The 287,578-nt window shown below is 47.1% G+C and overlaps 2 protein-coding genes, 1 long non-coding RNA gene and 1 pseudogene across 8 annotated transcripts; 1 reads left to right on the plus strand and 3 right to left on the minus strand.

Annotated features, from left to right (window-relative positions):
• The first annotated feature begins 76,941 nt into the window (after positions 1-76,941).
• On the plus strand, positions 76,942-202,842 carry NR5A2 (nuclear receptor subfamily 5 group A member 2). Of its 6 annotated transcripts, XM_061161101.1 has the most exons (8): positions 76,942-77,239; positions 88,779-88,916; positions 92,835-92,953; positions 94,458-94,599; positions 96,851-97,497; positions 153,356-153,475; positions 159,930-160,077; positions 200,196-202,842. In XM_061161101.1, exons 1-8 carry the CDS (start codon positions 77,176-77,178, stop codon positions 200,441-200,443), a joined length of 1,626 nt encoding a protein of 541 aa, XP_061017084.1. In that variant the 5' UTR covers positions 76,942-77,175; the 3' UTR covers positions 200,444-202,842. The 6 variants fall into 6 exon arrangements, with proteins under 6 accessions (XP_061017084.1, XP_061017079.1, XP_061017082.1 ...); XM_061161096.1 differs by lacking the exon at positions 88,779-88,916 and having other exon boundaries at positions 76,943-77,239; XM_061161099.1 differs by lacking the exon at positions 76,942-77,239 and having other exon boundaries at positions 88,715-88,916.
• LOC133068898 (collagen alpha-1(II) chain-like) lies at positions 85,496-89,086 on the minus strand. The gene is made up of 3 exons (XM_061159813.1): positions 88,815-89,086; positions 87,715-88,645; positions 85,496-86,416 (listed from the first exon to the last, which is right to left on the minus strand). The coding sequence occupies exons 1-3, from the start codon at positions 89,084-89,086 to the stop codon at positions 85,496-85,498; spliced, it is 2,124 nt and encodes a 707-aa protein (XP_061015796.1).
• On the minus strand, positions 152,211-152,788 carry LOC133069696 (protein phosphatase 1 regulatory subunit 14A-like; annotated as a pseudogene).
• Positions 202,843-236,079: 33,237 nt separating the features above from the next.
• Positions 236,080-246,313, minus strand: LOC133069468 (uncharacterized). Its single transcript, XR_009695878.1, has 3 exons — positions 246,241-246,313; positions 237,824-238,236; positions 236,080-237,517 (listed from the first exon to the last, which is right to left on the minus strand). It is a non-coding gene; the product is annotated as an uncharacterized LOC133069468 (long non-coding RNA).
• Positions 246,314-287,578: the final 41,265 nt, after the last annotated feature.

A 287,578-nucleotide genomic window follows, 5' to 3' on the forward strand; every position in this document is an offset into this window, starting at 1 on the left:
ATTCACAACAGATTATCCACAATAGCCAAATAGTAGAAACAAATCAAATGTCCATTAACTAATGACTGGATAAAGGAAATGGTCCATCTATACAGTGCAGTGTTTGTTGTTCAGTCACTAAGTCATGTCTGACTCTTCTGCAGCTCCATAGACTATAGCCCACCACGCTCCTCTGTTCATGGAGTTTCCCAGGTAAGAATACTGGAGTGGGTTGTTATTTCCTTCTCCAAGGGATCTTCCCAACCCAGGGATCGAACCCACTCTTATGTCTCTTGCATTGGCAGGCAGGTTCTTTGCATAAAACACCACTAATTAAGGATGAGAAACCCTTGGAATTTGTAAGGCATCTGAACTATAAACATTCTTGAAATACAGATTCATTCCTTTCAAGTACAAGCAACATAATTCATGTAGAGGGAAAAAAATCACCTGGTAGAGATTTTTAGAAGACTTCAAATTGCAATTAGCACATCGATTATCCACATAGATATTCCGTTTCTGAAATATCTAGTGGAGTTTTTTCATGAACGAATTAAACATCTCCTCCTACCTTCAGGTCTTGTTTACAGATTTAATGGGTGGTATCTATAACCTGTTTGCTTAGCAAAAGGAACCTCAGCACTGCTCCAAGTCAACCATCAGCAGCTGGAAATCACCCAAGTTCCAATTGCATTTAGTTTTACGCACAGAAGATCATGGTAAAGCGGTGAAATGGGAAGAAAAGAGGGTCTCTAAATTTGGGTCTCAGAATTCAGGCACCTGGGTGTTCTGATTCTGAGCACCTGCCTCCTGCTCTTTTCTATCCATCAGGCTGACGCTGGCCCATCTCAATGCAGCCTGCAAAATGTAAACCCTCCCACGTGGAAATTCCTCATGAAAGCTTGGCTTTATCCAAAACAGATCTGATCCTGTTACACTCAGGCTCCTATTATGTCTTTATCTTGCCATGACCCAGACTATCCTAGATGATCAGAAGCAAAGGTCTGAAAGCCATCAACATGTTCCAAATGAATCATTCTTTGCATCGAGATCCAACGGAAACAGAGTCCAATCGCCACTCCAGTACACATACACTTACATGGCCCTACTAAATCCCAATGGGCCCTCTTCACTTTTGTGCTCACAACCCAGCTCTTCAGAGGGGGCTCACCATGGGCTAGAGAAGCTTCCATTTCATGGGTTACATGGAAAAAAGGAGAGAGAGAAAATGAGCCATGAAGACCAGGCAGAGAAGGCAAGCAAGGATGAGGGGGTTCAAAGTAGATCTGAGACTAACAGGGAACAGAACAAATATTATGTTAAACCCCCCCCCCCCAAAAATAGAGGTGGTGGGGGAGAAATAATCTAGAAGTTTGGGATAAGCAGTTTTATTATACTACCACCGTGTATAAAATACTGATAAACAACAAGGTCCTACTGTATAACTCAGGGAACTATATTCAATACCTTGCAATAACTTATGGTGGAAAAGAATATGAAAAAGAATATATGTATAGTCGAATCACTTTGCTGGACACTTGAAACTAACACATCATTGTAAAATAACCATGCTTCGATAAAAATCTCATTTAAAAAAAAGTAGTGTGAGAAAAAGGTCATAAAGCCATTCCTCTAACAGTCAAGCAAAAGAAAAGGTAGCTAAGGGAAAGAAACTGAAAAATTCGTAACAGGGAAAACACAATATTTTACATCATAAGCAAAATCCTGACCAAGTAGCTGATGTCACAAAAACTCGGTAATGTTTGTTGAATGAATGGGTAAATGAGTCACTAATTTTAAAGTCTCTGCAGTAAAACCAAACTCATCATTTTCTCTCCAAAACTCATTACTTCTTCTATTGATAATAAAATCATTTTCTCAGTTGCATGAGCTCAGAACCCGAGAATCACCTGTACTATATCCATTTTGTTCTGCTGGTCAACTTCAGACGTTCAGGTATAATTAATTCTTTCCTCACCAGGCTTTTTAACCCAACCATCCCCATCCACTATGACCCACTCAGCCTGCATCTTAATTATGGATTCAACAAGTGTGGTATGGACCCCTTAGACATCCTTCCCTAGTGGCTCAGTTGGTAAAGAATCTGCCTGAAATGCAGGAAACCTGGGTTTGATCCCTGGGTTGGAAAGATCCCCTGGAGAAGGAAATGGCAACGCACTCCAGTATTCTTACCTGGAGAATCCCATGGACAGAGGAGCCTGGCGGAATACAGTCCGTGGGGTCACAAAGAGTCGGACACGACTGTGCGACTAGCTTTCACTTTCTCTTTTCACTAGACATCCGGCCCCATCCACGCATCTTACCCCATGAGATGCTCTGGCCTGCAAGGAGCTCAAATCAGAACTACGAACACACAACGCAATGTGGCAAAAATAACCTGGGGGTCTTTACTAGAGACTGCCTGGCCAGCTCACAGCTGACTTATTATTATATTCTCACTCTCCAGAGCCTCTTCCCTTTTAAGTAAAATTTTCAGCTCCCCCATCCTGAGGGATTAGCATGTCAGAGGCACTCGCAGCACTGAAACATACACATTACCATATGCAAAATAGATAGTGTGAATTTGCTCTGTGACATGGGGAGCTCAAACCTGGGGCTCTGTGACAACCTAGAGGGGTGGGATGGGGGGATGTGGGAGGGAGGAACATTCAAGACGGAGGGGACGTGTGTATACCTATGGCTGGTTCATGTTGATGTATGGCAGGAAACCAATAGGATATTGTAAAGCAATTATCCTTCAATTAAAAATAAATAAATTAAATAAATAAATAAAATAACTCTCCATCACTCACTTCTAAACCCATCGCCCAAAGGAACCGAGCCCTAGGAATCTTCACGCTACTTTTCACTTGATCATAGCTTGCTATACAAGCTTGACTCTCCCCAGTGCAAACTTTGTTTCCTTCAGGATGAACTCCACCTTATTCTCCTCATGCTTTTCAGCTCATTCTAATCCATTCCTTCCCCAAACCCAACATGGCTTCCTCTTCTCCAACTGTTTACATCTTGCCTGTGCTGCAAGACCCAACTGAAGTCACTGTCCTGAAAGTATTGTCCACCAGCAGAAGCCCACCCTCATGCTCTCTTCTCTGGAATCTCAAAGTCTTGATGTGTAATTAACTTGGTACATAATCAGACACTGCCTGGAATTGCTATTTAACTTTTTCTTTTTCACTGAAGCATAGTTGATCTATATACTTCCCTGGTGGCTCAGGGGTAAGGAATTCACCTGCAATGCAGGAGCTGAAGGAGACTTGGGTTTGATCCCTGGGTCAGGAAGATCCCCTGGAGGAGGGCATGGCCACCCACTCCAGTAATCTTGCCTGGAGAATTCCATGGACAGAGGAGCCTGGCGGGCCCGTGGGGTCGTGAAGAGTCAGACACGACTGAGCGGCACAAGCACTCATTGTTGAATCGTTGATCTACAGTGCTGTGTTCCAGATGTCCAGGAAAGTGACGCAGTTATACATAATATATGTCATTTGTTCAGATTATTTTCCCTTATAAGTTATTACAGAATACTGAGTATATTTCCCTGTGCTATACAATAGGTCTTCGTTGGCTACTTTCTTTCTATAGTAGTGTGTATGTGTTAATTCCACACTCCTAATTTATCCCTCCCCACTTTTCCCCTTTGGTAACCGTAAGGTTGTTTTCCATGTCTGTGGTTTATTTCTGTTTTGTATATAAGTTCATTTGTATCATTTTTTAGATTCCACACAAAAGCAATATCATATGACACTGGTCTTGCACTGTCTGGCTTACATCACTGATTCACTATTTAATTAAAAAGCATCTGTCCTTAACTGTGAGCTACAAGAATCAAGGATCTTAATCTTTACATCTTTTACCTGTGCCTTTTACAAAGAAGGGGCTTCACAAATAAATGAATACCTGGACATCAGTAATGACTCATCACTCAGCTAACACTCTTTGGGGGTTATGGGAACCATAAATATTAGGATTAATGCTTGTCAAAATGATAAAATGTCTTCAGGAAGGAAAATGCTGCAAATATTGCACTGAAGTGCATATACGAAGTTATAATTAATTTTCCAGTAGATATAAACAAGTGTATTTTTAATATGACATGAGCATAACTTCACTAATGAAAATAGCTATAAAAAACATCCAGCCTTAAATTAGTATATAGCCACAAAGTTACACATTTAATAACATCAAAATGTTCTCCACAATGTGCTAATTAACCCAACACAGATTTGTTGTCAGCATCTAAATATCAGAAGAAAAGGAAAATTGAAGAATCACTCCCCCAAGATCCTTTGAATTCTGACTCCACTGAGGACAGAAGAAGACAGAGGCCAAAGTGAGATGTCAGGTAGAACCTCCTTACCCAACTTGGTGCTTCTGAGAAGCCATATTAATAGAACCAATTACTTTGAAAGAATCTAAATATAGGATTTTAGGAACAATCCTTTCAAATCCAGAACATGGATTAAATGATTTCTCAAGGACCTTCTTAAATTATCTTTTTTTTCCCCCAAAGACAGCAGAGTTAGAGACTGTTAAGATGCTGTACTCAGGAGTTCCCTGGTGGTCCAGCGGCTAAGACTCCATGCTCCCAAAGCAGGGGACCCCGGTGAGGTCCCTGGTCACGAAATAGACCCCTCGTGCTGAAACTAAGTGCAGCCCAATAAACAAACACATATGTTAAAAAAAAAAAAAAAAGGTGCTGGGCAGCACCTCAACCCTTGCCTGTCTTTCCTTCCTGCTGCCAGAGCTCCACCCTCAGCACCAGGAGAGCTTGATACTTCTGACAACACACCCACTCCCATCACCCCACAAACAGCGTTAGCTGAGTTACAGACCTCTTAAAGTCCCCTGCAGCAGAAAGGCAACTCCTGGTTCTGATGTCAGATCCTCAGCAATTCACCTGACACCGCGACCCAGTTAAAGCTGTAGTCAGACGATGAAATGTGTGCCCTGTAAATAGAGCCAACCTCCCATGTAAAATCCGCGCACTCTATTTGCACTGAAAATACCTTATTTGATCAGCAGGATGTGTTGCTGTTCACCTCTCTTGGAAACAGTTTGCTTTCTATCTCATTAAGCGGTTAAAGACAGAGCTCTCACGACACGAAGGATGGATGTGCGCCCTCAACTACACTCTGAGAGCCATGAGTATGAAAATTAGGACATTACAGCCAAACTCAATAGCACATTTTTTGCAGTCATTGTCAGCACTGTCAACCTTAGAAAGAGTCATTCACTGACACACAGGAGAGACGACAGTGTGATGAGGTCCAAAGGCATGTGGTACCGAAGTCAGGATCAGTCATCCACTTAAAGTGAAATCAGTCAGCAAAGTCTGGTGTTAATATCAGAACCTTTGCTTTTAAATAAGTCGGAATTCTAGATACTCATTCTACAATGATTTAAAGGACTCTCTATAGAACCAGTCTACTTTGTACAGAATGGCTGTTATCAAAAATATCCAGTACCTTGTATATTAGACATACGAACTTCTAAAAACAGCCAGAAGTCTTTTGTCTCCATTTCAGAACCATGTATTAATGATAAATTCAACTGTGTTTGGTTTTACTTTCATGTGAAGAAACGTCTCTCTCTTGAACACCAATCTTCCATATCAGGATAACGAAAGGAATTTCTGTAGAATGAGAAATGAAGCCTTTGTCGTTGACAAGGGGACAAACAAGGCTCTGAGAGGCTTTAGGACCGTAGCCATTCGTCCTGTCCACACCCTTCAGCTGCATAGGCTCAGGACGGGACCACAGTGGAGTGAAAAGGAACAGAAATGCAGGCTGTGGGGAGCAACGTGACAGCCACATCCCTCATTCTCCTGCGGCCGAAGACTTCAACACGGCAGGTAAGACCTTTGGGAAGTGCCTCACTACCCTTATGACATAGCCAAGAATTGTAGCTATTGAATGCCTTTTAAAAACAGAGCAAAAAAAAAAAAAAATTAAAACAGACTTCCAAAAGAAAGCCTCCGCATTGTTCTTTGCCACACGTATCGACAGCTCAGAACCCACCAACAGGCAGCGGTCCCTTGGAACAGAGGGCTTTGTCACCTGGAGCCGGTCCCGAGAGGGTAAGCATCCCATGGGGAGGCCTGCCACGACGAGCTTCAGGTCCTGCTCCTGCAGGAAGCCGCAGAGGGAGCCGAGACGCAGGTGGAAATTCAAAGGTGGTGTTGCTAAACTGAAAGGCAATTATGTTGCCCCCATGGCTACATTTCTAGGTTCAAGACTTAAGAACAAATTTTGCCCAAATGATTATATAAAATATCATGTATATACAAAACTTTTAAACCAAAAATATATATTATTCGTTAAGTATTTTTTTCCTCCAAAAGAAGGAGTCCTACGCTGTGTGGTTTCTGTATGCTGACCCCGGGTCCCAGCCACCTCACAGGCCCTCCCAGCATGCGCTTGCATCCTCAACAGCTGGGAACTCCTGGGTCTCCTGAGTCAGTCTCCCAGGATTCCTCTCTCTGCCAAGGGCATGCCTATATCCTTACCATTAGCCCCAGTGTCTGCAGGTGTAGTGTGTGTGTGTGCGTGTGTGTGTGTGTGTCTGGGGTCCAGATCCACGTGCTGTCACCAATTTCGTGCTGGTCTGCAGCTGAGATGCCCTCCTGCTCATCCCTGGGGAGTAGCCCCTCTCTCCCCTAAATCGTCAGTGATGTCAGAGTCTCATCTGGTCTCTGGGACTGTCAGCCTCCACTGCTGCATTCCAATGATCTCGGGAACACCTGAATAAAGATGCCCAGGAGGCCATGGAAATTCTGATTCAGAAAAAAGTTTCTGGAAGGCTTCAAAGTGCACAGCAAATCTGATACTGATGGGAATGCCCAAGATAATCCAAGGAGAAGGAAGCTGAACTCCTGTGCTGTTACGGCCCACTCTGTGTAACGGGTCTCCGTCCTGACTGTGGAGTCCAAGAGGGTAAAGAACATGACCGATCGATGTCCAGAACCCCTCGGACTGTGCTGAGCACAGGCTCAGGCTCAGCAGATACCCAGGAAAGGGAAATCGCTAGTCACTCAGTCGTGTCCAACTCTTGGGACCCCATGGACTGCAGCCCACCAGGCTCTTCCGTCCATGGGGTTCTCCAGCAAGAATACTGGAGTGGTTGCCATTTCCTCCTCCAGGGGATCGTTACCCAGGACTGAGGAGCCAACTGCTTCCTGTCCCGGTGGGTGGTAAACAGCAAGCACCGGGGGTCCCTCCTTCCAGAGTGGAGGCTCTCCGTTTACAGAGACGGTTGCTCTCTACGTTGCCTTCCCTTCAGGTGCTCAGGGACCAGCGACCTCAGGTGTGTGGGTGTGACCCCAGGTCTGCCCTGGCACTTGGGGGTCCGGAGTCATGTCCTGACCCCTCGGGAATGAGTCACTCCCTGCTCTTTCTGCCTCAGCCCCCTCCCCACCTCAACACAAGCACACAGAAGCAGAAAGCATCTCCTGTGTCTCGTCAGTATGCTGTGAGTGCCTCAGCAGTGTGATTTCTAAACCCTCGAGATACAACGTGACCCACTCCGTAATGGCGAGGGAAGCTGCCTTGGAACTCAGCCTGCTTAACTCTTCAGAAAGCAAGAGACAGGAGACACCGAGGGTACCCAGAGATAAAATGTAAGCGGGAGTCAAGCCAAAGCAGTGACTTGCCTCTTGAATTTACTCCTGCAGAACAGTTCGCATTTCCCCCAAACCTCTCCCTCCCCAGACCTTCACATGCTGCTCCCTCTGCTGAAAGACCCGCAGGTTTCTTCTTCTCTGGAAGTTCCAGCTCATCCTTCAAGGCCCAGATCACAGTTTTTTCCTCCTTGGAGGGCTCTCCCAGGCAGCGATGGTGATCCATGACCACAGCGCTTCAGATGACTTTCTAAAAACATTACATACGTGTGCACATGCCAAGTTGCTTCTGTCGTGTCCGACTCTTTGCGACACCATGGACTGTGGCCTGCTAGGCTCCTCTGTCCATGGGATTCTCCAGGCAAGAATATTGGAGTGCCCTCCTCCAGGGGACCTTCCCAACCCAGGGGTCAAACCCACATCTCTTTATGTCTCCTGCATTGGCAGGCAGGTTCTTTACCACTAGTGCCAACTGGGAAGCCCATTATCACCTATTTATATGGCTTCCCCCACCTACATTTTGAGCTTCCTCAAGACTGGGACCATATCATTTATTTTTTTAAACCCAGAATGTGAGTCTAAAAGTTAATGCACATTTTTCACAGAAAGTGCTCGAGAGTTTTAATTACACCTCTGGTCTGCAGTCAGATGCCCTGGAATGTTCTCACACAGGAGGAAACGGTGAATCCAGACATGAGCTGTACCACTCACTGGCTGGACACCCCTCTCCCTCTGTGGGAGGAAATTAAGACACTAGGCTAAATGACCATAATGTAAATTTTTGGCAAGTTCAGAAACATCTCTGATACTTTTTCATAATTAAATCTTCTGAGTATCCGAAGATTATAGAAGGATGCTTCTGGCCTTATGTGATCATAAATTTGTCGTGATGCATTCCGACATTTTCTAAACATACTCAAAGCTGGTGAAATGGAGATGTTAGATTCTGGCATTGGAGCAGGGCCTTGAGTTTCAGCCAGAGGATTCCCAAGAGAAAAAAAAAAGTGGTTTATATTGAAACCTAGGTAAGAAAATGTATTGGACATTCGAGAATGATTTCAAGGTCCATAATCATTGGCATCACTGTCAGGGACTAAAACTTCTTCCTAGGGATCCAACAGATTACAGTTAATGACAGTGTCACATTAGCGTGACCATCCTCGACCACTGTCTGCGTTGGAACCAATGGGAAGCGGAAGAACTCATTACAAATGATAACGTGCTAACATCTGTGATTGGTGTTTTATGTTCAGTTACTGTTTAGGAGGCTGTCACAGTGATTCTCTGGCATTTTTCTGAGTTACAGGGGAAAATTATAGTTTCTTTGATAATTCTCAAAGAATCAATGTAAACTACCACCTACCTTGTGCATACACAGTCCATAGTTAATAAGCTTTAAAGGGAATTATGAATTATTTCTGGGCTTCATTTCTCCACAAATTGGTGGTAAGAAGAAGACTTCTCAAAACGTAAACATGGTCATGAGCAAATGGTATACCTATGAATGTTAATTAACGTGTATCAGGATAGAAAAAAAAAAAAAAACACGTACTTCTAAATTCCAGAAAGTCTACCAGATTAATGACAATAAAGACATGAAGAACTAAAGTCTACCTACCTTGGGCCAACATCCTGGGTCCAGGTTTCTAGTGCTTTTTGATTGGGAAGGAGAATCATCTTGAAGGAAGGTGTCTTAACTCTGTTAAAGTCAAAAGGAGGTCTGCGGATGCTGGGACTTCCCCGGCGGCCCACCAGTTAAGTCTCTGCACTTCCAACTGCGGGAGGCAAGGGTTCCCATCCCCGGTCAGAGAAGTAAGATCCCGAATGCTGCAAGGTGTGGCCAAAAACAAACAAACAAAAAAAAAGATCTGCCAATGCCAAACACTTCTCCTTTCTCCCAAAAGGAAAAGAGGGTTTGTAGCCATGCTTCAGGAATTCTACATGAGCAGTAGCTTCATAGTTATTTATAGGGGTCCTTGATGGGCTTCTGTCTCTCTAAACCTGTCCATTCTCCTGAAAAAGACCACTAAGGCAAACAAATTTGATATGCTGGGAAGATGGTGTTTTTATTTTTCATCAATGATGTTTTGAAGTTATTCATACACTGACTAGGTCCCAGGTATCACTGTAGAAATGTTCCTTCCTCACTCTTTCGGGCCCTGCCCTTCAGCCTCATCCATCTTTGTCGTCTTTGCAGCAGTAACATCGCTGCTCTCATCACCACTCAGCCCTGGCCTTTCAGTCAGTCATGCATCCTTATCCTTTTTGATCCATCCTTCCTGCTCTTGGTCTGAAATTAACAACCTCAAGCCCAAGTTATACCTCAACCCTTCACTCTCAATCGCCCTGCCTTCTTGCGGCTTTTTTGCCCTCTAAACCCGTATCTTCTATAAAACCTCTGAGGTCAACATTGAGGCTCAAGTGGCAAGAGATAATGAGTTTTAAATGTCAGATGTTCCAAGAAAAAGAGCACTTTAAAGTTGTATTTTGACTCAAGCTCTTCTTTCCTTGCTATTTTTCCGCTGTTGTAAGAAGTTATATTTTCAGATCTATTTTAATCCATGAGAGATGTCTGATCCTGCAGGGGTAATCAAGCCTGGATGACCTAAGCACTGGGGGATAAACATGTACTTTTGAGAACATAATACAGATATTCAGTTAAAATCTAATTTTTTACATTTTCTTCTGATCTTTGTTTATGATTACTACTTAATACGTATTGATATTTCAACTGAAATTCCACCATGCAACAATTAGCTTCCTTATGGAAAGGCATGCTACTGTATACTTGTATACTTGACTGTATACTTGACATGGAACGAAGCCCTAGGAGGTACAAACGCACAAAAAATATATGATCCCAGAACTCTCAGTCGAATAAGAAAGACAGACCTGGGACATCCCTGGCTAAGATCCGTGCTTCTGATGCAGAGGGTCCAGGTTCAATCCCTAGTCAGGGAACTAGATCTCACAGGGGGCGACTAAGAGTTTGCATGTCACAGTTAAATATCCGTATGCTACAACTAAGACCCAGCATAGTCAAATAAATAAGCATTTAAAAACAAAAAAGAAAGAAAAGGAAGACAGACCTACAAATATATAAGCAGTGCAATGTGATACATACGTAACCTAATATCTGCCACAACAGTGAGTGGACCATGGCAGGTAGTTTTTGGAGGATTCAGAGACAAATCAGATGTGAACATTGCCCTTATGGAATTTACGGTCTAGCAAAGAAGAAAAGGTAAGTTCAAGATGGATATAAAACAGGTTAGAAAAATGAAAATCTTGGTGAACATATAAAGCCAAGGGGCAATGAACATTTGGAAGAAAACATTTTCATCCAGGGAAACTCAAGGTTTCATAAAGATCACCGTATGTGAGCTGGGCCTTGAAAACATAGCAATGGAAATGCTCTATATTTCCAACTTAATTTTGCTAAGAACCTAAAACTGCTCTAAAGAAGAAGGGGGCTCTGCAACTTCTTTCCTTCTCATAATCTTTTAACACAAAATATAACGAGCCCCACTCCTCCCCATTCATTCCTGTGTGCAGAACAAATATGTCACTTTTCTGCGTGTGCCGTGACTACAAAAAAGGCTGAGAGGCCCTGATTGACACTGACCCCAGATGAACACAAGATCTGCAGGAAACACGCTGAGGAGGGGCACCTGGTAGAACGCGGGGTCCCTTCAGAGCACTCCAGAGAAAGGAGCGCCCCCCCCCCCCCCTCCAGGAAACGAAACAGAGCTCCTGAAACTTACAGAGGGGCCTCGGTTCTTTCCTTCCTCCTCCTCCGAACTCCTAAATGACGCCGTCTCATCTAAAGCTTTGTGGCCCTTTCCAGTACCACCAGGAAATGAAATTAACTTACAGAAAACTAAGTTAATGCAGTTTCTGCTCATTAAACACAGCATCAACTACGTATCACAGGAAGAATGAAAAGGAAGCAACAACAGAGACACACAGACGTTGAACCATCATGAGGGTCAGGATGTCCCGAAGCAGGTTCAGAATCACCCAAGACGGAAAAGGGCCACAGGCAGAGGTTGGTCAGAACCGGAAGCAGCGGTACAGGAAGGATGAGGGCGAGGTGGTCCCGAGCACAGAGAAGCCTCGGAGCTCAGCCTGGATAACCTTTCATGATGCCAAGGTCAAGCAGATACCTAATAGGCACCAACAGCCTCCTCTGGGGTCATTTAAGCTGACTGCCTCCATGAGAGCCCCGAAGATGCCCCAACACTGCTGGGACCCGAGGGCAGGCGTCTGAGAGGCAGGCTCTGGGCAGGAGAGGGGGTCGGGGAGCCCTTGCCTGATCCCCAAAGCTTTCTCCATGGACGCTTGTTTGAAAACACCCCAAGCGTGTCTGTGAATGATTAAGGGCCGGCAGTTCCCAAGTGGTGCTCTTAAATCCGCTGGGACATGCTTGCTGTAGCTCAGACTCACTGCGGCGTTGGAGCCGGGGGTGCCGTCAGAGGCCACCATCCGGAGCAATGTGGTCTCTCCGTCCAAAGCCAGGGAGAGGCGGGAGGCTCCTCCCGCCCGTTCCTGTGCAAAGAAGAAAGGGTTCGTGGCTGTCATTTGCATCCGTAGCTCCGCCCCGACTGGACGTGAGGCAATGACCCTGCCTCGGGCTGGGGGCTGATGACCTGAGGGGCTGACACCCGTGATCTTCACCCCAGGCTTGGGATCTCTTGCATCCTGGAGTGTGCTCGGAAGTTGGGGAATTGTTCACGGCTGAGGACAAGTTCCTCACACAGGCCAGCGATGCTGGGTCTTATAATTCACATCTCAGGAACTTTCACATGCCAGTTTGCTAATCTACATGTTGCCAAATGCAGTACTTCTCTGGGTGAAATACTACTTAATCACGATTGGACCCCAACTGACTTAATAAGGCTATACCAAAATATATGCATCAGACACCTCCATTTAAGTCTATTTTTCCTATTATCAGAAAAAAGGATAGTGATAGATAATAACTAGATTCATGGTAGTGATCACTTTGAAGTGTATACAATTCTTATATTTTATACCTGAAACTTTTACATTATATACCAATTATACCTCAATTTCTTTTAAAAAAGGAAAAAAAGATAAAAGCACCCCACTCTCTTGAATAAAGACCATGGTATTCTCAATATTCTGTGAGTAGGATTCTCACAATTTCCTCAAATCCTGGAATCTCAAGTTGTATGCTGTTAGTCACTTCATAGGAATAGAACTTGCTTTATACTCATGCTTTTTAAAACTTCAGTTATATGTTGTATAAAGCAAATGGCCCAAAAGATAGTAGACTATATCAAAATGGAAAATTAAAAAGTAAAAAAAGAGAAAAAAATGATCAACCATTTAGAAAACTGGCAAAGGCTGTGTTACTTGAAAAGAAATTTAAAAATATTAATTTTTCACCTCTCATGTGGAATTTTGGTTTAGATAGACTTCTCTTAGTTGTTGTTTTGAATATTTCCTTTCATCATGCAAATTTCAATAATTGCTTAACCAACTGCAACTTTGTTTCATGGGTCCCAGCAAGACTTGGGGGAAAGAAATTGAGCAGGCTGGGATTTTTGTTACCACTGGTAGGTGGGGATGGTTGCTTCTATTTAATTTCATTCCTTAAGAGGTTTTTTAAAAGACTCCCGTATTCTCTCCTTTGATCTCTCTCTTGCTTCCTTTCTTGAGCCCTCCTTGTTTTCTCACCTTTGCTGTTCCTTTATATCCTTCCCAATAACTGTAATAGCAAATGCCTAGTATGATACAGCCACTTATGAGACAAGTCATTTATCTCAAGGAACATAAATTATGCCGACCAGAACAAGTTATGTAACGTGACCAAAGCCATCAGCTTCTGAGTTGTCTACACACAGAATCTGAACCCAGGTCCCTTTCACTGCAGTGCCTGGGCCATTTCTGCCTCTCTGCTTTTTCTGTGTCTTGCCCTAACTCAGATCCAACACACTCACTTCATATACATGTTCTTTTTAAAGAGTTTGCGTGAGAGTCACTGGAAGTTGGGAGGCTTGAAACAATACTGAAGAAAGAGAAAAAAAAAATCACCCCCATCCTCCACACCAGCCTTTACAGTGCGCCTGTTAGGCTCTTGAGTATTAGATATTTGACTCATGCTATGTTGCTAACAGATAAAAACAAAATTTCTGTGCCCATATTTTCAGTTCACAAAGAATTTTTGCATATATCATCTAACATGGGCCACTTGTGATGCCCCTAAAAAGAGAAACATTGTTTATAAATTGAAATTTTGTAATAATATGCTTAATAAATACCTTAAGATTTTCTTCTACCCTGGGAAATCACCAGATTTAGCAAATAAAAATACAACATCCACTTAAAACTTGAATTTCAGACAAATAACCAATGCATAGTTTAGTACAAATATGTTCATGTGACATTTGGGACACACTATACTAAAAATTATCTGTTGTTTATGTGAAATTCAAATGTAACTGGGCATTCTGTATTTTACCTGGCAACCCTATTGGTAAGAAATAACTTTAAAAAGCTCTTCTAGCTAGGCTTTCTAACAAGCCATTTTTTTGCATAGACAACAGTAAGAGACCTTCTTTTTAAAGGAAGTCTGGGTAAGTCTTTTAATGAAGCAGACCCCTCTGTATGACAATCCTGCCCAAAAGTGACACTTTTGCAAGTTTGAATTTTTGTTTAGTATACTTCTCAAAGTATCCTACATCTTTGAAAGCACAATTTTAAAACAGGAAGAAAGACTCCTCTTGTCTGTTCAGACTCAACACAGAAATGCATATTCATAAAAGGACTTAGGCAGCAAAGAAACCGATGAACTTCAAGTATCATAAAGACAAAGACATTAAAACAAATGAGGAAGAAAAACTGCCAGACATCATTTTAATCAACCAGGATATGATGGACTCCATGGTATTCTGCTCTTTAAATATGATATATTAAAGTTTTACTCTGTTCTTGGCAGAAGATATAATATGTATGTTAGATAAGCTTAAAGACAGCAGAAGTCGGGTGGTTCAGAAATGACAACACTGTATTTCAGGGCAGATGACTAGACAGGTCTTAAGAGGAGACCCAGAGCAACGTGGAGGTCGAAATACTCAACACGAAGAGTGAGGGACCACTAGCAAAGCATCCCTGACCTCTGTCTCCATCGAATCCTTCCTCACTGATGTCAGAAAAACAGCTTGCTGTGCGATGTGGGGCTGAGTTCGCCCAGCCTGAGCACCAGCATCGGTCACAGCCTTGCATTCAGGTTAAAAGTCACTTTCACAGAAATGATTATCCTAGAATTCTATAAGCAGAACTGATTTGGAGAAGGAAGAACTGAGGTCACATTCACCTCAGACCTGCCCAGTGTTTAGAAAAGATAAGAGTGATGCTGCTCCCCCAACGCATCCTTGGGAAAGCCAGCCACCCCTGGGGTATAAGCAGGGCCATTCCCGCCGCCCCCAGGACTCACAGAGCGAGGCTTCGCATCAACCGTGCCTGCGAGAAGCCGCAGTTGCGCTGCTTTGAGGCCGAAGGTCATCAGTTCTTCTTACCAACTATCACAGTTGTGATTTGATTTTCCAAGAACTTGGTTGTTTAGAGAGGCTATTCCATAATAATTTACATGTGTTTAGGACACGGAGCTCATGTCTGACCAACACAAACAACCAAAGGGCAGGTCATTCGTTAGAGATAAAACCAGAATAGGGGAGAAAATCACAATATTTAGGGTTAAGATATCTGCTCTGTGTAACAGCACAAGACAGAAGGGGCACTTGTTATACCTTCGTGTCTCTCAGGAATTTACATCGTGGCTATTTCTGATGGACTTAATTACTTAAGCAATTGAATATATATATATAAAATAAAACCTCTTCTTTTCCTTCTTCAACAGTCCTTCTCTTTTCCTTTTGTTTTTAATTCTTGAAAGTTCTCTTCTCCTTTTGTTTTTAATTCTTGAAAGTTCCAATATGCCTGTTTCTGGCTCACTAGGAACAGATAATGATCATGAAACCAACCAAAAAGTACTTACCATGAACTTGGCCACAGGTTGGACCCAATGAGGGAAGAAAAAGATAAACAAGGTATAGTCCTTGGCCTTGCAGAGCGTAAGCTTACATTCAAGTAAAGGGTTGGCCTACAAAACAGAAATGATGATGGTACAAATTAGAATGTGGTAAGTGCCCAAGGAGAGAAGACTGTTATGAGAACATACCTAAGGAAGCTTTCATTTAGGTTTTCCAGAGAGACAGGTTCTGAGTCTTAGGAAGTAAGGTAAAGATCTCGTCTGGCAGGTTTATGGAGGAAACAAAAATTCTGTTCAGGGTTTTTTTTTTTTTTAACTCTGTTTATTCATTTTTGGTTGCGCCGGGTCTTTGTTACTGCGCGGGCTTTCCTCTAGTTCTGGCGAGCCGGGGCTATTTTTCGTTGCGATGCGTGGGCTACTCCTGGTGGCTTCACTCAAGTTTTGGAGCACCGGCTCTAGAACACACAGGCTTCAGTTGCACCGCCCCATGTGGAATCGTCCCAGACCAGGGATTGAACCCTTGTCCCCTGCATTGGCAAGTGAATTCTCATCCACTGGACCACCAGGGAAGTCCAGAAGCAAAAATTCTAAACGTGCATCGGTTCCAAAGCACAGGGGTAATAAATGGTGGGGATCGGATGTTGGATGCAGCACGGCTAATAAAGAACAGGAAGGCTCATTCTGACGACAGACTGCAGGTACGAGATAGGCTGCCCATGGGGATGGGACTTCACTGTGTTTGGTGTGTGGTGGTGGTGGTGGTTTCTTACCCAGGGTCAGTTTCCATTTTCTTTATTCTGGCAACAGCGTTTGACCAGCGTTTGCTCTTCCTTTAAGGAACCTCTGCTCCCCAACAAGACTTGGGCTTCCCTGGTGGCTTAGAAGGTGAAGCATCTGCCCGCAATGCAGGAGACCTCAGTTCGATCCCAGGGTTGGAAAGATCCCTTGGAGAAGGAAATGGCAACCCACGTCAGTGCTCTTGCCTGGAAACTCCCATGGACAGAAGAACCTGGTAGGCTACAGTCCATGGGGTCGCAGAGAGTCGGAAAGGACTGAGCGACTTCAGTTTCACTTTTCTCCCCAACAATCAGCCACGGTCCCAGTCAGCCTAAGAGCACAGAGTGGGAAGAGGAGTGGTCCAGGGGAGGCTCCGTGCGCCCCCGCCCCGGCAGCTAATAATCCAGGGAAGAAGGCAATTGGGCAAGGGGATAGGGCTGGCAGCGGCAGGATCAAGGGGGCTGGTACCTGAGGCCTAAGCTAGGAAGGCAGCAGTCCCCGTGGGTGAGAACGCAAGGCAAATATTCATCAGGCCTGCTGACGAGACAGTCACTGATCACGTCAGAGAGAAGAGGGAGAAAGGCGGGGAGCAGGGTCTGAGAGAGCTGGCGAGTGAGTGCAAGGGGGGAGCACGGAGACTGTCCCAGCTTCAGTGTGATTTCACCGCAAGAGAACAAAGGCCGATCCGGCAGGCCTCCAGGGAACACGGGCAGTGGTGGTGGGCTTTTTTTTTACAGCTTGTTTTTATTGTGGTAAGAAGTCATGTAATATAAAACATATTATTTAAGCCATCGTTAACTGTACAGCTCAGTGGCACTAAATACGTTCACATTGTTATGCAGCGCTCACCATCACCCATCTCCCGAACTCTTCACTTTGCTAAACTGAAACTCTGCCCCATAAACGCTAAGCCCCCGTCCCCCCACCCTGCCCCCTGGTATCCACCAAGTACTTTCTGACTCCATGAACTTGACTGCTCCAGGTGCCTCCTATAGTAGAATCAAACAGTATTTGTCTGCACCTAATGGCTTCCCTGTTGGCTCAGTGGTAAAGAATCCACCTGCCAATGCAGGAGATAAGGGTTCGACAGCTGGGCTGGGAAGAGACCCTGGAGAAGGAAATGCAACCCACTCCAGGATTCTTGCCTGAAGAATCCCATGGACAGAGGAGCCCTGGCGGGCTACAGTCCGTGGGGTCGCAGAGAGTCAGAAATGACTTGGTGACTAAACAGCAAGGTGTGGTTAAAAATAGATGGGAAGAATCTGATCAGGAGAAAGGGTGAAGACGTCTGAAAACAAAGAAATTGCTGAAATAATCAGCAGTGTGAGGTTCCTGAAGGTGGGAGGGGGTGTGGTTCCAAGCAGAGGTTGGCAAGTCCTTTGACGGGAGGAGGACAAGAATCGGTGCAGAGGTAGAGTAGCATGAGTGGTATCAAGAAAAACGGGGCATTCTCCAACAACAGGGTGTGTTTGCTCTCCGCAGCAGGAGTGGTGTGGGATCAGGGGCCACGGTGGACAAGTGAGAAAAGAAGGAAATACATCTGGAGGAAGGGGGCTTCCCAGGTGACTCAGCAGTGAAGAATTCGCCTGCCCCTGCGGGAGACACAAGAGACGTCAGTTCAGTCCCTGGGTCAGGAAGATCCCCTGGAGAAGGAAATGGAAACCTGCTCCAGTAATTCTGCCTGCAGAATTCCATGGACAGAGGAGTCTGGTGGGCTACAGTCCATGGGGTTGCAAAGAGTCAGACAGGACTGAAGGACTGAACACACACACAACGCACACTTGGAGGAAAGGAGTCAGCCTTCAGAGGTTGGTTTTTTTAAGTCCACGGTTTTGTTTGCACGTTGACTTGGCATACCCATCAAAGCAGCTGAATGGAAGAAACATACTTGGGGATACTTAAGTGTTTCTCTCAGTCTTAAAAATAGCACCTGTACGAATCCCCTAGTGGTCCAGTGGTTAGAACGCCACGCTTTACTGCCAAGGGCGTGGGTTCAGTCTCTGGCCTGGGAACTAAGATAACATATGCTGCATGGCACAGCTTAAAAAAAAGAAAGTAGTACATGTGTTGCCAAAGCCAAAAGAACCCACTCTTGACGGAGGTTGAGTAAAATAGTGTTCTTAATCCTCTAGCTTTAGACGATGCTCGGAGATCTGGGTAAATGCAGGTTTTAAATGACAAGCTGAAAATGAATTTTGAAACCAACAACTAAAGTTAGTATTGCCCCTTGGTTAATGTTCTCATCGTGTGAGACACCTTCATTTTGATAAGTTATATGAACGATAGCTCCCGACAACCATACCAAGCATTCAAATTTAATCAGCATAAGGATAAGTGGATTGTTTAAATAAGTAAATAAATAAATGAAGGAATGGCTTTGTCTTTGGCACTTGGTTATAAAAGCCTTATTCCATCACAGATATTTTAAAAGTATCATAAACGACCATCCAGTAACATAAATCAGAGCATATACCTTGCAAAGCAATATCACTGATGTCTATTATCTGCCGGTGATTGATTGTCTGCTTACCCAGACTCATCAAGTGACGATACAGACTGCACAGTGAAAGCAGATTTGGTTCTAAAAATAGGAGGGAATTTTTTTTTAAAAAACAGATGCTTTCATGGTATAGAATTTTTAATTACTCACTTAAGCGTACTCACCATCAGGAATAAAGGTAATTGTTAGGTTGTAGCATCGTGGTGGCCAGAGGAACATGGGAGATGGCCAAGGTGTCTGCATGGCTCTCTGGAAGGAAGTTCCTGGGACCCGCTCTGAAAAGCAGCTTTATTAACCTGACATTCAGCAAAGGCCAATAAAGGGGTCTATTCAATATGCCAAGTTCATCTTCATCTCGCTGCATATCAATTTCTCACCAAATCAATCATCCTATCACTATTTTTTTAATCTGTCAATGATTATTCTATATTGAAATGTCTGGCTTTTACTCTTCTCTCATTTATGTTTCTTAATTTTAAAAAATGTTTTTTAATATTTATTTGACTGTGTTGGTCTTAGTTGCAACATGCAGGATCTTTTTTCTTTCTTTTTTTTGTTTTTTGGCTATGCCATGTAGCTTGTGGGATCTTAGTTACCTAATCAGGGATTGAACCCAGGACCCTGCATTGGGAGCACAGAGTCTTAGCCACTGGACTACCAGGGATGACCTTCTCTCTTGTTTCAATTCTTTAATCTTTCTTCTCACTCATGCTACCTTTTCATCACCTGTGAAAACCCAGTTTGAAATGTCACCTCCTCCCTTATGTGAAGCCTTCCCTAGCTCCAGTTACTTAGCTAACCCCACCTCCTCCTCCAACGCCACTATATACAGTTACACACTTCCCTCTGCCCCTAGACCTTTCTGAATCCCAGCACTGACACTGTAATCTGAGTAAAGAGAAGATTTTGAAAGTCACGAGATATGCGTGGGCACTAAAGTAACTGGGCCATGCCATCTCAGGCAGTTCCCCTCGCTCCCTGCAGCTGCCATCATCACGGCCTCCTCACACACCCCCTACAAGCAAGCGCTCTCAGCCTCCCATCCTGCTTCCGACTCAAACGTTCCCTATGCTCAACCACGCCACTCATGTTTTCACCCGTGTATCTCCCCACCCCTCTCCCCCCTTCTCTCTCCACCTCCCCCGCCAGAATTCACATCTCTGCATCAGCAGGGAAGAGCTCAACATTCTCTTACCTGCTTCTTGCTACTCTCAGACCATCTCTTGGACACTTCTATCCATGGAACCCTCTGACCTGAAGCCTATGCTTCTCCCTCTCCTGGTCAGTTTCAATTACCTGTTTCAAGTCCCCCCACGCCCCACCGCCCCCGAAAGTCATGGATGCCTTTCGCATCCACTTCTTCCTTTTATCTCCTACCTGACTGCGGCAGACTTCAACAATGGCATGGAAACGTTAAAAAGCAGTGAAAATCCTAGCTGATATTTTGAGCATCTTCTGTGTGCCAAGTGCCGTGTAAGTGCATTCCTAAATCATCTTGTTTAAGCCCTCCTCCAGTCCCATGAGGTGCATGCTACAACTAAGCCCACTGTACAGAGGAGGGAATGCAGGCTTACAGGCTCCATCTGACACCCGGCTAAGGTCACTCGTAGGTAGCAGAGCCGGAGTGGAGGCCAGGAAGCCTGCCCCTGAGCTACAAAATGCAGGCGATGCAGGAGACCCAGGTTCAATCCCTGGTCCAGAAGACCCCCCAGGAGAAGGAAACACCCCATGCCAGTATTCTAGCCTGATGGATCCCATGAACAGAGGAGCCTGGCAGGCTACCGTCCATGGGGTCAAAAAGAGTCAGACACGACTCAGTTACTAAACAACAACAACGCCTAGTGTAGTCCCTGGCCCATCATAATCGTTCTGCTGATTCATCAATAAAAACTGTCATACTTGCAATTTAAGAAAAACTACACAAGTTGGTGATGGACAGGGAAGCCTGGCGTCCTGCAGTCCATGGGCTCGCAAAGAGTCGGATACCACTGAGCGACTGAACTGAACTGACGCGATGTATAATCTGACGTCATCTGTCAAGAGTCCAAATAACTTTACCTAGAGCTCCACAGGCAACATGCGTGTATCCCTCCCCCACTGTGAGCCCGAGATCACAGGCGCCCGGGGTGCAGGCGGCCCTACACAGGCTGCCGCCCCAGCTTCCGTCTGTGTTTGAGAATTCACCGGGATCTGTGTACATTATCCTTTCTCCGAGCAAATGGCACTTCAGCTTGACCAAGTTTAATGTCCATATAAAAAGCAGAAACGCTGCAGACTGAGGCACGTGGACACATTTCCCATCCCTCTTGCAGGCTCCGCTGGCCATCTGGATCCCGCATCACCACAGCGGCTGAGCACTTTCCGGCCAGAAACCTCATTCTCCGTGGAATACTTGAATCAGAACAAATTACAGCAATAAGGAAAATGGGCCTCTGGATGCGCGCGCCGCACAACAGGCACACTCGGGCCGGACTACTTGGCCGTGGCGCGGGGTCTCCTAATGGGCTGCGCCTGGCCTCCTTGCACACAGGCCTCAGACGATGGGAGCCTGCAGTTAAAGTCACAGGAGGCCACGGAAACCTGGAGGAATAGAGAGTCAAATTCATCTCCTTGGGACGAGGCTTTAAAACACTCCGCTAATGGGAAGAAGAAATTGAAAGGGTGCGTTTCAGAGCAGATGTCCCAGCGAACGCTGGGCTGGTTCTGCAGTCTCTGCTCCGTACTTGGTTTTCTGAGGCCACCATGTCACTGTTTTAGAAAAGCAACCTGAGACGGGGTACAGAGTGAGAAGCTGAGCTGGGCCTTGCAAGGGTCAAGCTCTCCTTCCGTGGAGCAGCCCCCTAAAATGGAAGGGGCGGACCAGGGCTTTCTCTAGCTCGCTCTCTCTCACTCAGCTTAATTGAAGAGAAAACGGCCCAGAAAAACTTAAATCAGGATGGTGTTGCCAAAGCACAGACGTAACCGGCTTAGTTTTTGGCCAATTCCAGCATTTCCCGGGTGGCACTAGCTGTAAGGAACCCGCCTGCCACTGCAGAACACTCAAGAGACACACGCAGGTTTGACCCCTGGGTTGGGACGACCCCCTGGAGGAGGGGTGGCAACTCACTCCAGTTCTCTTGCCTGGAGAATGCCAGGACAGAGGAGCCTGGTGGGCACCGTCCATGGAGTCTCAAAGAGCGGGACTCGGCTGAAGCAACTGAGCCCACACACTCTGGGCTGTGCACTTTTCATCAAGACTCCTCCGTAAGGGGCTTCTCTGGGAGTCCAGTGGTTAAGAAGCCACCTTCTCAATAGATGCAGAGAAAGCCTTTGACAAAATTCAGTACCCATTTAGGACTAAAACTCTTCAAGAAATGGGCATAGAGGGAACCTACCTCAACATAATAAAGGCCATGTATGATAAGCCTACAGCAAACATTACTCTCAATGGTGAAAAACTGAAAGTCTTCCCCCTAAGAACAGGAACAAGACAAGGGTGTCCACTTTCACCACTGTTTTTCAACATAGTTCTGGAAGTCCTAGCTGGAGCAATCAGAGAAGAAAAAGAAATGAAAGGAATCCAGATTGGAAAAGAAGTAAACCTCTGTAGATGACATGATACTGTACATAGAAAACCCCAAAGATAGTACCAGAAAATTACTAGAGCTAATCAGTGAATTTAGCAAAGTTTCAGGATACAAAATCAACGCACAGAAATCACTTGTATTTCTATATACTAACAATGAAAACTCAGAAAGCGAAATTAAGGAATCAATCCCATTCACCATTGCAACAAAAAGAATTAAATGTCTAGGAATAAGCTTACCCAAAAAGACAAAACAACTATACACAGAAAATTATAAAATGAATAGCCAAAGGGAATTTGCTTTTTGGCTCAGGAAACTCAAACAGGGGCTCTGTATCAGCCTAGAGGGCTGGGGTGGGGAGGGAGATGGGAGGGGGGTTCAAAAGGGAGGGGATATATGTATATTTATGGCTGATTCGTGTTGAGGTTTGACAGAAAACAACATTCTGTAAAGCAATTATCCTTCAATAAAAAAAAAATTAGAAACAAGCCACCTTGCAATGCAGGGGACTTGGATTCCATCCCTGGTCAGGGAACCAAGGTCTCTCCTGCCAAGGGGCAACTAGGCCGACGAGCCACAGTTGAGCCAGCACACTGCAACTAGAGGTCTGCCCGCCACAGAGAAGATCCTGCATGCCACAACTAAGACCCGACACAGCCAGATAAATAAGTAAATTAAAAAAAAAAAAATACAGAGGGAAGCATGGGAATAAACAGGACAATGTCTCAAGACAGAAGGCATATTACATGGTAGTTAATACACTGGACCATGAATCAAAACAGCACTGGGCTTAAACATAGCTCTTTCACTTAGAGCTGTAAGACCGGACCATCGCAGAGCCTTGTGGGTCTCTGTCTACAAGAAAAGAATGGACCGCTGTGCCCCTGAAACTAACACAACATTGTACATCAACTATGCACGTGCTGTGGGCTCTGTCGCTCAGGCATGTCTGACTCTTTGCGACCCCATGGACTGTAGCTCGCCAGGCTCCTCTGTCCATCAATTCTCCAGGCAAGAATACTGGAGTGGGTTCCCATTTCCTTCTCCAGGGGATCTTCCCGACCGAGGGATCAAGCCTGTGTTTCCTGCGTCTCCTGCACTGGCAGGTGGATTCTTTACCACTGCACCACCTGGGAAGTCCTAACTAACTCCTAGGAGTGGGGTGTAAAATAAATAATAATAATAATAAAAAGAATCAAGCTTTTAATTAAGTTCCAAGGAAATATATTCATCAATGAATTCAGATGATCTTAGCATCTGCTCATTGCTGGTACAAGGTAACAAGTAGCATGTGAACAAGAGGGTGGGTCTATTATTTCTTTCTTTGGTGAATAACATGCAAAAAAAACTTCATATAAATGTTGGCCACTTGGCTCAGTGACAAATGCAAATGCAACAAACACCTAAAGAGGTTGTCCAGGCACTGTGTACCTCTTTCTCTGACTCCTGATTTCACCTTCAGTGAACCCTCAGTAAATAGTCTATGACAGCCTTTTTCAACGTAATGATAAAGATAATATATTTGAAATGCTATTTCCAAACTTGGGCAACATTTCTCTCATCTTCAAACACAAATTTCTACCAAATTGTCATCAACACTAAGCCTGCAGAATGTTAAAGCATTTCAACTATCAAAGTTGAAGTCAGGAAATATACAAGCAACTCCTGCAGCTCAATTCCAGAAAAATAAATGACCCAATCAAAAAATGGGCCAAAGAACTAAACAGACATTTCTCCAAAGAAGACATACAGATGGCTAACAAACACATGAAAAGATGCTCAACATCACTCATTATCAGAGAAATGCAAATCAAAACCACAACAAGGTACCATTACACGCCAGTCAGGATGGCTGCTATCCAAAAGTCTACAAGCAATAAATGCTGGAGAGGGTGTGGAGAAAAGGGAATCCTCTTACACTGTTGGTGGGAATGCAAACTAGTACAGCCACTATGGAGAACAGTGTGGAGATTCCTTAAAAAACTGGAAATAGAACTGCCATATGACCCAGCAATAACACTCCTGGGCATACACACTGAGGAAACCAGATCTGAAAGAGACACGTGCACCCCAGTGTTCATCACAGCACTGTTTATAATAGCCAGGACATGGAAGCAACCTAGATGCCCATCAGCAGACAAATGGATAAGAAAGCTGTGGTACGTATACACAATGGAATATTACTCAGCCATTAAAAAGAATTCATTTGAATCAGTTCTAATGAGATGGATGAAACTGGAGCCCATTATACAGAGTGAAGTAAGCCAAAAAGATAAAGACCAATACAGTATACTAACGCATACATATGGAATTTACAAAGATGGTAACGATAACCCTATATGCAAAACAGAAAAAGAGACACAGATGTACAGAACAGACTTTGGGACTCTGTGGGAGAAGGTGAGGGTGGGATGATCTGAGAGAACAGCACTGAAACAAGTATACTATCAAGGGTGAAACAGATCACCAGCCCAGGTTGGATGCATGAGACAAGTGCTCAGGGCTGGTGCACTGGGAAGACCCAGAGGGATGGGATGGGGAGGGAGGCAGGAGGGGGTATTGGGATGGGGAACACATGTAAATCCATGGCTGATTCATGTCAATGTATGGCAAAAACCACTACAATATTGTAAAGTAATTAGCCTCCAACTAATAAAAATAAATGAAAAAAATAAAAAATTAAAAAATTTAAAAAAAAAAGAAAATCTTAACTATTATCTCGGAAAAAAAAAAGCTGAAGTCAGGAGCACAAACTAAATTTAATTTAGCTCTGATTTGAAAACATTTTGCTGTCATGGTTCTGTGGTTTTTAGAAGGAAAAAGAAGAAAAAAGTACTCACAAGCAGTTCTGGTTGAAACAGGTTGAGTAGGTTAAATCTGAAATAGTTCTCCATTGGTTTGTGGTTAACCAATTCATTTATTGCTTCAGAAACTGAAATTGATTCGCCAGCCTCTGGTTTGGGTCCCTGATTCAGTTCAGTTCAAGATCTTGGCAAATGAATACTCAGAAAAATGGACAATTCCCAAATGACCCTGTGCTAAATACGCCAGCTTTCTCAAAACCTACATGTGTTCCGCAAACCACTCTTCTGCTGGTAGGATTACAGAGAACTGTCCTCACCGGGGGCTGCCCAGTGTAACCCAGATTAGAGCTGAAGCATCTCTCGTCCGAGAGCAGAGAGAGTCCTAAGGTCCTGCTTCCAGCAGAGGGTGGTGACGGAGCCAAAATGGGCACCTCTCTCCAGCATCGGAAATCTCGGCGTTGGTGGCTCTCCACAGCGACGTCCGGCCACAGAGGTGTATCTCGTTTAGTCATGCGGCAGGTGTCGAGTGCTTGTCTTAGTCGCTCAGTCGTGTCCCACTCTTTGCAATCCCACTGCCTGTTGCCCGCCAGGCTCCTCTGTCTATGGGGATTCTCCAGGCAGGAATACTGGGGTGGGCTGCCATGCCCTGCTCCAGGGGACCTTCCCGACCCAAGGATCGAACCCGGGTCTTCTCCCGCATTGCAGGTGGATTCCTTACCAACTCAGCCCCCAGGGGAGCCCTGTAAGTGTCGAGTAGTCAATTATAAATAATTGGTGTATCTTTTTCAAGTGGATATATTGATACACACATGAGCGTCTTCATACAGATACTGATTGTATATAAGGATTCGTGAACAAATTATTCTCAGTTACCTGTGCTCTGAATGACATTCTTGACTAGGAGTAAAATGCACGGGGGCAACAGGGCACACGTCTAGAAATGTGACCCCCAAGGGACATAAAGTGCTGTATGTAGCAAAAGAAAATTGTGACAGCAGACACTTTTTTGACATTCTCTTCTTGTTCATAGCACAGATACACTTGGAAATGCAAGTCCTGCAATCTGGACCAGGCTAAGGACTGAGGCGTGTCCCAGGTACCCCAGGTCATGGACTCCCTGAAGTCTGGGTGTAGCCACGAAAGCATCTCAGCCCCTTGAGCCAATTTGCCCTGAAAACAACCAGCTCCAACAAGATCGTGGTGCCTTGACATGACCATTTGAAAGTCAATAGGTTCTTAAGCTTGACTCTGCTTAAGAGAAATCATCCCTGAATATTCGTTGGATGGACTGATGCTGAAGTTGAAGCTCCAATACTCTGGCCACCTGATGCGAAGAACTGACTCATTGGAACAGACTCTGATGTTGGGAAAGATTGAAGGCAGGAGGAGAAGGGGACGACAGAGGGTGAGATGGTTGGATGGCATCACTGACTCAGTGGACACGAGTTTGAGCAAATTCCAGGAGACAATGAAGGACACGGAAGCCTAGTGGGCTGCAGTCCATGGGATTGCCAAGGGTTGGACACACCTTAGCGACTGAGCAACAACAAAGAGGAAAAAAAAAAACCAAAGAGAAAAAATGACACTTCCTTTTCAGTCAGGTCCCTGTCTGTTTGAACCAGGCTTCAAGTTCTCACCCTTGAGACGGGCACAGTGCCCAGTGACCTTGGTTAATGCAGATTTGCAGAAGCTCAAGCAATAAATACTGAGAAAGGAATCTTCTCCATGTTCCAAATGTGAACTCTGGATGGTGCAGACAAGAGGGAATTTAGAAATCTCCTCCTCTAGCGGCTTCTAGCTGACCAACAGAATGAGCCACACAGCTAGCATTGAAACAAGTATACCATCAAGGGTGAAACAGATCACCAGCCCAGGTTGGATGCATGAGACAAGTGCTTGAGGTTGGTGCACTGGGAAGACCCAGAGGGATGGGATGGGGAGGGAGGCGGGAGGGGGTATCGGGATGGGGAACACATGTAAATCCATGGCTGATTCATGTCAATGTATGGCAAAAACCACTACAATATTGTAAAGTAATTAGCTTTCAACTAATAAAAATAAATGAAAAAATTTTTTAAAAATAAATAAATAAAATAGTTGACAGAAAACAGCAAAATTCTATAAAGCAATTATCCTTCAATAAAAAATAAATTAAATAAATAAATTAAATAAAATGCCAGTGCTGCAATCAGGAAATCTGGGAATTTAGGAAGGTCCTCCCAAAATTCTGATGATCAGTCATATGTGGACCCCACTGATCTAGCCCAATCCCCTCCTTCCATTCAGAAGGAAGCAAATGCAGACCACGCCTTGATTGTAGGAATAACAGCTAATATGTGTGGGGTGCCCACTGTGGACCAGACACTTTAATACGTGTTATCTCCAGTCTTTACAACCCCTCTTAAATTCATGCCGCGAGCAGACAACTACTTACAACCTCCTCTCTCTAGATGTTCAGCACTGTTCTCGTGTAGTTACTCTTTGATGGACATTATGGAGTTCCCACGTGTTGCTCCAACAAGTCCTGCCACCGAAGCAAAGAAGAGAAAGCGACTGAGTTGCATTTCTCATCAGCAGCACGTTCTCAGGGATGTTTCCGGGGACCTTCAGTAATCTACGATCCTATTCTGAGGCTGGTGGCATGGCAGCTCCGCAACGATCAAGGAGATGAACAAACCCCAAGGAGATTCATGTGCTCATGATTCACAAGCTGGTATGAATAACCCAGTGCAAACCCTCGTGCTCAGCCACCAGGCAGCCAGAGAGGCTGGGGCTCCTGGAATCCAACGACCCTGTCCCACCTTCAGCCATTTCCATGTGGGGTCAACTCACGATCTGAATTGATGGGACCTCCCAAAGTATTAAGACTCCTGGCTATATGACTGGTTTTCAGATGCAAAGTGGTTTGCCTCTCATTAAACATATTCACAAGTTTAATTTCAAGCAGTTTTCTTGCTGCTTTTTCTACTGCTGCTTGCTTCCAGAATTTCTAGCAAAAAAAAAAAAGTTACAAAATGAACATGAATATTTCACTTTTCAAACTATGTTCGAACTTATTAAACATAGTTTCCAAAAATGATAAAATGAAGTAAGTCAGCATCTGACATCACCCCTGGCAGCCCTGCCACCAGACCCTGCCACTTGCCCTCAGCTCCTTAACCTCATTTCTGAACCCCAATCAAAGCTTCCTAAGGGAAAATTTTGGCAGCCTGAAGACTTAGCTAATCCCCTTATAAATAGTTGTTCTTCTCAACTGCCAGAAAATTGAATGGATTATAACACAATAGAGCTATAAAAGTTAGTGCCTCCATAATAAATGTCAACTACACTTCTTGTGATTATTTATCTCATTCTGTCAATTATATAGGTAACGTAATTTACATAATTGACATTGTGTACACAGAAACTAATGCCTGACGCAGGAAGGAGATATAAGAGTTTCTCCTGCAAACGAAAAACTCGATGAGCTTTACAAGGCATTCCTTGGCCATATTGCTGGTTTGGTTCCAGACCGACAGTAAAGCAATTACATGAATTTTTTAGTTTTCCAGTACACATAATAATGTTTAGGGGCTTCCCTGGTGGTTCAGGGGCTTCCCGGGTGGCACAGTGATAAAAAAAAGTCCACCTGCTGATGCAGGAGATGTGGGTTCGATCCCTGGGTCGGGAAGATCCCCTGGATGAGGACATGGCAACCCACCCCAGTATTCTTGCCTGGAGAATCCCATCGACAGAGGAGCCTGGTGGGTTACAGTCCTTGGAGTCACAAGAGTCAGACAAGATTGAGCAACTAACACACTGGTGGTCCAGGGACAAAGACTGCGCCTTTCAAGGCAGGGGTTCAATCCCTGGTTGGGGAACTGAGATCACACTTGCTTGACACCAAAAAAAAAAAAAAAAAACATAAAACAGAAGCCACATTGTAACAAATACAATAAAGACTTTAAAAATGAACCACCTCAAAAAAAAAAAAAAAAACTTTAAAAAAATAAAAAGTTGTGTTTATCCTATGCTGTAGTCTGTTACATGTGCCATAGCATTACATCTTTTAAAAAAGGTACATACTTCAATTTAAAAATACTTTATTGCTAAAAATATGCTAAACATCACCTGAGCCTTCAGTGAGTCATAATCATTTTGCAATAGTAACATCAAAGATTATGTGCGTATGCTAAGTCGCTTCAGTTGTGTCCAACTCTTTGAGACCCCGTGGACTGTAGCCCGCCAGGCTCCTCCGTCCATGGGATTCTCCAGGCAAGCATCCTGGAGTGGGCTGCCGTGCCCTCCTCCAGGGGATCTTCCCCACCCAGGGATCAAAACTGTGTCTCTTAAGGCTCCAGCATTGTTAGGTGGGTAACCACTACTGATTACAGCTCAGCATGGCAAATATAATAATAAAGAAAATTTAAAATTTTGTGAAAATTACCAAAGTATGACAGAGACACGAAACGAACAAATAGCACAGATGTACCTCCTCAACCAGAGCTGCCCCTAACCTTTAATTTGTAAAAAGCAAAATAAAGCAAAGCACAATAAAATGAGACATGCCTGTATTTACAGAAACATGTGGGGACTTCAGCATCACCGAGTCTTAGCTCACATTAAGTCTTCAGGCCCATTCATGGACATTGTCCTGCTTGAGCCTGAGGCAGTTATCAAAAGAAGCATCCCTGGGCCAGAGGAAGGGGAGGACTTCTAACAGGAACCCTAAATTGGAGCCCAGGCTCCCACTGAACTTGCTGTGAGATAAACAGTTCCAGTATTTAAGTACGTGTCCATGGCCCTCAGTATCCACATGGAAAATATTCAGAAATTAAAAAATCCTGGAAAGTTCCCCAAAGCAAAACTTGAATTTGCCACCTGCAGGCACCTATTTACATCTATTTCCATATCATTTACATTGTATTAGGTATTGTAACTAATCTCAGTTCAGTTCAGTCGCTCAGTCGTTGACTCTTTGCCACCCCATGGACTGCAGCATGGCAGGCTTCCCTGTCCATCACCAACTCCCAGAGCTTGCTCAAACTCATGTCCATCGAGTTGCTGATGCCATCGAACCATCTCATCCTCTGTCGTCCCCTTCTCCTCCTGCCTTCAATCTTTCCTAGCATCAGGGTCTTTTCTAATGAGTCCGTTTTTTGCATCAGGTTGCTGAAGTACTGGAGCTTCAGCTTCAGCATCAGTCCTTCCAATGAATATTCAGGACTGATTTCCTTTAGGATTGACTGGTTTGGTCTCCTTGTAGTTCAAAGAACTCTCAAGAGTCTTCATATTATTCATGCGTTTCTCTAGACAAGAATACTGAAGATACCAAAAGATGACTGCATTTAACCTGTCTGAGCCTCACTGTCACTACCTGTAAAATGGGGGTGGTAATAGCTACTTTCATTTTACTGAAAAGATCAAATGGCGTGAACACCTAAAAGCATCAAGCTCAGTAGTCAATTTATACTTTCTGGTGGTGCAAACCCAGTGGGCAATTTTTTATCGTGACAAAATGATTCCAAAACATAACAAGTTTTCAGGGAGAGTCAGTAAAAAGCCTTAAAGAAGAGTAACAACAGGAGACTATGGTGGCAGTACATTAATTACCTTAAAGGCCCCCACTTCTCTACCCCTCCCTGCCTGCACCTTCTGTGCAAAGAGCCTCTGCAGTCTCCTCCATCAAAAGGTGAAGTAGATTTCCCAGCCCCTCGGGGCTGAGTTCAGTCATGTGACTTGTTTTGGCCAATGAGATGTTAACAAGCTTGCAACAAACAGAGGTTTGAAAACATGTGTCTGCTTCCTGTCCTGCCCCCTGCCCCTTGCAGTAGGAACATCTGGGCTGGTACCTAGAGGATAAAATGTATGCAGCCTGGTTAATGCAGCTCCTCAGCCCACAGCCGGCAAACCTCCTGGCCAAGAATGAGCCCAGCTAAAACCAGCTTCAGTTCAGTTCAGTCACTCAGTCGTGTCCGACTCTTTGCAACCCCATGAATTGCAGCCCGCCAGGCCTCCCTGTCCATCATCAACTCCCGGAGGTTACCCAAACTCATGTCCATCGAGTCGGTGATGCCATCCAGCCATCTCATCCTCTGTCGTCCCCTTCTCCTCCTGCCCCCAATCCCTCCCAGCATCAGGGTCTTTTCCAATGAGTCAACTCTTCGCATGAGGTGGCCAAAGTACTGGAGTTTCAGCTTCAGCATCAGTCCTTCCAATGAACACCCAGGACAGCTCTCCTTTAGGATGGACTAGTTGGATCTCTTTGCAGTCCAAGGGACTCTCAAGAGTCTTCTCCAACACCACAGTTTGAAAGCATCAATTCTTCGGTGCTCAGCTTTCTTCACAGTCCAACTGTCACATCCATACGTGACCACTGGAAAAACCATAGCCTTGACCAGATGGACCTTTGTTGGCAAAGCAATGTCTCTGCTTTTTAATATGCTATCTAGGTTGGTCATAACTTTCCTTCCAAGGAGTAAGTGTCTTTTAATTTCATGGCTGCAATCACCACCTGCAGTGATTGTGGAGTCTAGAAAAATAAAGTCTGACACTGTTTCCACTGTTTCCCCATCCATTTGTCATGAAGTGATGGGACCGGATGCCATGATCTTAGTTTTCTGAATGTTGAGATTTAAGCCAACCTTTTCACTCTCCTCTTTCACTTTCATCAAGAGGCTCTTTAGTTCCTCTTCACCTTCTGCCATAACGGTGGTGTCATCTGCATATCTGATGTTATTGATATTTCTCCCGGCAATCTTGATTCCAGCTTGTGCTTCTTCCAGCCCAGCATTTCTCATGATGTACTCTGCATATAAGTTAAATAAGCAGGGTGACAATATATAGGCTTGACGTACTCCTTTTCCTATTTGGAACTAGTCTGTTGTTCCATGTCCAGTTCCAACTGTTGCTTCCTGAAAACCAGCTTAGCCTGACCTAAATCAAGCTGCAGATTCATGAGCTAAATAAATGTGTATTGTTTTAAGCCACCCTTTCTCAATGGAGTCTCCATGAGAAAATTAAGCCCCATAGAAAAAATATTTGAGTGACTATTTTTCTAATCTTCCCCCATGGAACATAGTTAATTAGTTACATATAACAAATGTCTTAGGGTATTAAGGTTTAAATGCTTCTTGAAACCCTGTTTAAAAGGGCTATTTTAAGCCCTTGCATTTTGGGGTTTTTTTCTTGGGTGGGATTTTTTTTTTTTTTTTTTTGGCCCCTCATGCAGGATTTTTGTTCCCTGACTTGGGATTGAACCTATGCCCCCTGCAGTGGAAGCACAGAATCTCAACCACTGCAGGGAAGTCCCTAAGCCCTTGCATTTTGGATGGTTGTTATACAGCATAGGGGCTTCCCAGGTGACTCAGCGGTAAAGAATCCACCGGCCAATGCAGGAGACGCCAGAGACACCAGTTCAATCCCTGGGTCAGGAAGATCCCCTGGAGGAGGAAATGGCAACCCACTCCAGTATCCTTGCCTGGAGAATTCCCTGGACAGAGGAGCCTGGTGGGCTACAGTCCACAGGGTCACAAAGAGGAGGACACAACTGTGTGACTGAGCACGCATGTATAAAGCATACCAACAGATAACTGACACAACCATATAGGAACACATTGACATATAGATGTATATTTCAGTGCGTTATCAAGTCACCATTTTGCTGAAATACAGTTGATCCTTAAACAGAACAACACACAGGTTTGAACTTGCACAGGTTCACGTATATCCAGATTTTTTTCAATAGTAAATACTACAGGACCCCATGGTGTGTGGCTGGTTGAATTCGAGGAAGTGTTGGCGCCCCTAACGCTCTCCATTGTTCAAAGGTGACCTCTCATGTGTCACCAAAATGGCAGAGCAACAGACCAAAATTAAACCTCAAACAAGTCTGAAATAAACACAAAATAGAAAACAAAAGTGGCATGGTAAGTCTTTGGGGAAAAGATGGAGCATTCGATGAGGTCTCTTAGGAAAGGGAGGTATTATATGGAGAACAAAGTTCTCACTACCTGACATCGCGCCTTCAAATATACTCTACCCAGTTAAAAATTTAATATTTTGTTAAAGAAAGAGCTCTATCATAAAAAGTAAATAACAATTTATGTCATCTTCTAGTGAAAGAGGTCTGTTCAAGCACAGTATTAATAAAAGGAGCCAATGCAGAAAGTGTGACAGTCAACGATGTAAAAATTTTAAACATCAGTACATATTTTAAGTATTAACTCTGGCACAAAATGCTTATATTTTGATACGTAGTTGAAAGGCAAACAAAAAATGGAATTTGGTCGTGAAAAATAAAGACGTGAACTGTTAGATGCTCAATCATGTCTGACTCTTTGTGACCCTATGGACAGTAGCCCACCAGGCTCCTCTGTCCATGGGATTCTCCAGGCAAGAATACTGGAGTGGGTTGCCATGCCCTCCTCCAGGGGATCTCCATGACCCAGGGATCAAATTCAGGTATCTTGCTTGTCTGACATTGGCAGGTAGGTTCTTTACCACTAGCACCACCTGGAAGCCCCTTGGATGTATGGACCATATCTATATCCACTCGCCTCTTCACAGACATTTAGGTTGCTTCTGTGACTTTGCTATTAAGGTAAATTTAACTTAAATAGCTAAATGAGATAAGATACATAAAGTTCTTAGTTCAGGGCCTGACACAAATATCCATCTTCTTCTCTTTTCTCTTTTTATGAATAATACTAAAGTCTAAAGACAACTGAAAATGTTTGCATGATCAACGCTGACTGTTCTGCTTTATCAACACTAATCTCAACTGGATACATTCTGCTTATTTTACTTCTTTCATACTCTGTTAGTACTTATACGCTTGTATTACAATTTATTTTAACTAACAGAGATTTAATAACCAAATATGTTACAAGATGCTATTCAATAGTTTTGACTGTGGTGTGTTTTTTAAAAAAAGACATTGGGGGACTTTCCTGGCAGTCCATTGGTTAAGACTCTGCACTCCCAATGCAGGGAACACGGGTTCCATCCCTGGTTGGGGAACTAAGATCCTGCAAGTCACACGCTGCCACCAAAATTCAGCAAAGGCAAAAGTTGATTCTTTGGGAAGATTAATAAAGCTAATTTTAAAATAAATAAGACATTCAGGGCACAATTCATGCATTGACATACATGATTGGGAAAACAGATCCACAAAAAAAATTTAACCTATGTAAGGTCAATAATAAAATCAGAAGAAGTAGTAAATAAGTCCTTTTCTCCCTGAAAACCTGCCTCAGCCTGAAAAGCAACAGGCATCTGTGAGTCATTCAGCATCAAGAATGCACTTCATCAGGGGCCTCGGGCACAAGGAAATTAGATGTTACCGCTTTGCTCCTATGTGTGTGCCTGCTGAGTCGCTCAGTCGTGTCCGACTCTTTGTGACCCTGTGGACTGTAGCCCGCCAGGCTCCTCTGTCCACGGGATTCTCTGGGCAAGAAGACTGGAGTATACTGGGCATAAGCCAACAGCCCACTGCAGCCAGGCCCCTACAGAAGGAATCTAACCCCTTCCAGAGTATCCCAAATAAGAAAGTACAATAGGTGGAATCATAGCTGTCTGGAGCTAGGGCACATTTATATCTCTGACAAGTATGGATTATTCAGTCAGACCTCTCAGTGCACCAGCAAGCAGGAACGCGCGGAGAGCTAATAAAAGTAATGAAGTCTTTGCCGGACATGAACTCTCTGCCATTAAATCTCTTCTGAGAAATGGGATGAGCCTGTCAAGTCCGCGGGGGCACAGCTAGGTCCGTGGGCCACAGAAGTGCAAATACCGAGCGCCCTGTGGTCACTGTGGCTGAGATCATGGGTGTTCAAGCTCAGGGATGGAGCGCTTTATCTAGCCTTCAACTTTATGGAGAAGCGATGATGACATAAAGCCCGGCTCATCGCAGTTGTACATTTCAGCGGAATGGAGAGATAAGGACCCGCGTTTGATAACACCCTAAGCTCGGGTGTATCGTGTGGTTTGCAGCCCTGAGCCGCGTCATGTAAACTCTGCATTCTTCACCCAGGGACTGAGAGCATTCTTCTCCCCCGTTTAAGGCCCGATGGGGGTCCCTGAAAAAGACCCCGATGCTGGGAAAGATGGAAGGCGGGAGCAGAAGGGGACGACAGAGGATGAGATGGTTGGATGGCATCACCGACTCAATAGATACGACTTTGAGTAAGCTCCGGGAGTTGGTGATGGACAGGGAGGCCTGGCGTGCTGCAGTCCATGGGGACACGACTGAGTGACTGAACTGAACTGAACTGGAGTCCCTGAAAAGCTGGGATGAGGTTCAGGTCTGTGGAAGGGGGTCTGTGGAGCCATGGGGGGGACACAGCACACAGCAGCTGAGGACGGCTTCGTCCGCAGAGCCGCGGGCGGGGACACCCCGGGACGTGGAGGACCCCGGGGTGGGGACGCCAGGCACGCCCCTCGCCCCCGCGACAGAGGTGTCAAGGGAAGGGAGAGGTCACCGCAAACCAGGGATAAAAGTGGCTCTGCAGAAAAGAGCTCCCTCCGGGATCTGTGACTTCAGAAAAGGGACACGAGCCGCCTGCAGGGAGGGAGGGGGTCCCCGGCCTCTCTCCCCTCTGCGCCCCAGCAGGTAGCACTGACTGAACCCCACCAACATGGGGGTCGGGGCAGGCCACCTCCCAAAAGCCACCGAGCTGGACAGAGCAGCAGGGAGAGCGGAGCGAAAGGGGCAAATGAAAGACGCCCAGTGTAAGTGGAAAGAGAGAATGTGAATGACCCCTGGTGGGGGACTTCCCGGGCGGTCCAGCAGTTAAGACTTCACCTACCAACGCAGGGGTTGCAGGGTCCATCCCTGGTTGGCCCACATGCCTCATGGCTAAAAAAAACCTAACCATAAAACAGAAGCAGTATTGTAACAAATTCAATAAAGTTTCTCAAAAAAAAAACCTTCAATAAATGAATAAATAAATAACCTCTGGTGTCGCCTAAGCCTTTCTCGCAGTCATCCCCGAGGGGACACGCTTGCTTGGTTCCCGCTCCAGGAGGACCAGTTTGAACCCAGGAGCCAGTGAAGGACTTTGCTCTCCCCTGATCAGTTTCCTTGAGCCCTTCCAGGTCACAGATACATCAACTCCTGCTTCCTCCTTCCTCCCCTCTTCAACATCCGCTCCCCCCCAATCAAGCATCATCACTTCAATCCCCCGAAGAGTATTTATTTTCCTCCTACAAAGAGCACCTACAGCGGAGTGGTGACATTCTTTTGAAGAGAATAATCAGAGCTCTCCGTTTTCCCTTTAATACACATCAGGTGAGCAGTGCACTTCCTCCGAACGCTGGCAGCTTTTTGGCTGCTTGGGAACCCTGGAAATATTGATCAGTTACAAATACCCGGACGCTTGCATCTCCTGGATTTGCTTACTGCAGCCCTTCTTCCTGGTCCGTCAGGAGAGCTCCAGCGATTTTGTTATCATGATAAATTATCCTAGCGGGTAGGTCACTCTTTTTTACCTAAAGTCACCATTTGCTCTCTCCTCTAGGTCACAACCTGATTTTTCAGGGTGACAGATTTATTGCATGCTTTGTGCTCCAAAAAACAAATAGCCAACATTGCTCAAAATACAGTCCTGTCACAATAACTTTGGCTATTTCCCAAACGGGAATGAAACCCAGCATTCATGCCTCTGTTTGCATGTGGTGGAAAGAGAAGCCATTTCCACATGGCTATGGATCGGGGCTGAAGGGGCAGTATTAGGTCAAAGCCATGCTGCTAGTTCAAGCAACTGATAAGTATTTGTTGGCAAGGTCTTGGAGGAGCTTTTCTTCTTTGAAGGAAGCTCAAAAGACAGAGCAAGCAGCCACCTGTGACCTCTCAAGCACGCCTTTTTGCTGATGGCACATTTTCCTCAGCCCTTGTCCTCCATAAAATGTCCCTAAAAGCCGAGAATGATGCTCTGATGTTTCCAGGGTCAGGCCAGGTCACGGAGCAGAGCTCACACAATGGAATGTGGGCCGAAGTGATGAGCAGCACTTCCAGGTCTGCACAGCACACACCCACACTCTGTCTCCCAGCTTCCTCCCCGGCCTGCGCCCGGGTGTGCCCCCAGCACCTCTGCAGGTACTGCCTCCGTAGGAAGTCTGCCCCGACCCGTGCACGCGGGGCTGCAACCTGGCTGGTCTCTGACCCAGCCCCACACCCTGTGTTCTCTTCTCCATCCATTAAACCAGGTTCACCCTCTCCCCCGAAAGAATTCATGTTTTTCTTCCAGTCCAGATCTCCCACGCATCACCAGAAACCAGAAAAAGTTCTAGAGCCTTCTGACTTCTTTTGATCCATCCGTCTGAGCAGTTACCAGATGTCCCAGCTCTGCCTCAGATCCATAAGGGTGTGTGGTGTGTGCGTGCCCATCGCTCAGTCGTGTCTGACTCTCCATGACCCCATGGACCGTAGCCCACCAGGCTCCTCTGTCCATGGGATTCTCACGGCAAGAATACTGGAGTGGATTGCCATGCCCTCCTCCAGGGGATCTTCCTGACTCAGGGACTGAACCCGCATCTCCCGTGTCTCCTGCATTGGCAGGCGGGTTCTTTACCACTGAGCCACTTGGGAAGCTCTAAAAATAAAGACTAAAATGAGTGAAAAATAGCAGCCTAATTAAATTGTGGAGGAACCTCAATAGCATAATAGTGAAAGGAAAATATGCCTGCCAATACGAGGAGACACAAGAGAGACACATTCAATCCCTGTGTCGGGAAGACCCCCTAGAGGAGGAAACGGCAACACACTCCAGTGTGCTTGCCTGGAGAATCCCATGGACAGAGGAGCCTGGCTGGTTACAGGCCATGGGGTCGCCAAGAGTGGGATGCAACCGAGCATGCGTACACACATACACATATAGTAGGGTTCTGTTTGTATTCAGGGTGAAACGGGCAAGAGGAAGCTGCTTTTTTCCTCTATGGTATGCATAGAAGGCTGGGTGGCAAGACCAAATAGAGATGGCCATTATCCATATCTCTTCTCTTCTATGTTATTTCTGAATTCTTAAGAGAACATTCTCAGGACTCCCCTGGTGGTCTGGGGGCTAAGACTCTACTCTCCCAGTGGAGGGGACCCAGGTTTGAAACCTGGTCAGGGAACTAGATCCCATACGCCGCAACTAAGTGTTTTCATTCTACAAATAAAGATTCTGCATGCTGCAACTAAGACCCAGGACAGCCAAATAAATAAATGCATGTATATATATATATAAATTTTAAATAACATTCTCTCCGTGTTTGACACTAGTGTCTACATAGGTGGAACCCTGACAATTTAGTGAGAGAAACACTGAAAATCCAGATGAACTCTTCATGTGATGCCATAAAAAGGAAAAACAACTCAAACGATAAAGTGATGAGAAATGAGTTAAGCTCACGACATGGTGTGAATAGACAGAATTCACATTATTTGCATTCCCCACTCTATTCTAGAGCATGCTTTCTGCATCATCTTTCTAAGCATTTATTAATCTTCCGCTCTGTGTCAGCCACCACGCCAGCTCTGATAACACAAATATGACTGAGACAAATTTTCCTTCTCAGGGATTTACTGCTTCCTGAAAGGTGATGAGAAAGAGGCAAAAATATTTAAGAGTCACAAAAACTGGTAGCAACTGATATAATAGAAATTAATAGAAATATAGATAGAAATATAATAGAAATAAATTCCCATGGAACCCCATGGGAATACAAGGGGAAAAAAACCTAATTCTTCCTGGAAACAGAGCTGAGAAGAATTCACAGGTGAGGCTTTGTTTTGTTCTTGTTTGAGGGTTTTTTTGTTTTCTGTTTTGGTGGAGTTTTTTGGGTGATTTTTTGGTTTTTTGTTGGAAGAAGTTCATCTGTAAGGAAAAGTGGAGGGTGATATTTAGAAAGAACAGTTTGCACGGGAGTGTGGAAGGAAAGCTTCACAGTGTGTTAGGGAAATGAAAATACAGGAGAATGAGATCAGAAGATGAAGGGGCTTGTAGGTCATGCCTTTTGCTACTGCAGACCACAGACGAGTTAAATAGAGCCTGTCATATAAATAAAGCTTTATTGGCACCCAGCCCTGTCCTTCGTTCCCCGCATCACCTGCGGCTGTAACGCAGAACTGAGCGGTTACAACAGAGACCCTATGACCATCGAGAAAAATGGGCCTTGCTTTGCAGCAATGAGGAACAACAGAATAGTTGTAGGCGTGGGTGCATCCCACACAGGACACCCACACGAGGCGCTCAGGGTATGCGAGCAGAGGGGCAGTTAGGACGCTTCTCACGAGGGATGAGAGATGAGAGCTGTCATTGATCCCACGGTGTAAACGCTGTAGAGGAAGAAGCCTACGACGTGAATAAACGCCAACCTGCTCACCCCTTCTGCTGTGAATGGACATTTGGCTTGTTGCCAAGGTTTTCCCTCTCTTTTGTGACCACTGTGACCCTGAATCTTTGACTCCAAGTCTCTGAGTCCACACGTGCAATGATGAGTTAGTCTGCGGTGAAGACGGGAAGAACTGCCAGGTCACGTGGTCTGCACACAGTCAGGTTTACTAGGTCACATCAAACTGCCTCCCAAACCAGGTAAGCATGAATCACGTGCACTTCCCCAGCCTCCACATCGTCAGGGGGAAGAGGAGAGCAGAGGTGAAGATCAGGGACTCTGGAACCAGGACACAGACCGTCCATCCTCTTCCCTGCTGTGTGACCTCGCAAACTCACCTAACCACTCTGTGCCCCTGTTTCCTCATCTGGTCAGTCAGTTCAGTTTAGTCGCTCAGTCGTGTCCGACTCTCTGTGACCCCATGGACCGCAGCACGCCAGGCTTCCCTGTCCATCACCAACCCACACAGCTTGCTCAATCTCCAGTCCATTCAGTTGGTGATGCCATCCAACCATCTCATCCTCTGTCGTCCCCTTCTCCTCCTGCCTTCAATCTTTCCCAGCATCAGGGTCTTTTCCAAAGGATCAGTTCTTTGCATCAGGTGGCCAAATATTAGAGTTTCAGTTTCAGCATCAGTCCTTCCAATGAATATTCAGGACTGATTTCCTTTAGGACTAGACATTTGGCTTGTTGCCAGGTTTTTCAGTCCAAGGGACTCTCAAGAGTCTTCAACACCACAGTTCAAAAGTATCAATCCTTAGGCGCTCAGCTTTCTTTATGGTCCAACTTCACATCCGTATGTGACCACTGGGAAAACCATAGCTTTGACTAGACGGACCTTTGTTGGCCAAGTAATGTCTCTGCTTTTTAATATGCTGTCTAGGTTGGTCATAGCTTTTCTTCCAAGGAGGAAGCATCTTTTATTTTCATCTGGTAAATGGAGATAATTACAGAACATTCCTTACAGGGTTGTTGAGAGAATTAAATAGCTACTGTGTGTAAAGCCTATAAAATAATGCCTTCTTACACAAGTGTTACATAATTTTCTATAAATTTCATTTAGTGGGAATAAAGTGGTATCTTTCTTGTAGCTTTCATTTCCCAAAATGACAACTCAAATCGTTCCCCACTTTTCTCCTCCATTCATTAGACTTTCTCCTGTTGATTCACTGAAATTCTCTGTGTGGTATTCTGGACTCATCATTCTTCATTTATATGTGTTACAAATATCTTTTCCCGGCTGTGGCCTGTCTTGTTCACTCTTTTTATGACATAGAGAGTATAGATGTTGATCTTCACATGAATTTTTGAAAAAGATATCATAAATATTGGAAAGTCAAGGCCCTGATGACTAGAGCAAAGTTTTCCAAACAGACATCTATCAGCCTCCATCAGACAATTGCCAAACTCTCCCCTTGGCTTTTTACTAAATCAAACCAGCCTAAACAGCACACCAAACTCAAATCGAAGTAAATTTATAATCACTAATCCCCCATACTAACACAGTTAGGGACACACAGAAAAATAAAGCACAGTTCCTGCCTTCATCAGGTTTCATGTCCAGCTCTGATGAAAGAGCAAACATGTGAAAAGACATCTCAGATTACAGGGTAATGATGTCACTTCGGGGGTGCACACCACCGTATGCATGTGCAGTCGTGTCTGACTCTTTGTGACCCTATAAACTGCAGCCCACCTGGCTCCTCTGTCCATGGGATTGTCCAGCAAAAATACTGGAGGGGGTTGCCATTTCCTCCTCCAGGGGATCTTCCTGACCCAGGGATCGAACCCACATCTCCTGCATTGTAGGTGGATTCTTCACCACTAAGCCAGTGGGAAAGCCCGCACCATGGTATATATCACCATAATTCATTTCTATGTTCAGGAAACTTATTCCATAAGTCACACCAACAAAGGGAACAAGAGGGTGAAAAAGTCATTTCCTGCCCTGTCGTGGGAACCCTTGAAATATCACAGTTTATAATGTCCAAACCACGAAAGAACAGACTCACTAAATTAGTGGTCCACAGATGGGGGTGTTGCCATGGATTCCGTGTCTGAGAGGACCATCAGGCTGCAGCTAAGTCCCTGCTGTCTCATCCTTACCATCATCTATGATTTCAAACACGTCGTGCCTGTTGAGCAACCCCTGGCCTTTAAAGAAACCTCATTATCTCATTTCTTGTGAACATTGTGGTTTCTTCACGAGAGTCACTTGGGTTGTTCAAGGATCTTCCCATAGGCGTCTTCAGTGATAAATCCAAGTTGCTCTTAACAATTTGTATTCTTCATCATTCTGTGATCCAAATATGGCCTCCGTGGACCTGAAATACTTAAAGTCGACGGTGTTTGATTTAATCAATCCAACTCTGGTTCTGAGGTCAATATCAGTGATCCGAGCACAAGAAATGTTTCCAAACACAGTTTTCACTGGACATTTAAAATATCATACTTTAGTAGTATTTGTCGATCCCAATCTCCCAATGTATCTCTCCCTCACTCCTCCTTAACCCCTGGTAACAATAAGTTTATTTTCTACATCTGTGACTCTATTTGTGTTTCGTAGAACTCTACTCAAAACTCTGTAATGGTCTATATGAGAAAAGACCCTAAAAAAAGAGTGGACATGTGTATGTGTATAACAGATTCACTTTGCTATACACCTGAAACTAACATTACACATAAACTATACTCCAAAAAAATTTTTTAAATACCATATTTTGATCATCAAAACTTACTCGAGTCCATATTACAATTATTAGAAGCCAAAAGACCAGTAGGCAAAACTATTTGAATTCTGATGTATTGCTTTAATTCAAAGTAATGGTCACAATAATAATAAGGATGGTTAATATTAAACGACTGTCTTTGTGTGCAGCCCTGAGCAAAGCACTTTATATCAATTATTTTACTTTATTGCAACAGTCACCCTCTATGCTAGGTATTATTAGCATTCCTATTTCATGGACTCTATCTGAATTAGGACTTATCTATCCAAGTCAATAGGCATTTCTCGTGCACCTGTTGTGTGTGAAGCAGTCCCAGGCAGTGTGGAGGCTATAAAGACTGCAGCACAAGTGATTACGCTACAAGAGAGCAGACCACCATGGGGTGTCGTAGGAGAAGCACAGCTGCTTTGGAAGCTCAAAGAGATCAGTGACCGTATCTGCAAAGCAACCTGGAAAGGTTTCACTGAGCAGATGTTAGCAGATTACAGCTTTAAAAACAAGGAAACCCTTCCCATTCCTTCCCTCCCCACTCAGACCACAAGGGCTCTGCCCTGGGCCTTTAGCAAAGGCAGCACAGCACAGAAGATGACCCCACCTCTGTCGGGACCCCAGCACAGGAGTCCTGATCGCTCTTCCCTGCCGGTATCACCCCCTCTCGGCGGCTCTGATTCTGGGTCTCCATCCTGCCTCGGAGGTGTCACCTGCTCAGGAGTTGGGTCATGGCCCACTCTGATCTCAGCCCGTCCCACACTCCCAGAAAGATCTGTTAGGACCCAACAGATCATGTCCATATATTTAGCTCCTTACATAAGGAAATATGTAGAGATTTAAAGGTGTATCATTTTACCCCCGAAACTATGTAATAAAAACCACAGAGAGCAAAATACACTGGACTGTAGTCGTGACATGCAAGACATTTGGGGGAAATTGCTTGGGCACGCAATGATACCCCTGACTCCAACCCACTCATATTTTTTTCCATTTCCATTTTGTAGACAATCTATAATAACATGCCGTCAAAAACAAAAAAAAGTATTTCCACAGGAATCAGCAGAATTTTCCAAGGTCCTATCCAAACCGCTCTGTACACATTCAGAATCTGAATCACAGAATTCCTTTTCTGCTGTCAATCACTATGTTTGTTTTCTTTTTGTGGCCACCAGAAGCTACCACTGAGATAACCCAGAAAACCTCAAGCACATAGGAGCTGATTGGAATGGACTTTGCTACTCCCCAGCTGGTCGGAAGAAGTCTGCCTGGGGCAAGGAGCTTCAGAGGCTGGAGGGTGACTCCACCAGCCGGTGGTGTAATTCACCTACCCTGGGGCGGATCAACTCACAGGGAAGTGAGCCTGATCCTTAATGGGAGGTATCGGGGCTCTGTAATCATCACTGCTTCGGAAGACTTGGGGTCCAGGCAGAGATGGGTGTGGCCCAGGGCAGAGATGGGCGAACTCAGAGCAGAAAGACCTGATTCTGCCATAATTCATCAACAGTCTTTGGTTTTCTTCTGCTGCAAAAGAGTGGATAGTTCACTATCGTTTTAACATTTTCCAGCTAGATTACTTTCCCTTCTAGACATGGCTACTCTCCTGTGACACTCATCAGGCTGGTTTCCCAATATACAGAGGAAGGGGCTCTTAGAAGCAGCAGAAGTTAAATTTCAGGTCACCATCATTAAAAACTAGGGTTTCTCTCTGTGCACTAAGATAAAGCACTGCCTCTCAATCTAACCTCAGATATGCAGACGACACCACCGTAATAGCAGAAAAGTGAAGAGAAACTAAAGAGCCTCTTGATGAAAGAGAAGAGTGAAAAGGCTGGATTAAAACTCAACATTCAAAAAACTAAGATCATGGCAAATAGAAGGGGAAAAAGTAGAAGCAGTGGGAGATTTTATTTTCTTGGACTCCAAAATCACTGCGAACAGTGACGGCAGCCATGAAATTTAAAAATGCTTGCTTCTTGGAAGGAAAGCTATGACAAACCTAGACAGTATATTAAAAAGCAGGGGCATCACTTTGCCAACAAAAGTCCACAGAGTCAAAGCTGTGATTTTTCCAGTAGTCATGTACAGACGTCAGAGCTGGACCATAAAGAAGGCTGAGTGCAGAAGAATTGATGCTTTTGAACTGTGTTGTTGGAGAAGACTTTTCAGAATCCCTTGGACTGCAAGGAGATCCAACCAGTCCATCCTACAGGAGATCAACCTGAATATTCATTAGGACATGCTGAAGCTGAAGCTCCAACACTTCAGCCATCTGACGTGAAGAGCCGACTCATTGGAAAAGAACCTGATGCTGGGAAAGATTGAAGGCAGAAGGAGAAGGGACGACAGAGGATGAGATGGTTGGATGGCATCACCGACTGGATGGACATGAGTTTGAGCAAAGCTCTGGGAGATGGTGAAGGACAGGGGAGCCCGCTGTGCTGCAGCCCACGGGGCTGCAAAGTGACTTAGCGACTTAGCAACTGAACAACAACCTAAGTTACCAGACAAAGATGCCTCCTGCAAGACTGCCCATGCCTCTCCCTCCTATGGACTCCGGGGTAGGGGTGGGGGGATGGTCCCTGGTTGCCCTTCCCAACACCACATCCCAGGCCCCATCTTCACTTTTATTTTCCTCTTTAGCACTTATTAGGGCTTCCCCAGAAGCTCAGATGGTAAAGAATCTGCCTGCCATGCAGGAGACCCAGCTTCAACCCGAGTCAAGAAGATGTCTGGAGAAGGGAATGGAAACCCACCCCAGTATTCTTGCCTGGAGAACCCCATGGACAAGGAGCCCGGCGGGCTGCTACAGGCCATGGGGTCATAAAGACTGAGCGGACATGACTGAGCCATCAACAGTCAGAACCTATCAACATCCAGCATGGGATACAGTTTATTCATCTCACTTGTTGCTGTCTCCTCTCTATGAAAGTATATTCTGCTTTATTCACAGCTGAATTTTTAGCACCTAGAAAAATACCTGGCACATAACAGGCACTCAACAAGTATTGGTTGAATGCATAAATAAATATTATTTACTGTTATGATAGGACAATAGCCATTTTTAAAAGAGGGACATGTGTCAGGCATATAACCAAAATAAAGGCAGCCCCTGCCTTCCGGAGGTTTTCCAGCTTCAGATTACAGGAAAGGCCCACTTACCTTCTACTGAAAACAACAACAACAAAATGAACACGTGGCCAATCACGACACAATCTTGTTTCTGACATAAATCAGGGGATGTGGACTCAGGATGATAAGAGAATCAGATAAACGCATTATTCTAGAAGGTTTCCAGTCTGGGCTCAGAGTAAACACAGGTATCTTAAAGGCTTTTCTGCTGGAGAAGAGTCAGGCCGCTTGCAGCCTGGGCTTTGCTTCTTAAGCCCAAAGGGCAGTGAATCGTCCCAACAGCTCCATAACAGAAGAAAACCAGAATCTTTCCTCCCTAAACGACTCCCAAACCCAGCGCCTGATGCAGTCTGAAGCGGGCAGGCAGTGACAGGCCCACCCCGTGTCCCTCTTTACTCCCTGAAAGTCACGCTTTCTTGTCTCCTCGTCTGTTTACCACTTCCGGGCTCATCCTTTGGGTTGGCAGAATTCAGTGCCCTCCAGCTATGGGACTGGGGAGCCCGTTTCCAGGCGGGTTCCCAGGTAGGGCCCATTTCAGCTAGGATAGGCTACCCACCCGCGTGCCTCATGGCCCTCTGCGTCTCCAAGCCAGCGAGAGGGTGTCCGGACTGTCTCAGGTGTCCGAGGATTGGGAAACAGCCACCCACCACAGTAGCTCAAGCTGACAGTCTGGCCATCTTCCTTAATTCCTCCTCACCCACCCCACAAGTGTGTTTAACTCTATCTCCAAGTATGTATCAAGTGTATCCATTCAGCCCCAACTCAGCTTCACTGCTCTGGCCCCAGAGTCCATCATGGGCCATCTAATATTATGCAGCAGCCTAACATTCTCCTTGCCTCCCCACAATCCGATCTGACTCTTTTAACTGCCTTTCTAACTCTCGGTTATCCCCAAGATAAGGACAAAGTCCCTAGCCTAGTTTACGAATGGCATTCCTAATCTAGCCCTGTTGATCTCTCTGATTTCATCTCTGGCTTCTCCTTCTGCCCTGCTCTCCACATGGAGTAAAAATCCAGGGATTTCCTGGCAGTCCAGTGGTTAAGACTTTGCCTTCCAATGTAGGCAGATGCGGGTTTGATCCCTGGTCGGGGAACTAAGATCCCACAAGCCTCGAAGTCAAAAAAGCAAAATGTAAAGCAGAAGCAAATTGCAACAAACTCAATCAAGAGTTTTAAAATGGTCCTCATGAAAAAAAAGAAGAAAATCCAGAATCTCCCTCCTCAGGCTTCTCCTAATTGTTCACAGACTTCCTCCCTGCCCCTCGGCTGCACCTTTCAGAACTGCTTGCTGTTCACCCACACCCAGTACACATTGCCAGCGGTTTCACCTTCCGGATCATTCTGTCTGCCGTCAGCTTTCTCAGGTATCACCTTGGAAATCATGTCTTTAGGAAATCTTCCCCAAACCTTCAGTTCTGCCATGTGCTGTACTTACTCCCCACGCCACTCAGCGCATCCTGGTATCATTGTCCGTCTGTAACCCCATCAGATGATAAGAAGCCCTTTTAGGTGGGAACCATACCTTGTTCTCTATCGCATCTCGTGTCGTAAGATGGTGACTTGCAAATACAAAGCACCACATTCTTCAAAAAGTTAATGCGTGAGAGTTGCATCTTCTCCAAGTCCGTGATTCTGTAGGGCAACCCATCCAAAGGCAGGGTTAAAATCCTGAGCACTCCCAAAGGTGCTTCCTTGAGTGAAAAACAAGTGAGGGCTTCCCTGGTGGTCCCGTGGTTAGGGGTCCACCCTGCAATGCAGGGGCCGCCGGTTCAGCCCTTGGCCAGAGACGACCCCACGTGCCTCAGGGAGACTAAGCCCCTGTGCCACAAGTACCGAGCCCGCTACTGAGCCTGAGTACTGCAGCTTCCGAAGCCCTGCTCCACAGCAAGAGAAGCCACCCCAAGGAGAAGCCCAGGCACTGCAATGAGGACAGCACAGCCAAAAAGCGAACAAATAACACAAGAAACATTAAAGAAAAAATAAATGAGGGGGTAACAAGGCTCCTCTGCTCTTCCTTTGCTTGGGAGGCTTTTAAAAAACCTTTCAGGACGTGAAGCAAGTGGTCCAATGTGACCACGTTCTCGAGCATCCACAGGTGAGAAATCAAGGTGAAACGTAATTCTCACAACACTTTCCTCCCTAGGGAGCTCCCTGGAAGAAATGGCCAGAATGCAGGTTTTTAGCTAAAAGGAAAACAGATCGCAACTCCTCCAATCGGCCGGGGCCTCCCCCACCATCTGTGGGTGGTGCCAACATCAGCGCCCCCCAGGAGAACCTCCACCTGCTCTTCTAGGGCCAGCGGGCTTCAAATGCCCCGCCCCTCCCACCGCTCCAGGGTGAGGGAACCGAGCGCCCAGCCCCCTCCATCTACAAGGACTGCGGCTGAGATCGCCTCCAGCGTCTCCTCCCCAGGTCATCAGGGACCACACCCGCCTGAATTCACACACAGAAGGCGGAGTGACGGGGACCCCCGGAGATCACACACAGCCAGCCCTTCTGGGTCTCAGACCCCGGGCCGGGCCCCTGGGTTCCCTCCTCCTGAAACCCCATCCCCAGATGTTCACTTAGCCGGCTGCTCCTCCCGGAAGCTTCCAAAGCTCTCACTTCCGTGACCACCCCGTCTAAAGCAGGGTCTGCCCCCAGCCTCTCCGCCCGCAGGGGTGAGACAGCGGCCACCCTCCTCACTCGGAAATTCCTTGGTGCACAGTGAGCCCAAGCGGAAACGTCGGAGTCGCGCAGAGAAAGGTTTATTGCAGGGCCGCACAAGGAGACCCGAATTCCCCTAAGTGTGCAGTGTTTCGGCAAAGCGCTTTTAAAGGCCAGGTTGCAGGAAAGGGGCTGAGGGGGCGGGGAGGGGTCACAGGGTGTGCGATCTCTCTGCTTGGCTGATGGTGAGGGGGCAAGGCTGGTCACAGGAGTTCAGCCCTCAGTCCCTAGGCTGCAGAAGCCCTGGGGCCATGAGCTCATGGTTATCAAGTAGTTAACATCTTCTATTGGAGACAGGTTTTTACATATGCAAAACAACTCAGGAAATGTGCATCAAACACTATTATCTAACTCAACATTCAAAAAATGAAGATCAAGTCATCCAGTCCCATCACTTCATGGCAAATAGATAGGGAAACAATGGAAACAGTGACAGTGATTTTTTTGGGCTCCAAAATCACTGCAGATGGTGACTGCAGCCATGAAATTAAAAGACGCTGCTCCTTGGAAGAAAAGCTATGACCGACCTAGACAGCAGATTAAAAAGCAGAGACACTGAAGGAGGAAGCAGAACAGGCTCCACCTTGAAAGCAGGGCTCCGTCTTGGGCCGGACTGTGGGCTCTGAGCTCTATGCCCAGTATCTATGGAAACGACATACCAACTGGGGCCCCCAGAAGGAAGAGACCCAGGGCTGTCCATCGCCTAAAAGAACACCCGAATTATCTGTGTTACCGAATAGAATCGTACATTCTGTTATGCTTATTGGGGTGTGACCACAAGCCTGTCGATAATTGGCCACTGTTAACTACCTAGGCTTAAGGCATAGGAATCACGGGTTAACTTTGATTGTATCTTTCTTTTTCCTTTGTTCAGATTAGTTTCAGGGAATTTGGGGAGGTGGGTTTGGGCACGTACACTTAAGGTATATAAGGTTTTCACAAAAGCTGGTCGGGGTCCTTGGCTGAGAGGAGACTCGGCCTTGGGCCCACCGGTGTGATAAACTGCGCTCCACTATCTGCATTGTCCTTCTGAGTGAGTTTCTTTCCCACAGTGTGTGGCCACAACAACATTGCTTTGCTGACAAAGGTCCGTATAGTCCAAGCTATGGGTTTTTCAGTAGTCACATATGGATGTGAGTTGGACCATAAAGAAAGCTGAGCACCAAAGAATTGATGAACTTTTGAACTGTGGTGTTGGAGAAGACTCTTGAGAGTCCCTTGGACTGCAAAGAAATCAAACCAGTCCATCCTAAAGGAAATCAGTCCTGAATATTCATTGGAAGGACTGATGCTGAAGCTGAAGCTCCAATACTTTGGCCACCTGATGTGAAGAATTGACTCATTTGAAAAGACCCTGATGCTGGGAAAGATTGAAGGGCAGGAGGAGAAGGGGACGACAGAGGATGAGATGGCTGGATGGCATCACCGACTCGATGGACATGAGTTTGAGCAAACTCTGGGAGTTGGTGATGGACAGGGAGGCCTGGCGTGCTGCAGTCCGTGGGGTCACAAAGAGTCGGACGTGACTGAGCGACTGAACTGAACTGAGGTACCTTAGAGAGAAGCTAAAGCAGAGGATCTGGGGGAGGGGTCTGTCCCAGGAAGGCCCTATGGGGTCTTGGTCATTCGGTTTTGCTGTCTTCCTCAAACACAGGCTCCATGAGGGCAAACAGCTGCTCGGTCTGTCTGCCACTGCATGGCCGGGTCAGCACAGTGCCCAGGAGAGGTTTACTATCCAATGAGCAAAGGCTGGTCCTGCATTGCCCGAGTGGCCAAAAGTCTGAAGGTCAGTTTTCCAATGGCTGCATTTCAATGGGATAAATTCCTCATAAGCAAGTCAAAAGCAGAGATTGTGGCAATTATCCGGGAGTTCAGATGCAAACCCCCCCCACCCCCCCCACCCCAAATCTCCATTTCAAGAGACAGTGCCTGTTTCCAGTTCTGGACCTGACTGTGTGTAAATCTCCCCATAAGCTCCTTTCCTACTGCCAGTGGGCAAGAGGGCTTTCTCCTTCCTCCCCAAGTGGGGAGTTTCAAAAGAGTGAGGTGCTGGTGTCATGGACTTGTGTGCAGATGGTTTGGGATGGGGTTTTGGTTCTCATTTCCACTCTTTACTTAGAAAAGAGGGCTTCCCTGGTGGCTCAGACAGTGAAGATTCTGCCTGCAATGCAGGACACCTGGGTTCGATCCCTGGGTCTGGAAGGTCCCCTGGAGGAGGGCATGGCAACCCACTCCAGTATTCTTGCCTGGAGAATCCCATGGACAGAGGAGCCTGGCGGGCTACAGTCCATGGGGTCACAGAGTTGGACTTGACTGACACTTCCACTTTCACACAATATATATAATAGATAAATAACAAGAATCCGGACATGACTGAACGACTGAACTGAACTAAACAAGAACCCACTGTATAGCACAGGCAACTATACTCAACATCTTGAAATAACCTATAATGGAAAAGAATCTGAAGAATAATATACATATTATTATATACAATAACTGTTACTGAATACAAACTCATTCTGCTTGGCAGAGAGCTGGCTGCCCGAGCAGATGGGGACTGACGTCTCAAACAACTGTCTTCCCTGGGTCTGAGACCAGGTTCCTCTGTGGGTAAGAGATGGGGGAGGCGAGGAAACAAAGTAAAAAGGCCAATAATCTTGCAAATACCTCCTAGAATGGCAAACCTCTGGCAGGGGGATATATATTAATTTCTTCCTTCCTGCCATCCACAGGTGGATAGGGTTCTAAACAAAGGCATTTTAACTTAACAGTCAGGCAGAGGGACAGGATTCTCTGAGACAGGCCATTTTGTGTGATTATAATTACAATAGCAATGAAAAGCAAGTCAAAGCAACAGTTCCAACAGAGTCAGAATTGGCTTTTTCGTGCAACAATACTATGTATTGTGTTATATAATATACATATATATAATATATTGGACATATATATTAATACATGTACAAAATCTTATATAACATTATATACAGTATTCTTATATATTAATATATAGCTGCAACAATACTATATGGAGTGTTATAATATTTTCTGCAACAATACTATATTTAACACGATGCATAGTATAATATTATATTACATATTAATATATGACTTCCCTGGTGGCTCAGACGGTAAAGTGTCTGCCTACAATGCGCGAGACCCGGGTTCGATCCCTGGGTGGGGAAGATCCTCTGGAGAAGGAAATGGCAGCCCACTCCAGTACTCTTGCCTGGAAAATCCTATGGGAGAAGCCTGGTAGGCTACAGTCCATGGGGTCACAAAGAGTCGGACACGAATATATAACACGATGTATAGTATAATATTATATTATATATTAATATATAGCTGAATCACTTTGCTTTATACCTGAAACTAATACAACATTGTAAATGAACAATACTTTAATAAAAAATAGAAAAAGTTTCACCATGGTTATCTCAATTTAAATCTTTAAAAGAAAGAAATCTGGACCTTCCTGGTGGTCCAGAGGTTAAGAATCCTCCCGCCAGTGCAGGGGACATGGATTGATCCCTGGTCCAGGAAGATCCCACATGCTTCAGGGTCACTGAGCCCGTGTGCCCGAGAGCCCAAGCTCCACAAGAAGAGAAGCCCCCACAGAGAAGCCCACACACTGCAATGAACAATAGCCCCGGCTCGCCACAACAAGAGAAAAACCCTCACTGCACCAAAGACCCAGCACAATCAAAATGAAAAAATGAAAGAAACCTGTGTACGTCTACTGCTCTCGTGCTTTTAATCTTTTTTTAAAAATAGCATTTATTCTTGGAGCAATTTCAGGTTAACTGAGTGGAAAAGTAGAGAGATTTCCAACATGCCCCCCATCTCCAGGGGTGATCGCCTCCCCAACTGTCAACATCCCCCAGGTGTGGTAAGCTTGTTACAGCTGATAAAGCTACACTGACTCTATCATCACTGTTGTTGTTTAGTCGCTAAGTCGTGTCCGACACTTTCGTGACCCCGTGGGCTGTAGCCCGCCAGGCGCCTCTGTCTATGGGATTTCCCAGACAAGAATACTGGAGTGGGTTTCTACTTCCTCCTCCAGGGGATCTTCCCCACCCAGGGATCAAACTTCGGTCTCCTGCATTGGCAGGGAAATTCTTTACCACTGAGCCCCCGGGGAAGAGTCCTAGTTCACATTAGGGTTCACTTTTGGTGTTACACTTCCTGTGGGTTTGGAGAAGTATAATCCACCACAGGAATCTCAGACAGAGTAGTTTCACTGCCTAAATGTGGTTTGGGGATTTTTTTTTTTTAACTCTCTTTCATTCTTAAAAATTCAAATGAACCCTTCACTGTTACCAAATTCAAGAAAAATATAAAGACAACATCCCAAATGTATATATAGTGATGTCTGGCATTCAAATCCAGAAAGTTGTTGGATAAGATTAAATAAGCGAATAAACTTAGTTTTCCTTTAGTTATGTAGGGGGGATAAAAACATCTGACGCTCAAGGTTGCTCAGAATCAGACTCCAGGCACCCGCTCTAATCTCTACCCCAGCCTGCCTTCTGTCGTCACTGCTGCTCCGGCACACTTTGTTCACTCAAGCCCCCGCATCTTTGCCCAGGCTGCTCCTCCCCCGCGCATCCTCCGTCCACCTCGCCACCTTCCCTCCCTCACGGCTCAGGTGTGTCCGAGGGCGCCCAGGAGGCCGCTGCCGGTGCCCCCATGCCTCCCGATATTCCCCTCGCTGACCTCCCGCTCAGTCACTGCTCCATCATTTGCTTCTGATTCATATCCTGGTTTTTACTGCTAGTTAAAATTTTATATGTGTCAGTCTCGTCTCCCCCAACTGAATTGTAAACCACTAAAACACAAAGGCTCTGTTCTCTCCTTGAGAGAGATCCAAGCTTAGATACACAGCTCACCACGTTCTTTGCACATTTCACTAACTGTCGTCAACCCAAGCCTGCAGTGCTTACACCATAAGAAAATGGATTTCCCACGCGGCGCTAGTGGTAAAGAACCCGCCTGCCAAAGCAGGAGACATAAGAGACGCAGGTTCGATCCCTGGGTCGGGAACATCCCCTGGAGAAGGGAATGTCTACCCACTCCAGTATTCTTGCCTGGAGAATCCCGTGGACAGAGGACCCTGGCGGGCTACAGTCCATGGGGTCACAAAGAGTCAGACATGACTAATGCTACTGAACACGCCATAAGAAAAGTAGGTATAATCAAATCATAAAGATCATCTTTTTTATGCCTCAGTTGAACTAGAACAGAGCCATAAACCTGACCTGGTTTGGTTCACGATGACAAATCCAGATTTACCTCCCAGCAAAGCTTCCACAGAATGGAATCAAGATTGCCAGGAGAAATATCAATAGCCACAGATATGCAGATGATACCATTCTAATGCCGGAAAGTAAAGAGGAACTAGAGAGCCTCTCGATGAGGGTGAAAGAGGAGAGTGGGAAAGCTGGCTTAAAACTCTACACTTTAAAAACCAAGACCATGGCATCCAGTCCCATCACTTCATGGCAAATAGAAGAGGAAAAAGTGGAAGCAGTGACAGATTTTATTTTCCTGGGCTTCAAAATCACTGCAGATGGTGACTGCGGCCATGAAATTAAAAGATGCTTGCCCCTTGGAAGGAAAGCTATGACAAACCTAAACAGCGTATTAAACCAGGGACATCACTTTGCTGACAAAGGTCTGTAGAGCCAAAGCTATGGTTTTTCCCGTAGTCATGTATATTAGTGAGAGTTGGACCATAAAGAAGGCTGAGCAGCACAGAATTGATGCTTTCAAATTGTGGTGCTGGGGAAGACTCTTGAGAGTCCCTCGGACAGCAGGGAGATCAAACCAGTCAATCCTAAAGGAAATCAACCCTGAATATTCATTGGAAGGACTGATGCTGAAGCTGAAGCTCCAATACGTTGGCCACCTGATGCAAACAGTTGACTCATCTGAAAAGACCCTGATGCTGGCAAAGATTGAAGGCAAAAGGAGAAGAGGGCGGCAGAGGATGAGATGGTTAGACAGCATCACCAACTCATTGAACATGAATAGAGCCAACTCCTGGAGACAGTGAAGGACAGGGAAGTCTGGAGTGCTGCAGTCCATGGGGTCACAAAGAGTCGGACACGACTGAGCCTCTGACCAACAACAACGACTAAGATTCCCAAACAAGAACCAGGCACAGTGATTCCACCTCCGCTAGATGTTAAGTAACCCACAGCTAACCAAACCGATCTTCCCCCAAACTCCACACCCAGCTGGCTCTCCATATTCCTTAGGGATAACTGGAATGATACGTGGCAGATAAATTGTTAGCACTGGGATATATTCCCTCTAAACCAACTTGCCCTGACATACCAGCTCCCGGTCCTTCTGGAAAACAAAGTACATAAAAATGTTTCTGTACAAGTGACTGTCTTTTGGGTCTAATCTCTCCTGGAGTTCTATAGCATGGAAACAATTACAGCACAAAAGGACAGAATTGAGAAAGACGTGTTTGTGTAATGAGGATAAACTTCTTTGGTTGACAGAGGCTATTTTTTGCTTAAAAGCTGTTTTAGTGCTGTTCTAAGATGCCAGTCCCCTTTTTCTTTTTCAAGCCCATCCCTTAGAAGAAAAGAAAATACGGTCGGCGATCATTAGCCAGTTTTATTTTATTTACTAAGATAAGATTTACAGCTTTCAAGCACGGCTAAGCTCTTGTGTACGGCCCACAATTACCTTTGTGACACAGAATATGGTGGCCAAGTTTCTTTGTAAATGCTGGACTCTCCCAAGACAGTGAAAATTCCTGCATATCACTTGCCCCAGTGACCTCAAAGAAACAGTCAAATCACAGCTCATTACTGATTAGAACAGTCATATAACAGAAGGTAATGTGTGGAAAATCAGTTATCACAAGACAACAGAAAAGCAAAGATTATTTTTAAATGGTATTAGGATGACTAGATAACTTTGTGGACAGGGAAAAGGGTGCAAGACCATGATTTATATTAATGCACAACATCAAAGTCCTAACTAGAGCACATTAAATAGTTTTAAAATCATTACAATTTAGCAGAAAACCAAGTAGGTCTTTGGAAAAACAATCACATGTTCCTCAGATTTGACACAACTGAAGAAAATCTGAAAGAAAACAGAACTCTATCAAATAAATAAAATACTTAAATTTCTATGCAAAAAAAATCAAGATTAAAGGAAAATTAGTATAAATGTCAGATAAGGAGTATCATAAATATCTCATCTTAAAGTTTAAGAATAACAGAACTCAAAAAGCCAAAAGACAAAAGATGGAAACAGCTAAGTCAACAAAAGAAAATGAAAATTATAAAATAGTGCCTGTTGGTAATTAAGGAAATGAAAATAAATACTGATAATGACAGTAAAAATAATGAACATTTGCTATGTGCTGAGCACTAGATAGCTCGGCTATCAAGCCCGAGCCCCTGGTGGTGGGAGCTCATATTCTTAGCCCCTGGACTGTCAGGGAAGTCTGAAAAACACTCTCATAGAGTAGGAACACATAGCAACATAGCAAAGTGTTAAAATATAAGATACCACTCAAAAATAAGTGTTATTTTTAATTATTATGATTCAGTTCAGTTCAGTCGCTCAGTTGCGTCTGACTCTTTGTGACCCTATGAACCACAGCACGCAAGGCTTCCCTGTCCATCACCAACTCCCTGAGTTTACCCAAACTCATGTCCATTGAGTCGGTGATGCCATCCAACCATCTCACGCTCTGTCGTCCCCTTCTCCTCCCTCCTTCAATCTTTCCCAGCATCAGGGTCTTTTCCAATGAGTCAGTTCTTCACATCAGGTGGTCAAAGGATTGGAATTTCAGCTTCAGTCCTTCCAAAATGAACACCCAGGACTGATTTCCTTTAGGATGGACTGGTTAGATCTCCTTGCAGTCCAAGGGACTCTCAAGAGTCTTCTCCAACACCACAGTTCCAAAGCATCAATTCTTCGGCACTCAGCTTTCCTAATAGTCCAACTCCCACATCCATACATAACTACTGGAAAAACCATACCCTTAACTAGATGGACCTTTCTGGGCAAAGTAATGTCTCTGCTGTTTAATATGCTGTCTAGGTTGGTTATAACTTGATTACAATGACCTAAAATGTATAAAAAAGAGATGGAAAGGAAAAACAGAAAAGAAGGGACCATCTATAGTATTTGAGTGTTCCTAAGCATCTTAGCTCAGTTGGTAAAGAATTCGCCTGCAAAGCAGGAGACCCCGGTTCAATTCCTGGGTTGGGAAGATCCCCTGGAGAAGGAATAGGCTTCTCACTCCAGTATTCTGGCCTGGAGACTATATAGTTCATGGGGTCGCAAAAAGTCAGACAGGACTGAGCAACTTTCACTTTCAAGCATGTCAAACTGACTTTTAACAATCTACACTTAGAATCTTTATCCAAATTTTATAAAATAAAAAAGTTCTAAAAGTTTTCATAGAAATATAGATAAGTATGACCTTATATCCTAGTCATCCTTCTTGTTTCACTTGAGTCAATGAATTTGAAAACTAACGGGGATGGAGTTGAAAGATCCTTGAAAATGCCTTAGGATTAGTAACAGCTGCACCAGCGCAGATGCAGGGTGACACTGTCATCCACTCGTGTAAGCACACGGGGTCTGCAAAGAGCTGGAATATTTTCCTTCCTCTGCTCATTGGGGGAAAGTTTTTTTATTAATTAATTTTGTATTTATTTTGGGTGGGAAGGGTCTTCATCTCTGCTCAGGGCTTTCTCTTGCTGTGGTGCATGGGTTTAGCTACTCCATGGCACGTGGGATCTTCCCGGACCAGGGATCGAACCTGTGTCCCCTGCACTGACAGATGGATTTTCATCCACTGTACCACCAGGGAAGTCCATGGGGAAATCCTTTCAATTTGCTCCAAGGGAAGACAGGCTGTGTCTGAGATCACATAGTAGACAGCTGCCCTCTGGAATCCACTGAGAACAAAAATGGCAGCAACAATACGTGTGTGGCGATGTGCGTTCAGTCGCCCGGCTGTGTCCGACTCAGCAGCAGTATAAGCACCAATATCTTCAGCCTCCCAGATGCTGCTGGTGAATTTCTAGGACAGCATCGCTCAACAGTGCAACCAAGACCATCATGTGTTAGCTCTCCTGGTACTGGAAGAACCGTTCTCATCAGACGTGAGTCTGGTTTGGGATCCTTAATGTGAGCATAATATATACATGATCCAAAGTATTGATCCTGACACGTGCCAGTGTTCACAGCGCTGTATCTTGATTCTGATCCCTTCTTCTGGCATCTTCTTCCATCTTTGTCATCAGAATCTATCCATCCCTCTACCATACAATGTTGGCTATCACATTAAGTGTGAAGGTGAAAGCAGTCCGTTGTTTGACACATCAGCTCGGTTCCCCCTCGGGGGCGGAAGCAGCACAGCCCCCCTGAGCTCCCTGGGAGGCTGGAAATGTTCTCTGCACCCACCGTCCGTTACTGCAGCCACCAGCCAGAAAGGGCAGAGCAGAAAGAGTTAAACAGCAAGGAACCACACCCCGAGGCCTCCGTGGGACAGCCGGTCAACCCAGGAGCTCAGCGTGGAGCTGGCGGGCTCTGACCTACGGAGGTGACTGCCTCGGACTTTGCAGCCAAAGTCGCTACATCTCCAGGACACAGAGGCCTGTGTGTCCACGGAAGGGCGAGATCACAGCACTTGGTTTCAGTTGATGTGCTATTTATTTACTGAGTTTAGACTAAAGCAGGAAGAAGAAAGAAATGAAAACAGAACTCACTGTTAGGTATGTCAAAAACAGTCATCTAAGCAATCAATTGGACATGATATGTGATCAGTCGTACTCTTTGTGACCCCGTGGACTGTAGCCCACCAGGCTCCTCTGTCCATGAGGATTCTCCAGGCAGGAACTGTGGAGTGGGTTGCCATTCCCTCCTCCAGGGGAATCTCCCTGACCCGGGGATTGAACCCGCGTCTCCTGTGGCTCTTGCATTGGCAGGCGGGCCCTTTACCACTGAGCCAGCAGTAAAGTGACATTTTCCATGGGGCTTACAAACTTCTAGGTCTCACTCCCTTTCTTCAAAGTCACCAAAGGGAGAGGGAACGGCGGCACTAGTGGCAAAGACCCTGCCTGACAATGCAGGAGACGTAACAGACTCGGGTTGGATCCCGGGGTCAGGACGATCCCCGGAGGAGAGCATGGCAACCGGCTCCAGGATGCGTGCCTGGAGAATCCCACGGACAGAGGAGCCTGGCGGGATATACAGGGCACAAAGAGCCAGAGGCGACTACAGCAACTTAGCACCTAAGAAAAGACGGTGAGCACAGCACCTTCTCTTCTCTGACAACCTGCAGGGTGTACAGATTCACAGATCACATCTCAGCCAGAAAAGCCTGCCAGAATCTATAAACTCCATTATTAATGACAGCAACAACTACCCCTAGCGAGAGTTCTGATGGGAGCCCCTGTGCTGGGGCTTTAAACACACCCATCCTCACCCATCTTAAATTCTGCGTGGCCTCCCCATTCTACAGATGAGGAAACAGAAGTTCAAGCATGTTGAGAAATTGGCCCAAAATCAGGCAGCAAGGAACAGAGTTAGGATTTAAACCCAGATCAGTATGACTCAAAAACCCAAGCTCTTCACACAGAACTCTGCTCAATATTGCGTGGCAGCCTGGATGGGAGAGGACTCTGGGGGAGAGTGGACACATGCACATGTGTGGCCGAGCCCCTGTGCCGTTCACTTGAAACTGTCCCAACCTTGTTCATTGGCTGTGAAAGTGAAAGTCGCTCAGTCGTGTCTGACTCTTCGCCACCCCATGGACTATACAGTCCGAGGAATTCTCCAGGCCAGAATACTGGAGTGGGTAGCTTTTCCCTTCTCCAGGGCATCTTCCCAACTCAGGGATCGAACCCAGGTCTCCTGAATTGCAGGTGGATTCTTTATGAGCTGATCCACAAGGGAAGCTGTACAAAACAAAAAGTTTTTTTAAATAAAACTCAGATGAGACAAATAAACAGAAAGAAGATAGGTTTAAATCTCACCATATCAATAGCAATAATAAATGTAAAGAGTCTAAACATCCCAACTAAAGGGTAGGAAAAAAAAACAAAAAACCCGTTCTCATTCCTCAGCTTAACTCCATAAAGTGAAACGTGACAGACACACACAGGAATAGCAGCTCACAGCCATGCAGCTGCTGCAGTGGGTTTGCAAACACAGTAAGAACAGCGTCCACCCTTCTCACCATTTGCCTCTGTTTCGTGGAACCTGTGTTCTCCTCCTGAAGCCGGACTCCTGCCCTCTGCCCCTCCTCCCCTCTTCTCTCTCCCTCCCGCGTGTGGGTCTCCCGGGAGCCTTCCCCGCCCCCCTCCCCGAATAAACCCAAGCTCTTCGATGGAAAAGTGGTCACGTCCACTTCATCTTGGGCCCTGACAGCACTGAACACGGAGATAACCCCAGTGCACTCACAGAGGCTGCTCAGTCCCCGGCAGGTCTCAGGAAAGGAGTCAGACATGAACGCACGACTGTGATCACATATGTCCTTACTTCCCATGGGGGCTTTTATACCAATGCCCGCTGTCTCCAGGGCCTGAGGACAGCGAACCTTCATTGAGCACCCTCTGTGTACCTTGAGAAACCTGGCACATTATATCATGAGTTGCTAAATGAGAGCGTATACAATGAATTTGTCAAAGCATTGATGAAGCAGATTAAGCACTTTCATCAAAAGCGGCCTGTGTGTTTGTGGATCAGAGAACTGACTCTAAAGCGGTTACTCGGGAACCGCTTCGTGACTCCGAGGGTGAACTGGGGGCTGGAACCACAGGCGGCTCTTGCTGACTCCTGCACTGTGCTCAGCCCATCCGAAAATTGGGGCCAGTAGGTTAAAGCAGCCCCGAGGTAGATTCTGAAAAATAATTAATCTACTAGAAGGACAGAAAAAAGTCTTTTCTAATGTTATAGGGGAAGAAAATCCTACACGACAAAGTCCAATGGATCCTAAGGAGCATGTGCAAGTTACACCCCACTGAAAAAGCAAAAACATAGACACTCTGGGAGATCCCCAGAGGGGCTCCTGTTTCTAATGGTATCTCACGAGCCATGCATATAAGGTTGGTTTCCCCACCTCAGTGGGATGGTCATTTTGACTCACCTGAAACATCAGACACTATTGGGTTGTAGAGTTTTCTGAAATCCACCCTTTATTTGGATTGCTGCTCAATTAAAAATAGATGAAAAAATTCATACAGATAACTATGAATTGGAGAGGGCAGGATTTCAGTGTTTATTTCTTATCATTTGAGAAAACAATGTATCCTTTGTAGTCCCAAACTTGCCTGAGTCTCACCAGGAAGGGCCCTGAAATAGACATCAGACATCAAATTGTGCCTTAATGGACACTAAGTATTCACATGGATGGCCAGGTTTAATTCAGTGAACCTAGATACTGCCACAATTTATTTTATTCTCAGACAGACAAATTTTAGAATATCTTATGATTTTCAGGGATGTGGGAATGTCAGCTAAACAGTGTTATCTGACATGGTCAGGTCCAGGCGAGTTACCTGTCCAGTCCAGGGGCATCCTTACCATCAACTCCCAAGTCCTTAATAATCTAGTTCAACCTGAATCCTTTTCTTTTTTCTTCTGAGCAACCAGTGGAAGCCCGTATAATTCTCATCTTATAAAAGAATTCATTTAGAGCTGGTTTGAAAGTTAATGGTTAAACCCATTGTTTGTGGTCCCATGAATACAGGTCACAATAGTAACAAGCCTTTAGACAGAAGGTACATAAAGAGAGAGGAGCAGTTCAGGACCTTATTACAACATGTCTATCAAACCCAGGGGAACAAACAATGTGTCTGATTGATTTTTAAAAAGTCTGGCAGACAGCTCTCATTGTGCCTGTAGCCCCAAACCTTGCCCCAAATTAAAACTGGAAGTTGAAAAAAAAAAAAACCAGCCTTCCTGACTCAACCACCAGGACTCACTCTCTCGGGGCAAAATCCCTCAGTTCCACTCAAGATTCTCATCTTTCCTCTCGTAGGTTCAGGTGTGGGTGACCCCGAGATGTTTCCCCATAGGCGACTGTGCCAAGGATGGAGAGATTTCTGGAGAACAAGACCCGCCCACCCTGCCCCTGACCGCAAACAGAAAAGCTCCTTTTCACTTTGACTATGTCTGTTCCCTTCAGTCTCTCCTCTTGTTACGGTAAAGGCCAAACACTAACAGGGCAAATGAGTAACATGCAAGAAAGGCCCCTGGAGAATAACTCAGGGAAGAAGATCACTTCTGAGCAGTAAGTCACATCTCAAGTCTCCCAATACCAGCTCTGCAGAGCTTCTGAAGCCCACAGGTAATACGATGGTGGCTCTTATCACAATACATTTTTCTCTCCATGTGACCGTGAGCCGTCTCCTTGCCCTTCTCATCACGGCCAGCGAGTGTCATTCCAAAGGTGCCCAGTCCTGGGCGTTCAGAGAGCAGCTCTGCAGGCTCCACTGGGATAAACTCAGCTGGTTGGGGACTTCAGATTAAAGGTGCAGAGCATGTAGCAGATTATAAAACAATATTTAGATTCAAACAGATAAAGGAAATGCAGCTGGAAACCATGGGGGATTAATTAAAAGACACATGGAGAGGGGGCAGCTTTCCTGGCGGTCCAGCAGTTCAGCCGCCAAGCTCCCAATGCAGGGGGCCCGGGTTCCATCCCTGGTCACGGAGACAGATCTCTCATGCCACAGCTAAGATCTCGCATGTCGCAACTAAAGACACCAACTGTGGCAGCTAAGACCCAGCACAGCCAAATAAATACATCAGGAAACATTTTTTTTTAAAAAAAGACTATATTTGGGTCCATTCCAACAATCACATTTAAGATTTATAAAATGCAGGGAAGTGAAGGATAAAAATTGGATGTGGGCATTGTATAAGCTATGAAAGAGGTCTGCGTTCACAATTACTTACAGGAAGAATCATCTTTCTGGACTTTCAGAGCCAAGGGAACCAGAAAGCAGATATCTCAGAGTACGGAAGTAGTATATTTGGATATAGCACTTACATTTTCTTTTTTTCACTGACTGGTTCCTGACTACACGAAAACAGGAATTAACTAGCTTAGCAAAATACCAAACCAAATTCCTTTCCCCTAAAAAACAAAAATGAACAAACAAAACAGGTTGTTTGTTTTAGGACAGGAGGTAGGAGAGGACCGACATTCACCGGTTTTCAGGTGTGAAACGAGGGAAGAGCGTTCACGTGACCGGGTTTCTAAGCTAAAACTGCAGCTGGCATCGCGGCCAGCTTCTCAGGGAGGCGGCCCCACTGCGAGCCGTGTCTCCCGGGACAGAGGGGGTGCTGGGCAGGGCCTCCCCCCACCGGGGGTCCCCACCTACAGTCCCCGCCCCACCACTGACGAGCCGTTCTGGCGTGCACGCCGTGGAGGTAACACTGTTCACGCTTCCCTCCTGGTGCAGGGGGCAGTGAATGGAGCAGAAGTGTACAACTCTTGGCAATCTACAGACGTCCTCCAGGCTTCCCAGAACACACCTCAGAAAGAAGCATGATATATACATACACACACGCCAAATGGAAAGTCATCCCAAGTGACATCAAGTGAGGTTTACATTCCATTATTTAAAATAGAAAAGCGATGATAATAAAGACTGTATCATTTGTTATCGCCTTATCTGTGGAATCTGAAAAAATGATACAAACAGACGCACAGACATAGAAAACAAATTTATGTGACCAAAGGGGAAAGGAGGGAAGGAGTTCGCAATTAACATATATAGTCCTGAACATATACAGAGAACTATATATAAAATAGATAATCAACAAGGACCTACTGTATAGCACAGGGAACTCTACTCAATACCTTGTAATAATCTATAATGGAAAAGAACCTGAAAAAGAAGAGCTATACATATATATGTATACATAACTAGGTCACTTAGCTGTTCACTTGAAACTAACACAACACTATAAATTAACTGTACTTCAACTTCAAAATTAAATGAAATCAAACACTAGCTAGCTGAGCATTGAAGAATTGATGCTTTCGAACTGTGGTGTTGGAGAAGACTGAGTCCCTTGGACTGCAAGAAGATCAAATCAGTCAGTCCTAAAGGAAATCAATCCTGGATATTCACTGGAAGGACTGATGCTGAAGCTGAAGCTCCAATATTTTGACCACCTGACACTAAGAACTGACTCATTGGAAAAGACCCTGATGCTGGGAAAGATTGAAGGCGGGAGGAGAGGGCAGCAGAGGACGAGATGGTTGGATGGCATCACCGACGCGATGGACATGAATCTGAGCAAACTCTGGGAGACAGTGAAGGACAGGGAAGTCTGGAGTGCTGCAGTCTATGGGGTCACAAAGAGTGGGACACGACTTAGCAATTGAACAACAAGCTTTCAAAGTGATAAGATTTTAAAATTCCAAGATAGTATTTTGGTTTTTTAATACATACACACACACATGCACAAATGTGTCTCTAGCTATGGAATTATATTTTAAACTAAGCCAAGGAGAATAAAATATTAAATGTAGATTATAGATTACAAAAGCTGTAAAGAAAATTCCCTAAAGTAATAAAGTGTAACTTCTACGCTGAATACAAAAAAGTAACTAAAGGTTGCCCAAAGGCTCTGGAATCATCTCCCTCACCCCTTTCAGGGTCTGAGACAGATTTGTAACTGTACCCAATTTGTACAGATGAGGTAACTAGACCTGAATTAAAAAAAAAAAAAAAAAACACATTATCACAAAAAAATACAAATTGAAGCTCTCGAAATCCAGTTCCCCAGTGTTTGGGTATAACAAAAAAATCTGCTTTCAGATTCACAGGTTTATTGTGAATTTAATTAAAGTTCTTTAGATATTTAAATCAGCATTCAGGAATGGTTTTGAACTCTATCTTTTTAAGAAACTGCACATTTGAAATGACCTGATAAAACATTTAGGAGGAGTTAACAATGCAGCTCATATAAAACTTCAAAAGTTATCAACACAATCGGTCTTTTGTGCCTCTTAGTGATTTTAGGACTGAGACAGATCCTTGCAGTCAGTCAAAACTGTCCAAACTCCTTCTAGAACAATGACAGTAATCCAGCTGAGGCTTAACAAAGAGTACAAAATATTGTAGATTGCTAAATTGGGCCAGCTTAAGATAATACTTCTATTGATGTCAAATAAGATAAAACCAAATATACCTAATTTGCTATCAAATTGTTTGGAAACCCATTCTTAAAGAAAAAAGAAATTAAATTACCTAACTCGTTTCACGAATGCAAGCATTTCTCAATTTTTCTGCTTTTTGTTTGTTTGTTTCTGGACGTGTCGCGTCTCAGTTGCACTGGGCGGGTTAACTGCGCCTCGGCAGCTGAGAGCTTAGTTCCCTGACCAGGGATAGAACTCGCGTCCCCTGCTCTGAAAGGTGGATTCTTAACATACTGGACCACCAGCGGAGGCTCTCCATTTTTCGTGTTTTGCCTTTTGTTTTGAAACTTAAGCAAACCTCCCATGCCTTCATTTGTCAATGAGTGGACGGGTACTTTCTATAGAAAATATAACACAAATATGACACCTGTGTTTTGCAATTTCACCAAGTTCTCACAAGCTGAGGCCAGGTCAGCAAAATCAGTGACACACCCCTCCCCTCCCCAACAACAAAAAAAATCTGCGAGTACACTGCCCCACTTCACCAGACTGATTTCCATATTCCATTTTTGCCATATCGACTTTGATATTAGAAGGTCCAGAAAGCAGCTTTCATCAATCACAGTGACAATTCCCAGTATTTGTCCCAAGAAGATATTAAGGGGTTTTCTTATAATTAATTTACATGTAGGTTTAAGATGAATCAGTGATTGTTCGAAACAATTCCAATCAATAGTCAATCATTTTCCAGCTCTAGTCAACTCAGATCCACTTTGGAAGATCTGAGTGGTTTGCAAACAATGGGGACAAAGTAATAACCTATATCCATTGTTACTATGGGCTGGGTTTTTTATGTATTAGCCCATTTAACCCTCACAACAACCTTAGGACGTAAGTACAACCCTTCTTTTACAGATGAAGACATTGAAGTGTCAGGGCGCAGAGGAGCTTGCCCAGGCTCATCCAGCACAGCACACCAAAGCCACTGGCCTCCAGCACGTCACTGCCTCTGGGCGCACACACACACACACACACACACACACACACATGCACACGCGCACACACGCACGCACACCCTCCGCTGACTGCAAATGAGCACCCTCTTTCCCGCTTGGTACTAGCAATGTACTCTCCCGGCAGACACGCAGCGGACATTGTGATCTAATAACACGCCAAACATGCGTAAGGAACGAGTCTGTGACGATTCTTCGGGTCCGAAGTCCGATGCTCCATTATTCTGCCCTGTGCATCCCCCACAAAGCCCAGGACAGCTCTGGGAGGACCGCGTCAGTTCTCAGGACTGCCTACCGACTTGATTTTGATAATACTGGAGAATGGATGATGGAACTTAGAAACAAAGTCAGCCCAGTTGCTGGCACTTTCTGTAGCGGCTGGGCGTCCAGCCAGACAGTCTAGATAATGCGCACGGCGCGGACAGAATAACCAGGGGAAGGGGGTGAGGTGTGAACGCAGGACGGGCTCTCGTTGTTGTTCTAGATTTTTAGAAATATTGTCCAGTGATCAGTTCTGGTGCTCATACTGAGGTGAGTCACTGAGAGAGGTATTTCTGTGACTGAGTGAGTGAGCAAGCAAAGAAGAAAGGGGAGAGAGATGGAACACGGGAGAAGAGAAGGAGGAGACAGCGTCCACACAGACCTGAAACCACACAGACCCGATACCCAGCACTGTGAATGTCTACACAGTGGAAGACAAACAGCAACACTGCAGAAAGTTTGCATTTTGAGAAAGGAATACAAATTGGCATCCAACAATAAGTACGCTGCATTTTTAGGCTGCTTAATTTGATTTACATCTAATTAAAAAAACAACAACAACAGACTGAGCTAGCAAGGTAATGCTCAAAATCCTTCAAGCTAGGCTTCAGCAGTACATGAACCGAGAACTTCCAGATGTTTAAGCAGGATTAAGAAAAGCAGAGGAACCAGAGATCAAATTGCCAACATCTGACTAGATCATCAGAGAAGGAAATGGCAACCCACTCCAGTGTTCTTGGCTGGAGAATCCCAGGGACAGAGGAGCCTGGTGGGCTGCCGTCTATGCGGCCGCACAGAGTCGGACACGACTGAAGTGACTCAGCAGCAGCAGACTGGATCATAGAAATTTTCCCAAAAAAAAAGAGAATTCCAAAAAAATATCTACTTCTGCCTCACTGACTACACTAAAGCCTTTGACTGTGTGGATCACAACAAAGTGTGGAAAATTCTTAAAGAGATGGGAAGACAACCTTACCTGCCTCCTGTGAAACCTATATGAAAGTGAAGAACTGGACATGGAATAGTGGACCGGTTCCAAACTGGGAAAGGAATCCATCAAGACCATATATTGTCACCCTGCTTGTTTTACTTATATGCAGAGTACATCATGAGAAATGCCAGGCTAGATGAATCACAAGCTGGAATCAAGATTTCCAGGAGAAATATCAACAACCTCAGATATGCAGATAATACCACTCTAATGGCAAAAAGTGAAGAAGAACTAAAGCGCTTCTTGATGAGGGTGAAACAGGATAGTAAAAAGGCTGGCTTAAATCTCAGCATTCAAAAAACTAAGATCATGGAATCCAGTCCCATCACTTCATGGCAAACAGATGGGGGAAAAGTGGAAACAGTGACAGATTTAATTTTCTTGGGCTCCAAAATCACTTCAGACAGTGACTGCAGCCACAAAATTAAAAGATGCTTGCTCCTCAGAAGGAAAGCTATGATGAACTTAGTGTATTAAAAAGCAGAGACATCCCTTTGCTGACAAAGGTTTGCATAGTCAAAGCTATGGTTTTCTCAGTAGTCATGTACAGATGTGAGAGCTGGACCATAATGAAGGCTGAGCGCTGAAGAATTGATGATTTTGAACTGTGGTGTTTAAGACCCTTGAGAGTCCCTTGGACTGCAAGGAGATCAAACCAGTCCATCCTAAAGGAAATCAACTGAGACTATTCATTGGAAGGACTGATCCTGAAGCTGCAGCTCCAATCCTTCGGCCGCCTGCTGCAGTACCCCATCAAAACGGACTGACCTGCAGTAGAAACTGGGTGCCCTCAGCTCTAGTCTCTCTCTCTTTTTTCTTTTCTTAGTGATCTTTTCATTTCTGGCATCTCAACTATGTCTTCCTCAAGGCTCACATGTTTGGGATTTTTAAAAATACATTCTCAAGTGCTTTGGCCTTTAGTTTTTCAACTGTTGAAGGTTCCTGGGTTCACATCCCTGTTTAAAAATAAAATAGGTTTTGGTTTTGCTATTAATGTCTCCCTGCCAATTGAACCAACATCGTGCTCCCCTTCCACCCCTGAGTACAGGAAAATCCCGTCTCCTACCATCTCCTGTCCTGTGTCTGCTCATCGTCCTCAATTTTCTTGACTTTTCACTGATGACTCATGAGCCACGGGACGACAGCCGTGCCCGCACAGGCAGGCCAAGCCGCACGGCCACGGATGACCAGGGGCACGGCCACGGTGCACCTCCTGCTCGGTCCACGCGGACCAGGCTCTCTCTGGCATCTCTCGGGGGACATTCTGACCTTCCTCACTTGGCTTCCTACTCGAGGCCTCTGTCTCTTCACAGGTCACCAGGGAGCACCGTGAGAATGTCAACGACCACATGCCCGACTGTTAACAGAGAGGAGTGCTGAGAGCTGGACAGGCTGTGTGATTCACCACGGCGGCGGGCAGGACACACTTGACCTGAGTGGGTGAGCAGGGGAGCCAGGTCTGGTCCGAGCTCCTTAAAGGATGGGGAAAAGCAGAGAGACGAGTGGCCAGACTCCAGGACCAGACAAACGGGCCAATCACAGCTCCATTCCCGAGCTGATTGACTCCGGGAAAATAATTTAGCTTCACGAATCTCCACTTACCCCATTTTTTTTAAGTATAGGTGATTTACAATGTTCTGTTAGTTTCAGGTGTATAGCTCAGGGATTCAGAATATATAGTCATTTTTTTCAGATTCCTTTTCCTTATAGACTATTACAAAATATTTAGTAGACTTCCCTGTGCTATGCAGTAGGTCCTTGATAATTATCCATTTTATATATAGTAGTGTGTATATGTTAATCCCAAACTCCTAATTTATCTTCCCCCCACCCTTTCCCACAGACTTAATCATAAGTCTGTTTTCTATGTCTGTGGGTTTATTTCTGAATGGCCAACAAAAGGAGAATGGTAAGTTACAGAGGAGCCATCTAAAAGAACAGCAACCAGAAATTAAAAATTACGTTTTAGAAAGAAACATATGGGGTGGAAAAATATTGATCATATAATGTAAATGTCTAAAAGGGAAGACTATAAAACAATATATACGACACCAATTTTGCCTGTATTTCAGTACTTAAATACACTGGAAAAGACTAGTAGAAAACATTTCAAAGCTTTCCTTCCAGATCCTTGGAAGGATGACAAACCGAGACAGTGTATTAAAAAGCAGAGACATCATTTTGCTGACAAAAGTCTGTCTAGCCAAAGCTATGGTTTTTCCAGTAGTCATGTATATATGTGAGAGTTGGACCATAAAGAAGGTTGAGTGCTTAAGAATTGAGGTTTTCAAATTGTGGTGCTGGAGAAGACTCTTGAGAGGCCCTTGGACTACAAGGAGATCAAACCAGTCAATCCTAAAGGAAATCAACTCTGAATATTCATTAGAAGGACTGATGCTGAAGCTGAAGCTCCAATACTTTGGCCACCTGAGGCAAAGAGCCGACTCACTGGAAAAGACCCTGATGCTGGGAAAGACTGAAGGCAGGAGGAGAAGGGGACAACAGAGGATGAAATGGTTGGATGGCATCATTGACTCGATGGACATGAGTTTGAGCAAAACTCCAGGAGATGGTGAAGGACAGGGAAGCCTGGTTTGCTGCAGACCATGGAGTTGCAAAGAGTGGGACATGACTGAATAACAATAATAACAAAAGATCTCAGGATGCCAGGATTACAGGTGACTCCCTTCATACTTGGTTGCATTTTCTAAGTTGTCTTAAACTCTTTTTCTGTACACATATCTACATGTACCTAGATTGTTTTACTTGAATGCATATGTGATCATACGCCCCTAATTTTTCTTCTCTTTGGCTTGGTTCTCCCACTCACGCAATGACTTGCCTTTGCTCTTCTACTATACATCTTCACGAGACCCCTCCAAGCTTTCCTGAGAAGGCTCTGCGTAGCTTTTCTTTAATGGCCGCATTATAGCCAATGAAGTGGAGATTCTATAATTTATTCAGCTATCCCCCCATCAGTGGTCGGTCTCTCTGCTTGAATGTTTCCATGCTCCCAGGATGGACGCTAAACACAGGCCAGGCTCTGCGCAGGTGGAATGGGGTTAGGACCCTGAGCCCTCCACAGCCCCTCAGGAACCCCTGGTTACTTGGCCCACTCGGAGGTGCCCTCAGGGATGCTCCAGCCCCACTTCTGGAATGCTGCCTCTCATCCCTCCCAAGATGCATTAGGGACGCCTGGAACCCCCAGCATCCTACACTCTGATAACAGCTCTCCTCCTTCCTCTCTTCCACCAGACCGAACTTCACAAGGTCTACTCTTCATCCCCAGGACCAGTTACAGCCTCCTACACATTTTAGCTGGTGAAGCAAATGGATGGATGGATAAATAAACAGATGAAGATGCGAGTGAACAGACAGAGGCATGAATGTTAGGACGTTTTGAGGAACTACAAGTAGTTCTTTACAGCCAGAGTATAGAATGAACGAGAAGGTAGGGGAGAAGACAGATCAGAGAAGTTAAAAAAGAAAAAGTCAGGGGACATATGTACACCCATGGCTGATTCATGTTGATGTATGGCAGAAACCAGCACAATATCATAAAGCAATTATCCTTCAATTAAAAATAGATACATTTTTAAAAAATGGTCAGATCCTAAAGGGTCTTGTGTGATAAACAGTATGAATATTTTATTCTAAAGAGTAGGGCAAACCACTGAAGAATTTAAAGCAGAATAGTTAATCACTTTTAAAAAAGAAATGTGTTGAGCAGGAGTGTGGGAAAAGGCCTGGAGGAAGCCAGAGCGAAGGCAGAGAACCATCTGGAGAGGACAGAGGAATCAGAGGCGTAAATGATGCGCCCGCAATGTGTTCTCACTCAACCTTCCTGCCGTCTCAGGAGCTGGGGTCCATGCTGCACCCACGCTGAGAAAACAGTGGGAAAGGGAACACAGAACTCACCAAGGGTCACACTGGTGACCAATGTGTGCCCGGACCAGACCTCGAGTCCCTCGGGCTCCAGGCCAGTGAGCTGTCCGTTCTGGACGTCGGAAGCCAAGGCAAGGGCAGGGCCAGAGGACGGATGCCACGGAGGGAGGTTGGGGAACGGAGGGACGGAGCTGGGCCACTGAATGGACGCGGCAAGTCAATCAGGCGGAGACTCAGAGCGCTACTCAAATTTCCGGCTTAGCAATTTGGCGATGTCCTTCATTCAAAAAATTTGGCATTTGAAATGAAAGATGATGAGTTCTGTCTAGGACATGATGAATTGGATCTGCACATATGATTTATTGATATTTATATATATTTATATTATTTAAGGACATTGTGCCTTACCAATTCTATGTTTAAATTTCTATGCATTTCCCTAGCTTAAATCTTCTAGCCATCAATACTAATAGTGTTAGTGGATATTTATGGAAATGACTGTTGTGTGCCAGGCATATAAACCATTTAATTCATAATAATTAGTTTTAGGATTAAACAATAGCACATATGTAAAGCACTGGCTTATAGTATGTGTTCAACAAATGGAGAAATGATACATGATGACATAAAAGGAAAGAGAAGTTGAAAAAGTAGGAAAAAATCACATACCTAGTTACAACTATTCTAAATCTCACATATATTCTAATATTAATATAATTAATTGGAATAAAGCTTCAAGATCACAATAATGGCCCAAAAAAGACCCTAAACTTAAGCACAGCACAATTAAGTTTGGTGGAATTCTATTGGGTGGTAATAGAAGTTAGTGAAAAAGAGAATGAATAATTGCAATCTCACAATTCCAAATTTTTTATTTACCTGAAAAATCAACTCTCTTTTCTCTTAATTATTAGCTAAAGATAAAGATGGTTTGTGGCTATCTGGGAAATACAAAAGAACTGGAAAGATCTAAAAATACATTAGTATCTAAATAAATAATGCTTGAGGATATAACTTGTTAGATTCATGGAAATAAAAATAGCAGGTAGAAAGTATGCCTGTCTCTTTGAAACTCATTTTTGTTTTTCTCTATTTCATACAGTATAAGACAACCTTTCTAAGTACTGGGTTGACCAAAAAATTCGCTTGGGTTTTCCCATAAACCTTACAGAAAAACCAGAACAAACCTTTTGGCCAACCCAATATCTTCAATCAATCCTTTCTTTTTTGGTTTTATCTTTCCTTTCCCAAAATGTAATGTGCATTTATGCCCTTATTTTATTACTATCAGTAGATTGGTGATTGATGTTTTGACTAATCACAGATTGCTGTGTGTTCAGAAACCGTTTAAGGATTGCTTACACGGGGCGGGGCGGTGCACATGCGTGTTCAGCCGCTAAATCATGTCTGACTCTTTGCAACCCCGGGGACTGTAGTCCGCCAGACTTCTCTGTCCATGGGATTGTTTTCAAGCAAAAATACTGGAGTGGATTGCCATCGATATTTTAAAACCCTTCCTCATTTACCATTTTTGATTAAATGCTCTCTTATTTCACAAAGGACTGAGAGGGCAAAAAAACAACAATAAACAGTGTATATTAGAACAACACAATCAAGATTGAGTTGTATGGCCCTACGGAAGATTTAGCCATGTGAATATTTCATTCTAGAGGAACACTCATTACTTGAAAGATCATTTCACTCATGTAGTCTATCCGATGATGTCAGGTAACATACAACCTTCAGGTCCATGAATTAAAAATGCCTGAGATCTATTTGTGGCTCCATATCTTTTACAAAATAATTACTATGTAAATTCTAGAGAAATCACTTTGGATGTTCTACATATCCCTCTTTTAAAAATAGTTTAGATAATTTAGTTATTTGCCTAAATGTTTTAAAAGGCCTTAAATGGAAACAAAATGGCACTGAATTTATTTCATTTACTCTAAATAAAGATATGAACCAAAAGTCATCAGACCCAGATCACAGATTGTGATAAACGTGGGGAACTCAACACAAGCCTACAGAAGAATCAAGTCTGAAAGATTTCAATTGCTGGAAGATTGACTAAGGCTCTGTTTAATTATTAGTGCTATAAAAAGTGAGTAATATTTACCTGGCCATAATAGTACTGTGTAAAAATAACTTATCTTTCCTGCCAGGTGCCCCATTTCTCACAGTTATTAAAAAGAATGAAAAGAAATCTTTACACAGTCATTACTTCTCCAGATCCGCCACCCCATCATCTTACATGATTGGGGGCTTGTGGATTGTTAAAGAAGCTGATTTTTTTTTTTTTTTTAACTGCCAGTGCTAGCCCGGGTCTTAAATGAAATCGGTGACAAGTGGCTTTGTTAGTGAAGGGTACCAGCAAAAATACCCCAGGGAGCAACAGGGTATGTGTATGTGTGTGCCGTATGTGTGATAGTGGTAAAATATCTGCCTGCCAGTGCGGAGATGCAGGAGATGTGGGCTCGATCCCTGGGTGGGGAAGATCCCCTGGAGGAGGAAACGGCAACCCACTCCAGGATTCCTGCCTGGAGAATCCCATGGACAGAGGAGCCTGGGGGGCTACAGTTCATGGGGTTGCAAAGAGCTGGACACGACTGAGCACACAAACTTCCCAGTAACTGGTACAGTCAGTCCCGCTGAGTGATGAGTCATTTAGGGTGCTTGTTCTTAGTAAATCCAAACATAAACATACCCACAGGACTTTCTGGGATGTGCTCACGCACCGTGCTGACCAGAAAAACCGATTTTACAAGACTGTCAGTTCCTAACGGATATGTCATAATGTCTCGGAAGGGTATATTCAGGAAGTTTACAGCGACTGTGATTCATTAACCCAACTCCAACATCATCATGCAATATGGGTTCAGATGACATTACTGAATGCTTTCTGGATTTTGGCAAAGATGTCCAGGAGTCATTAGTTATCTGTCAATCATTTACAAATCCTTTCTGAAATCAGTTAGCAAATAATGTTTTATCAGTATAAACAAGGGTCCTTGTACATGGGAGTCACTGCAGGTCTGCTCTGTGGTGGTGTCTGATGAGTTCGGTGGGATAGCAAAGGTGATTAAACGCCCACATCTGCCCAAAGGAAATGGTCGGGCTGTGCCTTGATTGGGAAAAATAACTGCTAAAAATTGAGGTTGTAATTCCTCTTTCACTTTTCCCCCAGCCTGGCTGGAACCTAAATTGTTCATTAACCATCTCTCGGGCTGAGTTCCGTGCACCTGTTGTTTGTATCACATGTGAATGTTATTCCAGCCTTCTTTCACAAAAATATGTTCATTTCTCACAAAGTTCTGAGTGTCTATTTCTAGTCAATTAGCCTCCTAGATAAGCTTCAAAAGACCAAAGTAACTCATTAATTCGACATCTCCTCAGCATGCCAGTAAGTTCTACAGGAACGTGAGTAAGACAGGCAAATAGCAAATTGTATTTTTTAAAGGTTCATGTGGGAGTTATTAGGAAACCAGTAACACTATCATCTTTCAATATTTTTTTATATTTTGTAAATAAGTCTGTCTAATCAGAGGTATATAACAAAGCATGGAATCCAATCTCTCTTATTGTTCCATGTTTTATTAAATAGCCATACACGCAAAAGAAAAGGGCCAAAGCAAAGAATGACGTGACGCTATTAAATTACAAACCATTGGAGGTCTTCCATAGAGTGTCAGGTCATACCTATAACTAAGAACGGGCATCAAGGACAAAACACAGAAAAGAAACTTGCATATATCTTCCAAAATTCCATTTATGGAAGATGGGTCTCTCACCCAAGACCCCAAATCACACAGTCCACAGTGGTTTTCAATGACGTCAATGTGTATTGGAGGGCTTCCCTGGTGGTCTAGTGGTTAAGAATCCACCTTGTAATGCAAGGGACATCGGCTCCATCCCTGGTCTGGGAAGACCCCACGTACTGCGAGCAACCAAGCGTATGTCACAACTGCTGAACCCAAGCTCCAGAGCCACAGCCATGGGCCCACGTGTCACAGCTACCGAAGCCCACGCGCCTAGAGCCCAGACTCTGCAACAAGGGACGCCCCCGCAACGAGAAGCCCGCACACCGCAACTAGAGAAAAAGCCCAGACAGCAACAAAGACCCGGCACCGCCAGAAGTTTAACCAGTAAATAATTTTTAAAAATAAAATAAAGACTTCTGGGACTTCCCTGGAGGTCCAGTGATTAAGAATCCACCTGCCAACGCAGGGGACACAGGGTCAATCCCTGAAGACCCTACATGCTGCAGGGCAACTAAACTCACCTGCCTCAACTATCGTCGGCACACCCAGAGCCTGTGCCGCTCAGCAAGAGAAGCCCTTACACCGCCAAGAAGAGCGGCCCCCACTCCGCACAGCTAGAGAGAAACAAAACCCAGTGCGGCCAAAACACGAGCAAACAAATAAGTCTTTTCAATTGCTGAAGATTGAAATTAAAAAAACACAATATATTACTACAGCCTGAATGCAGAAGTGCATGGGAGGAGGCAGCTTTCTATTAAGCTGGACATTAAAAAGGCTTCTGAAAATGCCACTTTTTAAAGATTCTTTTGCTTTGGAAAATAGCTCTTTTCAATTTTCAATATGTTATCATAATCACCTTGATAACAATAAATTAATATACCTATAACTAATAATTTTTACTTTCTCAATTTTAATTCCAAATGCAATAAAAATGAATAGATATAATTTACATAACCAAAAACCTTTTGGAGTTCTAATAATTTTTAAGAGAATAGATGCTTCACAGGGTCATATATCCTTTAACATTTACACAGGTACATTTCTGGTACTGCACCACATTATTGTCTGGTTGCTTAAAGAAATAGCAACAAAGAACTGACATGGATAATTATAATCACCCAATCCTTTGTAGCCTGAAATATATATTTACTTGTCCAGCTAAATATTCACTTCCAGCCTCCCTTGCAGCTAAGTGTGAAAGAAAAAGTGAAAGTGAAAGTCACTCAGTTGTGTCTGAATTTTTTGTAACCCCATGGACTGTAGTCCATGGAATTCTCCAGGCCAGAATACTGGAGTAGTAAGCTTTTCCCCTCCCCAGGGGATCTTCCCAACCCAGGGATAGAACCCAGGTCTCCTGCATTGCAGGCGGATTCTTTACCAACTGAGCTATCAGGGAAGCAGCTAAGTGTGCATATGTGTCAAATTTCTGCCTAGTGAAATAAAAGCAAAGTGTTTACACAGTACTTTCAGCAAATGTACTGGAAAAGGAATACATGTTTTCTCTCGTCATCCACACTGCTTCCTGGTAGTGATGGCTGGCCTCTAGCAGCTGTTTTGGAACACGAGGACAGGAGACAGAGGATAGAGTAAATGGAAGGAGTGAGGTCTTGTGTAACTTCATAGGGGCACAGTACCATCCTTACCTCTGAATTTCTTTTATAGAAGAAAAATAAATGTCTTATTTAAACCACTGCCTTTCTGATTTTTCTATTATATGCAGTCAAATTTAATATAAAAAAATATAATTTTGATGGGGAAAATGCTGTACATAAACAGTCTGTGTTTTCCAAATGGTACCTTAGGCAAAAAAAAAAAAAAATTGCTCTATTAGCAAAATCAAAACATACAAGAAAACGACTCACATACATAGGAAAAGACATGCATTGTTCTAAGAATCCAGATTTTATTACTTTGAAAAACAATAGACATATTCCACAAGAGCCTAAAACTAATCTTGGTCATTTGAATATTATCTCTTTCATGTGAGGAGTAACCCTTTTTTTTCCATGGATTCAAGGAAAGAATGAAAATTTTTTAATTATGGGATATGTATTTGTCAGCATTAACCTCAAAGTATAAAGTGTTACTTTTGGGGGGCAAAGAAATAGTCTGCCCTTTTAATCAACTGACCAATCTACAAACAAGCTAAGGTTAACTCCTCAGCTAATGAACAGGGACGATTTAAAAAAAAAATAAAAGCTGGTTGACAAAACAAGAAGAGATAAATGAGCACAAGCTCAGCAAGGCTGCCTGCAGGGTTTCGAAGTGTCAATCATATCCCCGGTCATCACTTGGAGAATGAATGTCTGCCCACGTTATCATCCAAAATATATTTACAGAGGTCAGAAGAGCTACGTCTGTCCTCCTCTATGCAAAGAGGTGATGACATCCAAGGGGTATGTCACAAGCCTAAGTTTAGTTAGTGGACTTAAGCTGGTTTGCAGTTTTCCCCACTAAGTGTGATCTTCTGACCCCTCAGTTTTACAACCTTCCACTCTCTGCCTGCACACCAACTCTCCACTTCTGAGTTAATCATTTCTGTGCCATTATCTGCCAAGAGTTCTTATCTCTTTTGCTGTCACTTTATAACAGGGTCCTCTTATCAACCTGCCTGGAGTCACATGATTCGTCCAAGCCTATCAAAAGTTTCCATTCCTCTGATTAGAAACCATCACGAAACTGGATACAAGGTTTACGGCAGATCACTAATGCTGGAAAAAGTACAGAGTCCAGGGAAGGACTTGCTTGTAACTTTCTGGTTTCTTGGAGTTTCTTTTTTTTTTTTCCCCTTGCTTTTTCTTAACTTTCACTCAGGGTTATTGTAGTCTGATGTGTCCTGCCCAAGGCTACAAAATTTGACAAACTTCACTTCCTTCTTATACTCAATGATATCTGCTTTAAACCAAAGGACTGCCTATCATTTCATTAAGAATGTCTTCTAATTCGGATACTGGGGATTTACAAGAATCTCTAAAGCACGGACTTACACCTATTGGTAAGTAGGAGTTGCTCTATTTATCATCTATTTATTATCCTGCTATGACACTAATACATGTAATTCAATGCCATTGATGTATTTACTATTGTAAGTCACTGCTTTTCCAGTTGTGTTTATTAAAAGCACGTAAGACCATGTATATATCACACATTTATCTTTCTTGAAGTTGAAGAGGCAAATGAATATTTCAAATAATCTTATAGCCTTTGTTGTTGGATGTCATTCCACCAACCTAAATCAGCGAGAAAACAAAATGTACAATATATTCATTTCATCCCTAATATTTTCTGATACTTTTAAATGAGAAATAATAAACTAAAAGTTGAACCACTTGAAACAAGTTAACCATATGGAGTCATCATTGATCCAACCTTAGCAAATGCTTTCAACTGTCCGTGGAGTTTGAAGCCACACCACAGTCTATCTCATTCATTGCAGGTACTATAGAAAACTTTTGTTTTTCGTTCCAAAAGACAAAAACAAAACCCCAAATAATACCATCATTAAGTTAAGAAGTTAGGGGTTACAGATTTTCAAAATAATGGGTCTATCTTCTTTTTATAAACAGAATAAGTACACAAAGCTAATTTTCCTTTTTAAAAAGAACAAGCAATGCCAAGTCACAAACGTTAATGTTACAGCAAGAACACCTTCAATTAACCCTAAACGTAAAGGGTGAAAAAGAAAAGACTCCCAGGCATCTGTAATCATTGGTCTGTGGAAAATCTTGCCTTTATTCCTCCGCACTAGTTTTTGAAGGCCCTAAGCCCTTTCTTGCAGCACTTTCTTAGGCTTTGGAATGAATTGGAATGTCCCTGTAATTCGCAAAGGCCTGAGTTCCAGCTCTGCTGAGAAGGAAAACTAAGGTCTGGGTTTTTCCTCCTTCTCCCTTCATAACCAGCTGACTCCACTGAACGCAGTGATTGCTTTTTTATGGGTCAACTACACCCTAAAGTATATCAATTGAGGAAATGGCAAAAAAAAAAAAAAAAAAAGTTCTGCACTTACGAAAAGGAAAACACTGGGAAGGCAGGCAGAGTGCAACAGAATTCAATTGCTCTGCAGATAAAAAGAAAATACGGGTACAGAAATGAGCTGGAAGAGAACACAGCGGCGATTTCACATCTTTGCCCAGGGAGCAGCCGCCGGGCGCCTGGGCAAAGGGTCCCTGAAGGCGGAGGCCGCTGGGGCGAGGGCGCGCCCGAGTGTGGGGCGCGGGGACGCGCGGCGAGGCCCGGAGAGGCGGGGGCGCGCAGCGAGGGCGCGCTCAGAGATGCACCCACCTGTGGCTGAGAATTCAGGGCGAGGAAATCCGGGACCGCGCTCGGGGACCCTCACGTGGCGGCGCCAGCCCGGGGAGAATGAACCGGGTGAGGGGTGGAAGGGACCGCCTTCGCGTTGCGTCGGATCCCGCCCAGCGCTCAGGCCGCGCGGGGTCTGTCCGGGGCACGAAGCTGGACCCCCTGTCCGTCTGGGGTCCGCGGCGTCCGGAGCGCCGGCGGCCGAGGGGGCGGCCGTCTAATCCCGGAGGGACCGCTGGAGGCGGAGCCTCAGGAAGGTCCTGAAGGAGGAACCCAGGAACCCACCCTGAATCCCGATCACAGGCCGACCAAAGAACAGTTTTCCGTTCAAAGAGCCGTCTCCCCGGACCTCACTCGCCGGCACGGCCCGCTCCGGGTCCAGGCGCGCTCCCTCCACCCACCTTACCCCCCAGGTGCCCGGGGATGGCAGCCTCGCAGGTGGTGTGAGACGCCCTCTTTGGAACACCCTGGTCACCTCGGGGAGGCTGCTGGCTCTGGGCGTCATCTGCTCCATAGCGTAGCCTCCGGGGATGCTGGGGGTGGGGGTGTCATTCCCCGGGTGCTGGCCTTTCCTGGATGCTTGGCCAGACGGTCACTCAGAAGGACAGTGCTCCATCAGCTCCTTCAGTGCGTCCCTGAAGGCCACTCGCCTCTAGAATGGGGGTGGGGGTCTGACCGCCCAGGCCAGGCCCACCGAGGAGAACCCACCTGTGCAGCTCGTAGCTGCTTTCCCCAGGGCTTTGATGGCAAATGGCACCTTGGGACCAGGGGAGAGAGGTCCCCAAAACTGAGCCCATTGTATGTACAGCACAGTCAGGGACTGAATTCTGCCTCAGTTCCTCTGTTCTGCTGGGAATGTGCCTGTTTATCTAAAAGGCCGTCTCTGTGGGTCCAAGCTGGCATGACAGTTTTATGTATTGGTGGTTCCATGACAGCTGCATATAGCCTGTGCTCATAGAGAAAAGTGAAAATAAGATGCCGGTGTGCCTCCTGCCTGCCCGCAGGGCTGTCTGAGAGCGTGAGGGCTGCAGACCTGGGCTGTAACTAGACTGTTCCCTTCAAGGGAACTGCTCTCAGATGCCTCCCAGACTCCCGGCTTCTGGCTTAGGTTTTTTACATTCTCATAAGTAGGGTGACATTACAGAGTGATATGCAGTACCAGTTTGAGAGAGAGTAAAGTATTTGTCTGTATCACCGAAAGAGCCAAATCTGCGTTGTAGGAAACATGTCATCTAAGGAGTTTTCAGCGACCCTCCAACTATGTGCCCAACGTTATGGTTGATTTGTGTTAAGTTGATGTAATTTTTCTAATTAAGTGCATTTTCAAAGAATATTATACAGTCCGCATAATGTTGCATATGAGCCATAGTAAGTTCTGTGTAGCTAGGGTATATGATAGGAGGTCCCCGGTGGCTCAGATGGGAAAGAATCCGCCTTCAATGCAGGAAACCAAGGTTTGATCCTTGGGTCAGGAAGATCCCCTGGAGAAAGGAATGGCAACCCACTCCAATATTCTTGCCTAGAGAATCCCATGAACCAAGGAGCCTGGCGAGCTACAGTCCATGGGGTCGCAAGGAGTCAGACAGGACTGAGTGACTCAGCGCACGCAGGGTGCATGAGACACAGCGAAAGTGCCGCCCGGAGGCTGTGATAGAAGCGTTGCTCTCTGGTCCCCTTGGTGCTCTCGGAGCCTGCTTTTACTTGGATGGTAAGCTTCAGCAAGCTCTGTGCCCTGAAGGACCTCTGGAAGCCAGCGTCACACCGTGGACGCTGAGACAGCCGGCTGTGTCACCCTAACCTCCCCCAGCGCTATCCGCAGTGCCGTTGAGAACACTGTCACCCAAGCCAGTGCTCTGGTCCTCGAGCTGGGCTCAGGCGGCCAGTTTTGTCTGGGAGGCTGAACCCCGGAGCCTCTCTCCTCCCTGGCTCCTGCCCGCCTCCCAAACACTGCTTCTGAGATTCTCTTTACTGGCCTGGATCCGCAACTGTGATGGGACTTAAAGGACTTCTTTAACGACTCCTTTAATGAACCAAGAGAGATACACAGAGAAAGCAAGAACAGAGGCTTGGTGATGCTTTTTTCCTTGACTTGACCCTTCCACCCAGACACAATGTCTAGGGTTATCTTGGCTTCAGCCTTGAACTTGAACTGAGCTAGAGAAGGGCTCTGGGACTGTCTCCCACCATGGTCCAACCTCCCCAGACACCTCCTGGCATGCTCTATGCAGGGAAAGAAGCAGACATCTTGCCCCCCAGTCCAGACCCTCCCTCTGAGGGTTCGTCCTTACCCCTCACCTTGTTGGAACTTCTCTGAGAAATCCACTTGGCTTCAAGGAACTTCAGGAATTGGGGGGGGGGGGGGCATTGTATCTGGGGAGGGCCTAGGGGAAGAGCTGAATATGAACGGTGTCAGTTTGAGAGATGGAGCCTGGAAACCCACGTGGACTGAAACTGACCAGTCAATAAAGACTGCCTCCTTCTCAGCCTTTTAGGAAGCTCTGTTATGTTTGTTTACGTGATTCATAAGAAATGATACATTTAACTTTTAAATCTCGAATAAGCAGAATATCTGCAGATAATGCGATCGAGTCCTGAGGACGGTGTCAAACACTGCAAGACAGCGCAGTTGGCAGGAACCTTCCACTAAAAGGATCCATGTTTCATGGTCCTTAGAATGACTGGGCTCCCCAGGAGGCACTAGTGGTAAAGGGCCAGCCTGCCAAAACAGGAGATTGTGGGTTCCATTCCTGGGGCAGGAAGATCTCCTGGAGGAGGGCATGGCAACCCACTCCAGTATTCTTGCCTGGAAAACCCCATGGACAGAGGAGCCTGGCAGGCTACAGTTCATGGGGTCACAAAGAGTCAGACACAACCAAAGCGACTTAGCATGCAGAATGGCTAGTGACTCCCTTCCTACTTGGTTTTCTTACAGAGGATGCTTTGGGGGAAATTAGGGGGAAAGAGAAAAAGATAAAATAACTGATATTAGTAACAGTGTGATGGGCTGCTCTCCTGACATGATCGCCTGCATGTAAAATTTATTTTGTTTTAAAAAAAAAAAGGTTTTCTTCGTGAACCTTATTTTGTTGCTTAGTCACTGAGTTGTGTCCAACTCTGTGACCCCAAGACTGTAGCCCACCAGGCTCTTCTGTCCATGGGATTCTCCAGGCAAGAAGACTAGAGTGGGTTGCCATTTCCTTCTCCAGGGGGTCTTCCCAACCCAGGGATCCAACCCGGGTCTCCTGCATTGGCAGGCAGATTCTTTACTACTGAGCCACCAGGGAAGTCCAAGCCTTACTTTACTGATGAAAAAAAAAAAAAAAAAGAACTTAGAAAGGTCAAGTGATTTACCCAAGGTCACTCAGTTTGTCAAAAGAGTGGGCTATAAGTGGAACCCATGGATGAGACTCTGAAAGCCATGCATTTTCCTCAAGGTTGTATCTTTTCGTCCTTGTTGATACAAAGAAGTAATGATCACAAGCGATGTTGATTTATTCAGACTTTCTGCCAAAAGGCATTTTGGACTTAAGAAAGACACTGGTCAATGGCTCTTTGGCTTCCTCCTCCATCCACAGTGCAAACCAGGTTTAGAACCCCCAAGAGTTTGAAAGAGTGGGCTCGGCCAGCATCTGGAGCCCTGAGGGCAGAGCAGCCTTGTCTCGGACTCTGCAATTTCCTGAAAGGATCTTTGACGTTGAGCTTGCAGTTCTGTGGCCTCTTGTGACAACCCGCGGGGCTACTGATCGGATGACCAAGGCATAGAAAATTCACAGCATCCACTTATTATCGTCAGAGGTATGAGGATGGCAGGGAAATCCCTCAAAATGAATGCATTTACAGAGGACTTTTTATTCCTATATATAATACAGAAAGTCACTCAGTTGTGTCCGACTCTTTGCGATCTCCAGGCCAAAATACCAGAGTGGGTAGCCTTTCCTTTCTCCAGGGGGTCTTCCCAACCCAGGGATCGAACCAAGGTCTCCTGCATTGCGGGTGGATTCTTTACCAGCTGAGCCACAAGGGAAGCCCAATAGATCTACATTTTACTCCTAAGAAACAAGCAAATGTCTCCTGGGGGGGAGGGGACAGGGAAAGAGTTTTAAACACCGCCTCCCACGCCCTTTTTAAGCACTTTTGACAAAGCCGGGTGTGTCTCCCACGCCTGGGCTAAAGTGTTTTCACAGTAAACGCTACTTCTGGCTGCGGGTCTGGGCGTCTGCAGCCTCGGGGTCCCAACGCTCCATCACCTCCAGTGGTCTCTGTGGGCCTGGAAAGAAAACTGCTCGGAACCCGCCCCCCGCCCATCCCGTCCCCGAGGCGACGCCCCACAGTGTCCCGACAGGAAGCCCAGGGGAAAGCGAAAGGATTCGCCCCAAGGCTCGGCGCACGCTGGCCACCACCTCTTAACCACGAAAGTTGTTTTCCAATTGAAGGCAGGTTGGAAAAGGACCCTCCCCGAATCGCGCGATCCGCGACCCCTTGGGGGACCGTAACTTGCCCGCGCGGCAAGTCCCGGGGGGACGGTCCCCCCGCGAGCCCCGCCTTTCCAAACCCACACTTTCTTTGCTGGGTAAGAGGCACCCAAACTGCTCGACGGCCGCAGCTCAGAGAGTCCGACACCCTTAGATCTTAAGAACCTTCCGCCGGGGGGACTTCCCTAAGACACAGCCTCGCGGCAGTCCGTCCCCGAACGGCCCCAGCCCGGGAAGGGGAAGCTGGGGGGCACGTCACCCCATCCCTCGTGAAGCTTCCAGTCTGGCCACAGTCAGTGGGACGTCAGTCTAGAGTCATCTAGTGCTGGGATCCGAGTTCCTGCTCCGGGGTGGGGGGGTGGGGAGACGGCGGGGCGGGGCGGGGGTCCCTCTGGGGAGTGGGGTCGCCCGGGGAGCAGCTCTCACCCAGAGCTTGGTGGTCTGCTCTGGGCCAGCAACGTCCTCGCGGATGTCACTCACCGTTCTGGTTTGTCCCGAACAACCTGGACGGGGTGGTTCCCAGAGTTGAGTTGCAGCTCACTCACGCTTCCATTTCAATCACAGAGAGGAACAGCTAGATTACTTTGGCGGATTCCCAGGTGGCGCTAGTGGTAAAGAGCCAATGCAGGAGACGTTAAGGGACGCAGGTTCGATCCCTGGGTTGGGAAGATCCCCTGGAGGAGGGCATGGCAACCCACTCCAGTACTCTTGCCTGGAGAATCCCATGGATAGAGGAGCCTGGCTGACCCCGGTTCTTAGGGTCGCAAAGAGTCAGACAGGACTGAAGCGACAGCGCACAGATTAGGTTGGCCCAGCACCTACCCAAGGTCAGGTCCCAGCCGGCTCCTTTCGCAAGACTGGATGTCCCCGTTCACCTCGAGGGCCACTGGCTCTACCAAGGTGGGACGTGCCTGGGTCCCTGGGCTGGGGCAATTCTCTGTAAGGCAGAAGTTCTGCGAGGAAGCCTTCATACCAAGAACGGCAGGTTCTGATACTCCAGGCCAAAGTCTCCCCAACCTCACCTTTCCCTAGATACAAAGATGCGAGTTTGTCTGGGGAGAGCTTGAGGGGCCTTGGTTACCCAGGTAACTGTGTCACCTTGCGTTTTCCTCGCTGGTCAAGACGGGGCCGGGTATATACTAAGATGTTCCCATAGTGACTGTGCTTGGATCGCTGTTGGCGGCCACCCTACCCGGCAGTCTTTCCGGGGTAGAAGGTCTAAACTGGCTGCAGTTCTTCTTCCTGGACTGGAGGTTGTGTTGAGGATGTCGGAAGTAGTTATTTACGCAGGCGTCAGAAAAGGATTTTTAAAAAAAAGACACGACTTTTCACCTATTCCAGTTTACTTTCTGAACGCTTCGGCCAATTCCACGCTCTTCATAACTTACATGTCTGCACTAAAATTTAACTCTTTAAAAAAAAAAAAAAAAGCGCTTCCAACGCGGGGTTGGGACGCCTCCACCCCAGCCACCCCGCCCTCCAGCTTGGGAGCGCGACTCCAGAGTTCTTGCTAAATTTAATTTTCAGAGGAAAGCAAAAGTGACTTCTGATGGGCTTCTAGAGTGGCAGGGGCGGAGAAATGAAACAGAGCCCACGCTTCAGCCGTGGATTCTGTCTCCCCCCAGGCTGGCCTGGCCTGGGCGCGGAGACTTTCTGGGGAAAGGGCGGAGGGATAGGGTGGGAATCTAGGTTTCTTCTGAAGAGTAGACACGTGCTCCGAGAAAGTATTCCGGTTTCTCGAAAGCACCAAAAAGTAGGAATGGAGGAGGTGCTAGACAAGGTTTCCAAGGATTCGGATTTGCAAATTTTTGAGAGGTTGGGGTGGGTCGGGGCGGGGGGCTACCCCCACCCAGGCGCGCGAGGACAAGGGTCTGCCATGCTCTTCCTCCGGGGACCCGTGTTGTCGAGTCCAGGAAACCAGTCCTGAACAATCTTGACATTTTACGCCTTTGCAGAATGCAAAGTGCGCGCGGCCGGCAGGCACGCCTCAGGTCAGGTCAAGGGCAGGCGGTGCCCGGCGCGCCCGGGAACGCGACGCCGAGCTGCGGGCCGGCGGAGGCGGGAGGGCCCGGCAGTAGCCTCCTCGCCGGCCGGGGGCGCGAGACCCCCTCCGCTGCTGCCCGCGGGCGCAGGGGGCGCACGGCCCCGTGACGCTGAGCCTGGATAAAATATGCCGGGACTGCGCTTCTCATGCTCGTCAAGGCTGCGGGAGCCTCCCCGAGCCATCATCTTTCGTAATTGCAACCGTCAATCAAGGCTTTAAGACAAAGTCAGAACCGGGAAGGGCGAGCCTGGAGACAGGCCCCGTAGGACGGGAGGTGGAGGCGTGGGGGACGCGGGGGGAAAGGGGAGCGAAGTTTGCAGGGGAGCAGGGAGCAAGTGGAGTATGTTGGGGGTGGCTGGAGCTGGAGCCGTCTCACTGGGCCTCCGGTCCCCACCATTTAACTGCCCCGCAGCCGGGGTGGCTTCCTCGGGGCACTCTACCGGGAGGCCGCGGGAGAGACATCCCGCGCCGAGGGTGGGAGGCGTCGGCCCGCCGGACCGGGCTTTGTGATTCCAAGGCGGTGGGTGTATACTTCCGAAAGCGCGGACCCTCCGGGCCTGGACGAGTAGACCACCCAGGCCCTGCCCCTCAGCCCCACCTCCCCGCCCTTCCAGGCGTCCGCGCGGCCCCCGTACCCCCGCCTCGCGCTTCGGCCGCTGCCACCTGGAACCATCCCCAGGTAACCTCGGCACCGCGGGCGGGCTGGGCGCCTCCTCCCGGCGCTCTGCTTCCTCCAGGGTGTTCGGGGAGACGCCCAGGCCCATCCCAGGTCACAGGGCGAGCGGGTCCCCGGCTCCGGAGGGGGCCCCCTGCCCCGCAGAATTGAACGGGCCAGGACCGGAGGGAGTGCGCGAAGCGGAAGGGTGCGCCCGGAGCCGGGATGGAGCCGGCCTGCCGCCCCTCCCTCCGCGCCTGCTGCCCAGACCCCACGCGGAGCGCCCCGGGGAAAGATGACCGTGCCCTCGGCTTTCTCCTGCGGGAGGTTTCCCGCCTTGTCCACCAAAGGCGGGGGTTCCACGTCCCCCGGAGGGATCGGCATAGCTCTGGCCCTCGGGACACCCCTCTCCGGCCCGGTTCCTGGAACGAGCCCTCGGGGCCGGGGGTTCTCGGGAAGGGAGGTTTTCTCCGGGTCTAAGGCCTCCTTCGCGTTCGGTGCCCGCTGGGCTCGCAGCTGACCGGGCCGAGCCGTCAGCCTGGACACGAGCTTCAAAGCGAGGCGAAACCTTTCTGCTGTTACACGCCTGCGCATTCTTTTAAGAGCCGACTTTAAGAAGCCCTGACCCGGGCCCCCTTTCTGACACTGTCGCCGCTCCCGTTTGTGAGGAGACAAATGCATGCCAGGTGGTTCATGCCAGGCCTTTGGGGAGTGACGAGAGGGGAGAGCGGCCTCAACAGGCCCCCTCTAGGGCTGAGGCTGGGCTCTGAACCTGACCACGACCTCTGCCTCCGGCCAGGTCAGGCACACCTTAAGCCCCGGGCAGAGACGGGTCCCACCGCAACCCACGGTCCTGTTAGACGCTCTGCATCCTTCTCTCAACCCTCCCAACCTCTTCCTCCTGCTCCAGCAACCGGCGGGCCTTCCTTCCCACACCGGGAGGAGCCCTAGAGACCCCCCACCCCCAGCTGCCAGCTTGGTGTTGGTAAGGAGGGTCAGAGTGCCCCCAGATGCTCTCTGCGGTGGGAGAGCTTTGTAATAAACTGATTAAGGGTTCCTAATAAACTTATTCTGAAAGTTCATCTGAATCCACAAGCAGCGTGCTAGCATTGATTTGAGTCCTTTCTGAGCTTCATTCACAACGAGGCTTAAAACACCAGGCAATACTGAAAATGGACTGGCTGTATGTGATATTATCACCAACATCTGAGCATCAGAAGGGTCACTGATGGCGGCAACTGCAACCCACTCCCCTTTACCACCTAAGGGGCGGCCTTCTCACCAAGTTTAAAGGTTTTAATGGAACCTGTAGATGCTACTAAAGCTGAGGTCTGAATAACTTAGATTCTGAGTATTGTATGTTAAGCAGCAAAATGACAAGTCAGGTCTGAGAGGCAGCAGTGTGTGAGTGGGCAGGCCTGGGGATGTGGTGAGCAACCCGTTTCATTCAAAACTGTAGATTATGCATGGCAGTGATTGGAGTACTTTTCAATTCATCAAATACTGGGCTGGCCAGTTTGAGTGTGTGATCTCTGTGCCATTCACATAGAATAAATTCAGAGCCTTTGAGATTCAAATTCACCCCCTTGTGGGTGGACTCTCGGCAGATACTGAATATGAGGCATTTCACATGCAGTCAGGAGGCTGGGGATAGAGTGTTTTCATCTTGTTGAGATGAGATCTGAAAACTTTGAAGGTGGGGCTGGTCTGGTGTGGAAGAGCTCGCATAACAGATGGTTCCTTAAAACTTTTTTTCAAGTGCTGGGCCTCTGGGCCCTCAAGTGGCCCGTCCCACCCCAGAGACCTGCGTATGGAAAAGGAAGCCGGCGCTGTTCTTTGCATTCTGTATGGAAACACGGCTCACTAACATTTTAGGAAGTCTGTCGCCAGCTTGATCTGGGGGCTTGAGGAGGCGGGTGGTGTTTATAAAGTGAGCGAAGGAGCTGGAGGAGAATGGGGGGCTGGGAAGGGCCGTTCGGATTGCCGGCTATTGCGCCAACTCTCGGCGACGCGGCTGTTCCCTCCAGAGCAGGTGGACCGCGCCGCTGGGCCCCTCGTGGGGGGTGGGGGGGCGACTGCAGACTCAGTGCCGAGGGGAATGGGGCCCGGAGACCCTCGAGCGCAGGCCAGCTCTTCTTTTCTCTCCTGGCTTGTTGAAACGCGTTCAACTCCCCCTGCAGCCCCTCACCCGGCGCGCACAGTGGGCGCACCCCCGCGGGCTTCCCCTCTTCGCGCCGACACCTCCAACCAGCTTCTCCTCGCTCAGACAGAGGTCGCCTCTCAGCCGCTCTAAGACCCGCCGCGCGCACATCCCCCGCCCCGGGCCGGGCGGGGTGGGAGGGGGCGAGGCGGGGTGAAGAGGTTGGGGCAGCGAGGGGCCGGGAAGCCTGCGCCTCTTCCTCATTGGCTGGCGCCTGGGGTCCGACCCGAGTCCGGAACCCGCGTCCCCATCCCCTGTCCTCACCCCTCATCCCGGCCTCCCCGACCCGGTCCTCCTCCCCTCCCTCTCCCCCACCCCCAGTCTCGCTGCCCCGGGGCTGCAGAGGACCTCTCCCGGACGGGAGTGGACGAGGCGGCGGAGGGAGGTTGGAACTTCCAACTCCACGCCAGAGAGTGAGCGGGAGGGAGGCAGACACGGGCGAGGGGCGGAGAGGAGACGAGACTGAGGCCAGAGAGCGCGCGAGCGGGAGACCCTGCGGATCCCGAGCGGAGGGCGGGGTGCGGGTCGCCGAGCCGAGCCGTCCGGGAGCCGCGGCGGCAGCAGCAGCTCGGCCGCCGCCTCCGCTGCGCGCCGGGAGCTCGGCCGGACGCGCCCCCGCGCCCCCGGCAGCTGCGCCCTCGCCGAGCCGGGCCCCCGCGCCCGGACGCGGTCTTCGCTCGGTGCCCGCCGCTTCCTCCTCGCGGTTCGGGGGCGGCTGGGGAGCAGCGCGCCTGGACGGGGCTCCGGGGTCCTAACGGCAGCCCCGGAGGCGGCGGGGGCGCGCTCTAGCGCGCCGACGAGACAGCAGCCGACCGGTCGCCCCCTCCTTCCCGGCGGAGTTGAAGCCGTGCCGCCCGCGTTCAGGTGCAGGGCTTCCGGACGGACACGGACCCCCTGCACCCGCGCGCGGCCGCCTTGTCATGCTGCCCAAAGTGGAGACGGAAGCCCTGGGACTGGCTCGGTCGCATGGGGACCAGGGGCAGATGCCGGAAAACATGCAAGGTAAGGAGGCGCTCGCGGCGCGCGGCTCCCGCGGCTCCCCCGCCCCCGGCTCGCCCAGCGGGCTGCAGCCGCCGGCCCCGCGCGGGCGCTGGACTGGCCGCCCGGCGCTCGCCGCCGCGGGGCTGCCGGGCGGCGCGCGGGCGTCGGGCCCCCTCCCCAGGGGAAGGCATAAAAGTTTATGGCTCTTGAACAATGCGGGGCGGGGATTTTCCGAGCAATGCCTAATTGGCCGCTTCTAATTAAGAAGAGAGGCTTCGAGGTCCGGCGACCGGAGCCGGGGCAGCCTCAGTCTAGAGATCTATTTATTCCGACGATCCTTCTAAGAAATGGAACTGCTCTCGGGAAGCCCGAGCAGGTTCCCGGTCACTGGAATCGGGGGAACTTGAACCAGTGCCCTTGAGTGCGGAAGAACCCTTCTGCCTGGGAAAGTCAGCTGCAGAACGCGCAGGACCTCGGGGAGAGCTGGCTTAGCGGTGTCAGGACGCCTGGGCATCCTGCAGCCCCGGCGCACCCGGGGAGTCGGCTGGCATTTGAACAACTTCTTAAAACGGCAGGCAGAACTGGAAAGAACCAGTTGTCTCCAGCCCACCCTCCGGCCGGGCACTGCAGAGTGAGTGCAGGGCGGGGGCGGCGGCTTAGCTTCCAGCCTCTTCGGTCGGATACCTGGGCATCTAGAAGTCCTGTTTGTTCCCCAGCTTTTGATTGCTAACAGCAAGCGCGCGGCGGGTGGGGGGGATGGCAAATTCCGTAAGCTGTATTTTCGCCGCGTTCCAAAAGAAGCGATTCTAGACCTGGCCTTGTTAAGCCCTTCAGAAGTTTATCGCAGTTGCTCGGGGCCAGGGAGGGAACAATGCTAGGAAAAGTCTCCAGTGCCCTTCCATCCTCGCCCCCGCTAGCACGCAGGATGTGCGGGCCGGCGGGCCTGTGATCCCGAGCGCTTCCTGCCATCCCCTCGAGCGAACTTGAAAGGGCCGGGGACGCGCCGAGAGCAGAGTTCAGGGCTGGCGCCCACGGCAGTGCGGGAGAGGTGGCGCTGGGCCCGGGGCCTGAGGTCGCCCGGCTGTTTGGAGACCAGGGGGCGGCGGGAGGGCCTGCGTCCCCGCCGGTGGGGTCGGTCACGGCTAGAGGATCCTGGGGTCTCGCCCAGCCTCCAGGGAGGGCCGTGCAAGTCCCCGGGGGCCGAGCTCCTGGAGTCTAACCTGTAGGCTGGCCGCCCCGGGCAGGACCCGGTTGGCCCAAAGAGGCTTTCCCGCCGGGCACCTGGGATTCCGCGAAGGAGCGCCGCATTGGGCCCCTCGGCCGCCAGCTGCAGGGAAGGATTGTCCCTTGGGCGCCCTCAGGGCCGGCGAGACGCTGGCGTCCAAGGGAAAGTTTCTGCTTATCCTTCCCGCGCGCGATTCTGGGCGCCTCGGGGAAAGAAGCGCAGCGAGAAGCTGGAGCAGGAAGTCGGGTGAGGGGCAGACGGGAGGAAGATAGCACTATGGTATTTTCTTTGAAAAATTCGAGAGGGCCGCTCCTGACCCGACCCAGCGCCCCGGAGCAGAGAGCCGGTCTTCCCTGGTGCCTGGGGCTCCGGGACGTCGCCGGCTGCTTGCTCAGCCCCGGGGTGGAAAGCTGGTGGGAAGCGCCCGGCGCAGTTTCCTCCAGACCACGCGGCCTGCCGCCCGAGGGGAGCCCCTGGGGACGCGGACCCCACGCCTAGACCCGCTCGGGCCCTGGCCTGGGCCGCGCCGCCGTCCGAACCGTGGGGGGTGGGGGGAGGTGCAGCAAGGGTACTCCCTACCGGGTCCCGGGACGGTTCGGGGAACTCGTCCACGTGCGTCCGCGGCCTCTGCCGTCCCAGGCGCCGGCGTCCCCCTCTGCTTTCTCAAGACCGGGACTTCTTTGCCCGGATGCATTGGATTCTCCGAAGACTCACTCGGACTACAGCACGTGGGCGCCTCTGAAAGATGCCCGGGTCTCGCACCGCGGCCTCGGTCTTGGAATTTTCCAAGAGGGTCCCCAGCCCCGGTCTTTAGGATGTCGGATCCCGAGGTGCGGACCAGGTCCCCTACGTCTCCGCACTGCTCAGGTGCGAAGTGAAGAATTTAGTTTGCTGGGAAAAGGGGGAAGGAGAAAGGCATACACGTGGTGAAGTACACTTTTCCCCTGTCCAAAAACACGGCTGGAGACAAGAGTCACGACCTTTTAGGAGGGTGAGGCTATTAACAAACCTCTGGAAACCTCAGCTTCAGCCAAACCCCCAAGTTCCCCAAACGCGAGCGGGGACCTCCCTGGGCCCTGCCGAGAGGACTGCGCTCTGCGTCTCAAGGAGCTCAGATGCCAGCCTCGGCTTTTCCCATCATTTCGTGGGATTCCCCTCTCCCCAAACTCCGGCTAACTCATCCCGATCTACGCCCCAGCCCAGGACTCCGTGTCTCGGGAGAGGCTGTCGGTAGGGGGGTCAGTCGAAAAGCGCGGCTAGGGACCCCCCACCCTAAAGGCCCTTTCCAGAGGCCCCCAGAATCCGTAGAGAAAACAGAACTGTATTTTAAAAAGAAAAAAAAAAAAAAAAAAGAACTCTTTCGCCAGGAGGCCACAGTGGTGATGGAGTGGCCTGGCACTTTGGGGATGGGTGGGGGGCCTATTTCTCCCTTTCCTTTTCGGTAAACAAATCAGAGGAAACTCCTGCCGGCCCTCAGTTCCCCACCCCCCCGCCCCGCCCCCTGCAAACGCCACTGATTAACTTAAAACAAACTTGACTGGGGCGTTTGTGCGCCTGTGTGTAGCCCAAAGTTGAGCAAGGGGCGAGAGGCAAGTGCGCCCCGGGGTTTCGCGGGAGGTGCCCGGAGGTTTCGGGCGGCGGCCGGGCCGCGCGGACCTGCCCTCGCGGTACCCCCCGGCGGCGCGCGCTGCGAGGCCCCCCTTGCGTGGACCGAGTCTCCCGGAGAGGCCGGATCAGGTATTACCTGGGTCTCCCGGCCTCCGCCCCTCCTGCGCAGTTTTTCTCGGTCTTGGAGCTGCGAAGACGCTTTCCCGGGACTGCGTCCGGAGCTGGATGGTTACCCGATCCCAGCAGGGAGCCGCGCGAAGCTGCCGCCTGATTTCTGTTTAACCGGGGAGCTCGAGGTGTTTATATTTTGCAGTGATCATCGGAAACATGTGAAGTTCATTAAAGGACTTCAATACTTAGCGACGAAACCAAACTCTCGTGTGTATCTTTTGCTTTCCTTCTTTTCCTTTTTTTTTTCTTTCCCTTTCCGTCCGTGCTCCCTCTTTTTTTTTTTTTTTTCTTCTAGTAATTTTTACAGTAGATTTTCAAAAGTGCAGAGATCAAAGCCCAACTAGTACGTAACTGGGTGTTAGGATTAATATAACAGCTCTGAACGCTGGGAGCCTCGGGCTGTGGCTGGAATAGGGCTGCTGACAGTGTCCGGGGCTTCCAGTTCTCGGTGGAGGTTTGGCGTTGCTTTCACCCAGACACCATTAAGGCTCGGTGAACTTTGAGCAAACCCCGTTCCAGTGCGAGGATGACGCTGTGTACTGCTTTCTCTTCCTTAGGAAAAGGTGACGTTTTGTAACTTGCCAGCAAGGCGATTTAAAAGGAATTCTAAGTTCTTTATGCAGTTCGTGTTTCTTTTCTGGATCTCTTGCTTTGCAGAGTTAAGAGACTTGTGTTCAACAGTCAGCTTAAGAATGTTTAACAAAAGAATTTAGAATTATTTTTAAATTAAAATAATGTAAAGTGCTTACTCATTTATGTCCAAAGAGGTTTTACTTCGACTGTAAAAATAACTCTCTGCAGTGCACCTTAAGACATTTTTATTTTCTGTTTTACCTGGTGATGTTTGCCCTCCAGTCACCAAAAGGCTTCCTATTGCAGGATTGAAACCTACCTAGTAAATTAATTGGATGTGTGCATTTCTCTTCTTGTTTCAGTGTCTCAGTTTAAAATGGTGAATTACTCCTATGATGAAGATCTTGAAGAGCTCTGTCCCGTGTGTGGAGATAAAGTGTCTGGGTACCATTATGGGCTCCTCACCTGTGAAAGCTGCAAGGTTTGCTTCTACGTTGCTACCTGAGAAATATAATGTTCAAAACCAAAATAAACCATTGGACTACTTCTTCAAGCTAAACGTAGGCTGTCTTTTTTGGACTCAAAAATGAGAGAGGGAAAGAGTGAGTCTTAGTGAGATGATTCTTAGAAATATGTGTCTGATTTAATCCCCAAAGCAAAGAAATTTATGCTGTTTAGAAAACTTTGCCAGTATCATGACTTTAAAATAGTTTATTGTAGGAAAGTGATGTAGCTGTAGAAAGACTTCTATTTCTAACAGTCCAGAATATTGATTTTGCTTGACTTATATATATTTAAAGCATCGTTGTTCTTGAGAGCCAACATGAAAAAGTATTTCCCAAATACATTTTAACTTCAGAGTATTCTGTGCTACACATCCCAACATTTTTTATCCACAGATATAAAAGTCTAAATTCCCAACTGCATGATTTCATCCTGATTTATTCCAAAAATAATTTTTAAGACTTTTGAAATTTATATCAGAAAGAATAAGATCTTAAGTTTATAATATGAGTAGTTTTAAGTATATGGTGACTTACTTAAATGCAAGAGTTTTTAATATGTGAGATGTACTGTATTATTACTAATAACATCAACTATACAGTAAGGATTTATCTCAGACTTTTTTCACATATTCTCAGTAAATTTAATACTCCTTAGTTTTCAACATTTTTAAAAGTAGAAAACTCAGTACAATTACTAAACCACTGCCAAGAAAATCTCTCTTTTTTTTTTATAACAAAGTAAGATGGTTTCACTTTGTGGTCAGTAGGGCAAACAAAGAATATACCATCCAAGCAGTTACTGTGTTATAAAGCTACAGATTTTATTTCTGATTAGTTCTTTTGGGTGAAATATAGGGAAGGCATACACTCTGCTAAAACCCAGTTCTCTGCTCTACATGCTTTTTTCCCTTATAAGTTTCACCTTTTTCTTTGCAGTTCCCCAACTTGAGTGTGTTCCAATGGAATTATAAACATTTTCTACATTTTTCCATTTTATTCTTTAAATGCTTTTGCTTTTAACTCTTTAGGGCTGACGTTTATAAAAGGTCTGAAGTGTTTTTTTTCATTTTTTCCATTGGTATTTTACTGTAGTTTGCCACCAAAATTATATCAGACTACTTAAAAATAATTCATCTCTCTAAAAGTGCCTTGTCTGGAACATGAAGGTTAATAAGAAAAAAAAAAAATTACTGGTCAATATAGCATGTATTTTCCCCTGAATGTTGAGATAAAACGGTGTGTAGACAAAGCTCTCCAAGATTTGATGTGATTCTTGTGAAGTATAACTCTGATGTCAGGAAAATCTCTACCGTAGCCTGGTTTTGAAGGGTTGATCTTGTTAAAACGTGAAACAAGCCACAGAACCACATAAGGACTCAAACGGTGCAATGAAAAGATTTACTGGTGATTTCCTTAAAATGAAACAATAGAAAAGACGGGTGTTAGCTTTATAATATGTCTTACTGTTTTCTCTTATAGGGCTTTTTTAAGCGAACAGTCCAAAATAATAAAAGGTACACGTGTATAGAAAACCAGAACTGCCAAATTGATAAAACGCAGAGAAAGCGTTGTCCTTACTGTCGATTTCAAAAATGTCTAAGTGTTGGAATGAAGCTAGAAGGTAAGTTTTTTCTAAAAACTGCTGCCTGTTCAAATTCTCCAAGGACATAGGATTTAAAACAACATTGTACTTATAACATGGGAACAGTATTTTCCTAGTCTTTTAACACTATTGACAACAATATCTTTTTATGTTTTGTCAGCAGTGTAGTCTGAGTCTCATTTAAAGACTGGTGAAATCTAGTAGGAAAAAAACTTTTAACGTTGGCCTTTCGCCTGTTCACCTTACTTTTTAGTTTGAGAAGCAGATGCATTTCATAGGGTAGATGAAAGCAAGACCAATGTGATTCAGCTGAGAACAAGTAAAAATAATTCGCCAAAATGTTTTTTAAAGTCCTTTTAAAGGTTTCAAATCAGGATGCCCTAGTAAGAAAGTTTGATTTTAATCTTTTTAAATAGGTACACATGTAATTGTTACTATTAGTTTCATGATTCCTGAATAAGAGTTAAAACCTTTAATTTATATAAAGAGACTTTTCTCCTGGATAGTAGCATTTTGGGTTGTGTGGGAGAGCACCTTTTTTTTAAGACCATGACTGAGCCTGCAAAATTTTAAAAATTTTGAGAATCAGGAAACATGAAAACTAATGAACTGTCATGTCGGTAGCAGTGGTTTGACGAGAACAAGAGTGGTTCCCCCAAAGCCACGTTAAGCTTTATGTTGAGAAAGTAGGATCTGCGCTTATGGTGTACAGATTGGAGGAGGTAAGGTTGACATGTGACTGCTGTAGATAACCTGTGCTTCATGGACTGTTACGGTGCGTTGCTGTTTTCCGGTCTCTGACCTACTGACTTGCCACAGATCGCATATACTGTAAATAAAGTAATAAGAAGGGATACAGACCCCGGAGATGTGCCGGATGCGGGGGCCCATTCCATGTGGTCAGTGAGGCACAGACTAGTTGTCTTTGGGGCTTTTCTGTTGCGTGGCACTCAGACTTGATGGAAATACTCAAAAAATTTCAAATACTCTGCAGAAATTGTGAATAGATTCCTTCCCAATAGAAGTAGCCTCGTGGGTTATCCGGGGACTGTGATGAGATTGAGAAAGGATGTAACTGCTTCTTGTCAATTTCTTCATTACCAGTCACTTTATTATTTTCCAAACAGCAAAACAGTGTGGTAGATGCTTACGATAGTATGAGACTCAGAAGATTAAATGTTAAAAATTAAATGTTGTGATGGCATAGGATGTCATTGATTCCTTTTTTTTCTTTTTAAACAAAAGGAAAAGGTTGCATTTCTTTACCTTAAAACGTGTGCTTTCTTAACAGGAGGTCTTTTGCGGTACACGCTCATACTTTGTTCACAGTGAGATGAAACAATCGAATATTCAATAAATGATCATCCAGATGAAAAACTCTTTATTATCTTGTGTGGTATTCTGGGCGCCTAGCATTCACAATAAATTTTTAATGCTGTACTAATCCTAAGATAAAAAGCTCCAGAACTTAACCTCCAGCAATTTCACCATGTCACAAGCTGTCAGAGGTCGCTGTGTCTGGTCTAATTGCCAGTGGTCACTATGAGCTAGCAGAGACCCACTAAGGATATTGCTAGACGTGGCCCTGGACATCACCCAGTATTGTGATGGTGGACCGTTTTGACAGCTTCTGAAATGAATCTGCTTTAGTTAGGTCCAGTTTTGCTTAAATGAAAAACAATAACCCGTGGCTACCTGGTGTGTACCCATCGAGTCTGGGTGAGGATGATTTTCCAAGAAGAGCATGCACCTAGCAATTTTGCAGCAAATTAGCCAAAAAGACTTTGAGAGAAGAGGATGTTCTCAGGAGAAATAGTCACAATTTGATCCAGTCATGGCCCCTTTGATTTTTGGGTGGGGGGCGGGGGATGTGTGTGCTCGCCCTTTGAGCAGTTTGCGTTTCCATACAGAGAAGCCCAGCCTCGCTGGCAGGACAGAATCTGATCCTCCTTCTTAGCAACATGGGGCATCCCCCGTGGGCAGCAAAGACGAGGAGTCTCTTCTGTCCACCGAAGGGTTAATAATGTGTCCCCACCAAAAAAAATATTTTTTTGATGACAAACACACTTGGAGGAAAGAATTCATAAATAAAGAGGACATGGCTTTTTTGGGGAATCTCTGAGAGCTATTGTGGTGAAAATAACCTCACAGAGACCACTTCTGTCCATCTTGAGCCTTTCTAATTATCCGGAGATCTGGACAGTGCTCATGATTTACATCTTATTTATACCCTTACTTCCTTTTTTTTTTTTCATGCCCACACCAACAGCGGTAAGGGCGGACCGAATGCGTGGAGGAAGGAATAAGTTCGGGCCCATGTACAAGAGGGACAGGGCCCTGAAGCAGCAGAAAAAAGCCCTCATCCGAGCCAACGGACTGAAGCTGGAAGCCATGTCTCAGGTGATCCAAGCCATGCCCCCCGAGCTGAGCATCTCCTCTGCGATTCAGAACATCCATTCCGCCTCCAAAGGCCTACCTCTGAACCACGCTGCCTTGCCTCCTACAGACTACGACCGCAGCCCCTTCGTGACCTCCCCCATCAGCATGACCATGCCCCCTCACGGCAGCCTGCCCGGGTACCAGACCTACAGCCCCTTCCCCAGCCGCGCCATCAAGTCCGAGTACCCCGACCCCTACACCAGCTCGCCGGAGTCCATCATGGGCTACTCCTACGTGGACAGCTACCAGACCAGCTCCCCGGCCAGCATCCCCCACCTCATCCTGGAACTGCTCAAGTGTGAGCCGGACGAGCCCCAGGTGCAGGCCAAGATCACGGCCTACTTGCAGCAGGAGCAGGCCGGCCGCGGCAAGCACGAGCGGCTCAGCACGTTCGGGCTCATGTGCAAGATGGCGGACCAGACGCTCTTCTCCATCGTGGAGTGGGCGCGCAGCAGCGTCTTCTTCCGGGAGCTCAAGGTACGTCCGCCGCGGGGCGGGGCGCCCCCCTCCGCGGGGCGGGGCGCCTCCCGCCGCGGGGCGGGGCGCGCGCACGCGCCGTGCGTCCGGCCTTGGAGCGCGGGGTCTCAGACCTTGGCTTCAGGTCTGCGCGGCTTCCCTCTGTGGGCCTGTGTTTTCTGCAGCTCTTCGTTTAGGCGTGTGGCATTCAGTGTCACGGTGAACTTAGTTGGGTTTTTGTTTCTGAACAGGAAAAATGCTGTTCCCTTTCCCTTATTATTACCTCATTCCCCCTACCTTGGTTTATGGCTGAAACATTGACGCCAACGTGAAACAACATAGTCAACTGTTGAAAAACTACCAAGAAAGGAGCTCGATTATAATGGTGCCAATTTAGAAGGAAAAAATGCCAACGTTTCGTTGTGTTTAGACGCTAAAGAATGCAAATGGTACCGCTGGTTAAGAGTTATCAAGTAGGTATTTACTACCTGTTTACCTTGACATGAGGTTGGTAAATCTTCTGTTTTCGCAGCAGATTCCAACAGGATGTTTACTGCCTTTGGCTGGGGAATGGGCCCCGTGTGAGTGCTACTCTGCTTGGCTGGGCTTTGGTTCTCATAATCTGTGTCTGTCGTTGATTTTAATGGATTGGTACATTGTAAACACAGTCCTTGTTTGTACAAGGACCTCTGTTTAACTACATAATTATTTTATTTCCTGAAACTGAAGACTGAATTAATATGGGAAAGTTGTAATGAAGTTTGGGGTCGGAGAATAACTGCAGGACTACCAATAGCAGTGTTTGGTGGTCAGTGGTTTCATTCGCTGTGTTAAAGACAGAACTGAATTCTGGGCTTGATTTTTAGTCTATCTGATACAAAATCAATTTCTTTGTTACCGTCGCGGCTTCAGCCTTTGGGAGGAGGTTTAAAAATCTCTGCAAGGAGGACAGTACAAAGCAGACTTTTCATTTAAAGGTTCTGTCTAAAAGTTGTGTGCGTGTGGATGGGCTGGAGCGTGGAAACACGGCTTTCCGTGGCCGCCTTCTCTGGGCACCGTGGTCTGAAACAGAGAAGTTATCTGCATGGACCAGGCAAGCCACTGGGCTGCCATCCGCCTGCCGTCAGGTCCAGCCCTGCTCCCGGGGCGTCTGTCCCGCGTGTGCAGAGGGCCGATGCTGGGGTTCACACTGGGAGTGAGCAAGGTGCCCTGCTGGCTGCCAGACCAGACCCTCTGGCGTGGAACCCCCCTGGGGTCATCAGGTGCTTATCATCAGAAACAAGCGACACTTTCCTGGTGGTGACCTTGGGTTCGCAACTTTGTCCCTTAAGAGAACAGGTAAGGGCTTGGAAAAGGAAAACAAAAGTGATCGTTCCAGATGCAGCTGACAGGTTAGGAAATGCAGACAGACGGAAGCCTCGCCTTCGCGGAGGGACCCAGCTGGCCTTAGATCCTTGCTGCTTAGTAACTGTCTTTGTTGGGCAGGTTGTCAATCTCTGAGCTTTAGTTTTCTAGTCTGTGAAATTATAGGTGTGGTGTTGTGGGGGAGGTAGAGGTATGTAGGGAGTAACAATACATCTATTGAGATATTTCAAGGAATAAACGAGGCTGTATGGGCAAAGCATCTAGTCCTGGGAACCCAGCATATATTATATATGCAGTCAACCAGAGCTATTTTAAAATTGTTCTGTTTTATGGCATATATGTGGAGGCTTCACTTAATACTCTTATATTCAGGGGAAAAAAATGCACTTGTACTCTTTTTAGTTTGATGTTGGAAAGCAGAATTACCATGTGCATGATAGAGAAGTAGAACTGTATAATAGTAATTAATTACTTCCAGTTGAGGACCTCAAACTTGCCAGGCAGTACATTGGGTGTAAGATGGATACAAGGTTGAATAAGACAAAATATTTGCTGTTAAAGACAATTTCATAAATATCTACTTAAAAAAAAAAACAACTGAAGTTTGTTTCACAAAATCATGAGGAAAGAAATCATGTGTTATAACTTACATGAAAAAAGAGAAAGTTGTGAAGTGAATATAGAGAACCCCAGGTGGGACTTTAAGAGTGCTAGGAAAGCATGCTCTCCAAATTTCTCTTTTCCTTTCCTTGTTGTTAAATTGTATGAGATTCTTTTCTAGGGCATGAGATTTCATATTTGGTTAAAATATGAACATTTTGGAGAATGGGACATATTAAAGCATTGTGAGTCATTTATACTGTTGTTTAAGGCATTTATCAGTCTTCTGTGAGAAAATGCTTTGAAGAAGAGAAGGGAGCAGATGAGATGCTGGGCTCGCTCCTGTAGAAGGTAGGGGTGACCCCAGGAGAGGACAACTAGACTCTCCTCGCTGTTGGCCTTGGACTTACATGTTTGCAAGAGGTATTGCCCTTGAAGTATTTTTCAGAGGAATAAAAGTTAGAATTCCAGAAAAACTTAGGGATTGTTTAAATACAGAATTGAGAGGTGACCATTTGTTTCGGAAGAATTCCTTTTCCTTTGTTTATAAATCTACTTTGTGCAAACCAGACCAAGGCATTTGAAGCCAGCATGGAGACAATGTGTGCTGCCCTGTATTTCTCCAGGGCAGAGGCTTGCAAACTTTTGAACTAAGGCCCGCAGTAAGAAATATATTCTGCATTGGAACCTGGTGTACCAAACACACGCACGCACACACACACTCAGCTGAGCCAAAGTTCCACGAGACAGTACATGCCTTTGTCCATGCCTTGCACGATGATATTTTCTATTCTATTTTGCTTTAGTGTAATTTATTTCATGCTTTAAAAAGAAAAACTAATTCCCAGTCACCACCCCCTGAGCTGATTTCCCGACCCACTAAGGAGGCAGGCCCAGCAGTCCAGGAGTGGTTGCTCTTGGGCAGGGTCGTGGACCAGTCACCAGGCGTGGTCGACCTGCCCCCGCCAGGAACACCTCCTGCACAAGGCCTCCCCCCGACCCCCCTCCGGCCTCGCCTCCAGGGCCCCCTGGAGACCTGCATCCCCGTCCTCCGCCTACCTTCCTGCAAACCTTGTGATTTTAAAATAGCGTTTGGGAAGATTTAGATGGACGGCCCCTTTTACACTTTTGTTAGCTTCACCGTAAATTACCACTCAGGCGGTATACTTGTAGAGCAGATTGTTGATACCTCCACAACCCCAACCTGGAAAGGCACACACGTTTGCTCCAGGAGACGTAATAGGATAATCGGGCAGTTTTGCAAATGACCCCTTGCTCGCACTCACAGGACACGTCACACTGTCTGCGTGGAGAAGAGGGGAATGCAGGTTTCACTTGTTTACTGTCCAAGGGATCAAAAGGGCCAGAGGAAGTCTGGTGGGTTGTTTAGTTACATGGTGCCAAAAAAAGAAAAAGAAACGATATTCTTGTTCCCATTTCAAAATATTGGAATGGGAAAGAGGAAAATTTAACTCCTGTACGTGAATCTTGAAAAACAGCACATGAACAGCAAAAAAGACAAGAAAAAATGCAATATAGAAACCGTGCAATTTCAGAGCTAGGTGATGGCCGGGAAGAGAGAGAGTGCATCTAAGGGAGCTGTGTTGTTTCTTGTATGAGGGGCAGTTCTGATTTCCGTCCACAGTTGTGGCGTGGGAAAGGTGGATTAGCTGGGGTAGCTGTCCGGCCAGCACCGGTGCGCCCAGCGGTCCTTGTGGCCCAGACACCACAGGCTTTCCCGAGTGGGCCGAGATGGTGGGGGTCCTTAGACTCTAGCCCCTCCGTTTACATGTGGAGAAGCTGAGGCAGGGGGCCTGTGGCCTCCGAGATTATACAGCTGTCTACCGCAGGGAAGAACTGGGGGCTGGCCATTCAGATTCCAAGAAGCTGTGCTTCTCCACAGCCTCGCCCCCCGACCCCGCCAGGACATACCCACGCATATGCATGCACACACACGTGCACATGACACACACATGCACATGCACACACATACACACACACAGGCACGCAAGCCCTGTAACCTTTGACTCCAGAGATCCACGCCTTTCCCAGTGAAGCCACAGCAGACTTCCGGGTTATCAGAAGTCCATCACTACCACCCAATTACTAAATCACTGATAATCAGCGAGACGGATTTTCTCTGAGCCCAGACCCCTCCCTGGGAGGGAGGGAGTCACTTTAGAAAGCTGCTACAGTTCTCGCAGGCCACAGGGGCCTCAGTGAACGAAGTGTGTCTTCCCGCCGGCACTTCTGAGCCCTGGAGGAGGGACCAGACCCTCTGAGTGCCCCCCCTCTGCCCACCGCCCTCGGGAGGACAGGTGGCCACGTGGGGCTCTGCCCTGCTGTGAAGTGGGTAAGGGAAGTTACGTCCTGGGTCCTGCTGGCTGCCGGCTACATCAGCCTGGGCTCCTTTCTGTGTGTGTGAAAACAGGCAAGGAAGGGAGGTTAGGACTGTAACCAAGTGGTAGATGGCCATGGATTACCCCAGCCTGACAGCATTTCTGGGGTCAAGCCATACGTTCACTATAGCTTCGAATCTTTAAGCTCCACCTGTCTGACGGTGGCCTGTATTCTTGACTTTAACTTGTGTTTTTGGAAATCAAGAGCAAATTCCAGACCCCCTTGCCCAGCATTGCAGAAAGTGCTATCGTCGCAAGTCAAGAAGACGGTGCCCTTTTTCCTTCGCTCATTTTTCTCTCATCTGTGTCTTGAGTGTCTCACAAACGCAAGAGCAGTGGGCAAGTAATTCCCACTTTGTTGAACAACTAATGAATCTGCAAGATCTGTTTGATCGTCTAATGAGACCAGATGTCTTCAGAGGATTCTGGGAATGGATGGAGAAGAACTTCCCTTCTGTGAATGAGTCTCGTACATGGAGGAATAAAAAAAGTCTAAATTAATCCTGACTGAAACGCGTAACTAGTGTTTCTGTGGAAAATAGGGCTCAGAGGCTCAGGGAGCTTGTGCCAAAGGAATTCAGCCACTTTCTCGAAAGCCAGCTGCCCTTTTTTCTCTGCTCTGGTGAGGATGCTTTTTGAGCAGAGTTTTAATTTATTTATCGTTAACACCCTAGATCCCTTTTCCCAAGTCTCAGTTCTCTTCTCCCAACCAACACAGGTCTGCAGTTTGCTGGATTTGCCCCCGTTTGGAGCCGTGTTCTTTAGTGGACTTGCTCAGCCCTTCGCTTCTGTCTGTGTGTGTGTTTACCTGCTGTATCTGCGCTCCTGCTCTCTCTAATGCCTCCCAGGCGGCTCAGCGGTAAAGAATCCGCCTGACAATCAATGCAGGAGATGCAACACAGAAGATGCAAGTTCAGTCCCTGGGTCGGGAAGATCTCCTGGAGAAAGAAATGGCAACCCACTCCAGCATTCTAGCCTCGAGATGCCCATGGACAGAGGAGCCTGGTGGGCTGCAGTCCACGGGGTCACAGAGTCAGACACAGCCCAGTGCACGCACACACTCACTGCTCCCTTTTGCCTCTGCCTGAGCTTTCAGGACCGTGTACCCAGAATTACAGTCTGCCACTTTATTTACCTGTGTTTTCATTTCTTTGGATGCAAAGTAGTTCCTCCTGGAAGCAGAAGATCAGCATTTAATGTGATTTCCCATAAAGAGGGGAGAAGTATTTCTATTCGAAGGTAAATGAAAACATCTCTGACCATGAAACCTATTTCTCAAAAAGAGATCAGAAGGAAATAAATGGACCTTCCGTAGGTTTATGAGGAAACCAGAAAATTGGCTTTTCTTCCCCTGGGGGTGGGCATGGAAGTCTTCTGCTGCCTTTGAGTTTGGAGGGAAGGTTGGAATCTGCAGGTTTGACTCTGTGACTCGGGGCTCTTCGGCATCAGACGTCTGCGTCTGTGGCTCCTCCTGGCACAGAGCCCCTGGGCTGGTTGCTGGTGCTGAGATGTGGAGCCTTCTGGCTGTCCGTGCTTGTCCAGGCTTGCGTGTTCCTACACCCATGTCGCTTACTGATTGAGGAATCTTCCCATAGCCGTTAAAGTCTTCTTGGTCACTGTCTGCCAGGTGAATCAGCTCTCCTCCATCAATACCTGTTTAAAGTAGAGGTGTTGTTCTTTGACGGAAATGACCCCCCCGACTGTGGAGTGCTAGATGCTCCACCCTCTCGGTTCCTTTTAAGGTATTGTTGTTAAGTCGCTAAGTCAGGTTGGACCTTTTTTCAACCCTATGGACTATAGCCCACCAGGCTCCTCTGTCCATGGGATTCTCCAGGCAAGAATACTGGAGTGGGTCGCCATTTCCTCCTCCAGGGAATCTTCCCGACCCAGGGTTCAAACTTGTGTCTCCTGCATTGCAGGTGGATTCTTTACCTCAGAGCCACCAGGGAAACCCTTAAAAGCATTACATTTGCTTTATTCAGTGAGGATACATCTACAGGCTGCAGACTCGGTTTAGACTCAGGGTTTCCGTGTGGCCATACGCTAGTAGTTACTGTGCAGTCGGGTGCAAGCCAGGGAATTTGGTGGGAGAGATGAGTGTGGCTTTATGCTTGGTTTACTTGTTCACATACCCGACGCGCTTCCTGTTCCTGTTAACCTATGTGTTACCTGCCGGGATGGTGGGGGCATGGGAGAGGCCCGCCACACCAGGGACGCTGTGTTTAACTGGCTGGGCTGCTGTCAGGCGTCAGGAGTGAACAGTGAGGGTGGGGAGAAAATGGGCATCTCCCTGGCTCTGCTCACGGTCAGATGGTGGAGGGCGGAGGCCCCTTTGGTTGGCCGCTCACTCTGCCTGCTGCAGGACTGGGTGCCTCTCCTCAGGCGCCTGTCTGGGCCGCTCCTTCCCTGCTGGCGGGGGAGAGCGGGACACGGTCCCCTCTTGTCCAGCAGGGGAAAGCCCTGGACCCTTGTTATCACGTAAAGTGGTCCTTCCAGAGGACACGTCCGTCCATCCCTTCTGGATCCAGAGAGACACAGAGTTAACTGGTTAATACAAGTTTGCTAACTAGGTTTTTATTTTACAATTTTTTACTTTATTCCCATATAATGGATTTACACTGTTGTGTTCATTTCTGCTGAAGAGCAGAGTGATTCAGTTATACATGTATGTATTGCTTCTCATGTTCTTTTCTATTTTGATTTATCATGGGATATTGAATACAGTTCCCTGTCCTATATACAGTGGGACCTTTTTTGTCCACCCTGTGTATAACAGTTTGCCCCTGAGAATCCCAAGCTCTCAATCCATCCTTCCCCCAGCCCCGCACCTTGGAAACCAGAGTCTGTCCTCTGTGTCTGTGAGTTTGTTTCACAGAAAAGTTCCTCCGTGTTGTGTTTTAGATTCCACACTGTGTGATCATGTGCTCTCTGTCTGTTTCACTTAAGTCAGTGTGGTCATCTCTGGGCCCGCCCATGTCACTGCAGAGGGCCTGGTTTCATTCTTTTTCACGGCTGACTAGTGCTCCATCGTATGCACGTCCCGTCCCTTCTTCATCCATTCTTCTCTGAATGGACGTCTGGGTTGTTTCTGTGTCTTGGAGGTTTTACATAGCACTGCTGTGAACGTAGGGGTACATGCGTTTTTTTGAGTTACAGTTTTGTCTGAATAGACGTCCAGGAATGGGACTGCAGGTAGCTATTTTTAGTGTTTTAAGGAACGTCTGTGCCGTTCGCCACAGTGGCTGTGCCAGTTTACATCCCACCAACGATGATGTAGGGAGGCCCCCTTTTCTCCATGCTCTCCCAGCGTTCTTGTTCGTAGACTCTCTAAAGACGGCCGTTCTGACCAGTGCCAGGTTTCACCTCGTTGTACTTTTGCTAACTGGGTTTTGAAACCACCACACTTTTTTCAGTCAAATCATCTGTCACTGGCAAAATTAAGCGAGGCACTTCAGTCAGCTTGGGGAGGCGGATGGGAAGTGGGAATGAGGGGAATGGGAAGCGGGAATGAGCGAGATGGAGGAAGAAACACAGATGGGGGGGGAAGCTCAGTAGGTGACCTGCCCCCAGGGCTTGGAGCTACATTAGTAGGACAGAGCTCAAGGAGAGCTCAGGGTCAACAGAAAATACTCTGGACAACAGGTGATAATAGCAGCCCCACTCACTGAGTTGTTACTGTGAGTCAGACAGTCGTCAGTCGCGTTACCAGTGTTGTATCCCATTTAATACTCGTGACTTCCTGGGCAGCCAGCGTGTTGGCTCTCCGTGTGCAGCTGGGGTTCCGAGACCTAAAGACTTTCCCCGATTTGCCCCAAGTCACGTGGCTATTAAGTACTAATGATGTCATTGAAACCAAAAATGCAAAAATGCATCTGGCGGTCTTTTGTAAACTAGGCCCATCTCAGTACCATTTTACAATGGGTCTTAAAGGACCTGTGTTGTTCTTCAGCTACAGAGAGCCATTTCTTAAAATGGCCCAAGAACAGGTAAATTCTTTCTTTTTTTGATTGGAGGTGACCTTGTAGGGCTGGAATATAGAACCGGAGAAGAGGAGGACTTTGCCTTTGGTTGCAGACTCCAGAGCTTCTAAACCTTAATCTGTAAAAGTGTATGTAACCGGAGGGTCAGCAGGGGGGTGGTGCTCCCCACCTGGGGACACCGGGCAGGTTCACCCACCCCCACCCCACCCCGAGTGCCCAGCTCTGGCTCCGACCACATGGCCAGTAGATGCCAGCGTGTCAGTCTGTCTGCTTAGAAGCTGGTACACACCTGTTTGCTGAGACTCCCCTGGGTCCTTGGTCGGTCCAAGGCCTGCACACGTCTGCCCAGCAGGACACACGGACTGCTCACAGAGCTTACAGAAAGTCCAGAACGTCTGCTCCTCTGTCCCCGAGCCCCGGGACCCAGTCTGCCGACGGTGTCCGCTGTCACACCACGTTGGGTAGTGGGTGACAACGCCGAAAACATGACTGGTGTGTGACTCTCCTTAACACACTTCTGAGGGACTTTGCCCTCTGAACCTGTGAGGTAAAATAGGTCCTTCTATTTTCCAGGGCAAGTGAAGGATGACTTGCTCTGACTTATTCTCCTGCAGCTCGGGAAGTCAATCATACAGATCTCTGCGGGCTCCACATCCATTTGCAGAATGGCTGCATGGAAATTGCGCGTCAGTGCTGTTGTTCACGTTAAAGACATTCATCTCTAACCCAAGAATGCCGCCCACCCTCGAGCACAGCGCGGTCTGCAGCATCCCTCTGCCAGCCCTGGGTCTTTCTTTAACACCTGACGCTGAACGCCCGCTTCCTCTGTGGGTCTGCCCTTGCCACGCGCCAGGCGAAGCTCGGGCCCCCGGCGCACGGGGCCCCGGCCAGTGTCTCTGCAGACACTCTGACCTGCTGTATCATTCTCTTGGTTTTCTCCCCTTTCCTTCACCTCCGTCTCTCCTTTCTAACTACCCAGACCCCCCTCCTCTTTGCTCACTCATGTGGCTTCTCCTCCTTCCCCCGGGGTCCCTTGCCTCCCCAGAGGCACCTGCGGCGTTGTGGGTCCCGGGAGCCCGCCCTGTCCGGGGCTGCGTGTCTATTTCCCTGCAGATGGGACGTGGTGGGCCAGGAGGGCCACTGAGCCCTGGAGGTCTGAGGGCAGGTGGAGAAGACAGGAGAAACGGTCCGGTCGGTGAACCCAGGAGTGGGCAGCGTTCGTGGGTTGTCAGTGGAACGTCTGGGTGGCCTTGTCTCCGGGCGAGGGGCCTCCATGCAGTGGGGTTTCCTGTTGCAGAAGCAGGTCAGCCTCCAGGGCCAGGGCATAGGAGACTGACCGGGGCGTGTGGGGACCCCTGTCATGCCCACCTACACTGTGTAAGCAACACCTCTGCACAGTCTGCAAAGGGCTGCCCATGTGTCCCTGCCTTTTCACTTCCTCCCTGGAAATCTTTCTCTTTCTTTTTAAACAATGTTTACTTGGCTGCGTGGGCTGTTAGCTGCGGCACGTGGGAATTTCTCTGCGGCATGCGGGGTCTTCATTGCAGTGCGCAGATTCTCTAGTTGCAGTTCGAGGGCTTCATTGCTCCAAGCCATGTGAGATTTTAGTTTCTAGACCAGGGATCAAACCCATGTGCCCTGTGTCGCGAAGCAATTCTTAACCACCGGACCACCACGGAATTCCCCTGGAAATCATTTTCAAACGCCACGTTTCCAACCTCCCAGGACCAAGCCTGGGTTATTCACATCCAGCACCCTTGGAAGGAACAGCCAAACGCTTGCAAGAGAAATTGTACACATCCGAAGGGCACGGGACTGTAGGGCCTGCTGCTCCATTTCTCTGTGAAGACTAAAAGAGCTCCACAGTATCTTGGATATTTAGAAATGTCCCCAGGATTACACAACATTCAGGATTAACTTTGCAACCAACGGTGATCCGATTTCTGACACTGTAAGAAGGCCTTCTCTTGATGTGGCAGATGGACTAATTGGGCAACGGGTCTAAAGTCTGTCTTCTGTTGCACAAGACGAGGGTTGCAGAGGCAGAGGGTAACCCCTGCCATCATTCATTTGGGGAGCGTGGAGGTAGCTGGCCTTCCATCCATCCGTGGCTCACAGAGTCGCTTTTTAAAGTCTGTGCAGCGGGCCCACCTCCTGTGAGATGACATTTCTACATAGCCTGTTTACAGAATACTTTACCTGGGCGAGCAGGGCAATTATTTCCCTTAAATTACAAACACATTTTTATGGAGGATGAAACACAGAAGACATCAGGTCTATGATGCAGGGATACACTCAAGATGGGGAGGGGCGGGGGGGTGGGTCGAGGCAGCGCTGAAAACACCCTGTCTTCACTTTTAAGCGATATTAAATTCCTAACTGGTCATCAGAAAATTCCCAGGAGGGTGTTTTCAGGGACTTCTCAAGCAGTGTCCCTGATGTGGTTGATGCAGTTGATGTGGTTGCACACTCACATGCATTTGGTAGGAAACAATTCCACGTACACACAGGTTTCAGGTTCCCCGTGGTTTTCCCGGGCAGATCTGTGTATATATCACAAGAGTTTTGCGTGCATACCCTGTTTTCAGACGTGCTCTGTGAAATGTTAGCAGAGTCTAAGAACTGTTGTTCCATTTTGACCAGAGTATCTTGCCTCCTCTGAACTCGCCGCAAATCCTTTACCTCACACGTCTCAGCACCACCACTGCGCTTCTTTGATCCCAAAGTCGCGATAAGAGGCTTTTGCTTATTGCCTAATTTAAAAAGTTACTAAATATTACATTTCCCCTTGTAAAATAATGATATAGATTAGTGTTTGTGCAGAAGTGTGGGCAACAGAATTCTTCAAAAGTTCTCCTTTGGGTGATGAAAGCTGTTAGATGATTTTGACTGGCTAATCAAATGTAATTGGAAGCTTGAAGTGCCTCAGAGTTCCTTGTACGGTTATCAAAGCGGGAAATGTAACTCTTGGAGCTGATGAAAGGCTTCTCTCACGGTATTCTTTCAATTACAGATCTGACAGAAGGAATGAAAGAACAGGGCTGTTGCTAAAAACTCGGGGCTTGAAATGCCCCTTAGCGTTAATTGCTGTATTAGCTAGTTAACACATTATTATACATTTTAATTGATTCTTGCTCCAGTTTCGGAGAAAAAAAAGTTCTGGATCTGGTTGGCAAGGAAATGAAGGAGGGAAGATGCTTGGGCGCAGAAATACTGCCGTTTATATAAGGTTCAGCTCATGCCACATATTTAGCGTGGAAACAATGGCCGTCACTGTTGTGGGGTCTGACTTGCTTTAAAAGCATTAATAGTTTGCGCTCATGTATTGGGATTTGTGGTTATGAATGTTTTCAAAAGGAGTTTTATTCGACCATAGAGAATTCCTTTTATGGTTTTATCAATGACATGTCACAAGCTTGAAAACATAACTTCATTCCAGTCATGGATTTGGATGGGTCCAGCTGAGGGTTGGCTTTTGAAAAGAGCCAGAACACATTATGCCTGCCTTTCATTCACCAGGACATAGCGTTTTTTTTCTTTAGTAGTGAATCTCTAAAGAAATCCTTCAAGAATCTAATCAATTCAAGAAGGCTTGAATCCCTAGCCATTGGTGAAACACTTCTGGTGTCAATGATGAGCTGTGACTTAGGATCAGGGCAGATTTGAGATTTTATCCATTTGTGTCTTACCTGCTCACGCCCTCTTTCACCCAGCCTTTCCTGAGTTCCTACTGTGCTGCAGACAGGACCGGTGGGCCCCCCCCGCCCCGTCCCTGACCCCAGCCGTGTCCTCCGGGCCACTTTGCTCAATTCAAGTAGGAGCAGCACCCGGCCCCCCAGCGGACCCTGCTTCTGGAGGCCTGTGCGGCTACGTGTGACGACGCTTGCACTGGTGGTTGAAACGATAGTGAAACTGAAAGAGATGATTGAATTCTCACCGCCAGCAAGCCAGCCCCTGGGAAACAGCAGGGGTCTGTAGTAGCAGCGGCGAATTGCATAAATGAGCACGTGGGCATTTTATGCATCTTAAAGTATAAATAAAACTTGGGTTTAATTCTGTCACTGAAGTTTAAAAATAAATGTTTCATGTAAAAAATGACATTGGACAATTTCATATAACCAGAGTTGACAGAGGTGAATAGTAGAAGATATTTATTTATTCTTCAGTTGAGTTCAGTTCAGTCACTCAGTCGTGTCCGACTCTTTGAGACCCCATGGACTGCAGCATGCCTGGCCTCCCTGTCCATCAATCACCAACTCTGGAGTTCACACAGACTCATGTCCATTGAGTCAGTGATGCCATCCCACTATCTCATCCTCTGTCATCCCCTTCTCCTCCTGCCCTCAATCTTTCCCAGCATCAGGTTCTTTTCAAATGAGTCAGGTCTTCACATGAGGTGGCCACAGTATTGGAGTTTCAGCTTCAGCATCAGTCTTTCCAGTGAACACCCAGGACTGATCTCCTTTAGGATGGACTGGTTGGATCTCCTTGCAGTCCAAGGGACTCTCAAGAGTCTTATTTATTCTTAGCTATAAATAATGTGGATGAAGAAAGTAAAGATGAGGAAAGTGAAGCACCATTTCTATAATCCCGTTAACTGTACATAGCCCAGAATTTGAAGCACCCCATCAAATACGTCTGGGGCTTCCCCCGTGGCTTAGTTGCTGAAGAATCTGCCTGCAGTGCGGGGGACCCAGGTTCCATCCCTGCGTCAGGAGGATCCCCTGGAGAAGGAAATGGCAACCCACTCCAGTGTTCTTGCCTGGAGAATCCCACGGACAGAGGAGCCTGGTGGGCTATAGTCCATGGGGTTGCAGAGTCTGACACGACTTAGAGACTAAACCACCACCAACCAGGGGTACGTTGGCAGTAGTCCAGTGATGTCTAGTACCAAGACGGGAAGGTTTGCCGAGAATGTGGGGTAAGCTCTTGGAGGCGCCTTTACCCCGCGTGGAGCTGGAGCAGGCTGGTCAGGGGAGGGGAGGTCTTGGAGGATAAGGAGGAGATGCCAGCCAGATGAGCAGGTGGACATGAGGGGGTCAGGGAGCTGTCTCCAGCAGAGAGGAGCTGGTGCAGAGAGCATAAGGCCTGGGCCCCGTAATCTGGGGCACCTGCGTAATTCCTTTCCCAGGAAGGTGAACGTGGACAGGTAGCTAGGTCACTCTCGTGGGCTCCTATGTATGGATCTTGTCCTAGGCAAAGGCAAGCTGCCAGGGGAAGTTGAGGAGTGACGCAGAGGGGCTGGAAATGTACACAGTGGCCACTGGACATACATGCCTACTGTTTCTTTTGGGGGAGAGGAGTTACTTTTTTCACATGTTTATTATATCTCAAAACCACGATTTTATTTTTCAAGCTTTATTTTTTATTTTAAGCTTTATTCTTTTTATGTTTTTAAAAATATTTTATTATTCAAGCTTTTTTTTTTTCTGTCTCATTTTTTGAATTTAGTTTTGGTGTCGTTTTCCTTTGTTTTTCCAGTAGTTACCTGAAATGCATTTCAGTGACTTTATGTATTGCTTAAACGTTGTTGTTGTTGTGAAGAAGGTATAAAGTCTTTTATATATACTTGGTTATTTCTGCTGTTCTTTCCAACAGGTCTTTTCTTCTAGGTAAATTCTAGTCACTGGTGACATGGATATATTCAAGGTTCTGGTTTTTATTTCATGTTTAATTTAAACCCATGTGACATTTGAAAATTCCTTCAGTATAACTCGTATTTTGACCAGGAAACTTTTTCACCGTAGACAGATCTATTGCTGTTTGTTTGATAGTCATTGATTTAAAGGCACCAGTTTATATTGACAGTGTTGGTGAGAGGGTTCAGCTAGCCCAGTGGACCGAGAGCGATCACATTACCAGCTTTTAAAATTATTTGTTCAAATCATTCATTCACTCTGTCCATGTTAATTAAACACCCACTGAGAGGACTTCCCTGGAGATCCAGTGGTTAAGACTTTATGCTTCCAGTGCTGGTCAGGGAACCAAGATCCCGCATGCCACATGGCGAGGCCAAAAAAGTGAAATTATCCACGGAGTGACAAGGCCTGTTCTAAACCCGGGGACGCTGTCGTGAACAAGACCGACACGGACACCGTTTTTGCTGATGCTCACTTTGTAGTGGGAGGGAAGCACGCGGTAAACAGACAGGGAAGATGACGTGAACAGAATAAATGAGCGAGGAAAGTCTGGGAGAGAGGGCATCAGAAGAAGCCAGTGTGAGGAGCGGGCACTTGAGCTGAAACCTAAGTGGCAGGAAAGAACCAGGCTTGCTAAGCTTGGAGACACAGTCCAGACACAGGGAGAGCAAGTGCAAAGGCCCCGGGGTGGAAACTAGCTTGGTATTTGCAAGAAACACGAAGAAAGCCAAAGAGCACAGAGTCAAAGAGTTTGGCAAGGCCCAGCCCACGCAGGGCTCGGATTTTGTGCCGTTTGGGACGGGATCTCTCAGGAAGATCTTAGACAGTGCAGTGTCTTCACTGCATCCTCGTTACGGGAAGCATCTCTGGCCACAGGTGGGAAGTGGTTCAGAACAAAGCAAGAAAGAGTGTGGGAGGTTCAGCAGGCCAGTGGCTTAGACACGGTGTGAAGATGGGGCAGGAGAAGTGATGGTGTGGACGGACTCGGGACGCAGGTTGAAGTAAAGCGGACAGATTTGCTGAAAGGGCCTGTCGGAGAAAAAGATGAGACAAACACAGTTTGGGTTGTTGGCTTGAGCCACTGAGAGCCATTGTTGAGAAGGAAGGGGAACCTGCATCCCTGGGAGCAGGGCCTGCAGAGTGCCTGAGATGCTCCTGGAACAGGTGGATACAGATCCCGGGACGGGTCCTGAGATGCTGCCTTGGGGACCCTCTGACGTTCTGTAGCTACAACATCCCCTGAAGACAAGAAGCCAAGTTCTTCCCAGAGACCCGGATTCTTGACACCCTCATGCAGTCGGCCTCAGAGTTTAGCCGGCAAGACGCTCTTTGATTTGCAACTTTAACCCTTCATCCTGCACGACTGTCACCACGCGATCAGTGAAATCAAGACAGGAGGGCAGCCTTGGCTTGGTTCTAATCTCTTACTGAGTTACAGCTTGTTGAGATGCAGCTACATGAAAACTTTACCAATGTTCTCTCCTTAAGGGATCCAAATGTATTTCGGTAATTAAGATAGGAGTCTGGGTAAGACTGAACCCCTCTGCCAACAGAAACTGACCAGGTTGCAAATTCGATCGGAGTGGCATCTCAGGGAAGTGAATGGCTGAAGACATCCGGTGCTTGGCCAACGTGACTCACCCTTCTGAGAAGGCGGAAGGGAGCTTTGGACCATCAGACCTTTAAAATTGTCAGAAGAATTTGATCCCAAAGCTTGAGTCACCTCCTTGACATGGACCAACCTTTGTTTTCCTCCACAGCCTTTTCTTTTTTATGAGGAGAAAATTGCTTGGTATTTTAAATATTCTACCGAAGCTTTATCTCCAATCCTTTCATTATCTTTGTTGCTTTTCTAAGAACTTTCACTTTCTTTTCTATAGTAAACAGAGATAATCCAAGCTCCAGTCTCTCCAACGCTTCTTTCCCCACGGTGCAGGCCAGGTTTGGATTATAAAACAAATCCAGAGATTTATGTACAAAATTATAGATGGGCATGGATATTCCAGGGGCTTCCCAGGTGGCACCAGTGGTGAAGAACCCACCTGCCAAGGCAAGAGATGTAAGAGATGTGGGTTTGATCCCTGTGTAGGGAAGATCCCCTGGAGGAGGGAATGGCAACCCACTCTAGTATTCTTGCCTGGAGAATCCCATGGACAGAGGGCCTGGCGGGCTACAGTCTGTAGGGTTGCAAAGAGTCGGACATGAGTATGCCTGACGTACCAGGATTATACCCTGCCTACAGCGACGAGGGCTTCATGTATTATAATTCTTACATCTCCTGATACTCCGAAAGGACTTTGTATCCCACTGCTTGTACCTTGCATACTTTGCTTCTTGACATTGAAAAACACCTTGGTATTTATTTCGTCTAGTATCTCTGCAGTTGGGAAGTTTTCTGAAGCTTAAGCTCATTCATTTCAGGTAAAAGTGCCTCTGGTTTCTATTCCGATAAGGAATTTCCTGCATAGGATGTCACTGGGATAGGGAGGAGGTGGGGATAAAGCTAAAAATCTACACCGTGGTCAAATAGGATTTAAGTGTAGATCACCCACATTGAATCAACTCTGAATATCCATTGGAAGGACTAATGCTGAAACTCCAATCCTTTGGCCACCTGATTCGAAGAACTGACTCATTGGAAAAGACCCTGATGCTAGGAAAGGTTGAGGGCGGGAGAAGGGGATGACAGAGGATGAGATGGTTGGATGGCGTCACCAACTCAATGGACATGCGTCTGAGCAAGCTCCGGGAGGTGGTGAAGGACAGGGAAGCCTGGAGTGCTGCAGTCCTTGGGGTCACACAGAGTTGAAGACTGAGGGACTGCACAACCGCCCACTCTGAATAACACAGATAAGAAGCCCAGACACCTTTACCGAGCTTTCTTCCCAAGAATGACGCCTCGCCGGGCATGGGACGACGACGGCAGTCCTGCCAGTGGGTTCAGGTCGTAGCTGCAGTGTCGGCGTGAGAGCATCGGGCGCTGTCCCGCTGGTCCACCATCTCACCCGGACTCCTCGGCCGGCCGCGCTCACGCATCTTCCTGTTTCCACGGCGCCACTCCCCTTGTCCTAAGATTGTCTCACTCACACATCCGACCAGTTTAAATAGAAAGTGCCATGCGTTTTATGTCAGTTTTGCTGACGCATTCGTAAGGAATCCGCGCTCTCCAGTAACAGGCGTACTGTGTGTCCATGTAGGTGTCATAGCGACCTGCTGAGAAGGGCGAAGGGTTTCCTCTGGTGACGTGAAGAAGGATGTAAAGGTTTGAAGAGCCTCCTATTGCAGAAATCCAGTTTTTCTATTCTTAAGAGGAATGGCACAGTCAACTACTGAGGAATCATACATTTTTTCTTGGATTTTATTTACCCAGTCTTTTAGAAAATGTTTTTTATTTTTTAAATTGTTCTATTTCTTGGCCCTGCCATGCAGCATGTGGGTTCTAGCTCCTTAACCAGGGACAGAGCCATTCCCCCAGCGTTGGGATCGTGGAGCCTTAAACACTGGACCCCCGGGGAAGTCCGTATTTACCCAGTCTTAAACATCTGAGTGAAAAGACTAGAATTCTGCAGGGATTCATTGGAAGGAACACTGGGAGACAGACTGTCTCACTGGGTCTCAGTCCGATGCCTGCATCCATGAGTGGTTACCTCCCAGCTGGCTTTCAAATGGGATCTTGGAGAGGGTTCTGGTGAAGAGTTTACTCTCGAGAGCTCAGTGTTCAAAATAAATTTAAAATGTTTTGAGAAGTTTTTAAAAAGTGAATTTTTCTCACTTCTAATTACTGCTTTAAAACACTGAAGTGAATTTCTCAAGTGGGTTTTGTTTGTGTGGTGGTATGGCTAATGTAAGTTGTGCAAAAGAACTTAAATGTGCTCACCAAAATAAAAATGAAGAAAGAAATGAGGCGATGGATGCTAATTAACTAAATGGAGGAAGCCTCACGAAACGTAAGGGGGATATTGGGATTGACATACACACTCCTATGTATAAAATAGGTAACTAATAACCTGCTGTACCACACAAGGACCTCTACTCAACACTCTGATGATCTGCACGGGAGAAGAATCTAAATAAGAGGGGGATATGTGCATGTGTAACTGAATCACTTTCCCGTATAGCAGAAGCCAGCGCAGCGTTGTAAATCAACTATACTCCAATAAAAATTTAAAAAAACCAAGATACAGATGTCTCAAATTATCACAATATACACTTTAAGTATCTTAGAGAATTTGGTATGTCAACTAAATACATTGATAAACCTGAAATAAATAACTTATTGTATAAGGAACCAGAGGAGTATGTGTTGGTTGAATGGATGGGTAACAGGTCCCTTTGTGCATTCGCTGTGAACTTTTGTCTTTAGGCGTGACGAAGGGAGTGAGGGAAGGGAGTCCAGCAAACTCTGAGCCAAGTCATATTTTGGAGTGTCTTTTGGATTTTATATCTGAGTAAACTGTAAGAATGTCCTATTAATAAAATGATCAGTCAGGAGACTTCGTGGACTGTTTCTGCATAGTAACATTTGACAGAAAATCTGATGTAGAAATTGAATGTATCCGTAGGTCTGGATTTGAGCTGGTTCAGGTTGCCGACTCTGCAGGAGCGCGCTCCCTTGTGACTATAAACTGGGCAGTGATGATAGTAAGTGGGAGAACTCCGGAAGAATTTGTAAGGCAGAGGAGAAACTCGTTGGCATCCTTTGAAACAAAAGAGTGAGGATGAATGTAGTTTTAAAATTTTTTATTGGAGCATAGTTGATTTACAGTGTTGTAGTTCAAGTGTAGAGTGAAGTGAATCAGTTATACGTATCCATATATCCACTCTTGTCTAGATTCTTTTCCCATATAGGTTATTGCAGAGTATTGAGTAGAGTTTCCTGTGCTGTACAGTAGGTTCTGACTGAAATGAATTTATTTTGTGAAATGAGAACGAACTACCTACTCTTCCAGATTCCTGTTCTTTTATGCGTTTTTTTGTTTTGTTTTGGTTTGGTTTTTTGAGCCATTTTCTTCTTTGGTTAGGAACAATTTAGCCAGATGGCTACCTGGTGAGAAGAAATGAGACATCAGTCACATCATTTTTAGAACCATTTAGACTAATGTTCTTTGGTTTCTAAATCAAATGTGCTGCACAGAACACTTTCCCAGACAGGAGCTTGGATCCACAAAGTGGGATTTCAGCAGTCCGGTTTTCCACGGTTTTGAGCCCTAATGCACTTCACTTCAGGAGGTGGAAAAAAACCCACTATATCAATAATTAGCTTAGGTTCAAAAGCACTTTGCTGCTCAGATGTAACATTTTACAGAGGTTTCTGAGATAAGGACTATCTGTTTAGCTTTAACTTCATCAAAGTAAAACACTAGGTAAAAACATGTGGAAAGGGCCCGTGAAACAGCAGAGGTGTCGGAGTCTGTCCTTCCTTCATATTTGAGTGTTGAGCAAACCCAGTTGTCAAGTTACTCCATATTGAGATTGGTGAGTAAATGTTTACATAATTGCTCCCACTTTTCCTGACTCTGTTAGTCTGATCAGTTTTAGAGCAGAGAAGTAAAATATATATATATATTATTAAAAGAGAGCTTTGAGATTGAGTCCTTTAACTGCTGATTGTTTCTCTAAATAGACCGTTTTCTTTTTTCCCTTGTAATATTGCCTTACTTTTTAAAATGACTTCTTTATTTAGATCATCTTACTTGTTTATTTTCGGCCGTGCTGGGTCTTGGTTGCCGTGCGGGCCTCTCTTGTTGCGGGCGGGGGCTCTCGGGTGCGTGGGCTCAGCAGTCTGCATATTCTCTACCATCGAGCCACCAGGGGATCCCCTGGTTCACTTTTATGTTGAATAAACGGCTCTTTCTACTCTACGGTCCTCTTGCAGTTTTCAAAAGTTTCACACACACGATTTCATGTAATTTCAGAATAACCCTTTGTTCTTACCTCTATATTACCCCCTCCCCTAAACTGGTAACCACTGGTGTGTTCTCTAGGTCTGTGATTCTGCTTTTGTTTTATTTACTGGTTTGTTGTAGTTTTTAGACTCATATATGTCATATCATACGGTGTTTGTCTTTCTCTGTCTGACCTGTTTCACTTCGCATAATGCGCTCCAAGTCCATCCATTTGCTGCAGGTGGCAACATTTTCGTTCTTTTTTATGACTGGGTAGTATTCCATTGTGTATATATGTACCACGTCTTCTTTATCTATCATCTGTTGATAAACACTTAGGTTGTTTCTGTGTCTTAGCTGTTGTAAATAATGCTGCTGTGAACACTGAAGTGTATGTATTATTTCAAATTAGTGGGTTCTTTTTTTTTTTTTTTTTTTCAGATATATACCCAGAGTGGAATTTCTGGGTCATATGGTAGTTCTATTTTTAGTTTTTGAGAAATATACTATTTTCAGTTAAAAAAAAACAAACCTTAATTGTCTCCATTCTCATGGATTTAAGACTCTGGTGGAAAGCAGAGCTGATATTAAGGAAGACCACAGGAGCTGGTACACTTCTGTTATTCAGCATCTCACCTACCCCTAGACAGAGCCAGGCACAGTATTTAGCAGATTTTTTTTTTTTTCCCTGAATGTTTTAAGAGTTGATCAGTTTAAAAATACATGTACCCAGACTATCCTGACTTTGACTTTGTGATTAAAAACAGTCTATGCTGTGTTATAAAGGACCCCATGGAGGGGACGCTGGTTCAGATTGACAGACTATGCCTGTATGTTGTCTCAGATACAGGAAAGAAACAGACTCATCTTTGCTGTGACTGTCTTCCCGAGGAAATACTCTTAAAGGGATAGGCTCTAAGTCATCAAAAACCAAGACAGTAAATGGGAAAAGAATTTCAGAAAGACTAGATCAATGTATGTATGTAAGTGAATCACTCTGCTGTATGCCTAAAACTAACATAACACTGTTAATCAACTATGCTCCAATATAAAATGAAAACTTTTTAAAAATCAAGGTAAAGAAATAGTAGAAATAAATCTGAAAAAATTGATCTTCCTGATTCTGGGTACTTTTTATACCAGAAAACCCATTGGCTACAAAAGGGGATCCCTAGATGGGACCATTTATAGGGACTGTATTCCAGCAAGCAGTTTGGGGGCAAGTGAGGGAGAAGATGACGCATTTTTTAATATTATAGTTTTTATCATACTATATAGTAATCAGATATGTTTTTAAATGATAGTCTGTTTATTAATAAACTCTTTGTGGGTTAGTCATAATAGCAACTTTGTTTCAGTATCAAGACAAAATTTGAATGATTTGAGGATACATGAGCTACCACATGAAGTGAGGTTCTTTTAATCAAAATGTTTAAAGGTCAAATAATAACATTTCATATAAAATTTGAAAAGAAAACACACCCCTCCCCCCACCACCATTGAAATCTGTTTTTAGTAATAGGAAATGGGAGTGAAATATTTTATTGAGTCTAAATATAAGCTTTCATATATTAAAAGAAAAGCTATTTACAGGTGATTTGTTACTAAATACAATCTTGGAGGGGGCACTTTTAATTACCAGAAAGGTAAGGTAACAATAAACAGAGGAAACATAAATGAATATAGTGTTCACAGAGCCGTGCTGCTATAAATAACCCCCCTGCCCTGTCACTATTATTAGCATGGATGAACAAAAGAAAATTCCAGAAATAGAAAGGGGAAGAGCTTCTCCAGGAGCCTTGTATTCCACTTGGAGTAGGAAATATTTCTAGCAAGCTCATGAATTTAGGGGGTTAATTGATTTTTTGAAAAGGACATTTCCACGCTGTCTGTTTGCCAAGGAAATTCTTTTTACTGGCATGTTTGTAAAATTGGCAGGCCGACGTTTCCTCCGGGTGACACAAGGTGTGATGAAGAATCTTATCTCGACTTCCTTACTAAAATCGGCACCGAGGGCTTGCCTTGTTAACTTATTTGGTTATTCCCACACTATTTCTCTAGGGGATCAAGTGATGTGACCGAAGCTGGGAGGGGGTGGTGGGCAGCCCTGGCCGGGAGTCGGGTCTGAGCATCACCTGGGCCACCAGCTCTGAGCTCCGGGGCGGAGCATCTGTGGATGCATCCCTGTGCCAATTTGCCAGTTGATGAACGTGACAAGTGTGTGTCGAGCTCCCCGTCCTCCAGGTGCAACATGAAGCAGTGGGGCTCCGAGGTAAATGAGGAAACCTGCTTCCTGCCCACAGACCACGCGTGGCTGGGGGGACAGACCTGGAGCTGATGAAGAATACATCATAGAGATGGTCTCTATGCAGGAATACAGAGCAGGGACTTCCCTGGTGATCCAGCAGCCAGCTCTGCACTTCCAACGCAGGGGAGCACAGGTTCGATCCCTGACTGGGGAACTAAGATCCCATATGTTGTGAAGCCAAGATGGTAATAACAAGCGAAGTAAAAATATGCTTGAATGTTTGTTTTAAAAAAAAAAAAAAAAGCAGGGCAGAGCTGTACTCTTAAGGGCACTGAAGAAAGCTTTATAAAAATGGGGCCATCTGAATCAACTCCATCTCGGAGGCTGCCTCATCTATAAGAACAGATGGAGGCGGCTGTACTTGCTTATCTGCCAAGGGTCTGGTGAGAAATCAATAGCATCATAAAAGTGGGTTGAAAAGAATAAAAGAAAATATAAGCATAGGCTACTCTTGTCCCATATGACACATACAACAAATTTCTAATTTGTCTCACTTTTAATAACAAAAGATTCACATGCTTAAATAGCACTTGTCCTTGTGAGCATGCTCAGTCGTGTCTGACTTTGCGACCCCATGGACTGTAGACCCCCAGGCTCCTCTATCCACGGGATTCTCCAGGCAGGAATACTGGAGTGGGTTTCCATTTCCTCCTCCAGGGGATCTTCCCGACCTAGGGATTGAACCCACATCTCTTACATCTCCTGCATTTACAGACCCATTCTTTACTACCATGCCATCTGGGAAAGGCACAAATAGTTTGTTGCTTGCTAATTTTCTTTTTCTTTTTTGATAACTAATGATGAGTGTAGTTATTTGAGAACTGACTATAAAACTGTGATTAAGTGACAGAAACACAAATCTCAAGTACTTTTTGGTTTTGGTTTTTGATCAGTGTGGTCCAGAATCAAAAGAAATGATAACTCCTCCAAAATACAGATATGTTTTCCCATAGGTAGCAATGATAGTAATTACTTCTGAAGTAGTTATATTTGTGGTGATTTTCAGGATGTGGAGTTATGACGATGTGGCAATTAGTGTTACTATTAGATCACTTTTAAAGAAAAAGCAGATTCCTTATGCACAAACTATGTTTTCTGGTGAAAGAGATCATCTTTCTTAGGCAAATTAAATATCAAATTTATTTCTGTCTAGTAAAAATTTATTTTCTTATCCTCAGTTGGATAGCTGGCACTGTGATTTACTGAGTTATTCCACAAGTATTTTTTGAGTGCCTATTTTGTGCATTGTCAAACTGGGTGAGCAACATCTTATGGAATATGTTCCAATATGTTTTTTTATTTTTTTTTTAAATATTTATTTTATATGTTTGTTTATTTAGCCGCATCAGGTCTTAGTTACTGCGTGTGGAATCTAGCTCCCTGACCAGGAACCAATGCCCCCTGCAATGGGAGTGCAGAGTCTTAGCCCCTGGACCACCAGGGAAGTCCCAAGCAATATGTCTTCTTAGAATGAAACATTTTTAAAATTAATTTTTAGTGGAGTATAGTTGCTTTACGACGTTGTGTTACTTTCTGTTGTATGGGAAAATGAATCAGTTATAATATATCCCCTCTTTTTTAGATGGAATGAAACACTTAAACAAACATGCAAGTCAATCATGGATTGCATTTCCCACTCAGCACCTCCATTCATATAAGTGAATCAGTGTTTGACCACAAAAAAAGAGGGAAGCCTCTTTTTGTTGCTTTGGCAATGTTCAAATTAATTGGGGGTATGCGAAGGATTTGAGCAGACAAATTACCGTTTAAAATTACCATGATGAATAACTTTGACTTCCAATATCGAATTTATTAAAAGCAGAAGAGAGACAGAGAAAAGGGGAAAATCAGGAGGTCTGTCCTGTGCCCTTACCCCTTTACTGACAGGTTGGCATAGAGCTCCACCCTGACAGCCCAGGGTCAAGTTCAAAGGCACAGGGTGTCCAGGGTGCAACCCTGCCTGCAGTCCATTCACACTGGCTTCTCTCCTGGAAGCTCTCGCCTCCCTCCTTTTAGCAGCTCGCACTGAGCTGAGAATTCTCTCTTTAGGAGCCTTCATGAGCCCCCTGTTTCCCGGTTTCCAGTAAATGTAAGCATGGTAGTTTGAATTTAGAAAGAGAAAAAAAAATCAAAGTGTATATGAAAGCTCTTCTGCTTTCATTTGATTTCTTTTTGTTAAGAAACAATAGTGTTTATTTATCATGTTTGGCTTAGAATTTCTTTGGTATTCGGTCCTCTCAATTTTTACAAGAAGCAAAACTCAGTCCCATCTTTAGCAAACAAAATAGTTTTCAGTTGAGGGTGGGTGAGGAAGTTATATGAAGATTGAGTGGGAACGTCAACCCAAGGACATAATAGACAAGAAACCATTTTTTTCCTCCTTTTCTTCAGAAGTAGTCTTCCGCATGGTTTAATGTGCTAACATAACCCCGGTTCCAATATTTCAAAAGATACAGAACTTCCCAGCATGATGATAAAGTTTTCCTGTGTTCCAATAATAAAACCTCAGCGTACCAGTGACTTCCAGTTCCTTTGTGGCAACTTGTGAAGACCAGGCAGGCCCGGGGCCTCGGCCTGCAGTATCAGTGTGGGTGTCGGAAACAGATGTTCATGGGACAATGCCATTCCTTGTCACTGTCGATACTCTGTGGCAACTTTCCCAAACGAAGTTGTTGTGGATGGAAAAGAATGTAAGCAGTGATTCATGCCCAGGAATTTTTTTTTTTTTTTTTGGCTGCAGGCTGATCATATTTTTGTTTGTTTTAAATCACAGACCATTAATGGATTAAAAAAATTTTAGGGTAACTTATTATTAGAGTATCTTTTCCGTTTTTGGGGTCCAGCGTTTCCTTCTAAAAGGAGTGACTATTTTAGGTGATTTACTGGAAATATTCAGTGCCTTGCTTTTATCTGAGGATTCAGAGAAATGAATGCCTGCCTCACTTCTTATTTTTGTTCATAATTTGGAAGCATAGAGAGTTCAAAATAATCAAACATTAAGTAGAACATTTATTGCTAATAGGAAGCATTATATGATCTTGGTTTGAACTTTTCATGATTATTCCAAAGGAGCAGCCACGCTTACTGTAAGAGACAGTGGTGTTATCTGTGCAAATTAAATATTAATTTATAAAAAAGCTTAAAATATGCTTACAATGAAATAGGTACTACAAAGCTACTTAAAAATTAGGCCCACTGTGTTCTATCTATCTCTCTGTCTCACACACACACACACACACAAACACACACACACACACTCTTTCTCTCTCTCTCTCTCTCACATCTTTTTCAGGAAGGAAACCTAACAAGAATTCAAGGCATCATATCCATCATTCTACTGCTGTTTTTATCAAAACAAATTGTAATCCGCAAAGGAAAGTCTTTCCATGTTTATTCATAACAGTAGATGCCTAAGGCCATAATTATAAAATATTCTGTTTTTTTTAAAGACATAGGTATCTCTTATAATTAGGTTTCCGCATCACAGAAAAATTATTTCAGGGAATATGAAACAAAATCTGACTTTTAAATAAACGGCCAAAGGAAAGAAAGGCTGGGATCGCACATAGAGGAGTCCTAGGCTGGAAGCAGGCGTCTGTGGTCTCCTTCCACCAACTGTGATTTTTAAAATCATGGCCTTGTGGCGGCCTCATCTCAGCCTACCTTGTCTCATCTGTGAGATGGTGGGTCAGGCTGGGTGACCTTTGGGGCCTTTCCAATTCTCGAAGTTCCAGATTCTTGTTTGGTGATGAAACCAACAGTGGGGCTTCAGATTCTACTTTCTGTCAATCCTTATTCACCTTCTTTTGGATCACAGGCACCTTTGAGTACCTGATGAGGATTATCATGACTCTTTCCAGGAAATTGCATGAGCAGGAGTTTGCGAGCGGTCCTGGGGCTTCACAGACCCCTTGGAGCCCAGGGAGAGGGCCCCAGGTTAAGAATCCCGTGACTGGGTAGCTTCATGTTTTTGTGAAAACTTGATGAGGCATTTAAAAATAGCTCAAAACTTTAGCAGCAGAACGTTCAAAATTATTATCTAGGTTAACTGTTTTTATTCTCTAACACTTCCACGTGGTAGATTGGACGTTGGTGTCAGCCTGCCTGAAGAATGGAAACTCACATTACTTGGTCAACTAAAGCCCAGAGTGTGTGTGCACTGCTGGGGGAGAGGGTGTCACACGTCCCGGCCAAGGCCTCGCTTCAGAGCAGGAAATGAATGAGCTGAGGTCTGCTTGCATCTCCCAATCAGCGAATCGAGACTTTTGTTGTTGTTTTTAATTTATGAAGAATTCAAAATTAAATGCTCCTAACAAAGGACTTCCCTGGGTGGTTCAGTGTTAAAGAATCCACCTGCAGTGCAGGATGCACGGGAGACATGGGTTCAGTTCCTGGGTCATGAGGATCCCCTGGAGGAGGACATGGCAACCCACTCCAGCATCCTTGCCTGGAGAATCCCATGGGTAGAGGAACCTGGCGGGCTGTGGTCCATGGGGTCACAAAGAGTCAGACACAACTGAAGCGACTTACTAAGTATGTATGTACCAAAGAGACTAGGAGCCTAGGGAGGGCCATTTCTAGCTCTCTTCATTTTCTGTGCCCTACACAGAATATGGAATGGACAGAGCAACTGGGGAAAATCATAACTCGTCATACAGAAGTGCAAAATAGGAATTAATCCTAAAGCAGATTGAAGAATATTTTAACTGCTAATTTCCTCTCAGTGTAGGTCTCTCTATTTTTATGCTACCCATGGATGATTCAATATTTTTCTAAATTCGAATGTCATTTGGAGAAAGCTTTGGACTTTTTTTTTTTTTAATTTTTGGTTGCATCATGTGGCTTGTGGGATATTAGTTCCCTGACCAGGGACTGAACCCAGGCCCTCAACAGTAAAAGCGCGGAGTCCTAACCACTGGACTGGCAGGGAATTCCTGGACTTTGTAAGGTCCGTTCATGTAGGTAATCTTACTTGGTCCTTTAGCGAGCTATCTTTTGGGGGGATACATACATCACTAAATGTGTGTAGTTTCTTTTAATGAGTCATGTGAGTCTCAAAGATCGACTCACCTGCTTCTTTCACCCAGCAAATTTATAAGCTTCAGTAAAACTTTGTTTTTATCGTCACAGCCGCAGCATTTAAGTTCTCAAGCGGACACATTCCTCATGGGCGCCCTTTTACATTTTTCGAATTCTATTAACTTCTCTGCGTTCAGGTCAAATTAGATAGATGGATGTTGCCTCCTCTTGGCAGTCCCAGCCAGTCTAAGGCATTCTCCAGAACACAGAAATTCTAGTCCCGATGTTACAGGAAAGCCCCCCGCTCCCCTTGACAGCAGCGATCCCGATGAGGGCGCCCCGCCCTCCCTTCCATACCCTCTGGAGCAGATGGTATTGGCATCAGGGACACGCTAGGGTCCGAGATAGCCTGCCCCGTCCGTGGAGCAGAGTCCGCAGCGCTCCACACCCCGGCTTTGATCTCCGGCGGTATTTTTCTCTGTTATGTCACAGAGGTCACCTGGCTCATGTGTGACAAACTGCCTGCATAAGTCACAGTGCCAGTGGCAGAGATTTGTAACCGTGCGCCTGGTCCATTGCTCTTGAATTATTTCACAGGCCCGCTGCTTTACATTTACACTCTGTCGGAAGATGAACAGGGGAAGGGAGTAAAACCAAGGGCAGGGTCTCATCCTGAAGGACAAGGGGAAACAGGTGGAAGGTTAATGGCCCTGGAGCGATTCCACCAGCCGCTCAGCCTTGATATATGGGCCTCGGGCCTAAAACGGGCATTGGCTTTCAAAGATATATTATTTCATTTGAGGAGAGACATCCTGGAGTTCCTGCATTTGTCTGCTGATAGATGACCCCCCTGTCCACAATTGGTTATGGCGGCTGAGTTTTCCTTGGGCCCGCTCCCGTACATAAAAATTTTGCTGAGCTCTCCAACCTCTCGCGGGCCCGGGGAGCAAGGATGGGACATGTGCAAGCCGCCTGCCAGGCTGCGGCTGGAATGCTGTTGCTATTTTAGTAGTTCCTTTTGAACCAGGAGGCAAGTGGGGGGTGAAAGACGCCTCTCTTCATTCATGCAGAACTTAATACGGGCAGCCTTGCCCGAAAAAAAGGAGCGTGGAAGGGATGGTGGTATAGACCTGTGTGAGGGTCGTGTGAGATGAACCTGGACTAGTTGGGGACGCTGCCCTGGCCAGCCAGTGGTCAGGACTCCTCGTATCCCATGGAGGGAGTGCAGGTTCGATCCCTGGTTGGGGGCTCAGATCACACATGCCTTGCGGCCAGAAAACCAGAACGTGATAGCAGAAACAATACTGTAACAAAGTCAATAGATTTTAAAAATGGTCCACATCAAAAAAATCTTGAAAAACACAAAACGGCGAACCCAGGGAGATGCTCCGCCGTTAGGATCTCATTAGAGGCCACCAAGAGCTTCGGGCTTTCCGTTTTGCACCCACCCCTAAGCTTTGAATAAAAGGCTTCCTTCGTCTGCTTTATTATTTTGTTCAGAAAATTTGAGTTGATTTGGGGAAGGGAGAGAACACAGAGCAATGATGGATTTGCCCGATGAGAACTGCCGGATAATGCAACCAAAAAATTTATCTCGTGGCTCAAATGGTTTTTGTGAATTGAACTGGGCACCAGAGTAATGGAACCAGTGCCTCTCCGCCTCTGAGAAGTTGTCCTACAGATTCTAAAGCTGCAAAAGTCACTCCTAGTATTCATAGATTTAATGGTCATGAGAATATTAGGCATTCTAGTAGGCCTTAATGTTCGAGTCTTCTGCGATTAATTATTAACTCTAGTTGTGGGGTGTGTCCATACAAAATCTTCAACTTTATAACTCCGGATAACTGTTATATGAGCCTTGTCAGGGAGATAGTGGTTGTTTTTATGGCAAGCATTCAGGAAAAATGAGCTCTGTAAACTCACCATCTAAACAAAAGGTGAGTTCTCTTTCCAGTTCTTTTGTGTTCTAGTGCCCTTGTGTTTGGTGAATATATACAGTGTCAGAATTCCATTTGGGGACATTTTTATACTGAATACCTTTGTCAAAGGCAAACTAATTATCGTCATAGATACATTGGGATTTATAAGAAGTTAATTTTGGGCAACCCATCCGATAATATATTAAGTACCACTAGGAATTTAATTTTTACGTGAAAGACCCAGCCATGCCACAAATTCACATATACTTGACAAGGCACCGTTGTCCCAGTGCTTATTCAGACACCCTCAAGCCTGGCCTTCAGTGGAGAGATACAGTGTCTGACCATTGGCTCTGCTAGTAATATGCTTATGTTATTGTTGTGTAGTTTCTAAGTCATGTCTGACTCTTGGCAACCCTTTGGACTGTAGCCCACCAGGCTCCTCCGTCCATGGGGTTTCCCAAGCAAGAGTACTGGAGTGGGTTGCCATTTCCTTCTCCAGGGGATCTTCCCGACAGTATCTCCTGTATTGCCAGGCAGATTCTTTACCACTGAGCCACATGGAAAATACTGTAGGCTTATAGAGATGTTCTTTTCTTTTCCTCTGGAATATTGTAAAAGTTCAGGTTAGACCAGACTCGAGAGACCCACAGGAAGAAGATGCCCTGACTATTTTAAAGGAAAGCTTTAAGATCAGAACCTCTAATTATAGAGTTAGTTGGCTGGGGAGTGGGATCTCCCTTGGATAGATGAGGTCCCTATGGGCTTCCCTGGTGGCTCAGTGGTAAAGAATCCGTCTGCCAATTCAGGAGACCGGGTTCAATTCCTGGGTCGGGAAGATCCCCTGGAGGAGGAAATGGCAAACCATTCCAGTATCCTTGCCTGGGAAGTCCGATGGACAGAGGAGTCTGGCGGGCTACAGTCCACGGGGATTGCCAAGAGTCGGACACAACTTAGGACTAAACAACAAGAAACCAATCAAGGGGACCATGGATAAAATAATCCCAGCAGAAACGCAGGTCCCAAACCACACCGGGGTGTTTTCTGTCACAGAATATGAAGTGGTGGCTGTAGACTTTTTGCTCGTGACCGGAACGCCTCCTTTTCACCTTTTGCAGAGTTGGCAACTTCGTTTCAGCCCTCTTCCCCCTTCCTCCGTGCCATTTCCCCGCCAGCAGACCCCCACCCTGTGGGTTCTGTCCCTGCCTGAGGCAGAGATCAGATCAAAGACTCTCACATAATAGGAGCTCACTCTGAATTAGCGAGGAGCCCCCACCTCCTGCATCTGTCGGCCTCCCGCTCAGATGGACTCTTCCAGAAGGCCGGCGAGGAAGCCACATACTTGCAAACAGTCTCTTAATTGCTCATTTGCAGTTGGACAGAACGCTAACCGCAGAAAGACTTCAAAGCCAATGGAATCTGCATTGAAAACAGGATCTCAATACCCGTAGTCGCTTATTGTTGCAAAATTAGAATAACAAATGTTCCCAGCATGGAGCCAACATAAACTTGCCCGAGTATTATTCAACCTGAGACTGATTCAACTTTTTTTTTGCTTCACCGCAATAGAAGTGGCACACTTTGCCCTCTGTTTGTTATTCTATACGGTTCATTTTAATGATATATTTAAGTCTCCATCACACTTTGTATTTTTACGTATAATTACCCGTATTAAAAAAACACTCATTAGCGTTCCGTTCCACTGACTTAATTATGCCCTTAATTAAATCTTGACTAACTGGGGGTCACTGCGGTGTCAGTGGGATTTGTCACTGTTTGTCAGCAGGTGTCTGTTTGCTTCTATTTTTGGTTTTCCTCTGGTTTGAATGTATTTAAGAGCTTGCTTTTTCCTAAATACCAGAGTCCTCATTGGAGGAAGGAACAGCATATATTTGACAAGCAGCTGGAAAGCTTGTTTGTAGGAGGACATTTTTGTTATCATTATTCTAAGAATACCCCTGGGTTAGGGGAAAGATGCAGAGAACAGAGTTGGATACCACAGATGCACTTTTTAAAAGATCAATATGTTTACATTCTAGAATTCATAATCATATTCATGTATGCAATTCTAAAAATTTCCTTAAGTAACAAAAAATGATGTTTTGTGGTGGTTATGGGATCATCAAATTAGATGTTTTGCACCAGAGTCCTTTGTACTAGTTAATTATTTCACTGACATTTGTTGTTATAAAAATATAAAGCAAATTACAAAAATAGGAATCAAACTGAAACAAAAAAGTGTCTTTCATGTGTCTAATGTTCACATAAAAGTCAATTCATTGCTTGGAAGGACTTTTAATAATTAGACTGCTTATACCATCACATTTCATATTAGAATGTTTTAGGCTCATGATTTTAGTGCATTACTTAAGGGAGATATAATTCCCGTGTTTATGTCTATAATAGGCACCTAATGTTGATCTGAGTAATTGATTAGTCCAGTCAGATTTGTATAATTAGTTGTTGTCAGCTTTTCAACATAAGCCCCCAAAACACTTGCTGTGAATCTACAAAGCTTTTACATTTATTAATCAGTTTTTTCATCTAAAAATGTATGCAAGCTATCTGAAAAGAATCTATATGTTTTTTTCTGAAATTAGGATGGCTCTTCTATCTAAGCCCTAAGAAACTAAACTCAGACTATATGTCTCTTAAGTTTTTCAGTCTCGAAATTCTGATTTTTTGAGTAGCATTTATTTTCATTTAAAGGTTAAAAAGTCACAGTTTTTCTACCAGTTAAGATGTTTTTCAGACCTTAAATTTCTAGCGGTAACTTTAAATAAGACAGTGGGTTACAGATATCAGACTATCAACAACACAAAACATATATTGTGATCTTATTGTCATTATATTTTGATGTTACATAAACAATTTAGATTTACCTGCAAATAGGGTAGGACAGTAAGAAGGACTTTTTAAAGAGATATATACTATAATTCAACTCACTCTGTTTCTCAAATCAATTAATTTCATCCTAAAGTATTAATTCCAGCTGCCTTTTCTAGGGGCTTCTAGAGTAATGAATATTTTCTTTGTTATCTAAATTGTCGATGCCAGTGTCATCTGAGATTTAAGTTTTCTTAGCAACTTTAAACATAATTTAAAATCTAAGTATGTGTTTATACCGAGTTTCTAAACCATTTCAGTGATGAGATGAGATGAATTTTTATGAATTCTATGGGTTCCTGTACAGCCCTTTAATAGACCCTGGAGAATGAAAGCCTGGATCCTGTGTGTGACCAACAGTAGCTACCAAAGCGACATGAAATCCGATTTCCTTACACTTACACAATTGAAGTCATAAGCGAACAGTTGAATTGTCATAGGGTTGATCAGACAATTTTACGGTCCCTTCTTTCGTTCAGTAAATACTTCTCAAAGGTCAGTTGTGTCTAGTTACATCTTAGGACTTAGAGATTCACCATCCCTCCTTTTGATAAATTTGTTTTACATATATTTCAGTGGTATTGAATCTTTTTTGAGTAATTACACTGACTTAATAAAAGCATTTGTAATTTCACAAGCCAGCCTAATCAAGGATTAAAAGGTCCAAATCATGGAGTGTTTCTGCTCCCCCTCTGCTTAAGTTTTCAAGAGACCCTGCAGCTTCCCCATCCAGTGCATAGTATGATTTCAAGTACATTCCCTGGCTGTATTCAGAGATAATTTTAACAGTGTCCCTTTCGACACTCAGAGTCAAGGTGAAAAGAAGCAATAATGATTAAGGAGAATAATAATTTTTTTCACATATTAATAGTAACTTTATTAGATGAATCAGAGAAGGGTGAATATCATGTAGGTAAACAATGCTTTTAAAGCCGGATAGAATCTCCAGAAATATTTTTTCCTGTGACAGCTGAATGATACCCATTTGTGGACTTTGACTGGTAACTCTCCAGAGCTGCATAAGTTATGTGGTTTCATTAAAAATGCATCAGTCCTTTTGGGATACTTTCTCTAATTCATTGATTTGATAATATAAGCCTAATAAACATTTTTGGCATCACAAAATGCAATATCAAAGTGTACTATACCTACTAGTACACAATGTTAACAGGAAAGCAAGTATACTCACCAAGAGAATCAGCCACAGAATAGTGCGGGGTTGAGCAGTGCTAAAATCTGATATTAAACTGAGTGGGGCCCTTCAGCTTCCCAGGTGGCTCAGGGGTAAAGAATCGGCCTGCCAGAGCAGGAGACTCGAGTTCGATCCCTGGGTGGGGAAGATCCCCAGGAGAAGGAAATGGCAACCCACTCCAGTACTCTTGCCTGGATAATCCCACAGACAGAGGAGCCTGGCGGGCTGCAGCCCATGGGGTCGAGAAGAGTTGGACACGACTTAGTGGCTAAGCCACCACCACAGGACCCTTCAGGGCCTTTCCGGGTACCAAAGCCTTTCTGTGTCCCCTGATTCATGTTTGTGGGAAAAGGGTTTAGTGTCCTAGGCCTTCCCTGACTTCCAAAGAGCAGACTCAAGCAGTTACTAATTAGGGAAGTCAGGGAACACAGCGACAAAAAGCAGTCAGGAAATAAGGTAAAACAAAGTATGAGGATTGCCCACACATCACCCCTTACCTCATCACCAAGCCATCAGGAGAAAGTCACACACCCTGAAGCCCTCACCCTAAATGTTGGGTTTAAAAATTGCCCCCTGAAAACCAGTGGGGAGTTCAGTCTTTTGAGCATGAGCTGTCCATTCTCCTGACGTGGTGCCCTGCAATAAACGCTGTGCTTTCCTTCACCACAGCCTGGGGTCAGCGGGCTGGCTCTGCTGCGTGGCCAGCAGGGGACCCAAGTTCAGTTCAGTAACACTATTTAAGAGTTCTTTCATCAGGCTGTTTTGTAAGCTGTTTTGTTCCAGGTCAGATGACTTGAAGGTAAGGGGAGGCAGCAGCATCTGGACTTTGCCCCAGGGAGGCTCCAGGGTGAGTTACCTCTGATCTGGAAACATCCCTTTCTTCTTTCCTTAATTGATACCTGAACGTCTGGTGCTGTGTTTGATACAAATTCCTGGGCTTGTTGCTGGGCACTGAGTAAACTGTTCTTTGCCTCTCATCACAGCGGAGGCCTCATCACATGGCCTCTGTTTCCTGTTTTTGTTTTGTTTTATTGTCTTTTGGACCTGCTCGGTGGTACGTGAGATCTTGGCTCCCTGACCAGGGAGGGATGGAACCCAAGATCCCTGCATTGGAAGGTGGATTCTTCACCACTGGACCACCCATCCTGCATGGGCTTTGGAGTCAGACTTGCCTCAGATCCTAGATCTGCCGCTTTGTGGTCACATGCTCCCAGGAAGGGAACTTAACTTTAGTGTCCTTGTCTATAAAATAGGGATCATGTACTGTTGATGTGGTAATTTTAAATTAAGTGAAATCATATTTGCAGAGTGCACTGTGCAAGAACCTGGATGCACAGAGATGGAATGGTCTCCATCCTCAGATCTTACATGTGTGTAAGATGTGAAGGCCTGTGCTATTTGGGAGGTGTGGGGAGAGGACCGGTGAGGTTTGGCAGGGGCGGGGAGGAGAGGACCAGTGCTACTTGGGGGGTGGGGGAAGAGGAGAGAAGGCTGTCCCCCAGGAAGAACTACATCTCCAGGGCTCTGCAGTAGAGAGATCCCTGGTGTAGATCGGCAGCCAGCAGGTGTGTTTATTTGTATGCATTTCGTATCTGCTCTTAAGTTGCCCAGACCTTTACAAGACAATTCTCTCACGTCTGGATGGCTCTCGCTGCATCCCTTGGGTCTGATGGAAGGCCTGCTGTCTCTGGTCCTCACTGAAGGATGCAGGGAGGGGAGGGGAGCTGTGAGGCCATCAGCCTGTCCAGCTCCGCAGTCAGGAGACAGATGCTGGAGGGAAGGAAAAGGACTGCGGGAGTCAAGTATGGTGCACTCCCCTAAGTTGCTCAGTGACTTTGTGCTTCCCCATACGTAGCATGTCAGACAGGCTTATTTATGCCGAATAATTATGTCTGTTATTAATGGAGGGGCAGGAGGGCGGGGAGAGAATGAGTTCCGGAAACTTTTTTAGAAATTAAAAAAAAAAAAGCCCTTAGGTAATTGCTTTACAATATGGCAAGTGCAATAATAGAAGTCCCCGGAGGAGAAGAAAGTCTCAGCACATGTGAGTCCCTTTTTTTTCTCTGCAACCCTGACCTGGGTTAAAACTGGGGACCCTGAAGCCAAGGGCAGGCAGGTTGCGGCTTCTGAAGAAGTCGAAGGGTTTGTGCAGGTGAGTTCTTTTTTAGCCCCGACCTACCTGCCCTGTTTTAGCTACAGGTATTCTCCATAGATGCACACACCTGCCCACCAACACACACACACACACACACACACACACACACACACACACACACACACACACGCCTTTAGCTCGGCGCCCCTCTTCCTGCTCTGGAGCCCGAGGGTCCCTTCTCGTCTCCCAGGTTCTCTTACTCCTGTTATTTCTCATTGTCCGTCAGCTTTTCCAGCTTCCCCTCCGCCAGGGCCCCTCACCCCACAGGTAGGTGTGACTCCATTTCTCAAAAAGCAAAGCCCATCTCCCGAGCCTCATCTGTTCCCATCAGGGTCCCTGCACCCTGGGCTCTGCTGTGGTCATCTTCAGGGTCCGCAGGGGCTGCACCCCACCCCGCAGGGAGATGCTCACACGTCTCAGAGCCTCCCGGCGCCTGGCCACGTCCCCTCCGGCCGGTGCCTGCTCTCCCTCTTGCACCCCTGAGTCTCCCCTGCAGCCACTCCTGATCGCTTCCTCCCCGGTTCCCCTGGCCCAGTTCCCCTGCCGTCTCTCTCCTCATGCTGCGCGTCCTTGGAGATGCCGCCCACAGACCTTCTCCCCCAGACTCCGCTGTTTCCAGACACATGGGCTCATCACCGACGTCAGCGCGCAGAGGCCTCCTGGGGTCACAGCCCCTCCAGCTATTTTCCCGGGTTGTGTGGTTTCATCACGCCGCTCTCAGGGGCCCACGGCGTGTGCAGAAAAAGCTGCCGCTCACCAGGAGGCATCGCCCCCGCCTTCTCACGTCCCTCCCCGACTCCAGACACTGGGAGCCTCTCACACACAGCCACCGCTGTGTTGGGCCGGCGTGGGCAGCCCTTCACTGCTTTCATCAGACACGGCTGGGCTAAACTCCAGTTCCAGGAAGCTTCCGCAGTGGCTCGAGGTGGGATTAACTTCCCTCCTTCCTCTGCGACTACAGTTTCCCACTTGTTCTTTTTCAGCTGATCTGTCTATATTTCCAACACCACCACCGCCAGATTCAAAGCCACAGATGGGCCCAGTGTAAATGTAGCCTCAAAGGTCTCCAAAACTGGGGTGTCAGACAGACGCTGGGACCTGGGGTGCGGCTTTCCATTTCTTTCCCTAGGGAGCACTTACTTGTATGTCTGTGTCCCCCACTCGTTCACACCCCGCCTTTGTCACTCGGGAGGACCCTCCCACAAACCCGAGCAGAGAGTTTTGAACTCACTGCATAGCAAGGTTCATTTGTCAGAAATTCACCCACGTTCCTATGAAAATGCCATACTGATTTAAAGCAGGGGTCTCAAACTTTTTTGAAAAATGTTTTTGGCTGTAACATGCAGTACGTGGGATCGTAACTCCCTGATCAGGGATTGAATTCAAACCCCTTGCATTGGAAGCACTGAGTCTTGACCGTTGAACCCCCCCCCCCCCCCCCCCCAGGGAAGTCCGGTCCCAGAGGTCTCAACCGTTTTGATCACAGGACCCTTTGCACTCTTGAAAATGACTGAGGACTCCAAGACCTTTAGTTCTTGTGAGTTTTTAACTCTCAATATTAATGTCTTCGGAGTTAGAACTGAGAAATGGTGAAAGCAGAATTCACCGGCCCACATTCCACTCAGCAGGAGAGTGATGTCATCCCATCCTGGGGCCTCTGCACAGTCCTGAGAGGCAGGGGTCAAAGGGCGAGTCTCATCCGAGTGCAAACAGGAAGACCTTCTGACCGCACTTGTTAGCCGGTGGTTTAGGTATCCCTCCTGTGGGTATTTCCTCTCTCGTGGGAATTAAAGTGTGATGCCAGCTGAATGCATTTCCCAAACCAGAATTTCCGCATCAGCCAGTAAGTGGAGACCCCCGGGGAATGAAACCTTCCCAGGTGCTGTGATTGTGAAGTCCCTGTCGTGGAGGGGGGCAGCCGTGGGGGCAGACAGACCTGTGTGGGAGTCACAGGGCAAGCGGTCCCCTGCCCTGGTCAGCCCCGGCCGCCCCAGCACACGCTCGCTCACCTGCGCCGTGACCCCTGGTGAGGTGGCCGGGCACCTCTGCGTGCTCCTCCTGAGGTCGAGATCCTCTGGGTTTGTGCGTCAGCTACAGTTTCTGTCTGTGCTCCCCGAGGACAGGAAAGAAAGTGAGCGGAGGGACCCCATCCAGACGAAAGCTTGAACTTGGTGCTTTGGTTTTCATTTTGGGTTGAACTCTTGGGTGGTAGTAATGACTGAACTGAGGATGAAGGGCTGTGCCTGATTTTTGTAGAAGCACAACGGTGTCCTCTAAACACAGCGAGTATTTACTGAGTACAAGCCTTGCCCGAAGTTCCAGGCATGTGCCAGCTTGGTGAACTCCCACTACAAGTTCAGGGTGTCAGCATTTATATTAGACTCTGATGGGAGCTGGGGAGGGGCTAGAGGTAAGTCAGGAGCTTGGGATTAAATACACACAGTACTTTCGTAAGATGGGTCATCAACAAGGACCTACTCTGTAGCACAGGGAACTCTGCTCAATATTCTGTGATAACCCAGTGAGAAGGGAATCTGATAATGAATATATGTCTGTGTGTGACTGAATCGCTTTGCTATACACCTGAAGCTAACACAACATTGTGAATCAGCTACACGCCAATAAAATCAAACAAAGGAAAAAAGGAATGTGGTGGATGCTGGACTCCAGGAAGGCCCAAGGAGTTAAGGCTTTGCCCGGCCCTTCTCTGTTGGCTGCTGGTGGAGTCTGGCTTTGCATCAGGCCTGACCGATTGCGAAGCTCTCACCCCTTGCCATCGGGTGTATTTCCTTATACCGTATTTGTGGGCCCCAAACGTCAGTTTGTGAGTGTGTGTGTGTATTAGACTGTGTGCACACACACTCACACTTGGAGGGGGTTATCTGTTTCCTGGACCTCTGCAGACCTTTTTATTCAGGCGGTGGTGATTCTGTCAGCACCGCCCCACTGTCAGCCTGTCAGGCATGCTACAGAGCCTGGTGAATCAGAGCCTGTATCTTAACAAGAGCCCAGCCAACTGGAGGCGCCATGGCATTTGAGACACACAGGTGCTGCGTCTCTTGACCTCCAGAATGAGGATGACGTGAGGCTGTTAGTGGGGCTTCTGCTTAGAGACACATCCAGGAACTTCAGTGAAAAAGCGGAGAAAGGGGTGCTTCTTAGGAGAACACGCTTTCAAAGCGCGCATGTACGCTATCTCATCCGTAATCTCAGACAACCTGGACGAATTCCTCAAGTCCTAGTCTGTACAGAGGACACACTGTCATTTCTCACGGTCATCTTTGAGGTCTGCCTGCAGTGTGCTTGATTAAAAGCCAGCAAAGACGGAAGGGCCCCCTTGAAGAATGTGGTTTGTGGTGGAGTCTAATTTGTGCCACCGGGCAAAGGTCACGGAGAGGAGCTCGTTAATGCGCTCGGGCCTGGACGAGATCCATCTCCATACTTCACCGTATTGATCTGGGTGTGTGGGCGCACCCCTCCTTGAACTGATCAGCTCACGGGTGGTGTGGATGGCCAGCTTTTTGAGCTGAGGATTCTTAGCAGGGCAAAAGGTGGATGGGCAAACACCCTCGTTTTAGGTCTTCAGTTTGGTGCCGAGGGACTTGTTTTTTATAATTACTCAGAAAAAAAAAGTAAGAGATGGGTTGCTTTTCTACTGTGAGGAATTGTTTTTCTTCTGCATTCTCTCTAAATCACGTGAGCCCAAAGGAGGGATTAGATGCATTTGGATATAGACAGATGGTTTGCTTTCAAACATAACATGGATGTTAACAAACACAGCTCGTTTCTTCGTTAAATGATACCTGCTCAGCGTGGTCTTTAGGACCCAGGAGTCACCCCATCTGTGTTTCTTTTTGTCAAAAGTCACTGCCATTCCTGTGTTCCTGTCATCCTTTAATTGCCCGAGCACTGAGGAAGCGGTGGCTCGGTGGATCCAGCTCGTAAAACATTTATGTGACCTTTGTGTACTTCTTCCTGGAAGTAATGGGCCATGGGAATTCTAGAAGTGCAGTAGCAAACATTTCCTTTTTCTCCCTAAGTGTAGATTCCAGATTCAAGCTGGACGGGAACACGCTCAGCGCTCTGCTAAGCCTCAGGCTTGGTTTCCAAGAGATTCGCCCCCTCCCAGCCCCCGTTACCACCATCCACGTGGTGACAAGTTCGCAGAGAAGTTCCCTGGTGACCCGTGAACCCCTCCCCGCCCCAGCCCAGCGCCGAGCACAGCAAGGAGCCGTCAGCTTTAGAGGCGTGTAGGCTTCTCCCAGACTCCATTTTGCTCATTTTCAAGCCAAATTTCGCTTTGGAAAAGAGAGTTAAGCCTGTATCTGAGGCGAGTAGGCTGGTCAGGTTTTTGTAACATGAAAATTACACCTCCTAGGGATTTCTGAAGTGGACGTCTGTGGAATTCCACTTTGAAATGGGTTTTCGTGTTGAAACATCTTCCCAGGGAAAGTCGCCTCTTGAGGCTTCCGTGAGATTCCCCATCCCAGGCGTTTCCTCGCATGTTCCCACGCCCACCTTGTGGAGGCAGGAGGTCCCCAGGAGGAGCACTGCGCTCCGTGTTTTTTCATTTTAGTTACTTTGCAGCATCGTGTTGGTTTCTGCCACACATCACCCCGCGTCAGCCGCAGGCACACGCAGGTCCCCTCGCTCTTGCACCCCGGCCCACCCCACCCCTCGAGGCTGCCACAGAGCGCTGGCTTCGGGTTCCCTCTGCGCGCGTCTGTGCCGAGTCGCTTTAGCCGTGTCCCGCTCTTTGGGACCCTGTGGACTGCAGCCCGCCCGGCTCCTTTGCCTGCGTCTAAAGCAGATTCCCACTGGCTCTCTGTGTTGCATATGGTAATGTATATGTTTCCATGACTGGAACAACCATATACACTGTCTCAGATCACCCCACCTTCTCCCTCCCTCACTGTGTTCAGAAGTCTGTTCTCTGTGTCTGCGTCCCCATTGCTGCGTAGATGGGCTCATCAGGACCAGCTTTCTAGATCCCAGGAGTGCATGTGTGCTGAGTCGCTTCAGTTCTGTCCGACTCTTTGCGACCTCATGGACTGTAGCCCGCCAGGCTCCTCTGCCCAGGGGATTTTCCAGGCAAGAATCCTGGAGTGGTTGACATGCCCTCCTCCAGGGGATCTTCTCCTCCTAGGGATGGAACCCGAGTTTCTTGAGTCTCCTGCATTGGCAGGTAGATTCTTTACCTCTGTGTCACCTGGGAAGCCTCTAGACTCCATATATATGTGCAAATATATGATATTGGTCTTTCTCCTCCTGACTTGCTTCACTTTGTTCATTGGTGTTTGAGCTCCTTCTGAACAGTTGAAAGAGCGAGGAGACCCCAGGGTCCTCCGTCTGATCGGCCCAGTCCCGGCTGCGGTTCAGACAGTGCTGAGTCGGGCCCCGGGGAGCTGGGACGGGCCCACTCACCTTGCGGCCTGACTGAGTCCTGTGTGGGTGAAGCTTCTGGGCGCTCTAGCCGAGGAGTGAGTTAGGATTATTCGGTATCTTCTAGGTTCTGAATCATAGTCAAGGAAAAATTGTTAATGTTTTTTTGGCAGGGAAAAGTCCTAATTGGTCATAAAGACATAATGAGAGAAGTGCTTCATGTCACAGCTGGAAGGCCTTTGCTTTCTATTAATAACTCGTGAGCAGTGGCCAACGTCGCTAAGACAGGCCAAAGGAATGGGAAATGTGTTGTAAGGCCCACCCTCCGCATACAGGTGCAGAGAGCTGGGGATATTGCTGCTAAAAATCTAGCTTCTGTGAATTCCAAATACCATTACCGTGCAGCTCCGTAGGATGTTTTCCCCTTTGAACTGAAAAATTGTTCAAAACCAGTGCCGATACGGTGTTGGGAAACAGTGTTTCGACGATGCTGATGTCCTTCATGGTTAGCTCTGGGCCCTTCCGGGGGTTGAGGAGTCCTGGGTTCCCCACCCCCCACCCCCGCCGAGCTGCAGGGAGGAGCTTCGTGGTGACTCAGCTCACCTTCGGGTCCTCTGGTCCTACCCCGCCTTTCAGTGGTGACCCCGGGCTACCAGGATGCCGGTGCGTCACTGCGAAGGTGAGCTGAGAGGTTTGACGGAGGTGACCCCCGCTGCTGCCCCAGGGACACAGCCCGGAAAGGTGGTCCCCACAGACAGCTGGCCGGGGCCACTCACTCTGTCCTGACCCCGGGGACACATCCTCTGAGGTCAGGTGTGGGCTGTTAGGGGAAAGGGATCAAACTAAGTTCTTTTTGGCCTGCGTCTTAAGAGAAGAACATGGTTAATGGTTGTCATTGTTGTCGTTCAGTCACTGCATCGTGTCCGACTCCAAACTGCAGCACGCCAGCCTCCTCTGTCCTCCGCTTATCTCCTGGACTTTGCTCCAGTTTGTGTCCGTGGAGTCAATGATGTCAGTCATACCAGATCGTAATTTGTGGATTTTCAAAAATGTGAAGAGAGGAGGCTCTTTTTTTCCCCCTTGCCCCTTCTCCCTCTTGGGTCTACTTTACCCAGAAGAACCACACCCTTATTTCCATTGGGGCTCAGAACAGAACCCTTGGGATTAAGGAAATGCCAGGCCTTAGCTCACCTTCCATTCAAGTTGCCTTCATAGTCTTTCCACGGAAATAAGGAAGAACTCCTATCTAGATTTTACGTCCAGATAAAAGCTCCAGGCTTCTGTCATTGGGTGACTGTGTTTTTGTGTGTTTCCAAAGGACTTTTTTTTCTCAAATCCTTTTTTTACATCTGAAATAGAGAAATTATATTACCTTTCGTGTATTTCCTTGCAGGAAATAAATTGAGGCAATTTATATTTTAAAAAAATAAAAATAAAAACTTTTAGTGAGAAAAGACTTTTTAATTCCTGTATGAAGGAGGCTCAGTGACTGGGCACTGTGCTAGGATTCAGAACACCTGGGTTCCCATCCCATTTCTGGCCCCCGAGTCACCTTCTCTGAATCACAGCCCATCCCGGACAGTTTCCCGCTCTGTAAAAATGAAGTCTTTGAACTAAAGGTTCTTTTCAGCGCTGGTCAAGTGAACGTTAACTAAGCAAAGCAAAAAATGGTTTGTTTACCTCAAAATAATCATCCCGTACTTTGGGGCTCACCCTTGCCTCCTGGAGTTTTGTGGGTTTTTTACTTTTTATGTTGTGTTGGGGTATGGCTGGTTAACAATGCTGCGTTAGTTTCAGATGACCAGCGAAGGGACTCGGCCATATTACTGCATATGTATCCTTCTCTCCCAGACTCCCCTCCCATCCGGCTGCCACGTAACGCTGAGCAGAGTGCCCTGTGCCGTACAGTAGGACCTCGTTGGTTCTCCATTGTAGATAGAGCAGTGTGTCCATGTCCATCCCCAACCCCCTGAGCTATCCCTTCCCCCCATCCTTCCCCCTGGCGACCATAACTTCATTTAGGTCTGCGTTTTGTGTGTGTTTTGCAAGTAAGTTCATTACATAATTTCTTTTCAGATTCCACATAGAAGGAGTATCAGGATATTTCTCCTTCTCTGTCTGAGTTACTTCACTCAGCATGACAATCTCTAGGCCCATCCACGTTGCTGCAAATGACATTATTTCATTCTTTTTAACTTCTGAGTCATATCCAATGGAATTGAATATTCATCATATGTATATACCATATTTTCTTTATCCATTCTTCTGTCAATGGACGTTTAGGTTTCTTCCATGTCCAGGCTATTGTAAACAGTGCTGCAATGAACATTGGGTGCCTGTATCCTTTTGGACCGTGTTTTTCTGTGGATATCTGTCCAGGACTGGGGTTGCAGGGTCCTATGGTAGCTCTATTTTTAGTTTTTTAAGGAACCTCCATACCATTCCCCATAGTGGCTGTACCAATTTACATTCCCACCAACACTGTAAAAAGGCTACAGATGAATTTACCTACAAAACAGAAATAGAGTTACAGATGTAGACTCATGAGGTTTGTCTTCAGTTGTTACCAGTTCTCTGAACATATTTCTGGGCATCTCTGAAGGCACAGGTTCACATACCCTCAGCGCTGCCACCTTAAGAGGGGAGTTGAATCATGCATGGGAAGGGAGCAGGTCCTCCTGTGTCACTAGGGAACTGGGTGGAGGGATTCTCCCAGCAGCCTTTGTGCCCAGTGAATTCCCATCATGGTCCCCAGGGACCGGTCCTTTGCCTCTGCCTTAATTTCAATTGTATTTTTGGTGAGTGATATTTAGGCCACTTGGGTTCTTTCCTCCGTTCTTTGGCTAACAGCCTGATTGAAGCAGCCAGCCAAAAAGGACCCAAGGTCATTTTTTAGCCTCTAATAACTATTTTTTTTTCCTTCTGACTTTGAAACGCAGTCTACAGAGGGGAAGCTGTGTCCCCAGAACTTAAGGGCATCACAGAGCTTGCATCTTTCTTCTCCACCTGGTGTCCCAAGGACTCCAAGGAGGAGTCCATTTCATGGGGTGCAGGGCAGCCAAAACCTTGCCTCATTTAATCACCGTTGTCCAGACAGTGAGCCATAGCGTCCCCGGGATTCTCTGGCTGGTGTCATTATTGTCTTTAAGGCAGTGTCTGGAAGATGAAGATTACAATCTTAATCTTGTTGCCCTACTCTGAAAATGACAATGGAATTCACAGATGCTTTCTGGCCTTTCCAACCAGGCTTAAAGTGTTTTGTCCTCATGGCTGGACCATCCGCCTGGTCGGACATGTGAGGAACGTTGCCTTAATTGTGCAAGAGGAGACTTCTAAACGAGACAGGAAACAGGCAGTGGTCATAAATGAAACAATACCTGCTAGCAGAAAGCCCTGGAAAATATTTCACATTAATCTGCTTTAAAAGATTTCTCATTCATCACCCTTTTCCATCACCTGAAATTTTTCCTTCGTACTTCATTTAGCACCTCTTATATTTTGCCTTCCTTTATTTCATTAGATTCAGGTTTCCCTACCATTAGTAGGGTGTCTACTGCGTGCCAGCCGCCCAGCTGGGCACACTCATGTTTCATCTCATTTAATAAAAACAGTGGCTTGTGAGAGCAGCTGAGGTTGAAGAAATCTGAATTCTTTGCCCAAAGTTATATGGTGCGAAACCCAGGAGCAAGGCAGGAACCCAGGGTTCTGAACTGTAAAGCCCAAATGTTCCCTTCACAATGTCTCATGGTTCTGAGCCAGGAGATAAACGGTCTTCCCTGGTGGCTCAGCTGGTAAAGAATCCACCTGCAATGTGGGAGATCTGGGTTCGATCCCTGGTTTGGGAAGATCCCCTGGAGAAGGGAAAGGCTACCCACTCCAGTAATCTGGCCTGGAGAATTCCATGGACAAAGTCCATGAGGTCGCAAAGAGCCGGACACGACTGATCGACTTTCACTTTCACTTTCCCTCCTTTTCCGGAGTGTCCTGGTTTATCTTTGGAAGCCAGGCCACCAGAAAGTCGAGTTTCAGCATCAGATTATCACAGCCCCCCTTGACGTCGCCGTCAGCTTCCCTGACTGTGAAGCCCAGTGCTGTCTGCGACCGGGATACTGTCCTTGCCTGGCCTGTGTGCCGTCAAGAATCCTCCTGTGAAAATGCACACGAGGTTTCTCTCAGGAGTCCAGCACTAGGAAAGCCGTGTTGAGGGGCGCGTGTCCACAGACCGTGTAAGGAGCTGCTCCAGCAACAGGACCCCGGCTGTGGCCCCTCCCCGCCCGGAACAGCTCTGTGGAGCTGGTTTGGGGACTGATGCTGTCCTTGGCTTCGGCTTCTTCTCCTGCCTTCATTTTCCCTTGGTCTCCACTTTTTCATTTCTGTCCTCATCCATCTTTTACTCTATTTACGTAGAAACTGCTTCAAAAGTTTTTAAGGTTGTTGCATTTTATTTTATTTTATATTGGGTAGAAGGAATGGCTGGCAACCCACTCCGTATTTTTTTTTTAATTTAGAACTGCAAATTTTTTTTTTTTCCCCATTTATTTTTATTAGTTGGAGGCTAATTACTTTACAATATTGTAGTGGTTTTTGTCATACATTGTGGGAGAAGGTGAGGGTGGGATGTTTTGAGAGAACAGCATCAAAACATGTATATTATCTAGGGTGAAACCACTCCAGTATTCTTGCCTGGGAAATCCCATGGACAGAGGAGCCTGGCGGGCTACAGTTGATGGGGTCACAAAGAGTCGGGACATGACTAAGCACAACAACACAGTTGATTTATAATTTTGTGTTAGTTTCAGGGGTACAGCAAAATGAGTTCAGTTCAGTTCAGTTCAGTTCAGTTGCTCAGTTGTGTCTGACTCTTTGCTATCTATTCCATGGACTGCAGCACGCCAGGCCTAACTGTCCATCGCCAACTCCCAGAGTTTATCCAAACTCTTGTCCATTGAGTTGGTAATGCCATCCAACCATCTCATCCTGTGTCATCCCCTTCTCCTCCTGCCCTCAATCTTTCCCAGCATCAGAGTCTTTTCCAGTGAATCAGCCCTTCACATGAGATGGCCAAAGTATTGGAGTTTCAGCTTCAGCATCAGTCCTTCCAGTGAACACGCAGGACTGATCTCCTTCATGATGGACTGGTTGGATCTCCTTGCAGTCCAAGGAACTCTCAAGAGTCTTCTCCAACGCCACAGTTCAAAAGCATCAATTCTTCAGTGCTCAGCTTGCTTTATAGTCCAACTCTCACATCCATACATGACTACTGGAAAAACCATAGCTTTGACTAGATGGACCTTTGTTGGCAAAGCAATGTCTCTGCTTTTTAATATGCTGTCTAGGTTGGTCATAGCTTTTTTCCAAGGAGCAAGTGTCTTTTAATTTCACGGCTGCAGTTATCATACGCAGTGATTTTGGAGCCCAAAAAAATAAAGTCTGACACTGTTTCCACTGTTTCCCCATCTATTTGCCATGAAGTGATGGGACCAGATGCCATGATCTTAGTTTTCTGAATGTTGAGCTTTAAGCCAGCTTTTTCACTCTGCTCTTTCACTTTCATCAAGAGACTCTTTAGTTCTTCTTCACTTTCTGCCATAAGGGTGGTGTCATCTGCATATCTGAGGTTATTGATATTTCTCCCGGCAATCTTGATTCCAGCTTGTGCTTCATCCAGCCCAGCATTTTCGCATGATGTCCTCTGCATATAGTTAAATAAGCAGGGTGACAATATACAGCCTTGACATACTCCTTTCCCAATTTGGAACCAGCCCATTGTTCCGATTTTGGTTCTAAATGATGCTTCTTGAGCTGCATACAGATTTCTCAAGGGGCAGGTGAGGTGGTCTGATATTCCCATGATTTAGTTATATATATATATTTTTTTTCAGATTTTTTTTCTCATATATATCATTACAGGGTTCCTTGTGCTATACAACAGGTCCTTGTTGATTGTCTATTTTATACATGACAGTGTGTAAGATGTCATATTTTACACACGCAAACACATGTGTTTATTTTCTGATAATTAGCTCCACAGAGCCTAACACTTTAAATGCTGCCTTGTGCATTGATTATTTTGCACGGGTATGTCATGTTTGCTTGGTTGGTTTGTAAGTTCCTTGAGCACAAGAATTACGTCTTATTCCAATCAAGTCTCAGCGGCACCGAGCACCAGTCTGTGTTGTTTGACTGACTGCTGACTGAGAAATATCCATAATCTGACAAGATGAAGGACTCTGTGCCCCCATACAGACCATCCTTTTTAGTGCCAGCCTCACAAATCTGGAGCTGGATTGGCCATGAAATTCATCGATATACTAATTCCTGTTTCTTTATTTTGTAAATGGTTGCGACAGTACAGAAGAATCACCCCATCTTGCTGAGTTTTCCTGTCAAAGCTATTCTTATGGAAAGGATGGACCCAGCTCACCTTTCAAGAGTGGCAGAAACCCCCTTCTCTTCCCATCTCTTTGCATATGAATGTGCTTTTGAAGCAGTGGGATGTGATTGGTTCCATAATAAAAATGGCCTTTTTACATTAAGGCGCTCCCCTTAATCAGGTCTTATGATTCTGTGTGGCCGCACCTGGAAGCTAAACAGAGAACACGGCCAGGACCACTGGGCGCAGACTCTGCTCCAAGCCCACCGGTGCCGTGAACGCACTGTTAGCTTACAATTAATTCTTGCTTCAGCTGGAAGCTTTTAGAAATGCGGGAAGAGGAAGAGGAAAGTCTAGGCAAAAGTTTTCCTTCCCTTTGACAAATTCTGAGAGTATTCCGAGTTACCATTCTGTTTGAAAGAAATGGCTAGATTGTATTGTGTGGTCTGTTGATGAATAGGTCTCAAGTGATATTTCACAGTTACATACATTATGCAGTCTTTTTCCTCCAAGCCTCACACATGTCTCTCACTTATGTAATTACCTCATATGTATACAAATAAAAAGGTGACACTGAACATCTGGCATTAGCACATCTTTCAATAAAAGAATACTCCCTGGCAGTCCGGTGGTTAAAACTTCGCCTTCAAGTGCAGGGGCTGTGGGTTCAATCCTGGGTCAGGGTGCTAAGATCGTGCATCCCTTGTAGCCAAAAAACAAAGCATAAGACAGAAGAAATATTGTAACAAATTCAATGAAGTCTTTAAAAATGGTCCACATTTTTAAAAAATCTTTTAAAAAAAAGATTAAAAAGAAAGAAAAGAATATTGAATTCAGCATTTCTGGGAATTAACGTGTATCAGGAACTTGAATACTTTTGATAAATGAAACAATTTCAGAATCATCTGACTTTGAAAGAAATTTTGTGTTTTTTTTTTTTTTTTATTTTGGATGGAAAGCCTGACGCAGAAGTCACAGGATCCCTCATTTCCAAACCGAGGATTTGCTGAGCCGGTTCTGATGACTCGTGGTGGTCATGGGCACCTGCTCTGGAGCCCGAGGTTCAGGGTGGTCCCCTTAAGGGTTCCTGAGGTCTCGGGCCCTTGATGCATCTCCTGCCCATGGATTGAGACGCTCAAGAGGTAGATCGAGGGCTGGTCTGTTTAATCTTAAACCTCCTTCCTCTGCTGACAGCTTGCATGTTCGTTTCCCAGCTCTTCCCCCCCGTAGTGTGGAGGTGGCCCAGGTCCCCAGAGATCAAGGCTGCCAGCTGTCAGGGAGCCCACTCAACCCTGCAGTTCCTGGATGCAGGGCCAGTGGGCACCCCGGTTGGTGGTGCCCATTCCCCAAGCACTGGTCAGGGACATCTGCTTCGGGAGAGGTCCTCAGAGGGGAGTCTAGGGAATGTGGAAGAGTCTCGTGTCCGAAGGAATAGCCTGACTGCAATAGATCGTTCTAGTGACTGTGTATGTGATAAATTGGAGGCTTCCCTGGTGGCTTAGACAGTTAAGAATCTGCCTGCGATGCGGGAGACCCAGGTCCGCCGATCCCTGGGTTGGGAAGATCTCCTGGAGAAGGAAATGGCAACCTGTGCCAGGATTCTTGCCTGGAGAATTCCAAGGACAAGAGGAGCCTGGTGGGCTACAGTTCACAGGGTCACAGAGAGTCGGACAGGACTGACCGACCAACACCTTTCATGTGATGAATTACTTGACAGAGAAGCACGGGGACTCACCTCGGTCCTGATTTCCATGGAGCCTTGGTCGGGACCCGCATGGAAGGGACTTGGTGGGAGTGGAAACAGGAGGCAGATACCTTGCAGTCAAGCCCCTCTGCCTCCTGCTTCCCTCTCCGGGAAGAGAGTTTGGATCCCAAGGGGAGAAAAAAAAAAATCCTTTGTTGCTTTGCTGGAGAAACGTAGAAAGGGGCAGAAGAGCTGAGGCCCGGGGCTGAGTGTTGCCAGGTGAGTCCTTGTGCTCTGCGCCCGCGGCCACACTGTCCAGCAAACACACCAGATTGAGAGTCACTTCAGTTGTCCTCCAAGAGAGGAAGGACTTCTGCTCATAAATCTGTTGGGCTTTGCAGCAATTGACGGGGGAGTTTGACTGCTGTTACTGCTCTTGTTCAGTGATGTTGTTAGTGCCTGTTTAATCATTGTTAATGTGAAATCATTTCTTCTTGGACTTTGTAGCAGTTTATTATAGAGGTTGCAGATAACCGTCAGTGTTCTTTATAAAGACGGTAAAGGGGCCAAGTAGTTGTGTGTCTGTCCTGCCCAAAGCAGGTTCTCATTAAGAGTGGCTAAGTTGGTGCTGGTTTGTTTGGGAGTTGACTTTCCTTTCCCGTCTTCTGAATATTCCTTTATAAACGTCATCATTGTCATGAATGGAAGTCCACCTTCAGGGTTTTTTTTTTTTTCTTTTGTCCAGAAATAATAGCTGGATGTTATTAATAATGATTCTGAAGAATCTTTAAGATAATAAGTGGTTTATTATTGACTTAATATATATAATAATTGAAAGTCCCTCAGTCGTGTCCAACTCTTTGCGACCCCATGGACTATACAGTCCATAGAATTCTCCAGGCCAGAATACTGGAGTGGGTAGCCTTTCCCATCTCCAGGGGATCTTCCCAACCCAGGGATCGAACCCAGGTCTCCCGAACTGCAGGCAGATTCTTTACCAGCTGTGCCACCAGGGAAGCCCAATATAGATAATAAGTGGTTTATTATTGACTTATGTAGCAGAAAATAGGCTAAGATATGTTGCAGTCATCATAATGAACTTTCTGACTTTTTATTTTGATTGGAGTAGAGCCGATTAACAGTGTTGTGACCGTTTCAGGGGAACAGCGAGCAACTCAGCCACACATGCCCACGTCCCCGTTCTCCCCGAGACTCCCCTCCCACCCAGGCCGCCCCATGACCTCGAGCAGAGTCCCCGGTGCCTGCAGTAGGTCCTTGTTGGTTGGCTATCCGTTTTAAATGTAGCATTGTATACCTGTTATCTTAAGAATCTTCTCACTACTTTTTAAATATTTTGTTCCAAGAATTGTTTCAACAGAAGCTACTGAGAAAAAAGAAAGTATTATTAAGTGATACTACAACATTAAGACCTGCTTAAACACACTGTTCTCCTAAGCTTCCCTGAGCCCCGGGGAGTCCCCCCATGAAAGAAGCAGGTGGGGTGTGGGGGAGAATGATGTGTAAGTACGGCTGAGTCCCTTCACAGCTCACCTGAAGCTGTCACAGTGCTGTTAATTGGCTCTGCCCCAATACAAAATAAAAGTTTAAATTAAAAAAAAAAAAGAAAGAAGCAGGGTTAAGTGGCCCCAGCATCTAGTGCACATGGGGTTATAATAACAGATGGACCCTTCTGATGCGTCTCCTTTGAGTGTGACTTTCTTGAAGGCAGGGTGTATCCCGGTCACCTTCGGTTCCCCCCTAGTCTCTGGTACGAGGCCCGGGACGCATCAGATTTAATGATCAGAAACGGGAAATGGGTTCACATCTACTCTGAATTACCGACCCACGTCAGTTGAATGTTTTCCTAAAAATGCCTTTCTTAAAGCTACACCACGGTGACTCACGATGTCGATTTTCTAATAAAGGCCCCGGGAGAGGGAACGTGGACTCACAGTTCCGTGGCCAGACGGTGAGAAGATAAAGGGCCAGGGGGCAACAGAGAGGCTCTGATAAGTTCAGTGTGGGCTTGAGAAAGATCCACACATTTTTCTTTTCTCGTTGTTTGCCAGCCTCGCTGCACTTATGAGAAAGCACAGGTTTCTAATGATTAACCTCCTGGGCCGTGGGGAGGTGTGCGGGCAAGCCCAAGAGGCCTGTGCTGGTTCACACGCTCATCTATAACGTCACCTGAGTTGCTGCCCGCAGAGCGGCTAGGCTTCTGAGATAAGCCCTCCCTTTTACTACAGCTGGTAACGCGGGACCGTGTGAGGTGGCATTGCCAGCGAGCGAGAGGTTCTGATGTGGACTGGAAATTACACTCCATCGGTCCCCCGTCTGGCCTTCCCAAACACCCCCCGAAAGTGTTGACAGCATGAATGCCCAGAGAATTGACTCAAAAGGAGGAGATCGTTTTTCTCCTTCCTACCCCCACCACCGCATCACCTGTAAGCTTGTTTTCTAAGGAGACGTTATCTTTGGAATTGCCAACATCTCTTATCTGGAGATAAGGAAGGAGTCGGTCAGCGTATTTGCCTTGTCCTTTTATTCAAAGAACTGCCTACAAACTAAGACGCCCGAAGCCCAGGGGAGTTGCATACTTGCCAATTTCAAGATAACGTAAAATATCACATAATCAATTATGGAAATATTGAAATGGGATGTCAGCCTGGAAAGCCTCCTCAGAGAGCCTTAAAACAAGGGATCAGTTGCCTGAGAGGGGTGTTAAAATTACAGTTAGTCAAGAAGTCTTTACCAAGGGCCGGGGGTGGGTCCAGACCCTCCGGCCCATGTGTGGGGTCAGCTGAGTGTTCGAGGGCCTCCACAAGCACCTGAGGAGTGGCTCTGGCTGTTGTGGTCCAAGTGCCAGGGACACAGGCTGAAAGCAGGCACTTGCGGGAGTGAAGGTACCTCCGTCAGTCACGTGTCCCTCCATTTATCTCACAAGCATTTCTGCCGAGGCTGCGCTGGGCCCCCCAAGAGCTGCTGCTTCCGGGCACCCCCAGCTACAAGCAGGGAGACCGGTAAACAAGCACAGCCCTTGGTGGAATCAGAAGAAATGATGACATGAACAGCGCAGAGTACAAAGCCGAAAATGAAGTGCTAGCGTGAGAAATGGACGTGCGCAATCTCACCCGTGATTGCAGCTCCCGAAGAAGCTGCGCTTACTTGCTCAGTTACTTCTGGCTCTTTGCAGCCCCACGGACTGTAGCCCTGCAGGCTCCTCTGTCCACGGGATTTTCCAGGCAGGAATACTGGAGCGGGCTGTCATTTCCTCCTTCAGGTCCGAAGAAGCTGAGGACCCAGGAAATAGATTTCCAAAGCCAGTGTGTCTCCTTCTTGCCTCTGGGTGTGGGCAGGGGTAGACATGAAGACAATCCCGTGCCTTCTGGCACGAGCCATGCTCAGAGCTGCGAGGTGGGCTTTCATCAGCTGCTGCCGCAGCCCAACCTGTACCCCCAGCGCCCAATTTCCCGGGAAGAAGGATCTGAGCGTCTGCTCTCATGAGCCCACACACCAGTGTGGGTGAGCATTCTCCCTGAAGAGGAGGCATCTCCACAAGCGAGGGCCTGCCTCTGCCGTGTTCAGCATCACACCCCAGACCCGACACTTACTCTCCACAAGTAAGTGGCTCTTCACGTCTGTTTACTCCAGGAGTGAAATTCTGTTGGTCAGAGCCAACTGACTAGTTCTGATCATTTCTGATAGAGATGTTTCTGGATCTGTTTTCCTGATCACAAAGTAGCGTCAGTCTCTGCAGTTGCCTTTTCCCCTCTAAATAGGATCAATACCGTCTTCCAGATGGGAGCCTCGTGTTTGGCGCTGTTTCTTCATTTATGTCTTGTCTCACCCTTCATTCACTCCATCCTCATGACAAGAACTATCTCGCGTATTTTTGGGTGAGAGGATAAGGGTTAGAGAAGTAAGTGGCCTGGCCAAGCTCTTGGAGCTGGAAAGTGCACAATTGTGCCTGGAATCCTTGGTTTAGTCTAAGTTCAGTGCTGGCTTGACCACATTCACTGTTTCCTAGACTCATGGAAATAGTCAGTCCTAAGCTTATATTATTGGATAAGACCCTAATGCTGGGAGACTTTGAAGGCAGGAGGCGAAGAGGGCGACAGAGGAGGATGAGCTGGTTGGATGGCATCACCAACTCAATGGACATGAGTTTGAGCAAACTCTGGGAGTTAGTGAAGGACAGGGAGGCCTGGCGTGCTTCAGTCCATGCAATCGCAAAGAGTCGGACAAGACTTAGAGACTGAACAACAAGAAGCTCATATCACTGCTAATGTATGAGTGAAAACTTCCCAAGATTCCCCAACCATCCAAATCTCATCGAATACTCACTTAAAATTGAGTTTGTTAAAAGTGAGTTAAATTAATTTGAAAAAAAAAAAATCGGTTTAGAAAATTCTAGCACCTTTTTCTTTTTTTTTTAAGTTGAGTGTGATTGATTTATAGTATTGTGTTAGTTTCAGGTGTGTAGCAAACTGATGCAATTATATACATAGATATATATATACTTTTCAGATTATTTTCCATTATAGGTTGTTAAAGGTATTGAATATTGTTCTGTGTGCTGTACAGTAAATCCTTGTTGCTTATTTATTCTATATGTGGTGGTTTAGTCGCTAAGTCGTGTCCAACTCTTATGATTCCATGGACAGAGGAGCCAAGCAAGAATACTGGAGTGGCTTGCCATTTTCTTCTCCAGGGGGTCTTCCCAACCCAGGAATTGAACCCAGGTCTCCTGCATTGCAGGCAGATTCTTTACCAACTGAGCTACGAGGGAAGCACATTCTCTATGTAGTCGTGTGGAATATTAATCCCAAACTCCTCATTTATTCCTCCACTCCTCCCTTTCCCTTTTGGTAACCATACATCTGTTTTCTACATCTGTGAATCTGGCACCTCTTGGTGTAATTTGGAGACACCCTAGAACTTCAGAGAGAGAAAGGAGTCGTCTAGGTGGACCAGCTAATTAGGTCTCTGAGACCCTATTTTCTCATCTGTAAATTGAAGAAAATGATGTCAGTTCTGTTAACTCCATAGGCAGGTTTTCTGAATTCAATAAACAATATACAAAGCTCTTTAAAACTCTTAAGCTGTTACATGACATCTAAATGTCAGGTGTTATTATCTATGTAAAAGCATGATGTATCAACATTCAGGCCCACCAAGATCTTTGGCTGGTTACAGTTGCAGAATGAAGAGAAACTGTTACAAATAGTCCTGGAAATGGGTCCATATACCCTGCACATCTGACGGTGGATATGTGACCTGTACCTGAATAGGTGTGTTGCTGGCATTCAAGAATGTGGTCCCCTGGGAGTGGGGTGGAATCGTGTGGATTCAACACTCACTGTGTCTCAGCCCTCTGCCTTTTACTCCCCACTGCTGATGTGGGAGGGAGGTACTGTTGTCGGCCTGTGTTTCAGATGCCGAAACTGAAGGGGAGGTAGTTTGTGGGAGGATTGGCCAAATCTTAAAGCAAGTGCAGGTGAGCATCAAGACTGGGCTTGGTGACCGTTCCCGTCAAAGTCTAGCATGATGTGGACTAGCTGAGACTGATGACAATGGCCCTGGGCCTCTAAATTCAAAAGTCATTTGAACTGTCATGCTGATTGCTTTTCATATAAATCCTCACGGTTTGGGGGCTTGCTAATGTGTGTGTGCTTGCTCACTCTCTGCAACCCCAGGGGCTGGGGCCCACCAGGCTCCTCTATCTGTGGGATTCTCCAGGCAAAAATCCTGGAGTGGGTTGCCGTTCCCTTCTCCAGGGGATCTTCCCCACCCAGGGATCAAACCTGCACTGCAGGCAGATTCTTTACCACTGAGCCAATATCCATATACTATTTGAGCTTGGGCTCAGTGTATTAACCTCTAGATAGATATACAAGCCTGGGGTATTTGAGTCATTCTTCTCCTTCTTTTCTTTCCTTTTTTTTTTTTTTTATTGTTACGGAACCATTAAATACAACTTATAAACAAGCCAGGACGGCGTTGGGTGGTGGGGAGACGGAGCAGGTCACGGAGGCCAGAGAGGGTCAGGGCGGCGCGGTCCGGGCTCGGTCCTGGCGGGGGCTCAGGCTGCCGTCGCCGGAGGGGCTGGGCTGACGGAGGCCTGGCTGCTTGTGGAGGCCTCGCAGCTTCGCCAGCAGCTCCTGGACGAAGTCCTCTGTGGGATTCGTGCACGACTTTAGGAGCCCCTGAATTTTCCGGCTTCTCTCTTCTTCACTCTCTAATTCCAACAATTCATCGATGTTGACCTCATCGGGCATCCTGCCTCCCTGCCGCGGTACAGTTCCTCCAAGCGCCCGTCGATCCACTTCTCCACGTCCAGCCGCCGCTGCAGCTCCCGCCGGTCATACTTGACGGTGACGCGCGCGTGCCGCTTCTGCAGCCCCCCGGGGCTGCCCCCCGGCCCGCGGGCCCGCGATGGAGCCTGCAGCTTGCTCAGCACCCGCTTGCCCAGCCGCTGCGCTGCCATTGTGGTCCTGGCCCCGACCCTGGCGCCACGCTGTGCGCTTTCGCCGGGTGCCCAGGGGGCCTCTTACGGGCCGGGGCCTCCTTCTTTTCTTTCCTATCTTATTTTTATTTTGGCTGTTCTGGGTCTTCATTGTGATGTGCAGACTTTCTCCCCGAGGCATATGGATCTTAGTTTCTGGTTCAGGGGTGGAACCCAACTTGCCTGCATTGGAAGGCAGAGTCTTAACCACTGGACTGCCAGGGAAATCCCTAACCCGGGTCATTTTAGTGGGTTCCACTGAGGACTGTCTGAGGCACCTGGCCCTCCCAGGAGCAAACGCTAATAGATCTACTCATGACAAGTAGACCCATCTGATGGAGTACCTTTTCCTAGCGACTCATTGATTACAGATACTTTGCTTAAGTATTTCTCTGTGGCCTGAAATGTATTTGTCCAAATGCAAAGAATGACTTTGAGGAGGGAGGATGTGAATTCATCTGGTGACCATTGGTGGTTTTTCCTGGCTTATATGGTAGATTCTCTTGTGTAAAAAACAAACAAAAAAATCATGCAAAATAAAAAATGGTGGTGAGTTCCAGAGTCATTTTTTTCCCATTTCTTTTACAGGTGGATGACCAAATGAAGCTGCTTCAGAACTGCTGGAGTGAGCTCTTAATTCTCGACCACATTTACCGACAAGTAGTTCACGGAAAGGAGGGCTGCATCTTCCTGGTTACTGGGCAACAAGTGAGTGCAGACGCCAGAAGGAAAAAAGAAGTGTCTTTTTATTAAGCATGTGCAGGATGGCAGGAATTCAGCTAGGTCAGAAGCTCTTTTGCGCTTTGAAAGGGATATATATTGGCTGCATATAATTTAGAGACGCTGACTTGGGGTGCCCTGTTCCCACTGGGGTGATTACAGTGAAACTTGTCCCAGACAGCCCACGCCTGCTGGCCTGCTGGGGTTGCAAGTGGTGCTTTGAAGGGTCAAAACAATTGCTGAGTCAGGATTAATGGTTGGTACCTTGGGTTTCTTCCCAAGCTTCTGCATGAATCTGTCACACTTGTTAGCTATAAAAAACAAACTTGGAAATGATGGAATCTTGATATTTTGGAATCATGTTGGTGGAAGAGACTGATTCAGGTGTTGTGTCAGTCATCTATATCTTTGGCCTAAAGGCAACCAAGTGAGAAGGAAAGGCAGTGTTCAAGAGTTGGTCACTGTTTTTTTTCCCCCTCCACCTTTATTTTTTCTGTTTTTAAATTGGAGTGTAACCGCTTTACACGCTTGCGTTAGTTTCTTCTGCACAGGGAAGTGAATCAGCTGTGTTTAGATCCATCCGCTCCCTCGTAGGTCTCCCTCCCACCCCCGCCGTGGGATGGGCCCAGCCCTCTCGGTCAGCACGGAGCTGGGAGCTAAGGCTCCGTCCTCCGCAGCAGCCCCGCACTAGCGATCTGTTTGCCCAGATGTATGTATGTCAAGCCTACTCACTCAGTTCATCCCCCTCTCCCCTGGCCAGTCATTATCCAAAAGGAGCATGGAAATAGGAAATTACCGTGAGGTCCTTCTCCTTTATGAATGGATATTTGTTTGGTCCCCGAGTATTTTCTGAGCATCCTGCAGGGTCCCTCGGTCACTGTCCTGTGGCTTTGGCATATATTAGTCACCAAAACAGAAAAGTACTGCAGCGATAATGGGGCTTAACGCTTTAGCAGGAGAAGCTGACAGTAATCAATAATCCTAATAAATGTGAGAAGTCAAAGTGCTATTGAATTTAAAAAAAAAAAAAAAAAAGGAACTGCCGTGTAAAGGGGAATCAGCGTCCATCCCTGGTGTGTTGGTATGTGAGCCATGGGTTGCAGTGTTAACGGGACGGGTCGGCTGAGTCTTATTCAGAAGGTGAGATTTGAGCAAAGCCTTGAGGGAAGAAAGACACCTGGGAGGAGAGAAAGTCTACCTGGTGATCCTGATTCCAACTTTACCAGGTTCTGGCATGTCCCTCCTGGTTCTTGGCCTCCGTTTTCTGTTTTCTATGGATTATTAAAATGGATGCGAGGGATGCAGAGACCCGATTAGTCCAGGGGGCTGTTTCAGGCATGCATTGAAGGCTGCTGCAGAATTCAGGACTCAGGCACCGTGATCTTTTACATCCGACCATAAATGTTTATGTGCTGTGAAAGCCTGGCAGTGCATATTTGAAAGTGAAAGGCTGTTTCCACACCATTTGCTGAATTATAGATAAATCACATGTTTCCAATCAAGTTAAAGGCAAGCACTGTCTCAGAGTTTTTGCAGATTGGATCAGCCACCATCACTGCCTGGTCCCTGCTTCCTGCCCCGCTCCTGAGAAAAAGGCTTTCTAGAATCAAGCCTCAGCGGGCTTGACTTCCCCATCTTTTGAATTTCCATTGAGCGTTTCCAGCCTGTGACCCAGGTCTTTGGAAGAAGTGTACCCATTTTCAGAGCCTCATCACAGCCTGCCTCCCAACCCCCACCCTCCCGGGCCCCATGGGGAGCTACATTAGAAGAACAGGACTCAACCCACAAATTAATTTGATTTCGTCCTTCCGAGTTCCAGAAATCAAATGGGTTTGTGCCGTTCTTTCTCAGAGCACTTCCATTCCTGCTCTTAGAAATGCTCCTCATTTCACGTTCCATTTTGCAGTAAGTGCTGACCCTGGGTAAAGGCAATTACCATGTAAAAAGTAGAGAAAGTGCGTGTCTTCCTCCGATTTTCCAAACCCAGAGCGGTCAAGGAGTGGATGGCGTTTCTCTCTTTAGTATCAATTATTGCTACTTTGTGTTTTGCTATCACAAGGGAACTTCTTACTTAACCCTGAAGTTAGCTATTTTAATTCTGTCTTTTCTTCTGGCTTTTCTAAGGGTACATTAAATTACCTTTTTAAGCCAAAAGGAAAAAATGATTGTCAGTAACATTAAGCATCACCAGATCAATTCTATATATCAATATTTAGCATCTTATCACTATGATGATAATTCATTTCTTTTCAGTATTTTTAAACCACATGCACACAAAACATGTGGCTGAAAGTGCATATATCAAATAGCAACAGAGGATTTTGAAGTGGTATGGCTTTTAGTGGTTTGCATCTTGTCGTTAATGAACAGCCGCTGTAACATTTTCCTGTGGGAAGGACCTGCTGGCACCTTTTTCATTATCTTCTGTTACTGTGTATCATATCAAAAAGACAGGCATCTGCCAGCATACAAGTCATCAAAAATTTCAGCTATCAGAACGGAAAGCAATTTAGTTAAAACTGTTGCTCCCTTCATGATGAGCAAAATTTATCCAGAGGGGACATCCACTTACAGTATTTCTTCAATATCTCCCTTGAATTTAATGGCACAAAGATTCTGGGTAAGGGAGTAATAAATTAATTTTACTAAGTACATAAAAGACAAGGCCAGCTGCTCCTGCGGTGAGTGCAAACTCCACATTCGACAATGAAAATATAATTATGTTTGTAATAAAATGTAAAGAAGTTGCAGATCTGGGCACTGTTTCAGGAATAAATCACTGCTCCTCCTTCAGAGCCATGTGATTTGATAAATTATCCTTGAAGGAGAAGTTATCAGAGCCCCCACTTCATGAGCATGTTTGAGCTCTTGCATTAGCCTGTATATAAATATATAGCGATAAAGTTGTCCGTGTGCCAATTGATTTCCCGAAGTCCACCTCAATAGTTCAGAGTCCTGTGAAACCATTTCAGTTCCTTTCTCTTAGAGGGTTTTATGTTTCCAAGTATGAAATTCTAACAATTGAACTTATTTCCTACCTGTTCAGTCTCTACACCTGGAAAGTTTTAACTTACCCATCTTTTTAAAAAATTGAATTTAGAGTCCTTTCAGTTACAATGTACTTCATTTGCAGCTATGAAGTTTTACTTTTGTAACTTACTGCCTACCTGTTAGAACCACACACATAGCAGAATTGAATTAACCCCATCTTAATAATGAAAAAAGAACCACCTGCTCAGTCATGCCCGAGTCTTTACAACCCTGTGGACTGTAGCCCACCGGCCTCCTCTGTCCGTGGGATCTCCCAGACAAGAATACCGGAGTCGGTGGCCATTCCCTTCTCCAGTACCAACATATTTGTGGCTTATTTTAGTACACTTTGCAGGTGTAGGGCTGACTGGTGACTTTTTTTTTAATGTGTTATGTGCATTCTAAGCTATAGTGACGATGCTTTCAGCTGGTGATTCCAAGTTTAAGCTGGCAATGTTGTCCCAGCTGTTCTCGTTTCTTAATGATGGTGGGAGTGGGTGGCCGCTTACTGTTATTAGGCTGAACGCCTCATTGAGAGGAGGGCACGAAGGGGCGGGGCCTCCCGAGACTTCCACAGGCCCCGCCTCTCAGGGGCTTGGCCCCGCCCGCCGCTCCTGCTCTGCGGGGGCTTTCCTCCACCTCTGACCCTGGCTGCCATTCCCTGCTCTACCCTGCCTTTGTCCCCGTAGGATTTATATTCTTCTTCTTAGGAGGAGTCGTTAGACCTTGTGCAGTCCCCAGGGGATTTGGAGCTGAGCCACCCCTGCTAAGTAAGAAGAACGTCCTTGGAGTAGGAAGCTCTCCTGTCGGGGACCTGGTTCAGTGAAGGTTGGGGCATCCCTGGGCATAGCCGGCGGGCGACCCTGCAGTGGTCCGCGACATCCTTCCGCGGGGCCCCTCTGCCTCCAGCTCAGGCTTCAGGCCGCCTGTGTGCTGGCCCTTCCTTTCACACGGTCCGAGGCAGAAGCCGCAGGAGCACTTAGAACAGCTGATGTGTGAATTCAGGGGGCGCTGCGGGCCCCTGGCCCAGGCGAGGAGGACGGTGTGGTGGGACCGGGGCCTCACGAAGACACGCATGGACTGGGGCTTTTTCATGCGCAGTTGACTCTCTGTAAACTGATTGACACCTTTGGGGGGTCCTCTTTCCACTGACTCATAATTTTTCTCCCTCTCGAAAAAAAGGTTTCTGTGCACCCAGTATTCTCTAGTTAAAGCTGAAAATTCAACTCATCATATTTACACAATAAAAAAAAAATCCATTCTGCCTTGTTTTTAATTGCAAATTCTCCTCTAGAGACTCGTTCTCCTGCTTAGGAGGCAGCCCTGTGCCTTCTCCTAGAGAAGCAAGTGCAGTCAATTATGGTAATGAAATGTCAATAAATATAAAAATTTAATACAGTCTGCTCCGGGTGAGTGGCAGATGAGGACTTGCCTCCCAGACAAATTTGCTGCTGCTGCAAATATTAAATGCACCTAAAAGAGTATCTGGTTGCCTGAGAGCTCGCCAGTGAAGAAAAGGATGGGGGCGGCAGGTACCAACCGGGCTCTCCCATTATGCTGTAATTGCAGCGGCAAAGCCGGTTCTGCCGTTGACAGCCGCCCCAACATCTTAACTCACCATCGTAGGTCGAACTTTCGGTGTCCCTGTGAATAATCTGAGATGGATGCATCTGCTGCTGCTTTTTTTTTAACGGAGAAGAAAATAAGCCTTTTTGGTTTTCCAAATCAAGAAATTACTTATTATTCTCATAAATAAGATCGTCGTGTCTTTAGAGAGTGATGTATTAATAATCACATGAGGGTGGCTAGTTGTTGTAGATTTTTAGAAAGCAGCCAACTTAAGAACTGCAGGAGGAAATGGCAATCCACTCCAGTATTTCAGTATTCTTGCCTGGAGAATTCCATGGACTGAGGAGCCTGGTGGGTCCATGGGGTCGCAGAGTCAGACACAACTGAGTCACCATCACTCACTCACTCAAACCAAAGAATAATCTCAGTGTGATTCTTGAGAGTCCCTTGGACTGCAAGAAGATCCAACCAGTCCATCCTAAAGGAGATCAGTCCTGGGTGTTCATTGGAAGGACTGATGCTAAGACTGAAACTCCAATACTTTGGCCACCTCATTGGAAAAGACACTAATGCTGGGAGGGACTGGGGGCAGGAGGAGAAGGGGACGACAGAGGATGAGATGGCTGGATGGCATCACCGACTCGATGGATGTGGGTTTGGGTAAACTCTGGGAGTTGGTGATGGACAGGGAGGCCTGGCGTGCTGCAGTTCATAGGGTCGCAAAGAGTCGGACACGACTGAGCGACTGAACTGAACTGAACTGATACCTTCATCATCTGTAAGCATAGAGTCTTGAACAATGATTACTTTAAAATGAGGTCTCTTAATAATTTTAATAAATAATATTTAAAAAATAGCTAAATAATAAACACATCTCTGCCATCACTTGCCTCATTAATTACCTTTGTATACACTTAGAATGTAGGCTGCCCAGGTGGTGCAGTTGTAAAGAATCGCTTGCCAATGCAAGAGATACAGGAGGCGTAGGTTCGATCCCTGGGTTGGGAAGATCCCCTGGAGGAGGAAATGGCAACCCACTCCTGTATACTTGCCTGGAGAATCCCATGGACAGAGGAGCCTGGCGGGCTACAGTCCTTGGGGTCTCACAGAGTTGACCACCACTTAGCAACTAAGCATACATTTAGAATGCTGCTCTGGATTCACTTTTTATGGTCAGTGTATTTTCCTTTAAACTTATTCATGAGTTAACAATTTTCATCTTAGGTGATAATGTCACGTCACATAGGAAAAAAGATAAAGATATCTACATGTGCAATTGAGGTCTTCAAGACCTGCTTCCTGCAAAGCTCATCAGAATGATGGGATTGGTCAGAAAGATTATGATACAATTTATTATAACAGACTGTGTCTTAAACTGCTTTCATGGGCAGAGTATCCTGTGTTATGAATCTGATTTTGCCTGTAGTGCTTAAAAGTCTCAAGGGGAAAAAAAAAAAAATATATATATATATATATACACACACACACACACACATATGTGTATATATATGATGTGGTATGTGTGTTCAGTCACATCAAACTCTTTGCGAGCCCATGGACTCTTGGCCACCAGACTCCTCTATCTATGAGATTCTCCAGGCAAGAATGCTGGAGTGGGTTGCCATTTTCTCTGGGGGATCTTCCCGACGCAGGAATTGAACCTGTGTTTCCCAAGTCTCCTGCATTGGCAGGCAGATTCTTTAACACTGAACCCCGTGGGAAGCCCCATGTATGTGTATGTGTGTATGTATATGTGTATAAAGTCTAAATAAATGGTGATGTATAGAGACTTGCCAGTGCTGCGTGAGCAGTTTTCCCACTAAGACGCGGTTCTGTGTTGCAGGTGGACTACTCCGTCGTAGCCTCGCAGGCGGGGGCCACACTCAGCAACCTCATGAGCCACGCACAGGATCTGGTGGCGAAGCTTCGTTCTCTGCAGTTCGATCAGCGAGAGTTCGTGTGTCTCAAGTTCTTGGTGCTCTTCAGTTTAGGTAAGGAATCCTTTCCTCATCTAAGTGACTAAATGATCCCGGCCTTTGAGTGCCTTGAAGTCCATCCGTGTTTTTGTTTTTCCAAAAGAGAAGAACCTTCTTTTCTAATCTTGAGATCTTCCAGCTTGGTCATGTTTTCCTGTGTGGTCCTGGCTGAGTTGTAGCTCTGTAGTGGGGCGTGGAGAAGGAGTTATGACTGACGGCCGTAACAAGTGGGCGACCCTGATGGAAAGCTGTGACAGAAGGTCGGGAAGGACGCATGCGGTCACATTTTCGCCACCTTATCTTCTGTTGGTCGTTTCTCTGTATCTTTTGTTTCAGTTTGCAAGCTACTGCTGTTTTTGTTCTTATAAAATATGGAGAGTAATTAAAAACTTGATTCTTAAATCTCTATCAGGATTAACTAGAGTATGTTTATAACCAAATGCACACTATGCAAGCATAAAAGATGTCGGTTGTCAAGGGGAAAGGATGCTTCTTTAGGAAAGCTTTGGAGAAGAAAGATAACTAAGCAAGACAGATTAGCTAAATCAAGGTTCCCAGTGAGTCAGCTGAGAAAAATCACCACTGCTTGGAATAAAAAAAGGATTAAGGAGATGGATTTTTATTGACTTCAAAGGAACAGATTTTTCTGCCTGTCCCGTACTTGATTTCTGTATTTTGTTGGCTTAATAAAGCCAACTTAAATAAACTTTTTGCCAAGTGCATTTATTACTTATTGGCAGACAGCTGAGGGAGGCAACTTCCCTTGAATGAAAAAAATGCAGAAATCAGATTTACCAACATATGTTTTTTCTTTAGTCTTCAGTTATAAGATAGTTGTGAATTCATATCCTAAGAAATAAAACAATAAAACATACTGCAAAGTAAAACAGATGTGTCTACGCTCCAAATTTGGTACTTTCGTTTTAAAATTCTTCTTGACAGCACAGCACAACTGTTGCTAATAAAGGCATAGTTTGAAGTAATAGAACCAGAGTTAATTTTTCACATGTAGTCAACATTTAAAAGAAAAGGAACATTTTCATATTTTGGAAAATGTGATAAATATAGCAAAAAGAAATGTTACTGAAAATTTAAAAAGACAACAGAATTTCATAGATGTAGTGTTCAAAGGTTTACTATGCCAGCCCTGGGACCTGTGTGGTTTCTATATTAACCACAAGAAATAGGAGAGTTCTATTCAACTAAGTCTGTGTCTTTTACCCAAGAGCATTTTTTTTTTTTTTTAATGGCGAGGAACATATAGCATAGGCCTGCTTGCTGTCATCTCACAAATTATTCTGCTTTATGGCAAGATCTTAGTCTTTTCAACTCATGCATTTGATCAGTAATTAAATGAAAAATGTGGTAATGTGTGTGTAAGAAATCTTACAGCATCTCAGTGATAAAATATTTAGAGAGAGTCATCTCACTTCAATGGTATTTTAAATTAGTTGAAGAACTGCGTGACATTTGAAGATGCGGAGATTAACCATCAGCCATGTTTCGTTTTCATCGCTTTTATCTTTCCCTCATCATTTTTCAGAGTTGTTATATTCTCTGCCAAATCCTATGGATGGGTGGTCGGGGGCGTGGGCCGGGGGGGCAGGGCAGTTCTGAAGTGCTCGAAACACCCGAACTTCACAGGTTATCTTTCTGAATAGTTGGGCCTTGTGTTTACCAGAACCGCACTCTCTGTTTTAATGAGTATGCTAACCGTTTCAGGATCCTGAGCGTCAGGGAATACCTAGTTGAATGTCCCTTAAAACTACTCTTGTTTATGGCTTAAGGAAGAAAGGAAAGCGTGGCTTTCTGGTTAGATGTAAATCAGGTCTGGCCAAGAGTTCATTTTTAAAGAATCATGAGTAGTTTCAGGCTGTAAAGTCCAAGTAGTTTCCAATCTCTGAATGGAAAACTTTAGTCCCCCTTAGAAACAATAAATAATCAGTCTTTGGAAGGGATGTGGTAATTCACCATTGGGCACCCATGCCAGCCCCCAAAGCCTGTTGTATCCAGGATGGTTGTGAAATCAGATCAGGGCCTCCCCCAAACGCTGACCCTGTGCCCCTGAGTCTGAAACCTCAGACTCAAATGCGGTGTTCCGATCGCAGGTTTATTCCTGTATTGCTGGGGTCAGTATCCCTTGAGATGTTCCTATCTCAAGGCTCCAGCCTCGAGCCTCTGGGATCCTGGAGATGGCTGAGGCTTCGTGTGTACTCATCTGAGGCCAGGGGCTGTGTGGACTGAAAGATGAGGTGGGCTTTCCAGGTGGATGTGGTGAGAGTAGGTCTGAGCCCTCGCAGGTCCAGCCTCCTAAGACACAGGATGCCGCGCCGTGCAAAACATGGCAGGCAGGCGGGCAGATGGACTGGGGACCATTGGGGCACCAGCAGGGGTTGTGGCTGGAGAGGCAGGCGAGAGGCACTCCGCAGATGCTGAGCACTTCCTGTCCCAGTCACGGGGATGCAGTGGCAACGAAAACTGGGGACCACAGTCTTCATCCTGCAGAAAGTCCGGATGCTTTTTAAAGGGGTAGAGGCGCGTGACTGAAGGGGATTTGCCTTCCCTGTAGTGACTTGGAAAGTGGACTAGAAACTGTGTTCAGTGGATTTAGCACGCCTGGAAGACAGGAGTGAGATGGGTGTGGATGTGTCACGGGGCACAGACCTCGGGTGCAGAGGAGAGGCTGGGATGCATCTCGGGGTTCTGGGCTCCTCACCCAGAAGAGGAGATTCTACAGGAGCGGCAGCTGACTTAGTTCAACTTAGTTCAGTGTGTTGGTCGCTCAGTCATGTCTGACTCTTTGTGACCCCATAGGCTGTAGCCCGCCAGGCTTCTCTGTCCATGGGATTCTCCAGGCAAGAATACTGGAGTAGATTGCCATGCCCTCATCCAGGGCATCTTCCTGACCCAGGGATCAAACCCAGGTCTCCTGCATTGCAGGCAGATTCTTTGCCATCTGAGCCACCAGGGAAGCAAGTAGGCTTCTCCTAAAAGTTGTCCTACGCTGAAGCTGCATCCTGATTTCATGAAAAGCTAATGACGGAACTAAAGTGAAAGCTGCAGCTGACCAAAATTCTTCCAATCTGCTACCTGATTTTTTCCCCTTCAAATTGTGTTCATAAGCAGACATCAGTTGGTTAAGCTGGTTGAGAAATAGGAAAAGTGAAAAAATGCCCTATCTTGCAGGATATTTCTCTGTGTATGATAGAATAGATTCCAGAGTCTCAGTCTTCGCTGTTTTTTTGTTTGTTTGTTTGTTTTCTTAAAATTCTATTACTTTTTTATTTTTTCTTTTTCTCACCTAACTATGCTGTTGTGTCCAACTCTTTGCTATCCCATGGACTGTAGTCCCCCAGGCTCCTGTGTCCATGGGATTCTCCAGGCAAGAATCCTGGGGTGGGTTTCCATTTCCTCCTCCAGGGCATCTTCCTGACCCCGGGATCAAACCCACATCTCCTGTGTCTCCTGCACGGTCAGGCAGATTCTTTACCACTGAGCCACCTGGAAACCTTTCTCACCTTACTATGAGATAACATAATTTGCATCCATGGAGGTAATTCTTAAGCTGCCCAGTGCAAACTGATGACCCAAGAGAGGCCAAAATAAAATGTTTATTTATGGTCACCCACCAGGACAGAGGTGACCCTCACAGAGGAAGAGGTAGGTGTGTGGGGTCATGATCCCCATACTGTCTTTACCGAGTGGCTTCCAAGACCAGTAGACTGGTCCCATCCACTGCATCACCTGAAAACACATGCAGAGCTGAGAAGGTCTGATCTGAGCTGAGGAGGTCACCTGGCCTGTAACTGCTGCTTCCTGGATAAGGCCATTGCATGGTCCAGCCCAGCAGGGACGTGATGTGGTCTCAGAGCTCAGAGCAGTGTGCCAGCTAAGCGGTCACCCTGGCCGGGAACTTCTCAGCCTCGGGGCTCCGTGGCTGGACTTGCTGGACTCCCATTCGATCCCAGGTGGCAGGAGAAAGGAGACACATGTTGCATCCTTTTTCGCCTGGCGTGTGCTCTTGACCGTTGTAAGTCGTTCTCTTGTCTGGTCAGTCAGTATTTCTGACAGCACTGAGTATTTCTGCTCAGCTGAGTGGAAGACATTGTTTATTCTCTCTGAGACAATTTCCCCGATCTAAAAAGTAGATTAGGGTTAGAAGTTGTCCTTTATTTTTCTCTGTATCCCAGGTTTCATTGCTTGGTACACAGCAGGGACTTAGGAAGTGTCACTGATGGAGTAGACGAATTAATAGAGTTGCTCAGCTTTATTTTATTTTTTTAGCAGATACTTTTATTCACTTTCGTTTTATATTAGAATATAGTTGATTTACAATGCTATGTTAGTTTCAGCTATACAGAAACATGATTCAGTTCGACTTACTCAGTTTTAAACTCAAGGCAAAACCTTTACCAAAATAGTTTGTGATCTGTAATAGGTATTTCAGCCAGAAAGTGAACTTCTATCCAAGTGCTAAGTTGATTCAGACATGTTCGACTCTTTGTGACTCTATGGACCGTAACCGGCCAGGTTCCTCTGTCCATGGGATTCTCCAGGCAAGAATACTGGAGTGGGTTGCCATGCCCTCCTCCAGGGAACCTTCCTGACCCAGGGGTCGAACCCACATCTCTTATGTCTCCTGCGTTGGCAGGTGGGTTCTCTACCTATCCAAGTGCAGGATAATTTTCAGAGACTAGTTTTTCCAAAGCACTCTCCAACAACTACCTCCTCAAAATTAAATTCTTTCTTTCTTTCTTTTTTATTGAAGTATAGGTGATGTTCCAGGTGTACCACAAGCGATTTAGTTATAGGTATATGTGTGTTTTCCTTTTCAGATTCTTATTCAGTGTAGCTTATTACAAGATATTAACGATAGTTCCCTGTGCTCGGCAGTAGGTCCTTGTTGGTTATCTACTTTATACATAGGAGTGTGTGTGTGTTAACCTCAGACTCCTAATTCATCCCCTTCACCTCCGCTTTGGTACCCTAAGTTTGTTTTCTGTGTCTGTGAGCCTACTTCTGTTTTGTAAGTAAATTCATTTGTATCATTTTTTTCAGATTCCACATTAAGTGATATCATGGGCTTCCCTAGTGACTCAGACAGTAAAGAATCTGCCTTCAGTCCAGGAGACCCAGGTTCAATCCCCTGGAGAAGGGAATGGCTACCCACTCCAGTGTTCGTGCCTGGAGAAGACCATGGATGGAGGAGCCTGGCGGGCTACAGTCCATGGGATCTCAGAGAGTCAGACATGACTGAACAACTAACTCTAACTCACTAACTATAAGTGATATCATGCGCTGTCTTTCCCTGTCTGACTTACTTCATGTAATATGATGATCTCTAAGTCCATCCACGTTGCACAGTTACATTATTTCTATTTCCAGTTTGCATTCTCCCAGGTTATGTGGAGAGCTATTCATTTATAAGCTCTTAGGGAAAGCTACAGAGAAGGCAATGACACCCCACTCCAGTACTCTTGTCTGGAAAATCCCATGGACGGAGGAGCCTGGGTAGGCTGCAGTCCATGGGGTCGAGAAGAGTCAGACACGACTGAGCGACTTCACTTTCACTTTTCACTTTTATGCATTGGAGAAGGAAATGGAAACCCACTCCAGTACTCTTGCCTGGAGAATCCCACGGACAGAGGAGCCTGACGGGCTACAGACAGCAGCATGTGTGTGACTGGTTCACTGTGTTGTGCACCTGAAACTAACACATTATAAATCAGTTACACTCCAATAAAAGTAAATATATTATAAAAAGAGTTTTTAAGTAATAGAAACTGGAAAAATTAGTTTTAAACAATGTATAAAGTTTCATGCAGGAGGCTAGAAAATAGATCCTCTGGATACATATTAGAGAATTTGACATCTTTTTATTTTAGAAATGAAGGATACAAGTCTTCCCATTGTGAGCAGAGTTCTTATTAGGGAAGTAGAGACTACACAGAATCTTCTCCTTTGGGAATAACATAATCAATGACATTAAGGACCGATGATCAGTGTTCAGGTTCTGCTGAAACGGCGGCCCTAACGGGCTCAGTGTCAAGTGAGCTGTAGAAGGAGGGCGCAGGAAGGCGTTTCTTCTCTAGTGTTCATAAAGTACCCTCAGGACTTCCCTGGTGGCCCAGGGGGTGAGAGTTCGCCTTCCAGCGCTGGGGGCCTGGCTTTGATCCCTGGCTGGGAGCTGAGATCCCTCGTTCTTCAGGGCAGCCAAGCCCGAGTGCTGCAACTGGAGAAGCTTGCGTGTTGCAACAGAAACTCAGCAAAATGTTAAACAACATTTTTAAATACCTTCAAGTGGGTAAACGTCTTACTATCTCCCTTTCATTTTGTATTTAAATAAAGAAGACCAGGTAGTTTACCTCCAACATTTTAGGCTCAGAGCCACATCTGGAACTAACAACCCCAAAGTCCAGTCTGGTACGACAGACTCTTCAGGGACCCATGAGCTCATCAGTCAGTGTTTTTTAAATGCTCCCTACAAAAAAATAAAAATTAAAAAATTAAAAAAAAAAAAAATGCTCCCTACATCCTAAGGCACCATCTCTACAGACTTAATGATGTAGGGAATCAGGACTGTCATCTGAAGAATATGGACCAGAAAGAAGACCAGACTCTTGGGTAAAAGCAGGGGACTGCTTTACGTGAATTTCCCATTTTTATTGACTGTGCTAAGTCATTGCAAAGCTTTTCACCTCCCTTGGTTTCTAAATGTGAGTGTGTGTGTGATATCGTATGTCTGTGTGCACTCTGGGTTCAGGATTTCAGCGAGCTTGTGGAAAGCATTTGTGTCGTAGCCTTGGTGCCTCTCTCTCGGACAATCCCTCCTTGTGGTTTATTGTTGCCTCAGCTTTGTCTTTTTTTTTGGCCACAAACTACACCTTAGGAAAGCTGCATGATCCCAGGCTTTCAGCACTTGTGTGTCTGCTTTATACCCGGTTGGGCTCTGTGATGTTCAAAGGAGGTGGTTAGCCAAAGTAGCTTGGTGGTCATCGTCCTCTTCCGCTTTGGTCATCAGCATCAAGCACCCTAAGCAGAAAAAGAGGAGTCTAGGAGGCTCGGGCCGTGAAGCTCCTCAGCGGGGAGGGGCGGATTAGGACATTCTGTCTTCTGCTTTGCTGAAGGGGCCGCCCTGATTCTTGCAATATGATGTTGATTTTGTTAATAGTAAATAGAGTCACACTCGGTTTTCTAGCTTGAGAATGTGGATGGTGAGTTCAGTGTTTTGGGTTAAAGAGACTTATTTTTGGTCACTGGTTTTCCCAAAGAGCTTATTCTTTGATAGGATGGGTTTGGTTTTGTTTTTGTTTTTTCAGTCTTGTCCAGTAATTCTTCTGCTTGGGGCTTTTAAATAAGGATTATTCTTGTTTTCTTCTCCTGCACACAACGTTTCTCCTCCTGGCTTTCAGTGTCAGAACCTGGCCAAGATGCACGGTCAGTGCTCCCCAGGGAGCAGGTGGCAAAGAAAAACGCCAGGAGGGAGACGGGCTCTGTGCAGTCAGAGCCTCTGTGCAGAGCTCAGAAAGCTGTCACCGAGGGGACTGTCGTCCCAGTCGGAACCAGATTGTTTCTCTATGTAGATTTCATTTGAAATGAGGGCTTTCTAGTGGGCTGGGAATCGCAGAGCAAATGTTGCTCTCAGATCCCAACTAACCAGAGGCCACAGGACTTGCGGGAATGGTCAGTACTGCGTCCTTAGGTGGCGCACGGGAGAGGCCCGTGTGTTCCGGCCCGGCGGCCTTAGCGGTTCCGTGCTGGCCTCCAAACCTGAGGCCGCTGCTCCTTCACTGCTGTTGCTGCTGGATGGGAAAGACCACCTTGAAGCCATTGCCGAGGGTGGCGTGTGCCCGCCTGTAATAAGAGCAGACCTCACCCCCCCGCCGCACGCCCGCCTCCTCCCCTCTTCCCGGTGTTTGCAGCCCGGTGTGAGCTGGTTGCTAAACTGCATTCCATTCACCAGTCCCAGTCCAGAGGTCATCGAGGCATCAGCGTTCAGTCCCGCCTGCTGCAGGGAGGAGACAGTTTTACAGGATCTGGTGATGATTGGTGAGTTATGGGACGTCGGATTGTTCTGGCCTGGGCTGTGCCCCCAATGCCCCACTGACCCCCAGCTGGGCGGCCTTGGCAGGGGGCGCACATACCGACACAGCAGAGGCCCCGTGCTCCGCCCCCCCCCGGCTTCTAGATGAGTCTGGAAATAGCGACAGCCACCTTTCGAGGAGGGGACCCCGGGAGAGGAGCTGCAGAAGAAAGAGCTTGTTTTGCCCACGTCTCCAGCGGAGGCCCAGCAGCTTGTTGGGTTTGAGGGGTTTTGCCTTTGGACTGTGTGACCCTGTTGAGTTGGAAGGGGCAGTGGAAGGCGGATAAGAGCACGGTTCTATGCAAAGCCGCAGGAACCGAGGGAAACACAAAATCCCCTCTGCTTTGTTTTTTGGCAACGTTAAATCCAGTTCACAAAAGTGGGTCCAGACCCAGCAGATTTGATGACAGTGGTCAACGCTGTGTTTGGAGTGCCTGAAGCAAAATGAACTGCGCTCTCTGTCGATCAGACCACAACACACAAGCGCAGGGTCAACTGCGGCGCAAACCCACGGCCGACCCGGGCCGTGCTGCTGTGCTCAGCCCACAGCCTCGGTCCAGAGGGGCCTGGAGAGCTTGCGGAGGCTGTAAGACCTCCCTATTTGTGCATCCCCCTGTGTGTCTGAATATTAATTCAATTCTGAAAACAGGCACAGCTGTCTGCACCTCACAAAACGACTTACAAAGTATCTACATAAAAGATGCAACAGCAAAAACTAGTTTTCCCTTGATGTGGCCATTGTTTTTCCTGAAGCTGGTCTCAATATTTGCTTCACTGTAGCCTTCAAACCCTCACCTGTGTGCTTGAGCACACATGTGCGCACGTGCGCTCACACACACACACACACACACACCATCACTGACCGGTGGATATATTCCCTTCACATCGGTCCCCAAGTACATTGGTTAAATTGTTCCTTGTGAAACATAAGGAGAAGAGGGCTCCCGGCTTCTTCCTACAATTACCATTCAGTCTCAGTTTGTCCCTTCTCAAATATGATATTCTAATTTAGAAAAACACTCACCAGACACTTTCCAGATCTCCATAGTAATGCCCGGCTGATGGAGATGCAGCGGAAGGTAATGCTGGCAAATAAGCATTTCCTAAAATTTATGTAATCATTTGAAATTCAGAAAGGATTGATTAGCATTCAGGAGATGCCCCTGCTCAATATCTACACCATAGAGATTTGGCAGGAGCAAATAATGGCACATAAAGTTGATGCTTGTCTTAATTAAATGCGGTATAATAGGTGTTGTGTGGATTTTTTTTTTTCTTTCAGTGAGCAAAGCAGTTTAGCAATGAGCAGATATAATTCATTTTGGAGTTCTAAGTTTGAGCTGAATCAATACGAATTTACAGCCGTGGAAGAAGTGATTATCATTTGTTATCTGCTGGCGCAAGAATATAATTGCCTAAATAGCATTTATTTAGGCATATTTCTGAATAGATTATGCCTAAAAATATTTATCATTTTTTAGTTGTTCACACTAATATTGTCATTTTGCTAACTACTGCCATTTAGCGAGATGATTTTTCAGAGTGTGATTGGCCTGGCACCCTGGGAGGGAGGTGGCGGAGGGCGCGGGGCGTCTGCCCAGGTGCCTCTTGCCTTAGTCCTCCCAGCTGCTCTGTGACATCCCAGAGCCGGCTATCTTAGTCTGGACTCAGAAGAGGTTAGTTGGTTAATGTGGCCGGCTCAGGTCCTGCACGCTAGTTAACTCCAGACCCCTCAGGGGCATTCTAGAAGGGAGCCGGTCTGTCACTCATGGCTGACACGTCCGTAAACCTTTTCCTGTTTGATGATGGAATCCAGCCTTGAGTTCCGGGTCCATTTGGTGTTTGTTGTTCAGTTGCTACGTCCTGCTCAATTCTTTGCGACCCCGCGGACGGCAGCACGCCGGCTTCCCCGTCCTTCACTGTTTCCCTGAGCTTGCTCAAACTCATGTCCATTGAGTCGGTGAGGCCATCCAACCATCTCATCCTCTGTCGTCCCCTTCTCCTCCTGCCTTCAGTCTTTCCCAGCATCAGGGTCTTCTCCAATGAGCCCGCTCTTCGTATCAGGTGGCCAATGTATTGGAGCTTCAGCTTCATTATCAGTCCTTCCAATGAATATTCAGGACTGATTTCCCTTAGGATAGACGGGTTTGCTTTAGAATATTTGGTTAAGACAGACCAATTCAAGCCAGGAACCAAGAGGAAATGTAAAAGATAAAGGCCCTTCATTGTTTTGAAGCGTTAAATGACAAAATACACCCAGTGCCTGCTACGTGTAAACCATTGCGTTGGGCAGTGTGTGAGCTGACAATACACAGCCTTTCCAAAGAGAAGTAAGCCGCCCACCGGACAGAGAACTTAGTTTGGACCTGGGGACGCCGTTCCAGAAAAGGCCTTCCCTGGACTGCATACCCTGAAGCCCTGGCTCCCTCCCTGCCTCCTTTCTTCCTCGGACCCACGGCACGTGCCACACACGTGGCCGGCTCCCCAGCCCTGTTGTGCAGTGAGAAGGCCTCTGTCAGCCCTCACGTGGCGAGAGTCTGACCACCCGCAGAGGCAGGAGGAGCAGGAAGCTGGGTGTGGGGTCCGGCAGAACCTCTGGAGGGGACCCTGCCCTGCACCCCCGCACCCTGAGCTGCCTGGATTTTTGGCAGAAAATGTGGGCCTGCCCCCCAAAAAGACACTGAATCCTAGAATTTTACGTAGAAAAGACCCTGCACTGAGTCCAAGGCCAAGTCCAGGCACTTCTCCCTGGACGAGGAAATGGGGCCGAACAGGTCAGGTGACTGGTGCCTGGTCCCGCGGGGTCAGAGTCTGAACTCAGGGGTAGACTCCGCACACAGGCCCGATTTCAGCAATGACTGCGTTACTGCTTTTGCACAATTTCAAAGTTAGACGGTGCTATTTCTTGGATATCTTTCTTAATGAAATCTAAAACTGTCATTATTCTGATTCATAAAAGTAATTTTCTAGGAAATTAAGGCGTGCTCATTGCCTTTTATTACACTCCTGGTGGCTCAGAGGATAAAGAATCCGCCTGCAATGCAGGAGACCCGAGTTTAATCCCTGGGTTGGGAAGATCCCCTGGAGAAGGAAATGTCAACCCACTCCAGTATTCTTGCCTGGAGAATGCCATGGATGGAGGAGCCCAGCAGACTGCAGTCCGCAGGGTTGCAAAGAGTGGGACACAGCTGAGCGACTTCACTTTCACTTTCTCCCTCTAATACCTGCAATCATCAGGCAGAACTGTTTTTATTTAGAAAGTACTCTTTATATATAACATAACATTACAAGTGGGTCAGCAACTGGCTGACATGCCCACGGCCACACAGCTCCGAGTCTGAGAGCCTGTGGCCCAAGCCAGGCTCTCTAACCCCAGACCTGGGGTCATCCACCTACGCCCACAGGGAAGGTGGTCTTAGGCTCTGGGTCTGAAGTAGGAAAGGAGAGAAGAGGGAGGCGTTTGTAACCAGTTGCTTACTACCCAGGTAGGAAAGGCTGCAGGCTTGAATCCATTCCTAGGCAGCTTAGCTCTCCTGTTTCCCCATCTGTAAAATCGAAATAATAGTGGTCTCCTAAAGGCGCTGTTGTGAGGGCTAAATGCAATCATTATTATGAGGAATTTAGCTCAGCACCTGGCCCAGAGTCCCAGTAAGGTACCAATAATTATTAATATTATTTAAAGCATCTCTGTTTACATTAGCAGAAGTCATGTAAGTGAAGGTCCCTTATTGGGAAATGCCTCTTCCCAGAATATAATCTCTGGTGAAGAGATTATATGAAAAAGATCTTCCTCGTGGCAGCAGAAACTACTGTATTAATTCAGCACCAGGACATAGTTTGAAATCTGCCATCTGCTAACCCATGGCGCCATGATTACCTTGGATATTTTGAAATGTGTCAGAGGAAGCAAATTCAAGCCACTTCCCTTCACTCCATGTACCACAAATCTCCAAATTCCACTGCAGGCACATGAAATAAGCAACCAGTCCTCTTTCTAAGCTGCTGGGGCCCCAGTCATGATGTCCTGACCACATGGAGAAGCTGGGTCAACACCTGCTCTCTACAAAAATGTTTGCTCCAGATTCAACATTTCCCTCCAATTATCTAGGATTATCAATGCTCTGTAGTTAACTTTACCTGAAAAGGTTGTAAGTTCTTCTTTCAGGCGTGTTAATGCTTGGTCTCTAACTCTAATGGCTATATAGAAATCACAGCTTCCGATATACAAAATGGAAGATTTCACTTACAGAAAGAAAGCGATTTCTTTTGGAACGAAAATCCTGGGTAACCTTTTCCCCCCAAGGGAGTTGTTGGAATTCAAGAACTGAAACCTTTCAGAGACGTTAACTTTGTTTTTTTGTGAACACATTTTAAAATAAGGATGCTTTATTAATAACAATTATTAATAGTGATTTTGAGATGGTGAGGGACAGGGAGGCCTGTGTGCTGCAGCCCATGGGATCGCAGAGTCGGACACGACTGGGTGATGAACAACAATGGGAATATTAACAGAGTCTCCCCCACCCCCCGTTTATATTTTTGGCTTCAAACTCAAGGGGCTCAGTGGAATAGGAAAAATGAAACCATGAACTGGTGCATGTTTTAAACTATTTTCGGTTCAGAGTCCCCGGTTCTAGAAACAGGTTGGGGTGGGGGTTTGGGACTCCCAGGCTGACGCCGCAGCCTCCAGCGTGTTGTGAATCTCCCTGGGGCTTCCCCCACCTCCGGTGTAAACACGGGCACCGGGGTCTGCCTCGCGGGTGTGTGTGGTCCCCCTTCCCGTCTCGGGTCCAGCTCACTGACTCCGAGGGGTCTTCCTCATCTCACAGACAGGCTCATGCTTCCTCCTCTGGGTTCCTGTTGCTTCTTCTCAAATCTCCACCAACCAGTGTTTCGTCATCCAACTCTACCTCCCGCGTGTGACTCCAGGTCTGATTTTCATTCTGCATTCCTGGTGCTCAGCGCCATGCCTGGAAAATCGTTCATATTGAAACCAGTACTTGCTTAGTGAGTGTGCCCAGTGCTTATGCGTGTAAACCATAAGGCTCTCTACCAAACCTTGTCATTTAGGATAGCGAGGACCTGGCCTAAGTGGACCAGTCAGGAATCTGGAGGGTGTCTGATCTTCTGCATCTTTCTTGCAACAAGAATGGATCACCTGCCGGACCTCCGTCTTGGCTAGAAGGTCCCCTCCCCAACGCCCTGCTCAGGACGGCCACGTGTGGTTTCACCCAGGGCTGCTTTCTCCTGACCCATTTTAGGAAGGGGATGGCAGATTTTCTCAATGCAGATTCAAAAGCGCTGTTGACATTTCAGGACTCTTAGCTTTCACACTGGTTAGCTGATTCTGTGCAGATTTTCTTTTTAACGCAAAGACGCATCTGGTGTCCAAATTCCTACCTTTCAGGTCTTTATTGTGAACAGAATCTTATGATTTATCAGGTATGCTAAGCTTGGGTCCTCAACAGGTTCTCCCTTTCCTACTATGGCTAGTTTGAAACTCAGAGGACTGGGCTCCATGGAGCAGGAGAACAGGAAGTGGAGCTGAAAAGACGAATGTGTGTGCCTGTTTTAAAGTATTTTAAGAATTACCAAAATTAAAGTTTTTATCATAAAAGTCTTTAGCACATTCCTGATACTCATAGCATGGAGTTTTAGTAATTATCTATTTCTTTTAAAATTAGAAAAAAACAAAGTTACTGTCGTTATTGATTGCTGCAAAAAAATTATGGGGCAAATTGCATAGCCACATGCTCTGGCATTTGTCCAGAACAACCCATATCAAAAAGGATCGGATCCATGAATACTGTAACAGTATCATTTCTAATTATAACTTCAAGGAACTTCCTATCTCAAAGAGGTAGCTGCAGAAACTTACTCCGAGCTTACAAAAGAATGGAGGTTTTTAGGATTAAAAACCATCTTCATTTACCCTTTTTGCGCCGTGTTTTCTAGATTCCCATTTTGACTCTTGTGGCTCTGGAATCCTTCCTAAATCCAGAGCCTGGATCATCATTTTCACTGATCCATAGATTTCGTTGTTTAATGTACCACAATCTATTGACTGATTCTCCAGGTGGCAGATATTTATTACAAACCACACCCGGCTGTGGTGCTCAGTCGTGTCTGACTCTTTGCGACCCCGTGGACTGTAGCCCGCCAGGCTCCTCTCCCCGTGGGATTCTCCAGGCAAGAATTCTGGAGTGGGTTGCCATTTCCTCCTCCAGGGGATCTTCCTGACCCAGGGAAATCAACTATACTCCAGTACAAAATTAAATTATGTTTTTAAAAACACTGAAATCCAGGATACAAGATTACTAGAGATTAATAAGGTGGCTGAACATTAACAGTAAACTTCTTGAGTTGCTAATTTAGTTGTGGAAAGACGTCACTGGTTTGTGGAGAATTCTTCAAAGTACACATGAGCTGTTAACAGCCCTCCATATGTGAACAAGAAAAAGAGGAGCCCTGCTTTCTATCTCCCTCCTCAGTGGCCCCGCTGCTCGGGATCCCCTGGTGGGGCTCGTGCAGGCGGACGCAGGACCGTGTTCTGGGCTTATTTGCTTTAACTTGACACCGTGGTGATGCTAACAGCCTGTGTGAGTGGCCGTCAGTAGCTGCCATGGAGACCTCCTGCCCTCCTTCGCTTCTGGGTACTGGAGTGCAGCTAAGGCAACTTATGATATGTGCAAGGTCTAGTGTTCTACTAGTAAAAAGATCTTCATGGCTTTTAAATATTAAATAAAATCAAATTAGAACAGCGTATTAACAACCACTGCGTTCAGCTTGCTAGGAGAGGTGCAGAGCATGCCCTCCCGTCCGTCCCTGAGAATCACGGCTCCTGGGGCACTCAAACCGCCCCAGGTATTTTCAGTACTTCCGAAGCTCCATTTAGAAACTGTACACTTACCTACAGTAAGATCACCAGTGCTAAAAAACACAGCATTTCTTTTGTTTTCTTAATGGCAACAATCAGTATACCAGTAATCATCTCATGCTGGGTAGGTGTCTGATTGGCAGTTTTATCTTTTTCAGTGGTTATAAACAAACCAAAGGCTAGTTAATTACTAGTTAACAATCACGTTAGTAAAAAAAAGTGTTTTTTTTTTCAAGAATTCGGAGAAAAAACAGTACAATAGAGAAAAAGAGAATAAGAGAAAAACAGGGCAGTCCTGATACAGAAGGTGAGAGGTCTAAGACAAAAGATGAATGTTCACCTGAAACTCACTGTTAATCAACGATACTTAAAGAGTTATATTCAAAAAACAAAAATAAGTTATACATAGACTGTGAATACGAGCGAAAAGCAGTTTTTGAGAATAAAAACTTCCCTGGTAAAATTAAAATGTATTAAAAGCAGCATTTCTACGTGAGTGATTTTCTCTTTCCTTTTGTACATTTCCTTGGCTGAATCATCTCTAAACAGGGAATAAAAATCGACCTCCGGCCCTGAGGAAGCGTGAAGGGGACCCTGTGGGCCTGTTCCAGCCTCATGAGGGTGGAGAGGCTCCCTTTGTCGTTTTGGCCCAGCTCTTGGTTCAGTCATAGCACGCTTGCAGACAGTCTGTTCCTACTTCTTAGTGCTGTAAATTCACGCCCCTGTATTCAGAAGGGTGACTGTGGCTGATGAGGGGATTGCTGGCGTGTGTGGTCAAGGGTGCTTCCCAGGTGCCTGCAGCAGTGGCCCCCTCGGGGTGGGGCGGGCCTGTCCCTTCTCGGCTCTTGGGATCACACATCCGGTGGTGCTGAGCGCAAGAGGCTCCTTGTTTCTGATCGTGACCACCAATTCAGTGTCAGCCACAGGGTCACTTGGGTCTCCCCGCCACCCACAGCTGTGTGTCCACGTCCACTCACACCCCCCACCCCTCAGCACACTGCAGGCACGTCGAGGGGATCCGATTCGGGAGAAGGGGCCTTTCTCCCAGGGAGAGGCTGCGGGCTGGGGCTGCTTGTAGCAAGGATGAGCTGCAAACTCAGAAGGCCCCGGTGCCAGCAGTGTGTGCGCCTCCCAGGGCTGGGAGCACACCCACCAGGAGCTCCTCCCTCGTGGGAGCCCTCCTTTCTTTGCGTTATATCCCAAGCGGCGCTGACCAAGCCGGAGTTGTACCTGCCCGCATCACTGAACTTCCGATTGCGCCCGTTGGCTCCTCTTCATTCCCTAGGACCCATCTAAGTGTTGCCTCTTCCCAGATCGCTGCCTGGCTCCTCATGACGTTTTTCTACCAACTTCCATGTAGTGATTGCAGTTACCTGTTTATCTCGGGGTTTGCACCACTTGCTGAAGTCATAACCCCAGTCTTGGCAGATGTAGGTGTTCAAGAAGCCTGGAATGGCTCGCTGGCTGGATGGAAGGAGGGTGGGGGGTGGATGCATGGATGATGCATGGATGGATGGACAAAACAGTCATCGATTAGCAGGCATGTCAGGCAATTTGAAGCAGCACTCTCTCACACACACTTTTTTTTCCCCATCCCAATTCATTCTATCCCCAGAATGACACATAAACAGGAACCAAAATCAAATGAAAAACTAAGAACCTAACCCCTATCTTGTCATGTTTGGTACATATTAGTGGGGGAAATATGAAATTGTGCTATTCCTTCAAAGAGTTATAGGTAAACCAGTTTGTCCATTGCTAGGTTTGTTTTTATGGCATCAGTGTGATGTAGGGTCTAAAACAATCCTGGACATTACATTAGTGAGTGTCATTTATATTTCATGCCTCTGTGTTTATGGCAGTAAGACCCTGGCTGATTATCAGCACCACTTAAAAATATGACTCCTTGTTAAATAATTGATACACGTGATGGGGAGAGCTTCAAACAGTGCTCAGAGCTCCAATAATTAATGGGCTGATTACAAGGTGCTTGTAAGATGGCTTAAACACGAAGCGTATGGCATAGGTGTAATTGTTGCCGTGTTAACCCTGTGTATATAAAAGTGGGCAAATATTCAGTGAGGCTGGGGAAGGGTGGGAGACAAAAGGGAAGACAGGTCATGAGATGGCATATTGATATAGAGGTCTCGGTGTTATTTTTGAGGATTACTCTTCCGTGGCTGCCCTGGGTCTTCCCTGCTGTGCCCAGGCTTTCTCTGGTTGCCACGAGCGGTGGCTGCTCTCGAGTGGCGGTGCACGGGCGTGTCATTGCGGTGGCTTCTGTCATGGTGGCGCTCGGGCTACAGGCGTGTGAGCCAGCAGTAGCTGTGCACGGGCTTCATCGCTCACGTGGCATCTTCCCAGACCAGGGATCGAACCTGTGTCCCCTGCATTGGCAGGCGGATTATTTATGATTGGACCACCAGGGATGCTCTTCATACTATGGATTTAAGATTTTTCTTTAAGGCTCTATAAAGGCAGGATAAAGGCATTGTTGATGCCCCAGACATTTTTTGAGAATGATTCTAATGACATAATAGCATCATGCATGAGTCACAGTTCGCCGCACACCTTTTTAAGAGGCAGAAGATACCACAGCTCAGGTCTCATCAGCCCGGGCACCTTTTCTGATGCAGTAACTAAAGCGCTCTTATCCAGCGCCCAGGGCCCAGGACTGAAGGACTGGTGGGGTGCCCTGTGATTCCTCTCTGTCGTTTGCTGTCCTCGGAAATGGCCCACCCTCTAAGCTTTCTCAGAGTCTGTGACATTTCAGCCCTTTTCCTTTCAGGATCAGTTTTAGCATCTGTTGTAAAGCTGGCTTGGTGCTGCTGATTTCTCTCAGCTTTTGCTTGCCTGTGAAGCTTTTGATTTCTCCGTCGAATGTGAACAAGAGCCTCGCTGGGTGTTCTTGGTTGCAGACTTTTCCCTTTCGTCACTTGAATATATCATGCCATTCCCTTCTGGCTCGTGAAGTTTCTGCTGAAAAATCAGCTGACAACCTTACGGGGATTCCCTTGTGTGTTATTCGTTGCTTTTCTCTTGATGCTTTAATATTTCTTCTTTGTCTTCCATTTTTATGACTGATTACTCTGTGTCTTGACACGTTCCCCTGTGGGTTCCTCCATGGGACGCTCTGCACTTCCTGAACTTGGGTGACTGTTTTCCCTCCCGTGTTAGGGAAGTTTTTTGCTACAGTCTCTTCAAACATTTTCTCAGACCCTTTCTGTCTCTCTCTTCTCCTTCTGGGACCCCTATGATGCAAATGTTGGTGCATTTAATGGTGTCCCAGAGGTTATGATGTTTCAGACCAAGAAAGAGGAGGGGGACAGGAAAAGGGCCCTCCTGCCAGCCTACCCCCCACTCAGCCCCATCCCAGCCTGAGGACTCAGCCCCACGCCCCCGCCCCACCCCCGCCCCGAGGGAGAGGAGCCTGTTCAGAAGATGAAGCACCGTCTGATCCTGCAGCCGCTTCGTGGGCAGTCTGTCTGTCAGGACACAGTGGGTGGCCGTAGGACAGTCTTTTTCAGGAAAGCTGTGGGTTTCACGTTCGCAGGGACCATCCATCAGTTCCTAAGATTACGGCGTGATTTACTGTCAGAGCATCACGCCATCTCTGATTTTCTGCCTCTCGTGAAACATTGTGCTTTCCTTTCCTATTGATGTATCAACTATAATAGTTACAAGCAGCTACAGGAAAATCAATAGCAAGCTTTCATTACCGTCTCCATCAAGCAGAGAGCCCCTGTGTCAGGAGCGCACCTGGTGAGACCCAGAGCACCAGCCCGAAAGGGGCACGTGAGGGTTTCTGCCAGGCTGGACGGAAGGTGGTGGGGTTCTACACTCCTGCTGGAGGGGATTTTAGAAACGCTGCTGTATTTGAAGGCGAAGGGGAGAGACCCTGGGCAAGCCACTCAGACGGCGTGGAGAGCACTAGCACTTCTCCTTGGACGTAAAGATGCTCCTCCCGTGGGTTCTGTTCTGCAACTGGCCTGTCAGGTCCTCTGGGCCGGGGAAGGACGCTCCAGGTGACTCTGCCCCAGACAGACTCTCGGAGCCGGGAGTGACCGCTGCTGAGGTGAAAGGTACAAAGGCCCCACACCGCCCAGCCCAGCAGTGAGGCCTCTGCACACCATGTCCCTGCAAAGCGATGTCGCCAGAGTCCAGTCAGCTCCGGAGGAGGGACGGATGCGTGGGTGAGTTGAATAGTCTTTCAGAGCACAGGTTGGAGGACCGAAAAAAAGAAATAGGATTTTAAAGCAACGAGAGAATCTTGGCTTCCAATCATGGTTGGCAGACAGACAAGACCTCGGGCCTCTCCAGCATTTCGGCATCAATTTGGGCAACATAAAGAGGCAATTTACAGAGCAGATCCTAACACATCTCGAGTCTAAACTGTCTGGAATCATAAGTCCTGTTGAGTTCCCAATCTCAAATACATGGACAATGAAATGCTTTCTCATATTTCAGTACTTCCTGACAGTGATGATCTGTATAGTAAGTCCCCCACATGCGAACTTTCAAAGGTGCAAACGTGTGTTCGCATGTCACGTCGGTTAGTCCACACGTGAGGCACACATTGCCCGTGCGTGCATCCTTTTTACGAGTGGTGGTGCTTTTAAAGAGTACAGTAGTACAATATCTTAATTTCAAGCCCAGCGTGCCCGGAAGCAAGCGTAAAAGCAGCAATATGTAGCCAGTTGTGTAAGTAGGACACATAGGCTAACTTTGTTGGACTTGGAACAAATTAGACTTACGAACACGCTCTCAGAACAGAACTTGTTAGTATGTAGGGGACTTACTGTATAAAGGTTTTTCATAGTTCACTATTAATAACTGTGTGCCAACTCCAAACCCCCATTATAAAAATTACCTTTAGAGACAATATATTTTATCAAGAAGGTAGAAATTCACACATGGATAATTTTTGTACTTGTGTAAGAGCCTTGAAGAACTACAAAAATATTTTTTGGAAATGCCACCCAAGTTTAAACAAACAACAAACCAGGAAAAACCCTGAGCAGGGGATCATCTTCCCAAAGCTGCATTTGAAGATGAATGTCAACATGTAGTTTGAGTTCTTGGGGCTGGTTTGTTTGGAAGGAGATGGGGGTGGAGGGATGATGGATTTTTTTTTTTCAATGATGGATTTTTCAAATATTTCAATATTTTCAAATATTTCAAATATTCTATTTTCTTTCATAGTATTCCCAGTTTCTGGGTTTTTTTCCTTCCATGTTTATATGCTACTAGATTTTGCATGAGAATGTTTTAAATTTCCTTTTGACATTCTGACAGCAGGACAGACAGGCTCTGTCCTTCTGCCCGAGGTCCTCGGAGACAGGCGCTCCCCTGCCTGACTGGTCAGGTGGCCGTGATGCCCATTTTTATTTGCAGCGTCCCCAACAATTAAACCTGCACAGGTAATTCCTACAATGCCAGTCTCTAATTGTATCCCTGCTCTCATTATTTCTTTTGCTATCCTCCCCTTTACTTAACAGGCAGTATTTTTTTTAAACCTGCTTTAGAGGTGCTTGTCCCTTCTATAACTGGAGATCTGAGTCAAATGGAGTATCATTTGGACCATTTTCAACCGGGCGGGCATCATTACAGAATCCCTGTGAACTCGGCTAATGCGTCTCTCGATGTCACACCCGTGTTTTTTAATAATTCTGTCGTCTGGCGGCCAGAAAGCACTCTTTGCACATCCTTTATCTTGCACAGTTAAAAAGCAGTCCTTGCACGACACACTTACCCTGATACCCAACATGCTGGGGCAGCCCCCACGGCTGCCGGCGGCCGAAGACAGAGAGCACAGACCCTGGCAGGAAGCCCTGGAGCTGGGTGAGGTGCCAGGAGGGGGCTTCCCAGCTCAGCTTCCTTGGCCCCATGGGCTCAAGTGAGTGGGGAAATCCAGAAGGACAGCAAGTTTGCCATCAGGTCCTCTGCTTCCCCACCAGAGAGGCTGCGGGTCAGACATCGCCTGTGGCGTTGACTGTTTTAAAAGTAGCTACAGTGAAAGAACACACTTTAAGTAGGAATTGAGGATGCAGTGAAAATGAGGTGATGATGCATGAGAAGATAAACAAGGGGAAGAGAGAAAGAAGAAAGGAAGGAAGGAAAGAGAAGAAAGGAGGGATCAGTTAGCGGCAGAAAACCAAATACCCACTAAAGCAAAGGAACAGTTATACTTATTTCATTCCCTAACCATATACGATTTGAATTTTCTTCCTAATCAAGAGAAAAAAAATAGTTGAAGTTCATAATTATTCTAGAATTGCACTGGCATAAACATTAGTCTGTGATCCAGTTGAATTCAATTGGTCCTTTCTTTATCCAGATTAGTTAAGAAAAATAACTTCACCGTTTGAAAATATTACATTTTCACAACAGTTCTTTCCACTCTCACCCCATCACGAGGTCTTCCCATCGCAGGGTCCCCGCTGGCCCTGCCCTTCCGGCTGCTCGGCGAAGAAGCCCTGGGGTGTGTCGCAGCCTCTGGAAGCCAGGCGTTTGAGCGTGGTCACGGGTGCCTGTGCGGGAAGGTTCTAGGACCAGCCTCACAGGGGGCGTCATTTCCTGAGCTGGACTCCCCGGCAATGATGCCTGTCCTCGCTCTCGACATGTTCAGGAGGGGACAGGCTTGTACTGCGGCAGAGGCCACGCACCCTGTCTTCACCAGCCCTGGTCCAGCCCCAGGAAGGGGACCGGCTGGCCTTGCACTGGTTCAGTTGGTCGCCGTGGCCGTGGCCCTGTGAGCGTCCAGAGCAGTGGGTGACGCTCAAGACAGAGGGAGCCCTCTCCTTTGGTGGTCCCACCACTCGGAAGTGGATACCTGATCTTTAAAGGGTATGGGAACCCCAAGCAAACGGTGAGGAAGGGTCTTATCAGAGACAGTGACGCACACGTGCTCAGGAAGCCGCCTGTTCCCGCGCTAATGGCTGGTTTGTGTAGAAGCTGGTCTTACGTCTCTACTTTTCCTGGTCTGCCTGAATGACTGGAAGCTCTTTCGGATGTTTAAGATGTTTCCTTTCTCTGCCCCATCCATTCTGCACTTGCCAGCCTCTCAGGGAATCCCCTTTGTAGACGGGGCTCTGGGAATATCGATGCTGCAACTCTGGGAGCAAAATCCAATACCCTTCAGGAGGCTGGGAGGAGCTTCATCCCTCACCTCCACTCCCACCAACGGCCGAGGCTCCCAGGAATGGAAGGCGAGCGTGAGTCAAGGCCCGGAGGGCAGACTGGAGACTAATCCAGCTCCCATTTCCGCCGCCAACCAGCACCAAGTAAATAATAGAGACGACAAGAACACCATCAACCCGCTGGGTTGTCTGAAGCCTTGAATGAGAGAGCGCGAACACGGACAGACACTTAAGAAAATTTCCTTGCTGACATTATTGATTAATAGGCCATTCATCATACATATACAAACTCCACCCCTTTACAAGCTAAAAATGCTCAGACGTCTGTTACAAGATATTTATTTGCATACATCCAGTGGACTTCCTTTCTGCCAGGACTTCTGTTTTAATCGGAGAAATAAGAACTGGTCTTGATTAGATGGTGAGGGATTTGTTTGCTTTGAAATAGTGAACGTAAACAGTTGCTCTGCTCACCTCACACAATCTAAGATTTATGCCTTTTTAAAAGAAACATTTCTATCCACAACTGTCAGGCATCTGGAGAATGTTTTGTGTTTTGTTTTTTTTTTTCTGAGATGTGCTTGCTGCTTTGTAGAAGTGTTTCTTTAAAATTCAGGAAATAGAAGCTTCCTTGTTTCTTCACAGTACTTCAGTGCCCAGTTGCTCAGTCATGTCCAACTCTTTGCAACCCCGTACACCGTAGCCCACCAGGATCCTTTGTCCATAGGGATTCTCCAGGCAAGAATACTGGAGTGGGTTGCCATGCCCTCCTTCAGGGGATCTTCCCAACCCAGGAATCAAACCAGGGTCTCCTGCATTGCAGGCGTATTCTTTACCAGCTGTGTTCCTTTACAACTGAAGAATAACCACAGCATGTTCACCCTTGTTTGTGATCTAATGTCACTGCGTGGGAATTTAAAAATTTACCCCGCGTTTTCTGTTAATGAGGGGCAACACAGAGTTGGCAGCCTTCCACAAATCAAATCTTAAACAGTTATTTCAATTCTGCTTCACAAGATGAGACTTGTTACTAATACCAGCTGCATCTTGGAGAGTGGTCTGGAGCTGCCCTTGACCTTGACCTTGGTCCGGGTCCCTGAGCCACCGCCAGGCACGAGGAAGGCGTATCCAGCGCTTTGTGTCATGTACTGGACACTCACTAAGGTTGGAAGCGCCCGTGAGACACGGCGGTTTCTCACCCCGGCTCCTAAGGGCCACGGGAGCAGCTCCCTCGCCCTGCGGATGAGTGCCGGGCGGAGGTCGGGCAGTGCAGCGTCATCCCCGCTGACCCTGACTCTTACCAGAGATGCTCCGGGTGACCCTGGGTCAGGAAGAGACTTCTCTGCGCTGGAGATGTTTTGCAGCAGCAAAGTCATCACTGTGGTGAAATGACTGAAGGTACCTTACCGCCTTACAGGGGGCGTCCGGCCTCGTGGAATCACCCTTGGAATTCATTGCACAGATGAGGGAACAGAGACCTGGTTTCCTCATTCAAGATCATTTGACCAGTGAGACGTTCACAGATTTAAATCACCTCTTTTCCTTTTTCCCAGCTGTGGAAATGCAGAGATCAGTTATTCCCCTAAATAGTCAAGCATTGGCTGTAATGCAGCCTCAAGGGGCACCAACGTCTGCCGACTCTGATATCCACGATGCCCCATGGGGAAAGGTGAGGTGACCACCTCTTCCTCAATTCCCTTGCTCTGCAGGCTTAGAGTTGAGCATGACATTTTCCAGAACAAACATGGTCAAATGTAGGGTATTGTAATACCAGCGCCATCACTGTCTCAGCAAAATCCACAGTCACAGTTAGAGAAGAGGGGTGGAGTGGGCGGAGAGCTTGCTTTGCCAATGTTTCAGGCTCTTAAACATTCTTCCTGTCTGTCTTTCTTTTTTTTTTTTTTTTTTTCATTTACTTTTATTAGTTGGAGGCTAATTACTTCACAACATTGCAGTGGGTTTTGTTATACATTGACATGAATCTGTCTTTCTCTTTTCTGTTCCCCTGGGTCTCCGGTTGCAGAGCACAGGCCCAGAGTCGTGGTGCTCAGGTCTAGTTGCCTCGCAGCATGTGGGATCTTAGTTCCCTGACCAAGGATGGACCCCGAGTCCCCTGCATCGGAAGGCACTCTTCACTGGACTACCAGGGAGGTCCCTTAGAAGTTCACATCATTAAACAAATACAGAACAAACTGGTGATGGATTTTCTGTCTTTCACTAACAAATACATATCCCTAAGCAGTTGGGTGAACTATTAATTTATATCCAAACAACTGATAAGTATTTGTCTTCAGTGATCTCGTTAGGTAATCAGTATCCCTTCCCGTTTCCTGGTTCTCACCCCAAAGACCTCTCTTTTCTTTTTATATCAAATGATTCTGATAAGTATCAGTCGACTGAATGATTTTTTCCCCCTTTATTCAACCTCTGATCTTATTGAGCAGAATTTTAATAAGCTGAGGAAAATGATGTAATGATAAGTAGCAAGTATATCTAGCTCTTGAAGGGTAGTTTTATTTTAATCCTACAAACTAAAGAGAAACCTTGGCTGTCTCTATCAGATGTATATAAATAACAGTTCTCATGTGGACCAAGGGTTGCAAGCAGTCTACTAACTGTGACAGTACCTTTTAGTACCGGTGGAAAGAGAACATGCGAAGTCCAAGAAACCTCACTAATTCCAAAGAATTCAACTTCAGCAGAAAGCTGAATTCACATGCAATTAAAGAAATGCAGTTTGGGGACCTCGCCCCAATGCTCCCTCTAATATAACAGAGTCAACACGGGAGGGTGGGGGTGTTGTGAAAAGAGGATTGGAGGCACCAGGTGCAGCGTTAAAAACTCCCCAGTTTTCCTTCCAGCGCTCGCATTCACCCTGGCGTCTCAGAAGAGGGGTGCTGGGGTGCCCCAAGTGCTGGGCGGGGGCTGGGGGAGCTAAAATAGAGGGAGAGGCTATGGTAACACATCAGAGAGCGAAACAGATACTTCATCCTCAGAAACCGTGAAACATGATGAGCCGACATTTCATGAGATACCTTACAGAAAGCCTTTAACATTTTAAAATTGGATTTTAACATAGATGACACATTAATAGTAGGTTTTTTGGGGGCGTCTGCACTGGGTCTTCCTTGCGGTGCTGGGCTTTCTCTAGTTGCAGAGCCCAGGACTCTAGAGTTCAGAGGCTTCGTTGCCTCAAGGCGTGTGGGATCTTAGTTCCCCGACTGGGTATCGAACCCACAGCCCCTGCATTGCACGGCAGATTCTTAACCGCCCAACCACCAGGGAAGTCCCAATAGTACTTTTAATTCCTTGAATATCTGATTCTGCTGCTGGTTTCAGACAGAATTTATTTCTCATGAATTAAGATATTTACTGTGAAACGGAAATTGTTAGTCGCTCAGTTGTACCCAACTCTTTGCGACCCCGTGGACTGCAGCCCACCAGGTTCCTCTGTCCGTGAGATTCTCCAGGCAAGGATACTGGAGTGGGTTGCCATTTCCTCCTCCAGGGGATCTTCCCGACCCAGGGCTTGAACCTGGGTCTCCTGCACTGCAGGCAGATTCTTTTCCGACTGAGCTACAAGGGAAGCCCCATGAAATGGAAAGGCATCTTTTAAACTTATCAAAAATAAAGCCCGAATACAGCCGCTGAATGTGCAGAGTTCAGCTTGCTGAGTCTTCATTCAGGAACCAGACGCAAATCGCAGTGGAGGGTCTCGGCCCTGTTCCTGCGTGGGAGGCAGAATTCCTTACCTGTCACAGCCTTGCGTTGGCTTAACTGTCACGGGCTCCATCCTTTTGGAATAACCAGCGCTTGTTCTTCCAGGTGACGTGTGTGTTCTGTCACATCTTGGTTCCCGTTGAAATGAGGGAGAGGAGAACTGGTCCCGGGGTGTCCGATTCGTTCCCGCCTCGTCCCAGCCGCCCCGTCACCCCGGGCAGTGGGCCGCAGCTGGGCAGTGGAGACCCTCGTGTTTCTGACCCCAGGCTGCTCGTGGACCTGGTGCCCTGGGAGAGTCCGTGAGCTTCCTGCCCAGCCAGCCAGGGGCCCTGAGGGCTGCGTGATGCAGGTTATACAGAATAAACTGCTTACCTGGGGGAGGATTTTGAATGCTTTTTTCCAACACTTCCACCCACCCTTTAGTTTGCAGTCAGCTCCTTCTCCCCGTGGACCCTCGGCCCTCTGCACCCCTGGCCCCGTCTGCCTCCCCCCGGGCCTGGAGGATGGAAGGCAGGCTGGAACGGGCCCTGGATGGGGAGCAGCCGCCCCTGGCCCTGCAGCCACCCTATGGCCTGTGGACTAACGGGCAGTTTAAAGAAAAAGCGTTTCTTTCAAATGTTGAATTATGAAGGAGTATTGATTGTATGGTGGAAATATCTGGAAGATTACATCTTTTGTCTTCTGGACCAAGGCTCTAGCATGCAGAAAAGCTTCAAGTCAATTGTGTATTGTGAATATAACATTGTTTACTAAATGTGCATTTATATTCTGAAACATTACCCTCCCCCTTAATTTTTTTCTCTTAGAAATAACCTCTTTGAGAGTTCATAGGAAAGTTCTAAAACACTAACCAGAGCTGAGTAGGTCGGGCTTTTTGCCCCTCACTCTCCCTCCAAATAAGATTTTAATTGGCTAAGCTAATATTGGATCCAAGTTCATAAAAGTTTGAAATCAAATCATTAAATGCAAATATGGTCTTCATCCCAAAGACGATAAGAATGCCTTTAAGCTAATATTTTTAACAAGAACGGTTGGACAGCGGTCTCTTGTAAATTTTATCATACCTGAGGCGGTTTTCTTCATTCGATTAGCTGGAAAGCTGAATTTATCCCCAGGCAAACCAGACATCGAGCCTGGGCTAAATTCAACAACTGGAGCTTAAATTTGGCTTAATATATCCCCACTTGGATCTGCCTGTTTAATTCTCTTTCATATGATAACGCTGGTTTATTCATAGGCTTGACTTGCCACCTGAACAAACTGAAGACCATAACCTTATTCAAAGCAAGTAAGAAAACTTGGCCAAAACCACAGAAATTCCTGAGTAAAAATCAAAAATGCAAACTCGTGAGTTGAAATCTATTCTAGGACGTGATGACGAGCGTGGGGGGAGGAGCTTTTCTCTGAAGGCGGACAGGTTTTCATGCATGTGGACGTGTTGTATTCTGAGCAGATGGTCTTTATAACAAGGTAAGGACCGAGGCTGCCAAGGCGGGCTGGTCGGGGCCGCTCCAGCTAGAAGTAGTTCCTGTTTATCAAGCACTGTATGCATTTGCCCCAAGGATTAAGTCTGTCTGACACATAGTTTTATTTGAAATTTAGGAGGAGACCAGAAAATTGTTCTATCCTGTGCCCCTGGTTCAAACTACTGCATTAGTTCCCAGTCAGAGATTTTTCTCTTTTTTTTTTTTTGCCTTTCATTCCGCATGCATTTTTATGTGGTTTTCAGTATCTTCTGGCCTATAGAACTTGATAAAACTTACGACCTGCTTCAATTCTTGATCTTAAAACCCCTGTGGTATAGCCTTCCTTCCTCATTTTTATCCCATAGCATTCTGGAAAACACACTGCAGATGTGTGTAGAGACGGAAAGTATGAATGCCCTCTGTCAGCGGTGGTCCGGACGTGGCTTACAGTGCCCAGACAGGCTTTTCTCAACATCTTCCGATGACATACCGCTTCATGATACCAGGCAGACCAAATGCTTTTCCTTCCGAAGGTCACTGAAGTCAGTTTCACCTCTTTTCCCAGAGCTGGGTGACAGAAAGGCGTCCTGCTGTGGTATCTGAGGTTGGTCGTGACTTCACGCCGTGAGGAGCTCTGAAGCTGCCCAGGGCTCTAGCCGCCGGGGCTCGGGCGCAAGCGAGGTTAGCAGGCCCTTCCTAGGGAGTCAGTCGGCACGTGGTTCCCAGTGGCGCGTCTCCTCAGGTCTGTCCTGGGCGCCTTGCCTTCCCCGAGGAGGCGGTCTAGCAGGGGAGGCAGGACACGGGCTGTGGGTCTGGGAGGGTCCGATCAGATGCGTTCAGAGGGCCTTCAGACGCACGCAAGGCGAAGAGGGATGTGTGCATTAACGTGAAAACGCGTTCTTCCATTCGCTGAGTGTGAAGGGGGCTCCGACTTAGCCCAGGCCCCGTGGTAGGACGGGGGAAGGGTGGCTGTTACCGAGGTTGACATCCCGTCCCCATGACTGACAGGTGACCGTGTGACGCCCGACGCCCCCTGCGACGGGCAGACAGACCACAGTCCACAGAGATGGGCTTGGAGAGGCCCCCTGGAGTCCAGGCTGTCCGGGCTGAGGCCTGGGGATGTCGGCTGATGATCAGAACAGGGGAATCCAGAGTCAGAGAGCAGGCTTGGGTACCAGGGAGTGGAGGGCGATGTTACCGCCCGAGTCTGCGATGCCCACCTGCCAGTCGGAAGCCAGGAGGTCCGGAAGCGGTTGGATCTATAGAGGAAAGTCACGCCCTGGAGCCATCATCCTGGGCCTGGAGTGTGTGGTGAAGGTGGACCCCAGGCAGAGGAAATAAGTGTTCTACACACAGAAGGTGCAGAGGAGCCCAGGAAAGCCGGCAGACCTGACGCTACCGTCAGCACACATAGCCAGCACCCGGTTCAGAGTCTGTGTCCCTAGAAGGCACAGTCCATAGTGGGGTTGGTGCTTTTTGCTTCTGATCATGAAACAGTTCTACATGAAGGAAAAACATGGTGTGCCATGAATTTGATGTGGAAGCATGAACAGCGTGTCAAAGGCCAAAAGAGGAAGAAGGAAATACTTTGGTTCAGCGCCACGCAGCATTAAGTCAAGACGTGGACTCTGCAGTCATCCCTCCGCAGCGGGGGAGGGCGTCCCATGAGCTGCCCCCCAGCCCGGGTGTCCCTGCCTTCACAGCGGCCCTCGTGAGGGCGACTGGCAAGCTTAAAGATCAGATAAACACTTTATAAAGAACTAGACAAGTAACTGTATACTGTGAAGTCAGGCAAGCAGGCATCAATAAGAAGGTGCAGAGTGAGGATGTGAGCGAAGAGGAAGCACAGGACGGGTAGCAGTCACCCTTCAGCTGCGGGAATCTGGTCCGTGGAAGGAAGACAGAACGCGGGCGGCCTGGAGAGCGTCGGGGATGGTCTGGTTCTGCAGAGCGGTGGTTCTCAGGTCTGTGTTTTATTATGTTCCAGCACCCACACGGACAGTACGGTTTTCAATGTTTAATTGTGGTAAAATACACAGCACATAAAATTTCTTGTTTTTCATTGAATGACAGTTGTGTTAACGATGTTGTGTTAAAGTCTGCGTACAGCAGAGTGACTCAGACATACGTGTGTTCTTGTATGTGTGTTTTCTCATAGTCTTTCCGTGTGGTTAATCGCAGCGCATTGAATCCAGCTCCCTGTGCTAGGCAGTAGGACCTCGCTTACCCGTCTGCTAATCCCACACTCCCGATCCGTCCCTCGCCCTTGGCAACCACATGTCTGTTCTCTACGGGGCATAAACTTTCTCACCCTTGCCATTTTTAAGTGGACAGTTCGAGGATGTTAAGTGTGTTTACATTGCTGTCCAGTCAGTGTCCCGAGCTCCTTCCGCTTTGCAGACCTCTGCCCGTTAGACACCCCCACCCGCCGTCCCCCAGGCCCTGGCAGCCCCACTGCACGGCTGTCTCCATGGGTCTGACTGCCCCGGGCACTCCGTGAGTGGAGGCCTGCGCATCTGTCCCTCTGTGACTGGCCTCGCTCCCGGCACGGGGTCCTCAGGGTTCCCCACGTCGCCCCCGTGTCAGAATGCCCCTGCTTCCTAAGCGGTCACTGCTTCACTGAATCTACAGACCCTGCTTTTTTATGCCTTTACCCCTTAACAGGCACTTCGGTCTCTGCCCCCTTTTGGTGCTGTGAACAGATATCGGTGTACACACAACTCTTGCATACATTGTAAATATTTTTAAGGAAAAGTAAGGCAGAAGGAGGGGCCAGAGTGATTCCATAGGGAGGCAGAGCTGTTTTAGAAAGAGTTGTCAGCAGAGGCGTCCCGAGGGGGTGACATGTGAGCAGAAACTGGGGTGTCCTGGGGGGAAAGTCCACAGGATCGAGAAGAACCATCCAGACTGCGGGAACAGCTCGTGTGAGGTCCTAAGTCAGGAGCAAGCAAGGAGGCCAGCGTGTCCGGAGAGGAGCCCAGCAGAGGCGTGGGCTCGGGGTTAGACCGGGGCGAGGACGTCGGTGCCGTCCTGGGAAGGAAATGTGCTCGGGCTCGGTGGGACAGCGCTCTGCTGTGGCTGCGCCGGGTCTTCCCTGCCGGCACGGGCTTTCTCGTTGCAGCGGGCAGGCTTCTCGTGTGGCTTCTCTCCCTGCAGAGCACCGGGCCGCGGGCTCGAGGGCTCGGTCGTTGTGACGCACAGGCTTAGCTGCTGCCAGGGACCGAGCCGCATCCCCCGCATGGGCTGGTGGAGTCTTACCCACTGCGCCACCAAGGAGGTCCTGGAATGGTGTTTGCTTTGACTGCTTAAACGAAGCCATTTGTTTTCAATCGGTCTATACTCTGGATTCCCGGGCCAGGCTGCCTGACTTGGGTCAGCAGCCCGCAGCCCGCTTTGCACCGTCTGAGCTCTGTGGTCAAGTCCACACAGAAACTCCCCTCCCATGTGGTAAGAGGGTGCCACGTGAATGTACATGAATTCAGGTACCGTGTTGCTAACAGACGTTGTGTCCACTCTCGGCTGCCTACTAAACAGAGTTTGAGATAATTTGCGATTCAAGCCCAAAACCATCTCGGGGAATCAAAGTCATGCGCGGACAGTTGAGTGAAAACGCAGCTGACGGGGTGGGTGCAGAGCAACCCGTGTCACTACTTCCGTGTTGACAGTGTGAATCCAGCGCCTTCCTTCCAAGGCTTGGATTCATAGTCACGCAGTTGTGGATGCTTAGGGTTAGGGCGATGGGAGATGGTCGAGTCCAGCCCTTGCCCTTCAGGGACCAGGAAACTCGGGGCCCCAAAGAGCGATGCGCTCATGATCTCACAGTTAGAGACAGAATCAGGACCAGAAGCATGACGTTTGGTTAGTGCACGGCATTCTTTTCCGTTGGGGAGAAGCTGCTGCCTGTTAGGGGTGACGTACTATGAATGCAAACTGACACACGCATGGGTCCCCGCAGGTGACATTCTTTATGCAGCAGTGCTTCCCGGACCTGTGCTTTCGGCAGCCCCGGGAGGCACCGCATTAGTAGCTTTTTGTGGAATGTCCTACATGTTTGGGGAAATTGCACCTCGAAATTAAGAAAACAGAGTGGAAAGTCTCTAAGTGAAACTTAAGGTGTGGCCGTGTTTTCCTGAATATTCTTTGTGATTGAGAGTGGGATAAATGTGCAAGGAATCCTCTCCCTTTCATTGATTCTGGAAAACTGCAACATCAGAGATACTGTTTTGTCCATGAGACAGCCCCGGTGTCGAGGGCTGGGATCGGGGGGGGGTGGGGAGCGGCGCAGAAAAGGCCCCCAGGAGGGTACTTATGACTCTGGCCTCTGCTCATGTCACTGTGACTATTTATAACCATGACCTGAGGCATTAAGACGGTTAAGGTGTCTAATAGATAAATATGGGGCTAGTGTTAAAGAGCCCACGTGTCAGTGCAGGAAACATAAGAGACGCTAGTTGGATCCCTGGGTCGGGAAGATCCCCTGGAGAAGGAAATGGCAACCCACTCCACGATTCTTGCCTGGAGAGTCCCATGGACAGAGGAGCCTGGTGGGCTGCAGTCCACGGGGTCACAAAGAGTTGGACATGATGGAAGCAACTTAGCATGCATCAATATGAGTGTCAGGGGTATGTTACTTCATTCAAATTCTCTGAAAGCTGTTCATTCACAAACCTTGAGACGCTTTAGAAGCTGAGCTATTGGACCACCCGGTACGTCCCATTCCGAAACCCCCTTAGGTGGCAGGAGCTTGCAGTTGTGTGACACATTCACAGTCTTAAGAGGTCTGTGAAAACATCCTTTTCAGGTTGACTAATGCTGGCTGAATGTTAGCCATTCCCTCATTCTCCGGGTCTGTCCTTAGAGGTCGTGGAAAAGCTGTTTAGTCTTTCTGAGTCTAAGTCTCATAACCCGTAACACTTTCTCAAGAAAGAATCCTTGGCAAGTCGGTGGTCTCCAGACTCCCAGCCCCAGCGCTTCTCGTCTCTCTCCGCACGCTCCCCCTGACTCCTGGGGTTTCATTCTCAGCTGACCACCGATGGCTCCCGCATCTGGACACCAGTCCTGCTTCCCCACTGAGTCTGGACCCCCATCTCCAGACCCCCCCTGCATCCCTGGGGCCGCCCCACGTGCCGCCGAGCCCGCCGCGGCTGCACCTGGACTCACCACGCCCTACACCTCCACGTCTCCTCCTGCCGGGGGACGAGGGTGGAGGTGCCCTCCACTCTCTCGCTTGACAGACACCCAGACCACCAACCAGGGCCTCTGCTCTCTCCCGCTCTCGATCAACCCGAGGCCGGCAAGCCCTGTGGCGTGCACCACCTGGATGACCTTCGCGTCCATCCCCACCCCTGTGGCCACCGAGTCTGTCACCTGTGGTCCCGCACACACCTGCCGTTTCCCACTCAGAGAAACGTGGCCTGACCGTGGCCTGCCTTCCTCACATCTTGCGATGCTTCTGTGTAGCTTCCAGAACAAAAGGCAGACTCCGTTGTCCAGCAACCCCCACCCCAAACCTTACAGTCCACCCTTCTTACCCCCTCCCGCCCCTGTGCCCACCCCCGCCCCTCGCAGCCCTTCACGGAAGCTGAGCTGCTCCGAGGACCCGTCCCTGTCTCGGGGGCTCTGTCTGCGGGCCGCTGTCTCCTCCTACTTCCCCGTGTCGCTCGGCTCCCTCTGCCTCATCACCTCCCCCGAGGACTCGTCTGGCCCCCAGGCCCTGTGTGTGCTCGGGGCACCCACGGCTTGTCTCTAGCCGGTGACCCAGAGTCTGTCTTTTATTCCTGTGTCTTCATCGTCTTACACAGGGCTGAGTGAACGAATGAATTCCTAGACTGTGTGCACATAAGGTGTGAAGGAGTGAAGCGTGGTAGTATGCCTTGTCATTTATAAAGCACCAGCTGGTTGCAAGGAGAGCCAGCCAGTCCCTCCTAAAGGACAGCAGCCCTGAATGTTCACTGGAAGCACTGATGCTGAAGCGCCAATACTTTGGCCATCAGATGCAAAGACCTGATTCATTGGAAAAGACCCTGATGCTGGGAAAGATTGAAGGCAGGAGGAGAAGGGGAGGACAGAGGATGAGATGGTTGGATGGCGTCACCCACTCAATGGACATCAGTTTGGGTGGACTCTGGAAGTTGGTGATGCACAGGGAGGCCTGGCGTGCTGCAGTCCATGGGGTCGCAGAGTCGAACACGACTGAGTGACTGAATTGAACTAGTTGTAAGGGATCATTTCTATGTGCAAAAATAATACATATCCTATATGCCCACGTTTTTACACGTAGTTTCCGCCAAAGACTTGGATTTTCCCGTTCTGTGAAGATGCTGGGTTGTGTGCTTCGGTCGCTGCAGATAGCCCGTGGCTGATAATCATACACATGTGTACATATGTACAGATTTATATAAAGGACTTAGCAGTTAACTTAAAATCTTGGGTTTACGTTTTTCTGGAAACAGAGCGTAGCCTCCAACTGCAGGCGTCGGCACTGAAGAGCGCCCTGTCTGCCCGTCTCCAACCCCAGATGACCCTCACTCTTGATTCAGGCAGCTTGGTTCACACGAAAAGAGCTAGCATGTTGCTCTCCAGAAGTTCCTACAAAATTATTTCTACAAATTATTTAAGGTTAGCCCTTTAAAAATTTTTTTAAATGAATTCCCAATAGAAAATTCGTTTGTTTTCTCCTCTGCTGACGTTATCAGAGCAAAGGGTCTTCACGGGACAGGTCTCGAGCCAGTTTAGAGGTGGCCCCTCCGAAAGCCTCAAGGGGAAGCAGTATTCTCCGGACGCGGAGTGGTACCTCTTCCCCCCACTTTTGTATCTCTGAAAGGACCGGATGAGATTTCTTTTGTCCCCACAACGTGCGGAAAGTTAACAAAGATAATTATATTCTCCGGCCATTTGAGCCCCCAGCCCCCAGCCCCCTTGCTCTGCAGAGAGCCAGTCTCCAAAAAGAGCATGCGGTACGGGAGCCGCGCCACGTGGCCGGGGCCAGGGCAGCAGATACCGGCGTCTTCAGCTTCAGAAGGAGGCTGAAAGCTGCGTGTGACCGAAAAGCCAGCTGTAATGTATTCAAGAAGACCTAAGGGTTTACTTTCCAATAAGGATGGAAGAGACTCTGGGCCCCCACTGTGAGCTGATCGTCAGGCTGCTCCATATAACAAGTTGGTAATTAGTCCCTGAGTGAGTAAAGTAGAATAGATGATAGGAGATTGATACTTAGAGGAGAAGCTCAAAATGCTTTTTTTGCCAGTCATCAAAATTTAAAGGCGCTGGAGAAAGTGTTGGGGGTGCCTCTGTCTGTTTACATACTGTTTCCAACTCAGAATTTGTAATGATGGGGTTCATTAACTTGCGTTTCTAAATTGTATTAAGATGAAGCTTACATCGGTTTCAAAGAAAGAGGAGGCTCGGGGATCCGGCATGACGCGCCCCAGAAGAGCTGGGCGGGGGGCGGTTTCGGTCTCCTGTCGATCTCCCCCAGCTGGGTCTCCTTCTCAAACCCATGTGTGGGGCAAGGCTGTTTCATCTGGGAACTGAAGAGCAAATCCCGAAAGCAGATTTCCAAGGACCCCAGAACATGGAATAATTTGTCCAAATTTTGCTTTCTCATATAATTAGCTATCAGTTCATTCACGAACTTCCAGCGTTATGGACTGCTGCTAGAGGTAAGACCCCGAGACATGCCAGCACCCATTCGCTACTTGTAGAGTGGGGCTTGATTTGTAAGACAGCATCTCAGAGAAGATGCTTAGCATTTTAAGGGTATTTCATGTTTAGTTTTTTAGAACAGGGCATGAATTAGCCGAAAAATGAATTCAATGAGCACAGTTAATCCTGGTCTCTTCCTAAAAAGTACACACAAGTGACTTATGTGAAAGAGAAAATTCCAAGTCTTCCAAGAGGTGGTGGCGCTGTTTTGGCACTTTTCGTGTCTATTTGCTTTCCTTTTTGAATTCACAATTTTTGAAGGTTATGTTCCATTCATAGTTATTATTAATGTAACATACTGAGTGTACTCCCTGTGTTGGAGAATATATCTTGCCCCTCCCCTTTTCCCTCTCCCCACTGGTAAGCACCAGGTTGTTCTTTGTATCTGCAAGTCTGTTTCTTTTTGTTCTTGTTGTTATATTCACTAGTTTGTTGTATTTTAGGTTCCCCTGATAAGTGATATCATACAGTATGTGTCTTTTTCTGTCTGACTTACTTCACTAAGAATAATGCCCTCCAAGTCTATCTGTGTTATTGCAAATGGCAGAATCTCATTCTTTTTTATAGCTAGGTAGTGTTCCGTTATTCAGTTCAGTTCAGTTCATGGACTACAGTTATGTCCGACCCCATGGACTGCAGTACTCCAGGCCTCCCTGTCCATCACCAACTCCCAGAGCTTGCTCAAACTCATGTCCATCGAGTCGGTGATGCTATCCAACCATCTCGTCCTCTGTCATCCCCTTCTCCTCCTGCCTTCAATCTTTCCAGCATCAGCATGTTTTCCAGTGAGTCAGCTCTTCGCATCAGGTGGCCAAAGTATTGGAGCTTCAGCTTCAGCATCAGTCCTTCCAATGAATATTCAGGACTGATTTCCTTTAGGATTGACTGGTTTGATCTCCTAGCAGTCCAAGGGACTCTCAAGAGTCTAACACCACAGTTCAAAAGCATCAATTCTTTGGCACTCAGCTTTCTTTATGGTCCAAGTCTCACATCCATACATGACTACTGGAAAAACCACAGCTTTGACTAGATGGACCATTGTCGGCAAAGTGTTCTATTATACATATATATATGCTGCTACTGCTAAGTCGCTTCAGTCATGTCCGACTCTGTGTGACCCCATAGGCGGCAGGCCACCAGGCTCCCCCGTCCCTGGGATTCTCCAGGCAAGAACACTGGAGTGGGTTGCCATTTCCTTCTCCAATGCCTGAAAGTGAAAAGTGAAAGTGAAGTTGCTCAGTCGTGTCCGACTCTTAGCGACCCCATGGACTGCAGCCTACCAGGCTCCTCTGTCCATGGGATTTCCCAGGCAAGAGTACTGGAGTGGGGTGCCATTGCCTTCTCCTACATATTTATATATATTTGTTGTTCAGTCATTCAGACTCTTTGCAACCCCATGGACTACAGCATACCAGGCTTCCCTGTCCTTCACCATCTCCCAGAGTTTGCTCGAACTCATTACACCTTCTTTATCATCCTTGATGGCCCCCTGGGCTGCCTCCACGTCTTAGCTACTGTAAATAGTGCTGCTATGAACTTTGGGATGTGTGTGTCTTTTCCAGTTATTTTTTTTCATTTTCTTCAGATACATACCCAGGAGTGGAATTTCTGGGTCATTATGGAAGCTGCATTTCTAGTTTTTTGAGAAACCTCCATGCTGTCTTCCACAATGCCTGCATCAGTTTACATTCTCCATGTGGAAAAACCAAGTTCTGCCTGTCAGACGGGAAATACAAGACTCAAGAACAAGGGGCCATCAACTTCCATGCCCAGAGGAGTGCATGGTCACCTTCTCCCTGAAGCAAAACTGACCCCCGTTGTCAAAACACGTGAACTGAGACTTGGTTACTCAGATCATAGAAAGGCTCACCACAGGATTCTTGAGTAGAATACATTATTACATTTAAAATATTTTACTTCAGGGAGAAATTTATTGTATAAGTCGATTTTTGAAAGCCGGTGTCAGACTAGAAAAAGAAAGGAAACCGACTTAGAAGACACGCAGCAACTCAAGGGTTTCCCAGGCGGCTCAGGTAAAGAATTCGCCTGCGTTTGAAGGAGAAGCGGGAGACTCAGGTTCAGTCCCTGGGCCAGGAAGAGCCTCTGGAGGAGGAAGTGTCAACCCACTCCAGTATTCTTGCCGGGATAACCCCACGGACAGAGGAGGCTTACGGGCTGCAGTCCATGGGGTCACAAGGAGTCAGGCAAGACTGAGCACACACATGCAGCATAAAAAATACGTAGCAGCTAACGTAATAGGTCATTTCATAATTAAGCCATGTTTGGACAAATACCCCTAAATGTAAAGCAAACAATTGGAGAAGTCTTTGGGGAGGCCTTGACTGAAATATATAACACAGTTCTCATCCCAAGATGCTGGCCATTTCCATGGGGAAATGGACGGTTAATAAAAGAGGACAAGATGCTGTGAGAGCTGAAACAGATCAGCCAGAGCTGTGATTTGGGGACTTCCTGGTCAGTGATGAGAGGAATTCAATCAAAATGTTTTTCTTTCCTTCCTTCCTTCCTTCCTTCCTTCCTTTCTTTCTCTCTCTCTTTTTCTTTCACTTTATAGCTTTAACATCAGAATCGTTGCCACTGAATTAAAACTGCCTGTATAGACATAGAAACAAAGCAGACGTTCAGTAAGTAGGTACGTTTGGGACAACTAGCAGCGTAACTTCTGTTTACAGTTAATGATGAACTCATTGAACAGCATTTTCCTTCAGAAGGACAATTGCATGTGTTTTTAAACTTTGGGGAGTTTGGACCAGTATCCATAGAAATTATCCAGCAAATGCTGACCTGAAGACTTTAAGCAGTTATCTGTAACAAGAGTAAGTGGTTTAACCAGAACTTATGATCCATCCTTCATTTTCTGTTTCTTAGCAGTTCATTGTGTTTTGATTTGTTTTTATTAAGAGAGTGGCATAATTTATCACAGAAGGTTGAACCTTATTCTCAAAAAATATATTTATCAAAAAAAGGTTTCAGAAACAACTCTCTGAAACGACTGTTGTTCGTTTATCTTGCATTTTATACTGCACAAATTCCTGCATCCTCCCTATGAATCTCGGTGACTTTCGTTAGCTTTTCTTGCTGTGACAATATCTGTCATTGTAGCATAAAATAATATGTCATTTCGATTTTTTTCCCCTATAATTGTGTTAAAATCACTATAACACTGGAATTTGCTTGTCTTTTTTTTTCTTTCAACTTCTTAGTAGTATATAAAAGAGAAAACTGAATTATTCCTTAGGTTTTAGGTTTAAAAGTTTTCTTTAGGTTGAGCGGAAGGGTAAAGCGAAGCAGCACTAGAGACGCTGGTCAGAATTCAGATGAACTATTTTTGAATTACTGGTTCTCTGCCATGATGCTTTAGGAAGGACCAATGTCTGTAACCAGGGTGTGTGCCTCTGAAATTTGAACAGTGTGGCAGAGAACCAGGCTGACATGAATGTGGATTTTTCTGTCATCTGTCTTGGTACAGCATATTCAAGGGATTTCCAGTTGTTTACATTTAATAATTTTGAACCAAATATAACTAATGAGTATATTAATTGAATTCTAAGACAGTTGAGATGAGATCGATGGAAAACGCGTCATTAACTGTCGTGCCTCCTGTGTACAGCGTCCAGTGGACAACACCTTGGAAGGCGCACGCGCCTCGTCGGGTCGCATTTGTCTGTTTGTGCATCTCGTTAATAAGGAATCGAATATTTTTGACTCTCCCATTGCACTTTGAAGTAGATGTGATCCTACCAGTGCCCACGCTTTTTCAGTACTAATTCCCCACTGTTTTTAATTTGGGGCAGAGGTTTGGGGACGGAATTGGGGAAGCATGCTTCCTGCAAAGTTATGGCTCAAAATGTAAACACCGAAATCATCCTGGACACGTTTCAACAGCAAATGTGAGGCAGCCTGTTGTCACAGCACGTAGAGACACCACAATGGCCGTGCACGTGTGTGCAGACTAAGCGTCACACATACAGTGGCAAAAACATGGGGCGCGAGTTATCTTGGTGACGCGATGGAGTTTGGTACATTTAACCTTTTAGCCATAGTATTATTTGGTTTTCTATGGAATTGTTCTTATTTATTTTTGTCCAATTAGAAGATAAAGCAGGGGGAGAGGTGCCTGCATCTGTTTGCTTTCTTAGCACGGATGATGCATGTAAACACACACACGCATCTTTAGATTTCTCCCAGAGGCGTCTGTCTACACATGGTAAACAAGTTGTACGGTTCACATAAACAAACTCCAGAAGAGAAATTCCACCAGAGCCATTTTCCCTTGCTCATTGTCTGTGTCTGCCTTTTGACTCTGTTTCCCTCTTACTCCACGTGATGAGGATCTTCAGGAGTCAGGCCGGGTGGATTGTCTGAATCCATCTCCTCTGGGTGAGTGGCTCCTGTCTAGAAGGGAAAGGGAAAAAAAAGCAAAGTATCAACTTCAGAAACCACATTCAGGTTAAAGGGCACCAGCCATCCTGGCCTGAACTCTGCCTAAAGGACGGACCTTTCATCTGATAAAGATCATTAGTCACCAAGACACATATTTCAGAGAGTTCCCAGCAGCAACACTCCACTGACAGTCACTGGAGTGTACCAGATGGTTCATTAGCATAGGCTAGACAAGTCAGAGGCTTTCAGAATCATTTAGAAAATGTCACCCAGAAACAAGAACCCTGTCACTTTTTATTAGAATTAACTACATCATAGCCTGGACACAGATTTCACCTTGGGTCAGAAAAATTAATACAGAGTTCCATGCATTGTGTCATATACTGGGTTAAGATCAGTCCTCCTCAAGGGACTCATTTGCTGGCAATATATTATGATCCTTCTACTTTCGGAATCCTCAAACCTTTTCTTTTGTGAGATATGAAAAGAATTGACCTTGCTCAAAAGCCACTGGTGTCTAATTGATTGAGGTATAGGCAGGATTTCAACAGGACGTTCTTCTAAAGCACATTTGTGACTGTTTTCTCAGGTACTTCCAAGAGTGGGGTTGACCGACCATCCAGCAGTGCATCAAGTGGGCTTTATGTCAGGAGAAAAACCCTTAATTGAACACGCTGCTAAAAACAGAAATTAAAACACCATTGAAATATTGTGGTTTTTTTTTTTTTTTTTTAATCCAGATGTCAAAAACCTGGAGAACTTCCAGCTGGTCGAAGGCGTCCAGGAACAAGTCAACGCTGCCCTGCTGGACTATACCGTGTGTAACTACCCGCAGCAGACAGAGAAATTCGGGCAGCTGCTGCTCCGACTTCCGGAGATCCGGGCCATCAGCATGCAGGCCGAGGAGTACCTCTACTACAAGCACCTGAACGGGGACGTGCCCTACAACAACCTGCTGATCGAGATGCTGCATGCAAAACGAGCTTAGTCACCGCCCCCAGGAGCTCGGCTTCCCAGAAACACAGAGATGGGTGGGGTGGGGGAGGAGAAGAACAGGAAAAAGGGAAAAAAATACTCTGAATGGCTCCAAGCAACACGAGTTAAACACTTGGTTTAAAGATACTGAATTTGATAAGGCATAGTAATCAGATACTGAATAGCCAATAAATGATGTATCAGGGTATTTGTATCGCAAACTGTGAATCAAAGGTAGTCACATCCCCAAAGCGTTCCGTGCAAAAGACACTGGAACGGAGTGGACTGAACCCACAGGCGGATCCCAGCACCATGTCCGGCTGGAAACAGACAGAAGCTTTCTTGTATATTGAAACTGATCTCCAATGTGAAGAATTCTGAGAGCTGATCCGTGTTATTCGTTAGGCTTACGTGGCAGGGAATTTGAGCTTACAGAATTCCTCCGTGGTAAAGCTGAACTGAAACCATCCTCAAGAATCCATCAGCTGCACCAATAACAACCCTCTCCTCTTCCTTCCAAGGACCCAGCACCTTCTGTCCTCTGATCCCGGAGTCTGTACCGAGGACCTGTGCTCCGCCGCACCCCCCAGAAGCTCTGCCAAACCTCGAAAAGCCTAATCTTGGCTCTCTGTATCTTAGACCTGCCAACAGCTAATAAGAACAGTCCATTAATACGTGAGCTTGCCATTTTGACTATGTTCTGGTTTGTTTTGTCATGTGTTCATAATGTTTGGGGGAAAATAAAGCAGGCATTGTCCCTCTTCTGATCCTATTACAAGCGTTCATTAATACTAAGGGCAGCGACTACAAACTTTTAAAGCTTTAGCTTTAGCATTACTGGATTTCATAAAAAGTCCCAGCAGAAAGGCTCTTTAGGATGCATCGGCCTTTTTAACCATCAAGGTTTGTAGTTCATTAAAAAAATACAATAGGAAACATTTTGCTGAAATGTCAAATAGTCACCGTTCTGAACAGGAAAACTACACAGAAGCATGTTAAGCTATGCAAAATAAAGGTGGGGGTGAGCAGATACATTGATTGACATGTTGCAATTGATCATCCCCTGAACATAGAGAGGAAACGGTGATCTTTACGTAGCCTGGAAAGATAGTAATGTGCTTCAAATCTTCCCCCATAGGGAAAGGAAGAGAGTGATAGTGACCTTTCTAAGTCACTATATAGACCAAAGTCTGCTATAGAACAATTATTGGAGGACAGAGAACTGTGAAACGAAGTCTCCCGACCATTCTGTCAGTATTATCAACAGGCGATGCCAGAGATACAGAAGTCTTGCCTTACTTCACAATTCTCAAAGGTAGCAGATGTGCATCAACACTTGTTTAAAATAAAGTATTAATACTTTAAAGTCAAATAAAATAGAGTGTTTACATTCCTTAGGTCCTCTGGGGGGGGGGGGGGACTGTGATATGACAAAAGAGCTGAAGTCGCAATTTCCTTAATGTTATTTTTCTGATCGGTAATTATTTTTAACAGTACTTAGTTATTGTATGTCGTGAGACACTAAAATCAGAAACGGGGATCTCATTTAGATTTTAATTTTTTTTTTTTTTTTGAGATTATTGGCGGCACAATCACTTGTAGAAACTGTAAAAAAATGAAAGTATCTCCTAGTCCCTTAATTTTTTCATAAATGTTTCTGGCTTTTGAATAGTTTATTTATATTGTATATCATAGTTTCAACTGTAGACAATTATGATGCTAATTTATTGTTCCTTGGTTTCACCTTTGTCTAAAATATAGCCAAGACTGAAGAAACCAAATCTATGTGTTTATTGTAGCATGTCAAGTTAGTGGGACATAGTTCAGAGACAGAGAGGGGTCTTAATGAATTTAAATCATTCACTTGATTAATTGTCTGTAAATCTTCATGGTTCTTACTGTAGTTTATTTAATGTCTATTGTAAATTATGTGACTTGTAGCTTCCTCTGTTTTCTAGTAAATTTAACAAGGGTGGAGTCTTATCTGGTTTACTTTCCAAGCGTTGTAAGTTGTATACCAAAGATATTAGTTATTACTTCTGTGAGTACAGAGAAGATTACTTTATTATTTTTATTAATCACCTCTAACACATGTCCAAGTGAAGGGTACCCATAGCTAAGCCGGGAGTCCATAGCTCGTCACTCAGAGGTCACCTGTGTTGTCTCCATGGCTCAAAGGACAACAGAAGATAGTTGATCAGAGTCCGTACCCAAAGCAGTGAATAGAGCAGCATCTTTACTCTCCCCAGTTAAAAACCAAGTTGGAGGGGAAAAGTGCCAACAGTTGATGAGATGGTTCCATCAGTGTATACGGAACACAGGTTGAGACAATTTCTAGATCTGGGAGATAGTTATTTGGAGGGTCCTTAACATTGCAAAAAAAAAAAAAAAAAAAAAAAATTCAAAAACAAATACATTGATCCCAAAAAGTCCAAGTTCTATTTTAAATGTACAGTATTTCCCACTGACTATTTTATCTAAACAAGGCCACATATTATTGTGTTGTTAACCTAATAAATTACACCAGGAGAACAGTTAGAAAGATGGGGAACATGGAGACTGAAGCCACGCTAACGGTGACGTTAAAGACAGAAGCTGATGAACAAGAATGCCGCTTGGCATCCATGGCGCATGCAAACTTTCTCTAGCGTTTGTCACTAACCGGGTTGCAACCAGACGTTGACTTAGCCACTGCCTTGTCACCTGCAGGATTTACTAGTAAAAGCAGACTCAGATATGAAGGTTTGGGGCTTGGCCAGGCTCACTGTCATTGGTCTATGTTTATAAACAGACAATCTGTCACATCTAGATATTTATCTTACGGATCTTCTGCTGCCCCCTGGATCTGAATCCACGCGATGTTGAGAGTGTGAAGTCAGTTCCTTGTTGACGTTACTTAACTGTATCCGTGAAATCAAATTGTCATGTTGGTTCTTGCCAGGAATTTCTCAACAAAATGGAATTTTTTTTTTCAGTATTTCAATAAATATTGATATGCCCAGCCTGATCATTTTTAAAGGTTTTTATGGTGTCCTTATTCTACTGGGATCTAAAGCATCTAAAGTAACTGAGATCCTTGACTAGGAGTGGAGTCAGAAGAATTCCACACACATAGACACTTCTCGGCTGGTCCCCTGTCCTTGGTGGGAAACTTGAAGCATTGAACTCAACCTGTGCATCACCTCTCCAAACATAAAATGAAGCATTTTGTATTGCTTACTGTTAGAGCTGATGGAAATATCTTATAGTATCTGTCTTTGTAGCGCTCACTGTGCCCTAGTCATTTTCCCAGGTGTCCGGTCAATTCAGCTGATCCTCGGATCAGCTCCAAAGTCTGACTCAGTGGACGTGAGAGTGTGCAAACTCCAGGAGATGGTGAAGAACAGGGAGGCCTGGCATGCGGCAGTCCATGGAGTCGCAAAGAGTCAGACACGAGTGAGCGGCTCAACAGCAACAGATCAGCTTCACGAGGTAGCGTCCTCTTCCTCTGACAGTTTCCTGCTCCAGGTGATCCATTAGTCCCTGGGAAGTGTGGATCCGAGACTCAGAAGCCCTTTAACACAACACTGTGTCTGTCTCTAGGCCAGGATGACACTTAGGATTTGCTTCAAAAGGAAAAGATACATTAGACAAAGTCAGGCCTCTGGTACTACGTTATTGGTATTTGATATAAATTTTATCAGTGATATTATCCAGATGACGCGGTGGTAAAGAACCCACCTGCCTGGGCAGGAGATGCAAGCAATGAGGGTTTGGTCTCTGGGTGGGGAAGAGCTCCTGGAGAAGAAAATGGCAACTCACTCCAGTATTCTTGCTGGGAAAATTCCATGGGCAGAGGAGCCTGGCAGGCTACAGTCCACGGGGTCACAAAGAATTGGATGCAGTTGAGCAACTACCCACACAAAGGATACCAAACAATCAGAACGCCATACCTAAGGTCTAGTAGATTATGGAGCTGAGATTTTTAATCAACTTAACAGTGGCCCACAAAAGACATCTCCCTTGTCAACCTCTTACTAGGAAGAACTTAGAAAATTCTTGCCGACATTCCATGGAATATGAAAAAGATAAGTATATGTTCATACATTATATTCATACATTATCTACATTCATACATACAAATATGTATATAGTTCATTCACGACCTATAACTTAACACATAGAAAAGTACACAGTTTGATAAACTTTTACATGTGTATACACCCAGGTAATCATCACGCAGGTCAAGGAAGTCATAGAACAGTTTTTTTTAATGTTTTTATAAGTGGCTATATACATTTTTTAAAAAATTGGTGGAGGGGCCGTTTTTTCCAAAGCCCAGCCCAGCGGCCAGTGGAGGTGATTCTGATAAGCTGAGACCTCACTCCCAGCACTTAGAATAACTCTCACAAAGTTGCTGAGTCCCTCAGCGTGAACCAGCCCTGGGGTCGGGGTAGGGGGGTGGCGGGAAATGGTTCTCGCTGATGTGCATTTGATTGTTATATTCGATATTCACAGTAACTTTGAAGGGGTTTGTACCTTTAACTAAGTTTGACGTTCGGTTTGAAGCCACCTCTGATGTATATTTTTATGAGAACCATGTGGAGGGTTTGTTCTCCGCAACGTGGGTCAAAATGCTCCGACACTCAGTGATCTTGACATTTCCCTGGAATAATAAAGACCAGTTTTCCTGAACGCCGAACAGGAAGTGTATAGTTTAGTCACTCAAAATAAATATTCCTGCAGGACTTTAACTGCTGCACACAGGCATTTGTTTTATGTTAAGTGAGGAATTAATAATTCAGTGACTCAGATCAGGCTGTGGTGGTGGTGGTTTTGTTTGCAGGAAAGCTTAGAGCCAGTCTGTGAAATGTCACGTGTTTAATTGTTGCTGGGAAGGAGGGGAGAAGGGGGTGTCATTAGACCAATCGCTGAGTATCCCTGACGAGAGTTCGGCACTAAACGATCGGGGAGCCAGCAGGCTGGAGACTGCAGGCCCTCCATGCGCCCCTCCCGAGCTGCGGCCGGTGTGGGCCGGACCCTGGCTTCCCCGGGACGGGAGGTCTGGTGGTCCCCAGACCAGCCTCCCTGGGCTGCTGTGTCTAAGACTGTTTTCAGGACCAAGTCAGTGAGAAAGAGCTGAGAGGAGATGGGAGGTATCCTTCCAAGGACAACTTTTTGAAAAAATTCTATAAATTCATTCAAAACTGCTTCTCTGAGGGACCCCTCCTGCACTGTTGGTGGGAATGTAAATTGGTGCAGCCACTGTGGGGAGCAGTGTGGAGTTTCCTTTAAAAAATAACAAGAGCTGCCATAGGGCCCTACACGCCTGCTCCTGGGCGCATACCTGGGGAAAAACGTGATCCAAAAGGACATGTGCACGCCAACTGTTCACTGAAGCGCTGTTCACAGTGGCCACGTCATGGAGCAACCTGAAATGTCCACTGACGGGAATGGATGATGAGGATATGGTACATGCCTACACGGAATATTTCCCAGCCCTTAAAAAGAATGAAATGATGCCATTTGCAGCAAAATGGATGGACCTAGAGAGCGTCATACTGAGCGAAGTAAACCAGGGAAGAAGAAATACCATGTGACATCCCTTATACGTGGAATCTAAAAAGAAATGATGCAAATTAACTTACTTACAAAGCAGAAAGAGACCCACAGACTTTGAGAACGAACTTACGGTTGCCATGGGGAAGGATGCGGGGACAGGATAGTTAGGGAGTTTGGGATGGATATGTACACATTGCTGTATTTTAAATGGTAACCAACAAGGTCCTTATAGCACAGGGCACTCTGCTGTGTTATGTGGCGGCCTGGATGGGAGGGGATCAGGAAGAACGGATCATGTATGTGTATGGCTGAGTCGCTTTGCTGTCCCCCTGAAACCATCACAGCGTTATTAACCAGCTATACCCCAAGGAGAAGAGGGTGTCAGAGGATGAGATGGCTGGATGGCATCACCGATGCAATGGACACGAACTTGGGCAAACTCCCAGAGATGGTGAGGAACAGGGAGGTCTGGCGTGCTGCAGTCCATGGGGTCACAAAGAGTTGGACACGACTGGATGACTGAACAACATACGCCAATACAATATAAAAAATTAAAAAAAAAAAAAAACCTGCTTCTCCAGCATCTGCCATTGAGTGGAGGTAAGTTGTGGTAGTGGGGGTGTTGGCTCCCCAACCTACCTGCTCTGGGGGCACGGGGGTCCCGGGATGACCTGGTGAGGCCTGTCCACTGACCAGGCTCAGATGAGAGAGAGAGAGGAACTGCTCTTATTTAAGCCATTGTAGGACGGGGTCTCTTTGTTTCAAAAGCTTGGTATTTCCCCAGATACACAAAGACGATACTGCTGAATCCTCAAGGCAACCCCATCTTCACAGCAAGGAAGCCGACATTTACAGGAGTTAAGCAGTTTGCCCGAGTCCCAGCCAGGAGGTGGTAGGGCAGGGCGCACACGGCTCTGATTCCAAACCCCGTGCTTTGAACCCCCTGGAAGCACAAACCAAGGCACCCCAGGACTCGTGTTCATCACTGACCCTTTTCCCCGGGACAAAAGACGCGATGGTGACAGACACGTTTTTTAAAACAGTGGCACCCAAAACCCAAAAACGTACTTTGTCTCAACAGGAGCAGGAGTGATCAGTTATAACCACTGACATCTGAAACAGGTGCTGACTGACTTATAGAAGGAGCTTACGGTTGCCGGCGGGAAGGGTGGGGGGAAGGGACAGTTAGGAAGCTTGAGATGGACAGGGATGGACATGCTGCTGTATTTAAAATGGATAAGCAACTGAGTCCTGCCGCACAGAGCGAGGGGCTCTGCTCAGCGTCTCGTGGCTGCCTGGAGGGGAGGGGAGTTTGGGGGAGAATGGATACATGTGTTCATATGTGTGTGGCTGAGTCCCTTTGCTGTCCACCTGAAACTGTCACAGCATTATTCAGCAGCTATACTCCAATACAAGATAAAAGGTTTAAAATGAATACATAGGTAAAACAGGTGTTGACTGCCAGGAGCCTCAGGGACCCCCAAAACCTACAAACTCTTTGAGCCTTACCCCCAGGAGAACCAGGGTTGGAAACCTTTATTTGTACACCTTCTCAACAGGAAACATCGCCGTCAGCAACATCCACCCTTAGTCCTGCCCACGTTACAACTCTAAGAGCTCCCCTAATTTTCCCATACTGTGTTCTGACGAGTAGTTTCCCTGTTCAGTGTCACCACAAAACCATTCGAGAAGCATCCTATTTGCATCCACTGTTCATAACATCCTGTCTGAGGGACTTCCGTGCCGGTCCAGTTGCCGAGACTCTGCACTCCCAGCGTCTGCGGCCAGGTTCGGTCCCCGGTCAGGGAGCTAGACGGCACATGCCACGACCACAGAAGAAGAAAAGGTTCCACGTGCTGCAACTGAGGATCCTGCATGCCCCCTGACACACCCGAATAAATCAATATTTTAAAAAAATATTCATAGACATCCTATCTGGGAATGCAGGGCAATAATGTTTATGAAGAATAAACATTTGGTGCATGTCAATTCAGCTCACTTCCTTTGCCGTTAGCCCACTTACTAACATATTCATTATTTAAAAAAAAAAAAAATCTTATCCCAAGGATTTTCCCCAGAAATAAATCAGGACTGTCAAAATCTCTCTGCCCCCACGGAGGAGCGGCTTCTATAAATAAGTGTGGAAACACGTGTCGCGCTGCCCCTGGTGTGGCCGTAACAGGTTTCATTTCCCCTCTGCTCCTCCGAGGCCTTGTGTTATTCCAGTGTCAGATGTTCCTACAACTATTGTGTGGCCTGGATTGCAGCCAAGTTCCCCCAGCAATGCCCAGCCAGCAATCGCCCAGCCTCCCACCTCCCTTAAAGGAGCAGAAGTGTACGAGTGCCCATCCCGTGGGAGAAGAGGCCTCCCCCTCCACGACCTACTCCCAGTGTCGTTGATGAGAAGAGGATGACGATGGGGAACCACGACTGTGCCCTGGAACAGGCTGAGCATCGCTCGGTCCAGGCGCCTCCCCTGAGCCTCACAACAAGCCTGGGAGGTGGGCTCTGTTTGTCACCATCGCGTCGCAGACGAGGAAACCATGGCTGAATCACGGTAGTTTCCTAAGGTCACACAGCTGGCGGGGCCGGGCCAGGATGCAAACCCAGCTGCACTTCTCCACGCAGCCCAGCAGCTCACCCGGCTCAACACAGACCCCGTGAGGACACATGGGAACACGGGAGCTCGACTCCCCACCTGCTTTTCCATCTCCTCATCACGCGGCCTGACTCTCGGGGCAAACGTCCCTCTGCCCAAGTTCACGTGAGATCTAGGTCCGTATCAAGAAACAGCAAGACAATACACTCTGGTCACATGATAATTTCATGTCAGTAAAAACAACCACCTTGACATAACTTGACATAACATAAGCACAGACATAAAAGCAGTAAGCCTGGGTGGCAGGAAGCCCTGGCTCTTGTGCTGCTTTTTTTCTCTGTTTGCTTTGGCTTTATTTCATTTTAATGTGTTATTCTTGTTGTTCAGTCGCTCACTCGTGTCCGACTCTTTGTAACCTCATGGACTGCAGTGCACCAGGCCTCCCTGTCCATCACCAACTCCTAGAGTTTACTCAGACTCGTGTCCGTTGAGTCGGTGATGCCACCCAACCATCTCATCCTCTGTCATCCCCTTCTCCTCCTGCCCTCAATCCTTCCCATCTTCAGAGGCTTTTCTAATGAGTCCACTCATCATCAGGTGGCCAAAGTATTGGAGTTTCAGCTTCAGCATCAGTCCTTCCAGTGAACACCCAGGACTGATCTCCTTTAGGATGGACTGGTTGGATCTCCTTGCAGTTCAAAGGGCTCTCAAGAGTCTTCTTCAGCACCACAGTTTAAAGCATCAATTCTTCCGTGCTTTATGCAAAGGGACTAAAATGAGGACCTGGGTTATTTTCAACACTAAAATGCAGGCACTTTCTGCAGCCACATTGGTGCCTAGAATTACTGGCCGAGAGAATCTGGTGGAAGGTGCAGCGTTCAGACGCGTGGTGACGACTGAGGGACGGGAAGTGGGAACCGGCTGGAGTGAGGGGGACACGGCAAGGAACGCGAGAGCCCAGCCGGGATGGGAGGGTGGGCCCGGGGTGGGGGGGCACCCCACCCTGCAGAAGAAAAAGTGTGTGATCTGGGATCTGCCCGGTAACAATGAGAAGGGTCATTGTTCTCCTAACATTGAACGGTCCCCGCATTACCTCATTCTGTGGACAACCGCGGCCAAGTAAGGAGCTGGGGTGTTGGGAGGTGACATGAACGGTCTCACTGGTGTGCGGTTTTCAGCTCCGTTGAAGCACCCTCAAAACTTCCTGCGTTTATTTTCCCGTGCGGCAGCAAGCAATTCCCTGGCGCAGAGAGTCAGGAGAAGGGGGTTTCCACCCAGCTCTGATTTACGACCCTCGGAGGTGCCAAGTTCCTGTTTTTCCAGCCCTGCGGGGAACTTTCCCAGATCTGATCTGCTGGGCAACAGAGCCCCCAGCAGGCGTGGGCGGGAGGGGGCAGCTGGGGGACCAGGGCTGCGAATGTGTATATGGTGAACACAGTGCAGGATCGTCCCGGGGGCGCAGGAAAACCCAAGCCTGCTTATTTTGTAATCTGCTCACGAACCACTTACTCTTTTAAGGTTAATCATCTCTGCCTGCTTCTAAGCCCTCCACGCAGAATAAAGGCCTGGGACCTCCCTGTCTCTCACCAGGAATTTCTCAGGGGGTCAGGAGTGGAAAGGAGCTACCATCATCCCCTAGGTGCCTCCCCGGGGGTCCTGGCTGCCTTCAGCCCCTGGTCAGAAGTGTGGACTTGTGGCGGGGCGGGGGAAGTGCAATGGCTTTGCAAACACGGGGGCTACACACCTGCCCCCTCTGTACCTGGGGACATGGCAGAGACAGCGTCTTGCTCCCGGAGGTAGAGGGGAGGGGGACGGCGGCAGGCAGGCCGGCCCCGCTCCCCGCCCTGCCTCACCTTCCTGCTTTGTCATCAGCTCCCTGTAAATCGGGTCACTGTGCTCCCCACCCTGCCTGGGGCTCCGCCCCCAGCTCACCCGGATCTTTCTCTGCATCTTGGGGGCGCAGTCTCAGACCTGCGCTTTCCTTGGGCAGAGGAAGGTGGGCAGGCGGACCGCCCACCTGTGGTCAGGGGCTCAGGGCAGCAGGGCTCCCGGTCCTGGCCCAGACGCCCTTCCCATCCTCCCGCTGACACCAGGCCCGCAGAGCAGCAGCCACAGTCTCCAGGAGGGAGCCGTGCCCTCACGTGGCCTAAAGAATTAAAGAGGGAAGTCTAGCAACACCCCCGAGCCTCTCCCACCAGGAAGCTCTCAGGGGCCAGGCTCTCCACCAGGGACCCCCAAGCCTGTTGACAGCCTTGGCGTCTTGTAACTCCATAAGTGAAAGTGAAGTCGCTCAGTCGTCTCCAACTGTTTGCGACCCCGCGGACTGTAGCCCACCAGGCTCCTCCGTCCCTGGGATTCTCCAGGCAAGAATACTGGGGTGGGGTGCTCTTTCCTTCTCCAGGGGATCTTCCCGACCCAGGGATCGAACCTGGGTCTCCCACACTGCAGGCAGACGCTTTACCCTCTGAGCCACCGGGGAAGCTCTTGTAACTCCATCCCTGCTCATACTAGGGCTTAACAAACGTTTCTTGGGTTGAATCAAATATTTAATGGCTTTCCTCGTAATTTAACATATGTTTGGAAACGAATAGTTTAAAAAGCAGGGTTAATGGCCGCTCACCATGAAAAAGACAGACACACCCTGAGATATAAGAGAAGCCTCCTCCTCACCTGTTTATAACTGCTTTCAAACAGGACCCAGCACCTTGCTTTCACAGTTCCTACTTTCTATGTCAGTAGATTCTTGATTATCTAGGATAAAGGACATAAGACTCGGGCAGTAGTTCTTTTTTTTGATTTTTAAAAATTATTTACTTCTGATTGGAGGATAATTACTTCACGGCATTGTGTTGGTTTTGGCCGAACCGCAACGTGAATCAGCCACAGGTCTACATGCGACCCCTCCCTCTTGATCCTCCCTCACCTCCCACCCACCCCACCCCTCAAGGTCATCACAGAGCACTGGGTTTGAGCTCTCCGTATGCAGCAACTTTCCATTAGCCATTTCTTTTACATGTGGTCATGTGACAGATTTCCTTTTCTTGGGCTCCAAAATCACTGCAGATGATGACTACAGCCACGAAATTGGGATGTTTCGAGAGAACAGCATCAAAACATGTATATTATCTAGGGGGAAACAGATCACCAGCCCAGGTTGGATGCATGAGACAAGTGCTCGGGTCTGGTGCACTGGGAAGACCAAGAGGGATCGAGTAGAGAGGGAGGTGGGAGGGGGGATCGGGATGGGGAATACATGTAAATCCATGGCTAATTCATGTCAATGTATGACAAAAACCACTACAATATTGTAAAGTAATTAGCCTCCAACTAATAAAAATAAATGAAAAAAAAAAGCAAGAGAGTTCCAGAAAAAAATAAATAAATAAATAAAAGACGCTTGGTCCTTGGAAGAAAAGCTATGAGCAACCTAGACAGCATATTAAAAAGCAGAGACGTCACTTTGCCAACAAAGGTCCATCTAGTCAAAGCTATGGTTTTTTCAGTAGTCATGTACGGATGTGAGAGCTGGACCATAAAGAAGGCTGAGCGCTGAAGAACTGATGCTTTCGAACTATGGTGCTGGAGAAGCAAGTCCCTTGGAAGCAAGGAAATCAAATCACTCAGTCCTAAAGGAAATCAACCCTAAATATTCATTGGAAGGACTGTTGCTGAAAGTCCAATACTTTGGTCACCTGACTCAATGGAAGAGACCCTGATGCTGGGAAAGATTGAGGGCAAGAGGAGAAGGGGGCGGTAGAAGATGAGATGGTTGGATGTCATCACTGACTCAATGGTCATGAGTTTGAGAAAACTCAGGGAGACAGTGAAGGACAGGGAAGCCTGGCATGCTGCAGTCCTTGGGGTTGCAGAGAGTTGGGCACGACTTGACAACTGAACAACAAATGTATATAAGGGGCTTCCCATGTGGCGCTAGTGGTAAAGAATCTACCTGCCAATGCAGGAGAAATAAAAGACACGGGTTTGATCCCTGGGTCGGGAAGATCCCCTGGAGGAAGGCATGGCAACCCACTCCAGTATTCTTGCCTGGAGAATCCCACGGAGAGAGGAGCCTGGCGGGCTACAGTCCCTGGGGTCACAAAGAGTCAGACAGGACTGAAGCGGCTAAACAACAACAAAGTACTTTCTTAGGTGGAAGTGTCTTTCATCACCTGCTGTTCCCAGGTCAGCTCGCAGCCTCCATGCTGTGTCCGGAAAGAACCCCCCTAGGGTGATGCTGTCCCCTGGCGTTATCCAACCCGGTCTCTGCCTTTTCATTAGAAATCCGTTCCCTTGAATATGTATTACAAATACTTGACATTTGCCATGACTGTCACAGTCAGCTTCTGAAAACAAGAACATTTTTATTGGTATGATTACACTAGTTCCCAGCTGCATTTAGCTGAAACCGAAGGTACAATTCTATTGATTTGAACACAGTTTCTTAAGAATGTACTCAGAGAGAAGGTCAGTAAAACAGGACTGGGAGAATTTCCCCAGTACCCATAATACTTAGAAGTCAAGAACTTTCAAGTATCAGGACAGAATGTTCAGCATTTTCATAATTAGCTCACCATAACCTGGAAATGAAGATGGGGGAAAAAAATAAAACAACCTGCTCAGAAAACAGAAACAGTGCGCTTAAGCTCCCTAACTACAGTTGAGCTGTGCACATTTGGCTGAAAAAAAAATTTTTGAGACCTCGTATTAAGCATTTTCTATCAGTTACAGTATTTAAAATTCAAATATACTCTTTTTTTCTATATTTGAACTCACTATTTGCTTTCTAATGTAGATTACTTTGTAACCTGCAGTTTAAGCATTACATGGCCAATTATTCCTATTTTGTTCATTCTTTTCCTCAAAATCAAGTTTTTTTATTCTAGCAAATGGAAGATTATGTCAGTCCCTTTATAACCTAAAGTTACAAGTTCTTTAATTTAAAAAAAAATTTTTTTAATTTTTAAAATTTTAAATTTAAAAATAAAAATTTTAAAAATATAGTCTTAAAAAAGAAGACCTAGATGTATCTAAATTATTAAAATAATAAAAAGTCTTGCGCCTTTGGAAGGGGAAAAAAACAAGGAGACATAGTGGAGACAGTGAAGTCTGAGGTCTATGTACTTAGGGTGCTTGGATTAAAGTCTATGACCGATGAATTCTCATTTTTAAGTCCCCCTAATGATAAGCTCAGATTTTAATAATTATTTAGGGGTCCTTAAAGGAATATATCGAAGATAAAATTCCAATTTCAAGACTGAAATTAAATGAGGATAACTTTATGATGAATTTGGGATAGCTCTACAAAGATGAGAATATAGTAGGATGTTTCAGACTTTTGTCCTGTAGCTATTTTATTATATTAAACAACCCATGAAGACTGTAAAGACAAGGGTGAGACTGTTGATCCCTCTCACTTGACTTGTCCTGCGCTGGTGTTGAATGAGCTCTGGGAGCTGTGTCCCTGAGCTACGCCCCTGACACGCGGGGAGCTTCGCTGCCGCGCTCAGAGCAGGTTAGTGCGCACGAGAGACATCCAGCCTGAGAGGCCACGGACTGTGATCAAATGCACCAGTACGCAAAACGCGGACGGACAAGCTGGCTCACTGGGGCGAGGTTATAGTCAAAAGAAACACTTTGGGATGTTCATAGATTAAAACGAGAGCTTTCAAAGTCCAAGAGAGGCCACTCGTTGTCATCAGCAGCAGAATAAAAGACCCAGGGTACGGCCTGGACAGCACAAGTTCTGGTTCTGACCCAGTCTCCAATCTCGGACAGTTGAGTTTGCTTCCCTGGACCTCAGTTTGTTTACCTGGAAGTGAAAACGCATCCTGGCATCATCTCAAGAGCTTCTCTAGCTCTAACATCCTGGGATGTGATGGATGATAAATCTACACACACCGTATGATATGACCAGGATTAAATGAACTCTCAAGGGGAACAGAGTAGGAAATAATCCAACCATTAGGATCTTGATGACAGTATAAAGAACAGACTCTAAATTCACAGATGTTAAATAGAGAATGGCTAAACATACATGTTAAAAAGATACTCAACTTCATTTCTAATTTTAAGATACAAATAAAAACAAGGATACACCCTTTGACTGGTCAGATTAGCTAAAATGAAACATTTAGATTCCCAGGGGTGACTGGGTGTCAAGAAACTGACACTCCAGATTCCCTGGGTAAGAATGGAAATTGGTGCAGACCTCTCAGAGGTCAATTTATTGACATCTACACAAAGTTAAAATGCATAGACTTCTTGAATAAGTCTATTTCTAGGAAACTAGCTTACAGATATACTAGCAAAAGGATGCTATGTGTACAGGAAAGTTCATGAAAGAACAGTCATTACTTCTCTCTCGAGGTGAATTTCTCACTGGTGTAAACACAGCCATACAGCCACCCCAGAAACGTGACTGCAGGGAAACTTCACAATTCAGTTCAGTTCAGTTCAGTCGCTCAGTCGTGTCTGACTCTTTGCGACCCCATGGACTGCAGCACACCAGGCCTCCATCCCTGTCCATCACCAACTCCTGGAGCTTACTCAAACTCATGTCCATCGAGTCAGTGATGCCATCCAACCATCTCATCCTGTCCTCCCCTTCTCCTCCTGCCTCCAATCTTTCCCAGCATCAGGGTCTTTTCCAATGAGTCAGTTCTTCCCATCAGGTGGCCAAAGTATTAGAGCTTCAGCTTCAGCATCAGTCCTTCCAATGAATATTTAGGACTGATTTCCTTTAGGATGGTCTGGTTGGATCTCTTTCCAGTCCAAGGGACTCTCAAGAGTCTTCTCCAACAGCACAGTTCAAAAGCATCAATTCTTTGGCACTCAGCTTTCTTTATGGTCCAACTCTCACATCCATATGACTACTGGAAAAACCATAACCTTGAGCAGATGGACTTTTGTTGGCAAACTAATGTCTCTGCTTTTTAATATGCTGTCTAGGTTAGTCATAACTTTTCTTCCAAGGACCAAGCGTCTTTTAATTTCATGGCTGCAGTCACCATCTGCAGTGATTTTGAAGCCCCAAAAAATAAAGTCTGTCACTGTTTCCACTGTTTCCCCATCTATTTGCCATGAAGTGATGGGATCGGATGCCATGATCTTAGTTTTCTGAATGTTGTGTTTTAAGCCAACTTGTTCACTCTCCTCTTTCACTTTCATCAAGAGGCTCGTTTGTTCTTCGCTTTCTGCCATAAGGGTGGTGTCATCTGCATATCTGAGGTTATTGATATTTCTCCCAGAAATCTTGACTCCAGCTTGTGCTTCATCCAGCCCAGCATTTCTCATGATGTACTCTGCATATAAGGAAAATAAGCAGGGTGACTTCACAGACCCCTGGAAAACGCCCCCAGTTCTCTCCTTCTGGGTTCAGGCCGCCCTCGCGGCCAGGAGCTGAGGACACGCCGCTCACCACACTGATCCACCGAGATCAGGGCCGGCACACTTTCCACTCACCCTGCGCCTTCACTGACACCAGCTCCTCCAGCCAGCCATAAATCTCGGGGGGTTTGGGCCCTGCTAGGGGCCGATCCAGCAGGCGGAGACACCATGTCCCCTGCCGCACCTATCACAGACTCAGAGCCCCCGACACGGCCTGCACCAGAGGGTGATGGTCTCCGAGAGGCCCACTGCAGCCTGGATCAAAGGGAACAGCGAGAAGGCATCTGCCAGTCCTGAACCCGACAGGCGGGCTGTGACCCCGTGGCAGCGCCCTGACCGTATCCAGCTGCCAAGGCACAGGGCTCCTGGGGACCCCAGAGCCTGCAGGCTTCATGTTTCACTGGTAGACTTTCTGGTCTCCACAAACTCAAAGGCAGGTGCACAAATAAGGGTACAGAAAAGACCTAGAAGAAACATATCACTGTCGTGTTCCACGCAGCTGCTCCTAGGACTGAACGACATTGAACCAAGTCCCCTCCGGGTCCTGGTGGCAGCCCCGTGGGTTCTGGTCGTATGTGACTAATAATAGCTGGAAAAAGCATAGCAGCCCGTGAGGAGTGATGACGTGCTGGCCCAAAAGGAAGAGCTGTTACAATGCATCTTTCCTTTTATCTGGTAATTCCAAGCTTATCCCTCCTCCCTTCTCCCTTGGGAACCATAAGTTTGCTTTCTGTGTCTGTTGAGAGTCTGCTGCTGTTTTGTAAAGATGTTCATTTGTATCACGTTTTTAGATTCCGCATGAAGTGATGTCACACGGTGTTGGTCTTTCTCTGTTTGACTTGCTTCACTTAGTATGATCATCTCTAGGTCTGTCCGCGTTGCTGCAAATGGCGTTATTTCATTCTTTCTTACGCCTGAGGAACATGCCATCGTATATGGGTCCCATGTCTTCTTAATCCACAGAATGCATCTTGCTCCTGTTCCAGGTGATTAAAACGCTCTGCGCATCCTGACTCGCCCCCTGCCCTGTCTCGACTCCCCCTCCCAGGCCCTCTGTTGTCCGTTCTGCCTCCATCACTCCTGCACCACCACTCACCTGAAAACATGGGACCAGGCAGCCCTGGATTCAACCATGTTATTTTCCTCAAAAGATAATGGATGTGCTTATCATGATGGGTAGAGGTGGGGAGAGCACAGAAGAACATGTGTGCTCATGGTATTTAAATGATTCCTTATTGGCTGCATTGAAGGCAAGAGGAGAAGCAGGGGGCAGAGGATGAGATGGTTGGATGGCATCACTGACTCAATGGACGTGAGTTTGAGCGAGCTCCCAGAGATGAGGAAGGACAGGGAAGCCTGGCGTGCTGCCGTCCAGGGGGTCGCAAAGAGCTGGACACGACTGAGTGACTGAACGACAACAACGCTGGCTGCAGGAAAAAAGCCTAGAAGCCCCTCAGCCATCCACACCTGGGCTTCTCCTGGCACTCAGGAGGTTGCCCTTCCAGGCACACTGGCTCCACAATGGCCCCCTGGTCCTGCAGCTCGCATGATCCCATCCCCTGGGAAGCCTCCATCTTTTTAATTACTATCCCTATTAGACTGAAAGTATCTTGAAGGCAGAAGCCATTTCATATTTAGCTAGCCTGATAAGAGAGACGATATAAGCATATAAAATAATAGCAGATTAACTAATAACCTCTTGAATGGGTTGATGACTCCTCTTCAGCCTCAGAAGACAGAGCTCTGACTCCATCACCTCCATAAAGCCTCCTGGCCCTTCTGTCCTTCAGGGTGCCTTCGTCCTTTATTCCTCAGCTGAAAGAAAGGATGAAATGATGCCATCTGCGGCTACGTGGGTGAACCCAGAGATGATCCTACCAGTGAGTCAGAAGAAGGAAGACAAGTGCCAGATGCTATCACTTGTATATGGACTCTAAAACGGTGATATAGTAATGAACTCATTTACAAAACAGAAACAGACTCACAGACATAGAAAAGAAACTTACAGTTACCAAAGGGGAAGGGTGCCGGGGAGGGATGAATTAAGGGCTTGGGAATGGCACACACACACTATATATAGAACAGATCCCCCCAGGGGCCTACTACACAGCATAGGGGCTCTGCTCAGTACTCTGTAATAACCTACTTGGGAAGAGAATCTGAAAAAAAGCAGATATATGTAAATACATAACTGAATCACTTGGCTATACACTTGAAACTAACACCACATTGGAAATTGACTATACACCAAAATAAAATTAAAATTAAATAGAAACTACCCTGGCATTCTCATCTATACAGTTAATTTAGCAACCAACCATGAAATACAATTCTTTTGCTATTTTTTTGTGCTGTCATTTCTATTTTTGACAAGTCAAGGCTTTATCTCCTCAGGCACCAGGAAATGTCTTCCCTACCCCAATCTCCCAAGTCCTAAATAGATCTCTCAACAAACTTATCAATTTCAAATAATTGAATACTTATCAATTTCATTTGCTCATGTGAATTCTAATTGTGTATATTAATATAGTAAGCTCCAGGAGTTGGTGATGGACAGGGAAGTCTGGCATGCTGCAGTCCATGGGGTCGCAAAGAGTCGGACACGACTGAGCAATGGGACTGAACTACAGATCCAACCAGTCCATCCTGAAGATCAGTCCTGGGTGTTCATTGGAAGGACTGATGTTGAAGCTGAAACTCCAATACTTTGGCCACCTGATGCGAAGAGCTGACTCATTGGAAAAGACCCTGATGCTGGGAGGGATTGGGGGCAGGAGGAGAAGGGGACGACAGAGGATGAGATGGCTGGATGGCATCACCGACTCGATGGACATGAGTTTGAGTAAACTCCGGGAGTTGGTGATGGACAGGGAGGCCTGGCATGCTGCGATTCAGGGGGTCGCAAAGAGTCAGACACGACTGAGCGACTGAACTGAACTGAACTGAATATTCAGTTAGTTAAAGCCAGGTTTTTCAAAGCATACTAAAATTTTGTAACCCCGCACTGTTTGATATTAAAGTCAAACACTCTACATTTTCTAACACTAGTGATCGACACATTAAACATGACCATTTAGGACTAAATTTGGAAACTGAAGTATAATTCCTACAAACGTAATTTAAGGGACACTGTCTCTGATTTGAGTCACTGTCAAACTCTCGGCAGGTACCACTCGGAAGACACCCAACAAATTGGCTTAATTATTTAAGCTATTAATAAAGGGGCAGTCAGAACCTCCCTTGAGTTGAAGGGCCCCTAAATGCTTCCTGGTGGTGCAGCGGTTAAGACTCCACACTTCGAAGGCGGGGGCGCAGGTTCAATCCCTGGGCCGGAAGCCAAGATTCCACATGCCGCAGGGCAACTGAGTCTGGGAGCCACAACTAGAAAGGACAGCTGCCCCGCAAAGAAGAGCCCACACGATGGGATGAAAGAGCCCACAGGCTGCAGTTAACACCCAGCGCAGCCAAGGAAATAAGAAGGAGTGCCCAGGAGGTCTGGGATGGCCCCTCTGAGGCGCTGCGTCTGAGGGGAGACCTTAGAAGCAGCCCTCCAGCGCTGGTCCAGGTCGTCCGTGTGTGTGAAAGCCTCGGGCAGCAGGAAGATGCCCCACATGGGTCAGGGCTCCAGGGACGGGGTAAGGACTTCGATTTTCCTCTAAGTGCAGCAGGGAGCCTCGCAGGGACCGAAGTCGAATGGCTCCGTGATGGGATTCGCATGTTTCAATGATGACGCTGGCTACCGTGTGTGGGACGCATTTGTCCCGGGAGCCAGCGTGGACGCTAGACCCCAGGGAGGAGGCAGGTCAGCAGAACAAAGGAGCCAAGTGGGGCTTCGGGCCCCCAGCTGAGCCGCCCCCGGGGGCCACCCGCCCTCAGCCGGGGGGCAGGCACTTGGCAGGACCCTGAGGAGATGCGCCAGGAGCCCAGCACGCTGCCTGAGCCTCCCAGGTCTGTGCCTTCAAACCCCTCCTCCCGACACTGTACATCCACGAGGGGGAGGCGAGGAAGGTGGAGGGAAAGATGCGAAGATACCTCACTCTCCACTGTCCCTCTTCAGGGAGGAAGACATCCTTCCTCGAAACGGGGAGCATGAAATCGGAAGGAACCCCGCCCCCATGAGGCTCAAGAGCCGGGCAGACAGCGCTCCCACCACAGCTCCATCACTCCGGGCAGTCACCTCCCTCACCTCTCAACCCCAACCTCTAGCCCCAGGTGAGTAACATGCACTATCGTCTGAGCAGGGATGACATGCGGCCACGGCTGGGGCGGGCACAGCCCGCCTGTGCCTCCCCCACCTCCTGCCGACTTGGCCCTGGACACAGGCTCTATCATGGTCAGAGCCGCACGCCCACCCTTCACCCACAGCGCAGACCACCGAGACAGCCCTGAGCAGTTCACCTGCGTTTTGGTCCAGAACCATTTGCTGTTCTCCTGTCCGGAACACACAGGTCCCTGTGTGGATCTAACCAGTTGGTAGTGTTTTGAGTCATACATCATGGGGCCAATGGCGCCTTAACCACGAATTACATTAATATATCATCAAAGCTACGGCACTGGTATGATGTATGGCTTCCATACATCATTGGGGTGCCAGGCTGCTAATGATGTATTACTCAAAACCATAGCAACAGCTAGAAAGATCAAGATAAGTTTTGTATTTTTCAAACTTATTCTCAGTAAATGCGATTTTTTTTCTCAGTTTCCACAATAAAATACGTGTTCCAAGGGTATATGGGGACGCAAGATCTCCTGATAAGTATCAAGACGTTTCCTGGGTTGTTTACTCTGTATTTAGTCACTCAGCCGTGTCTGACTCTTTGTGACCGCATGGACTGTAGCCCACCAGGCTCCTCTGTGGGGTTCTCCAGGCAAGAATACTGGAGTGGGCTGCCATTTCCTCCTCCAGGGGATCTTCCAGACCCAGGAACTGAACCTGCATCTGCTGTGTCTCCTGCATTGCAGGTGGATTCCCGTTGAGCCATCAGGGAAGCCCCCGTTTGCTCTATACCTTGCTCCTAAGTTCACTTCGAAATACCGAAACCAAGTCTCAGAAAAATCGTTATCACCGATGAATGTACAGTCCTCTGCATTTTCCAAGGGTCTCCAGTCCAGAGTCACAATTGCAAGTCTGTAGAGCAACTGTTCTGCTGATGAAGTTCAAGCATTTTCTCCCCAAACTTTCCAAAGGACCTAGACTATGTCAGGGCAGAAACGTCGTTCAGTCAGCTCACAGGCAAGCTAGCTTCATACAGCCTGACACAGCTAATGCCTGCGTCTCTTCTTTCTCCTCCTCGCCTGCAGAGGATGCAGGCAGTGTCCCTGAGAGATTTCCACCATGTCAGAGGGATTTAAATCTAAACCACAAACCTCCTACCTGGCAGCCCTGAGCCGTCGCTATTTTTAGCACATCGCGAATTGGCAAAGAAAGGGGAATCATATAATTGCACCCGCTGCAACAGTAACTCCATCGCTAACGGGGAAATCTTTTGATCCAGATTCTCGCTGCAAATCTCAGCTGTCTGACACCAGTTCCATTCACTCGAGGATGGTCTGAAGAGCAAAGAGGCACTCGGCTTGTGCACACACAGTCACGGAAGCACACACATGCACACCACATGCCCACAAAGCAGGAGAACGAGGCATTAGAACCAGGGAGCTAAGCCCAAAGCAGGCCTTCTGAAGGAGGTGCTGGTTTTCTACCAACCACGGGCCCTTGGATTTGACTTCTCACTTTAATTCCTAAGAAACTTCAGGAGCTTCCCTGGTGGTCCAGTGGCTGAGATTCCGTGATCCCAAGGCAGGGGGCCCGGGTTTGATCCCTGGTCAGGGAACTAGATCCCACAGCCTCAAATAAGAATTTGCATGCTACAACTAAACATCCCGTGTGCCAAAACTGAGGCCCGGCACAGCCAAATAAATAAGTGTTAAAAAAAAAAAAGAAAGAAAGAAACTTTCAGAATCAGTGTCAGTTAGAGAAGGGAACTGTGGTGCTGGAGAAGACTCTTGAGAGCCCCTTGGACTGCAAGGAGATCCAATCAATCCATCCTAAAGTAAATCAGTCCTGAATATTCATTGGAAGGACTGCTGCTGAAGCTTCAATAGTTTGGCCACCTGATGTGAAGAGCTGACTCATTAAAAAAGACCCTCATGCTGGGAAAGTTTGAAGGCGGGAGGAGAAGGGGACGACAGAGGATGAGATGGCTGGATGGCATCACCGACTCAATGGACATGAGCTTGAGTAAACTCCAGGAGACAGTGATGGACAGGGAGGCCTGGCGTGCTCCAGTCAATGGGGTCGCAAAGAGTTGGACACGACTGAATGACTGAAAGACAGCTCCCAGGTCTACGCAGAGGTGGGAGCATGTTCCTGAAGCCTCTGAGACAGGCGTCTGTGCCCTCAGCACTCGGCACGTCCTGAAACTCAGCGCGGCATCCTGATCCCTAAGTGGGGTGCCTCTTGCCATTTTCCCAGGCAGGCGGGAGTCCGTCACCCCAGATCCCTCTGAGCCCCTCGAGGCAGGAAAGCCGGTCCTCATTCCGATGTCTGACATGGGAAGGGAATCCTCTCCCCCTTCCTCTCTTCATCTGGGCTGAAGGCTGCAGGGGAGCCGGCCGTGTGAGGATGGATCAGGGAGAATTGATGATTCAGCACCTGCGCTTCTCGCCTGGAGCTCGGTGATCACTTTAGTCTCAATCAGCAGATAGAGAATGAAAGCCCCGGAGAAGAGACAGAAGATTCACGCCAGAAAAGGCAAGAGTGACAAAGATCCTCGGCTCAGAAGCGGGGGGTGTGTGATGGGCTTGGGCTGAAAAGACTCTACCAGATGGGTTTATAGTTTGTTCTTGAAGGCAACCAGAGAAAGGGGGCCTGGTTACCTCTGAACCGGTTAACCACAGAGCCATGGGGGACCTCAGAGACTGGAGTCCAGACCCTGGTTTTTAAAAATGAGGCTCATGAAATGCCGAGGGGATCTGTGGTTCCTGGACCATTCTGGAAGCATTTGTTCATTATTACACTCCATGGGGCTCAGATAGGAGTGGGAGCTTTGCTCTGTCCAGAATGACCATTTTCCTCGTCTTCTGCACTTGGTCTGAATCCAGCTCCTACTTTAAAAGCCAAGCCCAAGTCTCACCTCCTCCAGGAAGCCTTCCTGATTTCCCCCAGCCTGTGGTGCTTCCCCTGGAGGCTGACCGTCTCGGAGCTTTGACAGAGTGCTGCTTTGTATAACTACTCACAGTTTCTAAGAGACACCCAGTAAGCTCAACCTCAGCAACTTCAGAAAAAACGCCCTTTGAGGATCACGGACTTGCTTTGGGAGCAGGGTTGGGGGGGCGGGTGTGTGGGAGGAGGGTGGGGGCAGAGGAGCAGGCACTTCTTAGAGCAGCTGTCTAACTCAGGGTGTTGATAAAGGCGGGAAACAGACGGTGTGATACAATCTTTTGTAAAGGCTAAAGACAGTCCTAATGCCATTCTGTATATTTGCCTGCTTCCTGCCTTATGGACAACCTGGCTATGTGCCTTATTTGCAAAGAGGAAGGAAGTTCTGTAGCAAGTCCCTTAATCAGGGTGCAAAGTAAAACTTCTGTGCCCCTTTCACCAGTATGCAATAATCACTTCTTTCTAAGCTTTTAAGCTGAATTGGCACTGTATCATTTTTATGCATAGGTAAATAAACGAATGGAAAAAGACCCTGATGCCGGGAAAGACTGAAGCCAGGAGGAGAAGGGGGCAACCGAGGATGAGATGGCTGGATGGCATCACCAGCTCCAATGGACATGAGTTTTAGCAAACTCCAGGAGATGGTGAAGGACAGGGAACCCTGGTGTGCTACACTCCATAGGGTCACAAGGAGTGGGACACACCTGAGGGACTGAACAACAACAAAGTATATAATGATATAGTTATACAGGCAGAGAGATGTATATGCAATCTGTAGTTTCCTACACACACAAAGAAACATAACAAGGTCTGGTCATTTTTGCCTAGATCCTTCAAAGAAAATTAGAAATTGATGGCTATACCAGAATTCTTAAGAAACATATTATTATATGGTTTCTTGAGCAGAATTGTCTTTTTTATTTTTTTTGTCAGTGCCACACCGCTTGTGGGATCTGAGTTCCCCAACCAGGGGTTGAACCCACACCTCTGCAGTGAAAGCCTGCAGTCCTAACCACTGAACCGCCAGGGAATTTCTGGCAGTCTTGTCTTTAACTGCTTCAAGTAAACAAGGGTTTCCCACACTTATCCAAATAAAATGCTTCCTAATTCTTCTGAGTTTTCCCACAAACCATCCAGAGAGAGCCTGCGGCTCCACTGAGTTTTCAAGATATGAGAAAAGGCGTGTTCATTGCAAAGTAGCCATCTTTCAAATCTGTAAAGCGTGGCTTTAGGAGATGCACCTTGGATAAGGATCTGCCAGCCACTCTATTAACAGTCCATATATTAACAGAAGAGTAAATAGGGAGGTTTACCACGTAGTACCAAACCTCAGGGTACTGGCGACCATGGGGCTTCCACTGGGGTGGGGGACGGGGAGGTTGGTGGGGGACCAGGAGGCTGGTGGAGGGGATCAGCGCAGATGGACGGATGCTCGACTTCTGGCGGTGAGCGTGTCGTGCCAACAGCAGTGGAAGGACAACTCTGCGCACAGGAACCATGCGACACTACACAAAACGTTCACTAAAAAAAATAACTTGGAAATAAATAAGTACGTGTGTCTCAGGTTCACCGGCGCAGCAAGGCAGCACAGTGAATCGCTTTCCCTTAAATCGAATTCCATGAACCCCCCGGGCGTGTCGCCTCCTCCTCCCGCCCGCCTCGCGGACGCGGACGGTGCGCGGGGCCCCCTCCTCCCGGGCCAGCGAAACGCTCAGCGCTGCCGAACCGCCCCGTCGGCCCACGCGACGCCCGCCGAGGCCAGACCGTCTCCCCAGGAAAGGACCGCCAGGCGTGATGTGTTTCCCCCGGCGCTGCGGGCGCTCCCTGACCTTCCTTCCTGCCCGCGCCGCGTCCTTTGTTACCGAGATAACTTGTTTATAAAAGGGCTGGGGGTCGGTTACGGAAAACAAGGGGCACGCGCGCGGCCTGGGCGTGCCGGGAAAGGGGCTGCCGGGGCCGGGGCCGGCCGGACCAGGGGCTGCGCCTGCCTCAGTCCAGGCTTCCAGAAGCGTCGTGTGGACACGAGAACTCCCCCAGGGCCAGAGTTTCACCCTGCAAGCTGCAGACAGTTCCCCTCTCTCTCCCCCTTGTGATTTGCGCCTTTCACGGCAGTGTATGCTCTTGTTTCTGAAGTGTAAAAAGGCGTTGGTTCGCATGCCTGGCAGCTCATCCTATGTGCCAAGCCTTGACTAGGAAGAGTAAGAGAAATGAGGAAAACGCAGCACACTCTTCAGCGGGGTACATAGTTACATGTAAACGGGGTTTCCTAAAAGAGTTATCTCTGAAAATTTTTTCTAACATTTCTATTTTGTCCATCCTAGTGGAAATCAGTCCTAAATAGTCGTTGGAAGGACTGATGCTGAAGCTGAAACTCCAATTCTTTGGCCACCTGATGCGAAGAGCTGACTCAGTGGAAAAGACGCTGATGCTGGGAGGGATTCAAGGCGGGAGAAGGGGTCAACAGAGGATGAGATGGTTGGATGGCATCACCAAGTAGATGGACATGAGTTTGCAAGCTCCAGGAGTTGGTGATGGACAGGGAGGCCTGGCGTGCTGCAGTCCACAGGGTCGCAAAGAGTCGGACGCAGCTAAGCGACTGAACTGGTACTGATAATGAAATTGAATAAAGATCCCATTTTAACAAAAAAATGAAATAAAAATGCATTTGTGTGTTTGGGTATAATGCACATTATGCAACAGATATTAACTAGACTTTCTGTGGTGGTCATTTTAAAACAAATAGTGAATCATCATGTCCACCTGAAACTGATGTGTCAATGATACCTCAATTTTTATTTTCTTGATTTTTAAAAAATTTAAATTTTTTGGGCGTGTAGTTGATTTACAATGTTGTGTGAGCTTGAGGTGTATAGCAAAGTGATTCAGTTACACACAGACATATATTCATTCCTTAGATTCTTTATCACAGGATATTGATTCCTCAGTTTTAAAAATGCACTCATGCACGGCTCTGTCACGTCCAATTTGCAAGTCTTGTGAACCCGCCCCCTCACCGTCTGCTGTGTCTACCCCGCACTGCCTCCCCCTGACCCCACGTGGGTGGTCCGGGCACCTGGAACCTTCCCATCCCTTGCCCGGCCAATCACTGCTTGTACCCCATGTCTCACCTCAGTCTCCCCTTCCCCAGGAAGTCTCCATGACCCCAGGCATGACACCTGGAAAGGAGTGAAGGGGTGACGCTCGGTGCCTGGTTGAGGAGCTGGCCTGGGGGGGCGGAGCCCTCCTCACCGAGAGGCCCCCTCGTCTGTACCGGAGCACGTGAAGACCTGGGAGTCCACCCAGGCTGCCTTGCAGAAGCCCTAGCTCCCGAGGAGGCCCGGTGTCTAGAATAAGAGAGGTTCCTGGCAAGAAGAGCAACTGGCAAGAAGTTGAGTCCTTCAAAGATCCAAAAGAATTTGAATCTTAGCAGTATGTCTCATGCTGAAGCTGAAGGTCCAATACTTTGGCCACCTGATGTGAAGAGTCGACGACTCATTGGAAAAGACCCTGATGCTGGGAAAGATTAAAGGCAGGAGGAGAAGGGGATGACAGAGGATGAGATGGTTGGGTGGCATCACCGACTCAATGGACATGGGTTTGAGTAAACTCCAGGAGTCAGTGATGGATCGGGAGGCCCGGCGTGCTGCCGTCCATGGGGTCGCAAAGAGTTGGGCGTGACTTAAAGACTGAACAAGTAGATCTCAAATAAACAAACAGGTTCACATATGTACATGCCTAGGTGTTTCCTGGGTCTTACAAGGCATAAACTCATCATGTGGATAAATACGCTTCCCACTAAGGAGACGTAAGAGGACCCCAGGAGCATCTGAGGGTTCCAAGACCTGGAGCAGCTCTCAGAGACCCACCGGCATGTAACCCAGCTCTCAGGACAATCTGTAGTCAAATTACAGAACTCAGCCCTTTTGGAGCTCAAGGGCCAACCTGCCTCTTTCCTGCAAGAGCATCCAATACCCTTGAAAGCTTCAAGGGACAGGAAAATTCACTCACACTGAGCCCCAGAACTCGGAGCGGCCCAATTAGCCATCTCTGAATAGGATGAATGATATTGCACAGACTGACTCGGGTTTGAATCCAGGCTCCCCCGCTTATTAACTGTGTGACCTCGGGCAAGTTCCTTAACCTCTCTGAGCTACCATTTTCCATCTGTTATAAGATAATGGAATGACACTCTCTCAGGGTAATTGGCAGGTTATATAAACCCCTAAGCAAAGAGTGAAGGTTCAGTAATCACTGGCTATGATCATTAATAAATACAAGTGGTTGTTATGGAGACACAAGTGTTGCAAAGTAGAGGACTGTGACACAGAATTTTGAGTTACGTACATCCATTTACAAAAGAGCCACCAAAACTCAGATTGTTACCTGCTGGTTCTTTGTCATATGTCCCTTTTTTAGAGAGCCCTTTGAAACTGGGGGGATATACACTAATATGGCCTGGTATTAACAACATGTCATTGCTTCTCTAAAAGGAATTATACCGCATATCCGCAGGATGAGACTCACCACTCGGGGCTATAATTAGTCCGTGTCTATTAAATAGCAGTTGCACAACTTCCTAGTAATTTACAGGAATCCTAAATTATAAGGCTGCTTCTTGAAAATGTTTTTGCCTCCATCATCTCACCCTCCCAGTCTCTTTAGACTCGGGACTTTTAAACCAGAAAGAGAACAAGCTGCTTTTTGCATAGCAGAGAACAGATTCTAAAAGCATTCCTCTAACTCTATCCTAAATTTCACCAACAAGAGGGAGAAAAGGTTTACGTGGCAACTGAGAAAGTAATACGGCAAAGGAACCCGCATGAAATTAAGTCTAACAAGTTTATTTTCCCCCGTATCTCTACAGGAACACAGTTGGAAGAAATATCATTCATGTGTGTGTGTGATATTCCGTGACGTTAAATTGATTACAAACAGATTGACTGGGTGGAGTGTGCTGTGTTGAGTAAGAAAATTTAGTATATGTGCTGCTGACGCGAGCACAGAGCAAGAAAATTTAAATCAATGGCAGACACTATCCAAAGGTCTTTAAAGAGATCATCACTTTGTAATTATAAGAAAACAGGAATGCACGGATTGCCCTCATTTCCAATGCTAATGCAAGAAAACAGACTTTAAAAATCTTAAATTAAGATGTATTGTGGATGTGAAACCAGAGTCATATTTAGGAAGAGAGAGTATCTTACATAAAAGTGATATAAATTTGCATTCATCTAGAAAATTCAAAGTAAATCAATATGACATAAATTATAGGTGCTGGAAATTGTGGGGCTGGTTTTAAAGGAAGATAATGTACGCTGATCTTTACAATGGTGTTAAACAAACATGAGCAGGAAGTACTACCTGGACGTCAAGTCCGTTGCAAGCACACTGGTGGTCCTAGGACGTGGGCACCCCTAGGATGAACCTGATCAATGTAAGTGACATGCAGGTAGCTGGTGGGTAATAGGTGCACCAGGTCGTCAGCGGGCAGGCCTGAGCCTTGTTCCTGAAGGTCAGTGGGAGAGTGGGAGGACCTCCTTCTCTCTGTCCCCCATCCACGCTGCTGCCCTGATCCAAGTTTCATTTCCATTTTCTCATCCAATTACACCTTGCTCAGTTCCTCACTAAAATTTATAGCAAACTTTGCAAAGCTTTTGACCTGTAGCATCTTATTAAACTTTTATGAAAAATCAATGCCTCTCCATCCTATGGAGGGGCTGTTCCTCACACCATTGTCAGGGGTGAGTGAAGCCTATTTACCCCCGGATCTGACGAGAGAGATTGAAACTGCAAGAAGTCTTCATCTCATAGGCCGGGGGGCCATAAATAGGAAATTCTCATATTTTTCTAAAATATGGTGTTTCAAGAAATGCCACCTTGGGAAAATGAGTCTGAAAAGAAAGCAAAAGTGTAAGTTTTTAATCATTTGTCTTTTTTTATTGTTGTTTTGATTGCATCGTTCTCCCCCAGAATAGCGTCTCTGGGCCATGGGGGACCCCCTGGGGCGGGGGGGAAGCTGAGCTTGGCTGAGAGCGGAAAGAACTGTGCTGGTTGGGGTGGCAGGTTCGGTCATGAGAAGCCCAGACCCCCAGGGCCTCCTAACGGCCCACATTCTTAAAGCAATGTCAGATCTCTGGCCAACAACGCAGTTTCTCCTCTTCCTCTGCTGACTCCCCAGACAAGTTCTAGAAACCATTAAAGGGAAAACTCAAGCCCATTCAAGACCTGGGTAAGGAACCCAGGTCAGAGGGCAGGCTTCCCGCGCCTCCCTGCTTCACTGCGCAGAAAGCACCAACCGCCCTCTCCTCTGAGCACTGGACCCGAGGTCTGGGCCCCGCCAGGACCTGGCTGCCCTCTGAGTTCCTCGTGTGGGATGCACTGGACCCTCCTGGACAGGGACCCGACCCCACCGTCCCCCTGCTCTACAGCTATCCCAGTGATGTGCACCACCGGTCAGCCGGTTAGACACCCAAGAACTGGCCCAGAACCCTCTTAACTCGTAAACGTTTCGCGATTCTGTACCCTGGCTCCGACCCTCTCCCCAGCCTCCGCTCTGTCCTTACGTCCAACACGGCAGCCCTCAGCGCTCTGTCCTAGACCCTCGCCAATGGCTTCCTAACTCTTGTCTCGGCCGCCCATCTTTATTTTAAATATGAAGCAGTAAGTACTTTTTAAAAGTGCAATTGATTTTTTAAATTTATTTTTATTTATTTATTTTTGGCCACACCATACTGCATATGGAATCTTATTTCCCCAGCCAGGTATCAAACTCGTGCCCCCTGCATACAGTATTAACCATAGAACTACCAGGGAAGTCCCTCCGCCTCCCATCTTGGCCACATACGTCCATGATAAACTCTGACTCCATAGCGATCTACCCTTCCCCACATTCTGACCACACGCTCCCCGCCACTGAAGCCCTTCGGAGTCCCTATCAGCCATCTTCACGAGGCCCAGCTACTTGGAGCCAGGAGCCAGGCCCCTCTCCCTCCTGAATCTGGAACTCGGGGACTTGAGCTTGGTTTCTGTTGAGATTGAACATGTAACAAATGACAAAAGTCGTGTCCGACTCTTTGTGACCCCATGGTGTATACAGTCCGTGGAATTCTCCAGATCAGAACACTGGGGTGGGTAGCCTTTCTCTTCTCCAGGGGATCTTCCCAACCCAGGGATCAAAACCAGGTCTCCTGCATTGCAGACGGATTCTTTACCAGCTGAGTCACCAGGGAAGCCTTAACAAATGACAAGAGAGGGTGAAACCCACATTCCCTCTTTCTTTGAGCAATGGTTTCCCTCAACCTTTCTGAGGGAGAAACAGCTGCAGTGAAAGGAATAGCTCAAAGCCCACCATCAACTAAATACTCCAGAGTTGACTGAAGGCAAAGGCTTGAAAGAAACCGGAGACTTAATCAGAGGCAGCGGGTTCTCGGTGAGGGGCCGGCTTCCACCCACGGGAGAGAGGAGAGCCGTGCTGGGAACACGGACTGTGCAGACAGACCCCAGCGCAAGCCTCCTTTCCACTGCCTCAGTGTGCGGCCTCACCGGCTGCTCAGCTGAGGAGCCTCAGCCTCCTCTCCTGTAAATGGTGATGCTCACAGGATAAGTCACAGGGTCACTGGGAAGGCTTAATGGGAACCTGACCTAGGACCCAGCGGAGAGTGAGAACTCAAGCAAGGCCAGGTATCGTCAACATACCACCTCACAAGATGTGCTACCAGCTACCAAGATTCTCTGTACACGATAAAATTCCTTTCTTCTCCGTGACCTAGTTCCTATATTAGTTTTCTCCATCAGCTCTGTCACATGTAAGACAACCTGCTCAAATTGAACCAGAGTCAAACAAAAGTTAAGCTGTGTTTCAGGGAATTCCCTGGCCATCCTGTGGCTAAGACTGAGCCTCCATGGCAGGAGGCATAGGTTCAACCCCAGGTCGGGGAACTAAGATCCCACATGCCTCGAGGCATGGCCAAAAAATATGTTATGTGTGTGTGTGGAGGTGGGGGTTTCCCAGGGACGCAGTGGTAAAGAATTCAGCTGCCAATGCAGAAGCCACAGGAGATGCAGGTTCGATCTTCAGGTCAGGAAGATCCCCTGGAGGAGGAAACGGCAACCCACTCCGGGATTCTTGCCTGGGAAATCCCACGGACAGAGGAGCCTGGCGGGCTACAGTCCGTGGACTGCAGAGTCAGACACAATTGAGCAACGGCACACACACGTGTGTGTGTGTTTCTGTGATTGTTAGACATACATACATACACACACATATATGTACAACTGAATCACTTTGCTGTACCCGTGAAACACTGTAAATCTACTATCTTTCAAACAAAATAAAGTAACAGGGACAGGATTTGACCCACCTAGTGCAGCGCTTAGCCATCACACTGCTGTCTTTTCGCATCACTTGATCACCCAAAATCTCCAGGGCCCCGCCTTTTGCCTAAAGAGCCGTCACAGTCAAGCCCCACCGCCCAGAGGACCCCTCCTCCCTCCTCGCCCGCGTGCCCCATGGTTAGTTTTTTGGGATTTTGTCGCTGTTGTTTTTCACATGGACCACTTTTAGCCTTTTATTCAATTTCTCACAATACCGCTTCTGTTCTGTGTTTTGGTTTCTCGGCCACGAGGCACGTGGGGTCTTAGTTCCCAACCAGGGGTCAAACCTGCACCCCCTGCATCGGAAGGTGATGCCCCGACCCCTGGGCCCCGAGGAAGTCCGTGCGGTTCGTTCTGGACGTGGCCCTCTTCCCTCACACTTTGCACAGGCCATTCCCTCCGCCGGGAGCCTTCACTCCATGCTGAGCACGGTCAGGGGGCCCACTCCTATTCCAGCTCAGCCCAGGCGGGCTTTCTCCCCCTCGCTCCCAGGTGTTACAGCCAGCCCCTACGTCCTGGTTTTCACACTATAAGATGAATGTTGATTGCCTCCCTTATTAAACACTAGACTCCCTGGATGGTGACTTACTCCACAGCGACCCTGGCAAACAGCATATAGGAGATCTAGGTAAATACTTGTGGACTGGATGAATTCATTATACTTGCAGCTGTTGTGTAGGAAGCAAGATTAGGAGGCCTGAGCATTCTTAAAAACTGACCTATGAATGCGTACCTGAGTATGCGCTCAGTCACTTCAGTCAAGTCCAGCTCTTTGTGACCCCATGGACTGTAATCTGCCAGGCTCCTCTGTCCATGGGATTCTCCAGGCAAGAATCCTGGAGTGGGCTACTATGCCATCTTCCAGGGGATCTTCCCAACCCAGGGATCAAACTCATGTCTCCTGCAGCTCCTGTATGGCAGGCAGATCCTTTACAGCTGAGCTCCCAGGGAAGCCCGACTTAGGACACTAGAATACTAAAAGTATTTTACAGCTTCAAACACATTATCATGTGACCAAAACTCTGTTGCAACTGTGAGCACTGAACCAAACAAATCTTATAACAATCTTTACAACAAGCAATTGAAGAAAGATAAAGTATAATAATAAAAAAAATAGTATACTCTGGCCTCCAGGCAAAAGGCATTAGAAATTGGTATTTTTTTCAAGAAAAAAGTCAACAAACATTTTGGCAGTGAAACGGGAAAGTCAAATTTAGTCAAGATGATGTTATCATGGAAAGAAATTGATCCAGTAGGCTCGTCTTCTAAAACTATTCAGCTCATCTTGATGTTGTCTCTGAAGGGAATATAATTTTTCTCTGGCTTGAACCTTGATTACCATGGGGGAAAGCTTTAACTGGGATGCTGTTTTGGTGATGGATAAAATGTGCATGGATGGGTCACAGAACATGAGCAGAATTCTCCAAGGAGTTAAGGGTTTAGTCATTCTACGGCCAACGGAATATTTTTATGAAGCTGTGTTTATAAATATGGCTGATTGTGGAGTACTTGCTGAGATGCTGAATTTTTACTCTTTTAATCAATTAGCCATATAACACAGAACTATGATGGTTCATGAAAATGTTCTTTAAGGAAAAAAAAAAAAAAAAGGAGTGTAGGTTAGCAATATTGTCCAGGAATCTAAAAATAAATCATTCCAAGCTGTGGATAATAGGAAATGGTGGTACAAAATGACATTTGGGAAAGGACTGTGGCTATCAAAAGATGAGGGTAAGCAATTTGAGAAAGTAACCAAATCATACAACGTTGGAACAAGAAAACCCCTTACAGATCACAAGACCTTGATTACTAACCTCATTCCCAAGACCTGGTAAAATCAACTACCAAGTGCAGTAATATTCCAGCTACTAGTGTTTCAATCCTGTAGAATCTTATACCCAGACCTGGATATATTTCAACCCTAGTCAGATAAATAATTGACATATTTTTAATTCTTTGCAAATCCACTAAGTGTCTGGTATTTTTTTAAAATTATATTGGGATAAACTCCCTTGCCTGTTTATTACATGTTTACTGGTATCGTACCATATATCAACTATGTTATAGGAAAACCTAGTGTCAGATTAATCCAGTCTTCCCAGCTTTAATCTTGTGCTCTTTTATAAATCAGAGAGCAGTGTGTTGAAAGATTTCTCCATCAATTACTACAAGAAAAAACTATTTCTCTTAGTGTAACAATTAGGGAAGAAGATACAAATAAATATGGCAAATGTTATAGAATCAAAACATTAATAAGCAACAATCTTCAATAAGAATGTTTATTTTTTCAGCTTTTTAAGAAAAATCCATTACCATTTATTTTACATGTTTTATACTCTTATCCCCCAAATATCTGAGTGAAATTTGATGCCAGGACAGCTTATGGAAGTAGGTGAACAGAGGAAAATTGGAAACTGGAATGGCATAAGTTCTCTGTTTAAAAATAAGTATTTTTGTAAAGCAACTATACTCCAATAAAAATTAATTTAAAAGATAATAAATTAATTATTAAAAGTAAACAATAAGCAATAAAAAAGAAAATAGGCACTTTTTAAAAAGTCAATAAATTTTTAAAAATAATATAACATTCATAAATGATTTTTGAAATTAAAAAATGTTTGAAAGGATGGTCTCTTTTAGGAGAAATAAGAAAACAAAAATAAGGGTTCCTTTCTGTTGAGACAGAATTAAGAAATAAGGTCATCAGAAGATTTGGGGTGGGAAGAAATAGACATCTCAGGTGTGTAATTTCTCACTATGAAAGACTAAACTTGGACTGCATCTAAATTTGAATTTTTTAAAAAGCATTCTATACCATCTGATAAATACAAGAGAAAACAGTGTCGAACTGACTTTGAAGAAACACATTTTCATTGATTTGATTACAGGGCCACTGAGAAGTCTCTTCACACTTGAAAAATACTCTTCCTATTAAGTTCATTGAAACCTAAAATTCCAAAATCTTATTTTCCTAGCTTAGAATTTTATCTTATTTTAAAACACAATACTCCTAGGAAAGGTGGACTATTCAACTATTCAGCAAACTGTCACTTATACTTGAGTGTAAGCTAGGTTATCATAATCTCTCTGAGTGTTGCTAAGAGACCAGCAGAAATGATGGAGAATCTGGATGCAGAGGAGGAAGACAGAGGCAGTAAAGAGGAGGACCACACAGGCTGAAGTGCAGCTCACTGATATTTGGCTGAAGCTAAAGAGATCTCTAAATTTTGACCACATTAGTCAAGGCAAACGCTAGAATGTCTTCAAATAACTAGACAGTCTTTAACCGCCGTGCATTGTCAGGTTATAGACCCAAAGGCCTGGAAGGGAATCAGCTCGGCCTCCATCTTGGCGGTTTCCTTGGCTGACTCCCTGATCAGGTTTGTTTTGCAAAGGTCACTTAATTAGTACTCTGGGTAACAGTTATAAGTTAACATTATCTTCCCCCAGATAATGATAGCATTTTGCATGTGCTAAGTCAAACAGGAATTAACAAAATTCCGATGGCTTACTTAAATGATAAATAATGAGCCATTTTAAGGAAGCCATCTCCTGGGGTGTGCGGAAAAGCCTGCCACTCCAGTGGGCTCCCGGACCGGAAAACAGGAAAGGGAGCAGCCCACGCTGGTTCAGGAGGAGAGGCAGCTGGGAGCGGGTCACCCAGGGTGGGCACAAGCCCACACTCTGGCTCTGTTACACTTTTTTTCTTTTCTGTGCTATCCTTTTTTTTTTTTTTTAAAGCCAATCACTCTTGAGACATCTATGAAAATACCACGCATACCAACAGCCAATAAAATGATCTCCCTAATCCAAATTATAGAGGTGTGAATCATGTCTTCACCGCTCCCAGGCTGCCTTCCTGAAATAGCGTTTGACCAAACTATTATCAGCGCAAAGTTTCAAACTCTTAAAAGCTCTGTAAGGAGGACCTCCTCGTTGTCCTAGTAGCATCACGATCATGAAATATACCGGTCTAGGTTACCTGTTTAAACATATGATTTTATTTATATTTGGTTGCACTGGGTCTTCACTGCGGTGAGGGCTTTTCTCTAACTGTGGCAAGCAGGGGCAACTCTCTAGTTGTGATGTGTGGGGTTCTCGTTGCGGCGTCTTCTCTTGGAGCACGGGCTTCAGTCCTTGCAGCCTGTGGGCCCAAGACTTGCTTTCCCCAGGTGCTAGGGCACACGCTCAGTACTTGCGGCTCCGCAGTGTGTGGGATCCTCCCTGACCAGGAGTCAAACCCGTGTCTCCTGCATTGGCAGGCGCATTCGTTACCACTGGGCCACCAGGGAAGTCCTACATTAACTTTTTATGGACAACATCTTTTTCTTGCTCAAACCTGGGAGCTTGAAGCTTTGAATTTCAAGTGATAATATAAAGAAGCCCTATAACCCTATAAAAATATAGGAGATCGAAACCTGTTTCTTATCAAATTTATTGAAATGATCTGCTCCAGCAGGACAGTTGAGAGCCTGGTCCCCACTGATAGAGGACAGCCTGTCTTTACTGTGCTCCTAACAGCCCACATCAATCTTGCCTTGAGGACCTTACGAAGCATCAGTAAAATTCAGTCCTGTGTCACATCGTACGACCTCGTTACCTACCCATCTTGATCTTAAAGGTTATTTCTGGAGAAAATAGGCCAACAAATCATATTTTCTTAAACATTTTACTTTAGTCATTTATGAACTCGCCCACCTTGAAAAACACATCAGAAAACTTGAAGCATGGTAACTCAGAAATGACACAACAAATAATGCACGAAACTTAACCCAAATGTGACATAAAGTTAAGATTATCTGTTTATGTAGAAAATAATTATTTGAATTATTCTATCGAGGCTCTTTTCTGTTCTTATACTAGTTTGAATTTTAGGGCAAATTGATATATACTATGATTTTCCTATTTACTCATTTTTCAGGTATGTTACAATGAGAGAAATTGGCAATGGTGAACATACCCTGTTAAAAACAGGGACAGTTTCTCAGGTTCTTCTTTAACAAGAAACGAGCTGGACATCCTTCCCGTGGATAGTGTTGTGAATAGCAATACACTACAGTACACAATGGCAATACACAATGGAGGCTACGCCTCCAACACCATCAGCGATGCACCTGGAATTTTAAGGGAGACGCCGTAAAGACAAGGAAGGAAGACAGAAGAATGCAGGTCAGCCACTCACGTGTATTAATCCCCAATAGGACAGGGCCTGATAGCAGAGTACCTGGGAGGAAGAAAACAGAAGCATTCACGGCCTAAACATCCCCAGCAGGGAGCAAGGAGGCCCAGAGGTCCTGACTGCAGGGCAGGTAGGGACCCACCCGTCCACCCAGCCCTACCACCACCACCGGCGGGGAGGGCCGCTGCCTGTTCATTGGGTCTGGGGCCGCGGCTGCGATGGACCATCAATAAAACAGAACTGGGGGCGAGTCACTGAGAGTGCCTGCGGTGACAGCTCTAGTTGACACTATCCTGCCTCCTAAGTTACTGTCTCATTTCGTCTCCACCGGGTGTGGGAACGTCAGCCACAGGACTCTGTAAGAGGCAGTCCTGGCCATGGACCTAAGTACCTCGAAACCCTGGAAGCTGATGTAAACAGCTTTTAATAGCAGTGAACATTTGCTGGCTTTGTTTAGACCATCTGGATATTCCATTGTGTTCGGCTGAACGCCGACTGCCGCTGGGTGACAGTTGATGTATGTTAAGTACAAGCAAAGTGCGTCGCCCGCACTGGGGCCCGGAGAGGGAGCTTGCAGTGTTTTGTGGAATATTCCCTCAGATCGCCTGCATCCTTCGTGGCTCCGGGCCAGAGTCCTCCGGCATTTTTTTTTTTTTTAATCAAAGGAGAGTTTTGCTTTTACTGTTTGCAAGGTTAGGAAAACCATGCCAAAGTTCTTGCAGGCAGCTTGGAGACACAGGAACGACTTTCAGTGGAGGAAAAAGGAGCAGGCAGGCTCTGCTGGTTTCACGTGCAGTGTGCCTGACAAACCAGCCGATAAAGCGTGGATAAACACGGAGCCACTCCAGGTCTGGAAAGGAGAGAGTACCCCTTAGAAGCACACTCTCCTCCCCCTGCACAAGCCGGCTCGAGGTGTGCGTCTGTGCCCGGGGAGGTGCCCTGCTCACTCAGCGCGGCTCCCCCCGCTGGCCCTGACGCTGCAGGAGCGGCAAGAGCCGGGGACTCCGCGCGGCACCCGGCCCCGTGCAGAATCAGCACAAGCGCAGTGGAGACCCGCGGAGCACCAGGAGGGCTCGAAGTCGCCCCATCGCCCCCCAGCCCTACGGCCTCGCGGAGCACCTGTGAGACGCGCCACACGCCCTCCTGTCGCACTCACCGCTGGTGCTGCCGCTGCGTGAATCCGGGGGACGCCGGCCCTGGAGCTCCGAGTGCTGGAGAGGAAAATGCTGCTCCGCCTTTTTTTTTTTTTTTAACTATGTCAGTTAAAAAATGGTTTAATAAATGGAATTACACGTTACTGCACAAGACAGAGAAACTGGATGATGGATATGTAAGACTTGATTTCAGGTTGTTCAGGTGGGAAACACACCGATACCATCCTGTGTTTGGAGCACCGCCAAATCTCGATGGACAGGAGACATGAGGGGCAGAAATTCCACCCATGAGTGAAATCTATGATCTGTGTAATCCTGGGTACAAGATTCAGGTAACACGTGGTTCTGACAAGGACCAAAATTGCAGCACTGTCCTTCTTTATACTGGAAGGCAAAATATAGGCCTGGAAAACGCCTGCAGGAAAAGAAGAAATGGTAAAGACCGGATATACTCATCTGTGAAATGGGTATACTACACTGCCACAGAGTCCTTCTGAGGATTAAACAGAAAGTCATGCAAAGATGTCATGCATGATACAATAGGGGAGACAAATATATGTGTGTGTATATATATATATATATGTATATGCATAAAATTGAGTGGCTTCCCGGTGGCGCTACTGGTAAAAAAACCTGCCTGCCAATGCAGGAGACATGAGAGACGCGAGTTCGATCCCTGGGTCGGGAAGATCCCCTGGAGAAGGAAATGGCAACCCACTCCAGTATTCTTGCCTGTAGAATCCCATGGACAGAGGAGCCTGGCAGGCTACAATCCATAGGGTTGCAAAAAGTGGTACAGGACTGAAATGACTGAGCATATATATATATGTAATTATGACTGATTCAAGTTGTATGGCAGAAACCAACACAAAATTGTAAAGCAATTATGCACCAATAAAGAATTAATAAAATTTTTTAAAAAGATGTCACATATAATACAGTGTAATGTATTTCAACAAACTTTGGCTGAAAATTATTATTAGAAAATCGATACTGAAAATTTGATTATGCAAAGTTGTTACATGTACTCTGGGGGGCCCCAGGTTCAATCCCTGGTTAAGGACCTAGATCCCACATGCTGCAAGTAAGACCCAGGGCAACCAAATAAAGAAATAAAAATAAATAAATATTTTTAAAATACCCTGATAGATAGCTTTGCGAGGCTGCGCTGTGTTCTTTAAAACAATTCACACAAAACATTCTAAGTTCCACTTGTGGATTAATTGTGTATCAAGAGCAAATTACACCTTCTGATGGCTTCTAAAAATTGCTTTTATCTCTCAATTCTTTTCCTTATTACAAATTAAACAGGACTTCCCCAGTGGCTCAGTGGATAGGAATCTGCCTGGCTCAGGGTTTGATCCCTGGCCCAGGAAGATTCCACGTGCTGTGAAGCGTCTAAGCCCACGCATCACAAGTGCTGAGCCTGTGCTCAGAGCAGACGAGATGCAGCTACCGAGCCTGTGTGCTACAACTACTGAGCTTGTGTGCTACTGAGCCTGTGTGCTACTGAGCCTGTGTGCTACTGAGCCGGTGTGCTACAACTACTGAGCTTGTGTGCTACTGAGCCTGTGTGCTACAGTCTGTGTGCTACTGAGCCTGTGTGCCACCGAGCCTGTGTGGTACTGAGCCTGTGTGCTACAACTACTGAGCTTGTGTGCTACTGAGCCTGTGTGCTACTGAGCCGGTGTGCTACTGAGCCGGTGTGCTACAACCACTGAGCTTGTGTGCTACTGAGCCTGTGTGCTACAACTACTGAGCCTGTGTGTTACAGCTACTGAGCCTGTGTGCTACTGAGCCTGTGTGCTACTGAGCCTGTGTGTTACAGCTACTGAGCCTGTGTGCTACTGAGCCTGTGTGCTACTGAGCCTGTGTGGTACTGAGCCTGTGTGCTACAACTACTGAGCCTGTGTGCTACAACTAGTGAGCCTGTGTGCTACTGAGCCTGTGTGCTACTGAGCCTGTGTGCTACAACTACTGAGCCTGTGTGCTACAACTAGTGAGCCTGTGTGCTACCGAGCCTGTGTGGTACTGAGCCGGTGTGCTACAACTACTGAGCTTGTGTGCTACTGAGCCTGTGTGCTACAACTACTGAGCCTGTGTGTTACAGCTACTGAGCCTGTGTGCTACTGAGCCTATGTGCTACCGAGCCTGTGTGGTACTGAGCCTGTGTGGTACCGAGCCTGTGTGCTACTGAGCCTGTGTGCTACTGAGCCTGTGTGCTACAACTACTGAGCTTGTGTGCTACTGAGCCTGTGTGCTACCGAGCCTGTGTGCTACTGAGCCTGTGTGCTACTGAGCCTGTGTGCTACAACTACTGAGCTTGTGTGCTACTGAGCCTGTGGGGTACTGAGCCTGTGTGCTACTGAGCCTGTGTGCTACAACTACTGAGCTTGTGTGCTACGGAGCCTGTGTGCTACCGAGCCTGTGTGCTACTGAGCCTGTGTGGTACTGAGCCTGTGTGCTACAACTACTGAGCCTGTGTGCTACAACTACTGAGCCTGTGTGCTACTGAGCCTGTGTGCTACAACTACTGAGCCTGTGTGCTACAACTAGTGAGCCTGTGTGCTACCGAGCCTGTGTGGTACTGAGCCGGTGTGCTACAACTACTGAGCTTGTGTGCTACTGAGCCTGTGTGCTACAACTACTGAGCCTGTGTGTTACAGCTACTGAGCCTGTGTGCTACTGAGCCTATGTGCTACCGAGCCTGTGTGGTACTGAGCCTGTGTGGTACCGAGCCTGTGTGCTACCGAGCCTGTGTGCTACTGAGCCTGTGTGCTACAACTACTGAGCTTGTGTGCTACTGAGCCTGTGTGCTACCGAGCCTGTGTGCTACTGAGCCTGTGTGCTACTGAGCCTGTGTGCTACAACTACTGAGCTTGTGTGCTACTGAGCCTGTGTGCTACAACTACTGAGCTTGTGTGCTACTGAGCCTGTGTGCTACCGAGTCTGTGTGGTACTGAGCCTGTGTGGTACCGAGCCTGTGTGCTACCGAGCCTGTGTGCTACTGAGCCTATGTGCTACAACTACTGAGCTTGTGTGCTACTGAGCTTGCGTGGTACTGAGCCTGTGTGCTACAACTACTGAGCTTGTGTGCTACTGAGCCAGTGTGCTACCGAGCCTGTGTGCTACCAAGCATGTGTGCTACTGAGCCTGTGTGCTACAACTACTGAGCCTGTGTGTTACAACTAGTGAGCCTGTGTGCTACTGAGCGTGTGTGCTACAACTACTGAGCCTATGTGCTACAGAGCCTGTGTGCTACCAAGCCTGTGTGCTACTGAGCCTGTGTGCTACTGAGCCTGTGTGCTACAACTACTGAGCTTGTGTGCTACTGAGCCTGTGTGCTACTGAGCCTGTGTGCTACAACTACTGAGCTTGTGTGCTACTGAGCCAGTGTGCTACTGAGCCTGTGTGCTACCAAGCATGTGTGCTACTGAGCCTGTTTGCTACAACTACTGAGCTTGTGTGCTACTGAGCCAGTGTGCTACCGAGCCTGTGTGCTACTGAGCCTGTGTGCTACAACTACTGAGCTTGTATGCTACTGAGCCTGTGTGCTACAACTACTGAGCCTGTGTGTTACAACTAGTGAGCCTGTGTGCTACTGAGCGTGTGTGCTACAACTACTGAGCCTATGTGCTACTGAGCCTTTGTGGTACTGAGCCTGTGTGCTACAACTACTGAGCCTGTGTGCTACTGAGCCTGTGTGGTACTGAGCCTGTGTGCTACAACTACTGAGCCTGTGTGTTACAACTAGTGAGCCTGTGTGCTACTGAGCCTGTGTGCTACTGAGCCTGTGTGCTACAACTACTGAGCCTGTGTGCTGCTGAGCCTGTGTGCTACAACTACTGAGCCTGTGTGTTACAACTAGTGAGCCTGTGTGCTACTGAGCCTGTGTGCTACAACTACTGAGCCTGTGTGCTACTGAGCCTATGTGCTACCGAGCCTGTGTGGTACTGAGCCTGTGTGGTACCGAGACTGTGTGCTACCGAGCCTGTGTGCTACTGAGCCTGTGTGCTACTGAGCCTGTGTGCTACAACTACCGAGCCTGTGTGCTACTGAGCCTATGTGCTACCGAGCCTGTGTGGTACTGAGCCTGTGTGGTACCGAGACTGTGTGCTACCGAGCCTGTGTGCTACTGAGCCTGTGTGCTACCGAGCCTGTGTGCTACAACTACTGAGCCTGTGTGCTACAACTACTGAGCTTGTGTGCTACTGAGCCTGTGTGCTACAACTACTGAGCTTGTGTGCGGCAACTACTGAGTCTGTGCTGCAACTACTGAGTCTGTGCTGCAACTACCAAGCTTGTGTGCGGCAACTACTGAAGCCCACGTGTCCAGAGCCCGCGCTCCCCGACAGGAGGAGCCGGTGATAAAGCCAGCACCAGCAGGAAGGGCAGCGCCGGCTCACCTCAACTAGAGAAAGCCTGCGCAAAGCGACAAAGACCCAGTGCAGCCAAAGTAAATCAACAGATAATATTTAAAAAACCAAGTTAAACAAAGAAACTCTACTCCGTAGTTCAAAAGAAATGAGCACAGAGAACCGTGTTACATCTGTTAGATAAAATATATACATACATCACTGTGTACACTGAAAGTTCCCCTCTGAGGATAATTTCCAAAGTGCCTAGGACACTGGCTGGTTCAGGACAGAAGCACAACAAATATTCACTGACTAAAGGAGAGAACTCTTAAAGACCCTAGATGCATAATGCTACAACGCAGCCATCTCATCTCGACTGTCAGCAAACATCAAACACGATTATCACAGCAAGTGAGCTTCTAAAGTAACAACATACAACAACAAAACTGACAACAGTCAGAATTTTTGGAAAGAGGGTGGCTTCTTTTCATCAGAACCTAACTAATTTCCAAAGGATGATGAAGTAGATATTGACTAAACAATGGTTATAGTTCTTAATTCATAGTTTTTATTTCCCATAGAACCTTACATTATAGATGATAGATTTCAAAGTACTTTCACACTCATTCTCTCATTAGAAATTACCTGTCTTAAAATTAACACATTATAAATCAACTGTACTTCAATAAAACAAAAATATTTGAAAGAAAGACCTGCCTTTATGCCCTTTTCTCTGGAAAAAAAAAAAACAAACACAATTTGAAGTATGCTGCTTAAAGAATAATTACAGTTGAATCATTAGAATCTTGTTTGATTTTTCTATTCACTTTTGCCTCTCTCAAATTAAATCACACCCAAAATAATAAATGTTATGCAATGGGATGGAGTACATGGCTTCTGTGACAAGTTGTATCATGCAAACGTGACTTCAGCATGTCTCATTCCACAGGCTCTTCTGAAATCTGACTTTGATGCTCCCCCTTCAAGGGCGAGGGTCTGTGTCCCCTCTCCGTGAACCTCAGAGGGCTTTTATGCCTACATCAGCCCAGAGTTCGGCACAAGCAATGCTGGGACTTCTGAGGCTAGAGGTGATAAATGCCATGGTCTTTTTCTCACTCAGTCACTCAGTCGTGTCCAACTCTTTGCGACCCATGGACTGTATCCCGCCAGGCTCCTCTGTCCACAGGCTTCTCCAGGCAAGAATACAGGAGTGGGTCACCATTCCCTTCTCCAGGGGATCTTCTCCACTCAGGAACTGAACCCTGGTCTCTTGCATTCTTTACCATCTGAACCACATGGAAGCCCAAATGCTGTATACTTCCACCTTATTCTTTTGGGACACTCACTCTTGGAACTCTAGGCCAGGCAGCCTAGAAGAGGCCCATGATGAGACGCCGCAGCCCTGGCTGAGCTCACAGCTAGCGCCAACTTGCCTGCCGACCATCTGAAGGAGCCGCCTTGAAGAGGGATCTTCAGCCCCTGGTTCAGTGGATGAACTCAGCCCAAGGTGAAAACACATGAGCATTTCAAATAAATGATAATAAAATAAATGATTTCTCTGTTTCAGATGACTATGTTTGCATGCAGGAATATACAAGTACACATTCTAACACTAGAATTCTAAGACCCTGCAAAAGCTATTCTATGTCTATTATTTATAATATTTTGCTTAAGTGGTTGATTGAGTACAGTGACTATTTGTAGAACTCAGAAATAGTGGGTTACTTCCAGATGGTCCAGTGGCTAAGACTCTGCGCTCCCAGTGCAGGGGGCTGGATTCACTTCCTGGTCAGGGAACTAGATTCCACATGCCACAGTTAAAGGGTTCCCACAATGCAGCTAAAGATCCCATGTGCTGCAACTGAGACTCGTCACAGCCGAATAAATAAATAAACTTATTCTTAAAACAGTAGGCTAAATTTTAGTACTAAACAAACTGCACTGATGCTTTTATCCGAATTTGCTCTCACCTACAAAACTCAAGTGACCGTGCAGGCTTCACTTACGCTCTCCAGAAACTGTGAAACAACATAGCTTCAAATAATTAGAGCTTATAAATGTTATTATTAAGTCAGCTGAACAACCCATCCAGAAGTGTGTTTCAAAAATTATAAAACCTTTTTGTACAATATAAAGTTTGGTTGTCGATCCAATGAAGGAATATAAATGGAAAGACACTTTGTGAACTGTAAAACATTTTCCTAAGAGAAGTTGAGATTTTAAAAAAGCTTATCATTTCAAAGTCTAACAGTTAGCTACAGTTAGATATACATGATCAGAACATTGTAAATAATACATTTATAAATTCATTAATCCTTTTTAAAATTCCAGATGAATGAAAAGTTGTGCATTTTTAAACAGCTTCTTTGCCAAGAGGGGATTGGATTAGATGACCTCCCAAAGTCCTTTTCAGGGCCCATGAATCTGAGAGACGCAAACTGCCTTGCTGTTCACAGACACCAGATCACAGAGGATTTTGAATTTAATTTCAATTACTTAAGTTCTGTGTGTTCTGCAAAAATGAAGAAGCTCACCTCAATGCCTTTATCAGTGAAGCAATAATTGAATCGTTTTTCATAACAAATAGCACAAATGTAAAGATCGTTCATGTCTCAAAAACATGAATATTATTTGAATATTTGCCTCTGATTTTATAAACATGACTATTATTTGCCTCTGATTTTAGTATTTTTAATTTCTAAAATGCAACACTCTTACAATAGCTAGGAGAAAGTGAAACTATAAATTAATAAAATCTTCAAAAGAGCATTGCCTAAATAAGCATGTTTCACGAAGGTCCCCAAAACAAGAAGTTAAACGTTTCTCAGAATCACAGCGAAGATATTTACGGAGGGATTTTGACCGTGTTCAGTGGAATCAAATTAATATTCATGACTTCATCTGCATAAGCACTGGAAGGGTCTTATTTGATTCCTCAGTTTTCTGTATAAATATCTGTTTAAATATTTGCTACCTTGGAAACAAAACCAGCAACTCATTAGACACTAGAAAAATTAAAGCAAAACATAAAAAGCAAATTTTGATCAAACATAGTGGTAGGAGCATGCCAGCGATTCCAGAGCATCTGTACGGTGAAATGGAATGCCACCTAGTTCTTTAAAAAGTGAAGATGCTAATTCTGCTGATGAAGACGTTGTCTTCCCCTCTCGTGCCCTATTCATTATGCAAGGCTGCAGAATATGAAGTGCGGCCTGTGATCCAGCCGATCTAATGATCTCCCCCACCTGCTCATCTGGTACAATTTTAATTAACACTCCAAGGAGGTTTGTCAAGAGTAATCAAAAACATTGTCGCTTATAAAGCTGTGGCAAGAAATCAATAGTTTTCATCAGAAAAGGTAAGGTCTGGCATAACTGAACCATTTAATTGCTTCATTCCAATAAACAAAAACTGCACATTTTAATGACTTGATTCGGGAGATCAATATGGAGCCGCAGCTCGCATTCGACAGCAACACGTGGCGGGGCGCCCGCAGCCCTTCGCCTCCCGAAAGCTGCATTTCTCTTTTTTATTTCATCCCGGAGCAGCAATGGGTGGCTGCGCCCACGCGGGCCGTGATTTATATGCGCTGGGTGACCTCCAGGGCCGTAAGACGGGGACGGGTGACTAGTTCTCAATGGTAAGCTACTGGCACTTGACAAAGTGCCTGAAGCAGAATGAATTTACTTCTCTTTTCCTCCGTCATCAACAGGCCCTGCCCTGACCCCCGCGCTGACTCCTATAACAAGATCTCCTGTCGCCGCCGGAAAAATTTACTGTCTCCTCTCCTTCTCATTGAGCCCGAGTGAGGGCTGCCGTCACCTTCAGTGAACTGAGTCCACGGGAGATTTAACTAAACACCAGCCCTAGTTTAAAAACTAAGGCAGTGCATTTCCTGTAAAGCAGGAGGCGTTCAAACGCATCTGTTTGCCCACAGCATGATTTTCTAACAAGCGAAGTCTTTCTTTGGGCTACGTTTAAGGCAGAGCCACGCGTGGGCCCCCAACCTCACTATTTCAATGTGGCGCCCTGAACGTGAAGCTCTCGTTAAAACGACTCACCTTAAGAACTCTCTGTTCATCATCATTGCTGGAAGAAGACGGATGTCCCCACGGCACTGAAGTCATTTTGAAGGTTACTGGAAAACAGAGATTTTTAACCGTGCAAAAATATCGTATGTGATATGCATAAATGGAACCCCATCCAATTCCGCTGTGATAACTACGCAGAGATGCAAGAGGAAATAAAGACATCAGATTAAACATTCTGAGCAGAAGATGTGCCCTGGCAACTTTCTTCACGGCGATGTTTTTAAATACCTTGTCAAAAAGGACTTTTCAGCAGCGACTTAAAAAATACCCAGATAATAATTCTCAGCCTATTTGAACATTCACGACTTAAATACAAGCATGAAGCATAAACCCACATTTATGAAATGTACCCGATCTTAATAATCAGCTTAAAATACTTAAGCAATCAAAACGAGTATTTGCAAACGCTCGTGTCAACAACACGGCAATTAAAAGACTGATGTGTGATGGTTTATTCCATCTCACTGAAGCCTTAACACCAAATTTCCACTCCCTCTTTAATTTTCAATTCTTCCACCCTCCCTGCTTCACAGCTCCTGGCTATTGGCTTTTACAATCTGTCCCCAGAGAGTGAGGAGTTATTACCCCTGTCGATGGAAGAGAAAGGGATGTTATTCCCTTGTCACCCTCTGCGGCTCCAGCAGATTCTGAGCGCTGATGGATAGCCTTCATTGGAGAGAGGCTGCTGAGACGCTGTTAGTCCTCAGGACTGTCAGATCCATCCACCTGTGCCCCTGGCATTACTTACTGGAGTCGGAGTGACACTCGGTGTCCCCAGAGACGACCGAAAACCTCCAGGAGCAAAGCCTGCACGGACCGCTCTGCTGCCCAGGGCGCCTGGCAGAAAGGATGCGACACCTTGGTGTCTTTGGCATCACAGTGAGTGCAAGAGTGGACTGGCCAAGTCCCTCAGAATGGCACCAAGTTTATCTTTTACGGCACTGAGTAGGTATCAAAAGAAAGCTGAGGGAAGCTGAGGGGACGCTGCACCCTGGTGAGACTGCTCTCCAGCGTTTGATTACTCTTGTCACTGTGACTTCATCATTCCATCATGACAGTCAGGAGACTGGAACTCTCCACTTAATTCATAACTTTCAGGACCATATTTCTTTCTCTCAGATTCAAAATGGGAATAACTGCTTCCATCGATTGTCAAAAAGTCATTATTTACAGAATGATTTTTTAAATTTTATTATGAAAAATATAATAGATTACATGGCCAGAAAATACCAGCCAGGGGTACCCCATCCCAAGAAATGTCTAGTCAGCCTCTAAACTGTGAGAAGTTTCTTGTTTTGCTTTGTTTTTTAATCAAGAGAACAAATCCACACTCTTACACATTTACTTCTCAGTAAGTTTAAATCCCGGAAGGGGACAGCATCCCAAGGATTCTGTGTCTCATGGCCTCAGCAAGAAGGTGCTGTGCTGTGCTTAGCCGCTCAGTCGTGTCTGACTCTTTGTGGCCCCCTGGACCGTAGCCCGCCAGGCTCCTCTGCACGTGAGGACTCTCCAGGCAAGAATACTGGAGTGAGTTGCCACGCCCTCCTCCAGGGGATCCTCCTAACCCAGGGATCGAACCCAGGTCTTCCACATTCCGGGCGGATGCTTTACTGTCTGAGCCGCCGGGGGACCCCAAGGATACTGGAGTGGGCAGCCTATCCCTTCTCCAGGGGATCTTCCCGCCCCAGGATTCAAACCTGGGTCTCCTGCAAGGCAGGCGGATTCTTTAGCAGCTGAGCTACCAGGGAAGCTGAGCAGGAAGGCAGCTTCGGGATTTGGCAGAAGCCATATGCCACCGCTTCATGCGCACAAGTCCCTCTCCCCAGATGACTCTGGTGTTGTGAGGACCTCCCCCCAGAGCTACTGTTGTTCTTTGCAGTGTACACATCAGCCAGCACATCTCTTGCCCAGACAGAATCAGTTTCCTCTCTAGCATGTGCTAAGTCACTTCAGTCGTGACTGACTCTCTGAGACCCCTTGGACTATAACCCACCAGGCTCCTCTGCTCATGGGATTCTCCAGGCAAGAATACTGGAGTAGGTCGTCATTTCCTTCTCCAGGACCTCTCTAGCATACACACCCTCAATTTTCAAGAGAGCTGCATGTTCCCTCCGATTCCGTGGATCCAGCTTATAACGGGCACACTTGGCCCACACCTTCCAGACACGTTCGCCGTGGTAGGGGTCCCATTCGCAGCAGCCGGGGGCGCTCATTCTCAGGGGTCAGGGGACCACCATCACCAGCCCCAGGTCTCCCCCATCCTGTCCTGCGTGTTGCTGGCATCCATAGACATCAGGCGCTGGGACAGCTTCTCGCCACATCGCTCCCTTGCCGAGGTGCACAGCTGAGCCTGTGATACTTACTAGCGTCCAAAGTTCAGCTGCTCTATACTGTGAGAAATTTCTTTTTTAAAAATAATATTTTTTCATTTATTTGAGTGTGTTGGGTCTTAGCTGTCGCGCACGGGCTCAGTTGATCCGAGGAGCATGTGTGATCTCAGTTTCCCAACCAGGGAGCGAACCCAAGTCCCCTGCACTGGACGGCAGATTCTTAACCACTGGACCACCAGGGAAGTCCCAGAAATTTCTTAACTGAGGTGCATAGAACTTTTATCCTTGTCTCTGGTTTACCCCCCTACATCTTTACCCTGAGGTGGGGGGTCAATGGGGGCTCTGCAGTCACCACTCGGGGGGCCTGAAGACCTGCCCCATGAGCCAGGAGGTCCCCGTCCACAAAAGGTCAAGGTCAGAGGCCCCAGCCTATGTATGGACTCCCAGATCCTTTGGTCACAAGACTTACCAGGACCTGATTCCTCCACCTGTACATTTATTTGTTTATAAATTAGACACAACCAGCGGTCCCAAGGATCCTCAGAACCAAACGTGCTTTGGAATTTTCCGATTCCAGCAAGGTCACAGGGCTGGACCATCACTGGTCATCACACAGCACTCTCAGGACTCGAGGGCACCCCGCCTTTCCCGCCCCACATGAGGAAGCGTCAGGACTTCTGCAGACACGTGTGCTTACGCTGATGACTCGGACAACTGTGCTCAGTAAAAGCTATGAATAGCCACACATCCATTCCGGTCAGCGCAGGCTGACTCTACAAATGAATTACGAAATAGCGTGTGCATTTCAGAGCTTTTGGACATCAGGACAAGGGACCGTCAACCTCTACTGCTACACAGTTACGGGGTAAAACTTAGGTCAAAAAAATAGGCTAAAGGGAGATGAGATGAAAACAGAAAAGGGAGCACTGATATTTCCCTTTAGTGGGCCACAGTGTACACACTTTATCTTGGAAACCACTGGACACCAGCAGACAGTCCTCAGGCTCCAAGAGGGTGTGCACCGCGGAAAACTGCTCCAGGCAGAAGGATGGGGGGTCACTTAACAGTTCCATGGTTCTCCCCCCCCAAGAGGAAATGCAGAACTTCACCTTGGCTACAGTTAAAAGCCAAGGCCCAGGGACTTCCCTGGTGGTCTAGTGGTTAAGAATCCACCTTCCAATGCAAGGGACGTTCGATCCCTGTTCTAGATCCCACATGCCACGGGGAAACTAAGCCTTCATGCCACAACTAGAGAAGCCTGCTCCCCACAGCAAAGACCCAGTACGGTTGAAACAAGCCAATGTCCACGCCAGCCCGTCCAGGCTGTCCCTCCTGAGGATGCACAGTGCCTGCCTAGGTAGACTTACTGATAACCAGGAGGGAGAAGGACAGGTCACAACCCGAGGTAAGCAGAAGTCCCTTTGCTAAACCGACTTGTTTATTAATGACCGGGGGACACATGCACAAGTGTTCACCTGTGTGTTTACTAGAACTCTTGCAAGGATTAACAACCAATTTTGTTTCTCTAGAACTGACTCAGTCTTACCAGTCCTCACAGTAATATTGGGTTGGACAAAAAGTTCATTTGGGTTTCTCCACGTTAAGGGAAAAACCTGAACCACGTTTTTGGCCAACCCAATGTTTTAGTATGGGTCAGTAATCTTATTTCCCACTCTGAGCTCTGCTATCCCCATCCCCAGGGACCAGGTGAACTGAGGCACATAGAAAAAGGGTAGGTTTTTGCTTGAAATCTTCAGTGAAGGGTTTTAAATTGTAGCATAAAGCACTTTCCACAAAGAGCTACCATTCATCCTAAGTGGCTCTTGCCACAATCCTGATGGTCAAGCCCTTGCTTGCTCTTATCCACATTTTCTTTTAATGAGAAGAACAATAAGGAGACTAAGTGAGGGGTTGGTGACGTCAGAACACCTAGACTACTCCTAAGGACGGTCAGTGTCTTTCCTCTGCATTTTCCCTTGGACTCACATTTATTTTGCTTCTACTTAGACCCGAGAGGCAGTGCTTCTCCCAGCATGGGTCAATGCCCCAGTGACAGTACTAGGAGCTCAAGCAGAGAGTGGACCCTACCCCCCACCCTCCTCATTGCCCCCCACTCCTCCCATCATCTCCCACCGAGGGCCCTGGGTCTGATGGGACAAAAAAGAATCTCTGTTGATTAATGCAGAAAGTTTTAGAAGTTCACGCCAGCTGTGCTCTCATCCACAAGTACCTCAGTTTGACCCTCACAAGTACCAATTAAAGGAATGATATTACAAAGCGGTTTTAGCTCTGGAGTCAGTATTCCATGCCCGGAGGAATTCCATTTGCATATAATTTGTGCTTACTTCATGTCAGCATTTATCAAAACGTCCTGAGCCTCTTTTTCAACAAAGACAGGCTTTTTACACCCAGAGTTGTGAGAATCCCCAAAGAGGGCTGATCAATCTCAGATCCAAGTTCGAGAACTGCCCTAAAGACAAACTCTCCTAAATATCAAGGAACACAGAGGTTTAAATTCACCAAAATTTCCCCTGAAAAGAGAAAGACATTCTTTGTCACCTGCATTGTGAAATGTGTTTTGTAGTTTATTATATATTTGTCTCCCATTCATGTCATAGGTTCAGCCGAAAGTAAAAAAAATTAAAATCCCCATTGTATAAAGACAGCGTCTGACTCAAACTGGACAGTCCAGTAGAATCCTAGCTCAGGACCTCTTCAAAGTATCAGATCAATTCCAGCCATGTTGCCAGGAGGTAATTCTGTGCCCCAGTTGACAGACAGACATACAAGTAAAAAAGTCACCTTATCCATGGTGCTACTTTTGAGTTCTAAAGCAGCCCTGTCCATTAGAAACACGCCAGTCACATACTACACTTCACATTTTCTTGTAGTCACTTTAAAAAAGGGAAACAGAAATAGATGAAATTTTACTAACATACTGTTTCATTTAAAATGTTATTATTCCAACATGTGATTTACAGAACAAAATTATTAATGAAGTGTTTTATGATCTTTATTTCATAGTAAATCTCTGAAATGCAACGTAAATTTTACAATCACGAGTTTTCTCAATTTGAACTACAAATTTCATCCGATATAATGGATATGTTTAGGTTTTATAAAATTTAAAGTAAAAAATGTAGACTCACATACTTAGTTGTTCCAAGTCATACTGAAAGCTTTCCGATAACTGACTCAAGTCACCAGTTTTTCATATTTCAATTTTACTTTTAATTTGTCACAACTTAAAATTGAGTTTTCCAAGTTGTAGGACCTATTTTGCAAGCACATGGTGGCCTCATGTGGCCGAGCGGGACAGAACTGGACACAGCGCCTCCTGAGTGGGCGACAGGCTGGGGGCGGGAGCAGCCTCACCCTGCACACCCAGGGCCCCGCAGCTGGGCAAGCGGCCAGTCCACGCGGGCGCGTGTCCTCAGCTCTGCAAGGGATTCCCTGATACCACGTGTGCTGGTGGGGGTGGGAGGGTGGCTTCCGTCCTGCCATCCAGTCCCCTCGCAAGAGCCCATCTCACTCAAGCTCTGATCAGGAAGTGGGCCCACGGTGAGAATCACAGCCAGAGAAGTGACTACAAGATCCAGACGGCCCCCAGTTGGGGAGGGCGCAAAAGACCAGGGGAGCATCAGTGCCGGCATAGATGGACACAGGTGGGGACAGGTGGACACAGGTGGGGACAGGTGAGGACAGGTGGGGACAGGTGGGGACAGGTGGGGACAGGTGGACACAGGCGGGGACAGGTGGGGACAGGTGGACACAGATGGGGACAGGTGGACACAGGTGAGGACAGGTGGACACAGGTGGGGGCAGGTGGACACAGGTGGGGACAAGTGGACACAGGTGGACACAGATGGGGACAAGTGGGGACAGGTGAGGACAGGTGGACACAGGTGGGGACAGGTGAGGACAGGTGGGGACAGGTGGACACAGGTGGGGACAGGTGAGGACAGGTGGACACAGGTGGGGACAGGTGAGGACAGGTGGGGACAGGTGGACACAGATGGGGGCAGGTGGGGACAGGTAGACACAGGTGGGACTCAGGGATGCTTAGAGTCAGACACAGGGTATATCCTGCTGCTGCTGCTGTTTAATCACTAAGCTATGTCCAACTCTTTTGTGACCCCATGGACTGCAGCACACCAGGCTCCCTCCCCTCTCCTCCACCATCTCCTGGAGTTTTCTCAAACTCATGTTTGAGTCAATGATGCTATACAACCATCTCAATCCTCTGTCATCCCCTTCTCCTGCCCTCAATCTTTCCCATCATCGGGGTCTTTTCCAATGAGTCGGCTCTTCGCATCAGGTAGCCAGAGTATTGGAGCTTCAGCATCAGTCCTTGCAAACAATATTCAGGGTTTATTTCCGTTAGGATTGACTGGTTTGATCTTCCGTCTCTTTATTGGAAAGATAAAAGTCAAGGTCTCCAGCAGGTTGTAGCAATTACTCTCAGAAAGTCTAATGGCCAAGAAGTTTGATGCCTTTTTAACTGCATCCAACTTTCATGTTCCCACATTTACATCACAAATTAAACAGTCTGAGAATATGTGTATTAAGATCAACAACTTCACAAAATTGTTTAAAATGTATGTAGGATACATATATATATATATATAATTATGACTGATTCATGTTGATGTATACCAGACACCACCACAACATTGTAAAGCAATTATCGTCCAAAAAAATAAATAAAAGAAAAAACGTATGTATAAAAGGGTAAAATAAATACTGTATGGTTCTACTTGTATGGGGTCCCCAGAGGAGACACATTAATAGACAGGAAATAGAAAGGCGGTTGCCAGGAGCTGGGGGAGGGGGCGAGCTTGAGGGGGCGGAGCTTCGGTTTGGGAAGAGGAGCTGGGGGGGTGGAGAGCTTGAGGGGGCGGGGCTTCGATTCAGGGAGGAGGAGCTGAGGGAGGGGGAGAGTTTGACGGGCGGGGCTTCGGTTTGGAAGGAGAAGAAAGGCTGGAGATGGACTTCGTGATGGCCGCACAGGCCTGAAAGGACCGACGGCTGAAAGGACTTACAGCCACTGAACTCACAGCTCCTAAAAATGGTTAACGTGCTAAATCTTCATTCACCACCACAACAAAAGTGGGTGCTAACCGAGCCTGCCTCACTACACACATGTACTGCTCTGTAGAACTGGACTTGCTTGTGCTCAGCCGTGTTCGACTCTTTGGGTGCGCTAGACCATAGCCCGTCAGGCTCCTCAGCTCGCGGGATTCTCCAGGCAAGGATGCTGGAGTGGGTTGTCATGCCCTCCTCAAGGGGATCTTCCCTACTCGGGGACTGATCCCGTGTCTCCTGCATTGCAGGCGAGCCTTTACCGCTGAGTCAGCTGGGAAGCCTGGGAAGCTGGATGATGGCCCAGAGAAAACACCCAGGCCCTAATCCCTGTAATGTGAGAATGGTTATTGGCAAGATGGACTTTGCAGGTGTAATTCAGATAAGGATGCTGAGATGAAGATTCTGGATTAATGTAAGGATGCTGGATTGTCTGGATGCACCTCAACTGTGATCACCGTGCCCTTATTGGAGGCAGGAAGAAGATTTGACAGAGAAGAGAAGAAAGTCACGGGAGGAAGAAGAAGGAAGCGGAGTTGGAGGACAGCCGCTCCCTGCCAGCTCAGAAGGCGACAAAGGGATCCCAGCCCCAGGAAGCCAGAGTGCTGCTCTGCGAGCCGGAAGAGGCAGGGACCTGGGCTCCTCCAAGGGGCCGCGGAAGGACCGCTGCTCTGCTGGCAACTTGACTGTGGGTCCGTGAACTGACTTCTTACCCTGACCTCCAGAACAGTGAGAGAAGAAGTGTGTGCTCTTTGTACGCCCCTAGTTTATAGTAGTAGTTTGTTACAGTAGGAAGCTAATACATATATGATGCTCATATATTTATATAACAATTATTTATTTATTTATTTATTTTTTGCAATACAGTGTTACTAACTATAGACTTCCCAGGAGGCTCAGTGGTATGGAATCTACCTGCCAACACAGGAAATGTAGGTTTGGTCCCTGGTTCAGAAAGATCCCCTGGAGAAGGAAATGGCAACCCATTCCAGTATTCTTGCCTGGAGAATCCCACAGACAGAGGAGCCTGGCAGGCTACAGTCCGTGGAGTTGCAAAGAGTCAGAACACACACTCAAGTTATTAACTGTGGTCTCCATACATTACATCCTCCGGACTTATTTACATTATAACTGGAAATTTGTACCTCATATTTTAATAGTAAAACTATATCTTTGATACAAAATGTCTTATATATTAGTTACAGTCCCATTTTTTTATCTTAGAAAGCTTTGTATTAAAGGTATTATATTAAATGGTATTTGTATCTCCAAATTATAATCAAATAATTATCTTTGAAAATTCAAAATGTAAAATACTCAGCATAGGCAGAATACCCTCTGACATAAATCAGGCAGTATTTCGGGGGATCTGTCTCCTAAGGCTAAAGAAATAAAACCAATAATAAACAAATGGGATCCAATTTAACATAAAAGCTTTTGCACAGCAAAATAAATCATCAACAAGATGAAAACACATCCTAATGCAGGAGAAAATATTACCAAATTATATAACTGACAGTTCACAGCAGTATTATTTACAATAACCAAGACATGGAAGCAACCAAAATGTCCATCAACAGCTGAACAGATTAAGAAAATGTGGTATATATACACAATGGAATACTACTCAGCCATAAAAAAAAGAGTGAAATTGTGCCATTTGTGACAATGTGGGTGGACCTAGAGAGTATTATGCTTAGTGAAATAAATCATCCAGAGAAAGACAAATACTCTGTTATCACTTATTTGTGGAATCTAAAAAAAAAAAAAAAAAAGAAAGAAATGAATGTGTATAACAAAACAGATACAGAAAACAAACCAGTGGTTACCAGTGGGGAGAGGGAAAGAGGAGGGCCAAGATGGGGGTTGGGGATTAAGAGATACAAAGTACTGTGTGAAGAATAAATAAGCAAGAAGGATACACTGTACAGTACAGGAAAATATAGCCATTATTTTCTAATAACTTTAAATAAAATCTGTAAAAATACTGAATAACTATATTATACATCTGAACGAATATAATATTGTAAATCAACTACACATCAATTAAAAAAAAATGCTCAGGAAAAACCCACCAGAAGCAAACTATTCCTAACCCATTAATCACCTAAAATAGCCCAGTATATCTCCAAAGGCATTTAAAGTAAAAAATCAGACATCCTTGAAATGGAAGAGGTGAACAGAATATAGGCAAACTCCCTTCAATTTGCATTCATTCCAGGTTTAATACACACGTAGGTAAGAACAGCTTCTAAGACTGGGGAGCATTCACTGAGCAGATCCCTGGATCCCAGGGAAGGGCCTAATACCCTCCTAAACCTTGGAAAAGCAACACGAAATTCACCCCCCTCCCTGGTCACGCCAGGAAGCCCGCAGCCCTGAAGGCATGGCCTGGGCTCATCCGGTATTCTCCGTGTGAGCCGCCATCCCCTCCCGGAGATCTAAGACGATAACATTTCCTAAACGGGGAGTATTCGATCTCTGCACTGTGGACTGTTGGCCCTGACACTGCCGGATTCCTAACATTGACGGATGAAAAGCGCGGGGACAGACCCGGGCCGCGTGCAGCAGGGGCTGGGCCAGCGCCTGGGCGCCCCTGCTCACTGAGGCAGGGGGGCCCCAGCCCCAGGGAGGTGTCGCTGAACCAGAAAACCACGCTTTCCTCCGAGCTCTGGGGCCCACGGGGAAGCCCACTAGGGGTGGGTGGGGGGCACCGCGGAGTTACACGTAAAATGTTGTTTTCAGCAGAGAAGCTGAAAAGCAATACCAATGTTCTCCCCAATCATTAAGCTCTGCAGACTTCACCTCCCGACACAGTTCAACCGTGCGCCCTTCCGCCCATCGCCGCACGGTCACCCCCGCCCCTCACTGGGATTCCAGGCCGGGCTGACTGCAGGAGCCCCCTGCCCCTACTGACGCCTCATCTCCGCCCCCATCCCCGCCCCGCCTCGGCCCTTCCAGCTGAACTCCCCGGACTGAATGCAAATTGGTGGGATCACCCATCCACGTCCTACTCGAAGCCCTGTGATGGTTTTTCCTCCTTCTCAGTGTTAATCATGCTGTCCAGGAGTAGCGGCGTTCCCCAATCAACAGAAATTGAGGAGAGGCCTGGAGCTCAGACCCACACCACCCACACCATTTAAGGGCCCAACTCAAGGGACATCGACTACCAGTCCTCCGACCAAAGCAAGCCACGTGGCCAAGTCCAAAACGAATGAGACAGAGAAGAATCTCTGCCGCTGGCCGGAGCGGAGGGGAGCGAGTGCTTGCCGACAGCAATAGAAACTCTCGGGCCTGGCTGCGGAGAACCGAGTCTCGGTCACACGCGGCACCGCTGTGACCCAGCTCGAGGCACGTGCCACTATGAAGCCACCGCGCTCGGAGATAACAGTGGTCCCCAGCCCGAGCCCAGGCCCTGCGTCACCAGTCAGAGCCGCCACTGAAAAGGGCCTTCCCGCTGAGACGCGCCTCTCCGGCAGCTCCTCACGCGCTCGGGGGTGGGTAACAGCTGGGGTTTACTTAGCTGTGGGTAATGAGCGCTGAGGCAGCCCCTCACCTCCACAGGGACTAAGAAATGAATATGCAAGGAGAAGCAGGATGCAAAGAAGAAGAAATTAAGTGTCGTTGAAGCGAGAGAATTGTGGGTATTTCTTAAGTCATCGAGTGCTGAAATTTTCTCCAAGATAGCTTCAGAGTCGCTCCGGTCAAATAAAAAAAGGTTATTTGGAGATTCATTTGTTTTTTTAAGTTTCATGAGCCCACACAGCAACTATCCCATCAACCCTTCTGTCTGTGGCCACAATGATTATTTGAAAAGGTAGATCTGATCATGTGCCCTCTGGTTAAAATCCAGTCTCCTGTCCATGGTGTCCTAGAAGCCTTTCACCTCTCCAGCTTCACCTCCCAGCCACCCTCCTCCTGGGGTCCAGCCACCAGGGACATTTTTGTTTTTAATAAAAAGTCATCAGGCCCTCCCTGGTGGTCCAGTGGTCAGGACTCCCAGCTTCCACTGTAGCAGGCTTGGGTTCGACCCCTGGTCAGAGAACTAAGATCCTGGACACCGCACGGTGCAGCCAATTTTTTTTTTAATTTAAAAATAAAATTAAAAAAAATAAGAGTAAGACGTCACAGTCTCATTGCTAGCCCTCTGCACTTGTTGTTCCCTCCTCCTGAGAAACTCTTCTCCTTCTCTTCTTTGTCTGGCTAATTCCTGACCAGTGCTTGGGTTTAAACAGAGAGAAGGCTTCCAGGCCCCACTGCCTCTGTGTGCCCCAGAGCATCCTGTCACCCGCCATCACGATGGGCATCCCACGCCTGTTGCTCCTCTGTCTTCCTCCAGTCCCCTTACACCCACGAAGGCAAGGACTGTGTCTCTGACCCACTCCCCACTAATTACATGTCCTCAGAAGGCTGCTTTCCCCTATTTTCACTGGAATCTTCTGCTGTCTTCGTCTCAACAGCTGTTGAATCTAATACCAGAGTTTTCGGCAAAAGAAATTCTGCTGAAACTTTTTAAAAACTATACCAACTCGGTGTGTGGTTGGTAACAAGCACTGTCTCCAACTTCTGTGCAGCCTTCAAAGTTCAGTTCAGATTTTGCCTTCCGGGCTGGGAAGGCCTCTGTGCAACCCCTGCAAGCAAAGCCTGAGGCCCTGACTCTGGGCTCACGGGGTAAGAGTGTACACCCGACCTCAGCACCGGCCATGTCCTGCTCTCAAGTTTCTCAGGAAAGATATGCTGATTTCCACGGAACTGAACTCACATGTGACCTTAACCAGAATCCTTTTGGCCTATGCTTCTACTGATTGGCCACTGGCTCTTTCCTGAAAGCAGTGTTCAGTTCAGTTCAGTTGCTCAGTCGTGTCCAACTCTTTGTGACCCCATGCACTGTAGCACGCCAGGCTTCCCTGTCCACCACCAACTCCCAGAGTTTGCTCAAACTCATGTCCATTGAGTCGGTGATGCCATCCAACCATCTCATCCTCTGTCGTCCCCTTCTCCTCCTGCCATCAATCTTTCCCAGCATCAGGGTCCTCTCCAATGAGTCAGTTCTTCACATCAGGTGACCAAAGTACTGGAACTTGAGCTTCAACATCAGTCCTTCCAGTTACTATTCAGGACTGATTTCCTTTAGGATGGACTGGTTGGATCTCCTTGCAGTCCAAGGGATTCGCAAGAGTCTTCTCCAACAGCCACAATTCAAAAGCATCAATTCTTCAAAGCTCAGCTTTCTCTATGGTCCAACTCTCACATCCATACATGACTACTGAAAAAACCTCAGTTTTGACTAGATAGACCTTTGTTGGCAAAGTAATGTCTCTGCTTTTTAATATGCTGTCTAGGTTGGTCTTGGCTTTTCTTCCAAGGAGCAAGTGTCTTTTAATTTCATGGCTGCAGTCACCATCTACAGTGATTTTGGGGCCACCTAAAATAAAGTCTGTCACTGTTTCCATTGTTTCCCCATCTATTTGCTGTGAAGCAATGGGAAAGCAGTGAGGCTGCCTCAAATCAAAACATGCATGAAACAATATTCCCATAGTTACATACTCTCTATATCAGTAAAATTATAATAATCTTTCATAAATGTATTTTGGCATATACCCCCCTCCCCAGAGAATGGCTATTAAGTATTCACCAGCACATCACAGGGTTTTCTCAGATGGCTCAGTGCTAAAGAATCCGCCTGCCAATGCAGGAGACGCAGGTTAGATTCCTGGGTCAGGAAGATCCCTGGAGAAGGAAATGGCGACCCACTTTAGTATTCTTACTGGGAAATCCTATGGACACTGGAGCCTGGCTGGCTACAGTCCATAGGGCCGTAAAGAGTCAGATAGGACTGAGCCACTGAGCCCACAAATGCACACATAGCGCGCCACCCCCTGCCACCCACATGAACACCCTGGCTTGTGCCGTGCTGAGTCGCTCAGTCACGTCCAACTCTTTGCGACTCCTTGGACTATAGCCCACCAGGCTCCTGTGCCCATGGGGATTGGCTTACTCTTTCCTAAACATGAACTTCTGAGTACTCTTGAGGATAATTTTAGTATATAGAAAACAATGCTCAACTGGCTTGAAAATTACTTTTTTTCTATTTAATACTTAATTCTTATTGTTTTCAAATTCAAAGGCCTAGTTTTTCCTTATATTTTAAGAACATTCATATCTTATTATTATACTTATTTATAAATATTTACAAATATTATTTTATTTATTACAAATATTTACAGATATTCTTACCACCCTTAAGGGTATTGATTAATATTTCTTGCCTTTCACTGAGAACATTAAACATTTACAAAAATTTAAATTGCATTTATAAGTTTAATCTATCATATTTATGTTAAATATATCAATTGGCTGATAACAAATAAAAAACTCTCAAGTACCTAAATAATCCTTATAAATCTTACCCATTTAACTTGCATGTCGTGTCACGCTGATGGGAGAGAACTTGGTCCCTTGTGTCCTTGTGTCCCTATGCTGGCCACTGCAAGTACACAAGCATCAACAGTACGCCAGCACTTCCTATGACCCACACCTCCAGTACACCATCACTTCCTGTATAGCACACCTCCAGTACACCATCACTTCCTCCATACCACACCTCCAGTACTCCGGCATTTCCTGCATTCCACACCTCCAGTACACCATCACTTCCTGCATTCCACACCTCCAGTACACCATCACTTCCTACATACCACACCTCCAGTACACCATCACTTCCTGCATTCCACACCTCCAGTACACCATCACTTCCTGCATACCACACCTCCAGTACACCATCACTTCCTGCATTCCACACCTCCAGTACACCATCACTTCCTGCATACCACACCTCCAGTACACCATCACTTCCTGCATTCCACACCTCCAGTACACCATCACTTCCTACATACCACACCTCCAGTACACCATCACTTCCTACATACCACACCTCCAGTACACCATCACTTCCTACATACCACACCTCCAGTACACCATCACTTCCTGCATTCCACACCTCCAGTACACCATCACTTCCTGCATACCACACCTCCAGTACACCATCACTTCCTACATACCACACCTCCAGTACACCATCACTTCCTGCATACCACACCTCCAGTACACCATCACTTCCTGCATACCACACCTCCAGTACACCGGCACTTCCTACATACCACACCTCCAGTACACCATCACTTCCTGCATACCACACCTCCAGTACACCGGCACTTCCTCCATACCACACCTCCAGTACACCATCACTTCCTACATACCACACCTCCAGTACACCATCATTTCCTACATACCACACCTCCAGTACACCATCACTTCCTACATACCACACCTCCAGTACACCATCACTTCCTGCATACCACACCTCCAGTACACCGGCACTTCCTACATACCACACCTCCAGTACACCATCACTTCCTGCATACCACACCTCCAGTACACCGGCCCTTCCTACATACCACACCTCCAGTACACCATCACTTCCTACATACCACACCTCCAGTACACTGGCACTTCCTACATACCACACCTCCAGTACACCATCACTTCCTACATACCACACCTCCAGTACACCATCACTTCCTGCATTCCACACCTCCAGTACACCATCACTTCCTGCATTCCACACCTCCAGTACACCATCACTTCCTGCATTCCACACCTCCAGTACAGTGGCACTTCCTCCATACCACACCTCCAGTACACCATCACTTCCTACATACCACACCTCCAGTACACCATCACTTCCTGCATACCACACCTCCAGTACACCGGCACTTCCTACATACCACACCTCCAGTACACCATCACTTCCTGCATACCACACCTCCAGTACACCGGCACTTCCTACATACCACACCTCCAGTACACCATCACTTCCTGCATACCACACCTCCAGGACACCGGCACTTCCTCCATACCACACCTCCAGTACACCATCACTTCCTACATACCACACCTCCAGTACACTATCATTTCCTACATACCACACCTCCAGTACACCATCACTTCCTACATACCACACCTCCAGTACACCATCACTTCCTGCATACCACACCTCCAGTACACCGGCACTTCCTACATACCACACCTCCAGTACACCATCACTTCCTGCATACCACACCTCCAGTACACCGGCCCTTCCTACATACCACACCTCCAGTACACCATCACTTCCTGCATTCCACACCTCCAATACACGGGCACTTCCTCCATACCACACCTCCAGTACACCATCACTTCCTACATACCACACCTCCAGTACACTGGCACTTCCTACATACCACACCTCCAGTACACCATCACTTCCTACATACCACACCTCCAGTACACCATCACTTCCTGCATTCCACACCTCCAGTACACCATCACTTCCTGCATTCCACACCTCCAGTACACCATCACTTCCTGCATTCCACACCTCCAGTACAGTGGCACTTCCTCCATACCACACCTCCAGTACACCATCACTTCCTACTAACCACACCTCCAGTACACCATCACTTCCTGTATACCACACCTCCAGTACACTGGCACTTCCTGCATACCACACCTCCAGTACACCATCACTTCCTGCATACCACACCTCCAGTACACCATCACTTCCTACATACCACACCCCCAGTACACCATCACTTCCTGCATACCACACCTCCAGTACACCATCACTTCCTCCATACCACACCTCCAGTACACTGGCACTTCCTACATACCACACCTCCAGTACACCGGCACTTCCTGCATACCACACCTCCAGTACACCATCACTTCCTACATACCACACCTCCAGTACACTGGCACTTCCTACATACCACACCTCCAGTACACCGGCACTTCCTGCATACCACACCTCCAGTACACCGGCACTTCCTACACACCACACCTCCAGTACACCATCACTTCCTACATACCACACCTCCAGTACACCATCACTTCCTACTAACCACACCTCCAGTACACCATCACTTCCTGCATACCACACCTCCAGTACACCGGCACTTCCTACATACCACACCTCCAGTACACCGGCACTTCCTACATACCACACCTCCAGTACACCATCACTTCCTACATACCACACCTCCAGTACACCAGCACTTCCTGCATACCACACCACCAGTACACCGGCACTTCCTGCATACCACACCTCCAGTACACCATCACTTCCTATATACCACACCTCCAGTACACCATCACTTCCTCCAAACCACACCTCCAGTACACCGGCACTTCCTACATACCACACCTCCAGTACACCAGCACTTCCTGCATACCACACCTCCAGTACACCGGCACTTCCTACATACCACACCTCCAGTACACCATCACTTCCTACATACCACACCTCCAGTACACCATCACTTCCTGCATACCACACCTCCAGTACACCGGCACTTCCTACATACCACACCTCCAGTACACCATCACTTCCTGCATACCACACCTCCAGTACACCGGCCCTTCCTACATACCACACCTCCAGTACACCATCACTTCCTGCATTCCACACCTCCAATACACGGGCACTTCCTCCATACCACACCTCCAGTACACCATCACTTCCTACATACCACACCTCCAGTACACTGGCACTTCCTACATACCACACCTCCAGTACACCATCACTTCCTACATACCACACCTCCAGTACACCATCACTTCCTGCATTCCACACCTCCAGTACACCATCACTTCCTGCATTCCACACCTCCAGTACACCATCACTTCCTGCATTCCACACCTCCAGTACAGTGGCACTTCCTCCATACCACACCTCCAGTACACCATCACTTCCTACATACCACACCTCCAGTACACCATCACTTCCTGTATACCACACCTCCAGTACACTGGCACTTCCTGCATACCACACCTCCAGTACACCATCACTTCCTGCATACCACACCTCCAGTACACCATCACTTCCTACATACCACACCCCCAGTACACCATCACTTCCTGCATACCACACCTCCAGTACACCATCACTTCCTCCATACCACACCTCCAGTACACTGGCACTTCCTACATACCACACCTCCAGTACACCGGCACTTCCTGCATACCACACCTCCAGTACACCATCACTTCCTACATACCACACCTCCAGTACACCGGCACTTCCTGCATACCACACCTCCAGTACACTATCACTTCCTACATACCACACCTCCAGTACACTGGCACTTCCTACATACCACACCTCCAGTACACCGGCACTTCCTGCATACCACACCTCCAGTACACCGGCACTTCCTACACACCACACCTCCAGTACACCATCACTTCCTACATACCACACCTCCAGTACACCATCACTTCCTACTAACCACACCTCCAGTACACCATCACTTCCTGCATACCACACCTCCAGTACACCGGCACTTCCTGCATACCACACCTCCAGTACACCGGCACTTCCTACATACCACACCTCCAGTACACCATCACTTCCTACATACCACACCTCCAGTACACCAGCACTTCCTGCATACCACACCACCAGTACACCGGCACTTCCTGCATACCACACCTCCAGTACACCATCACTTCCTATATACCACACCTCCAGTACACCATCACTTCCTCCAAACCACACCTCCAGTACACTGGCACTTCCTACATACCACACCTCCAGTACACCGGCACTTCCTACATACCACACTTCCAGTAGACCATCACTTCCTGTATACCACACCTCCAGTACACCATCACTTCCTCCATACCACACCTCCAGTACACCATCACTTCCTATATAGCACACCTCTAGGATACCGGCTGCAAAGAACAGTTTAGCATCCCAGGAAATGCCCCTCCTTGTGTCACCGGCTGCCTGGTACCCACAGCACAGATGAGCAAAAGTGGCCAGCCCTCGGGTCCTTTCCAGTGCTGGATCCTGCAATGCCCAAGTGGTGCATGAAACACCTGAGGTTAAGTTCAGAGCCTGGAGACACCAGCTCCATCCCCCACCAATGATCATTTGTCACACGATCTTCTTCTGAGTAAAGGCCCAGGTTTTGGAGAAGGCTCCATTCCCTTAAACAAACTATTCAACATCACTGAGAAGTCCTTACAGATAAAGGAAGACAGAAATAATCACACCTTCCATGGAGGAACTGCAAGCACCCTTGTCTGCACTCCACATACCCCCAGGGGTCTGGGAGACCACAGACAGGTGGTGACATCTAAAACAATGGACGGATGGCGAAAACTTCAGGCACTCCTCCATAAATATTATTTCTCTCTGCAGAGCTTCTTGAAAGGTATTAATGGTGATGAGTCTGAGATTATAGTTCCTAATACAAGAACCTGGAAAGCAATGATTCCAGGTATCCAGTTAAAAGCAAAATAGTTATCTGATGAGCATAATCTGATGATGTATGTGTATATTCAACAGGTAAAAATACTCTGGAAAGTAATTCTGAATAATAAAGAATGCCCTTCTTTCTTTTCTCAGTCATCACAAACATCTACCTATTAATTTCTCTAATCAGCTAAAATAACCACTCATGCATCACCTTCTATATGATATGACAGGCCACTCAAATGCCACTTCGAAAATTAAGTACACAAGCAGTGATAAGTCATGTGAACTCCTGTACATGGTAAAGTAGTTAACAGATGGCGTTTTGCAGGATTCAACACTTGAAGTTCAAACCCATCACTTTATAAACGAGGGCAGTGCTTCACTGCGCTGTTTGTAAAGGCGCTGATTTTTAGAAGAAAATTAGTTTCCAGAGATGGCCACTCTGCAAAGACATAGCAGATTCATTGCCAATATCTGGTTCCTCATCTGCACTGAGCAGTTAGCACGTCCGTGTCCTTGTGCCAGAAGTTTCTGTGAGAAGCTACTGTGAGAGACACAGAGCTGCAAAAGGGGATGTGGCTCAGGTGTCACTCAGGAATTCAAGAAAAACGTGAAGACCAGCTTCCCTGGTGGCTCAGTGGTAAAGAATCTGCCTGCTAATGCAGGAGACGTGGGTTCAATCCCTAGTCCAGAAAGATCCCACAGGCTACAGAGCAACTAAGTCCGCATGTGAGTGCTCAGTTGTGTCCAACTCTTTGCAATCCCATGGACTGCAGCCTGCCAGGTTCCTCTGTCCATGGGATTCTCCAGGCAAGAATCCTGGAGTGGGTGGCCATTTCCTCCTCCAGGGGAATCTTCCTGACCCAGAGATCAAACCCATGTCTCTGACATCTCCTGCGTTGGCAGGTGGATTCTTTACCGCTGCACCACCTGGGAATCCAACTAAACTCATGAGCCACGACTACTGAGCCTGTGCTCTAGAGCCCACGCTCTGCAACGAGAAGCCTGAGCACCGCAACTAGAGAGTGGCCCTTACTCGCCGCAACTAGGGGAAAGCCCACACAGCAACGAAGACCCAGGACAGCCTAAGTAAATAAACACAATTATGTATGTACATATACGAAAAACATGAAGACCGTGGCAAGGCATTCCGTCATACACCAAGGGCACGCACCCCCAAACTGAGCCCCGCAAGTCCATTCACTTCCTCAAACTACGAGCAAACCTCAACAAAATGGTACCCGTGTCTGAGAGGTGAAAACTCCCGTCACCGTCACTGAGAAAAGGCCGTTATGCCACAGACCTGTACTCCTGTCTCAACTTCCCTTTAGAGAAAGATGTCTGCTAAATGTTTCCTTTTGTTTTCTTAATTTACATCTGATGTTACAAAAGGGGTAACTGAAAGAATGATTTGTCTTTGAAGAAATAAAATACTCAGGTAAGCCAGCAACATCTGTGAACTGCATGATCAATTCCGTGATCAGGCAGCAGAGCCCTGAGCGCCCACATTGATCTTAAAATGCAAATCTGGACACATCTAATCTTCACATAAATTTAATAGGCAGAGCATTGATTTTTCCCTCGCGATCATATGAAAAATTAACTACAGTGATGGTAGCGAAGCAATATCATGTTATTTGAAGGTAGACTGTGATAAGTTAAAGAAACATATTGTAATCTCTGAAGCAACCACACACACACACAAGGGTCTAGCTAAAAGTCAATAGAGGAGATAAAATGAAATACTAAAAAATATTCAGTTTACCCAAAGGAAGGCAGGAAAGGAGGAGGAGAGGAACAAAGAATTGTTGAGGCAGATATAAAACAAAGATGGTAGGCTTGAATCCAATCGTACTGAAAGCCCTACAGTAGAGGATTTGGGGCAAAGGTTTTGGTAACAGTGACACTGGCCACCATCCAGCATGTCTTATTTAAAACAGACCAATGGTGTGACTTCCCTGGCGGTGCATTGGTTAAGACTCCATGCTTCCAAAGCAGGGGGAGCAGGTTTGATCCCTGCTTGGGGAACTAAGATTCCAAATGCCACATGGCACGGCCAAAAAATAAATTTTTTTAAGAATATTAAACCTATGTCAATATATTTTAATGTGTGTTTGTCTCAATTTCACATGTGCCAAGTGGTCACTGGCCGCACATGGAAGGAAAAACTCACTGGATAATTCTCGACTCCGGTTACACCAGCAAAGTCCCCGAGTAGAGACTATTGCGGTGGGTGTGCCCGCACTGAGGCTGACGTCGCAAAGGGAGAAGTTATGCCCGTATACTCATTTGCTCCCCTCCTAACTGCTCTTGTGAGTCTGAGACACCTACTTGGTGCCCTAAAAAGGCAAGATTCAATAAAGAAAAGGTATGACATTACTCCCAGGGCTTCCCAGGTGATGCTAGTGGTAAAGAAAGCAGGAGACAGGGTTCGATCCCTGGGTCAGGAAGATCCCCTGGAGAAGGGAATGGCAACCCACTCCAGGATTCTTGCCCGGAAAATTCCATGGACAGAGGAGCCTGGTGGGCTATGGTCCATGGGACCGAAAGAGAATTGAACACGACTGAAGCAACTTAGCACGCGCACATCAGTCACACACGCACGTGCACAGGGGAGTCAGGAAGCTTGACATTAGAAGGAATGTTGGCACGATGTCCACACAGATATTTAAGAATCAATTTCTAGATCTCCTGAACACAATAATGCAGCAATATTTTTATAGCAAAGCAGACTGAATTCCCGTGATAAATAATCCCCAGTCCCACACAGGCAGGAGTCTTGACGAATTTCTGCTTTAACAACTAGAGGGTTTAATTACAAAGCTGATGAGTTATGACCCACGCTCCTGGACTCCCCCATCTCTGCTCCCGACCCCTGGTTCCACCACCGCATACACAAGCAACTCCCCTGGGCCAGCAGAGGTCAGAGACTGTGCCTGGATGTCCTGGAAAGTCACATGATCACCGAGGGGCACGCTTCTTTTCCACTTGATATGAACATGGGCAGAACCAACTCCCCACCCCAGCAACCCTGAACAAAAGCGACTGCTGGGCTATTTGCCTGTTACTAGAGTTTTGGGCTAAAACAAATGATTATTACCAGGTTATAAACCCTTTAAAAAAAAATCCCTAATGGAAATGCTAACAGCTCATTAGCTGTAATGAGGGCCATCCTACAGGACGTGTGCCAACAGACAGACAGCAACTGCGCTAACACAGCCCTTCAGCGACGAGGAGGGCGGGCGGCCAGGACGGGCGGCATAGGCCCTGGGTTCAGGACCCACCTCTCCTGGTTCCCAGATCGGGCCTGCACACCCAGCTTATTCATACCACCTCCTTGTACCCAAAGAGAGGGCAACACACCTGTGGGGCAGCTGATAAAGAGGGGACCGCAGGGACTTCCCTGGTCCCAGAGGTTAAGACTCCACACGCTTTCACTGCAGGGGACACAGGTTTGATCCCTGGTCTGGGAACTAAGATCCTACAAGCCATGCGGTGTGGCCAAGAAAAAAAAAAGACAGGACCCCAGCTCTGGGCACCAGCAGGCTTGAGACCATTAGTCTAGGACATCAGACAGCAGGTAGGGCCTGTGATTCTGAACAAGCCACTCACTGTCAAACGGTTTCTGGAGATTGTTTACCTGCATGAAATTACTCATCCCCTGGGGCAGGGCCAGAGCTCAAAGGAGAAGTGTGGTCAGCTGCTAAAAGGATGTGAGCCTAGGACACAAGGGGGAAGAACAGTTAGCTGAGTCCTAGGAAACAGTCTCAGGGCCATGAGAATGATAACGCGTTCTTTTAGAGCATCGATTAATTTTAATTCCAAAAGCTCAAAGCCACTATATAAGGCAACTAATTGCTAATATTCCCCAAAGAGAGATCCCCTGGAAGGCTGACGAGAGCAAGTGTGCCGAGGTTCTGACTGTGCCAGAACATAAAGGTCAGAAAGCAAAGTAAGGTTGGTCTGCGTCCCCCCAAGTCGGGTGTGGGAATCCGCAGGCCAGGAATGGTGGCCACACTTAGTAGGTCTCACCCAGGCCCTTCCTGAATTGTAGTTACTACGTCTCTGAGGATTTGGCTCATGACAATCACCCTCGGATTACGACAACGGTCACCCTCACCTCATGTTCAGGAAAGAAGCAGGCCCCCAGGCCCAGGGCCTGACCTCAATATGTAAGTTCTGTCACACTCTCCTCACCGACGTCTCCAGGGAAAGCCCCTCATGTGACTTTTTAACCTTGGGTGCAGACCATGAGGTCCCTGAGATGCCGCAGCCCATGGTATGCCATCAACCCGGCTCCACACACGTGTCCACTCTTTCATTTCTTTAAAATCCCTTTTGATCCCCAACTCCCTTCCACCCACCTCCCTCCCACCCACAGCAGGCGCAGAAGGGTTGAACGTGGAATCCATCTTTCTGGATGCTGAGACGTTGCTGTTTGCTCAGATGCGCCTGACCCAGTGTCTCTTCTGCTCATTTACAGTCCGGTCCCGGGCTGTCTGTTTCTCTTCGCCTACACATTGTAAGTGTGTAGGCCTTACACATCGTAAGTGAGCAGAGGCCGCGTCCCTGTGTTCTCAGGCTCCATCTCACATTTCTTTCATGGGTTTTCTTCCCAGTCTTCGGTCGTCGTTTTTTCTTATCTCCCTGCACCCCCAGCAGGTGATCACTGCTCACAGCACGGCCAAGGCCTGTCTACACAACTCCTCCAGATCACTCACTCCCTTAAATTTATGGATATATATAAAGATGTGCGGTGGTGGCGTTGTTCGTAAAGATGTGTGTGCGCAAGCCATAAGATCTGGTTCAATGAAAGTGGATTCTCAAGCCATATCTCTGCCACTTGCTCTTCTCAGGTAGGATTATTTCATAGCTGCCCTTCTAGGTTAGGAGATGCATCTCTCATGCATTCTTTTTAACCATCGCATAATGATTCTCGGGACAGATGCCCAACTGTTCAGTCCGCCCTTCCCTTACAGACGGGCGGGGGCTTGGGCTCAATGTTTCACCACCACAGCCAAAGCTGCAGTAAATATCTGTGTGTGTGAACTCACACATATGGGCCCTAGGGTAGATTCCTAGGACCCTGCATGCATTTTTCACTGATTCGGTGGTATTAGGTTATATACCACCTTCTGCTCCTTACTTTCTTCACCATGCCTCAGGCCTTCGAGAGCCAGCAACGCTGTAATTACAGGCCTGATCTGTTGATGCTACGAGGGGCCCATCGCCCCAGCCGGTTTAACACTGTAGCAACACAAGGCGTACGGTTCTTTCAAAAGAACTACTACTGAAAAGCTCATGTGCTTAACAATAGAGCACCAAAAGGAAAAAAACAATAATTCCACTTTTTTCAAACTCTCCACAAGTTCGATTTTGGGAAACTGTTATGACCCGGGGCACAGAGAGAAGGGGGAGATGGCCAAGGAGGGCTCACACTTGTTGAGAATCTACGGTGTGCCGGCTCTTTAGAAAAATCTTATTCGGTGCTCAACACAAGCCTTAGGGTAGTATCTTATCCGCTGATGGGATGAGGAAGCTGAGGGTTGGAGGGTCAACTGAAAGTCCTCCTTGAGCTGGGGTGGGGGTGGGGAGGCAAGGGTTCCAAGGCACGCTCATCTGCTCCAAGCCTCTACCCTGCTCCTGCCTCTTCCCGAGCTTCAACCCAGACAAACATCTCACTTTTCTGAAAAGCACTCATGAGTGTCAGGGGGCGGGGGAGCGAGGGGGCCATGGGAGGCACGTAACGTATCCAAGGGAAGACTTTCCTGGGCTGCAGTGATTACGAATCCACTGGCCAGTGCAGGAGACACGGGCTCGATCCCTGGTGCGGGGAGACCTCACGTGCCACGGGGCAACTCGACACGTGCGTCACAACGACACAGCCTGTGCTCTGGGGCCCCAGAGCCACAACGACCGAAGGCCCCTCACCCAGAGTCTGTGCCCCACAATGAGAGAAGCCACCCAGTGAGAGGCCCACCCACCACCAGGAAGGGCAGACCCTCACCACAACCTGAGCAAAGCCCACCCAGCAATGAAGACCCAGCACAGCCAAAAACAAGCAAACAAGTCATCTTTCCTAAAAAGGCACACAAAGTCGCCATGGACAGTCTCGTCCAAGGATCCTGAGAACACTGAACCACAGATATTCTTCCCGGCAAAAATTACTGGGTTTAAATGAAAGTTCCAAGAAGCTCCGACCAGCCCGCGTTCCACAGTCGTCACGGGGCTCGCGTCCGGCACTGGGCTTTCTCTTCCCCAACACGCGGGTGAGATCTGGCCACATGCTGTAGTCAGGGTGGGTAAGGACCCCAGAAACCATCACAGCGCTGTCAGCAGATGATGGGGTTCAGCACTGATGAGACACTGAGGAAGGTTAAGAGTTTGCACAGTTTTCCACCAAAGGCTCCACAGTCAGAACAGAGGCCATGAGACCGCTGAGATTTTTTTAATTTATTTGGCTGTGCCAGGTCTTAGCTGCATCATGTGGGACCATCACTGCAGCACGTAGGACCCAGTTCCTCCACCAGGGATTGAATCCAGGCCCCTGCATCAGAATGGTGGAGTCTTAACCGCGGCACCACCAGGGCAGCCCCTCACTGAGACGAAAGAGAGCCGAGACCCAGCACCTCGAGGGCTCAGACCATCACCCCAGGGACCCAGTGCCCAAAAGTCCAGGACGAGGCGACCGGGGCAGGGTGGGGCAGGGGAAGCCGAGGGTTCCATCCACACCACCAAACAGGTAACCGACTGGCTCTGGGTCCCAAGGAGGATGAGGCAGCTGAAGAGAAACCCGGGAGCCCTGAGGGAGACAGGAGCACAGGAAACGCACGTCGTCTGATGAACGGAGGAGAACCTCCGACCTGAGGGGCTCTCGGGCCCCCAGGGAAGAGGCAAGTGCGACAAAGCGCGCAGGGCAGGCAGACAGAAGCCAAACACAAGGCTGGAAGTGGCATGGAAGTGCTTCCCTGGGGGTCCAGTGGTTAAGACCTCACCTTCCAGGGCAGGGGATGCAGGTTCAGTCCCTGGTCAGGGAGCTAGGATCCCACATGCCTCTCAGCCAAAAATCCAAAACATAAAACAAGAGCACTATTGCAACAAATTCAATAAAGACTTTAAAAATGGTCCGCATCCAGTGTTTGTATGTATATACACACACAGACTGGATTCTCCCTGCAGAGTCGGGAGGGCCTCACAGAAGGGATGGCCTCTGGCCGAGACCTTGAAGGAGGACCAGGACCTAACGGTCATCCTAACGTCCGACGTTCATCACCAGGTCCCTGGGGGCCGGCACTGCTCAGGCGGCTTTGTGTGTAATAAGTCATCTACTGTCTCAACCATGATTATAGACCTTGTGTGTGTTAAAGGTGTTACAGGGTTAAGAAAACGAGGCTCGGAGAAGTTAATCAACGTGTCCTCAAAGTCACAGGTAAGTAGTAGGGCAGAAATGGAATCCAGGTCTTTTTTACTCCAGAAATTCTGGGTTCCCTCTCTTCACCTATGTTCAGCACTCTTTCAGTATCCCCCTCTCCAAAAACAGGTGGGTAAGGGGAGAGACTCCTGGAGAAGGAAATGGCAACCCAGTCCAGGATTCTTGCGTGGGAAATCCCATGGACAGAAGAACCTGGCGGGCTGCAGAGCTGGTCACGAGTGTGACTGAACACACGAGGGGAGACGACCCGGAGAAAAGGGCTTCAGGAAGCCTTGGAATCGAGAAGGTGCCTGGACTTTGGGTGGCAGCCACTAGGGGGCGGTAGAGAAGAGGGGAGGCTGTGACCTCGGGGAGGGACAGCAGGCTGCGGGTGGGTCCACCGTCTTTAAGGGTCATCCTAAGGTTGTTTGACTTTTCCAGTTGAGGTGAAATTCACCTAACCTAAAATGAACTATTTCCAAGTGAACAGAGCAAGGGCATCTAGGACAGTCAAAGGCGATGCAACCACCCCTGCATCTAGTTCTGCATCATTTTCCTCATCCCCGCATAAACTCACAGCTGCTGGACATCCCCCACATCCTCCCGCCCAGCCCCCGGCACCCCAGCCTGCCTGCTGTCTCTGCCAGGTCTGGACCGTCCCTCTGGGGCCCTTGGTGTCTGGCTCCTCTCACTTGACAGCGCTTTCGAGGTTCACGTTGTAGCAGGAGTCAGGGCTTCACCCGTTTTCGTGGCCAAAGGATATTCCGCTGTGTGGGTGCACCACGATTTCTGTAGCCAGGCACTCACTGATGGACGTTTGGGTGCTTCTACCTGTTGGCTCCTGGGGACAGAGCCGCTATGAACCCTGGAGGCGGTCACAGCAGCTTTTAACTGACCTGTGCTGGAGAAAGACAAGTAAGGGTTACAAGCTGAAGGGGACCAAACTCCTTACTGAGTGCCAGAGCCCCCCTCATCGAGACAACCAGAAACGCCCCAGAGTCTCCACAGCGCCCTCGGCGGAGCCGCTGCGCCGCCCACTCACTCCGCCTCACACAGAGCAGAGCGGGCACACACTCTGTGCCCGGGACGAGATTTCGCGAGATCCCATGAGATCTCGTGAGACCCTCCCCCCCCCGCCCCCCACCCCCCGCCCCAAACCTCACGCAGATTACCAACTCCATCAATGAAAGGTCGGATGTGAGAAAGAAGGCAAATTACAACAAAATACAAACTTTAAAGGAAAATTTATGTGAAGATTGATCTAATCACAGGTGAGGAATCCTTCCTAAACCCAAAACCTCTGATTTTCCTTAGAAATCACAAAGGAAATTAATTGACCACAAAAACTGTTACATTTTTGGATGGAAGAAGGAAACGGAGAAAGGGAGGGAAGGAGGGAAAAGGAGGAAGCAGGAAAAACATTTGCCATAAGCATGAATGTCCCTTGTTTTAAAAGAGATTTTACAAATTGATTAAAAGGAAAAGCACAGCCATGTGAATAATGCCACTGAACCATATACTCGAAATGGTTAAGATGGCTTAGAAGAAACAAAAAGGAAAAAGCAAACTAAGAAGTTAATAACAAGAAAAGATTCAGCAGTTAATAGAAAACAGAAATTCTAGATGAGACAAAATATAGTTCCATGAATACATTTTTAATGTTAGAACTTCATTAGTCATTAAAGACATCCAGAATAAGTTTTCATTTGTAACTGAAAAGATTAGCACAAGTATAAATTTGAATCGGTGGTGCTTAGGCCATGGCTTGTGTCCGATGAGACAGGAATTCTCATGCTGGTGTCAGAGCATACAAGCTCTCCAGCACACACTCTGGTAGCACCTGCAGTGAGACCTTTGCTGCCGTGATGAGCCAGTCCTGGAGCCTCCCTCCATCAGAAGCCCTTCCTTCCCAGGGGAGAAGAGCCCACCCGCACCGGGAGTCAGCTCTCACGTTAGCGGCCCGGCCCCACCCAGGGCTGCAGAGGAGCCGGCTGTGCTCTCCCCTCCACTCGGCTTCATTTACTCGCTCCAGCCCCACAGCAGAGATGGTGCCCTCAGCCCCGGCGACGCCATCCTTGGAGCGACAGAGCCCAGATCTTCACCTGGTAGCCATCCCGCCAGAGGGACTCTGGTTGGCCCACACGGTCACCTTCTGTGATCTGGAGGGTGGGGTCGCACTGACTAGCCAGCTCACTCAGAAGATGTGAAGGCTGGAAAACTTAGCTTAACTAGACTACACAGGTGTTAGGCTCCCCAGGTGGCACTAGTGGTAAAGCGCCCACCTGCCAGCGGAGGAGATGCAAGAAACATGGGTTCGATCCCTGGGTGGGGAAGATCCCCTGGAGGAGGGCTGGGCAACCCAGTCCAGCATCCTTGCCTGGACAATCCCATGTATAGAGGAGCCTAGTGGGCTACTGTCCATGGGGTCCCAGAGAGTCGGACACGACTGAAGCGACTAAGCACACTTGCACGCAAGAATCATTGGCTCAGAACAAGAGCCAATCAAAAGCCACCCCGAGTTGCACAACAATGTAAATGCACTGAGGGCCACTGAACGGTACCGTTAAATATGCTTAAAGTAAAATGCTTTATATTAACATGATTTTTACTGCATACAAAAACAACAGTTTAAAAAAAGAGGACAAAATTCACCTTGCAGAATCTTACTGAGTATGTTTAAAATCTTAAAAAAAAACTCAAAATGACTCGTACTTGGGCGTGATATTATGGATGGCTTTTATTTTCTTCCCCATATTCATGTATTTTCCACATTTTCTTCAATGAGCGTATATTTTTTTAAAAATCAGGGAACATATATCTTCCAAAGGGGAACTGAAAAGTGTATCTATGACACATAAATCCTGAGGCCAGGGGCTCTACTTTGAATAAAGTACACTTTTCCATTCTTTATTCAGATTTTCTACAATGTGCACATGGCATTGAAATAGTGTGTTTAAAAAAAAAAAAGAGGATTCTTTGAAGGATCTTTTCCTGACTGCAGGGGCTTTACTCTGCTCCTGAGGCTTCTGGCTCGAGTCTTACGGTCCAGGAGCCAGGGAACTGTTCTCACAGTTTCTTTTATAATTGGAACTCTTACCACCAACGGCACTCCAGGACTGCTTGCTGCGGGTTCAGTACCAGGAACACGCAATAAGATCGGTATCATGCAAAATGAGGGACCCAGCCAAATATGACTTACACAGTCAAAGGACAAATGGTTTCCCTATTTACGCAGGTAGAGGGAGGAGCTGAAGTAGCTTGTGAATTTAGCAAGTTTTCCCCATCTCAGATGAAACGGGAGGAGAGTGGTGACGGAGCCCAGGGCTGAGCGCGGTGGATTTGGCCGCTCTCGGCACCAGGATGACAGGCGGACCGTCCACCCCTCCCAGGCCCCTCCCGTCCCTTCAGAGCCAGCACACGTGGGGCGGGATGAGACAGAGGCGAGTTCTGGAATATTCCCAATTCAAAGTGCATGGACCAGGCAGGGGACGGTGGAGCCAGACCCTGACGTTCTAGCGTCCGTCGTGCTGAGGAAGGTCCTCCCCGGCCCGGGGGGATGTCCCTAGACACCAGGCTCCCCCAGGCAGGCGGCCCACGCCCCACTCCGTCCTCGCCTCACCCCAGCGCGGAGGCCCGCAGCCCGAGCGCGTTTCCGATAACTGCTGCGGTCACAACACCGCAATGCAGCAGCTCACAGCCTCGGTGGGGCAGGGGGATTGAGGGCCGAGCCCTCTGAGACCCGCTGCGTGACCTGCGGGAGCCGGCTCGCTCCGGAGGGAGGGCTCGGGGCCCAGGTGGGCCGAGTCTGAGCCCATCACCCTCCCGACCTGAGCGCCATGTGCCCAGGGAGGGCACCTTTCCCCCGTCACTCAGAAGCAGCCCGTGGGCGGCAGAGCCCTTCGTTGTCCCTTTCCAGGCTTCAGACGGGGACCTTAGTCGGGTTTGCATCAAGACCCTTAATCCACCCCCAGCTCCAGCATAGGCTTTACTTATCCACAAAAGCTTCATAACGGCTGTTCTTTATCAACGGAACCAGAATCTAGCCTGGGGTAAGGGGGCTTCCCAGGTGGCGCTGGTGGTAAAGAACCCGCCTGCCAGTGCAGGAGACGTGAGACGCAAGTATGATCCCTGGGTGGGGAAGATCCCCAGGAGAATGAGATGGCAACCCACTCCAGTATTCTTGCCTGGAGAATCCCACGGACAGAGGAGCCCGGTGGGCTACAGTCCATGGGATGGCCAAGAGTCGCACAGGACAGCGACTTTCACACACACACAGAATCCTGGCAGCCCAGCTTCATCTGACCAGGGACCTTTCCTTCCCAAGAGCACACCACACTGAGCCGTCATTCTCAGATGTCTAGTGAAAACATCAACCTCTTTTACATATTTGTTACAAATACTTGTTCATTATTATAAAATGCTTTTAATTGTTTATTACTTAGTCAGTAATAAACATCAATTTACAATGAGATAAGTATTCTCAAGAAACAGTCAACATACAGATGCAGAAAAAAAAAGATACAGACTCAGCATTCCAGTACTTATATATTTTTAAATTATCCAATGACAATCTAAGATGTTTATAATTATTTTTAATGTTCACAGTCAGAAAGCTTGATGAGGTACCCAAGCCAATAATTCTCATTCGTGTAGATCCTGAACGCAGGTGCCAGAGCAGAAATCATAGGAGGGCTCACCCCCAGCGTCCTGCCCGTCACAGCGTATGGAAACTACAGATGCAGTCACGTTGTTTTAAAGCAACAGATAAAGAGTGACAGACAATGCTGTAATTGCCCCTGTGCCTCTAGGAACTAGCCAGACTTCCTTTTGTTTCATGAGATAAACATGATCATCTGACTCATAAAACGACTCCTTACATTCTAAATAAATTAATCTTGGTCATTCCCCTTAATAACATATACTGGTGCACATATAAACCAAGACAGGATTGGCTAAATGATTATTGATAGCTGTGGGCAAAAGAGCCGTACCAGAGGGGGCACAGTCCACGGCTTTACCACTATCAGGAGCTCATGCTGTTTTACTCGTTAACATTCCCCGTTTCTCCACTCCAGCAGCCAGAGAGCCTCAACTGCAGGCCTGGGCTAGTTAAGTCAGGCACCACTCTCTGCATTTCCAGGCAAGCGAGACAAATGAATCCTTTCCATTGAACCATCTTCTCCAAACTCTATTCACACGGACAGCTTCACTGCGTGGGCAGGGCAAGTGTGGCACTCACCCAGCAGGATTCCAGAGTTCCACCCCCCAAAGCAAATGACAACACCGGGGATCATCTCACAACCCCACCGAAACAGAAGTCCCAGATCCCAAGAACCTGCTTGCACAGAGGCCCATGGTAGTTGTCAAGCGACCTCCCAGGTCTGCTGTAAAATCCATTCCACGGGAAAGCACTTGTGTGTGCATGCTAAGTCACTTCAGTCCTGTCCGACTCTTCGCAACCCCACCAGGCTCCTCTGTCCGTGGGACTCTCCAGGCAAGAATACTGGAGGGGGTTGCCATGCCTTTCTCCTGGCGGTCTTCCCAGCCCAGGGATCAAACAGGCATCTCCTACATCTCCTGAATTGGCAGGCGAGTTCTTTACCACTTGCTCCACTTGGAAAACCCAGGAAAACACTTAGAAATTGGTAAAAATGTGGCATGCATTTAAAATGTAAATAAATATGATCACCTTCAAATCAATACTAGGAATTTAACAACTAACCACTAAATCAGAATCGTTTAGTCTAAAGAACAGAAGCGTGCATCTAAACCATTGTGGGGCTTAATGGAGGATGGAGACGAGAAACACATCAGTGGGCCAGGACGGGACCCCCGGAATGTCTCCACGTCTTCTTCAGGTTACTGCCAGCATGACCTACAAGCGGGTAGTGAAAGTGAAAGTCGCTCAATCATGTCTGACTCTTTGCAACCCCATAGACCTTACAGCCCATGGAATTCTCCAGGCCAGAATACTGGAGTGGGTAGCCTTTCCCTTCTCCAGGGGATCTTCCCAACCCAGGGATCAAACCCAGGTCTCCCACATTGCAGGCGGATTCTTTACAAACTGAGCCGCCAGGGAAGCCCAAGAATACCGGAGTGGGTAGCCTATCCCTTCTCCAGGGGATCTTCCGGACCCAGGAATCGAACCAGGGCCCCCTGCATGGCAGGCAGATTCTTCACCCACTGAGCCATCAGGGAAGCCCGCAACCAAGTATTTCTGCAGCTAAAGGACCCTCCGTGCCGGGTAAACTGGAAGACTGCTCACTGTCTACCAGCAATGACTCCTGTTCCCTGACGAATATTATACTGAATCTGGTCACTTTGCCAAGAGGCAGTGGAAGACTGGACAATCCAGAGCATCTGAGCCATAAAAACACCAACATGACAAACATTTGCCATCACCAAGTGGTCAGTGACGTGCAAATTAAAGTTATTGTGTCCGTGAGAGTTAGGGAGCAAAACTGATAGAAAGCAAGGCTAAAAGGAGCAGGAACTATGAGTGTCCTGCCCTCAAGGGAGAGCTGTGGAGACTGAGAGGTCGAATCTATACACCAAATTAACTGCATATCAGCAATTAATAAAAGCAAAGTTAGTGACATTAACAAAAATTGTTTAATGTCAATAATTAAGCTACAGTTAATATCAGTGATTAAAATGAAGATATCCTACTTCAGACCAGTGTTCACTTAAGTGAAAAAACAGTACTTTCTGATACTAAAAAGTTTACTGTTTAATTAAATGAGTTAAGCCAGGTGAAAGTGATTTGTGAGCAGCACAATGGCTTCATAGATAAAAATCAACCCTGACTATTCATTAGAATGACTGATGCTCAAGCTGAAGCTCCCATACTTTGGCCACCTGATGTGAAGAGCCGACTCATTGGAAAAGCCGGTGATGCCGGGAAAGATTGAAGGCAGGAGGAGAAGGGGATGACAGAGGATGAGATGGTTGGGTGGCATCAACGACTCGATGGACATGAGTTTGAGCAAACTCCAGAAGATAGTGAAGGACAGGGGGTGTAGTCCATGGGGTCGCAAAGAGTCGGACATGATTTAGCAACTGAACAACAACATTCTACTTCACAGTCTTCAAAACTGGCAATTCAACTCCTGGTAGAGATTAATTAATGATTTTTCTGACTTGGACTATGCCACATTTAAAAAAAAAAAAAAGCTTAAGAATAAAATTGTACCCACAGAACTTTTTCTTCACTGAAACAGCCACCGCTCCCCCCCACCTCCACCCTGCCATTCAGCAGCCACTCTTGGCCCCCTTGACCTCTGGGAAACCAAGAGCCCCAGGCTGTGTTTCCTACCCAATATAATTCCCCTAATAGATAACCAGTGATTATTAGACGCACCGTTATCTTTTGGGCCTCAAAGGAAAAAAGCAAAAGGGCAAACAAAACCAAAAAGGCCAAATCTAAGCTTATCACAGTTTCAAAGATGAAGATAGAGACCATGTACATTTCCAAAATCAGCGTGATCCACATAGCCTACCTGAAATGCTAGTCCTTCTGAGCCCAGTGTCACCAGCCGGCCCAGGCCCTGTGTAGCTCGCCGGGACGCAGCAGGCACCATCCCTCCCCTGCTGCCCCCAGTCCCTGCCCCACCCCACTGCCAAAGCCACAGTCTCTTCACTGCAAGTCTGACCTTCCAGCACAGATCCCACCTCTCTCGGCTTAAAAGACCTCACTCCACAGGGAGGGTCTCCAAGACCCCGAACACTCTGACTTCCATTGTCCCCCAGCCTCACCCCTCACAGCAGCTTCTCAGCCAACTTCTCACCCTCATCACATCCCATCCCACCCTTCTCGGTTCTTCAAACACCGTGCCGTCCCCAGCTCCAGCTTCCACACACCCCGCTTCCCCCGGGAGCTCCCTGTCCTGCTTCTCCGCCTTGTCCACTGTGTCTGCATTCAAATCTCTCCCCAGCTCTGGCCCCCAGGACAGGCCCCTGTGACCTGTCCCCAGGTCTTCTGCTCGACGCCTGCCCTTTGTACATCTGCAATGTCTGACTTCGCTATCAGTTTAATTATGTGTCTTTCCTACTGGCAGTTCTGTGATGACTGGGGTTCGTTTCCATCAGGGTGGATCCCCCACAGTCCAGCACAGGATCTGGTATGTGCAGGATGCTCTGTGTTTATTGACTGACCAAAAATCATGAATGATGGCCAGGGCAGTTCTTGAAACACTGTTTGGCAGAAACTAGTTTTTGCTGCCAACTGTTAATGGGTGTTCTAAAGAAGAGGCTCTCGAAGTGTGGTGCTGGGCACACAGTAAACGTTTAATAAGTCTCAGTCATGATGCTGCTGATGATGACAATGACAACCACAAATGCAACAATAATGTAACAAAATATAAGAAGAGTCCCTTTTTAAATACCACGTGACTGAGGTCTCTGCCGTTCTCATCCCAACGGCTGTCTAAGCGAGACCTATGATAACGATATTAAGCATTGATCCTAAAACCCCAGGACAGGAAAACAATCCTAGCACCAGTTTAAAAGGCCGACGGTCAAGAACAGATACTGACAACAAATGCAGTCAGTGAAGTGTCTTTTCTCCTCAGTTATACGGATAAAAATGCATTAACTGTAAATGTGATAGAAGGACAACGTTTGCTGACTTTTAAGTTCTAAAGCATTAAAAAAAAAAAAAACAAAAAAACTAAAATATAAGGCAGTTTCCTCCTTTGCCAACTCTGGTGATATCCGGTCATTTGTAACAGGACAGGTATTGTCCTGTGTAACCATTTCATATCAGAGAGTCCCCAACTGACCATCATGTTCCTAGCTGATTACTTGGGATTTGCAATGAATTTTCCCACAGGCAGTAAACTCTAAGAAAGGGTCTTAGTAATTTTCATACCAGTTGTTACTATGGTATGTGTGATGGGCTGTGTAAGCTTTATGTGCTATGACATGATGCACTGTGGATTAAACAGGCTTTATGAGTCCACTCTGGAACCTGGACACATTTGTTGGAATAAGGTTTCTATGAGAAAAGAGGTTTCAGGGTCCCAGAAGCGATGAAAACGGAAAGGTGCCCTCCGGCCCTCACCTCCAGCCCAGGCGGGCGACTGCAGCCCTGGGCAGGAAGGCAGGCCAGGGCCCCGCGAGGCAGCCCACCCTCACCGCAGCCCGTCATTCACCGGCGGGCCAGGACTCCCACCTCCCTCCCTTCCGCCTCTCAACAGTCTCAGCAAAACGCAACCAAACTGCTCATGAGAGCCCAGGGCTTCCCAGGTGGCGGTAGTGGTAAACAACGCGACTGCCGACGCAGGCGAGTTAAGAGACGCAGGTTCGATCCCTGGGTCAGGAAGATCCCCTGGAGGAGGAAACGGCAACCCACTCCAGTACTCTTGCCTGGAGAAGCCCGTGGACAGAGGAGCCTGGCTCCTCTGCGGTCCATGGGGTCCGAGTCAGACATGACTGAAGCGACTTAGCACAGAGCCCGGGAGACACCCCTCTTCTGGGTTCCCTCGGCTCCCCGGCCCCGTCCGAGGCTCCCGCCGGGTCCCCGGCCCCCCTTCCACGAAGCGCCGCCTTCTCCGGGGGTCCCTGCTGCCCAGGCCGCGCTCCCGTCCACAGCTCAGGGGTCCACGCGGCCAGGCCCCCACCCCGCTCCGGCAGACGGACGCCCCTGAGAGCCCGGGGCGCCCCGCCTGCAGCCCCAGCTCTCCCGCCTGGAGTGGGGCTCCACCCGGCCCACCACGCGCATCACACAGCACACGGCGCACACCCACACACACCCCACACGGCGCACACACACAGCACACACACGAGACACACACCACACGGCGCACACCCACACACACAGCACACACACACGACACACCACAACATACACTCCCGCCGGGAGCACAGGCTCCACCCGGTCCAGGTCTGTGTGCGTCCACCACACACATCAAACACAGCGCAAGGCGCACATGCACACACCACACACAGGAGACACACCACACAAAATACACTCACATACCACACACATCACACACACGAGACAACATACATTCACACACCACATACATCATATATACCACACAACATACACACACACCACACACATCATACATACGACACATACAATCTATACCACATACACACACCACACATCATACACAAGACACACACCACATATACCACACACATCATACATACCACACAACATACACATCACAGACATACACACCACATAGACACAGTATATCACACACACACCACACACACCATACAATATACACTCACATATTACACACATCAAACACACTACATATACACACTATACCACACACACACACCACACATATACATCACAGAAATCACATACATACCACACTACACATCATACACACACACCACACATAGCATACACACACATGACACACACCACACATCATACACAAACTACACACACACCATATCACACACACACACACACAACACACACCTCAGGGATCACACACCACACACAACATATACTCCACACCGCACACACCACACATACCTCATACATCACACACCATACAAACATACACACCACACATACCACACACATATTACACAGATCATACACACACAACACACACAGAGAGAGCAGCCGGCTGAAGCAGACACTGGCGGAGAGTGAGTGAGGGGTCAGGGAGGCAGCGACAAGCAGGACAGAGTCGTGGACCCACGGGGAGCCGCGCCGCGGAGCCGACTGGACTGGACGGCAGCTCCCTTCGTACCGCCTGCGTTAACCTCGGGCAGGCGGCGCTGCGCTCGGAAGGGCCCGGGGACCGGCTCTGCTCCCGCGGGGAAACCTCGACGCCGACCAGTGACCTTGACCCCGGCGCGCGCGCGCGCGACCCTCCTCAGCCTCCCGCCCCCTCTCCCCCACCCCTGTGCCGGTGCGACCGGAGTGGCTCGCTCGCCCCCAGGAGACCGGCCCCGCCTCTTAAGGCGCCCCGGCCCCGCCCCCGGAAGGCTCGGCCCCGCCCCCGAGGGGGGCAGCCCCGCCCATGAATGCGCCCTCGCCCCGCCCCCGGAAGAGCTGGTCCCGCCCCCGAGCGCGCCCCGGCCCCGCCCCCGAGCGCGCGGCACGGACCCGGCCGAGCGGCTCTCAGTTCGCGCGCGCGCCCCCAAGCCTCCCCTGCGCCCCCACGGCCGCCTCCCCTCAGCGATACCTCTGCCCGAAGTTGGGGCGGCGGGGGGCGGGCAGAGAGTCAGGACCGCCGTCTTCGGGGGTCGGCCTTCCTCTCCACGTCCAGGACCGCCTTCTCACCCACCTGGCAGCCTCGATCAGGACGCCTGCAAAGCGCGCGGGAACGAGGCGAGCAGAGAAGCCCGGTCCTCGCCACTGACCGCCCCTTCCCTCCGACCCTCCCCGCCCTGCGCACATACACTGTCCCCAGGAGTGATTCCCGCCAGAGGGTCAGCCGGACACCCGGAAGCGCCGGACACACAGCCCGCCGGCTGGGTGGCTCGAGCGGCCGGGGTCCTGGTGCCCGGGGCGCGGGGACTTCCTGGGCCTGGTTCCTCGACGTCACCACCGAAACCCGCGCGCCGCCGCCCGCGGCCCCAAAACCCCCCAGTGCCCCGCGTGCCCTCGGTCCCGCTCCGCGGCCCGCAGCCCAGTGCAGAGCTGGCCGGGAGCGCAGGGCCAGGCCGCGCGCGGGGCTGCCCCCAGGGACCGGACGCGGGGCGAGCTCTCGCGAAAGGAAAACCGAAAAGAGCTCAGGCGTCTCCGAGCTTCTCTCGCCCCGAAGAATCGCGCTCACACTGCAGAGCCACGAGGAACACAGCTGCAAGGGCAGCGCCGTTTTGAGGGCGACTCTCATCCGCACCGTCCGAGAATGACAGTCCTGCTCGGGGCATCTGTTCGGAAGGTTATGCTCGCTCCCGAGGAAGGGCAAGTCGAGAGCCCCTCCTCGGTTGCCAGAGACACCACCTGGCTCCCGGGTTCAGAGCAGAGAAAAAGGCGTGAGCGAGTCCCCGAGGGGTTACCCGCACCTTCCGCACCCGGGGACGCTCCTCGCCCACCGGGAGTCGAGTTGGAACGGCGGTGTCCTTCGTACTGTGACCCGCATCAGTAAGAAGTGATGTTTCGGAGACACTTGGTGTCCGTGGTTTGATGTTGTTTAATCGACGGACTTCTATAAACAAGCCCCCACATCTGAGGCCTTCTGGAGACCCCCATTCCTTTCCAGATGGAGCCGCAGAGCAGGGACCAAGGGGGACGTGGCCTTCCTTCCAACAGTCCGGACTCGCCCAGGCTGCGGGGTGGGCACGTGTAGACCGGCCCTGGTCCCCACTCGCACGCCTGCCTCACAGAGGCTAACCCACGGCCAGATTCCGTGCGCGCTCCCACGCGAGTGTGAAACCGGCTGGAACGGCCTTTCCAGCAGCCCTTTCCCGCAGGAGAAGGGCCGTTTCCCTCTAAGTAAGCACCTCGCGGGGATTATCATTACATAAAACTTGACGATGACCTAATTTGTTCATTCAAGAGGATAAACTCGTCCTAGACATACATTATTGTTGTTATGGTTTCCGTTGTTAAATTATACATAAAAGGCCACCAAGCCTGTTTTAGAAATGCAATGTTTTCAGAACATGAATCTTAATGAGAGCCTTATTTTATTTATTTTTTAAAATTTTCATTTCTTTATTTTTGGCTGCACTGGGCCCTCATCGCAGTGCGTGGGCTTTCTCTAGTTGCGGCAAGCAGGGGCTACTCTCTGTGCTGCATGGGCTTCTCACCGCGATGGCTTCTCCAGGGAGCAGCAGGCTCAGTGGTCATGGCACACAGGCTTAGCTGCCTCTCAGCATGTGGAATCTTCCCGGACCAGGGATCAAACCCGTGTCACTACATTGAACCCACATTGGCAGGTGGGTTCTTAACCACTGGACCACCAGAGAAGTCTGAGAGCCTTAAATAATGGCTGAGAGTGTGCTATATTTTAGATCTCTCTTTATACTTTCACCAATTTGTAATCCTAAATGCTTTTCCTAAAAATTGTTGTAAAATACATTTTCTTAGACTATGTTCATTCACTACCTTAGACGGGCCTGTTTGTTGTTCAATTGTTAAGTCGTTTCTGACTCTCTGCGACCCCCATGGACTGCAGCATGCCAGGCTCCTCTTGCTCTTGCAAAAGGAAATTCAAATATGGAGAGTTACCTCAAATTCATATTCATTGAGTAGGTGGTGCTATCTAACCATCTCATCTTCTGCTTCCCCCTTCTCCTTTTGCCTTTAATCTTTCCCAGCATCCGAATCTCTTCCAGTGAGTGGGTTCTTTGCATCAGGTAGCCAAAGAGCTAAGAGCCAAGAGCTTCAGTATCAGTCCTTCCAGTGAATATTCAGGGTTGATGCCTTTTTGGTCTTAGGTTATTTTGGGGTGAACAAAGGATAGAATGTACAATTAAAAGAGGTTTTCCAAAATGATGCACTCTTTCATGTCCATCACCTGCAAAATAAGCCCCTTTAGGGTTTGCCTTTCCTAGGTCCACTCTCCCTCTGTAAACTTTTCCCACTTTTTCTCTGATAAGGTCTTTTCAAGCATGAACAAATCCATAAATGTGCATTTTCCCAAGTGTGGTTCTTCCAACACCAGTCTTGCAAGATCACCTGTGGAAAGGAAGTTGGCCAGAGCACCTGGGAAACCCTGCTCATTCTCCCCTTGTGATGTTTCCAGATCACACCAGGCGCTCAGTCAAGACACCTGCAGAGCTTGCCGTGGTCCTGCATTTCTCAGATCCGCGTGTGGAAACTGTCCAAACAAGGCTCAACAACATGCTGTGGGACTTTCACTTCTAGGATTACATGTTAGGAATTAGTGATTTAAACCAGCTAATGTATGGAATGGGTCATTCAAAGCTGGGATAAGCCAAGCTGCAGCATAAGAATTTTCAGAGAATGAAGTGGAAGCTGACCCTAGTTGCCCTTAGTGAATTTCATAAGTCCACTGCATTTAAAAAATGCTTTAAATATTAGGTGAACAATCAACAGATGAACAAAGATGTGATATATAGAGATAGATACACACATGCACACATATATATAATGGAATATTACTCGGCCATGAAAAGGATGAAGTCTTGCCATTTGCAACAACATAGATAGATTGGAGGGTATTATGCTCAGCAAAATAAATCAGACAGAAAGACAAATACCATATAATTTCACAGTATATGTGAAACAAACAGAGCAAAACAGAAACAGAATTGTAGACACAGACAACAAACAGGTGGTGGTCAGAGTAGAGGGGAGGAAACGGAGGAGAGATAGGAGAGGGGGATTAAGAGGTACAAACTTCCAGTTGCAAAATAAATGAGTCCCGGGATGATGTATACAGGGTGGGGAATAGAGTCAATAACTATGTAGTATCTTTGTACAGTGACAAGTGGTGACTAGATTTCTCATGGTGATCAGTTTCAAATGTATAGAAATATTGAATCACCATGCTGTGTAACAAGAACTCACATGGTGCTGTAGGTCAATTATACTTCAGAGACGAACACACAAACAACTCATAGCAAAAGAGACCAGGTTTGTGGTTTCCAGAAGTTAGGGGTGGGGGAAGGGGGACTGGATGAAGGTGGTCAAAAGGTACAAACGTCCACAACCAGGATCTACTGTACAGCACGGAACAATACTCAATACTTTGTGATAACTATAAGGAAAAAGAATCTGAAAAAATAGATATGTATGTGTATATAACTGAATCACTCTGTTATACACCTAAAACTAACTCAGCATTATAAATCAAATACACTTCAATAAAAATAAATAAAGTTTAAAAAAATAATAAGTAAAAAGATCTCTGGAATTCAGAGGAAACAGAACATTCAAAAATATATCAATTATTGTGAAAGTAGTCTGATTCTATGTAAATCATTTGAAAGCAAAAGGAACGTGAGAAAAAAAAAGGAATAGAAAATCTCCCATATTCCTGCCACAAAAAAAAAAGGTACCAACCTCCAGTTGTAAATAAGTACTAGGAATGTAATAGACAATATAATAAATGTATTTAGCACTGCTGTATGTTGTAAACAAAAGCTATTGAGAGTAAATTCTAAGAGGTCTCAACACAAGAAAAAAAGTTTCTATTTCTTTAATTTTGTGTCTATATGACATGATGGATGTTCACTAAACTGTGATAATCTTTTCACGATGTTTCTAAGTCAAATCATTATACT

This window comes from Dama dama, chromosome 14, assembly GCF_033118175.1.
Source record: "Dama dama isolate Ldn47 chromosome 14, ASM3311817v1, whole genome shotgun sequence".
In the NCBI taxonomy this organism is placed as follows: domain Eukaryota; kingdom Metazoa; phylum Chordata; class Mammalia; order Artiodactyla; family Cervidae; genus Dama; species Dama dama.

What these genes read in the sequence shown, in the direction of transcription:
- LOC133068898 (XM_061159813.1), bottom strand. Translation starts at nt 89,086, where the DNA reads ATGCCTTCCCCTGGGGAGGGGGCCCGACGCCCGCGCGCCGCCCGGCAG. An exon ending in GACAAGGCGGCCGCGCGCGG is followed by an intron (nt 88,646 to 88,814) that starts GTGCAGGGGGTC and finishes AGCCCCGTCCAG; the next exon opens with GCGCGCTGCTCCCCAGCCGC. An exon ending in GAACAGCCGCGTCGCCGAGA is followed by an intron (nt 86,417 to 87,714) that starts GTTGGCGCAATA and finishes CACTCCCCAAAG; the next exon opens with GCCTGGCATGAACCACCTGG.
- NR5A2 (XM_061161101.1), top strand. Translation starts at nt 77,176, where the DNA reads ATGTCTTCTAATTCGGATACTGGGGATTTACAAGAATCTCTAAAGCAC. An exon ending in TCACCTGTGAAAGCTGCAAG is followed by an intron (nt 92,954 to 94,457) that starts GTTTGCTTCTAC and finishes TTTCTCTTATAG; the next exon opens with GGCTTTTTTAAGCGAACAGT. An exon ending in CTTGGTGCTCTTCAGTTTAG is followed by an intron (nt 160,078 to 200,195) that starts GTAAGGAATCCT and finishes TTTTTAATCCAG; the next exon opens with ATGTCAAAAACCTGGAGAAC.